This window comes from Lemur catta, chromosome 1 (genome assembly GCF_020740605.2).
Source record: "Lemur catta isolate mLemCat1 chromosome 1, mLemCat1.pri, whole genome shotgun sequence".
Lineage (NCBI taxonomy): Eukaryota > Metazoa > Chordata > Mammalia > Primates > Lemuridae > Lemur > Lemur catta.
Genome location: NC_059128.1, coordinates 145,335,930 through 145,610,128, shown reverse-complemented (window position 1 = coordinate 145,610,128; position 274,199 = coordinate 145,335,930). Strand labels below are relative to the sequence as shown.

Here is a 274,199-nt window from a genome sequence, read left to right as displayed (position 1 = left end):
ATGCATGAGGCAACATAAACCTGGCAGGTAGTGAGCACTATTTCTGTAATAGTCACTAGTATTACTCTCTCATCTGTCCATCACCACAGCCTGTAAGAAGGCATTGTCCCCACTGCTCAGATGAGGAAACTGAGGCTCAGAGAGGCTCAAGTCATTTGCCTCGTAATCTGCTAATGGCATTTCCCAGTTCTGACCCCAGATCTACCAATTTCAAGTTTCTTCTCTTGACCACTGTGCCCCCTCACCCTATTGGTACAAGCAAAACTCAGTTGACAGTCCTTCCTCTCTCTTAGATGGTGGGACAGGGAGGGAAGGTGCAGTCCTGAAGGCGTGGATATACAAGTGGCTAAGAGACAGGGACACAACCACTGCCTCTCCTGCCCCCTCCCTTCTTAAAACACTATCAAATAAGCCTTGGAATATTTGTCCCTGAGACTGCCATTGCCTGCCTACTTGTATGCATCCCCCAAGGGCACTTGCCTCTTTCAGGTCTTAACTCCTATTTTGTTCATTTTTGTAGCCCTATGGTCTAGCACATAAGGGGAGTTTAAATATCTGTGGTATAGCAAATTGAATGCAAGACCCAGAGAAAATGCACATCACTGATTTTCTCCAGTGTGGCCTGGGTGGCTGGAGAGAAATGCCTGGCAGCCCTGACTATGTGGCAGGCCTCAGTGACCGTGCCGAACAAAGGACGGAGGGGACAGCGCCCAGGAGAGCTTCAAGAAGCAGCTTCCAAGGAGACAGGGGAAAGGTGGGGGTCAGAAGAGATGTCCCTTAGGATTCCATCTTCTAGGGATGGCAGTGGGAAAGGCAAATTGGTGGCGAGGATCTTAAATATGTGGACAATTCAGGTGTTCACAGATCCCAGGTACCTATGGGGTCATAAAATCTATTGCGTGTTTTTGCTGACCAACACAATTGTTGGATAAATAATAATTATTACTATTTTTGTCATTTCAAATCTTGCTGGGAGGTCGAGGCAGGGTGTAGACCCAAGCAGGTACAAATGGTAGTTTATTTTAAACACATTTGGCTTCTTGGGAATATGGTATGTAAACGGTGCTACATTCCTTTATCAGAATGAGAAACATGACTCTTAAACAAGTCAGAATACAAAATCCTACCTACACTTTTCATTCAACAATCTCTAAATTATATGAGTCTTGTTTATACAGAGATGACTGAAGAGAACATGAAAAAAAATTAAAGAATCGATGTACCCCAGAGAATAAAGATATGTTTCTCTTCCAAATATTGTCAGTCATTTGTCAAATAAGTATTTCTTAAATTGGTCATGATCACACAAGTAGAACAAGAAAACCTCTATAACTGAGAGGGAGTTGATACCCCTCCTTTATAAATAACCTTTTCCACTGCAAGAAAAGACCAATACTCTGACCAAAATGTACCAAGGGTTCTAAATAGATAATTCACAAAAACACCAAGTAATTTCTACCAAATATATGGACAGTGGATAAACAGGATCACCCTCACTGGTGCATAAAGAAATGAAAAATTAAGAAAGATATCACTGGAAAATAATTACAAGAATGACACCAAATGTTGTGGGCATCTGTTACAGGGGAAATATACTCTATCATGGATAGATTTACCCTCACTGATGTTTGCCACAGTGAAAAACTGGAAATAACCCTAAATGTTCCATAATGTATAACAGATTTAAATCAGTTATAGAATATCCATAGAGTAGAACATCACACAGTTATTTTTAAAATGATGTTGTGAAAGAACATTTAATGATAGAGTAAGTTAGTAAATGAAAAATACAGGCTACTGTATTTTTGAAAAGGCATATAATCCCAATCAAGTTTCAAATACGTAAAATACATTGAAAATATACCAAAATGTTAACAGTCACACCACTGGGATTAGGCAGGGTTTTAATTTTCATCCTTATGTTTTTCTGAATTTCCAATCACTCTACAATGTACCGCCCTATTAATCAGGCCATAAATGTTATTAAAATGAGACTCTCTAAGAGTTTAATTGAAGAATTCAAACACAAAATGTTTCCACTGTATTTACAAATACAATAAAATCTATTCACATCAGAATAATTTTTTTATACTCCTCCAGAAACCAAGTCAGCTCTTAATGTTATGTGGGCAAACATCAAATGTATTCAGTCACTTATGTTTCTTCTTTTTCTTGGTACAATCACAGGAAAAGGGAAAGGAGGAATGCCAACCACACCGACGGCTTTTTATTCCTAACAGGATTCACTGAGAGTTACATTCTCAGTATAGCGAAGAATGCTTTATATCTCCACCCTAGAATATAGATGGCTCCGTTGTCAGTTCTCTTTAAACACACACACACACACACACACACACACACACACACACGCACACACACGCACACATACAAAACATACAACTGGTGGTCTATTTGTAAGATGAAATTATTAAATACAAGTGGTAATAATTTAGCATAGTGACAATACCCTTCATAGCTAGTCTGTACTAAGCACTCACTAGGTGCTTTGTATCATTGTGTCTTTTCATTCTTAATAGAAGCCCCATGAGGTAGGCATGACTGTGTCCCCATTTTATATATAGGGAAACTGAGGCAAAGAGAAGTTAAGCTACTTGCCACAGTCAAGTAATGCTAGAATTTCAACTTTGTTTGCCTCATTTTAAGAGCTAACCTACACTCTGAAGGGCCAAGACAGAGGCTAAAAGGTCAGCATCCAGTTAAATCCCTACAGTGTGTGATTATTTTGCCTGGCACTAAGCACTCTCTGCCCCACACCTTCAGTTTTGTTAATGGTGCAAAAGCTACAAGATACATAAAGACAGTTGTCGTTTTCACGGTATCCCTATGAGAATTCCAAGTTCAGTTAGGAGGCGTCACAGGCTGCCCAGCTACACCCAATGAAGCAGATGCAAGAAAAACATAAAAGTACTGAGTAGATTTTGATATAAGCAAGTCTGAAACGGAGCAGACCCAGGTTGTTGTGTTTTTTATCAATCATTGTATATATGCATAAGCATGAAATTCTGTAACTGACTTACAGGATTAGAGCAAAGACTGCCAACAGGGGTGGGCTCCCAGGGAGCTGAAATGGGCAGAGAGGGAGGCTTTACCTTCATACTTTACCTGAGTACTACCTGAATTCTTGACAACAAATTCGTTTACTTTGAGGGATGCCAGAAGCCATCAATGACCCCAGATCAACTCTGGCATGCTAGTGTTACAGACAGATCCAGGTTGAGGCCAGAAAGAATAACTTTTAAAACTGACTCCTTCCTCCCTACAGGAAGGGGGCCATAAACAGTCAGGAATAAGAATCCAAAGTCAGAATTCATTCTGGGAACTTCAATTTGTTTTCTTTGCTTTTCTTCCTCTTTTTCCTGGGGGAAGGGGTGCAAAGGCAAGAGAAGAAGAGTAGGGATTCTCTTAAGAAACTCACTCAAAATCTTTCAAAAGGCCTCTGGAAAAGTATGAAGTGCTGGTTGCAAGCCAAGCCCTCCCTACGCAGGGCATTTAAGTAGAATAAGAATGACCACATCTCCTTGCCACCCTCTGCAGCTGTCTCACCAGCCCGCCCCAACCCACAAATCCCAGTTCAGTGACCTGCCGTACACCTAGGGCTGGCTCAGTCTAGCCTCTCCTTTGCCCATCCACTTTAAATTGTTCCTCAATTGATAGACTCATATACACCCAACTATATGCATACCAAACTCAAGATGGTGATTCTAAAACCAGTTGCCAAGTCCAGCTCTGAACTATCTTTGGAAAATTTACATCCTAAAAGTCATACTCCTTGCAAAAAGTAAACACCATAAATAACTATCTCCCTAATATGTGGTGTCCGACTGTTTTTAAATCCATACCTCTTTTGGTGAAATAGTCTCACACTCACCTAAGACATATGTGCCTCCCCACAGGATTTGCAACTTTCAGAAGACTCCAATCCTAATATTTGCATAGCACCTTCCCTACGCTAGGCACTGTGCTGGGCATCAGGGGGTTGATAGTAAAAGATGGCCACTATTCCCACCTTCCAGAAGTGTATTGTTTGTTAGGGAGATGAACATTAAGTTAAAAAAACCACACACATAATTAACAGATTTTTTTCTTCTTGTGAAGAAAAAGTAGAGGGCATAAGAAAATAGTAGAATACAGCTTAGACTGCAGAGGTCAAGGTTGGTCTTTCTTGAAATTGACATTTAAATCAAGATCCAAACTATAAGTAGTTAGCCCAGTGAAGAGGAGGGGTAGGTGGCCAGGCCAGGGTAGGCAAAGAGCTTCATAGTTCAAGAACTGCCAGGCAAGTAGGATACAGAAGTGAAGCTGGAGAAGTAGGTAATGGCTGCAGTGGTTGGATGACCCTGAATGCCATAAGAGGGGCTTGGAATTCATCTCAAATGCAACGGGGAATCAGCACTGTCCACTAAAACTCTCTGTGATGATGCAAATGTTCTATTCTGCACTATTCCATACAGTAGGTACTGGGCACACACAGCTATTGTACATTTGAAATATAGCTAGTATAGTCTATGGCCATACCATCCTGTATGTGCCTGATCTCTTCTGAAATATAGCTAGTACAACTGAAGAACTGAATCTTAATCTAACTTAATATTAATTAACTTTACTATACATGGCCACATGTGGCTAGTGTCTACCATACTGGATAATGAAGCGCTAGAAGGTTTTAGGCTGAGGATTAGTAAGACCTAATTGATACTTCTGGATCATCCTGGCTGCAGGCAAGATGAAGAGAAATGGGCCAATGTAAAATGAATGCGGAAAGTATAGCCAATAGGAGTTGCCAATGGACTTCATGGGTGTGAGGGTGGGGAGCAAGGTTTTTAGCCAAATTTTACTCTGCAGTATAGAATAGGGACAAATATAATTGCATATAACATTGGATTTTCTTTTACACACACACACACACACACACACACACACACACCCTAGCCCCCTGATGCCAGTGCATCTAACGGTATAAAGTATATGCTCTATGGAGTACACAAACTTGGGAAATACACAAAAGCCTGAGAAGGGTACCTTATGACTGGCAAGGATGTACCAGACAGAAATATATTCTATAGGACAATATATCCTGTGAGCCAAATATGGCATCATCAACCTATGAGTGTTTCAGGATGGCGGCAGCTGCGGGAGAGGAGGCAGAAGCCACAGAGCGCCATTCTCTGCTCTGGAAGAGAGGAAGTCATCCCTATACCAGCACCAGGAAAGGTACTTCTCCACCTCAACCAATCAAAAGTCAGGATGTGAACTTTCTTCCTGTTTGTTTGTTTGTTTAAGGGAGGCCAGGAGGTGTCAGAAGGTTAGTGGGAGAAGAAGAACAGAGGTAGTTTTAGAGTTTTCTCCAAGTAGTATTTCTCTCATTACCAAAGTATTTAGTAAATTTGGGGCAGCCTCTAGATGCATTAACCTGGAAGTGGTTTTACCTATAGCATGAATTCTCAATGAGGCAATATCACCCCCACGGGAAAGAAAATGAGTTCTTGGGGAGTGAAAATTTTTATTCTTTTTATGTACAAAGCACAGATATACACACAATACAGAAACAGATATACAGTATTACCTGTGGTATTTAAATTTCACAGGGGCAGGAGACAGCTATATTAGCTACAAGTCTAAAAAGGTTAGGGGGCAGCTATAATGAAATAAAGCTTGCGAAACACTGCCCTAGAGGAAACTGAGGATGGAAGGAGAGGTGTGAAAAGTGAAAAAAAGATCTGTCTACTGAAAAATGGATAAATAAAATGTGGCAAATACATACAATGGAATATTATTTAGCCTTTAAAAGGAAGGAAATTCTGACACATGCTACAACATGGATGAATCTTGAGGGCATTACGCTAAGAGAAATAAGCCAGTCCCAAAAAGACAAATATTTTATATGTAGAACTGAGTAGTCAAATTCATAAAAACAGAAGGTAGAATGGTGGTTACCTGGGGCTGGAAGGAAGGAGAAATGGAGAGCTGTTGTCTAATGGATATAGAGTTTCAATTTTGCAAATGAAAAAGTTCCAGGGATTGGCTACCCAGCAATATGAATGTACTTAATACTACTAAACTATACACTTACAAAGTGTTAAGATGATAAATTTTGTCATGAGTTTTTTACCACAATTCAAAAATTTTAAGCAAAAAGAAAGCAAAACAAAACCCCAGTAAGGAAGAAAAAGAAACACTAATACACCAGTGTAAAATAATATGTTCTAGACTTGTATTTCTACTCCAAGTTTGACAGAAAAATTATCTTCCTTATGCCCACTATGCTACCCCAAGATACCCAAATGATGGCAGGATACCACAGCCTCTCTTGTTTCATGGTAGTACTGATTTACATGCACATCCAGGAAAGCAAAGACTGCCAAGACACCAATTGCTGGCCCCACTGACAAAATGGCAACTAAAACTCAGCCCCTAGCAGGCATCATACGCAGGTCATTTGCAGTCCTCAAAGTATAATTTCTGTGACCATAAAAAAAAATTCTGTTATGCACTAAATGTATTTGGGGTTATAGTCAAATGGTCAGACAACACACATCAACAACTCCCATGTAATATTACAGAAAAGACATACAGTAGGGATCTCTCATATCCCATTATTTTGACAAGGCCAAATTTTTTCTTTTAATATTTTTATTGAGGTAAAACACAATAATGTGTGTAACATGCAAAGATCTTAAGGTCTAGATTATTTAATTTTTATAACTATATGAAGTCCCACCCAGATCAATATATAGAACATTTTCAGGTCCCCAGAAGGTTCCTTCTTGACCATTCCTGGTCTAAACCCACCTTCACCCTTCTTCTTACCTGTAAACCACAGATGGGTTTTGCCTGCTCTTGAATCTCCTAATCACACAGTAGGTTCCCTCTTGGGTCTGATTTCTTTGCTTAATTATTTATGTGTGTAAGACTCACCTATATTGTTGCACGTATCAGTAATTCATTTCTCAATGTGTAGTGATTGATTGTACGAGTATATCACTTTTATCCATTCCATTGATGGGCATTTGGATTGTTTCCATTTGAGATAATTATAAATAAAGTTGTTAAAAACATTCTTGTACATGGGCTTCAGTGAACATAGGCCTGCGTTTCTTTTGGGTACATTCCCAAAAGTGGAATCTCTGGGTCACAGGGGAGATGTACTGTTTAGTTTTGATAGAAGTTGCCAGTTTTCCAAGTGGTTGAACCAATTTACACTCCCAATAGCAGGGCATTGACAGTATAAATTGCCAAGACTTGTTAATACTAAGTATTATCAGCCTTTTAAATTTTAACCAATGTGGTATCTCATTGTGGTTTTAATTAACATTTTACTGATGACTAATAATGTTGTGGGCCTTTTCACAAGTTTATTGGCCATATCGATGTCCTCTTTTGTGAAGTTCCAAATAAACCCAATCCTACAGAGTTGTTTGTTTTGTTTTTAATAAGTAACCACTAGACGACAATATGCAGACCCACTTTAGCTCATTCTTTTAGCAATAATATCACCACTAGACAGAAGGGGAAAGAGTGGACTTTGACCTGGACACCTGACATCCATCATTCAACTACACAGCATGCAAACTATAATAAGGTCAGGGAATAAATTTTCTAAAGATGCTTGCCAATAAGTGGCTACAGGGATTTCACTAGATTCTAGTGATTCTGGCATGGTGCCAGGAAATGTTTTTATAAAAAACTAAAAACAGGTTAAACTTTTATGGCAGAAACTCAAAAGCTGACCCTTAATAACAATTAGCAATATTTATAACTTAGGAAGCTCTGACACTCCACCCATTTGGCTACAATGAACCATTCTTGGGGCCTATAAGTGGCCACTCCTGCCTAACAGAGCCCCATTTTTGTTTCTGTTACTTACCTCTCTACCCCAAAGCCCCTTAACCTTAAGGGAAGCTGACCCCACCCCTAGTTCCTAAGAGTCTGATGAACAAATCCTATCTCCTTGGCAGGGATTGGTTCAGTACTGAGTGTAGGGCACAATTCTGGCCCCTGAAACTTAAAATGATGTTTTCTAGAGAATTCTGAGAAAGCGTTTTATCACTTTTCTGAATAAGTTTCCAGGAGAGAATCTCTCCATTAGTTAGAGCACTGTCCAATGTGGAAGTGAAGCTGCAAATCTCAACACTGAGGTGTATACACGTGTGGCCCTAAACTCAGCTGCATTTTGCTTCTGGCCTAAAGATGAAGCTAACACTCAAAGGAAGAGGACAAGGCCCAGGGAATCACAGGAAAATAGGAGGGAGCCATTGATTTGAGAGAATCGCAAAGCCAGCTCTGTCTCTGTGACTTCCATTTATGTGAGTGCATCACTTAGGATGTGTTTGACTGCTACCACTCATCTCTTTTATAAAAGAGGGAAACTTTCCCAAAACCACAGGTAGACTTCTCCTTTTGTTTCACTGGTCAGAAATAGGAATCTGGGAAAATAAGTATCTGGCCCTATAACAGTTAATGGTCATGGAAGAGAACATTGGCAGGAGCTGTTCAGTTTGCCGAACAACAGCATGTCCCAAAATGAACCAATAAATATCCGCATTGCTTACGTAGGTTTTCTATTGCTTACAACTAATAGCAGGGTGATTTAGTTCTATGACTATTACTATTCTATCTGGCTACTATTACTATTCTATTACTGTTCTATCTGGAACATTCTGTAAATATGGTAGCCACTAACCATATGTAGCTATTTACATTTTAATTTAAATTAACTAATATGAAATAGAATTAAAGCTTCAGTTGCTCAGTCACTCTAGCCACAGTTCAAGTGCTCAAGAGCCACATGTGGCTAGTGGCTACCATATTTGACAGTGCAAAACTAGGCTATCTCAATCACTGCAGGAAGTTTTACTGGAGAGTGCAGTTCTAGACAGAATAGTAAGCTGGGTACAACATCTGAAATATTATTTTTCTACTTGGTGGAAAATTTAGACTTCAACCTCTTATGCATGAGAGCATGATAGCTGTTTCCCCAAATTTTGGTGTGCAGAATCTATGCTCCAGGGGCCGGGTATTTGCATGCTTCTGCTATCCTATTCCCACCTCTGAGCATCATGCTGTCTTTCCATCCTGCACAGCATATAATACATAAAGATGAATAATATCTGCAATCAGGAACTAAGTTCTCTTGGAATTACTTCTGCCCACATTTTGGCATAGAATGTGGGATCACAGATTGTACTGAATAAACTAGGCCCACATCTCCTCCCAGCATCCCCTGGTTAGTGCCCAGAGTATTCGTTGGTCCATAGCTAGTTCGTTGCTCCATAGCTTCCCCATAACTACAGAATTTTAAGTTTCTTTCCTATTTGTTCCCTTAACGAAGCAAAGACCTGCAAAACCAAGGTACAACCCAATAAAACTGCTGTTGACCTTACAAAGCAAGCATGAGGAATATTTTCTGACATGATTTCACAAAGCAACTTGTTTTTTGTTTGACAGAGAGATAGAAAAAGGTATTATTCTACTGGTTTGATCCCTACTTGACTAGCTGTGTAGAATTTTCAATAAAGCCAACTTTAAAGTCCTATGTTTCCCCTGATATTCATATCAGCACTTGATTTACCTCAAACTGACTCACTTTTTTTTATTTCAGCTTATTATGGGGGTACAAAAGCTCAGGTTATATATATTGCCCATGTCCCGCCCATCCCCCTGAGTCAGAGCTTCAAGCGTGTCCATTCCCCAGACAGTGCACCTGGCACTCACCATGTAGTCATACCTCCATCCCCTCCCCCCACTCCCCACCTCCCCGAGTCAGCACCTTCAAGCATGACCATTCCCCAGACGGTGCGCAACACACTCACACACCCATCCCCTACCCCTACCCCCGCCTCAGTCTGATATCCAGTTGGTATCATTCCCCAATGTGCATTTAGGTGATGATCAGGGAAACCAATTTGCTGGTGAGTACATGTGATGCTTGTTTTTCCATTCTTGGGATACTTCACTTAATATAATGGGTTCCAACTCTCTCCAGGAGAACCAAAGAGATGTCGTATCACCATTATTTCTTATAGCTGAGTAATACTCCATGGTATACATATACCACAATTTACTAATCCATTCATGAATTGATGGGCATTTGGGTTGTTTCCACATCTTTGCAATTGTGAATTGTGCTGCTATAAACATTCGGGTGCAGGTGTCTTTCTTATAGAATGACTTTTGTTCTTCTGGGTAGATGCCCAATAATGGGATTGCTGGATCGAATGGTAGGTCTACTTGAATCTGTTTAAGGTATCTCCATATTGTTTTCCATAGGGGTTGCACTAGTTTACAGTCCCACCAGCAGTGTATGAGTGTTCCCGTCTCTCCGCATCCACGCCAACATGTATTGTTTTGGGACTTTTTGATAAAGGCCATTCTCACTGGAGTCAAGTGGTATCTCATTGTGGTTTTGATTTGCATTTCCCTGATGATTAGAGATGTTGAGCATTTTTTCATATGCTTGTTAGCCATTTTTATATCTTCTTTTGAAAATTTTCTATTCATGTCCTTTGCCCACTTTTTGATAGGGTTGTTCAATTTTTTCTTACTGACTTTCCTGAGTTCTAAATAGATTCTTGTTATCAGTCCTTTATCTGATGTGTAGTATGTGAAATTTTTTTCCCATTCTGTACATTGTCTGTTTACTCTTGTGACTGTTTCTTTGGCTGTGCAGAAGCTTTTTAATTTGATCAGGTCCCATTTATTTATTTTTGTTGTTGCTGTGATTGCCTTAGGGGTCTTCTTCATAAATTCTTTGCCTAGGCCAATGTCTGTAAGAGTCTTTCCTACATTTTGTTCTAGAATTCTAATAGTTTCCCACCTAAGGTTTAAGTCTGTTATCCACCTTGATTTGATTTTTGTGAGAGGTGAAAGCTGTGGGTCCTGTTTTAGTCTTCTACATGTGGCTATCCAGTTTTCCCAGCACCATTTATTAAATAAGGAATCTTTTCCTCAGAGTATGTTTTTGTCTGCTTTGTCAAAGATTAGATGGCTATATGAGGATGGTTTTATATTTGTATTTTCTGTTCTGTTCCACTGGTCTGTGTCCCTGCACTTGTGCTAATACCAAGCAGTTTTAATAATCACAGCTTTGTAGTATAGTTTGAAGTCTGGCAAATTAATACCTCCCATTTTGTTTTTGTTGCTTAAAAGTGCTTTTGCTAAACGGGGTCTTCTCTGGTTCCATACAAAGCGTAAAATTATTCTTTCTATATCTGTGAAAAATGATGTTGGTAATTTAATAGGGATTGCATTGAATCTGTAGATAACTTTGGGCAGTGTAGACAGACATTTTAAACAATGTTGATTCTTCTGATCCACAAGCATGGTATGGTTTTCCACCTATTTACATGCTCTGCGATTTCCTTCCTCAGTGTTTCGTAGTTCTCCCTATAGAGGTCCTTTACCTCCTTAGTTAAATATATTCCTAGGTATTTTATTTTCTTTGTTGCTATTTTGAAGGGTACTCACTCTTGTTCCTGGACTAATCAGTACTTCAAAACATGTTTTTCATTAAGTTCTACATTACAAATGAAACATCTCACTACATGAGAAGAGCAGAAGCAGGACTCCTGGGAAGGTTAATTATATTGACACTGCTTTATGATTTGATGTTTACAGGTTTAAATTAACTCAGGACTAAAATAACTTGTATCTGTCTAACCGAAGGAAACAGATACAGACATACATTTTCAATAAGAAAATTTTTAATTAAAAAATATGTATATATGTAATTCTCATATGGGCATTTTTTAAAAGTGCCTTATAAAATATCCATTAACAACTTTAAATTTATGAGACTTATATGGAGGAAAAAATAAAACTACTCAAAAAAAAATAGTCTTGAATTTTTTAAATACCCAACATGTTTCTGTTTGGGCAAATTCACTATTTTACAATGTCAAATCCTCCCATACTAATGAATTAATGTATAGTTTCAACCAAATGTCAATTTAAAAAATCAAGATGTTTAAAGAAATTAATGAAAGAATTCTCAAGTTTATCTAAGAAAATAAATAGAATAACCAAGATATTCTTAATAAAACAAGAAATATCAAGAGAAAAATCTTCTCTAACATTTTAAAATGTATTTATAAAACATCTAATTTTTTTAAAGTGTGGTACTAACATGACAGTAAGCACAGCAATAGAACAAAATTGAATATCCAGAAATAAACACATACTATAAATATAAAAGAATTCCATGTGTGATAAAGGTAACTTTTTAAATAAATTGGACAAGACATTTGGACATTTGGTATAACTGATTAAATGTCTGGAAAAGAAGTAAAATTTCTACTTCAAACCATGTGGTGGGTCAAGTAATGGACCCCCAAAGATGTCCATATCCTAATCCCCAGAATCTATAAATACCTTGTATTACATGGCAAAAGGGACGCTGTAGATGTAATTAAAATCACAGACCTTGAGATATGGATATTATCCTGGATTATCAGGGTGAGCCCAGTCTAATCACATGAACCCTTAAAAGCAGAGAACTCTCTGTGGCTGGACTCAGAGAGATGTGGGGGAAGAAGCAGGCAGGAGAGATGCAGCAGCAGATTTGAAGCATGAAAAGCACTGGACCCACCACTGCAGGCCTTCAATGTGGAGGGGGGCACAGTGACAAGGAAGGTAGGCAGCCACAAAGAACAGAGAGAAGCTCCCAGATGACAGTAAAGAAATGGGGAGGCCGGGAGCAGTGGCTCACGCCTGTAATCCTGGCACTCTGGGAGCCAGAGGCAGGAGGATCACTTGAGGTTAAAGGTTCAAGACCAGCCTGAGAAACAGCAAAACTCCTTCTCTCCCAAAAAAAAAAAAAAATAGAAAAATTAGCCGGGCATGGTGGTGTGCCTGTAGTCCCAGCTACTCAGGAGGAGGCTGAGGGAAGAGGATCACTTGAGTCCAGGAGTTTGAGGTTGATCATGCCACTGCACTCTAGCCAGGGCAAGTGAGTGAGACCCTGTCACCAAAAAAAAAAACCAACAACAAAAAGGAAATGGGGACCTCAGTCCTATAGCTACAAGAAACAAGATCCTGCTAACAATACGAATGAGTTTGGAAGAGGATTTTTTTGTAGACTTTCCTGACAAAAGCCCAGCTAGCCAACACCTTGATTTAGGCCTTGTGAAATCAGCCAAGCTAATCCAACTCAGACTTCTGACCTATAAGACTGTAAAATAATAAATTTGTTCTGCTTTAAGCCACAAACTTGTGGTCACTGATTATGGCAGCAATAGGAAACAAGCACACATTATATCTAAAATTAGTTCCAAATAAATGAAAAAATGTCGGTGTAAAAAAGATACCACAACAATAAAAAGGAGCAAATTGTTAACACACAAAGCAACATGAAGAACCTCAAAAATGTTGAACAAAAGAAGCCAGACTTAACAGAACATATACTGTGTGATTCCATTCAGACAAAGTCCTAGAGCAGGCAAATCTAAGAAATCAAATCAGTGGTTGCCTGGGGGAGAGGGGTATTGACTAGAAAGGGGCATGAGTGAACTCTCTAGAGGCACAGAAATACTCTATATTTTGACTGTGGTGGTGGCCACACAAATATACACATTTGTTAAAACTCATCGAACAGTACACTTAAAATCTATGCCTTTATTGCATGCAAATATTTCATTTTTAAAAAAGCATTGAGAAAAAGAAAAGCACCAAAATATAGGTACAAATTTTATCTGCAACCACTCTATGGAGAAATTTAGCAATATCTAACAAAGTGACACATTATATATGGCCTTTGATCCAGCAATTCAACTTCTGGGAATGGATCTTACAGACTAAGTGTACACACAGGAAATGGGATATATACAAGATTATTCACTGTCAAATTATTTGTAATAAGGTGCAGCCTCCCACAACAGAATATTATACAAATGTCTAAGAAAAAAAAAAGAATGAAGATGCTTTCTATGTACTGATCTGGAATAATCCCCAAAATATATGTGAAAAAGCAAATGTAGAACAGTGTGTATGGTATATTCCCCTTTGTATAAAAATAAATTAAAAAGTAAAGAAGGAGGGACTAAAGAAGAGTATATATTTGCATTTGCTTGTATATACACAAAGAAATTCTGAAAGGATCCACTAGAAATAAAAGTATTTACATTTATGGGGGGTGGGGTAGAGGGTAGAGGAGGGAGACTTTTCTTTGTAAAATTTCTATAGTTTTAGATTCTTGAATTACATTCAAAAAAGTTTTAGTGCAGTGAAAATTTTTTTTATAAAATATGAAACCTTCACAGTTGAGAAGATCATTCTAATGAGACCAAAAGCAGAAATCATAAAGAAAGTGAAAGGCATGAATCCATGAAAACTACAAACTCATACATATGTATCAAAAGGCCCAGAAAATAGTTTAGTAACAACCTAAGTCAGCAAGATTAGGGTAGAGAGTTACTCTCTCCTATCGCCAGTGGCAGGATACAGTGGTACAACATCTATCTATAGAAATGTTAAATGCACAAACTTGTGACACAGCTATTTAGCTGCTGGGAATTTATTCTACAAACATACTTTGTTCAAGTACATGAGGATGTCCACTGCCTTGTTATTTATAAGAGCAAAGTGATATAAATCCAAAAGTCCAACAAGTGGAGAAGTTTAAGTGTGGCACAGCTTACAGTACAGAACCGCATCAAAATATGCAATTAAAGTGAATAAAACAAATTGGAGAGCAATTTGGAGAACAACTTCGAGAATAAGTTGACGAGCTTAAGGATACATGTGTGTATATACACTTGATCTATTGAGAGACTATCTAGAAGGACACTTAAGAAACTAGTAAGAGTGGTGATCTTTGGGGAGTAGATCTGCGAATGGAAAGAATGCTCATGAACTATAAAATAATAAATTTTTCTGTTGTCTTAAGTCATCCAGTTTGTGGTAATTTGTTATTGCAGTCCTAGGAAACTAATACAACACCTCTCTGAATATATTCATGGAATCATGTAACTAGACAGGATTTAATAAAGTGAGATGGTTGGACAACAATTTCTGGAGCAAGGGACCCAAAGCTCAGAGATTCGGGAGCCTGGGCCAAGTCACATAGGAATAAGCACCAGAGGTGAAACCAAGCTTAACTCTTGGCCTCACCCCAGTACCCTGGTCCACATCACCTGTCACCCGTGGGTAGGCAGGAAAGCCAGGACTAGAACCCACGTCTTGCTCCTGGTCTAAGATGGCTCATGATAACAGCATGTTGGCCATGGTGATCCCTGCATGTTATCTGAGTTTAATCCCTGCAACATTTACAGAACCTTTGCTTTGTTTGCTTAGCAAGAAAAAATATTTGGTAAAATATTTGGTAAAAACACAACCCCAGGCCAGACGCGGTGGCTCACGCCTGTAATCCTAGCCCTCTTCGAGACCAGCCTGAGCAAGACCCCGTCTCTACTAAAAATAGAAATAAAAATTATCTGGACAACTAAAAAATACATATATAGAAAAAAAATTAGCCAGGTATGGTGGTGCATGCCTGTAGTCCCACCTACTCGGGAGGCTGAGGCAGTAGGATCGCTTAAGCCCAGGAGTTTGAGGTTGCTGTGAGCTAGGCTGATGCCACGGCACTCTAGCCTGGGCAGCAAAGTGAGACTCTGTCTCAAAAAAAAAAAAAAAAAAACACAGCCCCAGTATTTGCCTATTTTCCAAAGGGGTTCCCTGAAATTACCAGCCAGTTAAGCAGTTACAGCTGGGAAAGTCTGTGGGCCTCAAAGCCTTGCCCCACTTCCCAGGACAGGCTAGGCTGTGAGCACCAGGGGTAGGAGAAGTCAGCACTGTGAAGTCCAAAAATATCCCCAAGTCTTTTTCTACTGAGATTCTTCCTTTGGGAAGAAGAGCTTCTGCTTAGGGGCCCTAAGAAACCCTTTTCAGCTGGAGGTTGGTGTCATTACGGTAGGCGTGCTCTGGATGGCTGCTCAGCCCACCACAAAAGCCTTCTCAGGGGAGAGGTAAGGTGCACAGAGGCAGCCCCAGGGCCTTTTGTACACTCCAAGTGCCAGATCTGCAAGGCCAAGGCCTTTCCCTGGGAGTTTCTAAGCTGGAACTTTGGGAAGAGTCCTCTGGTGGCAGAAGCTGGGGTGGGAGGCTCCAGAGGGTGCAGCCTTATTTCCCACCCTGAGAAGAAGACAGTCTGGGATAAGAGAATACGATGCCTACATCCAGAGAGAAGAGAGGCAGCAAAAGGAGCTTCTGGAGCCCACACTTCTACATTCCATTGCCTGTGGGGCTGTCCCTTGCCCATTCCCTGGTTACTGAGACATCAGCATCGTTCCAGAACTCTCCTTTTGCCTAAGTAGTTTGAGTTGTTTTTTCTTTCATTCATTAGAAACGAAAGAACCAAGCAAGACTGATTTGCCTATAACTTCACATTAGACAAGGATCCATATCAGGGGTGTCCTACCCCCACTCTACCCTAGACATCTCTGCTCACAGTATTCCTCCCTGTAGGGCCTGACAAGGCCTCAAAATCCTTTGTGCAGCATTCATTCCAGGTGGCCACACATTCACAACCCAAATGAATCCTACATGCCATTTCCAGTTTACACTGATAAGGAAGACTTGGGTCAAAATTCAACTTGTACATCCAAGCACAAGCCTCCAGAGTGCCCTAACTAGGAAACAAGCCAAAGACACAAAGTCAACTATTCCCAGCCTCACTCTCAACCTGCCTCCTCTAAGAAGCATGCAGGACCAGGAATGGCTGTCCCTGAGTTGGGTTAACATACACCCTCCAGAGATATCTTCCTAGCCAGGCTGGATTTATAAAATATCAGCCTTTACACTGCTCTCCCTGCCCCAGCCTCACCCAGCTCCAGCTCAGCCTCCTCACCACCATCAGCGAGAGAGTCCCCAAATCCATCAGATCATGTGCTGTGTGTCCAGGTTAAAAAAGCCTCCAAGATCACCCAGGTCCCCTCCTCCACCCCACCTGCCTCTTAAGCACAATTTTCATATACATCGGCTCTTCCCCAAGGGACTTTCAGATTCTCTGGGCCCATCTCCCTCTCTCTACTCTAACCCCTCTGCAAACCTCACTGTCTCCTGCCATGCCCACCCCAGCAGGATGAAGAGCCACAGTCCCCTCTGCTATTCTCAACACATCTATAAGGTTCTGTGTGTCACTTTTATATAATACCACTTAACACCCTGAGTTACGATTTACTTGTCCGTTTGACATATATTTCCCACCCGGCCTCTGTATTTCAGGTGCTGCGCTAGTTCTCAACAGCTCTGTGCTAAACACTTAATTATTTTACTGTTTTTTTACAGCAGCCTGAACTCCTAAAAGGCAGAAACTAAGTCTTAGTAAGTTGTATTATTTCTGAGACCAAAGGGCTCAGTGTCATTGCATGAATAAATAATTCTTTGACCACTTCTTTATCAGAGACAGATGATAAAGCTGGAGGAATGGGAAACGAAGAAAGGTTTCGGAAGTTTAATTCAGACTAGGCAATTTCACTGGTGGTATTAGATTTTTGGCCATTTTCTGAAAAGCCAAGAAATGTTGAACTGTCAGCTGTTCCCTTGGAGAAATACAAAAACTTAATAAAAGCCAATCACACAAAATACAAACCAAAAATAACCAGACAAGCCCAACCAAAGTAAAATCACAGAAGTTGCTGGCTACTTGGGGAAAACAAAGGAGAAAGATGTTTACAAATTAATAAGCACCTGTTCAGAATTTAATGGTCAGCAAATATGGCCACATATCCCCATGTGCAATCGTAGCCCTAGAGATTAAGAAATGTTAAAAGCAAAGAATAATCCTGTAGATCAGTAGTTCCTAGATTTTTGGAACTGGCAAACACCACATTTTGCACACACAAAAAAGAAATTAAAGAGAACCTAAAATAGGATTTCCAACTATTTTGCCAAATAAGAGTACTTTTTTAAAAAAGCATACCATCTACTATCCCCATAATTTCACAAAGGAAGGAATATGTTAACTCCAAAAAAGGAGGAAGAATGTAAACTCAGACTAAATACAGCCATTCTCAAGGAAGGATTCTCTGAGAGCCTCCCCTACATTTTAGTTGTGGATAGGGTGCAGATGATATGCACCTTGAAAGACAGATGACAGTACCAAGTCCTTAAAACCAAGCCAGGCCCCCGGAAGATGCTCAAGACATAATGCTAAAGAGGCTGGGCTGGGTGGCTCACACCTGTAATCCCAACACTTTGGGAGGCCAAGGCAAGAGGATTGCTTGAAGCTAGGAGTTCAAGATCAGCCTGAGCAACATAGCAAGACCCTGTCTCTACAAAAAAAAAAAAATTTAATTAGCCAGTTGTGGTGGCATACACCTGTAGCCCCAGATACTCAGGATGCTGAGGCAGAAGGACCCCTTGAGCCCAAGTGTTTGAGGTTACAGTGAGCAGTGATGACACCACTGCACTGTAGCCTAGGCAGTAGAGTGACAACTTATGTCTAAAAGAAAATAATAATTAATTAAAAACCACCAAAAATAAGGTTAAGTAGCTAAGAAAGTTGAGACAATTAAAAGAAAATTATTAATTAATTTTTTTAAAAAAGACAAATGAGGAGGTTAAGCATCAGAGAGCAGCAGGTTACTCATAAACCTTGACTCAGGTACCTGTGCTAAATCCAGGCTGCCCAACAACTGCCGTTAGACTCCAGCTTGTTTATGGGGAGCACTTGGAAGCTATAGATGATTGTGAAGTTGGGAGCAGCCCCGAGGAAGGCACAGCCATTCCTGTGACAGCCCCTGAACAAAGGTGCTTTCTCAAATAAAAGACAACTTGAAATTGGATAATAGCAGCCCAGTCATCCCCTCCTCCAGATCCCGCCTCAATCCTCTCTGTAATATTTTAAATGCTACTTAGTGGCCTACATAGCACCTCTCACGCCCAAGGCCATAACAATCTGCTTCCCTCTCAATCTTCAGGCCAGGTCAAACCCAGCAGTTAGGCTAAAACACCATCCACTGCTGCATGTGGCGAATCTGGAGGTGCCTAGGAGCTCCACATAAATAAAACTATTCTATCTCCCACAGACAGGGACAGCTGAAGGGCAGCCGCTTAGCAGTGCTGGGAGGATCTGCGTTCCAGCCCCAGCTCTGACACTAGTTGATAGTTTCCTAAAACATATGCGGGGCCTTGAACTCGGCCTTGAAAAGTGTGGATGTTGGCCAGGCTGAAAGATGTATTTATCTTTAGTTAACCTTCTATATAAAACACAGAGCTGTGTATACACACACACACACACACACACACACACACACACACACACACACATGGCTTCTAATCTCATGTAGAATAAAGTCCAAATAGCTCAGATTCCCATTCTAACTCCTACACACACACACACACACACACACACACACACGTGCACACCTCAACTTTACCTTTCTAGCATTCTCTAACACTGTATGTATGCCATGTTGTAGCCACAAGACCCCAAATTCATGGGGCTCCCTCCCACTCACATGTCTTTGCACAGCAATGTAACATGCTGGGACTAGTGCCAGAAGGAGGATATAAGGATATGAGTGTTTTCATGGAAGAGACAATCCAGAAACTTGAAATCAAGTCCCATTTTCCCTCTTCTAGGCCTGGTGTCAGGTGGCAAATTCACTTAACCCTAGGCCTCAGTTACCTTACTAGAAAACAGGGAGAGTATTGCCTACATGACTGGACTCCTTGTTTCCTCAATCAGTCAACATATATTAATCAAGTGCCTACTGTGTGCCAGGCACTGATGCTTGGGATATGTGAATGCGCAAAACTAACAAAAAACACTGCTGCCCTCATGAAGCTTACATTCCAGCCCAGGTAGATCTGTAAAATGGGGCTTGCTCATAATATTTCTGTGGGAATTAAATAAGATAATATATGGAACACATTTAACATAGAGTCTGACACAGAGTAAACTATTATTAGTAGTAGTATATCAGTGTTTGGAGTCTAAGCCCTTTTATTCCCCATTATTCTTAATAAGAATCTGCTCCTTTTATCTGAATGTCCCTCTCTCCCCCCGGCACCCTCAGTCTGCCTGCTAGAAGTTCTCTTCACCAGTCTGGGTACAGCTCAAAACTGACCACCCATACTTCTTCCTGGGAAGGAGTCGGGAGCTGGGAACTCCTGGAGTGCTTGTCCGCATCTCCACTAATTTCTTCCCACAGGTCTGCCTGACATTAACTCTGTTCTACCACCATTAGCAGAGCCTATGTCTTATATATTTACAACCTCCGTGGCCCAATACAGGGGGCCCTCAGATATATCTGAAGGATGGGACTGACTTGAAAAACAAAAAGCAAAGAAGATGTGAGAATAAGTAAGAAGAAGGGGTATATTAAAGAGAAAGTCTAGGGGCCAGATTATGGGGACCCTTAGTACCTGGCCAATGAGTCCAGGTTTCAGTGAACCCTGGAAGTCACCAATGTTTAAGCCTCCAGGTAGAGTGCGCCATCATGGGCAGAGGATGAGCCAGTCCAAAGATAACCAAAGGAGACTGCCCTAGAGGCCACAGCTGGACACGAAGGATGAGCCCATCCCAGTTCAAGGCTGCTATCTGAGCATTCTTGTCACAGTGAATCAAGATTGTCCAGTATGATGCTATAATTTTCTGTATTTTCTCAGTTGTGCACTACTGGCACAACTGGCCTAGTTTCCTCCAAAACATCATCGATTTTTAGGACAAACAATCCTGTCCCCTTTCCAAGTGCTGTCCCCATGGACAGGACGACTCAGTGCTAAAAACAAAAACATCCCAATCTAAATGTTGCTGGAACTTCAAAGATAGGTATAGCTAAACCCAGACTTGGCTTGCCTCCAAAACACACAGGGAGTCCACCAGCTCACCGGGCTCACGGGAGCTCACACGGGCTGCCATGGTAAGTGCAGGGCGAGCACTGACACTGACGTTCAAGATTCTGGCAAAAGATGAAAATGACTCAGGTAAACTGAGTCCAGGGTAACACAGGCAAAGGTCATTCACCATTCCAGATTTTCAACAAAAACAAAGCAATATTTGCTTATGAAATTTGAGAACAAGAAAAATACCTGGTCAGGCATAATGGACCTCACTAACCAAAAGATGAACATTTCTTTTAGTCAGGCACCATGACATTTTTGGCTTCCAGAGATGCCTGTTTACCTGGTTCAATACACTTTTTTTTTTTAAAGTTGAAACTCAACCATTCTCACCACCACAACCACTGGCCCCACTATCAAGCTCTGCTATAACTTAATGTGTTATGGTGTCATCTTGGCTAAGAAGACTGTCCATTTCCCCCAAATTTCTCTTTCTGGCAAAGATTTCTTATAACAAGAGTGCATCTGGCCTTGGGAACTTCAGGATGTACTCCAAGGAAACTTGTTAGAAAAGCAGTGAGCACATGGTCATTCTGAGGGCAAGGCACTGACTTGTCAATTCCACTTCCCTATCTAGAAAGGCAGAGAAGGGTCCATTCCTAAAGGTAAATAAAATCAATGCCACATTCTTGACAATGGCCAAAGGCCCATACCCCAACTTCCACTTCAGTTTTTAAAAACGTCTTCCTCAGGATCACTTTACTCTCTCCAAACATGGGGCCTGCAGGCTCTGCTTTAGCTGCTAAAAGAATCTTCATTCCAAGAAGAAAAATATAAAATAATAAGAGAGTATGTACCATAAAAAATGGGTCTTTTGGTAGCAACCACAGAAAACAGAACCAACCAGCAAAGAGAAATTTAAGAATTCCACAAAGGTAGTCTCTATTTGGCTTCTGATAGCTACAGATTGGGAGTCAACAGCTAAGGTGTTGAATCCCAGATCTACCACTAACTAGCTGGTAATGACTAACAAGTGATGGTGTTTCTGGGCCTCAATTTCTTCATCTATAAAATGATCATGGTCCAGCTCTTGACAAGGCTGCAGCTGTGGAATTCTGAGCAAAGAGCTAAAGAATCCCATTAGGAAACTATGAATCCAAAGTTTATGGTAGCCATGCAGCACCCTCCTTTCTTCCTCAAAAACAAAACAAACAAAAAACCCAGGAGGCATTATGTCCCTACCTCCCCAGCAGTCACACAAGTCCTCACTCGGCTCCACGCGGGAAGCCAGCTGTGTGTGGACACACAGCCAAAACCAGAGTAACCAGAAGCATCTAACGGCCTGCCTTTGCAGACGTTACTGGTCTGAATCCCACAGCCACATCCTATGGTACTCTCATTACTCAAGTACGCATTTCCTTACACAAGCATGAATTTCAGTCTCCTTCATCTCTCCTACTTCCCCAACTTCCAAAGTCTGTTTCCCAGGGAAATGCTGACAGTCTCCTCATCGTCTCTCAGAGTGCCCCAAAGAGAACCTGCAGTTGCCACCTAAAGCTGATCAGTCATAAAATCAAGCTAATGAATTAGGACCAGCTTTATAAAATCGAATAGAATGGACAATATCATTGTGCCTCATCCTCTAGACAGAATATACCATGAAGCTCTTGTTGCAGTTTTATACTTACCTGTGTATGTAGGTGGGTGGGTGTGGATCTCTACTGTGGGTCTTAGTCAAAGAAAAAACTTAGAAACCTGTGATCCTATGGCAGTGGAATGCAACTCTGGGAGTGAATGCTACACACACCCATCCAACTTCTATCCCGGTAGTGGATGCAAGAGCCAGTGAAGGGTACTTAGAATTCAAATACCCATCCTGCAATCCTACAAAACAGACTTGACTGAGAAACAATTGAAACAAACTTCTGATGCCCGCCGCCCAATCCCGACAAGGTAAAGCACCAAACAGGATGCTCAACAAAAGACTAAGCTATCAGGGTAACAGCCTTGCCTCAAAAAGGTGCCTGGCACCCAAATGCTCTGCACGAGGCGGTGAGAGAGCACGCAGGTGCTGGGAACGCAAGGCCCTTTACTCCCAGCTCTTCTTTCCTACAAAAGGATTTATTGGGACAAGAGCAACTGGGCTGGGGCAAGTCGGGGGACTGGAGACCTGAGCCCCATTCTCTCTCCGCTTTTTACATTTTTGTCCTTATTTTTCAAATTGCACACCTCCATAAAAAATTTCCCTAAGAACCACCAAAGCTTGCAGCTGCGCAGAAACACCCCCAGCTGGGAGCAGAGGTGGCCCGCGCTGCACACCTAAGATAGACTCCATCTCAGCAGGGTTGCCAGAGTGCGTGGGCTTCCCTGCGCGCGCCACCGCGTAACCAGGGTAGATGAGTAAGGGGAGGGGGGACAGAGCAAGCTCCCAGGCGACAGGCTCCAAGCCCACGCTCGAAAACGCTTCGAAGCAAAAGCATGGGCTTCTGAGGACTCTGCTTCCTAGCCTCGGGTCCATACTGCTACCCCGCCCCTAGACTTGGTTAGCCGAGGGTGGCGGACAGTGTAGCCAGTTCCGGCCAGCCCAGCAGCTCAGGGTCCGGCGGGCAGGGAAGGAGGCCTCCTCTTACCGGGAAGTGCTCAAGTTCCCCACATACCCCGCCCTTCCCGCCCGGCGAGGTTCCCAAGCACCTCTGCACCCCGCGCCCCAGCGCCTGCCCGCCCGGAGTGCGTGCCCCGGGGGCGCGTCCGCCGGTCAGAAACGTGGCGGTGGTCCCCAGGTCCCGCGGAGGATGTGGGAGGGGAGCCCGAGAGCGGCGGGTTCGAAGCCCGGGTGGGATCCAGGCAGGCCGCGCGCCGCCGCAGTCTTGTCGCAGCGCGTGCCCTAGTCCCCCAGGACCGGGAAGGCCGGACCCGCCTCCCGCGCCCGACCTCGCGCGACAGGCCCAGGGCTGCGTGTAGATGGCCGCTGGCCCCACGGGATAGCCCAGCGGGCCCGCTCGGCCGCCGCCTGGGGGCTCGCCAGCCCAGCGCGTGGCCGATTCCCGCCGGGAAGCGGCGCGGGCCTGGAAGGCCGGAGGCGCCCCGCGCTTCCCGCGCCGTTACGCACCTAGCTGCCCGCGGGTCCCACATGCCTGGGGCCGGAGGACCCGCTCCGGGCCGGCCTCGGGAGTCGCTCTCCAGTGGGCAGGGTGCGGGTGCGGCGGACAGTGCGGTAGACCGCAAGGTCCGGGAAGGGACGGCGCGGTGCGGCGTCGGCGAGCGGGGCCCCCTCTTCCCTGTGGCTCGGCTCCCCGCCATGGTGAGCGGGGCGGGGACTGGGGACCCTGGCGATGTGCAGCTGCAGACCTATTCCAAGTTTCCACGTAGTTGCGAGAGCCCGAAAACTGTCACGTGCACGTCGCCGCTGGGTGGGAGGGGGTGTTTGTCATCCTGTTCAAAAGGGGCGTTTCGGTGTCTCACATCATCCCTGGGAATGCTCCAATGGGGTGGCTCATGGCTGCCTTTGAAAAACGAGTGCTTCGAGCCCGTTAACACGAGGGACCCGGCACACACGCACCCTTCCGACATGCCCCGTGAGCAGTGCATCGCGCTGTCCTTAGCGGGGCCGCCGCACTTGTTGCGGAAATAATGTGATCAGCCAACGGCTTCGGCGTGGCTCTTCTCCTTCCCTCGTTTCTCCCTCTAACAAAAGAAAGTACGAAGAACAAACAAGCCCCTTAGCTCCCACTTCCCAGCTCCTGGTTACCTCAGTTCAGGAGTTCGGGGAAAATTGAGGACTTACTGTGTGCTCGTCTCCCCACCCTCGACACGCTGGGGGTTCAGGGGCGAAGGGGGCGGCGAGGCCTCGGGCTCCTCGACGCTCTTGGCCGCTTTCATGCCGCGCGACCCTCTCACACCACAGGCGGCAACTAGCAAGGAACTCAAGGGGGATTCTCCCTCGTCCCTCCGCATCCTGGAAGGGCAGTGGTGACCGACAGAGCTGGGGGGCAGTTAGCACCACCGCAGGCCGTCACATCCCTAATGGCTCTCTGCACAGCAAGCTGCACACCCCGCACCCACCGCTCGGGTCTGGTCTTCCCGACTCCTCTGGGGCGGGGATTACTTTGCCCAATCCCAGAGGGAAGCCCACCGCCCTCTTCTGGGGCCAGGCCTCGGCCTACACTGCCTCCTGGTGGTTCTCGCATGCTTGGGGGGGGGGACCACCACACCAGGAGCGCCTCGTGGCAAGAAAGACATCACACACAGCTTTAGTGAGAGGAACCGTATTGTTTTCAATGAAGCAGAGAGGCTTTGGTGACATATGGACACACTTCAAGCACACAGCCCGTGTACTTCTCTGCACTGGGCATTCCGAGTCACGAATTAGTCTATCAGTCTAGCTAGTGGTCTTCTTGCTAATTCTAGAGTCTCACCTCCTCTGATTTCTTCTGTGCATTAATCTTCTCGAAATACCACATTGCATCACCTCCAGGTCAAAAGCCATCAATGGCACTCCATTGCCTACTAGGGACAAGATTAAGTAGCTTGGCATTTGAGACTTCACAATTTTACCCCACTCTTTGGTCTTAGCCTCCTCACACAAATATTCTATTCCAGTGGTTCCCACCCTTGGCTACACCTTGGAATCACCTAAGAAGCTTTCAAAAATACTGATGTCTGGCTCCTGCTCCCAAATAGTCTGATTTAATTGGTATGGGGTATGTCACAGGCATCAAGATTTTTAAAAGCTCTCCCCATGATTATAATGTGCAGTAAAGTTTGAGAACCACTGCTAATCTCCAAATAGTTGGACTACTTGGTATTTACCAGACATCATTGGTCTTTCACTTTTAGAAGATTTTGCATATCCTTCCTCCAATGATTTTCCCAACATCTCCCAATTGTATATTTAGGAAAGGCCCATGCCACTTCCTCTGGCATGCCTATTTTTTTAAGCAACCCAAGAGATTGGTGAGGGAGCTGAAGTTTAAAAAGTTGCTTCTACAGTTTGATCACCCTTTTCATAAGCATCTCAGAATCATGTCATACTTCTTCCTCTGATATCTGTCATCATAGTCCTCAAAAGTCACATTAGTGTGTTTTCTTTTTAAATTTTTTCCTTCTCAGTCTTCTATTTTTATATTTTTCCTGAAATGTCACACCTTTGAGTATTTTTATCAAAATTATACATTCACACAGTTAAAAGAGCAGTCCCTTTTGTTCTTCCCACCTGACTCCCTCCCTAAAGGCAAACACTTTTACATCTTTTAGCTGATTATTTTGGTGCCTATGTTCACGTCTCTAAATAAAATGTTTGTATTCCTACTTCCTGTTGTTGGGGCTTTTTTCCCCCACAGTTTTATGCATCATCAGGTAAATTTTTTGAGATCATGTTTGCGTGAAAACTTTCAGCCTTAGTATAGTTCTGCTGGGTATAAAATTATGGGGTGGAAATTATTTTCCTTCAGAATTTTGAAGCTTTTACTCCAGTGACCTCTAACTTCCACTACTGCTATTGAGAATTCCTAAAACATGCAATTACAGATCTTTTTATTGGACCTCTTTTTTAAAAAAAAAAAAATCTCTGGAAGTGTGAAGAATCTTTTTCTCCCCAGTGTTTTGAAATTATACAATGATTTGCTTAGATGTGGGCCAATCCATCCATTCCACTGGGTACTGGGTAGGTTTTTTCAGTCTTAATATTGAAGCTCTTCAGTCTGGAAAATGATCTCGAATTATTTGATTAACTATTTCTTCTCCATTTTCTCTATTCTCTCTTTTTTGGAAACCCTATTATTCAGATATTGGACTTCTAGGATTGGTCTCTATGACACAGTTCCTTAATTTTCAAATCACTTCTCTCTGGTTTTCCATTCTTTTTTCCTTTTTTGCTCTAGTTTCCAGGAGATTTCCTCATTACTTTAACTTTTCCAATAGCTCTTTTTTATTCTGTAAGCATTACTTTGCTGGAGTACTCCATTCTCTTTTTGATGATTACATACATTTTCTTATCTCTCTGCAGGTATCAACAGTCGGTTTTTTCTCCTTCAGAGGCTCTATTCTCCAGGATCTTTTTTCTGTTTATATTTTTGTTTTGGTCCCCTTGTTATGGATTTTCCTCAGAGGCTTATCAGCTCATGACTAAGACTGGGGAACAAGATATTCATCAATAGAGAACTGATTGAATAAACTATGGTACCACAGATAACTATGCAACTGTACTAAGAAATGAGGAGTACTTCTATTTAACACTATGGGCTCATGACCAGGAAATTTTGTTAAGCAGGAAAAATCCAGGTAAGAATAATATTTATAGTATGCTACCCTTGGGGTAAGAAGAAGAAGTAGATACTTATATATATCTGCTTATATTTTCTGAAAGAAACAATGGAATGAAAACCAAAAATGAAGACATATGGCTGCTTAAATTAAAAGGAGGAACAGGGTAGAGGAGACTGAGAGGGAAGGTAGGCTACTTTTTTATTTTATTTTATTTATTTCTTTAGATACTTTTGCTCTGTCACCCAGGCTGGAGTTCAGTGGCATAGTCATAGCTCACTGTGCCTTCAAACTCCTGGGCTCAAGCAATCCTCCCGCCTCAGCCTCCTGAGTAACTAAAACTACAGGCACCTGCCACCATACCCGGCTAAGTTTTTGGTATTGTTTTTTTCATAGAGACAGGGTCTCACTATGTTGCCCAGGCTGGTCTCAAACACCTAACCTCAAGTAATCCTCCCACCTTAGCCTCCGAAGTAACTAGGACTACAGGTGTGAGCTGGCTGGCTTCTTTAAATATACCTTGTTTGATAGTTTTAGCTTTGGAAACATGTAAGCTTTTAACATAATTGAAAAGTTGTATTTAAGGTTTTTTGTTTGTTTGTTTGTATTTTAGACAGAGTCTCGCTCTGTTGCCTGGGCTAGAGTGAGTGCCGTGGCGTCAGTCTAGCTCACAGCAACCTCAAACTCCTGGGCTTAAGTGATCCTACTGCTTCAGCCTCTCGAGTAGCTGGGACTACAGGCATGCGCCACCATGCCTGGCTCATTTTTTCTATATATATATTTTTTAGTTGGCCAGCTAATTTGTTTCTATTTTTAGTAGAGACGGGGTCTCGCTCTTGCTCAGGCTGGTCTCGAACTCCTGACCTCGAGCGATCCACCTGCCTCGGCCTCCCAGAGTGCTAGGATTACAGGCGTGAGCCACTGTGCCCGGCCTGTATTTAAGTTTTTTTAAGTAGTTCTTAAAATTGAAAATAAACTGAGTCAAGTGAATGTAACTGTATATCAAGGGGGTAGCATACGTACACAAAAATTATTTCAAGTGATTTTAAAACACAGAATTTTGACAAAAGGATGTACCTTAAGGGGAAAAAAAGTTCAAAAAAATCTTTAACTTAATATGAAACAGTTTTATTGTAACTAAGTATTATTGGTATGTTATTTTTAAAACATTTATTTAAAAATATTATTTGGTAATATTTTCATTACTAGAATAAGCAAATAATTAATTGTGACAATGTCATTTAGAGCCAAGATTTTCAGTGTAAAAGAAAAGAAATACAAACTCAAAACCTTTAAGGAAAAATTCTGTAATCTAAAAACTGAATTGGAAATATCAGTATGAACTTGTGGTTTATTTTCTAAGTCTATTTCTTCTGTCCACCTTTGATGTGATGCAGTACTGCTGGGTTAGGTAATAATCTGTACCCCTGGCACCCAGGAGGTGATCTCTAAACACCAGTCTTCTCTACAAGAAACCAGGACTCTACAGCTTCTAAGTCTAGGGCAGAAATGTACCAGTTGAGCCTGGGACATTTTGTTGTTCCAGAAAGCAAAGAAGCTACCAAAAAGTAATGGGGTTGCGTCCAAGGATCCTGGGACCAACTTAGAAGGGCTTTCATGCTCAAATATGAAAAATTAAGCATTAATGAAAAGGAGGAATCATTTTTCTAATTCTATCATTCTTTCTGTATTTATTAACTGGAATTCTTCCATAATTATGAAAGAACTTTCCATCTGTAATCATTTGGTTGCCCTGAAAAACAGTTCCTATAGAAAAGGTAGGATAAATGCTTATTTTTCTTCTTTTATTTACCAGTTTCAGAATGAGCTGGTGCCCTAGAAAGCAGTGAAAATTTTTTAATGAACTCAAGGATTTTTTTTCAAATATTTCATGTACTTTAATCATTACAATAATTTTTTTTCTTAATGCTCTAATTTCTCATATTTGAAAAGTGTAAGCTTTCTTGTTAGTGATCATCAATGGTGGTAAAAATCACTAGGAGAAAGGATGGACCTGGTTGGCTTTTTTTATCCCACTTATCAGTCCCACTATCACTAAAACTGGGACAGTCAGATATTATTAATTTGTGCCTCCTGATGTGATGCAAAAGGAATACACAGCAACACAAAGGAAGAATTCTTACCCCCCAAAAATTGAGTCTGAATTTAAGCAAGCCCCTAAACTAGAGGTTCTTAACTAAGAATCCATAGGTAGATTTGGGGAAGTTTGTGGATTTGACTGGAACATAATTTTCATCTTTATTTTCACTAATCTTTAACTGAAATTTCGCATTGCCTTCATTTATAAATGTAGACAAAAGCAAAGAAAAAAACTGCAATAAAAGCATTACCCAAGTCTTTGTGAACAATAGAAATCATGGATTCTTTCATATCTCATTACAGTTATGGATACCTCAAAATATTGTTTTTCATCACACCTGCTTTATAATTATTATTAGGCCTGCTATTAGGTCTTTTTATTTAATGTGTTAATAAAGAAGACATATTATTATATTATATCACAAATTAGGGTTGTTTGGTTTTTTTTTTGAGACAGAGTCTCACTCTGTTGCCCAGGCTAGAGTGCCATGGCGTCAGCCTAGCTCACAGCAACTTCAAACTCCGGATTGCTTAAGCAATCCTTCTGCCTCAGCCTCCTGAGTAGCTGGGACTACAGGCATGCGCCACCATGCCTGGCTAATTTTTTTCTGTATATATTTTTAGCTGTCCAGATCATTTCTTTCTATTTTTAGTAGAGATGGGGTCTCGCTCTTGCTCAGGCTGGTCTCGAACTCCTGACCTCGAGCCATCCTCCCGCCTCGGCCTCCACAAATTAGTTTTTAAAATATTTTGAGAATTATAGTTCAATATAAATAATTTTCTCTGTCATCCTGTGCATTTTATTTTATGCATTTAAAAATATTATTCTATTACCTGGTTGATCCTTCCAGTAAAATATATATAAATATATATATATAATAAGCAGGGGTCTATGAATGTCATTAGATTACTAAAGAGGTCCATGACAAATAACAGGTTAGGAATCCCTGCTCTACATCTATCAGTTCATAGGATGCACAGAGGATATAGAAACACATGTGAAAAGGTCACGATGGGCTGAGTGTGGTGCCTCATGCCTACAACCCCCTGTAATCCCAACACTTTGGGAGGCCAAGGAGGGAGGATCAGTTGAGCTCAGGGGTTCGAGGTTACAGTGAGCTATGATCAGTTGTGCCACTGCACTCCAAACTGGTAGACAGAGCAAGACCCTATCTTTTTTTTTTTTTTTTTAAAAAAAAAAAGTCCCTATAATGGCAAATTACTTGGTCTCTTCAAATAAATGGCATTAGATGATAGAGACTGGAGGACGGAGGAGTAAGTATAACAGAGTGTAAGAGACTTAAGGGATGTCTCAACCAAATGCAATGCATTAACTTTGAGTCCTGATTCTAACAAACCAACTGTAAAAATAAATTTTTAAGGCAATCTAGAAATCTGAACACAGACAGGGTGTCTTGATGATATCAAGGAATTAATATCATTAATATGAGACTTTTGATGATTCTACATCGGGCTGGCCCTCGGCTTTCCCCACTGCCAGCTTGCCATTGATTCCCTCATGTCTAATAAGGCATTTCCCATTCCTCTAACAGCTCTCCAGCTTCCAAGTTTTTGTTGCTGTTGCCTTCTCTCCTGTTCTTCCTCTCCATATGCCTTAAAAAAAAATCCCTTTACTATAGTTTTAGTGGGGTTTCAGGAGGGAGATAAAGCACCTACTTGATTCAATTTGCTGCAGTCCTCCAATATGCTCTTTAAGTGGTCAAAAGGCCTGCCTTTTGGAGAATGTGCTCAATAACGCTGCTCCCCCGTTCCCACCTGCACTCCCACGCCCGGCTATGCTTTTGCTCCGCAGTGCCACAAATCCCGCCCTTACAGCCTTAGGTTGCAGAGCCAGATCAAGGGGTGATTCACCCAGGCAACTGCTAATGTTACTTACACAAAACATTACTGAAAAGCTAACAAGATAGAGAAGCTTGTATCTACCAAAATTCTGGGGAGACTTTTATATGTTATTAGAGTGTTTGGAAAAGACCAGTTGGTCTGGGGGCTGGGGACAGGAAGTGTGGAGAACCAATTCAAAGGACAAGTTCACTAATAGATGGTTACTCGACTGCTTTCCAAGGAGGGTGAGTTCTGTTAAGTGTAGAGCTCTGCTTGTGCTAAGCGGAGTATGCGAGGAGCCCAGTCAAAGATAGAATTCTCTGAACCACAGAAGAGAGGCTAACTTCCTCCTCCTCCTTTGCCCATGCTCTGCTCAGTGTCTCCTCTGAGGACACATTGACCATGAATTTAAAGAATATTAATTTGAAAGGATAGGAAAATCATCCAACCAGGTGTCCACAGGTCTCTATCCTCTGAGTCTGTAGCTTCTCCCTTAGTATAATATCTTGAGAACCACAGCCTTGCCCTACATATCTCTCTGCCTCTCACATGTGGTAGTTGGTTGAAAGAATGAGTAAGCTCTTCTCCCTTGTAAATGTCCAAGGACCATTTTTTATTTTTATTTTTTTCAGAGACAGAGTCTCACTCTGTTACCCAGCCTGGAGTGCAGTAGCGTGATCATACCTCACTGCAACCTCCAACTCCTGGGCTTCAAGTGAATCTCTTGCCGCAGCCTCCTGAGTAGCTAGGGCTACAGATGCATGCCACCATGCTCAGCTAATTTTTTTTTTAAGAGACAGGGTCTCACTATGTTGCCCAGGCTGGTCTTGAACTCCTGGCCTCAAGCAATCCTCCTGCCTTGGCCTCCCAAAATGCTGGGATTACAGACACAAGCCACCACCGCCAGCCCAAGGACTCATTTTAATAACATTGAATAATTGAAAGTTGGCAGATGGTCTTGGGGATTTAAGCAGGCCAGAATCATCACTGTCAAAAACACCAATGAAAACAAATGACTACTGAATTATGCCATGATGACCATATACCAAGTAAAGACCACAGCCCCAACCCTATGTACCTAGATAGCTAACCAAGTAAGAAAGACAAATATTTAGATAGGTGATCAGGAAAACATAGAGTACATAAATAAATATCAGTTGGATTTTTAAAGGGAAGAGCTTACATAATGCCAAGTATGGGAGGCAGTACTATTTATCTTTATCCAACATTTATATCACACTGTTTTTTAAGTCCTTATGATAAGGCAAGTTGTTCTTGAAACAGTCCTCTAAGAAGAGTATTAATTATCCCCATTTTATAGAGAGGAAAACTAATGAAACTAAAGATTAAGCAGTTTGCTATTTAACTTGTTGGTCAAAGAGTGAAAGGAGAAAACAGAAATGAGCTCAGAATAGGCTTGACTATGTTTCTTGGACCCTGACTCCGTCCACCCTGAGTCCTGACGCTGCAGAACAATGTCATGGGAAACAATTCCGGGCATTACGCACTACATATGCCTAGAGGCAGACAGGTCCACACAGCAGGAAAAACCACTCTGAAACAAATTCCGCTTTTCATTTCAGTTTCAGTAGAAATGATTCTTACGCTGTGTAACATTCTGAGAATACCAATTAAGTGTGTCATATGTGACAATAATCTATCCTGATAACACAGGAGGAGCAGCATAGGCTGTTTACAGTCCAACCTCAAGACACGCAGATATATATACGCCCTCACACAGATCCCTACACCCACACAGAGAATTGCACATTCTCAAAAATGTATATGCAAAGAGTAAATAAATAAACATGCTCATTCAAATCCATGCAGCTACAACATACACACTCTCTCTTTTTCTCTCTCTCTCTCTCCCTCTCTCTCTCTGTTGGTTTCCACATTTTGAATGAGTGCAGCTATTCATATATGAACACACCAATGCTCTATCCAACCCCCCTGCCCTTAGCAAGAGCTGCCCCTCTCAGCCAACCCCGACAGAGGCTGGTATATAATCAGTAGCCTTCATAATCACACTCGACTACTTACTACACCCACATGGATGAGCTAATCCTGGTACCTGTCATACCCTTAGAGCAGTAGTTCTCAACCAGGGGTGATTTTTCCCCGAGGGAACATTTGACAATGTCTAGAGACATTTTTTATTGTCACAATTCTGCAGGAAGGGGAGAAGATGCTGCTGGCATCTGCTAGGTAGAGGCCAGGAATGCTGCTAAACATTCTACAATGCACAAGTCAGTCCTTACAGCAAAGAGTTATCCAGCCCAAATGTCAGGAGTGCCAAGGTTGGGAAACCTTGCCTTAGAAGGACCAATGGGCACTTGTCCTGCCCTTAGCCACCTACTAATAAACCATGTGGGGCTGCTTCCTTTGAGATAATTGGCCACGGTTTACACCATGAGACCCCCAACCCTGGACACAGCTGCTTGGATCAGGGTGGGAGGCACCTATCCCAAGGCAGCAAATATGCAGATTATCCACTTCCCCCTGAGGCAAACTGGTGAGAAACCCGTACCAACAGGGGACACAGTGATTCGCTGGACCAGATCATCTCTCAGCAATTTGAACTTCAGGTTAGATTGGGGAGCCAGGCACGTGCGCACGCGCGCACACACACACACACACAGAGAGACAAATACAGAAAGAGACAGTTAATTTTTGGTCAAATTTAGGAATTCTAGAGAAAAAAATCTATATGCAATACCATATTTTTAGTGCTAAATGGTGCTAAAAGCCTTCGCTGGCACCCTTTGAAGATCAAGAGTTGCTTGGCTAGTTTGGGAACAGAATGCTGAACCATGCTGTGTCACCTGGTTTTGTCCGTGTGCCTTTTTGGGTGCACTCACTTGCTGGCAAGATCTGGCTGCCTCTGCTGCAGTTGCGTTTGCTGTCCCTGAATGTGCTTTAAAATGATGCTCATCGCTAAAGAACTTCAGCTCTGTCTGGCCCCAGTTCATCCAAAGCGGGTGAAGGGGAGAACCCCATCATCATCAGAGAAAAAACCAACCAGGTAGTTGCTGAGACCTTTCTATTATATCTGAAAGAAGTTGAGGCAGTCGACTTCCTGACATCCGGCAGACCCTGAAGGATGAGCGTGCACAGGCCTGACTGCCCCACTCCTCTCACCAGCCACAGGCCAGGAATGGCCACGAGACAACCCCAGACGGGTTGCTGCCTGTTAAGGAGCCTTCCAAAAAGATGTCTTTAGTCCTTGGAAGGACACAGGGAGAGGGAGAGCCTGTCTCTCTGAAACTCTTCTTCTTCTGGATGTCGCCATGTCTGGATGTGATGTGATGCTGGATCCTGGCAGCCCTCTTACATTCCTGAGGGGGCTGCCTTAGGGTAATGCTGACATTGAGTGTTAACTACGCGCCAAGCAGCCGTGTGTTGAGTATTTGACATTGGTGAACATTTGCTAGGTTTTCCTGTGTGTAGGGACCTGGGGACATAGTAGGATCAGGCCTGTTCCCACCTTCAAGGTGGTCCAAGCCAGGGAAGGGTCAGATGACAGCAACACTGTATGGAGAATGCCATGACGACAGTGGTCCAGGGGCTGGGGAAGCACCCTCCCTCCTACTGTCTCTCCACCTCATCACTCTACAAGTCTCTCTCCATCTAGGCTCCTTGTGGAGCCCAGTGTCAGTGTTGTCCAATAGCAATGACAGTGACATTGGTGTATGTGGGCACAGCACCTTGCATCTATTAGCTCACTTAGCCTTCATGGATCCTTGTGGGGTAAATGCTCCCCATTTACCTGTCAGGGAAACCAGGAGCAATGCACTGACAGTGCCTGCAGGGGCTCTTGGGCCACTCATGTAGCTGCTCAACGCAGGCAGGCCACACCAAGGGCTTACGGGTCCTCATGCTGTCGCTCATCCCCCAAGCACTTCTGTACCGTCCCCTCCTCTTCCCCATTCTCCAGGGCCCGGGCTATTGGTACTTCCACTCTGCCCGGTGGAACTGAGGCTTCCTCCTCACCCTCTCCTTCCCTGTCTTCCCCTTTGAGAATCACATCAGCCACTTCCTCAGGAGGGGAGGACATCCCCAGGCTGCACACACAGTATCTTATCTGATTTCACAGTAACTTTGCAGGCACTGCTGTGCCCATTTCACAGAGAAGAAAACTGAAGCCCAGAGTGAAGAAGAAGCCAGAGCAGCACACAGGTGGGAGCTGGATCAGGACTGACCCCAGCTCTGTCTGATCTCAAAGCCTGGGTGGGGACAGGGGGAGGGGGACAGAGCAGGGTGAAGGGGGTGTAAGAGAAGCAGAGCCTGTGGGAAACCGCAGTTTGCTGGGTGTGCACCAAGGGTCTGGAAGGGAGGGCAGTGAGGCTGGGACGTTGTCCGGGAGGGGGCTCCCTGGGCCAAAAAGGGTCATGGAAACAAGGATGGGTTTATGGGACCTGGAGACTGGCTGGACAGGGAACGGGGTGAGGATGGCACCGTCCTCCCTTTAGGACACCCTTCCTGAGCTGCATGGGGCACCTCTGCTCAGCTCCTGTGCCCAAGACATTGTCACACGTTGGCCTCTAGCAGCAAGTGAACCTGGGGAATGTAGTACACATTCTGGCTGCTTTTTGCCCAGCCCAAAGTCAGGGCCCGGGTCCTTAGGAAAAAGGGGGAGTGGATGCCGGGGATGACTGGAAGCAGAGGCTCCTGCCAGCTGACCGACCCTGGGCAGGTTTTCCCCCAGCATCCACAGCCACACCTGTAACTCAGGACACCAGCAGAGCCACCCTCCCAGGGACCATGCCCTGCGGGCGCTCAGGAGAGACCAGCTAGGGGCGCAAGTGGGGGCCTGAGAGCAGGTGAGTGGGGAGGTGAGCCAGGGAGGTGGCACAGGACAACCCGAAGAGCCACCAGCAAGGTGAGCGGGCTGAGATGCAGGTGTCCGGGCTGCAGAGCACTTACGGAGAGGGCAGCGGCCAAGCGGAGGGCTGGTGGCCCTGGGAGAACAGGTTTGGAAGGGCGGGGCGGGAGCCAGTGCTGCAGCAGGGAGTGGCAGCCACAGCAGTCCAGGTAGGAAGGGAGCCGGGAAGAGAGGGGGATTTCCTTTGGGGGGAAGAGTCAGACGTGTTTGGGGGATGCCAAGGAAGAAGCTGGCAGGAAGGAGAGGTGCCTGAGGGAGAGAGGACCAAGGTGGCACCAGGTGACATATAGGTGGGGCTGCCTTGTGCTCCTACAGGGAAGGCACCTGCTCCTGCCTGGGCTGGTCTCTGTGAGGTGGGAGGGGTGGCCTGGCTGCTGGAGAAAGAGGGGAAGTCCCAGGGAGTCTCCAGGGCGGCAGAAGAGATCTGCTCCCCAAACCCGGGCATGGCAGGAGCCCCGTCACCAAGGCTTTGGCCGCTCCCAGGCAGGATGCATGAAATTCCAGCAGTGATCACACCCCCTCTTAAGAAATTATACAGAGCTTTATTAAATAAACCAAGTAGAAATGCTCCTGTTTATATCCAGGTTGTCAGCTGAGCTCAGGTGACATGCAAGGCACAATTCTTCTTTTTCCAGCTTCAGAAAATCAATTGCATGGCCGGGCCCAGAGGCCCGAGGTGGATTCGCATGTGATCCTCAGAGTCCGACGGCACTTTCCACAGACAGTGTCCGAGTGGACAGCCCTGGGGCCTGAGTCTCCGCATCTCCCTGAGGGGGGCGCAGCGCCTCAGCCTAGAGCAGAGGGGGCTGCGTTCCGAGAGTCTCGGGTCTGGAGCGAGGAGCTGGGGGGGTTCTCTGAGTGGTCTTCTCCTTCCCCAGCCCTCAGGGAGCCCCTTCGGGGTGGGCAGGCCCTGGACTGCCAGCGCCCTCTTCGCTGGCCCACGCTGGGCTCTGGGGCCGGCTGGGAAGCTGCCCGGGGGCCTGGCCTGCTGGGCTGGCCCTGGAGAGGCTGTCGCTGGCGCGGGCAGGCAGTGGCTCAGGTCTGCGGAGGTGCTGGAGCGGCACACAGAAAGGAGGAACAAATAACACTGGGTCTCTGTGCGAGGCTGAATATAGCGGCTTCTCAAAACAAACACACGGAAAAGAAGATCCTGCCACCATCTCGAGGATGTTCTCCTAAGGAGGATTCTGCATGTCCCGGGGCTGATGGAGAGGAGAGGACAGGGAGAGAGAGAGGGACCCCCACTCGGAACATCCCCGTGGGGACGAAGCCAAGTCCACCAGATGTTTCAACAGCTTATGCCACAACGAAACACAGAGGACTGAAGTCTGTTCACAGTGGCCCAAAGAGGGGGGAGAGCAGCCCTGTGTAAGCTCACGCGGTTTCCCAGCATCTCGCCTGCCACAGGGCTCGGCTGTCAAGGCCCCAGGGCGCTGGTTCCTGAGGCTTCTCCTGCAGTGGAGGGGCAGGCACGGGACACTCGTGTCCATTTGCTCCCCAAATTTCCTAGCAGCCTCCAGACTAGAGGAAAATTAAGCTTTCACAGGGGGAAAAGCACCAAAAAAAACCACCCCAAAGTAATTAGACAATCCTTTCCCCAAGATCACTACAGTAACATCATCTACAGACAACTAAAGAGAGCTCCTAACTGCTCAAAGTCTTGAGAAGGGGGGGATTTTAGTGATGACAGAAAGTAAAAACACAACTGCACGTTGTCCAGAAACCTAGGCAACCACACAGAAAGGAATGAGCCAGAAAGACTCAGCTTTGCAAGACTTGGAAGGAAAAACACATACAAACTTAAAATGCCTCCATTTAAGAACGCACTGATCAGCACAACTTAAACTATAGCTCTACCAAAACAGAGGGGCAGGGAGTTGGCCTGGGGACAGGGGCTCAGGCCTGGAGGGGCCCATCCCCTGTCCTGGCAGGGCGCAAGGTGAGGCTCAGGGCTGTCCTTGTGTTGCTGCCTAATGGCAGGCACAGGCTGGGCTCCCCAAAGCAGGGCTGGCTTTGTGACCAGGAGGCAGTGTATCCACGTTGGTGATGAGGCAGTAAAATCTAGGGTGGAAAGAAAGGTGAAGTGAGCAACAGAGCCAAAGGGAGAGCTGCCTCAATACTCATCAGCTCTGAGTCAAAACAAGCATTTATGCCTGCCTCACACCCAGCACTTTCCTAATGATACCCTGAGGCCTCCCTGGGCCAGAAGAGGGAAATGACAGTGGCTTGCTGAGCTGGCCCTGATAGGGAAGGCCTAGGGCATGGCCCCTGACCTGCAGAGCCTGGCTGTGGACAACAAGTCTTGAGTTTTGAGTGGCAGGATCTGCCCATGGGACATGCAGGAGGAAGGGCCTGTCCATCTGGGTGGGACGCAGCATCTCAGTGAGAATGCTACACAGATAAAGGGTCTGGAGTGTTTTGGAGACAGTGCAAAGACTCTGTTGTGGTTCCAAAAAACACAGGACGAATGTGTTGGGAAAGGTGGTTAGAAAGGATGAGAGCCTGTTGCAAGAAACTGCTGCAAGAACCTGCTGCAAGAATAGCTGCAGAATGTAGCAGAGTTTCTAGGCGAGTGAGGTGCTGAGCACTCCAGGGTCTTCCCTGGGCCTGTTTCACAGGTGTGAGATGCAGCCAGGTAGGAGGCTATGATTCTAGGGGTCCAGGTTGTGTGTGGAATCTTGTTACCCAGGAAAATGCTTCTATCTACAAAACTGGGTCCTTTAAAAAAAAATTAATGGACCTCCTCGAAGTCTATCCATGGTCCCCTATAGGGTCCGTAGACACCAGCTCAAGGATTCCTTGTGTACGGGAGAGAATCCTCAAATGGGAATTAGGAGACATAAAGAGCTGCTGTGTACAGCTGCACAGGTTGGGCACTTCACAGTTTCAGGGGATATACATTCACAGAGAGAGGTGTCCCCTGGAGTTGTGCAGGGTCACCTGGGCCTTGTGGCCACCAGAGAGACAACTGAGCTGTTGAAAGGAATAGGATTTGCCCTTCTTCTTTGGGAAATCCCTCATCAGAACTGCCCAGAATCCTTATCTCTGAGTAAGCTGGTCCAACCCCAGCTGGGAGCCTTCTGTAGCAGCCCCAGCAGGTGGATCTCCCGTCGCAGCATGTACACCCGCTGAGACAGAGTGCCCTGCTGCTGACACCTCTGCCCTGCATGGCTCTGCCTGGGGAAAGCTCTTACTGACCCAGAACTGGCATCCGATCCCATTCCCCTCTTACTGGCTCCTAGATCTGTCCTCTGGCCTCAAGCCTAATTGTTCCTTTTGCCCAGGCATAGGCCTGCTGAGACTTGGGGTTCAGGGCCTCAATCCCACCCCACCTCAGGTGGAAGACAGGGTAGCTGGGGGAATAAAGCAGGCATGATGGCCCCAACAAGCGACTGTCACACTGAGGGACAGTCTGCATTTTTGACTCCTCCAATTCTCACACCCCCAGTTTTTCCTGACACCAAGAATCACTCCAGCCTGTCCCTCCCCACCCAACTCTGTCCCAGCTGATGTCATCCCATGACTCACAAGGACCAGGTCCACAGAGATCCATCATGAAGGCCACAGTCACCAGGACAGTGATGCTTGGTTACCTGTGAGGCTGGAGAAGGTCAGGGCAGTGGACAGAGGCCCCTGGCTGCCGGGGCCCAGCCGTGTATGTGATGAAGCCGGGCAGCCCAAAAGACTTCTCCTTCTTGAAGACCAGCACAGCAGGGGACCCGGATTTCACCTGGCAGAGATGTCAGAGCTGCGGGGAGCATGCTCTGCAGACAGTGGAGGGACCACTGAGTGGGGCCAAGGACTCCTAGGCGGGCACACAGCTCTGTGCAGCCCATCTCTGGAAGCACCCCCGTTTCAGCCTGACATGCTGGGCTTCCCTCCCAGGACCCAAAGGATATGGGTGGGGACCTCTGCTCAGGTCACACCTCCTAGGCAGGTGATGACACCTGGTCACTGCTCATGGACGGTGTGCATTCAGCAAGATCAGGAAGCAATGTCTATGAGGAAAGGACAAAGCAACTTCATTGAATTCTCAAGTGCTGTTTTAAAAATGCTAAACCATCATGAACTATCACCAAGCACCAATTCCCCTAGGGGGCAGCCCATACCTCTGTTCCCAGGCCCCCCTCCAGCAGCCCCCAGTGGGGCTGGCTGTCCTCCCTTGCCCACAATGCACACGCTACCTGTATCTCTCGGAGAACAGTGAGCCACGTCCGCTGTGGCAAGACAAGAGGAGGAGTAGGCAGAAAAGCCAGCAAGCTCCTAAGTCCTATCGCCCCAGAACTCTTCCCAGGCTTGTCCGGATCCAGACCTTAGAGATCATTCATCCCAACTTAGCCGAAGGGGGAGTGAGGCCTGGAGAGGGACTAGGGCTTGTCTTCCTGCTCCATGGCAGAGTGCCCCTGCCCTGAATCCACTCACCGAACACCCTCCCACGCTCTCTGAGCACATGCCCTGTGTTGCCCTTACACACTTAACATGTACCTGGGGAAGACCAGCAGAAATCATGACAATTAACAAAATTTCATGGGCTGATAGATGGCAACAGTGTCATGGAAAAAGGGAAAGGGTGACAGTATTTCATTTTATTAAAAATTTCTGATTGGCAGTCTTAATTTTAAATAGAGGTGGCCCGGGACATCCACGTCATGTCCCCCTCTTTCCCTCCTGGCCCTTCCCGCTACCTCTGACTCATGCCTGATGGGAGGCACGTGGATGCCACTCTCCTCCAAGTTCTCCAGAACCTCCAGGGCACCAAAGACTTTGACCTTGGAGCTGGTGTAGTGGCTGCTCAAAAGGATTTCAGTCTGGTCAGTATAGAGACCTGGGCTAAAGGGCACCCCAGCCCCGATATGTTCTGCCGAGAAGTGGCTGGTGGGAGAGAGGCAGTGACCACCAGCGCTGTCTTCTTAATGCTTAGGTGCTTCAGCTGCATGTCTGTCAGCCTGTGCATGGTGACCGAGGAGAGGTACTGGCCTATGGAGACAAGGGTGTCCCACCTTGTCACCTCTCCCACCCACACACTGGTGTTATTATTCCCTTTCTAACTGGGGAACTCCTATGCATCCTCCAGAGCCCAGGTGAAAAGTCACCTCCTCCAGGGCCCAACAAGGCTGGGAGCACTGGCTGAACCTGTAGTCCCAGCACTTTGGGAGGCCAGGGTGGGAGGATCACTTGAGGCCAACAGCTCAAAATCAGAAGGGCATAAGAAGCCAGATCCCTGCTCCCTGGAGCCACACAGGGTCCCTTAAAGACCAACAGAGCTTCTGTCTCCCACAGGGACAATCACTTTGGAGCCTGCGGCCTCCTGCTGGTCTGGACAGGGCGGATGTAACGGGTCGTGATCCTCTGAGGGATGCCGACCGCCATCTGGGAAGGGAACCAAGGCAGCTTGATTGAGCATCCACTGTGTGCCGGGACAGTGTTACCCATTTCACAGGTGACAACACTGAGGCTCAAAGCCTACATGCCTTGCTGGAACGTGGCAGAGCTGGGCTCGAGCCGAGGCTGGTCAGACTTCGCTGCCCGGTGTTCTCACACTGAACAAGCTGCTTCTCCCAACAGCAGATCAAGGAGCTGAATTCTTCCATCGAGCTGGGCGGGCTGTGGATTTTGTGGATTTTGGCTTCTGTGATAGCCATAATCTGTTCTTTGTTCATGAATTTGGTTAATTAATCTCTCAGCAAAGAGAGAAGGATCCATGTTCCTTTATGGTCATTTGATCAGAACGAGTCCACATGACCAAAACGTGAACTCACGCAGCCCAGGCAGTGAAGGCCCCAGAATCCAGACTGCCCAGATTTCCCCCAGCAGGTCCCCAGCCACCCCCGAACCTCCCCAGGCTGCAGGCCTGCCTGTGCTCCCTTCTGCGGGATCCCCCAGCCTCCTCTGCAGAGCCCAGAGCTGTACGCCCTTCAGGCCCAAGGCCACCTCCTCCAGCTGGAAGGCCACCACCCACTCAGCAGGCACCAGCACTCCCTGCCTCCCACAGCTCTGGTTTCCACCAAGATGTGATGTGAACTCCTGGAGAGCAGGGACGGGGTCTCACTCCTCCTGGAGCCCCAGCAGCTCCCAGGGCTGAGGCCGGTGCAGAGCCTTAGGTGACTGGGCTTCCATCATTTTCGAACCCACCTAGGGCTCTTGCTGCCAAAGCACCGCCTCCTGCCATGGGCTACCACCATCTGTCCCCAGGTCTGACCGGAGGCTGCACCCCACTGCCTTGCCCAGGCCTCCCCAGCCCTGGCTCTCGTGTCCCAGGGTCTCCTTTCTCCTCCTGCCAGCTGCAGTCTTCTCCCAGCTCCCTCCTCCCCACAGTCACCCTCTCCTGCCCTGCACAAGCCTGGGTGCACCCCCCATCCCAGGCCTTCCCATCTCTGGGCTGGAGGCTCCTCCCCGTCTCCCACCCTGCCTCAAGCATGCCAAGGGGGCCTGCCAGCCTCACCTCTAACTCCCTGGGCCCAGACTCCTCACCTTCTTCTCCCCATGTCGGCCTCCATCTCTGTTGTCCGCCCCCCCAGCGAAGGTCCATCATCAACCTGGTCACCCAAGCCCTCCCTCCCCTCAAGCCCCAGTTCCAGATGGTCACCCGCCCAATCCAACAGTCTAGCACAGGCCCACCCTCAGTCTGCAGGCTGGCTCCCCTGCAACTACTTTCTTTCTCTCCAGCTCCACCTGGTGCTGGGTAACCTTTCCAAACACACCCCTCATCTAGATCACATTTTGCTTAAAAATAGAATCCAGGAAGGAAGTCTAGCTTAGTCAGTTTCAACCTCTTTACCCTGGAATAGCAACAGTAGCAGATAATATCTATTGAGCATTTGCTATGTGTGAAGTACCATTCTAAGTGCTTCACACCTTAACTCATTTAATCTTCACTCTATTATCTCCATTTTACAGGCAAGGAAACAGAGGCAGAGAAAGGTTCAGTAATTTTCCCGAGGTCACACAGCCTCCCAGTGGCAGAGCTGGGATTTTACCCAGGTAGCCTGGCTCCAGAGTCCACACTCTTAACCTGCACTGGACTGCCCAGAATCCACTGCATTTCGTGATCTGATCACGAAGCCAGACCCCACTTTTCCCCCACACTGTCTGCTCTAGCCCCCCAGGCTCTGCCTTTGAACCCCACACACCTTAGCCCATGCCATCCTGTCCCTGACCACTCTCACAGGCTCTTTCCGGGACAGCACAGCTTCATTGTCACAGTCACAGGGAGCACCTTCTGCAACTAGCTGGCCCAACCCGCAGAGCCACAGCACTAAATGTGCCAACTGTTAGGTTCCACTGCTGGATTCCAGCAGTGACGGGCACTGAGCCCCTCCCCAGGGCCCCTGCAGTTGCAAGTGCCGATCACGCCACAGGTCTCCCTGGGTCAGGATCTCCCCACCTCCCAGGCTGACCAGAACAGTGGCCACTTGGTGGGGACATTCCCCACCAATAAGCCCCCAGACAGCCCTGGGGAGATGGCCTGCAGGCCTGGCAGTGGGACGAAGTCGAGAGGCCCAGGTGTGCCGTGTCCCACACTCGGAGCAGCGTCGGGCACGCGCCGACTGCGCGGGCAGCCCAGGTGCTGTTGGTGGGGCCCTTCCCGATGTGCACAGCCGTCTCCAGGCACAGGGAAGGAGGAGGGCTCTCAGTCTCCAGAAAGAACCCCCAACTCCAGAGAGGGACACGCAGTCTAGGTCCTCTGCTGAGCGAAGATTTCTGCCGGCTGAGGTCCCAGATGTGGCTCCGACTCGAGTTTACCGAGTGGCTGCCCCAGAGGACAGACCCCCCGGGCAGGCAGAGCAAGCCGGACCCCCTCGGTCGTCTGTCCTGACGGAGCCCACGGCGCTCGGCCAGGACCTGCCGGCATCATCGTCCCCACACTCCGGCTGGGAGAGCCGAGGCCCGGGGGGCAACGTGGGCCACAGAAGCTTCTTGACCCTCTTCCCAGCAGAGAACCGGACACGCTAGGAGGGCGCAGGTCCCGCCGAGCTGTGTAACCGGGACAAGGAACGCAGCCTCCGCCCATTCCCCCCACGGTGCGCATGCCCGGCGCGCGGATGAGTGACGTCACAGGGGTGAAGCCCCTGGCGCGGCGCCCGGAGCGCGCACGTGCTCAGTCAGCGTCGGCTTCGGCCGCTTCGGTGCGGGAGCTCGGCCCGGGTGGGGGAGGCTGGGGTCTCTCCCTGCTTCCCTCACCTCCACGCCCTTCTGACCTGAGCCCCGACTGGGTTTCTCGGAGGCGCTCCTGCCACAAGAGGGCAGAGGGACTGCTACGGTGGGCTGAGGGCCCCACGCTGACAGGGCCACTACTGCCCGTGCGAGCTCGGCAGATGCCAAAGGGCCTCACGACCACCCCGTCAGTTGAAGGCCCCGGGGACTAGGCCACATTCCCTACATGACAGGTGTGGAAACAGGCTTGGGAGTTGACCTGCCTTGCCCAAGCTCACAGCCCCACGAAGGGCAAAGCTGGGGCTAGCAGCAGGCCTGAGCTGGCCCAGAGCAGGGGCCCACAATTGTGGTGATAATGTCAGACACAGCGGGCCAGAGCACCAGCACACGGGTCAGGCCTGGCATGGCACTGCCAAGGGAAAGAGGGTTCTGGTGGTTGGTGATCCAGGTGAGGGAGACGGGCAACTGCAGGAGAAGCGAGGCCCCTGTGTCCACCGCCTCCCAGGAGGAGGAATGGCCCCAGGAAGCTTTTCTGCCTCCTACGTGTAGTGGAATGTGTGACCAAGTCTTCCCTAACCAGAGAAGGGCACAGCACAGATTTGGGAAGGTTTGGTGAAATACCAAACAATCAAACCAGAGACAGGGCTGTCCTCCCCAGCCTGTCCCTCCGCTGCAGTGGGCTGCACCTCCCCGTGGGTAAGGGACCCATTTCTGGAGGGACCCTCTGGAGCTCTAGGCCCCCTGTGGACTTCCCTAGTGCACAGCTCACACTGCCCCACAGTGCGAAGCACAGAAGCCTGGATCCCTTATGAATATAAAGCAGCCAAACCACCCCTGTGTGCGATCTCATGTGTGACGGAGAAATAAACTTCTTTATTGGTTAAGCCCCTGTCCTTTTAGGTTTTGTTCCCTGTAAATTAACTTAACTGCTATCAATGCAGAAGGAAGAATAAAAGAAATGAGACCCACACTTATCTTTCCCTATAATTTGTCCAGTTCAGGAAGCCACCCTGCTAAGGCGGAACGTGTCTACTTTTCTTCACCCTTGTATCCCAGCTCACAACGGTGAGCTCAAGCGTTGGCCTCCGCTGCTCCAGCCGAGCAGCCAGCAAGGGCCCTGAAGAACCCCCTCCCCAGGCTCCTGGTGAAATGCTCCATCTTTTGGAAGGTGTGGCAGGGTGTCTCCAAGAATGCCTGCTGTCCTCTTTGGAATTTCTGTCACCTCCACTCTACTCTCAGAACACTCACACCTGCTCCAGTGCTGTGCTGAGGGAGGGGATCACGACCTCGTCGTTTTAAACTGTCACCCCCATCACCTTTCATGCTTTGTCCATGGCAAGCAGAGACAACACACATTACTTCTTTGCATAGTTTACAGCCTCTCTCTGTCTCTCTGTCTCTGTCTCTCTCTCTCTCTCTCTGCTTGAATGTCAGGTTGTGGGGACAAAGGTGTCTGTGTGTATTTTCTGCTCTGGTGATCTCCTGGCCTAGGGCAGGGACTACCACAGAAAGGTGTTCACAGACATATGCCGCACAACTGGATGTAATTTCTTAGGGTAGACAGCTCATAAGTTTTATGTAATATGAGCTCTCACTTGTAAAAGTTTTCAAGTGAAAATATCCAGGTATATTTTTGTACCATATCCAGATTTTCCATCTGGTTCACCAGAGGGGAGACGTAAATGTTTTCATGGTTTGTTTGTTTGTTTGTCTAAGGCGAATTAATACATTTAAAAAAATAGTTTAAAAGTATGAAATCATTAGAGCCTTGGTTTACAACCGCCACTGTCTATTAGTGATTAATATATTAATTTGGATATTTCAAAGATGGATTTTAAAAAGAAAAGCATTTTGGCCAGGCGCAGTGGCTCACGCCTGTAATCCTAGCACTCTGGGAGGCCGAGGCGGGTGGATCGCTCAAGGTCAGGAGTTCGAGACCAGCCTGAGCAAGAGCGAGACCCCATCTCTACTAAAAATAGGAAGAAATTATATAGACAGCTAAAAATATATGTAGAAAAAAAAATTAGCCGGGCATGGTGGTGCATGCCTGTAGTCCCAGCTACTCGGAAGGTTGAAGCAGAAGGATCGCTTGAGCCCAGGAGTTTGAGGTTGCTGTGAGCTAGGCTGATGCCATGGCACTCTAGCCCAGGCAACAGAGTGAGACTCTGTCTCAAAAAAAAAAAAAGAATAGCATTTTAAGGCTCATTTAGGTAATGTGGAAGTGCTAAATAAACTTTTTTTTTTTTTTTTTTTTGAGACAGAGTCTCGCTTTGTTACCCGGGCTAGAGTGAGTGCCGTGGCATCAGCCTAGCTCACAGCAACCTCAAACTCCTGGGCATCAGCGATCCTACTGCCTCAGCCTCCCAGGTAGCTGGGAGTACAGGCATGTGCCACCATGCCCGGCTAATTTTTTCTATATATTTTAGTTGGCCAGATAATTTCTTTCTATTTTTTTTTAGTAGAGACGGGGGTCTCGCTCTTGCTCAGGCTCGTCTCGAACTCCTGGCCTTGAGCGATCCACCCACCTTGGCCTCCCAGAGTGCTAGGATTACAGGCGTGAGCCACCGCGCCCAGCCTAAATAAACTTTTTAATGCAAGCCTGTCATGGATATCATCAGGTTCATGGAGAAATTGCATAATTTCTTTATAGCATTTTAATGATTTTCTTCTAAGAAGTCAGGGTGTTATGATACATGATGGACTACAAGGCCATAATTAAGTAATTATGCCGAAGTAAAGAAAGATTGTATAAGTACAGATAGACTCAGGATGTTTATGCCCAAAGTTGTATACAATTTTTTGTGTTGTCAGAAAGAATTCAGTTTTCAATACAGTCTTTAAAATTTCCTTTCCAAGTGGCAAGAAGTCATGTTGCTGAATGAGCCATCATTTAACAGTTCACTTGTTTCTGAACACACTGGGAAGAAAATAGCCTTCAGTTCTTTTATCTCTTTCTGTCTATATGTTTTACTTCCCAATATTAGAAACATAAATCAGCCCATTTTCCATTCCAAAAATGCTTTGCCCTCCGTCTAGCTTTCCCACGGGAGGGCAGTAGAGAACCATCCAGGCCATCCTTGATGTTGGAACTCACGGGCTCCAACATGACAAATCGGACTTAATACTTATTTCCCACTGATAAAAAGTCATAATCAAAGTATCTTCTCAGGAAACCTATTTTATCCCATAAAAATGCCATAACTGATCATGAAGCTAAAGCAAAATTTATGTGTTTGTAAATATTTACTAAGTGGGCAAAATAAAAACAATATAAAAACTATGTCACAAATGTACTTTTTTGTGGTAGAGTTTTTGTACAGGAGCTGAACTGACTGAGGCTTCCTACAATACTAGCTCCCAAAAGTGCAGTGGATGTAAATTTTATTCCACAAACTCTGATGTGGCAAGTTAGATGTCGTATCATTAAATAGATTATTCAAATTAAATATAATTTTGAGCCACCAGCCAGGCAAAATGATGGAAAATTCAACCTCAGGAATTGTTAAGACTCCCCTGGCCACCCTAATCTACCATAAAGTCACTCATAGATCTAAGAGGTTATATACCAGGAGGCACCGAAGATCCTCGGGCCACAGTGGTTAGGGCTGAGATGCCCAGTGTCTCAGAAATATGGTCCCTTGGAAGTCTTCTCGTTTGCCTGCCGTCCTTGGAGCATGCAGCGGGGTAAACTCGAGCCTCAAATCTGTGCAAAGGCAGGAATGTTGCTACTGATTTCCAGGAGATCCTGGATTCCCCCCAACCCCAGCAGCCCCTAGCTCCTGCTCTGGCTGCAACAGACCTGCTTGCTTGTTGTCTAGCTTTGCTGGGAGGTGGGGGTGCAGATTTTTCTCATCTGCCCTTTCCTTGGGGGTCTATCCATCAAGGTCTATCTCTTTTCCAATGTCTTGCCTTAGCAGGGCTCAAGGCCTGGTGTCCTGTCCCTTCATGGCCTTAATCTGAAAACTCCCTCCTTTGCAGAGCCCAGCAGCACAAGGACAGCCACATTCCGTTACTCCTTGCCCTGCTGTCGATTCTGTCTTCAACATGTGTCCTGGAGAGGTTCCTTTGCCTTCCTGTGGCCCAGCCCAGCATTGGTAGACCTTACAGAGCATATCTTCATTTCACATGATAAAAGCATTGTTGGGTTCTACAGCTGGACCAGAAATCACGCCTGTGTGTGTGCTGTCCGTGGATCCCTGGTCCCTGCTCTGTGCCAGGCACTCTGACAGGCACATGGTACTCAGAGATGTTAAAACTCACCTAGCCCAAATCAAACTCCCTGTCTGTCCCCCACAGACTCACTCCTGCCTCATTCCCCTCCCCTGGTTCAGTAAATAGCAGCTCCATCCTTCCAGTTGTGTAAGTCAAAATCTTGGCCTTGGCCTTGACTGTTCTCCTTCTTTCACACCCCACATGCAATATATCAGTTCTACCTACCACATGCATCCAGCATCTGCCCCTTATGCCAGCCTGCACCCCAAATGGTTGAAGCCACCATCCTCTCTTCCCTGCAGTGGCACAACCACCCCCTACCCCGGCTCCCATCCACCAGTATCCTTTCCCTGGAGTAGCACAGCAGCCTCTGTACTTGGCCCCTGCAATCTTTTCAAATGTGGGTTCACTCTTGTCCCCCTCTGCTCATAATCTCACAATGGCTCCCTTCTTTCTCAGAGTAGAAGCCCAAGTGGCCAACAGGGCCCTGCATGACCTGGGTCCCCGTGCCCCTTTTCTTTCCCATTCACTCACTGTCCCACCCACACTGGTCTCCTCACACACAGCGGCCATGTTCCTGTCTCAGGGCCTTTGCACTTGCCATTCCCTCTGCCTGGATGTTCTCCTCGCAGACATTCACCCCTCACCTCCTCAAGTCTGTGCTCAAACATCACCTCTCAAGGAGGCCTTTCCTGACCACCCTGTTTGAAGTTGCCTTCCCATCCATCTCACCACTTCCTGTTGCCTCCCATGTTTTATTTTCCTACATAGGACTTGTGACCACCTGACATAATATTGGTAGTTTTCCAAGTAATCCCCCATTGCAGCTGGGAAGAGTCAAGCGCTTGCTATGGAAGGCCTGTGGGACAGCACAGACTCAGATGGACGCTTCCTTCCCACCTTCTTAACTCTGTTCCAATGGGCTGGCAGCGAATGGATAATTTATTTTAAAGCATGAATATAGCTCTTGTCTTACTCTAGACACTCTTCTAATTACTTCATATATATTGATTCATAAAATTCTCAGAAGAACCCAGTGAGGTAAGCACTATTATTTCCCTTTTGCAAATGAGGAAACTGAGGCACAGAGGCTCAGTAACTCACCCAAGGTCACACAGCTAATAAGTAGAGAGCCAGGATATGAATCCAGGCAGTCTGGCTCCAGGAGTCCACACTCCTACTATCCTTCCTCTCTTTTGTGCATTCATTCACTCACTTATTCATTCCTTTAATATTTATAAAGTGTCTTCTGTATGTTAGATGCAAAATTTTAGAGACCACCAGACTACCAGAAAATGGCATCATGGCAGTCTAGAAGGAAATGCTGAACAAGGAAATGAGGAAAAAGGAGGAACATATTCATTCAGCAGGCATTTGCTGACACCTACTATATGTCAGCTCTGCTTTAGGCATGGAAATCAGAAATAAATAAGATGCACTTTCTGCTTGTGAGGGGCTCACATTCTGATTACGAGGGAGAAGTATGAATTACTGCACATAAACATGATGGCATGAACTGGATTTTGTACAGGTGAGTATAGGGGATTGTGGGCCCCAGAAGAAGTCTAACAATTGGGGAGTTGGTTTGGATGCATGGATGGCTGAGTGGTAGGATGGATGGGTGGATATGTGGATGGATGGTGGATGGATAGATATTGGACGTATGGATAGATAGTATTTGGAAGGGTAGTTGAATGTATGGTAGTAGATGGATGCATTGTTGGTTAGGTGAATAGATATTAGCAGCTGTTTGGATGGATGCTTGCCTACTTGATGGATAGATGAATCATTATTTGGAAGGATGGCTGGGTGAACAGATGAGTGAAAAGCTGAGGTCATTGTTGGAAAGTTGGACATTTCCCCAGTGAGATCACACCAGCTGAAAGAAAGAGTCGAAAATCCGTGCATTCAGTCATTCAACAAGTATTTACTAAGCACCTACTTATGTGTCTGGTACTGTTTTAGGCTTTGGGATTAGACATGGTACTTGCCTTTATGGAGCTGACATTCCGGGGGAAGGCAGATGACAAACAAATAATAGAATAGTAGAATCTATACGGTCATAGAGTAATAAATGCTATGATAACAAAATAAAGCAAGATGAGAGAGCAGAGATGGCAGGAGGAGGCATTATGTTGTGGGTGGTCAGGAGAGGCCTCTCTGAGAAGGTGAGTTGTGAACAGGCAGTGAGGAAGAGGCCATCTGGGGAATTGTGTTTGAGTCAGGGAATAGCTAGTTCTAGAGCCTGAAGGCAAAGAGGCCAGTGTGGCTCTCAGGGAGGAGATGAGATCACAGATAGGTGTGTTGGGGAATGGGGAGTTTGGGTTTGGCTGTGTCCTGCACAACAATGGAAGACATTGAAACTGGGCTGATCTGCCTTTGGAAAGGCCCCACCTCCCTGCACCCCCTCAATGCGAATGGATTCCTGGCCCTGATCCCTCCTGGCTGTTTCACAGTTGGGAGGTTGTCAGCATTTTAATTACAGCTCCCAGCTCTCAATGGTTTATAAGTCACCCATAACACAGGCCCTGGACAACACGTGGCACCTCTGAGTGGTTTACTTGCTCACTATTTCTATATTTAGTGCCATTAATGCTTGTTGGCCAACTTTTCAGAGAGAAAAAGAAGAAGGAACTGCAGGGCAGCAGGGAGCTGGTTAAGTTTTGTGTTCTGTTTTTGGTTTTAAACATGAAGACCTCTTTTGCAGTTGTTTTCTGAGATTATTTCCCAGCCCTTAAAGACTACAGGGCAGCTGTTGGTGTAGTCTGTGATAGTGCTCATTTCTAAAAAAGAGAGTAATCCCTTCTTGCAAAGCTGCCCTCTTCTCTTTAAAGTGTGTGGGTGCTTCCTGGTGAGAGAGCTGGGTTTAAAGGACACCCTGGGCTGAGTGTGTTACTAAGGGACAAAGGCATCAATTACTTCATATTTCACATGATATGGGCTGGGCTTCAGGCCAGGTGTTCCCACCCCGTCTGCCTGAAGATGGGATCCCCTCTGGGACCTCCAGCCAAGGGCTCTGCAGGGCTTCTCAAACTTTAGTGTGTCCGTGAACCACATGGGGAGTGTGTGGAAATGCAGCTTCTGATTCCATGTATGGGGCTGGGGCAGGACCTGAGATTCTGCATTTCCAATCAGTTTCCAGGTATTGCGGATGCTGCTGGTCCAGGAACCACACTCTGAGCAGCAAGGATTTCGACCAGTGCCGTCCAACTGAAATATTATATAATACAAGCCACACATGTATTATAACATTTCCTAGTTGCCACGTCAAAAAGGTAGAAAGAGGCGACATTAAATTTAATAAGATATTTTATTTAATCTAATTTATCCCAAATAGTATCATTTCAATATGTAATCAAAATAAAACACTGAGATAGTTTGCATTTTTTTTCTGTAATAAGTCTTTGAAATTTGGCACTTGTTTTACACTTATAGCACATCACAGTTCAGACTAGCGACACTTCAAGCACTTATGTGGCTGGTGGCTCCCGGTTTGGAGGGTGCATATCTAAATCTGGCTTGAATACATCTGGTGATAGGGAGCTCACTACCTTCTGGGAAGTCCACTCCATAGCTGCATGATCTGAGTTGGGAGTTGACTGTAGGACTAGCTGGGGAGAAGCAGCTTCACCCTCTGGGTCCACAAGCCAATTGGCCTTCTCTGTGAGTCCAGAACCTCACATCCTCTGCCCTCAGGTAGGACACAGCAGCCCTGAGACAGCTTCTGTGATTGTTCTTTTTTTTTTTTTATTTCAACATGTTAGTGGGGTACAAATGTTCAGGTTACAGATACTGGCTTTGTCCCACCCGAATCAGAGCTTCAAGCACGTCCATCCCACACATGGTACGCACTGCACTAATCAGGTGTGATCTTAATCTTTGCTTTTCTTGTTGCAGAACCTGGCTCAGAGATTCAGAAGATATCCTCAGGGAGACCCAGCCAGGAGATGGCAGAGCTGGGACTAGAAGTCAGAACTCTGAAACCTCTTCTCCCTCTGCTGTAAGAGGCTCTGGCTCCTCCAGTGTGACATGGCTTCAGAGGATCTTTTAGGTCCACTCACACTCCTGCAGACACACTTACTTCTATTTGTGTGGTGAATTAGATTTACAGATTTCTATATGTTGAACCATCCTTGCACCTCTGGGATGAAGCCCACCTGGTCATGATTATTTTTTTAATAAGCACCTGAATTCTGTTTGCTAGGATTTTATTGAGCATTTTTGCATTTATATTCATAATGGATATTGGTCTGTAGTTTTCTTTTTTTGTTGAGTCCTTTCCTGGCTGTGGTATCAGGGTGATATTTGTGTCCTAAAATGTCTTGGGGAGGATTCCTTCCTCCAGGATGTTGTGGTGTAACTTCTGCAGAATAGGAACCAGTTCTTTATAAGTCTGGTAGAACTCAGATGTGAAACCATATGGTCCAGGACTTTTAGGAACGTTTTTTTCTTGCTGCTTCAATCTCAGTGCTTGATATTGATCTGTTCAGGAAGTCTAAATCTTCCTTATTGTGCCTGGAGAGGGTGTGTATTTCTAAGAATTTGTCCATTTCTTCCACGTTTTCAAGTTTATGTGTGTAGGAGATTTATATGGTACTTATAGATGATATTTTGTATTTCCATTCTATCAGTTGTAATTTCTCCTTTTACATTCCCAAATAAGCTTATTAGAGTCCTTTCTTTTCTGCTTCTGGATAATCTTGCTAGAGTTGTGTCAATTTTGTTTATCTTTTCAAAGCCCCAACTTTTTGTTTTATTAATCTTCCATATAGCTTTTTTAGTAGAAATTTCATTTAGTTGTGCTCTGATCTTGGTTATTTCTTTTTTTCTGCTGGGTTTGGGCGTGGTTTGCTCATCCTTATCCTGTTCTTTGAGATGATTTATTAGATTGTTGATTTGTGATCTTTCCATATTTTGGATGTAGTCATTTGTGGATATAAATTTTCCTCTCAGGACTGCTTTAGCTGTGCCCCACAGGTTTTGATAACTTGAGTCACTTTTGTCATTTTGTTCAAAGAATCTTTTGATTTCTATCTGGATTTCCTCCTTAACCCAATAATCATTCAGCAGTAGGTTATTTAGTTTCTATGACTTTGTGTAAAGATTAGAGTTTCTGTTGGAGTTGATTTCTAATTTTATTCCACTGTGGTCTGAGAAGACGCATGGTATAATTTGTAATTTTTAAGTTTGTTCAAACATGCTTTGTGGCTTAGGATATGGTCAATCTTAGAAAATGTCTCATGAGCTGATGAGAAAAACATGTATTCAGTGGTTTGGGGGTAGAATGTTCTATAGATGTCAATCAGGCCCACTTCTTCTAGAGTTGTATTTAAGTCCATTGTTTCTCTGTTTATTTTCTGTTTGGAGGATCTGTCCGAGGGGTGTTGAAGTCCCCAGCTATTACGGTGCTGCTGTTTATCATTTTGTTTAGATCAAGTAGGATATATGAATCTGGATGCACCTGAGTTAGGTGCATGAATATTTAGAATTATGTCTTCTTGTTGAATTGTACCCTTCACCATTATATAATGACCATCTTTGTCTTTCTTTACTTTTGGTGATTTGAAGACTAAGTTATCTCAAATGAGAACTGCTATTTCAGCTTTCTTTTGGATTCCCTTTGCATGCAATATTGTTTTCCATCTCTTCACCTTGAGTCTGAATGCATCCTTGTGGGTTAGACATGTTTCCTGATACTTGGATTGTGTATATTATTCAGCCAGCCTATGTGTCTTTAGTGGGCAGTTCAAGCCATTCACATTTATTGAAAGAATTAACAAGTGAGGCAGATGTCTGTTCATCCTGTTGAGTTGAACTTTGTTGCTTTGTTTTCTCTCTTGAGCCACTGTGGTATCTGGCCTTTGACCTTTAGTTTTTGGATAATTTTACACTGGTGAGTGTTCATTGTGCTGATCTGTGTGTAACACTGTTACAAGTACTTCCTGGAGGGCAAGTCTTGTCTTGATGAATTCCCTCAGTCTTTGCTTGTCTGAGAAGGTCTTTATTTCTCCTTCATATAAAAAACTTAGTTTTTCAGGGTACAAGATTCTAGGCTGGGCAGTATTCTGTTTGAGAAGAGTGAGAATGGAGCCCCAGTCTCTTCTGGCTGGTAAGCTCTCAGTAGAGAAGTCTGTAGTTAGTCTGATGGATTTTCTGTTATAGGTTAACTGCTGCTTTCACCTTACAGCTCATAGGAGGGCCTCTTTCATGGTTATTTTGGCCTCTATGATGACTTTGTGTCATGGTGTCTTCCTGTTTGCAATGAATCTCCCAGGAGTCCTTTGAGCTTCTTGTCCTGGACATCTAGCTTTCTAGCAAGGCAAGAGACATTTTCCTCCATTACATCCTCAAATAGTTTATCCAACCCTTGTGGGTTTTCTTCTTCACACTCACGGATGCCTATGATTCTAATGTTAGGCCTTTTCACATAATCCCACATTTCTCATAAGCTTTGATCTTTTCTCTTATTTCTCTGCTCTACCTCCACAACTGACTTGTTTAATTGAAAGGTGTTATCGTCAATCCCTGAAATTCTTTTTTGTGTTTGGTCTACCCTATTCTTGAGGCTTCCCACTGTGTTTTGTTATTCTTTGAATAAATTCTTCATTTCCAGAAGTTATGTTTGATTTTTCTTTAATATTTCAATTTCTTTAGTGAATTTTTCTTTCAAGTCCTGGATTTTTTTTGTGTGTGTGTGGTTTCTTTGTGTTGCATATCCATTTTCTCTTGCATATATTGAGTTTTCCTACAATCCATTTTTGAATTTCTTCTTCTGTCATTTTAGTGTTCTGAATTTGGTTGATAGCCATTGCTAGCGAGCTGGTGTTCCCATTTGGGAGTGTCCTGTCAGTCAGTTTGATTCTTCACACTTCCAGAGTTCTTTTCCTCATTCCTTCTCATCTGGAGCAGCTGTTGCTTCTTACCTTTGGATTTTTGTTTAGATAATGACATGCCCAGTTTAGTCTTTGAGGCAGTAGGTGGTGTTTGTGGGTGAGATTCAACCACACCCTGTGTGATGAGTCAGTACATGCAGTAAAAGGGCATGCAAATCAACCTCCCTGTCAGTAGTTGTCCCTTGCTGGCAGGAGCAAGCTGAAATGTTTTTGGGTCCTGTAACCAGCTCTCGTTCCTCTGGAGAGGCACTCGAGTTCCTCAGGTGAGTGGAGTCCTAGAATTTTCAGGTGTATCCTTATTCTCCAGCTCAGCAGAGGGAGATGTGGGAGTGAAGCTGGGCAGGGTTGGATTGGGAGAGCCTGCCCTCAAGCTACACAAATGCTGTTATCAGGGGTCAAAATTCTGTTCTCTGCTTCTGAGCAAACCTGCCAAGGAGAAGGTGAAATGGCCCCACTAAGCCAAAAGTCTGCATGGGGGGGGCTGTCTGAGAGTCACAATCTGGAGCAGGCCTTGCTACTTTTCAGCCTCTCCTATTCCTCAGTTTCTCCCAGGCCTCTGCCAGCAGGTAGGACCTCAAGCCAGCAGAGCTCCCCTGTGATGCGAACAAGGAGGTTCCCTGCCCAGGATCATGGCCTGAGCTGGGAACATGGCCGTTTCATGGGAGCAGGTTTGCCTCTTGAGTATGCTGCAGCTAGGATGCACTCCAATCTGACCCTGAAGGCACACACCCCTCAGTCGACTAGTTCACAATATCCCTTCTGTGCCTCTGGGCAATTCATTCGAGACCTGGGTGTATGGTATCTGGCCTGCAGGCCTGTCCCATGGGCCCCAGAGATTAATCACTGACCCTGACAGGGAGAATAATGCTAGGCTCAAATCACCCAGAGAGTGCCCAAGCTGGATCAATGTCTCTCTGTCTCAGGGTTTGCCCAGTCTACTGGAGTCACCAGGCAAGAAATACCAGGGAGGGTCAGCGGGTAGGGAGCTCAGAGTCTGAGTACCCCTCAGTCTGCTGCAGAGCCCCAAATGGAAAGGTCCCATTCCCTGTGGATGTCTCCAGGTGGTGGCTAAATTGTCTCTCTCTGGCAGCCACAGGTAAGAGGTGAAAAGGGGAGAATGAAGCAATACGGTGCCTGACGATTGGCTCAGGTCTGTGGGACAGGTCATGCCTCAAGGGAGCTGGGAGCCTGGAGCCCTATCTACAAGAGGCTCACTGCTCACTGGTGGCCGCTATCTCTGCGCTGGTGTCAGAAGGTGTCTCCAGCAGCTCAGGACCCCACCGGCAGTCCAAGATGCAAGGGAGGGGAAATTTAACCATTCCACCTACCCTTGCCACTGGTCTCTATGCCTCTCAGGGTTTAGACCCTGCTGATGCCTTTCTCCTTCCAGTTCTGCTCTGCAATCTCTTCCCATGGAGTTTCTTGTAGGTTCGGGGACCCTTCCTTCTGACATTCATCCAATCTATGATTGTCTGCCTGTTTTTTTTTGTTTTGTTTTGTTTTGTTTTTTCACTTTAATCTAAAAATCTTTCCTTCTTGCAAAGACTCTCTGGCTGCAGGGGTTTCTCATCCGCCATCTTGTCTTTCTCCCTGGCCTCTAAGGTTTTGATGAAAATCTAATGATGATCATGTGCCGCAATTATGATGACAGTTATCTTCCTGACAGCTCTATAGATGTTAATAATAGAGCTTATTGTGTATCACACGCCACAGAACACATTTTGATAGTGTCATGATGTCAGCTATGTTTTAGCATCACTCTGACACCAATCAGAATTTAAGGAAAAAGAAATGGAATATTTCAGCTATAGACATTATGACGTCTTTAGGAGCCTAAAGATATTACAGATTTTCATACTGTAAGGAAGGCCTTGCTGAAATAATAGGAAAATATCCAATCCCCTAATTTTCTTTTCTTTTCTTTTTTTTTTTTTTTGAGACAGAGTCTCGCTCTTTTTACCCCGGCTAGAGTGCCATGGCATCAGCCTAGCTCTGCCTCCCGAGTAGCTGAGACTACAGGCATGCACCACCATGCCCTGCTAATTTTTATATATACATATATATATATATATATTTTAGTTGTTCAGATAATTTCTTTCTATTTTTTAGTCGAGACAGGGTCTCCAGTGGAACAGAACAGAAAACCCAAATATAAAACCATCCTCATATAACCATCTAATCTTTGACAAAATAGACAAAAACATACTCTGGGGACAAGAGTCCCTATTCAATAAATGGTGCTGGGAAAACTGGATAGCCACATGTAGAAGACTGAAACAGGACTCACAGATTTCACCTCTCACAAAAATCAAATCACGGTGGATAACAGATTTAAACCTTAAATGGGAAACAATTAGAATTCTAGAAGAAAATGTAGGAAAGACTCTTACAGACATTGGTCTAGGCAAAGAATTTATGAAGAAAACCCCTAAGGCAATCGCAGCAACAACAAAAATAAACGACTGGGACCTGATTAAATTAAAAAGCTTCTGCACAGCCAAAGAAATAGTCATGAAAATAAACAGACAGCCTACAGAATGGGAAAAAATTTTCGCATACTACACATCAGATAAAAGACTGATAACAAGAATCTATTTAGAACTCAGGAAAATCAGCAAGAAAAAATCAAACAATCCTATCAAAAAATGGGCAAAGGACATGAATAGAAATTTTTCAAAAGAAGACATAAGAATGGCCAAAAAACGTATCAAAAAATGCTCAACATCCCTAATCATCAGGGAAATGCAAATCAAAACCACAATGAGATACCACTTAACTCTGGTGAGAATGGCCTTTATCAAAAAATCCCAAAACAACACATGTTGGCGTGGATGCGGAGAGACAGGAACACTCATATACTGCTGGTGGGAATGCAAACTAGTGCAACCCCTATGGAAAGCAATATGGAGATACCTTCAACAGATTCAAGTAGACCTACCATTTGATCCAGCAATCCCATTATTGGGCATATACCCAGAAGAACAAAAGTCATTCTTTAACAAAGACACCTGTACCCGAATGTTTATAGCAGCACAATTTACAATTGCAAAGATGTGGAAACAACCCAAGTGCCCATCGATCCACGAATGGATTAGTAAACTGTGGTATATGTATACCATGGAGTACTACTCAGCTATAAGAAATAACGATGATATGACATCTCTTTGGTTCTCCTGGAGAGAGCTGGAACCCATTATACTAAGTGAAGTATCCAAAGAATAGAAAAACAAGCATCACATGTACTCACCAGAAAACTGGTTTCCCTGATCATCACCTAAATGTACATCAGGGAAGGATACCAATTGGATATCAGACTGGGATGGGGGTTGGGGGGAGGGGATGGGTGTATGCCTACATGATGAGTGCGTTGCACACCCTCTGGGGAATGGTCATGCTTGAAGGTGCAGACCCGGGGAGGTGGGGGGGAGGGGATGGAGGTATGACTACATGATGAGTGCCAGGTGCACTGTCTGGAGAATGAGAACGGACGCACTTGGGACTCTGACTCGGGGGGATGGGTGGACATGGAAAATGTATATAACCTAAATTTATGTACCCCCATGATGAGCTGAAATAAAAAATAAATAAATAAATAATCATCTATCACAAAAAATAAATAAATAAAAAATATATATAAAAAAAAAAAGAGAGACAGGGTCTCGCTCCTGCCCAGGCTGGTCTCGAACTCCTGACCTCGAGTGATCCTCCCGCCTCAGCCTCCCAGAGTACTAGGATTACAGGCATGAGCCACCGTGCCTGGCCCAATCCCCTAATTTTCTAATGACAGCTAAAGATCAATCCTATGAGCTCTCTCTGCTGGCAGGCAATCTGCTGGGACTGCTTTCACAAACATCAGAAAAGAGCCAAAAGAAAGGAAATGTACATCTTCCTCTCCATATTCACCAGCTGACAGCCTTTAGAATTTGTTTCTATAGCCTAAAGGTGTACCTGAGAAGCTCCCAGACCAGAAGACAGGGGGGTAACCTCCAGGCCTTCATTTTCTGCCCAAAACAAATCTCAGAGGCAAAAATCACATCCCCTGTGATAAGCCTGACTACATTTCAGAGATGTAGTCAGTCAAGTCTCCAGGAACAGAAGAAACAAGAAAGACAACTTGGTGTCTTTCCACTGGCTGCTAATTACTCCACAATAATTAATGTTTTTCCTTTTGTCCCCATAAAAGCAGAAAGCCACATGGCCTTGGTGCTGGCATCTCCCTTCTCTTTCTTTGGGATGCCACTTCATCTCCCTGCTCTCTCTCCCCCCTTCTCTCTTTCTCTCTCTTTCATTCTCTCTGTCCCTCCAAAGGGTAAAATAAACTTTTTTTACATTTGTATCTTAATTTCTGCATGAGAAATCTTCCTCCACCTGCACTGTGAGCTCCTACTATGAATGGAAAGTTCCCTGAAGCATATAATGCATTCAAATTTCTAATAAACTAAATATAAATCTCCTATCCAAGTACTAACCAGACTTAATTCTGCTCAGCTTCTGAGATCAGATGAGATTGGGCTCATTTGGTGTGGTATGTCTGTAGACTTTAATGTCAATCTCTATAACCATGTGAACAAAAAACACTTCTTTACAGAGGAAAATGTTGTTATGACCAAAAAAGGAAAAAACCACTCTAGGTTCTTCCCAGCCCTGATTAGCCCATTTCTTGCTCTGACCTCAGAAAGAGCCATTGTTATGGAATTACTACAACGTAGGGTTAGCCTAGGTTTTAGTAATTCCATAACCAGTTCTTATCACCTGGGAAGTTACTGGTGACTTGTAGAGTTTTACCATAGTGAGACCTTATACTTAGCATTGTTTGTGTAGTTAGTACAGTTAGCATTGTTTGTCACTAGTGTTAGCATAATATACTTAGTATTGTGAGCATACTTCGTATCAATGGTATTGTTAGCCTGGTTCATATAGCTAGTGTTGTTAGTATTCCTAGCCTAGGTAATGTAGTTGCTATTTTTCATTAGTTACTTAGCATAACCATGTAGAGTTAGCATAGATAGAGGTGACCAAGCAGCAGGGCTTGGCCTCCAATTTGTCCACTGAGGTGCTTAACAATTATAAGCTCCTGAAGAAAATTGGCTGATGCAGCTCCACCAAGGTGATGCTGGCCCCGCACCTTCCTACTGGGACCCAGGTAACCATCAAAATCATGTCCAATCAGAGCCTCCATGGGCTGGAAAGTGTCGATATGGAGGTCAAAGCCATGAGGAACCTGAATCAGCCAAACATCCTTAAGGTGTTGGATGTCATTGAGACTGAAGACACCCTCTATTTAATAACAGAATGTGCCAGTGATCCAGAGCTTTTCCAGCATGTACTGAGCCACGGCCACCCGGAGGAGAAGGAGGCTCGAGCCAAATTCCAACAGATCCTGGCCGCCATGCAGTAGTGCCATGAGAACCAGATTGTCCACAGGGACCTGAAGCCCCACATCCTACTTGAAGACAATGACCGTATCAAAGTAGCTCCCTTTGACTTTGCCATGACATTTAGTGAAGGGATCAAGCTGGAAAGAGTTTGTGGAACTGCCTGTTTTTTGTGCCCCAGAAGTTCCTAAATGAGGACGATATGGGACCAAAGGTGGACGTGTGGAGCTTGGGGGTTGTCCTCTACACCATGACAGCCAAGACTCTTCCATTTGATGGAGAGAATTGGGGGTCCTTAAAAGCAACATCACACATGCAAGTTGGAGACATCTCTTTTCTTCTTCTAGGAGGAATTGAAAGTATTTCTGAAACAATTTGTGACACTTGAGCCCAGACAGTGGCCCACCTTCCCTCAAATTACGAGGGGCATTTGGCTCAATGGGCAGGAGATGCCAGAGGAGACCAGGAAAGCCACAGTCACTGCCAGTCCTTTACCCAACCTGCAGACAAGTCCCGATCCAAGGCCAACCCCACAGCATGGCTGGACGGCCTTCCCCTCCACCCACAGCACCAACAGCCATGGGAAAGAGCAAGGAGGAGACACCTTTCCCCAGGAACCATTTGGGGGAGCCACCTGTCTCCAGGCTGGGAAGCCAGATGGGAAGACCTCAACCTCTCCCTCTGAAGAGGGCCAGGACTGGAAGGGACTCACTAGGAAATTTTTCAAGTTTATGTTAAGAATCTGCTGTATCCTGCCAGCCCAAAAGATCTGCCACCGAAGGCTAAACAAGGTGGTGCCAGGGAATGTGGACAGCTGAAGCAGCAAGAGCAAGTATGTGGGGCGGTCCAGCCTTGCTGCCTGCACTTTTTTTATTTGTTATGGTTTTGCTGATATTAGTTCTAATAGACAAATCATAGTTGTATACACGTATGGGGTACAATGTGAAGTTCATATACATGTGCACTACATGGAATGGTAATATCAAGCTAATTAACATACTCATTACCTCAGAAAGGCAAATGCAGCATGATGTCACTTACGTGTTGAATTTGCGAAGCTGACCTCATAGAAGTACAGTAGCTTGATGGTGATGAGAGGCTGGGTGATGGCAGAGGGAGGGCATGGGTAGTTGGTCAAAGCGCACAGAGTTTCAGACAGACAGGAGAACAAAGCCCTGACATTTGTTGCACAGCAGGGTGGCAAGTGTCAATGAGAATGTATTGCACATTTCAAAATACCTGACAGTCCCCTTCAAGCAATTCCTTGCCTTTGGAGTAGAGAGCAAGAAGCCCCAGAGCCTCCCAGATCCGGACACCACGGAGTGGGAGGTCGGCCAGGCGTGGACTCACAGCTCCAGGTGGGAGCCAGCAAGAAGCAGCCTGCGGCCTTCAGAGGCATCCAAGCCACAGTAGAGTGAGCTGAAGCTAGGCCTGGAGCCCTGGAGACAAGAGGGCCCCTCTGCCCTCTCAGGGTCATCTTTATTCCCCAGTATGGATTTTCTTTATGCTTAAAAGCCCAGTGAGTTGTCACCCAGTGCTGCTGTCCCTAAACTCTGTCCCTGGCTCACACCCCTTCCACAATGCCATATTTTTTTAATGTATTTATGTCATCACACATTACGATCCAAATATGGGAGATTCAAATACATTTGAATTATTTTGTGAAGTAACTTTATTTCTAGGGACCATAGTTCCAATTCTCTGGAAGCTTTCATCCTTCTGCACTCTCTGGCCTTGAAAGCTCCTCATTAGGTTGACTGACCTATGTTTCTGGCTCATTTTTACCTCAAGGTCTCAATAGATCATTTTGTGAAGGAGATAGAACATTCCAGACTGGTATTCTATTGTCTTTCCTGTCTTTCTTGAGAACAAATGGATGTTGAAGGATCATTCAAACCTGTCTTGTCTTGTTAGTTGACTTTCTGCAGTTTGCAGAGCAGAAGACACAAGGTGGAAACTGAATTGCACTGTCCTAGATGCTGAAGTTTCTAGTTATGAATCCTTGTTGTGCCAACCAGGAGGGTGAGTGGAGAACTGACTTATTTTAGTCTATTGATTTATTTTATATTGCTCTAATACACTGAACAATTTTGAATGGCATATTGTCTTTGATTTAGTGAGAAGTAGTGTAAGCATTCTCTTTCGTCAAGGGTAATAACAAGTTTGTTCAGAAGGGAATCCCTCTGAAATCTCACATCATTGCTATCGATTTTTCTGATCACAACAGAGGCAAAGGGAAGATTTAGAGGAGAATCTTAAAATATTTCCTAAAATATTTTGTATGATAGCAAATGCTTGTGTAGTAAGGGCGGTAACATTAAGAGGTTAGAAACACAGTCATTAGAGTGAAACGGAGCTGAGTTCAAATCCCAGGTCTACCACTTACCTGTCTGGTGCGTGACTTGAGTGAGTTATACATGTAGCCTAAGTAAAACTTAGTTTTTCAACTGCAAAACAAGATAAATAGCTATACCCACTTTATAAGGCTGCCATGAGGATTAAAGTAACACATGATTGACTTAGCCCAGTGCCTGGGCTGTTTTTAATGCTCAATATATATGAGCTAACATTACAACCTTATAAACTTTGGGTTAATTCATGGGACCTATTATATAGTAATGCCAGATTAGGATGATGTCATTGGTGAGAAATCTTGTGGCCTATTGTACCTATTATCTACCTATCAACTATCATCTATAACCATCTATTTTTTGCTAAGCAGACGGAAGAGAGAAAGAGGAAATTTTCATTTGGCATGTAAACTCTTAAAACATGTCATTTTAGCGTCCCTGTCCCAAGTACCCACCAGCTGCTAATGCAGATAACAAAAGTAAAAGGCAAAGCAAGTTATCCTGGCTCAGGTTACTTTGTGTTGCTGTAGCCTTGGGAAGATTCTCATGCACAGGACAATATGGACTAAGTTTTCTTCACCCTGAAAATTATAAATAAACATTCTCCTAGAAGGTATATAAGGGGTGGGGTGTTCATGTGTTTTTGTTGTGTTGAGGGATTGGAATACGGGTGAAAAAATGAGAAATGCTAATATTAATACTTGATAGATAATATTAAACTTTGATTCAAAATGGAAAAACAATGTGCTACCAGAAAAATCTGTGAAGTAAAGCAACGAAACAAGTTCTCAAGATAATTGGAAATATATTCATATCAGATCTGTGTTGAGTGTGGAATTATAGTTAATAATGTATATTTTAAATTAATTATAATTTTTTAGACATTCATAGTTTTCATCTCTTGAAGGAGAACTGATGATTTCTGCCAGCTTTCTCCCCTCTGTTTTAAGTGAACTGATTGACAGGTGATTGTTTTTGGCAAGAAATGGGAAATTGACCAAGTAAAAGTGTGCAAATTTTTTTATTTATAATTATTAATAGAATGCTTACGTATTCCTTTATACATTTAGACTTGCTTTTGGCTGCCAATATACGTTACAAGTCTTTTGTTAAGTGAAAAGCAATATATCATCATTAATTTTTGTACCTTGAGTTTCTTTAAAGAAAATAAATGTTTTTTGTTGACATGGTTATAGAGATTGATATTTAGTTTATTAGAAATTTAAACCTGTAAAAGGCTTCAGGGACCTTTCCATTTACAGTTTGAAAATCAGTAAGAACTTTAGGCTTTTAAAGACCTCATCATGTTTATACTTGAAATATTCAATTTCTTTTTCTTTAAAATCTGATTGGTGTCAGAGTGATGCTACAGCATAGCTGACATTATGATACTATCAAAATGTGTTCTGTGGTGTTTGATACAAAATAAGGTCCATTATTAACATCTATAGAGCTGCTAGGAAGATAATTTTCATCATAATTTCCCCACATGGTCATCATCAGATTTGTCATCAGAAAAACGTGGAGGCCAGAAGTCAGTGGGTGGAAATATTCAAAGTCATGGAATGAAAAAAAAAAAAGTCTTTCAATCAAGAAACCTATATCCAACAAACTGTGCTTCACAAATGAGGGAGAAATTAAGACATTGCCAGATAACCAAAAGCTGAGTACCACCAGCCCTGCCTGCAATGAAGGGATTCCTTCCGCTTGAAAAGAAAAGACACTGGACAGGAACTCAAGTCTTTATGAGAAATAAAAACCTCTGGTAAAGGTAAATACATAGACTATTATAAAAGCTAGTACTACTTTCATTTTGTACATGATTTAAGAGACTAATGTATCAAAAAAGCCTATTATTAGTTGAGTTTTTTGGACACATAGTGCATACACATGTAATCTGGTGACACCAATAGCTGAAAGAGCAATTAGGCAAGAGAAAGAAATAAAAGGGACTGAAACTGAAAAGGAAGATGTAAAGTTACCTGTTTGCAAATGACATGAGCTCATATGTAGAAAACACTTTAGATTCCACACAAGAATTGTAAGAACTAAAGCAAAGTTAGCAAAGTATCAGGCATATGGACTCTCAAGGGAACCCAAATAAACAAAATGATCTTGAAAAAGAACAAACTTGGAGGTCTTACACTTCTTGTTTTCAAAACTCATTACAAGCTCCAGTCATCAAAACAGGGTGGCACTGGCATGGACAGACTTACAGAGTGATGGAATAGAATACTGAGCCCGGAAATAAACCTGTCATGGATGGTTAAATGCTTTTTGACAAGGGTGCCAAGACTGTCCAGTGGGGAAAGGACAGTTTCTTCAGCAAATGGTGCTGGGACAACTCAACATCCACATGCAAGAGGACTGTTATTCAGCCTAAACAATGGAGATTCTGTCGCATGCTACCACATGGAAGAAACTGTAAGACATTGTGTTGAGTGAATAAGCCAGTCACAAAAGGTAAATACTATCAAATTCCACTTATATGAGGTACGCATTATTTTCAGTACTACTTATGCTAACTGTATACCTGTGATTTGCATAGGGTCCACCTTGTTCTTAAAAATAATACTGATCATAGCTAATTTATTGACCACTCCAGATAAGTGCACTACATACATTATCATATACATTGTCCCATTTAGTCCTCATCACAATTCTAAGAGAGGTTATTATTGTCCCCATTTTGTTTAATAAGGAAGCAGAATCTTAGATCAATTAAATAACTTGTTCGAGGTCAAAGAAGCTAATAATGGCAGGATCAGCTCAAACTCAGCTACCAAAGACACCAAAGCTCTATGAAAATGTTTGGTTTCAGGGGATATTAGTGGACCTGCTGCAGATCAGAACCCTTACCGTAATCAACCCTTTTATAACCAAGTCATATCCCAATACTCTTACCAAAACACTATGCCCACTCTCTTGTGTGGAACAGGCATTCTCTCCAGGCCCTGATAACTGCCAGGAGGTGGAAAATTCAAAGAAGGGAGAGGGGAATCACAAAATCATTCACATGAACAGAAGAGATCTAAAAATCTCTGAGGTCACAAATGCTAACACGTCTCAGAGGGTTCATTGAGAACACCAAAATAGTTTTATTTCCAGATGAATATCAGAGCAGAAGTTAAAATGGTTATCTGACCTATGAAACACATTAAGATTAGTTCACATGCTTTTTCTGGGGTGGGAGGAAAAGTGGTATGTAGGGGATTTTTAAATTGTAATAATTTTTTTTTTAATTTTTTTGCAGTGGCCATGCTAATCTTCTCTGTATCATTCCAATTTTAGTATATGTGCTGCCAAAGCAAGCACTAAATTGTAATAAATTTTATTTTCTTTTCTAAAAATCTATGCAAACAATAAAATAGCACTAAAAGTTTATAACAAAATATATCTGTCTCTTGTCCCCAACTCCCACACTAGTCTTACACTCCAGAAAAGAGCCTCAGTAACACTTTTAGCTGTTTTTCTCCCCTTTGGAATTTACTATCAAAATTTCTAAATAGTATTCTTATCTTATAATTTTCCAGTTCAGAACTTTTATTTTCTATTAACTTCCTGTTGAGATGGTTGAGAATTTAGTTCTCTTGTCCTTCCTGCTTCTTCAATCTCTCAAAATAATTACAACACAAAAAGTATTGCTGTTTCCTTTCTTAAGCTATTTTTGTTTTTCCTTTATCTTCCTTTCAAGTATTTGCTAAGTTTTCTTTGTGCCTATAATTAATTTTTTCCAAATGTTCCTGTAGATCTGCCTAAACGGTGACCTTAGTAATTTCTCCAAATGCTTAATTTTTTTTGGTTCCTTTCCTTCTCCTCTCCTAGACCATACCACTCCCTTCCCCCAGCCCTCATTCCTCCTCCCCTATTCTGCTCTTTAAGCAACAGTTACTATCCTTGGATTTCTCTCTGTCCTCCTGGGTTAGAGCTCCTGTTTCTTATACTCCATATCTCCTGCTTGCTTGGTTTCCTCTCTGTTGTGCTGAAGCACACCCTGCAGTAACTTTCTACAAAAGGACACCTGGGAGGTAGTTTTATTTAGTTGTTGCATGTCTGCAAAATCTTTATCCTGCTCTTACACTTGATTGACCATTCTCTGGGTAAAGAATTCCAGGATGAATATTATTTTCTTTAGAATTTTAAAGATATTGCTCCACTGCCTTCAAGCATTAACTTTTGCTGTTGAGAAGCCTGGTGGCATCAGGATTCTTCATCTTTTTAAAGTGACCTATTTCTCTCTGCCTGTCTCTGTTTCTTTCTGCCTCTCAACTCCATTCCCCTCCTCCAGGATCTTTCCTTCATCTTGAGTGTTCTTAAATTTCCTGATATCATGCCTTGGTGTGACTCTTTTGTTCATGCTATTTCATTCATTTGGCACTGTCAAGCTGAACACTGCTGCCTTTCAGTTCTGAGAAATCTTTCCTGTAATATAGTAGGATGAAGCATATGAAAGTACTGTTACTTAAGCTTTTCTGAACCTATAAAAAGAGCAATTTTATATTTTTCAAGCCAACATCTTTGATAATTTTCTTCTTCTGTTTTCTCTTTTTCCTTTCTGGAACTCCTATAGTCAGATGTTGAACCTCCTGGGTCAACACTCAGTACTGGCAAAGTCTTAGACCTTCAGGTGGGAGCAAAAACTGTTGCATCGTTTCTGAAAGCAATTTGACAGGGACTATCAAAAATCTTAGAAACATGTATGTACTTTGATTCATTAATTTTACATCTAGGAATCTCTCGAAATGTTGAAACATTTAAAAATATATGTTCTAATGTATTTTTACATTATTTACAATAGAAAAAAATTAGAGTCAACCCAAATTCCAAATTCCAAAATAAGGAAGCAGTTAAATAAATTTAGACACTTCTGTATGAAGGGATAATATGTATTAAAATGGCATTTATGAGAAAATTTTCAATGACATAAAAATATTCATATTGTAAAGTTTAAAAGTATTCTTAGGACTTAGATGCCTAGATACAGTATGTTGTCAACTTTTATTAAAAAAATATGCAGAGATTGGCTGGATGCAGTGGCTCATGCCTGTAATCCTAGCTCTCTGGGAGGCCAAGGCAGGAGGATTGCTTGAGGTCAGGAGTTAGAGACCAGCCTGAGCAAGAGGGAGACTCCATCTCTACTAAAATAGGAAAAAATTAGCCGGGCTTGGTGGTGCGTGCCTGTAGTCCCAGCTACTCAGGAGGCTGAAGCAGGAATATTGCTTGAGCCCAGGAGTTTGAGATTGCTGTGAGCTAGGCTGATGCCACAGCACTCTAGCCCAGGCCACAGAGGGAGACTCTGTCTCAAAAAAAAAATGCAGAGATAATATACTGGATGGTGTAAAGGCAAATACAAAAATAAAAATAAGAGGCTTAATTTTCCCTGGTGAAAACAAAGGAAGAGACTTCTCTCCCCTTTCCCTTTTGTTTCAGAATTTCTTCCTCTGTCTTTCTCCCCTGCTGTCATTGCCGCTGCCCCACCTCAGCTGCTGCCCACTCCTCCCAGGGCTGGGGTCATGGCCAGGCAGGGCAGCGGAGGGAAGGAGAAGAACTTTTTTTTAGTTGGCTTTATTTAAATTTTACAGAAACCTGATTATAGTTAAGTACATAATTATAAGTTCAGTAGCAATTTCTACAAAAATCCACATACAATAGCAGAATTCCTTAAAAGCAACTAATCTCCTTCTGTTTTACATAAAACATACATTGATACCAACTGCCACGTTTGCCAAAATCAGTGTCTACAAGGAGAGAGAGTCCAATAGAATCAATAAGAAAACTAATTGTGAGCAACATGTAAAATAAGAGGTTTTCTTATGAACACAAAAGAAGAAATAATACCTTTCATAAAACAAGCCCTTCAGCACTGGGGTGATTTGTACTCTTGTGCTGCACAATATTGCATCACCGTTGAGACTTGGTCCTGACCTGTCACAGGAAGTAAGGAACTTTCTGGTTAAGTCAGACATTTGAGAAGTTTAAAGTTCCAGGCCATAACGGTATACTAATAGTGCAACCTGGTAGAAGAGGTTCAAAAAATCCCCAGGCTTGGGAGAGAGCGCCCAAATCTTCATAATGATGGACGTAAATCTTTATAATGACTAAATAAGCCTCTCACCAGTCTCACAACTCAGGAGTGATTCCTCAAGGACCTGGGAGCCACCTTCTTGAAATGCAGACATCAAAGGAGAGAGCACCTGTCTCAGTTCCCGTGAGAAGGTAAAAGCCTAACTTTGGTGGCCAACGGGGCACTTTGTTCCAGTTTACAAAAAGGTTTGTTTCGTCTCCAGGTAAAACCAACACAGAGGGTCTTTCCAATTTTCGTAATAAAATTAGGACAACTCTGTGTGACAAAAGATGCTGTCAAGCCCTCTTACTTGAGGACTACTCATTGTTTACCCTGAGAACATGTATGTAATGGGTGGCATCTCCTTTCTGTCTCTGCAATCTACGCACATCGTATGTGACATGTTTAATGTTTATTCAGTAATGAAATCCTTTTCCCTCCTTTCGTACATTTTTGGAGAGGTTTTTCTGGGTTGGGAGAAGATTTTAGTTTTTTAAATTATATCTCTCCAACAACAGCACTCTGCCAAAGTGATATTAGTGGTTGCCTCTGGACAGAGGAATGGAGCCCCACCTGTTAAAATGTCAACTCGTTGCTATGATTAGTCTTTCCTGCCAGGGAGCAAAAGTCTGTGAGAGCACTTGGCCTTGGAAATCTCTTACACCTTATCCTGTTTCTCTTCAGATTCTCTTCAAAGTATGACCTCTTCATCCTTTTCAATCTTTTGTTTGTTCCGTGGCTCTGAAACATTAGAGATGCCACTGGATATCTTATCCATTTCTCGCCCTATCCTCTCCCCACCAGGAAACAGCTCCTTCTCACTTCTTCAGGTTAAGACTCAAGACAGTTTTCACCTTCTCCTGTTCCTGTACACTTTTTTCAAGCACAGAGGATGAGTTTTCAAGATGCACCAGCTGCCATTCTTGATCACACCTTGTGGGGAGAGAGTCTTGTGAGAGAGTCTGCCAGTAAGACGAAAGTTACAACCTTACAGGACATAATCGACAGAAATGGGATCCCATCACCTTTCCTATACTCTGTCGATTGGAAGGAAGTCATAAGTCCTGCCCATACTCAAGGAGAGGTAATTCCACAGGGGCGTGAATACCAGGAGGCAGGAATCCTTGGGGCCATCTTAGCCTGCCCACCCTCATCTTCTGAGACTGTGATTAGACAAGTGCTGAGACCTCCTCATTCTGCATTCCGCAGGACTTGCCAACAATTGTGGCCAAGTTCACCCAGAGGTCCTCACATACCGCTGGAAAGGTGCCATGGTACAGGTGAGCCTGGCAAACTGTCTGGTGATTCCATGTGACAGCAATGATGGGGGAATGTGGGCACTACCTGGGCACCTGCTGAGCAGACCTGCCAGACCTGGTGAGGACGATTATAGCCACACTGCAGCACTTGAAGGAAGCCTCCATGTGCCAATGGCAGCAGCTTCTGTGGGGTTGCTGGTAACAGGTGCCAGGAATGGAGCTTCTTAAATAACTGTAAGTGGTGGACAGCAGCCTCTGCCTCACCAGCAGTCAGGTGCTACGTGAGAACAGCCTCCAGAGGAGAGTCCCCTTTGGCTGTTTCTCTAGACAGCGTGATGCAGTCAGCTCCATCCAGGACTGCATTGGCCATATCACTGCCCTCAGCCTGGGTGGGGTGGGACTTCTTAATCATGCCCTCTAACATCTGTATAGCACAAGTGACAGACTTCCAAGGCTTACTTGCACCACCTAAGAATCATCTTCTGATGACTATTCCTGCAAGAAGACCTTCTCTGCATGAATGTCGATGCCTACATCACCATGAGCCACCATGAGCACATTGCAGACTCCTAGGATCTTGTCAACCCCCCAAACTCCCTCATGATTCTTGATTTTGCTGATTATCACGATGCTCTTTCCTTTCTCTCCCAGGAGAGAGAAAGGACACAGACACAGACATCAGATGCCTCACAGATGAAAGACACAAACACAATATCTACATCCTCCTCTACCCCAAACTTCAGATCCTGAATGTCCTTTACTGACACAGCAGCCAGGTTCACAGTTGTACCACGAAGGTTCACACCCTTCTTTCTATTCAAGGAGTCATCATTTTCTACCTCTGTCACCAGAAAGTCAGCACCTTTCTGCTTCACCTCCAGAGAAATAAGTCTATCATCCACATAGATCTTGCTGCCCACTTCTACCACTTGAAAATGTTCTTGTAGTCCAGCCATGGGACGTTCTCATCACACTTTTCCATGTAGGAATTATCCAGTGTGATCCTTTTTTTTTGGGGGGGGGTATCCATGACCTCAAATTTATCATTTCTTTGTGTTAGAAACATTTCAATTCCACTTTTTTTGTTATGTTTAAATTTACAATAAATTACTGTTGACTATAGTAACTGTTGTGCTATCAAATACTAGATCTTATTCATTCTAACTGTATTTTTACACTCATTAACCATCCCCACTCTATCCCCACCCCCCTGCTTCCCTTCCCAGCCTCTGGTAACCATCATTCCACTCTATCTCCATGTGTTCAATTGCTTTAATTTTTAACCCCCTACATATGAGTGAGAACATACAAAATTTGTCTGTCTGTGCCTGTCTTATTTTGCTTAATGTCCTTCAGTTCCATCCATGTTGTGGCAAATGACAGAATTTCACTATTGTTTTATGGCTGAATAGTATTCCATTGTGTATATGTACCACATTTTCTATATCCATTCATTCATTGGTGGACACTTAGATTGATTCCATATCTTGACTACTGTGAATAGTGCTGCAATAAACATGGGAGTGCAGATATCTCTTTGATATACTAATTTCCTTTCTTTTGGATATATACTTAGCATTAGGATTGCTGGATCATATGGTAGTTCTGTTTTTAGTTTTTTGAGGAATCTCCACACTGTTCTCCATAGTGGTTGTGCTAATTCACATTCCCACCAGCAGTGTACAAAGGTTCTGCTTTCTCCACATCCTTGTGAGCATTCGTTGTTGCATGTCTTTTAACTGGGGCAAGATGATATCTCATTGTAGTTTTGATTTGCATTTCTCTGATGATTAGTAATGAGCATTTTCTCATATACCTGTTGGCCATTCTTTGAGAAATGTCTATTCAGCTATTTTGCCCATTTTTAATTAGATTATTTGATTTTTTTCTATTGAGTTATTTGAGCTCCTTACATATTCTGGTTATTAATCCCTTGTCAGATGCATAGTTTCCAAATATCTTCTCCCATTCTGTGAGTTGTCTCTTCACTTTGGTGTTTGCTTTGCTGTACAGAAGCTTTTTAGCTTGATGTAATCCCATTTGTCCATTTTTGTATTGGTTTCCTGTGATTCTGAGATATTACTCAAGAAATATTTGCCCAGACCAATGTCATGGAAAGTGTCCCCAATGTTTTCTTCTAGAAGTTTCACACTTTCAGGTCTTATATTTAAGTCTTTAATCTATTTCCATTTGATTTTTTGATATGGTGAGAGATAGGGGTCTGCTTTCATGCCAGTACCATGCTCTTTTGGTTACTATGGCTCTGTAGTATATTTTGAAGTTGGGTAGTGTGATGCCTCCAGCTTTGTTCTTTTTCCTAAAGATTGCTTTGACTATTCAGGCTCTTTTTTTTGTTCTATATGAATTTTAGGATTGTTCTTTCTATTTCTGTGAAAAATGGCGTTAGTATTTTGATAGAGATTGAATTAAATCTGTAGACTGCTTTGGGCAATATGGTCATTTTAACAATGTTAATTCTTCTGATCTATGAGCATGGGATATCTTTTCATTTGTTTGTGTGCTTTTCAGTGTTTTTCATCAGTGTTTTGTAGTTTTCCTTATAGAGATCTTTCACCTCCTTGGTTGAATTTATTCCTACATATATATTTTTTGTAGCTATTATAAATGGAATTGTCTTGTTGATTTCTTTCTCATCAAGTTCATTATTAGTATATGGAAATGCTACTGATTTTTGTATGTTGATTTTGTATCCCACAACTTTACTGAATTTATTTATCAGATCTAAGAGTTTTTTGCTGGAGTCTTTAGGTTTTTCTAGATAAAAGATTATGTCATCTACAAAGGGAGCCAATTTTAATTCCTCTTTTCCAATTTGGAGTCCTTTCATTTCTTTATTTCTTCTTTCTTAGAAGAACAACTAGAACTAGCATCATACAAGGACTACGGCAGTCCAAAGAGGTAAAATGATTTCTCTCTAGCCCGAGAACATGGTGGAGCTAGACTCCCAGCCACCTGATCATTAAGGTGCATGTGTTTCCCACTGGCCTAGACCTCTGCCACCGACCCTGGATGCCCCAGCATCTGTGCTCTCTCCTGGCTGGTGTTACCAGATCTGGAGATGTATCATTTCCAGAATGCACGTGGCTGCAGGAGGTGCATACGTGAGTGTGTGCACACACAAACATGGGCAACTGGCAGTGGGAGCAAAAGATGAAAAACAATGAGAAAGCAGCTACAGAGGCTCTAGGGCCAGAATCAGCCAAAGCCATCCGATTGAGAAAGAGACATGGGGTGACCGCAGTTGGCTGGGAAAGCAGCAGGAGTGATGGAAGCAGGTGCAGAGAGGCTGGGGCACCAGGCCATTCGATGATCTGATTCTTGTTAGCAAGAGTTGATGAGAACCAAGCTGTCCTGAGGAAACACATACCTTGTTCCCAAACCATAGGAAACCTGGCTGAAAGGCGGTTTCTGTGCACTTGTGAGTCCCACCTCCCTCGTCAGTGCCTGTGACTTGATAACGAAGCCTGTAGTGAGTTGAACTGCATCCCCCAATAAAGAGATGTTACAGTCCCTACCCCATGTACCTCAGAATGTGATCTTACTTGGAAACGGTGTTCTTGCAGACATAATGAGCTAAGACGAGGTCGTTCTGGAGTAGGGTGGGCCCCTAATCCAATATGACTGGTGTCCATAAGAAGATGGCCATATAAAGACACAGAGACACGGGAGAATCATGTGAGGATGGAGGCAGAGATTCGAGTGATACATCTACACATCAAGGAATGCCAAGGACTGCCAGCTGTCACTAGAAACTGGGGGAGAGGCATGGAACAGTTTCTCCCTCAGAACCCTCAGAAGGAACCACCCCTGCCAACACCTTAATTTTGGACTTCTAGCCTCCAGAATTGTGAGAAAATAAATCTCTGTTTTAAGCCATGCATTTCTGATACTCTGCTACGGGCAGAACTAGCAAACTAACACAGACCCCATTACCTACAGTAACCCAAGTGCATCCCTGTTCCCAACAATGCTTCAGCCCTGGCCCTGGAGTGTATGAGACTCCAGGGTTGTGGCTCTTCTTTCATTATGCCCCTCCCTAGTGATGAAGAGTGTGTACCAGCCCAAGGGGATATGCCCATCTAGAGTTCACATCTTCCTTCTACACCATGTTCTAGGTACCTGGAACCCCATCATTTCCTGCCAAAATAGCTCAAAGCCCGATTGAAGAGTCTGGCCAGGCCTGTTTCTTGAGTCTGTCTCCCTGACCGTGGACCAAGTGTACCAGTGTGCACATCCCTAGGCCCAAGGGGTAGTCAAGGGGTAGCTGTTTGCCAGTGACTGGGGAAGCTGCTGTGGCCGTAACTTGGACTTGTGGGCTGGAGTGTCCACACATGTGCCCCTTATTCTGAGGAACAGGGGTGGGGACAGGAAGAGAGAGGAGGCAGGCTACAGGCAGTGAATCTCCATTTGTACCCTTGCCCTGGCCCCCATGACAGTCAGAGCTGGACCTGTTGCTCTTACCCTCACAGACCAGGATTAATGTCTGAGGAGTGTGTCCTGGGCATCTTCATTCATCACTGTTTGTTTCTCATGAAGGCCCCAGCTGTAAGAATGGACTGCTGCCTCCTTTCTCTTTCTGTGCTCTGACCCATCCCCCTCTGGGTGGCTCTCTACACAGCCAACCTCAGCAGCTGGGTCAGTTCCTGCTTCCCCTCCCCGCTTCCCCTTCTTTATTGCCCCAGGAAGGGAATCTGCACCAGGCTTCTTAAAAATCCCAGCCTGCTCTGTAACTGGGGCCCCCAAATGTGTCAAAACAGAGGTCACAAATTCAGAGACCTACAGGAGCCCAGACAGTATCACCACTGAGTGTATCTGGCCAGATGTAAGTGCCAGGGAGAGGCAAAGTCTGCAGCAGCCCGGGACAGCCAGCCCCCTTCTGAAGTGGCTCCAGCTAATTGTTGCCATGGAGATGGTGGGGTTGGTGTCAAAAACCTTCTGACTTTTTGATAGAGACAAGAAAACTTGATTTTATTAAATGAAAGTTCCTGTTCAACTAATTCCAAATTTTGATATGGTGTCCACCAAATAAAGCCCAGATGCAGACAGGCCAGATAGGTTGGCAACTTTATTGTCACTAATAAAACTAAACACCTATACCAGATCTCACTGGCAAGCTGAGGAAGCCGGGAGCTATCCTATGGCTGGTTTGCCCTGACCTCACTGAACTCCAGACAGTTTGAGGAACTAATGGTATTTTCACGTGTTGCTATTTTTGCAATCTGATATGACCTTCCCACCCCTTCCATCTGGCAAACTCCAAAATCCCCTGAATGACTCATCTTTATCATCACCTTCCATGTGTAAATCTGACCTGACCCGCACCAAGCCCAGCCTCCCCCATTTTCACCACTTCCTGCTCCCTGCTCCTTGTTCATGCCTCTGTTACAGCCCTCATTGCAGTGTTTTATGACTGCTTGTCATCTGCCACTAGACAGCAAGCACTTCGAAGCCTAGGATTTTATCTTATTCAGTCTATGTTCCCAGCTTTCCGGCACTTCACTGACACAATGCTTGTGGAACGAATGAGTAAACAGTACATACCCGTGTCGAGGCCAGTGTCACAAATTATATTTGGATATAATTCCAAATCAGTATTCATGGCAATAGGTTTATCATCATAAGAGCTTAGGAGTGGGGCAAAATGATATTCAGTAGGATGGCCAAGGAATGTGCATTTGACCTGGGAAACTGATTTTCATGAGGACAGGGAGGAAAAAGGAAGAGCAATCTGGAAAGGAAACTAACGGCTCAAAAGACGGAAAGCTTGTGATGGTCTCTGGCGGTGATGACTGTAGGGGTGGCAGGTAAGACAAATGAAACAAAGTGATTATAATGAAGGATTCTTAAAGGGGAACTATGGAGAGAGGGTTGTGTAAGGGCAAGTGAGGTGGTGGGATGATAAGAATTAGAAAGTGGGCCGGGCGCGGTGGCTCACGCCTGTAATCCTAGCACTCTGGGAGGCAGAGGGGGGTGGATCGCTCGAGGTCAGGAGTTCGAGACCAGCCTGAGCAAGAGCGAGACCCCGTCTCTACTAAAAATAGAAACAAATTAGGTGGCCAACTAAAATATATATGAAAAAAATTAGCCGGGCATGGTGGCACATGCCTGTAGTCCCAGCTACTCGGGAGGCTGAGGCAGTAGGATTGCTTGAGCCCAGGAGTCTGAGGTTGCTTTGAGCTAGGCTGATGCCAGGGCACTCACTCTAGCCAGGGCAACAAAGTGACACTCTGACCCAAAAAAAAAAAAAAAAAAAAAAGAATTAGAATGTGCCTCCAGGACTCTGCTCACAGCCATCTTGAGCTGTGCCACACCCATAAAGGTGTTTGCTTCCTATGGTGATAGGATCATTGTTGCTTCTTGTCCCCAGCTTCAGTCCCGGAGGGACTTGCTACCCAGGAGCTGCTCCTTTCATTTAGGTATGCCGCCACCATGTGGCCAGAGTGTACAGCCACGTGATCCACTGGCAGGCTCACTTTTTACCTCAATGCAATACTCAAGCTCAGCACGTTTATAGATGCAACGTTAGTGACATTTAAATGTCACACAGAGATTTCTCTTTACGTTAGCTGAGATCAAGCAAAAAAGCCCATACGCCACTCTCTTCACAGTCAGGCCCTCCCTCCCTGCTTATTCCTTCTCTCTGTTTTCCTCCTTACTAGTCTACAAATTCTTTAGGATCAGAGGTTTATTCATCTTTCCTTCCTCCACAGGGCTTTACATACTACAGGTGCTTTTTAAAAAAAAATTCTGCCTAGTGTACTTACATAAGGATGACATCTTAGATCAAGTTTTTTACAGCTCCAAAAACATTTTATCGCGTTTTCAGAAAAGTGAGGGTAAAAAGATGTCACTCCTAATCCCTTTACCCTGAAATGGTCACTATTGATAATTAGCAAACAATTCAAAAGAACTAGACTTGTTCATATGGTCTCCATGAACCATCAGCCATATGAAATTGTTGGACATTGTATAATAATATAGAAAGAGATTTATTTCAGTTTAAATGAAAAACAATTCCATTGAAATGCTTTTGGTTTTAAGTATCAGAGAATGCAACTCAAATTACCTTAAATGGATATGTGCTGGCTCATGTAATGGAAAGTTTAGAGATAGTGTGGGGTTCAGACACAGTGTTTTCAAAGCTTCATTCTCGGAAGATTCAGCCTTCATGATGTCAAGATACCAGCTAGGAAGGGTGTAGATGCCCCAGGATAAAGCCCTTCTCTTTACCCCTCCCCATCTCCTTGCCAATTAAACCCAGTCAACTATCCTTATGTGTGCCGAGCTAGCTCAGTCAGCTTCCCTGTCTCTTCATTAATAGATGTGACTAGTCAATCAAGGGACTCCACACATTTGAGGAAAACCTATACATCAAAGACAAGGACAAATAAACAGGATTAAAAACGTGACCCCAGAGGGAATAGAGATGATTCAGGAAACAGGGGAAAAAAACACTTTAATAACACACAGTACCATTTTACGATCACTCCAAGGAAAATAAGATACTTAGAGGGGTAAAAACCTACCTAAAAGGTACAGTGAACATTATTTAGGTGATAGGCACACTTATTGCCCTGACTAAAGCATTATAAAGCTATCTGTGAGCCAGGCACAGTGGCTTGTGCCTGTAATCCTAGCATTCTGGGAGGCCAAAGCAGGAGGATCCCTTGAGCTCAGGAGTTCGAGACCAACCCGAGCAAGATCCAGACCAGTCTCTACTAAAAATAGAAAAATTAGCCTATATAGTCCCAGCTATTAGTCAGGCTGAGGCAGGAGGATCTCTTGAGCCTATGAGTTTGAGGTTGCAGTGAGTTATGATGATGCCACTGCACTCTAGCCTGGGTGACAAAGCAAGACTCTGTCTCAAAAACAAAACAAAACAAAAGCTATCTGTGTAACAAAAACATTTGTTCTCATTAATATTTTGAAATTAAAAAAGATACTTAGATATTCATTTGCTATAGTTTGAATATTTGTGGCCCTCCAAAATTTGCCTTGAAACTTAATCCCCAATGCAACAGTTTTAGGAGGTAGGCCTTTAGAAGTGATTAGGTCATGAGTGCTCTGCCTTTGTGAATGGGATGGGTGCCCTTATAGACGGGCTTAAGGGCCTGTTAGTCCCTTTTGCCCTCTGCACTTCCACCATGTGAGGGTGCAGCAAAAAGGTGCCTTCTACAAAGCAGAGAGCAAGCCTTCACCAGATACCAGACCTGCTGGTGCCTTGATCTTGGACTTCCCAGCCTCCAGAACTGTGAGGAATAAATTTCTATTATTTATAAATTACCTAGTCCAAGATATTTTGTTATAGTGGCCCAAACAGACTAACACAATATTTTAAAAAATAATTTATTGAGGTGAAATTCACATAACTTAAAACTAACCATTTTAAAGTGAATAATTCAGTGACAGTTAGTAAAATTCACCATGTTGTACAACCACCACCTCTATCTAGCTCTAAAAAATTTCCATCACTCCACAATAAAACCCTTCCCCCTTTAAGTGGTTTCTCTCATCCCCCTCCTCTTAGCCTTTGGCAGCTATCAGTCTGTGTTCTGTCTCTATAAATTTATCTATTCTAGATATTTTAAATAAATGGAGTCATATAATATTTAGCCCTTTGTTTCTGGCTTCCTTCACTTAGCATAATGTTTTGGAGGTTCATCTATGTTGTTGCATGCAACAGTACTTCATTTCTTTTAATAGCTGTATAATATTCCATTGTATTATATGTCGAAATTTATTTATCCATTAATCTGTTGAGGGACATGTTGACTATTGTGAATAGTGCTACTATGAACACATATATACATATGTTTGTTTGAGTATGTGTTTTCATTTATTTTGGATACATGCCTAGGAGTGGAATAACGGAGTCATATAGTAATTCTGTTTAACTTTTTGAAGAAACACCAGCTGTTTCCAAAGTGGTTGCTCCATTTTGCATTCCTACCAGTAATATATGAAAGTTCCAATTTCTCCATATCCTTGTCAACACTTGTTATTTTCTTTTTTTTTTTTTACAGCTATCCTAGTGGGTGGGATAGCAGGAAGTGGCAACACATTCAAGTTTTGATTTGCATTTTCCTAATGATTAGTGATGTTGAGCATCTTTTCATGTGTTTGTTGGCCATTTCTGTATCTTCTTTAAGAAATGGCTGTTCAAGCCCTTTGCCCATTTTTTTTTATTGGGTTGTTTGGTTTTGTTGCTGTTGAGTTGTAGGAATTCATTATATATTCTTAATATAAATCACTTATCTGGTATATGATTTGCAAATATTTTCTCCCATTCTGTGGCTTGCCTTTTCATTCTCTTCATAGTGTCCTTTGAGATACAAAAGTTTTTAATTTTTATAAAGCCCAATTTATCTATTTTTCTTAACCAAAAGATGGAAACAACCCAAATGTCCACCAACTGATGAATAGATAAAATATGGTATATTATGGGATATTATTTGGCCATAAAAGGAATGATGTACTAATGTATGGTACAACATGGATGAACCTTGGAAACATGCTAAGTGAAATAAGCCAGACACAAAAGGAAACATATTGGATAATTCCACTTATGTGAGGTACCTAGAATAGTCATATTCATAAAGACAGAAAATGGAATAGTGGTTACCAGGAGCTGAAGGGAGGGGTAGGGGGGCAGTTATTATTTAACTGATATAGAGTTTCTGTTTGGAATGATGAAAAAGTGCTGGAACAAGATAGTGGTCACTGTGAATGTACCTAATGCCACTGAATTGTACACTTTAAAATGGTTAAAATAGAAATTTTTATATTATGTGTATTTTACCACAATAAAAAAAGACATAAACCTGGTCTAGGTATATTAATACGAGACAAAACAGAATTTAGGACAAAAAAGCATTAGAGAGAGCCACTTCATTATCATAAAAGGTTCAAGTCACCAAGAATAATTAACATTTTAAAATATATATGTTTACCAAATAATATTGCCTTGACATTTATAAAGCTAACGTGGTCAGAACCACAAACAGAAACTCACAATGCTGATGGGAGATTTGAACAAAAGTATCTCAGTAATTGGTAGAACGAGTAGTCAAAAATTCTCCTTCACATTGGGACCAGAAGACACATACAAAGATATTCATAGTAGCATTATTCATAACAGCCCCAGACTAGAACCAGCCTAAATAAATATATATCAACAGTTGAAGGGATAAATACATTGTATTAGATTCATCCACTGAAATACTGCACAGCAAAGACAATTAATGAACTGTAGCTACATGCAACAACATGGATGAATTTTAAAGCATAATATTGAGTAAACAAAGCCAAACACAAAATAATACATACTACATTATTCCATTTATGTGAAGTTCAAAAATAAGCAAACTAAATTATATGTGTAGGGATGCATATTTATATGATAACATTATTTTTTTAAAGTAAGAAAGTTATTTCCATAAATATTCACAGACTTGTGGATATTTCTGAGAGGGAAAGGGAACACTGGAATTGGAAAGGGGCATACGGAGCTGAGGGGGTGGGTGGAGATTGTTGATGCCGACTCCTAGAGTTTTCACAAAATCTTATTTTATGCCTAGATGGTGGTTATACGGATATGCAGTTTAAAACAATTCATTAAGATACACATTTGTATTTACATACTTTTCTGTATATATGTGCTCTATTTCCCAATTTTTAAAGTTTTTTAATTTCTTAATTTTTTAAGTGGAGCACACTTCAAAGTTCTGTGGGAAAATAATTTTAAACCTAAGAATCTATAACTAGCAAAGCTAGCTATCAAGATTGGGGATAACCTAAAGCCATTCTTACACCTATAAAGATTAAGAGAGCTTATCTACTGTTTTCCCTTTCTTTCTTTTTTTTTTTTTTTTTTTGAGACAGAGTTTCGCTTTAGAGTGAGTGCCGTGGCGTCAGCCTAGCTCACAGCAACCTCAGACTCCTGGGCTCAAGTGACCCTCCGGCCTTGGCCTCCCAGAGCACTAGGATTACAGGTGTGAGCCACCTCGTCTGGCCTATTTTCCCTTTCTAAAGGAGATAATTGAAGATGTTGGCCAAGAAATCAAGTGTGAGGATTATGTAGAAAGCAAGAATTGACAGAACTAACCTTGTTAATATAAAAAAAGGAACCCCAGATGACAGAAATCATGGGGTTTGAAAGAAATTGGTCCAAATTAAAACAGGAGGTCCATGGGCTCCAAAAAGGTGTTCTTAAGGAAAATTCTAAAATAGACCCTGAGAAATTATGGAATAAGAAAGAAACTAACAGATACCCATGCTTTAGTGAAGAAGGCTATTCCAAGAAGACAGAAACATTACAATCCAGATTTGAAGTAAACTAAAATGAGGTATAAATTTGAGCAACTGTGGTAGTTTAAGAAAAGAGACTCTATTTTACAATTTTCTAGGCATGCTGTCCTTTGAGGGGTCCAGGGTCATGACATTATAAGTATAGAAGAAAACGTAATAATATGTCATAACAATTTAATATTATTTATTAATTTTTAACTTGTATCATCAACCTATAGATAAAGTATGGGGGTTCAGTTATGATTTATGTACAGAATGTAAATTTTGTCAACCCAAACAATGTAAATACAAAGTGGCATTCACAGAAACTAGGAGGTAGACGTGGGAGGAAAGGGCAGGGGAAAAGCCACACAACACTGGTGAAAACTGACAGAATAAAAAACAAATATTTTAAAAATAGAATCTAAATTCGTAAAAGTAACCAATGGAAAGAAAACCAATGATACAACTATGGCAAGAAGACAAAAGAGAAATGGGTGGAATAAATTAGCTAAATCAATTATTGATCATAATAGGCAATAAATAGACACTAGAGTTGATAAATCAGGAATTAGCAATATATAAAGATATATATGAAACCAAAAGAATTAATAAAAGAAAGGTTATAAGTGGTTGTTACTAGGGGGAGGAATGAGGGAGGGAAGAAGTGGGTAAGGGCACCGAAGCTCTTCATTATGTCTTTCGGCACGCTGATTTTTTTATAAAACCATTGACAGACCTGACTATGCAGACTAAAAGGGAGTATTCAGTGAAGAGGCCTTCTTTCTTTATGTACGCTTGCTGCGGATACGTTCGTGCCTGCTGCCTGACACCATTCATTAAGTAGGCTCCTGTTGCCAGGGAAACCAGCTCTTCACTGATACCAAAAATAATGCTGAGGCCTGCTGTTCACCAAGCAACTTTCCTCATGAGCTGTGCTTCCTGAACTCTCTCTTGCCCCAGTGTGCTGCTCTCCAGCTACAGGAACACTGTATCCAGCTACACTTGCTAGCTCTCACTTCCCTCTTTGTCACCTGTGACACTAGCTAACGGGCTACACCAGTCAGCAGTGACCTGCTGCCTTGCTTTGCTATAAGCAAATCTACTCATGAGAAATGAATAGCAGTCGTTTTATAGATGATATACATCATAGCACACAGAATAACATCAAAACCACATTTCTTTTTCCATACTTGCTTCATTGACCCCAGGGGGAAAGAGGGAGAGCAAGAAGAGGAACTTATTTTTTCTTAATACTATTAATAATCATGTTGAGGTATAAATAACATAAAGTTCACAGATCTTAAGTATACAATTTGACAAGTTTTGACAAATATATATACTTGACAAATATATACACTCCAGTCAAGATATAAATACTCACAGAAAGTTCCTTCTTGGACCTGTCTAGTCAGTAACACCTCCACACCCCCAAACCCCATCTTGGCCTCCACACCAACCCAACCCCAGCTCTGATTTCTATCACCATTGTTTGGATTCTTCTGCTGTCGGTCTTCATAAAACCAGTATGTTTCTTTTTGGATCTGGTTTCTTTTCCTCAGAATAGTGTTTTTGACATTCATCCATATTGTTAAGTGTATCAGTAGTTTGTTCCAGATTAGTATTCCATTGTATGGATATAACACATTTTATTTATACACTTCCTGTCGACAGACATTGGTTTGTTCCCAGTTTTTGGTTATTACTCCAAAAAAAGCTGCTATGAACATATTTAAACAATGAACATTTCTACGGACATGTTTTCATTTCTCTTGAGTAAATACCCAGGAGTGAAATTGCTCAGACGTGGGATAGGTTTATGTTTAACTTTATAGCATACTTAAACTTGATCCTTTTTTTCAAAATTGTGATATAATACACATAAAATTTACCATCTTAACCATTTTTAACTGTATAGTTTAGTGGCCCTAAGTACATTCACATTGTTGTGCCACCATTAACACCATCCATCTCCAGATCTCTTTCTCTTGCAAAATTGAAACTCTTTACCCAATAAACAATAACGCCCATGACCCCCTACCCAAAAGCCCTTGACAACCACCATTCTACTTTCTGTCTCTGTGAATTTGCCTACTCTAGGTACCTTCATATAAGTGGAATCAAACAACATTTGGTGTCTTTGTGACAAGCTTATTTCACTTAGCATAATGCCCTTGGGGTTCGTTTATATTGTAGCATATGTCAAAATGTCTTTCCTTTTTAAGGCTAAATACTATTCCATTGTATGTATATACCACATTTTGTTTATGCATTCATTTGTCAAACACTTGGGTTGCTTCCACCTTTTGTCTATTGTGAATAATGCTGCTATGAAAATGTTAGAGTCCTTGTTTTCACTTCTTTTGGGTATGTACCCAGAAGTGGAATTGCTGGTATTACCGAAAGTTCGGTACTTGTCCCCATAGCCAAACAAAGAATGAGGACAAGTGGTTTGAGGAAAAGGAAAGAGACATTTATTAATTTGCTGGCAAATGAGGAAGATGGCAGACTCTCATGTTAAAGTAATATCATCCTCCCTTTAAGCAGAAATACAAAGCTTTTAAAGGGAGTTTTCAGCTTCAGACTATTGTTGTTTAACTATAGCATCTCCAGTGAAGACAACCTCTCCTCAGACAATTCTGTTGAGCCATCTCCTGTAATACAAAGAACAAAGAAACATTCCTTTGCCCTTCTGATTACTGAACTTGGGCAAGAATGCAGGTTTTAATTCCCAAAAGGTGGGAGGGGGGTTGTTAAGAAGACAACTTGTAATACATTTTTCCCTTTTTCAGGCCCTTACTTCTGTTACACTGGGTTATATGGTAATTCTATTTTTAATTTTTGAGTAACTGCTATACTGTTTTCCATAGTAGCTGCACTATTTTACATTCCCAACTACACAGCACAAATGTTCCAATTTCTCCACATCCCCCTCAACATTTACTCTCTGATTTTTTTGATAGTAGCCATCTTATTGGGTGTAAACGTGATTCATGTTTTAAAATATTTTTATTGTGGAATTTTCAAACATACACAAAAGATGAAAGACCTCCAAGTACCCACCCACAAGCTTTAAGAATCATTAACATTTGGTAGCTGGTGGAAAAAAAGATATATATATATATATATATATGCTGGACATAGTTTGTTTCTATTCCAACAGAGGAACTCCTCCCCACTGTGGGTCTCCTTTCTTACAGGACAAATGACGAAGGGACCTCATCAACGGCAGAGTAAACAGGCTGATGGCAGGCAGTCTGGGATTGGAGATGACAGTTATTCATAAGAGTTGTCTAGGAAAGTCAGCTACCTTGCACCTGGGGACCTTAAATCCTGTGGTATTCTACAAGCCCTTGATAAGTGAGGGAAGCTACCAATGCCATGAGAAACTGAGTATAGGATAGGAGCTGTGTAGTACATAATTTAACCTTATCCAAAAAAGGGATCGGGCCTTTCCATTTGGTTTCTGGGAAGTAATTTCTAAGCTCTTGGAATACTGTGCCTGATAGGATTATTTTTACTTGGGGCTTTTGGCCACACCCAATAGTCTAACAATATGATTTAGAATGGGGGATGACCATACCAGAAAGACAAACAGTGTGATTTATGTTGGGGGCTTTGGGTCATACTCAGAGGGGCTGAAGACTGGGGATGGAAGTCAGTCACCTGGGCAATCAATCATACCTACATAATGGAACCCAGTAAAAACTTTGGGCATTGAGGCTTGGGTGAGTCTACCTGGCTGACAATACTCTGTGCCTATGGTCCCACATTAATGCCAGGAAAGTAACACATCCAGACTCCATGTTTGGTACTCCTTGTTTAGAATCTCCTTGTTGGCACTTTCCCAAACTCTGCCCTATGTGCTTCTTTCCTGGACTGATTTTAATCTGTATCCTTTTCCTATAATAAACCATAATCATAAGTATATCAGCTTTCAGTGAGTTCTGTGAGTCTTTTTAGCAAATTATTAAACCTGAGTGTAGTTTGAACTTCCACTTGTGTTAGAAGTGAGGGCAGTCTTGTATAGATGGTGTTCTCTCTCGTTCTGCAGTTGACTCTCTCCCCACAGGTGCCATCATTCCATTAAGGAAAAGGATGAGAGCCTAGCTAGTTCTTTCTCTGAACAATCTGCAGAGAGAGCCCAGGATTAATCCCAGATAGTGAGCACCCAGCATTAATTCCAGATAGTCTGGCACCCTGTTAACAAAAGGAAAAATGAAAATGAGACTTATCATATAGTTTTTTCTTGAGAAGCAATACTTTCTTTTTATATATAAAACATAAAATTAAATAAAAAATAAAAAGCAACCTAAAACTTGCCCCAAAAGGAAACAAATAAACTTAAATGAATATCAAGTTGGTGATATAACCATACACACAAAAATACTTATTTTAATTGGCTTTAGAGCACAATATTTTGACTGTACAAGAATGTGGAATATATTGTAAAGACAACTGAACTACACAGAAATCCCAACTTCATTTGGTAATCTGTTAGTAATATTATTAAATTATTTAAAATATTGTTATTTTGAAAGTATTTTGATATAGGAAAAACCTTTGATATTATAGGGAAAATATTATGCTAATATTTTAGAAACAAATATTTTGAGTACAAAAGAAAAAGAAATACAAGTACAAAATCAAAGACGTTAAGTAAAATTTCTGTAATGTTAAATTGGAAAAGTCAATATGATCTTATTTTTTCTCATCAATAATATGTATTTCTCACCTGAGAAACAAGGAGAGTAAAAAAAGAAAAGAAAAAAAATACGTATTTCTTAGCTCTGCAAACTGGAAAGACCTAGAAGCAATGATAGCACATGAAAAACAAGCAACATTAACATCCTAATTGTGGTCTCTGACTACCATTCTGTATTTCAAGGAGCTGGGGCTTCCTACCATGTAAGGAGTAGGAATATAAAGATGAGCCTGAAACGTCTTGTACAGAAATGTATGAAAGCTATCAAAGACTAATGAGGTTATAACAAAGGATACAGGAAGAAACTCAATAAAAGCTCCCCAGCCAGGCAAGGTGGTGTGTCCCTGTAGCCCCAGCTACTCCTGCTGAGGCAGGAGGATCACTTGAGCCCAGGAGTTTGGGGCTGTAGTGCACCATGACCACACTTGTGATTAGCCACTGGACTCCAGCTGGAAAACATAGCCAGACTTTTTTTAAAAAGCTCCCAGTGATGGTGCCTTCCTCAAAGATGAGGCAACATAAGTAATAAGCACCAAAAGAAATAATGACCGCAAACTGAAATAACTAAAAATATGAAAATATTTTTCATATTATGAAAATATGAAAATCCGTAAGTTTATATATTATTAAAAAGTCCACAAGTGAAAAACAGGAGAGAGACACTAAATCCTAACTTTGAAAATTAGTAATTAAAGGGGAAGAATTAAGCATTTATTCTGCCTTCAACAATTATTTAATGAAGACCTCTTAGGGACAGGCACTGGTCTGGGCACTAGAGATTCAGCAGTAAAGCAAAATAAATTTCCTCATGGATCTTGTCTGTGACTCCTTTGCATGTCTACTTTAAACAATATTTCAAAGTAACCAAATAGTCCTAGTTAATAAGAAAAAGTTCTGCTTTACAGAAAAAATTCAGCTAATAAATAAGTGTAGAAGGAATGATAAAGTTAGAAAAATCACTATATTGCAAATCCTAATGAAACAACAGACCCAGACAACAATAACCAATGGATCAAAACCACTGGGCGGAAGACTGATAGGGAACCTGTTAATGGCAGGATCAGGCTGTAACTATCTGAACCCGCTGACCAATCTCATCATTACTAAACCACCTTTTCAGTATTCTAGCCAGAATAGTTAAACCCGAATCTAATCAAGCCTTTAGAACTAACTTCAAGATTACACGAAATACGGAGGATAGAGGAACAAATTAAATAACACAACAAGGAAGAAAACCAACAAATCTAGAATGTGGCATATTCTATCCAACTGACCTGGTTTCTTCAACAAGACAATTGCATGAAAAAAATGGGGAACAGGCAGAGGGACTCCTCTGGACTAAATGACATTTAAGAGACACAATAACCAAATATGATGTGTAGACCCTGTTTGGATCCTGATTTGAAGAAACTAACTGTAAAAAGTTGTTTTTTAAAAAGTCATTTTTGTAAACAACCGGGAAAATTTGGATATCATCTAGGCATTAGGTTTTGCCAAAAAGTTATTATCAGGGCCGGGCGCGGTGGCTCACGCCTGTAATCCTAGCTCTGGGAGGCCGAGGCGGGTGGATCGCTCGAGGTCAGGAGTTCGAGACCAGCCTGAGCAAGAGTGAGACCCCGTCTCTACTAAAAATAGAAAGAAATTATCTGGCCAACTAAAAATATATATACAAAAAAATTAGCCGGGCATGGTGGCTCATGCCTGTAGTCCCAGCTACTCGGGAGGCTGAGGCAGTAGGATCGCTTAAGCCCAGGAGTTTGAGGTTGCTGTGAGCTAGGCTGATGCCATGGCACTCACTCTAGCCCGGGTAACAAAGTGAGACTCTGTCTCAAAAAAAAAAAAAAAAAAATTATTATCAGGTGTGACAATGGCATTGTAATTAATAAGATTATGTTGTTTTTTAGAGATGAAATAAGACCTTCAGTGCTAAAGGAGGTATCTCAGTGACACAACACGGCATTTACATGAGTCAAATAAGAATTCAAGGCAATAAAAGGCATAATATAGGCCTTAGAAATTTACTTTATATTTATAACGGGTTTGATGTACAATGAGTACAGGTTAATTACTAACCAAGGTGTAAAAATATTCAACTCAAGGATACAGAAAATATAATCTAATGGAAAAAAGAAAATAGGAAGAATAAATTTTAAAAAGCAGAAATCAATAAATTAAAAAATAACACTAATATATAAATGCAGTAGCAAACTCTTTGAAAGGGACAAAAATAAATCTGTAGTGAAGCTAATTAAAAAGAGAAAGCCCAGGCCGGGTGCGGTGGCTCACGCCTGTAATCCTAGCCCTCTGGGAGGCCGAGGCAGGTGGATCGCTCGAGGTCAGGAGTTTGAGACCAGCCTGAGCAAGACCCCGTCTCTACTAAAAATAGAAATAAAAATTATCTGGACAACTAAAAATATATATAGAAAAAATTAGCCGGGCATGGTGGCGCATGCCTGTAGTCCCAGCTACTCGGGAGGCTGAGGCAGAAGGATCGCTTAAGCCCAGGAGTTTGAGGTTGCTGTGAGCTAGGCTGACACCACCGCACTCACTCTAGCCCGGGCAACAAAGTGAGACTCTGTTTTAAAAAAAAAAAAAAGAGAAAGCCCAAAGATTAGGAATGAGAGAGACAGTATTATAACTAGAGATATAGAAGAGAAAAAAAATGCTATAAACAACTCATTAAATTTGAAAACCTTAATTCAATGGAAAATTTCCTAGAAAAATCCAAAAAACTGAAATTAGTTGAATATGTATAAGAGAAGAAATGGATATGTTCTCAAAGAACTACCTAAAGTGGCACCAGTCCCATTCTTTAAAAAAAAACAAAACAATATTTGTATTGATGCATAATAGATGTACATAGTTTCTGGGTACATGTGATAATTTAATACATTCATATAATTTATAAAGATCAAATTAGTTTCCTAGGGATATCCATCATCTTAAATATTTGTCTTTTTTTTTATGCTAGAAACAGTCAAATTATTCTCTTCCAGCTACTTTGAAATGTACAATAGATTACTACAAACTATAGTCACCCTGCTGATCTATCAAACACTAGGTCTTATTTCTTCTATCAAACCACATATTTGTGCCCATTAATCAACCTTTCTTCATCCTCCTCTCTCCTCTATCCTTTCCAGCCTCTGATAACCACCAATCTACTCTCTATCTTCATGAGATCCACTTTTCTAGCTCCAAAATATGAGTGAGAGTATTTGATATTTGTCTTTCTGTGCTTGGCTTATTTCACTTAACATTATGACCTACAGTTACATGCATGTTGGTGAAAATGACAGGATTTCATTCTTTTTATGGATTAATAATATTCCATTGTGTATATGTACCACATTTTCTTTATCCATTCATCTGTCAATAGACACTCAGGTGGATTCCATATTTGGGCCATTGTGAATAGAGCTGCAATAAACACAGGAGTGCAATATCCATATATTGATTTCCCTTCTTTTGGATACATACCCAGTAGTGGAATAACTGGATCATATGGTAGTTCTATTTTTATTTTTTGAAGAACCTCCCTACTGTTCTCCACAGTGGCTATACTAATTTACATTCCCACCAACAGTATATGAGGGTTCCCCTTTCTCCACGTCCTTGCCAGCATCGGTTTACCACCATGGTTTTTTCTTTTTTAAGACAGGGTCTCACTCTGTTGATCAGGCTAGAGTGCAATGGCATCATCATAGCTCACTGCAACCTCAAACTCCTGGGCTCAAGCAATCCTCCTGCCTCAGCCTCCTGAGTAGTTGGGACTACAGGTACGTGCCACCACGACCAGCTAATTTTTCTATTTTTTTGGTAGAGATAGGGTCTTGCTAAGTTGCCCAGGCTGGTCTCGAACTCCTGGCCTCAAGTGATCCTCCCATCTTGGCCTCTCAAAGTGCTAGGATTACAGATGTGAGCCACCATGCCTGGCCTGTCTTTTTGATATAAACCATTTTAACTGAGGAGTGATATCTCATTGTTGTTTTGATTCGCATTTCTCTGATGATTAGTGATGTTGAGCATTTTTTCATATACCTATTGGCTATTTGTATGTCTTCTTTTGAGAAATGTCTATTCAGATCTTTTGCCCATTTTTAATTGGATTATTAGGGTTTTTTTGCTACTGAGTTGTTTGAGCTCCTAATTCTGGTTATTAATCCCTTGTTCTGGATGGTTTGAAAATATTTTCTCCTCTTCTGTGGGTTGTCTTTTCACTTTATTGATTGTTTCCTTTGCTGTGCAGAAGGTTTTTAGCTTGATGTAATCACATTTGTCTATTTTGCTTTCGTTGCCTGTGACTTTGAGGTTTCACACACAAAAAAAAATCTTCACCCAGCCCATTGTCCTGGAGCATTTCCCCAGTGTTTTCATCTAATAGCTTCATGGTTTCACATCTTTAATCCATTTTGATCTGATTTTTGTGTATGGTGAGAGTTAGGGGTCTATTTTCATTCTTCTGCATGTGAATATCCAGTTTTCCCAGCACCACTTATTGAAAAGACTGTCCGTTATCCATTATATGTTCTTGGCACCTTTGTCAAAGATGAGTTGGCCGGATGGATTTATGTCTATGTTCTCTACTCTGTTCCAATGGTGTGTCTGTTTTAATGGCAGTGCCATGCTGATTTGGTTACTATAGCTTTGCAGTGAATGCTGAAGTCAGGTAGTATGATTCCTCTAGCTTTGTTCTTTTTGTTCAGGATTGCTTTTGCTCTACAGAGTCTTTTGAGGTTCCACATACATGTTAGGATTTTTTTTTTCTATTTCTGTGAACAATATCATTGCTATTTTGACAGGGATTGCGCTGAATCTGTAGATTGTGTTGGGTAGTATGGTCATTTTAACAATATTAATTTTTCCAATCCATGAGCATGGAATATCTGTCCATTTTTGGTGTCCTCTTCAATTTATTTCATGATTTATAGTTTTCCTTGTATAGATCTTTCACTTCTTTGGTTAAATGGATTCCTAGGTATTCTATACTTTTTATAGCTCTGTAAATGGGATTGCATTCTTGATTTCTTTTTCAGATTGTTCACTGTTGGCATAAAGAAATGCTACTGACTTTTGTATGTTGATTTTGTGTCCTGCAACTTTACTTGATTGGTCTATAAGTTCTAATAGTTTTTTTGGTAGACTCTTTAGGTTTTTCTAAGTATAAGATCACATCATCTGTGAACAAGGCTAATTTGACTTCTTCCTTTCCGGTTTGGATGTGCTTTACTTCTTTCTCTTGCCTAATTGCTCTGGCCAGTCCTGTTCTTTTCAGATAAATTTTTTCAAACCCTCTAGGAACAGGTAATATTTGTGCTTTTTAAACATTTCAGAATAACATCAAAATATAAAATTTTTCTAATTTGTATTATATATCTAACATATTGATAATTTCAATGAATTCTAGATTCCTGGGGGATTTCTGTGTAGGCACTGAGAGACACCCTGTCTTAGCCATTGCTAGCCAGAACCAAAGGGAAGACTGTGAGGATTCTGAGGTCTTCCACCAAGAAAACAGTTTCTTAAAAGGAATGGAGGCATGGCGCCTGTTGAGAAATAACAGCAATAGAGTGGGAAAAGTACTAGAACAGATAAAAAAAAAAAAAACACCTGGGCTTTTGTCTTGGTTCTGCTATGTAACAGGATAACATTAACCACCTCTCTAGGACCCAATTTCTTTACATTGCAAAGGAGTTGGAATAAACTATCTTTCTATGGATCTTTTAACACTCGGCTCCATAAATTCTTATTCAGAGGAGTCAATGAGAACCCTGATAATTGAAGACAATAAACTCACTGGACGGCTTTAAATAAGACAACTTTTGGTGTGCCTGCCCAGCTCAAATCCTTCTAAAGTCTCCTTTCTCAGCCCATCCAAACTGCAGGACTGGGAATCTGTAGCTATATTAGAGAAAAATATCTTTCCGTTCACAACCATGAAGAAAAATAAGCAGTTGAAGCTAGTGTTCAGAGAAAATGAAGCAGATGTGCAAAAGGTCACAAACAAGAACCATGAGAATAAGAAATTCATTTTGGTTTACTGCTGAATCTCCAGTGCCCAGATCAGTGCCTAGACCTGGCAGGCCTTCATTAAATAATTGTTAAATAACCACTGAATTTCATTCCTCCACATTGCTTCCATGAGCTACTCCTGTATTTCTCTAATTCCTATATTTTTTTCTCCCTTTGACTAGTGCAGGTTGCTTTCTTACAACCAGAAAGCCCTAGCAAATACATTATGGATGATGTCCCCAACCCCTAGGCCGTGGACTGGTATCAGTCTGTGACTTGTTAGGGACTGGGCAAGAGAGCTCTGCTACCCACCCCCAGCCCCATCCGTGGAAAAATTGTCTTCCATGAAACTTAGGAACAGGGATGGGGAGCACAGTAGGAGGTGAGCGTCAGGCAAGTGAGGAGTGAGCTTATTTATAGGTGCTCCCCATCACTCCTATCACCCCCTGAGCTGTGCCTTCTCCCTCCCCCTCCTGTCCTCCTACCGTGACCATGTCCCCCCATCCCCACCACTCCAGGAAAAATAGTCTTCCATGAAATGGGTCCCTGGTGCCAAAAAGGTTGGGGACCACTGCATTATAGGACTCTCCCCCTCCATAACCACTACTCACTTCACTACAGGTATATGGCAGGCCTCAGGAAAGACAATATCAAAGACTGGGTTGCCACAAGTTCCTGCCCAGGATTATAGAATTGGCACATAAAGAGACTGGTCAGTTGGTCAGTAGCACTAGAGTGGGGTAGTGATGGAAGCCAGGGAGGTGTACAAAGTCTGGCTGGAAAGTGATAAGAAAGCAGATGCAGAGAAGGAAGTAGACAATAGTGGTTCTGAGAGACATCCCCATATTTTCCTGCCATAGACTGTCTGTGCCCCTCCCCATGCTTATATAGAAAATCCTAATCCTCAATGTGATGGTATTAAGAGGTGAGACCTATGGCAGGCAATTAGGTTATAAGAGTAGAGCTCCATGATGGGATTGGTGCTCTTATAAAAAGACACAAGAGACTTTGTTTTCTCTCTCTCTGCCATATTAGGATATAATTAGAAGACAGTCATCTATAAATTAGCAGAAGTGGTCCCTCACTGGACACTGAGACTAGAGGCACCTTGGACTTCTTAGAACTGAGAAATGTGTTTGTTGTGTAATCCATCCAGTCTATGGTAATTTGTTATAGCAGTTTGCACTGAGACACCTCCTTTCATTAAAGTCCTTTCCCCCTTGAGTAAATTTCCCTTCTTTAGTCAAAACCAAAGGCAAGGCCAGGCGCGGTGGCTCACACCTGTAATCCTAGCACTCTGGGAGGCTGAGGCAGGTGGATTGTTTGAGCTCAGGAGTTCGAGACCAGCCTGAGCAAGAGGGAGACCCTGTCTCTACTAAAAATAGAAATTACATAGACAGCTAAAAATATACATAGAAAAATTAGCTGGGCATGGTGGCACATGCCTGTAGTCCCAGCTACTCGGGAGGCTGAGGCAGGAGGATTGCTTGAGCCCAGCCAGGAGTTTAAGATTGCTGTGAGCTAGGCTGATGCCACGGCACTCTAGCCCGGGCAACAGAGTGAGACTCTGTCTCAAAAAAAAGCCAAAGGCAAACTTTTAGGAGTGATGTCTGTTATCTTGATCATGATGATGGCTGCACATTTTTATATGTATGTCAAAACAAATCAAATTTTATACTTTAAATATATGCAGTTTCTTGTACCTCAATAAAGTAAAAAATGTGGAGAGTTTAATAACTGGATTCTTTATTTTATAACCACCAACAATGGTACATTTAAGGAGGTTCCTTATTACCTGTGCTATTTTGGACTTAATATCAGTACTTTTTTATTTCACTGCCTTCCCTCCCACCCACCCACCCCCCACCTAACCCTCATAGAAGTGAACAATGATGATAGTGTCTTAAGTTGGTATACTTTAATTCATAATCAGAACTAATATGCAAGATGGCATACATTTCTTGAATTTATCAAGGTTTTGTATTTTAATCTCTAAATCTCTTCCAGGACTTAAACATTAGTATAAACTAGGGAAACCGATTTAACATAAACCAGTGCTATGGCTTATGTCAAAATTATCTACTTAGATTACACCTTCTTTTAGGTACAGGGCCAAATCATTTATCTTGATTCCCAAATTTACAAGCACTATGTCTGGTACAGAGCAGAGTGAGGAGATATAAGAAGGACAAAGGATATGATGTAAGATGGGGTAGGAAGAAAAAGTGTGTTTGCAGGTTATTTGTGGGTACAGATTATGTAGGGCTTTATAGTCCATGATAAAGATATTAGATTTTATTCCGATTGTAACACAAAGCCATACAAAGCCATTAGAGGATTTTGAGCAGTGAAGTGGCAATGTCTGATTTATATTTTTAAATAAGAATCATTCAGATGTTGTGTGAATAAACTGTATGAGGGAAATATGGAAGCAGGGTTTATACCAAAGAGTATACCATGAAGAATGGGTGTACATGTTTTCACTGAAAGACAGATAAAAATAATTTTCATAGCAACTTTATTCATAATGACCACAAACTGGAAACAACCTAAATCTCTATCAACTATAGAGTAGATTAATAAATTGTGGTACAATCATGCAATGGAATAGTACACAGAAGTAAAACGTGAACTGCTGCTATGTACAACATGGATTACTCTCCAAGACATAATGTTGGAACAAAAGACATAAGAGTACATATAATCATACCACTTACATAAAGTTTTAAAATAGGCAAAACTAGTCCACGGTGACAAAGGTCAGAATAGTGGTTATCTGTGTGTGGGGGAACAGCTTAAGGGCACATACTGAGGTGCTAGAAATATTCTGTATCATGACCTGGGTGGTACATTCAAGGATGTATATAAAAATCTAAGATGTACGCTTAGAATTTGCACACTTTTACCTCAATAAAATGGAAAAAATGTATTGAAAGTATATAAATTATGAAGAGATATAACAATATGTTAACCAGTAGTATTATCTTCCAAACATTTCTGGTCTTCCTTCCAGGTACATGGAAGGATTACACTCCTCCTAGAACTTTCCTGTGGCTTCGTGATTTGCTATGGCCAATAACAGTGCTTTAAGGGAGTTTAAGTTTTTTGCCATACTCTTTGTTCATTTCCCAGAGTGAGAAGCTATCCGTTTTGTCATGCTGAGTCCCAGAATGAGGGCAACTCAGAACACAAATTAACGAACTTTTTGTGTAAAGGGCCACACAATATTTTAGGCCTTGTGAGACACACATTCTCCGTCCAACTACTGAACTCTGCTATTGTAGAACAAAAGTAGCAACAGCTAGTACGTAAATGAATGGACAAGGCTGTATTCTAATAAAACTTTATTCACAGAAACCGGCACCTAGATGGATTTTGTTCATGGGCCATAGTTTGCCAACCCCTGACCTAGCCAAACTGCAAAAGACAAGCTGTATGAGACAATCAGATTTTGCAATTGTTACCCAATGACAACCTAGCCCATCCTGACACTGAAAATGTTTCCCCATTGAAAAAAAAAAAAACCCAAAGTACTAAACATTGGCCTAATGGTTAGTTGGCAGGCATTCAGAAAATTGCCATTGGAGGATGGAAGAAATGACTTAGGGCAATTTTTACTATGAAGAAGTGAAATTACTCCTTGAAATAACCTGAAAGGCAGATAATCCACCCTTTACTAAAGAAAGACAGAAAAACAAAATATTTTATAGCTGCTGTTGGCTGCACTTGACCAAATGTACAGAAAAGTGAAGAATTCAGAAAATAACTGGTCAGTTTGCAGGCAGATGTGAAAGGGAAGAGAGGATTCACAAATTCAAGTACTTGCTAGGTAGAATGAGGCAACTTTTCCATGACAAAAATTAAGACAAAAATGAGAAATCTTTGAGACCAAAGGTTAGTTAAAACCCAGTTTTGCAGCAAGGATCATAAAGCCCTACTGTTCAGTACTCTGAGTAAGTTAATGTGCCTCAGACTAAAAGTCCAACAAAGATTACAACACTAATTAATCCCTTAATTGGACAAAATGGCTTAAGGAAAAAGTGACTAAGGATATGGCTCTCCCACTGAAGCCTGAAAGGCCTCAGGTACCCAAAAATTAAGGTCAGAGATGCATGGGAACAAGAAGGCAAAGAAATATAGCAAATCTAAAAAGTACAAATTAACTAGATGTCACTTTTGGGTCATGTCCCATGGGGAGGTGATGAGGACATAATGCAGGTATGAAAGCAAATGAACTGAATATCTTGTGGCCAGAAGGGCTCAATCTTTCTTTTTTTAGATTTACTTACTTTTAAATCCCAGAGGAGCCAAAAATCATTTGTAAAGGAAAGTAGCAAGTAAATAGATGCCATTTTCTCCTAGGGTTGATGGCTACGAAAGGAAAAATGATTATTAACTAAACAGCATTATTTTTTCCCAATACTGAATGTAACTTTTTAATTACTGAAATATTGTCTTAGGTCACTAAACAGTCATCCAATCTTTTCCCGCTATATGTAGGTTCCTTTGGAAATCTAAAAAAAAAAAAAAAAAGACTCTTTTTGCTCACAAAGGGCAGGAAAAAAAATTAAGACTCCGTATCATGAATACATAAACTTAATATTACACAGTGGACTTACGTGAATACAACTGGGTTTAAATCCTGACTTTACTACTTACTATATTTACAAGGGAAAATTGCAATTTCACTTTCTTTCCATAACAACATTCACATAATAAACATATGAACCACATGCCAAGCCAAGTACTGCACTAAATTCCGGGAATACAATGAAGTCCCTAGTCACAAAGAACTTAGCTTCATTTCTTAATTTGTAATATGTGGACAAAAATTACCTAGTGAACAGTCTAAGGCAGGATGTAAAGGTTGAATGAGACTGTCAAAGAGCTTCAAGGATTGTAAAACACTACACAAATATTCATTTATCCAAACATTTATTGAAATGCCAGGCACTGTGCTAAGCACTAGAGATAGAACACTGAACAAGGCTTATACGGTCCCGACCCTTATAAAACTTACAGTCTAGCAGTGATCAATAAGCAGTAAGTAACAATAAAGTGTGCTGTGTATGGGGAAAAACAGGGTGTTTAGGGAATGCATAGTAAGGGCACCTAGTCTAGAGGGCATCAATGAAGGCTTCCTAGATGAAATGGCATATAAATAGACACCTAAAAGATGAAGAAAAATTTGTATTGTATCCTAAGAGCAATGGTAAAAGCAGTGGAGTGATGCGATCACATAAGTCTTTTGGAACAATTCAGCTGCAGTGTGGAAAGCAATAAAAATCAGAGAAAGGGAGACTAATGAGGAGGCTGTTGCTATAATTTAAGTTGATGGCCTGATTAGGATAGTACTAGCACTGGAGAATTGGGAAGTCATGGACTCAGTTTTTAGCTTGAGCAAGGGCAACTGAATGATTGGTGGTGGTAGTGCCATTTACTGGAAGAGGGAACAGGAGAGGAGGAGCAGGGTTGGGGCAAGATCGACAACAAGTAGTGCCTGTGAGACAGCAAAGTGGATTTATGTTAGCAATTAGATAAACGAATTAGGAAAGGTCTAGAAAGGAGACGAATTTGGAAGTCATTTGCATACAGGTGGTAACTGAAGCCATGGAAGGAGATGAAATCAGCTAGGAAGAAGATGTAGACTAACACAGCCTAAAACAAAATTTTTTAAAAATCCTAAGAACAGATTATTTAAAGAAAGAGGTGCCTGCAAAGAAGACTAGAAAGCATACCTGGAGATGGTATCTGCTCAAAATTAATCCCAAGTATTTAAAAGGAAGGTAAGAATATTGACAAAGACTTAGCAAGCTTGGTAGAGCAGTTTGAGTGGCAATATAGGAGACTGGGAATACAAATCTTTCAAGAAAACTAGTAGGAATGAGATATAGGGCAGTAACTGGTAAGGACAGAGTTTTTAAAAAACGATGCTTATTTTAACTATATTCACTGATACAACAGGACCAGTAACAACTACAATGTTTATAAAAAAAGAAAGACTGACATGCAGTTACAGAATTAATACAGAAAACAGTAAAATACATTTTTTTTTTTTTTACAAATAAGACTAGTTATAGCAAATTCTCTATAGTTGAGGGTCAATTTAAAATACTTGGCTTATATCTCCCCCCTACTCAGTGACTATATGATGCAAACTAATTTTATTATCACCTCAAGCAAAACATACTGGAACTTCACAAAATATACAAGATTTCAATATCTGAGGAACTGGGGTTAGAAAGTAGAAGTGGTTTTCAGGTCTCCCAATCTTTCTCTCAAGTAATAAAGCATCTGACAGGAAAGAGAATACTCCAAGCTACTGGGAAATTACGAGTAGGCTTAGGGTTTTTTTCCTTTTTGTTATCCACTATGTTGTTTTTCCAGATATTTAAGCTTACGCTTCACTATTCTTGACAAGTATCAAGTATATACAACACTTGTTTTTCTGCCCTAATTATGTGTAACAGGATAGAGCCCTTTAATCTTATTCAAAATTAATTACTGATTTGTAAGTGCGATTGTGAGTTACTGGAACTTATCAATGCCTTTATCGCACCTTACCAACCAAACTTGGAATGTTGGAGCTAGTCTCCCCTATCAAATATCCTGTCAGTTTGCCCAAGCTGCCCTTCTAATATTGCTTCTACCGGTAATTTGCCCTGTCCCTCAAAATAAAATAATCTACATTTTGGGAGCGATAATTCTTCATTGTGCGAGCCTGTCTTACGCACTGCAGGAAGTAGGGGTCTCCAGGTTTAAATGCCTGCAGAAGCCCCTAATAAATATGACAACCAAAAAAGTGCCCCTATACATTTCTCGCCATCCTCTTTGGAAGGAGGGGTTACTGCCCCTGGTTGAAAACCACTGACAGAACTTTGGTTCTTAGGCTCTTATGGCATCTATTTTGATTGCCCAGGCACCAGTTCCTTGTAAATTCTTGGTTGTATCCTAGTTCCTTGAATCTCCTGATTAGTGACCATAGAATAATGTGTTGCAATAGTTAAGACAGGACTTTAGCACAAGAGTTTCAAAATGTACTTGAGAAGATCTATAAATATAAGTTGGGTCCTGTTTATGATTAGTTTTACATATCTGACTTTACTGTACAATTGCCTTTTCATGGTTAACATAAGTTTGAAAATTACTGTTTTGGCACAAAGCATATGTCTTAAGGCTGCTTCTTAAATACTTCTACTTGTGCACTGTCTTAAATGCAGAAAATGTGGGACAGTTACAAATTCTAGATTAAATCCATTTTCAACTTCTAACAAAATCTGATACTATAACACTTTTAAAACAAAGTATTTCCTCTAAGCCAGATTTTTTAATAAAGCAGTAACATCCATGCAGATAGGACAAAAAAGCTAACATATCTCACACTTCCCAATCCTGGAGTACAAAAATCTTTTTTCCTCCCTGTTTTTAACGGGACCAAACTTGTCTAGAGTAGGAAAAAAGAATTACTAACTAGCAACCATTAAGATTCTCTACTTACCATAGTCCTTTACTAGGCAAGCTGATAAAACAGCTCCTAGTTGTAAAAAAAATTCAGGGGAAACCCCCCAAAATTGGTTAGTCTTATCTCCCAAATTGCAGAAAATCTCCTAAATCAGCAACTTAAAAAGGATTCTTCCTTCTGTGACTAAAATTTTATTTGAGTACTTCCTCTCTTTGCAATATCACTACCATTGGGGTGGGTGAAAGGGTGGTGACAGGGAGGAAATCTGTCAATATTTAACTCAGACTCGGAAATATGTTTAAAAAACATAGTCTCAAACATTTTGATAGTTAAGACAAAATACCTTCACTGTATGTTATGTTCTCCCTTTCTAGAAATTTATGAACTTGCTATGTGAGTTTCTGCAAACTGGTTCAAACACACATTTGAGTTGATAATTTAAGACTGTATGTATCAGAATTTTAACACTTTGTTAAAATAAGAGCTAAAATTTTTGGCATATATCTTCAGAACACCTTAAAAACAGACTGCAAATTCAACTCACATTACCAATATTAAAACCTCTTTAAAATCAATTATATCATAAAAGTAAAAGATAATGACTTTTATCTTTTAAACTAAGTTTAAAAGTGGCATTCTCATGTTTCAGTCCCATGCTGCCATTTGACATGGAAAAAAAGGCAACTGTCAGAATGATCTGAATTGATCAATTTGGACTGCTGGTAATAAACTTGCTTTCTCACAATCCAAATTAGTAAACTTGAAAAATCAAACCAATTTTGGCTTTTGCAACTGAATTCTTGTTGAGTTTTTCAATGTTGTACTACAAAGGCTTATGGATTAAGATTAATTTCTTTCTCTCACAAGATCCTCCCAACCAGGCTCCATTTCAGTTGTGGCAACCCGAAGCAGGGCTTGAAGATGCTCATCTGACAATGGCTGGCTCAAAGTGTGTTGGTTTCGAGTCAAATACGAAAAAGCCTTTTCGCAGATTTGGTTGCTATCAAACAAGGATGCCACCTTACACGCAACCCCTTTGATAATTGGGTAAGATTCGGCAGAGAGTCCAGCATAGAACTGCCCCAAATCTTTGACTCTGTATTCATTCCAAAGATTAGTGTCTGCCTGAAGTTTTGTTAGCTCCACTCTTACTGAAATCGGTGCATGTTCAGGTTTAAAGTTAAATGGATTGGCAAAAAGTTCTAAGTCCTTTTTAATGAATCTGAGGTCCTTAAAATGTCTCTCAAATTCTTTTTGTAGACGACAGATCACCATCTGATACCTATCAGGATCAAATATCTTTTCATCTTCCTCATTTTGCTGTTTAAGCTCATCAACAATTTCTCCGAGGGCAGGAAAGTCTACTAGATTTTTTTCCTCAATATGTCTCTGAAAAGAATTCAGCTTAACTTCAAAAGTACAAATATGGTCAAAGGCAGCAGCAGCAAAGACTTTACTAACTCGCAATTGCTTGCTGAGCCCTCGAAGGTGTTCCATAATATCCACCAAGAAGCCAAAGTCACAAAGCCACTGCTTGTCTGAGAAATGAACTGTTGTTGCCCCTACTGAAGCCAAGAACGCTTCTAAATGTTTTCTTAGAGAAAATATTCTTTTTAAAATTCTCCCTCTTCTAAGCCAATTGTTCAGACATCGTCCATTAATCCTTTCGCTATGCTCTGATTCAGACTGAGCTATTAAAGCCTGAAATTCGGGTCGCCTAATGCCTCTGGTCTTAATCAAAACTAACCATTCGGATATGGTATTTATGATCTGATTAATATCTACATCGTAGGAGCTCAACAGTTCCAAATGAAGAAATCCTGAATAATGGATCACATTCCAACAGTTGGGGCTTACAGCCTTTTCTCTCATGTATGAGACCAGTCCTGAGTTCTCACCAATCATCCTCAAAGTGTGGGTCGTGGTTAGTCCAACCATTCGCTGCAAGCTAAGCCCTGCTGTTTGCAGGGCGTCTAGGATTGCCGACATGAGCGCACCAACACTGAAGTGGTAAGTCAGGTTGATCAAGGTCAGAAGATCTTCTTGCACCTCCAACTCAGGGGTAACACCGCGGATAAAGACCAGGAGGTAGTTCTCATACGCCACAAAAGCCTGGTCGTCCAAGGCAAGAGAATAGGCTTTAAAGTCCCTGGCTCGGGTCCAAAGCTGATTGCGTAGATTTCTGCCAATGCTCAGGGTCCTCCGTCTCGTGATCGCTGGAGATAAATCAATGCCTTGCAGGACACCTACATGCTCAGGCAGCACCTCTCTTAGCAGTGCCTCCATGCACTGGTATACAAAGTTCCCCTCACCCCAGCAGCGACCCCTCAAGGCCAAGAGGCGGCTGATGCCGAGGCCTGCACGAGCAGCTCTCTCCTCAGAAGTGACAGCGGGCACGGGCACGTCGCCCTGACGCAGACGTTCCACCAGGGCCGCGCGCTCCCCCTCCCCCACATACCGCTCGTAGTATTCGTGCTCAGCCTCGTAGTGGCGCCTGACGTCGCGTTCGCGGGTAGCTACGATAAGGCGGCGACACACCAAGCACAGGGCCCCGTCGCCCTCCGGAGGCTTCTCCATCAAGTAACGCTCGGTCCACTCGGGCCGGAAAACTCCAGCCTCGTCGACTTCCATCTTGCTCCTTTTGGGCGTCATCCACATTCTGCAGCAGGCCGCAAGACCAGGGCCAACCTCAGGCCGCAAGGAGAGAGGAGGAGTCAAAGAGCCAAACACCCCCTCAGCTCTGCGCCAGATCCCCTCAGCAGAGGGACAGCAGCCCCTGCTGCGGCATCCCTGCTCCTATTGGATGGATAGTTCGTATTCCCCCTAGCTCCTAGGAACGAACCAATAGGAAGAGCAGACAGCGATCTCTAATGCGCAAGCGCATATCCTTCTAGCTAGTGGGAAGCGGGCGCTTTACGGAGGGACGGAGAGGCCCAGGAACCCACGGAGTTGAGAAACGTGACTGACATTCAAGCTGCCCAATCAATAGCTGCCACTGGAGAGTGGGGCAGGACAGTAAAAGCCAGGGTTGAAGGAAGGACGTGGGCGCGGGGCACTGAAGTGATTGGTTGAAGGCACTTCCGGTGAGCCTCTGGACGCGACGAGGGCTCCTCTGGCGCCAAAATGTCGCTCGTGGCGGGGGTTATCCGGCGGCTGGACGAGACAGTGGTGAACCGTATCGCGGCGGGGGAAGTTATCCAGCGGCCCGCCAATGCCATCAAAGAGATGATTGAGAACTGGTACGGAGTCGAGCCGGGCTCCCTTAAAAATTACGATTTAACGGGCAGCGCCTGTGACTGGCGTGGGCACGCCTCCCTACTCTGGGCGGAGACGTGTAAAGCGCATGCCCACAGCCACGGAGGCCGTGGGGTCCGTGGGCTCGCGCCAGTTTGGCTTTATTCCTCCTCGCGTACTGCGTGCTTCCTGAGCGGTCTCGCGAGACTTTCTGGGGTTGTTTGGGGCTGAAGCAGAGCGGTATGCTTAAGTGTTGTTTTAATGGTACTGTTACCTAAGGAAGTTACTTAATTTAAAATTATATATGCAGAAGATGCAAAAACAAAGATGCGTAAAGGTTTATGATGAGGGGGAAAAAATCTGTGTTATCAGTTTCTTGCTTATTCATTCCAGAAACCATTCATACATATTCAAGGACACAATTCATTTTAAGTCGTCAGAGTTTTAGGACAGGCTGATGGGCTTTGGGCTTAATATGTATGTCCCGTGTTGTTAAATTACTGACTTTACTTAGTGTTTTGCTGCTGTTTACTTTTGGCGGGGGGACATTGCGAAAATACCCTATTTTATGGGTCATCCATGGATTCTGAAGCTTAGAACTGTCACGAATAATGTGGACTGAAGAGGTTAAATACATGTGGAAAGAAAATGGGTGTGGACTGTAAACTTGAAAAAAAAAAACACCGGTGCCCGTATGTGCCTAAACGTTATGTTAGATCCTTTGTGTTAAAATCAATTGATGTTAGTGAATTTCGTATATTATAGAAAAAAGAATGCTCCAGTGAAGAGTGGTAGGTTTGTAGAGAGATTTATTGTGAACACATAAACTATTTAGGGCAATGGGACTGAAAGAACAGCGGCAGCAAGGACCACTAGGGAAAAGGAAGAGAAGATAGACAAAAGGAGCAGGGAACCTGGGGACATTTTCTCCTTTTGACTTGGAGTGGTAGTAGCAGTAACAGTAGGCTGGCTTTTGTTTCTGCTGTGTTACTACGTGAGAATGAACTGAAAGAATAACTTGGGCCCATTATTGTCCTGTGCCAGAGTACTGTAAAACTAAATATGCTAGGTCAGTGACTTAGATTTTGTATGGAGTCCAGTTATGTATGCTCTTTTTAATATACAAGTCAAGATGGCTAATACAAGGTTCAATACAGGGGCTCCTGAGAAAGGTCTTAAATATTTAAGTAATTTATTGTCTTATTTCTGAATAAAGAATTATCTGTGTAGGAAGTTGATGACTGCTCTTTCTCATGTAGCCCCTACTAGAGAATTTGTTTCCTCTAGCAGGTGCTCTATGCTTGTAGGTTACTCTTTGAAAGTACACAAGATTTATTGGTTTCTTAAAGAACTTTCTGCGTTGCGTTTTTTTCTTCTTTGCTCCCTCATAAACATATTTCCGTAAAGAAAAGGATATAATAGAGAAAAACATTTTAGAATTTTTATTGTTTTAATGACATTTTAATAGAATCACTTAGGAAGCTGAGTCTGAATCAACTTGAAGCAACAGAGAAGAGGGTAAGAAAGAGGCATATGCTAAAAGAATCCTACTTTTAACTTCACTTACTATCTTTCCTAGAAGAACAGGAATAATGCTAAATGTCCTATTGGGAGTGATAGTTGTTCTGTCCCTCTCTTCCCTCTCCTTCACACAATATGTAAACTAATACAATGTAGTCACTGAGCCTATAAGACAAAGGAAAAACACAATGAAGCACTCTTATATTTATTTGGAGTTTGTTATTATTGCTTGGCTCATATTAAAATATATGCATTAGAGAGTAGTTGCAGACTGATAAATTATTTTGTTTGTTTGATTTTCCAGTTTAGATGCAAAATCCACAAGTATTCAAGTGGTTGTTAAAGAAGGAGGCCTGAAATTGATTCAGATCCAAGATAATGGCACTGGGATCAGAGTAAGTAAAAACCTCAAAGGAGCAGGATGTTTATGTGCTTTGTGTGGTACCTCTGCAGACAGGACCTTTCCCTGTTCTGGAAACTCTAGGCTTTTGCAGATGGGATTTTTTGACTGAAAAATTCAACATCGACAATAAATATTTATTGAGCACCTATTCTTTGCTGGACACTGTTAAGGGGGTATGTCAATGAATAAAGTAGACAAAAAATCCTTTCTCTTCTGGTGCTTACATTATAGTGGTGGGAGATAAACAATAAATAGGTACAATAAATAGTATGTCAAACAGCATTAAGTGCTATGGAGAAAACTAAAGCAGGGAGGAGGATAGGAGTGGGAGAGTGGGGAGGGACACAATTTAAATTGAATCATTCAGGAAGGCTTTAGTATGGATTGGGTATTTGAGGGGAGATCTAATGGAGGTCAAGGAGCAAGTGATGAGGCTGTTTAAAGGATAACTGTTCTGGGCAGAGAGAACAATAAATGCAAAGACCATAAAATGGTATGCCTGACATGTTTACTAATTAAAGAATAACTTCCATTCTCCTTCCTCCTCCCAGACCCTGGCAGTCACCATTCTACTTTCTGTCTCTGTGGATTTGACTACTCTAGGAACCTCATATAAGAGGAATCATACAATGTTTGTGCTTTTATGACTGACTTATTTCCCTTAACATAATTTCTTCAGGGTTCATCCATGTTGTAGAATGTGTCAAATTTTCAATCCTACATAAGGCTGGGCATTATTTCATTTTGTTTATCCATTCATCTGTTGATGGACATGACCAGCTTCCAAATGGAAATATGCTGACATGACCAGCAAGAAGGCCTGTGTGCCTAGAGGGTGAGGAGGGAAGAGTAACAGATGTGCTCTGAGAGAGAACATGTAGGTCCTTGTGGGCCATGGTAAAATCTTTTTAGCTTTTATTATGAATGTGGTAGGGTATTATTAGAGGGTTTTAAGCGAAGAGATTACATGGTGTGGTGAGTTTTATTTTTTAAAAAATCCTTTGTCTACTATGTGGAAAATAGACTGCAGAAGAACAGGGCAGAAACATTCAGGAAGCTCTTAAAGCAATCCAGGAGTGGGGTGGTGACGGTGCCTTGTACCAGTTTGGTTACAGTGGGGATGTAAGAAGCAGTGAGATTCTGGGTTGCTTATGAAGGCAAAGCTCTCAATTTGCTGATGTAGGGTGTGAGAGAAAGAGGAGTCGAGAATGATTTCAAGGTTTTGGCCTATGTAAATGGCAAAAAGAGTTGCCATTTACCAAGGTAGTAAAGACTATGGAGAAGGAGGTTTGGGGGAAGATCAGAAGTTCATATGGGGGCATATTAAGTTTAAGTTGCCTGTTAGTTGAATGTGTGTGTGAGTCTGGAGTGCAGGGGAGAGGTTTCCATTATGATGGTATTGAAAGCCATAACACTCACATGAGGAAATACTCAACATCATTAGTCATTAGGTAAATCAAATAAAAACCACAAAGAGATACCAATTCATACCCATTAGGATGACTATTATTAAAAAAAATAATGTATTGATGAGAATGTAGAGACATTGGAATTCTTATGCATTGCTGGTGGAAATGTAAAATAGTGTAGCTCCTGTGGAAAATGGTGTGGTGATTCCTCAAAAAATTAAACACAATTATCTATCATGTGGTCCAGCAATTCCACTTCTGGATATATACCCAAAAGAAGTGAAAGTAGGGACTCAAACAGATTTTTGTACACTTTTATTCGTAGCAGCATTATTTACAATAGCTGAAAGGTGAAAGCATCCCAAGTGTCCTTCAACAGATAAACGGACAAAGTGAAAAGATCCTCAGCCTTAAGTAGGAATGAAACTTTGACACATTCTACAACATGAATGAACCTTGAAGACATAATGTTAAGTGAAATAAGTCAGTCATAAAAGGACAAATATTGTATAATTCCTCTAATATGGGGTTCCTAGAGTAGTCAAACTCACAGAGACAGAAAGTGGAGTGGTGGTTGCCAGGGCCCAGGAGGAGGGAGGAGAATGGAAGTCATTCTTTAATGGGTAAAGAGTTTCAGTTTTGGGAAGAAGATGAAAAAGTTCTGGAGATGGGTGGTGGTGATGGTTGCATAGCAGTGTGAGTGTACTTAATGCCATAGAACTGTACACTTAAAAATGGTTAAGATGGAAAAGTTTGTCATATATTTTTTACTACAATTTTAAAAATTATCTGTAGATTTTTAATAAAGAAGTTTTCTATTTAAAAAAAAAAAGCCATGAGACTGAATGAGATCATCAAGAGAGTGAGTGTAGGCAGAGAAGAGGTCCAATGATGGAGTCCTGAGTGACTCCAGTGTCAGGTGGTAGGGACATGAGTTGGGGTTGGGAAATGACACTAAGAAGGAGCAACCTGATAAGAAACGATGACGAGGGGATAATGTGGTATCCTGAATGCCAAGTGAGGAAGTTACTGCTAATTTAAAAAATTCAAAAAGATTTGGGAAAATGAGTAACATGATTATTTACTCATTTTTTTGTATCTAATAGAAAGAAGATCTGGATATTGTGTGTGAGAGGTTCACTACAAGTAAACTGCAGTCCTTTGAGGATTTATCCAGTATTTCTACCTATGGCTTTCGGGGTGAGGTAAGCTAAGGATTAAACAAATATGTGAAATATCGTCCTATGATGAGACTGCCATTTGTCAGTATATATTTCTCAACATAGGTAAATAAGATTTGGTACTTTTTACTTGTTATATACATGTAAATCTGAACAAGCTTAATTAACTTTAACTTTCTAAGACTGAGAATTGTTCATAAATAAACTGTTTTATAGTAGACCTCAGATATTACGTATCTCTTGATGGAAGTGCCCAATACCACCTCTGAAGTTTTCTTCTCAAAAAGCAAACGTGAATCTGATTGGTACTTAGATCTAAGTACCAACATATGGAAAATAGGGGACAGGGGAGCATGGTAAATGATACTGAGGTTGGGAAACTACAGGCTAAAAGACTTGATATGGGTGAGGCCTAATGTATAGATCTTACCTAAATCTTGATTTAAGCAAACGGTAAAAAAAAAAATTTTGAGACAGAGATATGTGAACACAGATTGACTATTTGATGGTAGTAAGGAGAGATTATTAATTTTCTTGATATTTTTATTTTATCGTGGGTTTTTTTTTTTTTGATTGTTTATCTTTTAAGGTACATACTGAAATGTTTGTGGATGAAATTATGTGATGTATCATAGGAATATATGATAAAGAAAATAGGTAAAAATATTTTAAAGACCAAAATATTTTATACTTTATGACTTAATTCCTTATGGATATCTTTTCACCCAATATAGGCCTACAGAATTTTTCATGGCTACATAGTATTCTATTATATGTATGTACTGTACTTTGTTTAAATGGTTCCCTGTTGCACATTTATGCTCTGTGCCATTTTTTCCTGTTTAAGGCTCTGATGAATATTCTTATACACACATTTACATTTTATTTATTAATATTTTCTTAGTATACATTTATAGCAATAATATTCTTAGGTAAAAAATGCCTATTTTAAAAACTGTTTGTATTAGTTTCCTAGTGCTGCCCAAAAAATTGCTACAAACTTACTGGCGTCAAACAACACAAATTTACTATCTTACAGTTCTGGAGTTCAGAAGATTAGGGTCTCACTGGAGTAAAAATCAAAGTTTTGGCAGGGCTAGGTTCTTTTCTGGAGGCTCTAGTGGACCAGAGAAACTATTTAGAGTAGCTATTTTGGGGGAATGAGAGTGAAGATGGGAGAGAGGAAAGGAGCCTATTACTTTTCATTTTGGGCCTTTCTGTAGTTTTTGAATTTTTTTTATCATGTATGCGTATTACTTTTATTTAATTTTTAGAAAATAAAAGGCAGCTCTGACCCAGTCACTGTAATTTGGATCAATTAGATCAAACCAGGGTGGTCTCAAGTACCTTCTTTCTCACAGTAACCCCCAGATTGTTCCAGGTAGGGGCAATTTCCAAGAGATGGTTCACCCTGAGGCTGCACCTGATTTTAAGTATGCCTCAGGTCAAGCTCTAGGAACGCAGTTTCATTCTGGCTTTGCAGTTCCCTGGGTCAGTTTCTAAGCCCCCGGAGCCTTAGCCCAGCTGTAGGATATTGTTGGGGTTATTATTTCACTGTAATTATACAGGGAAGATTTATTGAAGGATTTCTGTGTGCTAGATCCTCATCACTTTGTATATATGAACTCCTACTCCTGACAATAACCCTGCAGAGTAGGTTCATTTCTTACCCTATTTTACATGAGGAAACTGACACAGAGATTAAGAAACATGGCCAAGCACACAGCTAGAAAGTGGCAGAGTGGGGAGTAGAACCTGGGCAGTTTGACTCCAGAGTCTGTGCTGCTGTCCGCTTACTCTACTGCTGATGAAAAGGCCCCTGAAGCAGCAGGACTATCTGCTGTGCTACGTGTAGTGGCACTCTTTCTTCCTGGTGTGATATTGTGTTGTTCTACTGTGCATTTTTAATGTCCTTCCTTACACAGGCCTCAAAATCATGTATATTTTTTAATGATTAAAATTAGCTCAATTACATAAACGAGGGAAATCCAGCTAGCACCCGGTCATCTCTGAGCCTGAGCCATGTTTCCTTTAATGAAGTGAACCTGTTGTGGCGGAATTCACTGTCTACTGAGATACTCTCACACAGACACCATCATATCACAGTTCTTGGGTTGCGTTGTAATATACTGTGAGGTCCTTCTTATGAAAAGAGATACAGATCCCAAGGGGCCAAGAAACCACTCTTGATTTATAAGAGAGAAAAACTGGTCATGGGTTTTTAAAATTTGTTTTATCATAATTGCATAATTTTAAATTTACCTTTCTAAACTTATAATTGCTTATATAAAACAGTTTTGAGTAATAATGTACAGCTATCTATTTTGAATGATTCCATTGTCAATTTCTGAAGACAAGTTTTTAAATTACTGGAAGACACATCATTGAGAATATTACTAAACATGCCTGTAGTTTTACCACCTTAGCACAATTGCTATTAACACAATGTTTTAGTGTGTTTCCGTTTAGACTTTTTTATATATATTTTTCCCTAATTCTAGTAATTATACAAATTCAACTTGATATCCTTTATTTTTAACATGTGATCAAAAGGAATGAGCAAAGTGCTCATCATTGCCACATGTTAATACAAAATAGAACAGGCAATTTAGATAACCTTTCCCTTTGATGAGGTGACAGTGGGTGACCTAGCAATGAGTTTTTCTTTCAGTCCATTTCCTTTTCTTCTTTAGGCTTTGGCTAGCATAAGCCACGTGGCTCACGTTACTATTACAACCAAAACAGCTGATGGAAAGTGCGCGTACAGGTAGAGTGCAGACTTTTTTTACTCCTATGTATTCATCCTGAAATGTACTTTTTGCCTGGATCTCAGAGTCATCCTATGTAAACAACAGTGTTATCTTTTTTGGGCTGAGATTTTGGATAAGTTTTCTTTCCTCCTTATGAATAAATTGATAAGCCACAGGGATGATTATTACCTGATAGTCTTACTTCATGAATTCTTAAAAGATAAGATGTAACATCCTCCAGGTACCTAGCAAAGTGTCTGTTGCACATAGGTATTCTAAGTAAATGAGAGCTGTGATGTTGTTTCCTCCCCTCTGGCCTTCAGTAGGATGCTGCTTTGGGCTGATTACAGGGCTGTGACTGGGATGCTGAAGGCTCACATTTCCTTGGCTGACTCCTGAGCCATCAGCTCCCTGCCACCTATGCTGGCTTGCTTTCCTGTGAGTCACTGCTGGCTGGCTGTTGTGCTGGCACAGTTTTCAGAGGCTGAAGAATGGCCTTGGAACAGAGCAAAAACAGGATTCAAAGAATCAAACTCGAACCTTTGTTTTTGTGAGCACTGGCCATTAATTAGTTGAAAACTGGTAGAAGTACCTAATTCATGCCAAAAAAGAGAATTTTTTTTTAATTATACAGATTGTAAATTAAAAGGGAAAATAGCTTCAGCAAAGCACAGGTCTACTTGTTTTTCGGTCTTTTTTAACAGATAACTGTGTGAAGTAATGGAAGGTGGAGATTTCAGAGTATACAACACTGCTGCTAAGGGCATTTGACTCTGTATGGATCATCATTGCCCTAGGGTCTAGGTGGGCTGATATGATTAGAATCCTTTCTCACAAACTGGGGAAATAATTGTGAGTTAATGTCTCCCTAGGTAGCCTGGGACACAAGTCCCATTTCTTGATCTCTGGGGTTGTGTATGCTCCTGCCTGGGTCCTCTAGTGGTTCCGCTTCTGTGGCAACCAGCACCCTCCAGTGTTCTTAGTCTTCCTTTCCTGCCTCTCATCTCCACACATTCCCAGCTACCATATATTCTAAAGTTATGCTTTTGTTTATGTTTTTCCCTTCCTGGATGGTCTTTTTTGCCATCTCCACCTAAAACTATTTTTCCCTGAAGGCCAGATGAATTGTCATCTCTTCTGGGATGTTTTCACCCACTCTCGCTCCCATGCCAGGCTGAATGGTTCCTTCTCTAGATCACTTAGCACATTGTTCTACACTTAGGTAAAAATCTATTCCCTTGCTAGACAAGAGCTTTCCAAGACCTTTATTACCAGGACCTCCTCAGGCCTGGCATGCAGTAGCTCTGCAATAAATGATTGCAAAATTACTGAAAAATTTTATCATTATCTTAAGCAATGGCAAAACTATTGTTTGGTAGCTGAGAACTCAGCAACTAGAAAGCAAATGTTGCTAGATGAACAGATTTTCTTAATCTAATTAGAATGATTATAGAAGAATTAGAAAAATAAACAGGAAAATGATAAGTAATTAAGACAAAATGGCCATATTTTAATTTGATGTTAGTATGATTTTCTTTTCTCCCCTTTGGATAAGTATTTATCTCTGTTTCTATTGAATATTAATAATTTCATATATTTTCTCATTAGAGCAAGTTACTCGGATGGAAAACTAAAAGCTCCTCCTAAACCGTGTGCAGGCAATCAGGGGACCCAGATCACGGTAAGAATGGTACATGCGAAAGTAAATTATTGAAAAAGAGCTTTGTATAAATATTGAAATAAAACATAAAATTGTCTGAGTTTTCAGAGTAACAATAAGATAAACTTTTATAGGTAAAAGAGGCCCCATGATGTCACCCTCTAAGCAAGAGAAATGATTATTGCCTTTTGTGGCGTGGCAGCAGGCCCACCCCCTTGTCTTTTTTAAGGGACTGGGAGATTCTTTATCAGGATGGCAGAAATCAGTGGCAGAGTAGTTGGCAATGAAAGAAGATTAAGCTTGGCTCTGGAAGATGTAGGTTAGAGCCCTGGCCTTGTCACTTAATGGTTGTGTGTCCAGAGGCAAATTACTTAACATTCCTTACCCTTAGTTTTCTTGTCTGTCAAAGGGAACAAAGAATACTTGCCCTTTTGCCTTAAAGGGTGTTTGGCGAGGCATGACTATATCTTTAGTCCACCATGCTGCCTTATGTCTGTGGTTGGTCAGTTGGTCTCTTTCCATTCTGTGATTCCACAAAGCACCCCACTGTAATGCTATGCATCCTGCCCCTCCACCTTCTCAGCCCCAGCTAGAGTACTTCTCCCTGAAGGCCACTTTAACCTGCTTAACCCCCAGGCATGATGAGACAGACAGGAGACAGAAGAATGTGGGCTTCACAGTACCTGTTAAGAGAGATCCTGTACCAGGGTAACCACAGTATGATTTTCAAGAACTCCAAATGATCTCAGAAATTTTATGATTATTCTTAGTTTGAAAAATATTTTTGAATGCCATGTGATATTATAATTGTTTGTAAAGTTTCATGTGTGCCCTACTAATTCATGTGCTCTTCTGAGCAAGGTCATGCTTTATTTGTCTTCATATTTTCAGCATAAAGCAAAAAACCTGGCATAGAAAGAGCTCCCAGTACATATTTGAGAAATCAATGAATGCATGTGGGAGGCAGGAAAAATGTCCTTTAATTCCTTTGTTAGTTCTGCCCTATCCCTTGCTCCCTACCCCAGTCAGTGCTTAGAACTGTGCTGTTGGTAAATATAATTAGATTCACTACCTTAAGACCCAGCTTTAGCTAGACAACTTGGATTTTTAATTCCATGTGCTTCTATGAATTTATGAGAAAAATCAATCTTCTGTTCAGGTGGAGGACCTTTTTTACAACATATCCACAAGGAGGAAAGCTTTGAAACATCCAAGTGAAGAGTATGGGAAAATTTTGGAAGTTGTTGGCAGGTAACAGTCCAAAATCTGAGAGGTGGGTCTCTCAGATCTGTCACCAAAGGAATATGTCCCAGTGCTTATAAATTGAGAATGGTTGCTGAGATTGGTGACAACAGCAAGACTAGCTTACAGATTATTTCTGCTCAAGGTTTAATCACCAATTCTGGGCTTTCTCTGATCTCCCCAGAAAAGAGCAGTTGGTCTTTATAACAATGAGGGTTCTTTGGTGGCAACCAAAACAAACTGACTCTAGTTAACTTGAGCTGAAAAGAAATGTTTTAGAAGGCTAGGAGTTACATACCAAGTGGAAAAAAGTGTGGACAGCTGCTCCTTGGAGAGGACAAGAACTAAGGTGCCTTTCAGGACTTAGTGTCTTGACCTTGCTCCAGTTGTCTTGATTCTTTTCCTGACATTGCTTTAGAGTCTTTTTGCTGGGAGAGTGCATTTGATTGGCATAGCTTAGGTCACACCATCATTACCCACATCTATGGAGAGAAGGTTTCTTGATTGGCAGTCTTACTAAGGATGCATCAAGTGGAATGGGGTAGAGGTAGTTTTCCAAAGGAAGATTAGAAGCTATTTCTGGAAGGAGGAGGGGGTTGAGAGCAGGTGAAAACAACACCTTAATCTACTGGTGCAAATGGCTCCAGCATAGACTGTCTAAACCCACATGTCCTTGAATATAATAGGGATGTGTTAACTATTTTTCAGTATTTCTAAAAAATCTGAAATTAATCAAACATTTGCCCATAATAAAATGGCATAGGCTCATATATCAAGTTACTTTGCTTTTTCCTGGAATTGTATAAATCAGTGTCAGAATAAACATTAACTGAAAATAAAGGAGTTCTGATTGGCTATTTTGGCTCTAGGTATGGTAAAGTGAGTTATTGTTACTTAACAAATTCATTTTGGTAGACACAGTCCTTCAGTTCATGGGACCATGGAGGGAGGAGTAGTGAATAATGGCCAACCAGGAAAGAAGGGACAGAAAGAAACCAGTGAAGAGTAAGGTGTATTAAGGGCTCTGAGAGAGAATAGAAGTGCGCGGGTGTTGTAAGAGCTGGGTTCAAGGTGTCCTTGAGGCAAACCAGACCTTTTGGGACACTGAAAATAAACCTACAGTTGAAGAGATTGTGGCGAGATGTCCTTGAGTCTAATCAGCAGCCTGTAAAAGCAGAGAATACTGTGTTTTGTTTGATTCAGTCACATTTAGCATGTCTATCAAGTCTGTTGGTTTATTTTTCTGTTGGTAAAATAGGATGTATCGAGATGTGTTTGTTTGTATATACCTTTGTTTAGATCACTCAACTCCACTAATTGATTTAACTAAAAGGGGGCTCTGACATCTGTTGTACACTTGGCTACTCTTTGCTTACTCTTTTATTTTGTTTCTCTTTTCCAGGTATTCAATACACAATTCAGGCATTAGTTTCTCGGTTAAAAAAGTAAGTTCTTGATTTATGGGTAATGGTTTTGTATTATGAAAAGAAAAGGGGAATTTTTAATATATATTTTGCCTATGGAGATAAGGTTTATGATGTTTCAATTACAACTGTGAGACAGTAAGTCCTTGTATTTTCTGTTTATCAGCAAGGTGAGACGGTAGCTGACATTAGAACACTACCCAGTGCTACAACCGTGGACAATATTCGTTCCATCTTTGGAAATGCTGTTAGTCGGTATGTTGATAAGCTATATATAAAAAACCTTTTGCATTTCTTGTCTTGGTTTATCATTCCATCACATCATTTTACAATCCGTCAAAATAGTACCTGCCTTAACAGTTTGCTTTAGTCAAATACACAGGCTTGTTTTTAGGCTTCAGATTCATTAATAGAGTGATGATTTCATGTAATCAACACTTCCTGGGTGCATGTTATGTCCTAGATGCTGTGGCTGTAAATCAGTGTGTTCTCTCTAGGTCTTAGTCTTCAAAATATTTATAGTATATTAGAATTCTTTTATCCTCCAATGCTTCCTCTTTTCCTTGTATTTCCATCATCATCACTTTAGGATTTCATTTATTTATCTATCATTGAACATTTTTTAGTTATCTCCCGTATTCCAGGCTTTGTGCTGGAAGTTATGGATATAAAGATGAATAAAATACTTCCTGCCCTTAAAGACTAGATTTGCAAGTGTCATCAAATATTCATTATCAAGAAAAGCACAAGAGGGAAGTTGCTTGCATTATAGATTCCTCATTGTGCTCCCCTCCATGTGTAAAATCCACCATTTCTGTCACACATTCCTAGCTAAATCTCAAGATTTTACAAAGCCCAAAGTGCGTATATCATAATCTGAGGGGGAAGATGCTGAGACCTTTCCATGTGCCAGGCGTGCACCAGACGCTGTGGATACACAGATGACTGAGACAGTCCCTCATTTCACTTTTGCCAGAAGTCGTAAAGCAACAGCAGTCGTCCCAGTACCCAGTCTCCACTTTGAAGAACAAATTATGTATTCTTTGAGCCAAATCAAATTCCCAATTAGGGAACAACCAGTTTGCTTTTAATTACCCTTTTCTTTCTAATTAAGTGTTAATGAATTAATTTTTTTGACTGTGCTCCCAGAGTGAGCTTTTATAATGTAACTTTTAAGAGCTTCTTGACTAAATTTTAAGACTCAGAATTAGTTGTTATGAAATTTAGAGGGACTGTATGAGATTAGAAATCCCTGGAGTGGCATTTCCCGAAGTGGGTTTCCAGAACACTATCTTTTTGAGACATTTTGGGGAAAAAGAGTTTGCTGATTCAGTGTGTAGGAAATACTGCAAGCCGTAACCTCCACTCAGAGATTCAGAGCACATGTTGCTGTATGAAAAGCTTCCCCCATCCATTCAGCAAACCCTTATTGAATGCCTGCTATTTACCAGGTGCTGTGCTATATCATGCAGATGTAGAGAAAAAAGCAGAAATGATTCTTGCCCTCAGACAACTTTCTAGTTGGAAAAATACATGAAATAATTCTGCCTTTCATTAGCAGGTTGTGCTAGATGCCTCAAAGGAAACATACAGTGAGTGATGAGAGACTGTCTGGGGTCAGAGAGAGGGACAGTCAGAGAAGGCTCTTTGAAGAAGTAGTAATCCTTGAGATATGAGGGATAAATAAAAATTAACTAGCTGTGCAACAGGTTAGGAGTAGAGATTTCCAGGCAGAAGGCTGAGCACCTGGAAAGGTCTTCAGGCAGAAATGTGTGGCTTGTCTGAAAACTTCTACTTATTAACTTCCGCTCCCAAATAAACACACTCTGGGGAACACCACACTGGAGTCACATTGTGGTGTTATTCACTGTAGCGATTCAGCAGAGATGAGTTTTTGGAATCTCATCTTTGGGTTGTCATTACTAAGATATGTGGAACTTTCAGCAAAATAAGGTCTCAGGCCTTGTACTCATTGTTATATCCCAGTAATTAGAGCAGTGCCTGGCATTATAGCATAAGTGCTTGAAAACACTGGGCAGATAGGTGGGTGGGTGGATGAATGGATGGATGGACAGATGGGTGGGTGGATGAACAGATGATGGATAGGTGGATGGGTGATCCCAGAGGACCTTAATTAACCAAGTTTCTGGGGTCCTCATTTGGTAAAGTTAGTTTATGGGAAGGGGCCCTGTGTCTTCTAATTGTGGTTCTTTTATAATATTTGAGTCTTACAATGTTTTCAAAAGCCTTGGAATCTCTCTTTTCTAACCAGAGAACTGATAGAAGTTGGGTGTGAGGATAAAACTCTAGCCTTCAAAATGAATGGCTACATATCCAATGCAAACTACTCAGTGAAGAAGTGCATCTTCTTACTCTTCATCAACCGTAAGTGAAAAAGAACCAAATGGAGAAATCCATCCACAGAGAATTTTTTGGGAACCTGGAAAAATTCCTAATCCACAAGTTGTATTATACACAGGGAAACATCATGCCAAAGTTTGGTCTGATTAGGAGGTATTTATAAATTTTTGTTCTAAGTCTGTACTTAGCCTTTCAATACATGCTGTTACAGACACTGGTTCTCGACTCTAAGAGGAAGCCAAGGAGAGGGCATCACAGGCCCCTGTGAGCCGGTACACCTTCCTCATTTGCTGACATAGGAGGCTTTATAAGCAGGCCCTAGACAGAGCCGGTACACCTTCCTCATTTGCTGACATAGGAGGCTTTATAAGCAGGCCCTAGACAGAGATTTGCTCTGCCCTTAGATCATGGGCCACTGTTTGAAATTGCACAGCAGGACACAGAAGGAGGGGTACCTTGGGTATAGATATTGTCATTAAAGGAAAGAAATTGAATGCTGAGCCCTTTGAGAGTTTTCAAAAAATGAGATTTATGATGCAAAGGACAGTTCTAGAAATTAGGGAAGAAATTAACTAAATGAATTTGGATTTTTTTCAAATTCCTTTCAAGTCCTTATCTGTCTGCTGACATATTTTGTTTACATGATAGTTACTTACAAAGTAAGTACTATTTTGCATTGTTTCTTATAACTTAATTGTATATTACAAGGTTTTTTTTTTTTTTTTTTGAGACAGGGTCTCACTCTGTTGCCCAGGCTAGAGTGCCGTGGCATCAGCCTAGCTCACAGCAACCTCAAACTCCTGGGCTCAAGCAATCCTCCTGCCTCAGCCTCCTGAGTAGCTGGGACTACAGGCATGCGCCACCATGCCCAGCTAATTTTTTCTATATATTGTTAGTTGTCCAGTTAATTTCTTTCTATTTTTTAGTAGAGACAGAGTCTCGCTCTTGCTCAGGCTGGTCTCAAACTCCCGAGCTCAAACAATCCGCCAGCCTTGGCCTCCCAGAGTGCTAGGATTACAGGCGTGAACCACTGCGCCTGGCCTTTATTGCAAGGTTTTGATAGTGATAGAGCAACAACAAATAATCCCAGTTTGACTCAGTTTTTCATTCAGAAACAAGGTGCACCTTTCCAGGTGTTCAGTTTTCATCCTTTTTATCTTATGAGTCCTATCTTTATTTTTTTAAAGCACTTTATAATAATTTTATATTAATAGTTTTTGCTGTGTTTGTTATTGGAAATGGTATATTCCCTCCTTCCCTGTATAGCATAACCAGATATAAGTGTCTCAAAATATGCATGTTTTGCAGCTGTTGTTCAAAGCAATGCAGGAACAGTGCAGAGAGAGCCAGTCATTTTACAGACACATTCTGTTAAACTGATTTCTATTAGCAGGATTTTTATCCTACTTCATTAAGAAGGACTGATATGTAATAAAGCCTGATATATAACAAAGCTTGTTTTAATCAAGGCTCAGAATATGTTTTTCAGTCATTTTTTCCTAACCATGAAGAATATCTACTTTGTAACACATACGTTGGCTATAGGGTAGACAGACAAAGTCACTGTAAGTGCTGTCTAGACTGGCCTCTGTCAGGGTTTCCGTGGGGGCTGCATACCACAGTCTCTGCATTCCCATTAGCTAATCTGTTCACGATGCCAAGTTCCTAATAGCAAAGATAGGTCAGACTCTTATGCATGCCATTCAGTTATCTACACACTGCGGGCTCACTCAGGTGGCAGGGAAAAAGAACACTCCTTTAGCTTGTCAGGAGTTCAGAAATCTCAGCAGAGGGGCTCCAGCTGTGCTTTTGTCAGGGGCCCACACCTACTCCAGGCCTGTGTGGTCAGGACACATGTTACAGAGTACAGTTACATTATTGAAGGGGCCATGCATGTAGTGAGCATTCAAAGAATAATATTCTCCTCACTGATAAAATTATGGCCACTCCTCCTGTTGGAAATAAAAAGACCTGACATACCCTTGGCTGCAGTGACACAGGACAGCAGATCATCAACAGGTCATCTAAAATCTGTCCGGGGAGAGGGGAGAGCTATGTTTTCTGAAAATACATCTTTCTCTGATTTTAGGCTTCTGTCTCACAGCCTTTATTGTTTTCTGCCCTCTCCAAACCTGCCTCATTTCCTAAATTACCTTAAACATACATATAGATGTTTGTACTGCCTGAACTTCTGGAAAACTCATCCTTCAGTACTCAGTGTGGATACACCACTGTTGCAACTCCCTGAGCAGAGTTAGTTGCTCCCTCATCTCACCATTTAGCACAAACCATCTATAAGAGTGCCAACCACTTGGGGTGGGGGTCAGTTTATTCACCATCATATTGTCTCCCAGCACTTGGCACATGTGATAGCCAGTATGTATTGTAGAATGAAAAGTCTGAGAGCTGATGTCATACTTCCCGTTGTGCCCAACAAGGGCAAAGCTAGTCCACATGGGCTGAGTGAGGGGAAGGGAAGAAGGGAGGCAGAATTTATTGCCCTATGATGTTTTCTGCTGCTTAGCTGAAAGGAGAGAGTCCCAAGCCCATAGTGAGATGCTGGGAAGTGGTAACAGGTAAAGGATGCCCTTTCTTCCCGGGGATCTGATGTACACATCACTCTGGAGCCCTTCCTCCTCTGGTGATTGCCTGGCTTGATATGAATGTGTATCTGTGATCTCACCCCTCAGGACAGTTTTGAACTGGTTACTTTCTTTTTATTTTTTAGATCGTCTGGTAGAATCAACTTCCTTGAGAAAAGCCATAGAAACGGTGTATGCAGCTTATTTGCCCAAAAACACACATCCATTCCTGTACCTCAGGTAATGCAGCATCAAACTCCTCACTCAAGGCTCACAAGGAACAGAAATTCTGTCAGGCTCTCGTGTTTGGAAGAGATGGCCTAGCTTCTTTCATAGCCCAGGGAGAGTGGATCCCACACACCAGTGCCAAAGGATGTTCTGTCCCTTCTCACAGGTAAAAGGCACATTATTCACCAATTTAACAGAACCTCACCGAAGGCCTCCAACGTGCCAGCCTCCTTTGTGTTGGCGATACAGAGGTGAATAACGTGTCTCGTCCTTCAGGAGTGGTTGATAGCTGGTGCGCCAAGGAGAGACAGAGATGTGCTCAGGAGGCTCTGGATATTACTTCTGCCAGGGTCAATCCAGGGGGCCAAAACAGCTTTTTCCTTCCATGAAAGACAGTCTTCTGCTCTTTGGAGATTATTGTCTTAGCCTCTCCATTGTTGATTGTCAAGAGTTTCCCTAAAATAATTTAGCAGTCATGTTTTAGCAGTCATGAATAATTTAGCATTTGCATTAAACAGACCAAGCCCCATAGTAGATATTTGAAATACAGAATAAATATGAAGTACTCCTGCTCTAAAGGAATTTAGTCTAGGGGCTTACTTATGGAAGATGTCTTTGCATTGTTTCTGGTTCTACTACTAGCATGTGTATTCCACATTTTTAGCATTTTTATCACAGTATGACAAAGGATCACTCTCTTAGCAACAGGGCTATTATTTGTACAGGGCATGGTTCATACTAAAATGTCTTAAATCTGAAACCTTTGTCCTCTGAATAGAAATTATGTTAGAGAGTTAATTTCTCTTTGTTCTAGTGGTTTTGGGGTTTTTTTTTTTTTAAGTGATGGAGTCTTATTCTGTCACCCAGGCTGGAGTGCAGTGGCATAATCAAAGCTCACTGCAGCCTCAAACTTCTGGGCTAAAGTGATCATCCCACCTCAGCCTCCCAAGTAGCTCGGACTATAAGTGTGAGCCACCGCACCTGGCTTCTTTGTTCTAGTTTTGACTGAAGGGGAAAGGGAGTGTGAGCGTGTGGGTAAAAATTGTGGTTAAAGGTAGTTTTTAGATTAAATGTAGAATTGTTGACTTCCTCTTGTTTTCTGTTGCAGGGTAATTAACTGGTCAAGTTATCACTTTGGTCCTTCTCTGTATTAGTCAGAGTCCAAACAGGAGATAGAAACCATATAACATTTTTAACAGGGAGAGTTTAATGTAAAGAATTACAAACGGGATTAGAGGGATAGGAGATTGGATAGTAAGAGGTGAAGAGACAGGAATAGCCTGTCACCACACTCAGCATGTGGATGTCAGCCCCCTGACTGAGATGCAGACCTTCCTGAGAGAACACAGCTGTGGCTCACTGCGCGGTGGAGAAGTGGATGAGGCCTGCTCTCCTGGCACCATTCTAAGAGAGTGCTGGAGAGAACTGCCCACAAGAAGGGGCCATGTGCTGCTGGCAGCCTGTGCAAAGGAACTTGCAGAAGTCTGACAGAAATAAGTGCACCCTAAATTGGCATAGAAACCCCTTCCTCCTCCAGTGTCCCTCCAGCTCTTGGCTGACAAAGCTTCACATTGTAATGCTGTGTTATCACAGAGCAAGCAATGAAAGATGGACTTGGAGTGAGGCAATAAATTGACATTAATAGCTGGCATGGCCTCTAAACTGACTTTCGTATTACATTTTAATGCTAGAAGGTACTCTTGCAAATATTCTTGTTTTGCCCCTCATATAAAACTGAAAAGTAAGTATAGAACCTATGTTCATGGTTGCAGATTAGAAAACAAATCCAGAGAAATTAAGTGACCCACCCAAGGTCATGTAATAAATTCCACTAGTTCTAAAATGAAGACAGTTACAGCTAACATGTGATAAATGTGTCAGATACATGCAAAGTGCTTCATGTGAATTTAGTCCCCACCATAGACCTGTGAGATAGGTAATGCTATTATGTCCACTTTACAAATGAAGAAACTGAAGCAAAGAAAGGTGGTGTAACTTACCCAAAGCGACACAGCTCTTAAGTAGCAGAGCCAATATTTGAACACAGTCACTTAGACTTGATCTTGAGGTTTTGACCACGATGTCATTTGTCCCCCTCTCCCAAGTCTTCTGGCCACCACACATACCATGTGTAGATTTTTCCTCCCATCTCCCACCAGCTGAGGTAATTGTTCTCTTTGTTCTGCCAGTTTAGAAATCAGCCCCCAGAATGTGGACGTCAATGTGCACCCCACAAAGCATGAAGTTCACTTCCTGCACGAGGAGAGCATCCTAGAACGGGTGCAGCAGCACATTGAGAGCAAGCTCCTGGGCTCCAACTCCTCCAGGATGTACTTCACCCAGGTGAGGGCACTTCTCATCCAGCTGTTTGTCGCGTGCCTTTGCCACTTTGAAATGTGCGCTGTCAGACATGAGAGCCCAGATTTTTGCCTATTACTTTATAACTTTCTTTGCAAGTATTACTTTGATAATTTTCTTATTTTTATATTTATTTATTTATTTAGAGACAGGATCTTCCTATGTTGCCCAGGCTGGTCGCAAACTCTGGGCTCAAACAACCCTCTTGTCTCATCGTCCTGAGTAGCTGGGACTGCAGGCACATGCCACCCTGCCCCATCCTGATTATTTTCTTTTTTTTTTTTTTTTTTTTGAGACAGAGTCTTACTTTGTTGCCCAGGCTAGAGTGAGTGCCGTGGCGTCAGCCTAGCTCACAGCAACCTCAAACTCCTGGGCTTAAGTGATCCTACTGCCTCAGCCTCCCGAGTAGCTGGGACTACAGGCATGCGCCACCATGCCCGGCTAATTTTTTCTGTATATATTTTTAGTTGTCCAGATAATTTTTATTTCTATTTTTAGTAGAGACGGGGTCTCGCTCAGGCTGGTCTCGAACTCCTGACCTCCAGTGATCCACCCACCTCGGCCTCCCAGAGGGCTAGGATTACAGGCGTGAGCCACCGCGCCTGGCCTCTGATTATTTTCTTTCAGGAATATTTTCTTCTTTGAACCTAATTTTAAAGGTATTGTGCCATTGTTCTGGGCCTAGAGTCATGAGGCCTGAACTCATTTTCTCATTTTGCCTCCATCTGAAACCTTAGACCAGCTTCCTAGGAAACAAGCCATCTGAAAATGGGATAAGGTGCTCCTTCAGTGCGTTCTTCCCTACTGAAGATGTTCAGGAGGAAGCCGGTCCCACCTACACAGGGCAGAGTAGAGGGGCTGGGCCTGTAGTGTCAGAGCTCTCTTACCAGCCATGTGACTAACCTTCCCTGGCCTCCATGTCTACCTCAGTAAAGACAGAACTGGTCATCCCCACATCCAAGGACAGTTACAAGCGGTAGGTGAACTGCGAATAGAAAGTGTCTGATACAGGGCCTGGCACCGTTCATCTTATAATTGTCTGGATTCTAAGTACCTATAATTCTAGTTACTTTCCTTCCCTGGGGCCATGGTTTTTCCATCTGTAAGATAAGCAGGTTAGATAATATGTTCTCCAGTCTCCCTTTCCAGTTCTGAGATGATGTGGTTCTGGGCAGCCCTTTATTCAGGGTGAGGATGTGTTCATCAGGAGCACAACAGATGCCAAAACTACAAAAATAGAAATGTTTTCCTGTTAAATTACACTGGGTCCTGCAAGCTGAAAGTGGGCTTCTGTGAGACCCTATTTCACAGAAAACTTTTTAAATAACCAGGCAGATGAATGCTTCCCATAAGAAAATTCAGTTACACACCTGGAAAGAGCCTGGGTGGGAGACGGCGTGGGCACTAAGCGGTGAGGGAGCGGGGCAGCACCACTGCCCGTGGAACCCATGCACCTGGAGACTGTTAGGACAGAGAGGGAGTGAGTCCGCACAGGCTGCTAGTGGTGACACCTGACAGGGGTATGTGGCAGGTGGGCAGAAGGGAGTTTTGCCTGGAAACCAGCCCTCATTCCTCTGTTACTTTTGATGAGCTCCTGGTACCAACATGAGTCCCAGGTCTTGTAGAGGTAGTAAGTGCACCAGGCCTTGCAGTGCCCATGGCCAAGATGAGGCCACACATGTCCCCAGTGAGGGTTACTGTGTCTAGCGTGGTTAGTGCCCTTGGAGCAGTATCTGATACATAGGGAGTGCCCGAGAACTGCTAGTTGTTGTGAAATCTGTTGCTGGCATAGTAGCCTCAGTGCCCCTTTATTGCTCCTCTTACTCTGCTTCCTCCACAAACATGCGTTTAGACTCCTCTGTGGGGCAGGCACTGCATTGTGTTGGGTGCCTTGGGGGTGCAGCTTAGATGTTCCTGCCTTCACAGAGGCACTCACGGCATCCTAGAGAATCCATCCCATGAGAGAGAAAAGCAGACTCAGGGGAGGGTGTAGGAGCAGCTCCTTTCCTGCACTTGGGCAGTCAGGGAAGGGAGGGAAGGGACGTGGAGGGTGCGACGTGAAGGCTCAGTAGGAGTTTGCTGGGCCAAAGGGAAGAAAGAATGAAGAGTGTTTTCTGGTGGAGGAAATGGCAAGCATAAAGGCCTGGGGTGCTAGAGGCATGTGTTTGAGGGTCTGAAAGTTCATTGCAGTAGGTCTGGTGTTCTCCACCCTGGCTGCCATTAGAATCACCTGGAAAACTTTGAGAAAATACCAGTGTCTGGGTCCTCCCCAAACCAATCAATCATTCTTGGGTGGTGGGGCCTGGGCAGGTGCTGTCATGTGCAGCCCAGGGTTAAGCAGTGGTGGGGCCTATTGGGGGGAGGTGGCAGTGGTGGAGTTGAGGTGGCAGAATTCAGACCAAATGGAGGGGTTTTCATCAGGATACTAAAGAGTTTAGATTTCAACTTGATGGGAACTGATGGGATCTGATTTGCATTTTATGAAGAGCTCTCTGGCTGCAATGTCAAAAATGGATTGAAGAGGAGCAAGATGGAAACTGCAGTGATTTGGGAGAAGTGGTGAGCAGGTTGAGATATGGGAAGTAGCTCTGTTCACTAATAGTTGAAAATCTAGAATTGCAGGACCTGGAAATGGGCTGGCTGGTGGGAAGTGAGAGGAGAGGCCCAAAGTGTGAGATGAAGATGCAGAGCATATGGCCTGGCCCAGAGTGACAGCCCTTTGCTGTGTCCCAGTTGAGGTCCAAAAGAAGAGATTTGCTAGAGATCATGCAGTCTGTGGCTCCATGGGGAAAAGAACCTCTCAGCATGCCTCATCTGATCTTGGATGAGTCAGATTCATTTCGTTAGATTACATTTTGTTTTCCAATAAAACTTTCATAGCTCTGACCAGTGTGCTTCAGAAGGAAGGTGCGTTTCTGAATCAGAGGCCTGCCTCTGTTGGTATGGTGACACTGGTTTTGTGGGCTCCTTGCTGCCATGAAGCATTGTTGTGAGTGGTGAGATCCAAACTGAGAGCTGTCCTTGTTCCTACAGGGTGTTTAGAATATCTTCTCTTCATGCCAATAGCAGGTCACACTGGCTCCTGACTTCTGGGCCCTGGAGCCATCTTTCTGCTCCCCAGCTTATGCCTTGCCCTCCAGTGCCCAGCACCAGCACAGCAAAAGCCCTAGTTTGCAATGAATCCATTTGGTATGGAAATCAGGAACCCTGGGGATTCTTGCAGATTTGTTCCAACTCTGTCATATTGGATAAGGTATTTCACTTTCCCAGACTTTAAAATTATTATCGGCAAAGTAGTTATGTTAATTTCTGCTTCCCAAAAACCCACCTGTTGATACTGCAAAGGCCAATGAAGTAAATGCATTTCAACAGTTTTAAATTGTCCTGGAGGAAAGGCTTTACCTTTTTGAACAGAGTTGCTACTTTATTTAACTTTTTTTTATGGATAGTTCTAAACACTCATAGGTAATACAACAAATATCTATACGCTTCTCACCCAACTTCAACAACCATCAGCATTTTACTGTATTTGTTTTTTCAGTCTCTCTCCCACTTGAGGGTGAGGAAAGGAGCATTTTAAAGCATATTCCAGACAATTATTTCTTCCCTCGTACCTCATTATTCATCTAACAATATTTTTTTCCTTACATAATCACAATGTTATTTTATACCTAGTAAAATTAATAGTACGAGTATCATTTAATATCATATCCATATTTAAATATCTCAATTATCAAAAAAAGATCTTTTTATAGTTTTGTTCAAATCTGTATTCTGTCAAGTTGCACTCATTATATTTGGTTATGTCTCTTAAAAATTTCTTTTAAGTCTTTGAAGTTAGAAAAGTCACTCTACCTTTTTTGTTGTTTCTATTGGCCCTGTGCTTTCTATTGTATTCCAGCAGGAGGCGCATAATGACTTGTTATGTCATTGTGGTGATAAGATTCATCAGTGGGCTCAGCTGGTGACAGTCTGATTCCCTCATTCTAAAGTTACCCATCAACATTTAGCTTAATGGTTTCACCATTCATTGATGACCAATTACCCAAATCAGTTATTTCATTAAATCACAAGATTATGATTTTTTTATTTTATCATTTTTTTCTGTATTAATTGACTGTAATTCTTTTGCATAGAAGAACTTTCCCTCATACTTGTTAGAACTATTTGGTTATCCCGGAACATAGTTCATCTTAGAAAGTAAGGCCAAATGCTAATTCTGTCCCTCTAGTTATCAGTTTTCAAAGGAATGAGCTGGTGTTCTAGCAGTTTCCAATGGTGTTGAATGACTTTTTCCTTTCTCTGCCTCCTTCTCTCTTCCCCTCCATCACTCTCTCCCTCCCTCCTCACTTTCTCTTTTTCTCTTTCAGTATTTTGTCATTGCTGTTAATAAAGCAACATAGTTTAATCAATTTTAATTATTTTTCTTTTGATGCTCAAATTATGCTATCTTAGTCCAATGGAAGCCCCTTGAAGCTGGTGCCTTCTACCTTCTGACCCAATTCCATTAGTCTTGATAACTTCCTTGATTCTGGCAAGACAAGATGTTGCAGGCATACTTTGTACTTTCCCAGCCCAACCCTGGAACTGGCCGTTTCTCTGAGAAGCTCTGGTTCACTTTAGTGGGAATGGTAGAGACTATAATCTGGAATCGGGGGGTCCTCATTGCTAGTTGGTAGTCATTGCTTTTAGGCGTTTCTGGGGACAGAGCTGGGAAATATGTATATTTAAAAATAGACAGTTGAATACTGGTTGCCAGGAGCTAGGAGGAGAGGGAAATGGGACATTATTGTTTAATGAGTAAAGACTTTCAGTTTGGGGAAGATGAAAAAGTTCTGGAGATGGGTGGTAGTGATGGTGTGAATGTACTTAATGCCACTGAACTCTCACTTAAAAGTGATTAAAATGGTAAATTTTATGTTATATGTATTTTACCACAATAAAAAAATAAAGTCTCTTATGGCAGCAAAAAAAAAATGAAAATCTTACACTGATATTTCCATTTCAAGCACATTTTAAGATTGTAAGGATTTTTGCTTAATTCTTGAATTTTATACTTGTAAACCTTTTATATTCCAAAGTTCAGTCAGAATTCCTTCTGTAGTGATAATTCTATAATCATAACTATGCCTGGTTCTAGCTTCTTTCTCCAATGCTGTTCCATTTGGGGACCTGCACATCTATACTTAGTATTCTGAGTCTCCCCACTGTCTTCTTTTTTGATACAGACTTTGCTACCAGGACTTGGTGGCCCCTCAGGGGAGGTGGTTAAATCCACAACAAGTCTAACCTCATCTACTTCTGGAAATGGTGACAAAGTCTATGCCCACCAGATGGTTCGTACTGATTCCCGGGAACAGAAGCTCGATGTATTTCTGCAGCCTCTAAGCAAGCCCCTGTCCAGCCAGCCCCAGACCATCGTCCCGGAAGATAACACAGATGTTTCTAGTGGCAGGGCCAGGCCGCAAGATGAGGAGATGCTTGAACTCCCAGTCCCTGTTGAAGTGGCTGCCAAGAATCAGAGCTTGGAGGGGGATGCAGCAAAGGGGACTTCAGAAGCATCAGAGAAGAAAGGACCCACTTCCAGCCCAGGGAACCCCAGGTACAGCCTTTGAAAAGTGCCACTTGCCTCCTTCGCTCTGTAACAAAACTGCCTTCTAACTTTGGCTTTTCATGAACCATTTGCATTTGTCTCTGCCTGATTTGCCCTCTGCCTCCACTAGGACGGGGCTGTGACCTCCACTAGGTTGGTGCTGTGGCCTTGTCCACTGTTTGCCTTTGACCATGGCTTTAGCGTCACCCACCATGGTATTCTTTGAAATAGCTTAAATGTCCACAGTTCCACGCATTAGTTAAAAATACATCAGATTTTGGAGTGGTAGTCCAATTGAATAAAAAAAAAAAAACTGGAAAACAGATTTATCCTTTATTTTTAGTAAAGAATTTTGATAAAACCTCAACCCCAGACATGGCTAGAGAGAGAAGCCTAAAATATCCCAAGGATTCTTATTCATCCTACCCAAAGCTGCTTTTACTTCTTTCTGAAGAAACACACTTTCTGAATCCAATTTGTAAAATGCCCTGAAGTATGGGAGCTAGCAGTGAAAGAGAGCTAGAGGAAAGGGGCGGGAATGGTACTAATAAAGATTGTCATTTAAATTTGAACATTTCCAGGGTACTCCTCTGTAGGTACTCTAAGACATTGTCTCACTGAGCTCTGTAAAGTAGATATTCTTTATTTAATGTGTACTTATATTAACCTGGAGCTGAAGTGAAGTCATTTGCCCAAGGCTGCATGTTCACGTGGTGTGTGACCACCAAAACCTGTGACACTAACTGTCCACTTGAACTTGGGTGAGTTACTTAACTCCAGTTTACTCATTTCTAAATCAACCTAGCAAGATGACTTCAAAGAATTTTTTCCAGAAAATAATAAAGGAAGCTAATATTTATTGAGCATCTGCTGTGTGCCAGATACATACGTTCTCTCATTTAATGCTCTTTACAGCCCTACAGGGAAAGTATTATATTTGTTTATCACTTGGGGAACTAAGTGATATTTACCACACAGCAAAGGAATTTTTTTAAATCCAAGATCAGATTGTATCACTCCTCCGCTGAAAAGTTTTCAGTGACTTCCCATTACACTTGGGACAGAACCTAAATCCTTCCCCCTGCCCTCCCCCCAGTCCTGCTTTCCCTCTCCCTCATGGTGCTTTGACCACATGCCTCTGGTGGCTGATCTGAACCGACTGAGCTCCCTACCCTCTTTGCCCTTGATGTTCCCTCAGCCTAGGAAGGTTCTGGCTTCTTGTCACTCAATTCTCAACTCACATGTCATCTCTTGCCAGAGGCCTTCTTTGTCCATTTAGTCTGAAGTTCCCTCTCCTCTCAGCTCTTCATTGTTCTATCATGTTACCTCGGTTTTTTTCTTATTGTATTTATCACTACTTAAAATAATCCTTTTTCTGCTTTCTTTCCCACTGGAAGGTAAGCCTGTGAGGGCAGGTGTGCCCTGTCTGTTTTGCTCATTGCCGTATGTGGTTGGTATGTAACAATGTCTGATGGATAGATAGGTGGAGAAATGAATGAATGAGACTTGACAAGGTCAGCTTACTTGCTCAAGGCCCTGCAGCTCTGTAGGACCAAGCTAGACTCCAGATTCCTACTTTGTGCAACTGCATGGCCAGCTGCTGGCATCTCGGGGTTGTCAGATAAGCAATGTGCTGGAGAACAGACTGACCTTGCTGGCTGGCACCAGCACGGGGATCCCCCCACAGCGGTGTAGAACCAGCACAGAAAAGTTGCTCCCTTCTCCAAAATGCAACACACAAAATTTGGCTAAGTTTACAAATAAAAAAGAATAGTAATGACCTGCCAGTGGTTCCTTTTTTTCATTACAGAAAGAGACTTCGGGAAGACTCTGACGTGGAAATGGTGGAAGATGATTCCCGAAAGGATATGACCGCAGCTTGTACCCCCCGGAGAAGGATCATTAACCTCACCAGTGTTTTGAGTCTCCAGGAAGAAATTAATGAGCGAGGACATGAGAGTACGTAAGTGCTGAGGCCTGCTTGGGATTCTGAGGGCCTAAACTGCTAACCTTAAGGTTATGGAAATGCAGGAGGCATTCGGATTGTCAGAGTGGCCACTACAGTGTGCTAGGAAAACCTCTCTTCCTTTACTAACTCAAAATAGCATCAGCTTAAAGACAATTTTTAATTGGGAGAGAAGGGGGAAAATAGTCTCTTTGTTTCAATTAGAATTAATTGGTATTCTCATTAAACCTAGGAGTCAGAGTAAGGCAGTCATTTCAGTAATTTTTAGTTTGTTTCTGTCTTAGCTAACAGCAGAGTAATGATCACCAGAATTCTTATCCTGTGGAATGAATGGCATGTGCTATTGCTGAAAGTGCGCAGGCTTGGGAGATAGCTGTGAGTTCAGATCCTGACACTACCACTTCTGCTGTGTGACCTTAGACTCAGGGCCTAAACTTTCCATGCCTCGTTTTTTCTTTTTTTTTTCCTCATCTGTAAAACAGGATTAATTTTACCCTTGAACGTCATTGCGCTGATTAGAAATAAAATGCAAATAAAACACTTGTTACAGAGTAAGGAGTCAATAGATATTTGTATATCCTGAAGACAAATTTAAATTATTATCATCTTCATCAGAAATAGCTTTTGAGAATACCTGAGTGTAGAACTCGATCTTGGGATGGACTGACACAGGGACTGAAGTGTGTAGTGGCAAACTGGCCCTCACAACAATCCTTACTCCATCCCACTTTATGAGTCAGACAGTAATGCTCCAAGTGTAGACATCACTGCCCAGGACTCCAGTTGGCAGCTCTGCACTTGAGTCTGCATAATTTACCCATGATCTTTCTATTTTTCATCTATTATATATTTCTTCATTAAAATAGTCAAATCTCAACAGTGTTACAAAGTATATCTCAAAATATGACAATCTGGATTAATTTTTAAAAGAAAATGAGTAGCTAAGGAGCAATCTGTATCTTTGCCACTAATCCTTAACCTTTTAAACCAGCTGCCTCTGACTCAGTGGCCTCTTAAATTTTTTCTCTGTCTCAGTTACTGTTTGTCTGAGCTAATTCAGGAAGGCCTCAGCTTGCCTTTCCCTGTTCATGCTCTTCTCGTGGTGTCTGGGCTTTTGTTTGCATGTAGGAAAAGATACATAGGTTGTCTCTCCACTCTGGCAGGATAAAAACTTCCTGTAAATACGTATTTGCCAGTTGTAGAAGTGGCTGCCAGTTGCCTTCTGGTTTTTATTTCCATGAAGATTTGCTCCAGTTGCTCTTTCCCTCTGTTATTAGCTTTCAAGCTGGGAGCTTTTAAAGCAATTTTAAATAATATAAGAAAGGTGGGCTGTTACTTGATATATTTAACAGTCTTCCTCACGGTAGTTTCCATTGAGGACTCCCTCAGATTTGGAATTTACTGAGTTTTCCTTAAGGGTTTGTCTCCCTCATGCAAAACAGGCTGTTTAAAGTTATAGCTTTAATAAATCTTTAAATAGTATCAAACTGTTTTCAGTGCAATCTAAAACCAACCTGCATCAGGTTTGGTCAGGTTTGGAGTCTTGCTGAAGCTAAGATGATAAATCTAAATGATTTAAAATTGTATATTCATACAAGTTATCTCATGTAATTATAGAATAGTCTTGTGAGGGAGGCAGAGCAGATGGCGTTACCTCTATTTTAAAGGTGAGCAAAGTGGAATGGAAGATGGAGAGGACAGATTAGTTGCAACACTCCAACAATCAAAAACAGGCCCAGGTGCATGCCTTGTTGCTGGTGGGTTGTTACTGGCAGTGGCCTTCACACAGAAAGTCTAGCCCAGCATTTATCAGGACAAGCACACCATGTGATTCTGATCCCACAGACAGAGGCTGGTGTTTTCAAACACACCAGGGTAGGGTCTTACAGGGGGACTGGCTGTCCTAGATGTGGGGAGTAGAGTGAGCACTTGCTTTGGAGCCAGAGAACTCTGCTGAAACTCTTGCTGCCTACACCATTCAGTGCCAGTCAGAAATTTGTTCACTTTTTTGGGCATGATTTTCCTGTTCTATAAAATGTGCTACCACTACAGCATTATTGGGCTGTTGTGATGAACACATAAGAAGATATCATGTGCATGCTTGGTAAGCTGCAAGGCACAGCTCAAGGGGAGGGACCTCTGCCATGGGCCCTGCCCACTGGCACCTGGTTTACACGCATAATCCCAAGCTGGGGTAAGCTGATTGTCTCTGAGTTGAATGCTGTACAGAGATTTGTGTGAGGCTCAGATTTGGTGAGGAGGGCCACTAACCTTAATAGAAACAACAGCCTGGCTGCTCCCTGAAGTTGTTCCCCTTGGCCAGGAAAGAAGTAAGAAATACTTTCCTTGTAACAACATTCTGATTTGTATTTATTTGTGTGATTATTTCATCAGTGTGTTATCTGTGCAGGGATCGTGTCTAATTTAGTTCACCACCTCATCCCAGCAGAGTTCTGGCTTGTGTACTTAGTAGATATTTGCTAAAGGAGTAAGTAAATGATTGAGAGGAGCAGCCTTGGAGATGAAGCCCTAGAATGTTTATCCTAAAGCAAATCACTCAATTAGACAACTATCTTGAATCTGGGAATTTACCCATCCCTGCTGGGCACACTTCAATTAACAAATGAGGTAATTTTGGAAGGTCCAGTATCCAGTCAAGCATTCTGTAGAGTTAGGCTCATCTCTAGAGATTAGTAGTGACTGAACTTACTTATTGCTAATCCTATAATTTTGATCTGTTAATTAATGAAGGTAAGGAGTATCATAAGCTAAGATACTTCTTACCATTTGAATGTGAAAATTTGTTTAATATTTTTTGCCTCCAGATATACACACTTAATTGTATTTTCTTGGTCTTTGGTTAACAGTCATGGGTCTAAATGTACATGCTCTTAATATGGTTTATCACCAGGTGAAAGTTTCTTTTGGTACATGAGATCAGTTCAGCAAACATTTGTCAGGTGGCAAGTATCTCCTCTGTACAGAAAGCATTACGCCAAGCTCAGAGGTAGAAAGTGAGATGAGTGAGCCATGACCCCTGCCCTAAAGGTGTTGTGTAGGGATTGTTTAGTAGAGAACTGGCTGCAGCATTAGGTAGAATGAAAGACATTCTCTAACAGAGATACAAGGCCAGTTCAGCAGGAACCCAGGGTGAGACCTCTTAAGAGGACCGGGAGGGTGTATTGATCATCTCCAGCAACAGCGAAGGCACCGGCATATAATAGGGGCTACTAGAAGGCATCCCACAGGGCATGGGGGCCTCCCCTCTGCCAGTGGGCATTAGGACTTAGAGGACTGGCTGCCCTTCTTTCAGGTTTGGTTTTGCTTGCTGCTTCTCAGAAAACATGCTGAGACCCAAGGCCTTGGTTATGAACTCAGATGTGTGGTGTGGCTTTGAAGCACAGAAGGATTTTGTCCCATTTTGCTGTTCACAGAATGGCAGAAAAATGCCTACAAACTAGGGCTATGGGAACATTTAGGTTAGGGATGAAATATAGGTCCTTTAAGTCCTGATAAAAGGCTGGGAAGAGGTCCAAGAAACCTCACGAAACCCAATAAAGAAAAGTCCTGTGCTTGGTGAGCAGATACCACCTCCTTTTCCTGCCCTGCTGGCAGGGCTGCACTTCAGCAGCTCTGAATGCGTCAGAGCAGTCCATGAACGTTCTGTGTGGAAAATCTCTGACCCTTTCTTAGTGGATTACACTGCTTTCTCTTTCCTCCAGTGCCTCATTATTCAAGATTATTTGATGTTCTCCAGCTTTTAAAATAATCATTTTCCGCCTACGCAGAACATCCTGTAGAGACATTGAGTTTCCAGTGGGAACGGTGGAGAACACTTATTCTAAAAATGAAGAAAATAATTAAGCCTCTTTTTATGGGGGCAGTAATCGTTGCAGAACTTATATAACAGTATGAGAATTCACTTGTGGTGCCCAAACTTAAAAACAGAGTGTAGTAAAAGCTTGATATACAGGTTTATTGCTGTGCCCAGACCCATGCCCTATTTTCTTTAATCCCTCTTGCATCCCTCTCCTCCTTTTTCCATATGGTATTCTTTCATTTAAAATATATATATATATGTTATGTGTGCACACATACAACATTTGCAGATATATTGGTAAATTAAAAAATCATATTTATGGCTGGGTATGGTGGCTCACACCTGTAATCCCAATGGTTTGGGTGGCTGAGGTGAGAGGATTGCTTGAGGCCAGGAGAGTTCAAGACCACCCTGGGCAACATAGCAAGACCTCATCTCTACGAAAAAATAAAATTAAAAAACTGGTCAGGAATAGTGGCACACACCTATAGTCCCAGCTACTCAGGAGGCTAAGGCAGGAGGATCTCTTAAGCCCAAGAGTTTGAGGTTACAGTGAGCTATGATTGCATCACTGCACTCCAGCCTGGGCAACAGAGTGAGACCCTGTCTCTAAAAGAATAAATAAATAAAAAATCATATTTATAAAATATATGTAGCATCTACAGAAAAAAACAAACGAACATTTGTGAAAACACCACTTAAGAAACAGAACATTACCGTCACCCCCTTGAAGGTCTTATGTGTTTCTTTCCCATTCTTATCCCTTTCCCTTCTCCTTTAGAGAACTAACTGCTCTAAATATTGTGATCATTATTTCCTTCCTTTTTATTATAGTTTTACCACCTACTTTTACAAAAAAAATGTGTTTAGTTTTACAGGCTTTAAATTTCATGTAAATGGAATTATACTGTAAGTTTAATTTTTCTGAAGTTTATATATAGCTACACATACATTATGTTTCTAAGATTCATCCATCTTGTTACATATAGCTCTGGTTTGCCTTTTTTGTATAATAGATTCCATTCCATGAATATACAGTTCATTCATTCTACTGTTGAAGGACAGTTGAGGGACTCATACAGCCTCAGTGCCTGCCTCCTCATCCCACCTCGCTTCCCAGCCATGAGTTGATCAATGGCCCAGCACACTGGTTTGGAAGCTCTGCTGTAGGATAGATTAATATATTAATAGTTAGAAGAGTTACTCCTGGGTCATAAAATGACAAATTGTTTTCCAAAGGGGTCATATTCATTTGTACTATCACCAACAATGTACAGAAAAGTTTGATGATTGTGAAACAGTTATCTGATGGTGGGTTTTATTTGCATTTTCTTGGTTGCAATCAAGTTGAGTAAGTATCTTTCCTCTTCTGTTAAGGGCGTGTTCAAGTTTTTTGTCCGTTTTGTGTTGGACTTTTGATCTTTTCTAACCGATTTTAGAAGTTCTTAATATAGTCTAGATAATGATCAGTTACATTGAAGATATCTTCCCCCAGTTTAGGGATCATCTAGTAACTTTTTTCTGGTGAACATTTGTTTTATGAACAGAAATCCTTAGATTTAATGTAGGCAGATCTTATCAATTGTTCTCTACAGATTGGCTTTTCTAGCTTAAGAAATCCTTCTTAGCTCTGGGATAATTAAAGTATGCTCTTACATTGTTTCCTAAAAGGCTTATACTTAAGTTTTTAGCCCCCCTGGAATTGATTTTTTGTGTATAGTATTAGATTTTCAGTTTCTGTGTTAATATAGGCACACCTTGTTTTATTGTGCTTCATTTTATCGCACTTCACAGGTAAGTGTGTTTTTTATATATTGAAGGTTTGTGGCAACCATGCATATAGCATGTCTGTTGTTGCCATTTTTCCAACAGCAGTGCTCACTTTGTGTCTCTGTGTCATATTTTGGTAATTCTCACAATATTTTAGACTTCTTCATTATTATTATATCTGTTATGGTGATCTGTGCTCAGTGATTTTTGATATTACTATTGTAATTGTTTGGGGGTGCCAAAAACCACTGTCACATAAGACAGCAAACTTAATCCATAAATGTGTGTGTTCTGACTGCTTCCCTGACGGGTCATTCCCCCATGTCTCTCCCTCTCCTTGGGCCTCCCTATTCCCTGAGACACAATGGTGCAGCTAGGCCAATTAACCCCAGAATGGCCCTACGTGTTCAAGTGAAAGGAACAGTTGAATGTCTCTCATCAAATCAAAAGCTAGAAATGCTTAAGCTTATGAGGAAGGCATGTTGAAAACTGAGACAGGCCAAAAGGTAGGCCTCTTAAGCCCAACAGCCTCTTATGCCCAACAGTTAGCCAAGTTGTGAGTACAAAGGAAAAGTTCTTGAAGGAAATTAAAAGTGCTACTCCAGTGAACACAGGAATGATATGAAAGTGAAACAGCCTTATCGCTGATATGGAGAAAAGTTTTAGTGGTGTGGACAGATCATACAAGCCACAGTGCTCCCTTAACCCAAAGCCTCATCTGGAGCAAGGCCCTAGCTCACTTAAATTCTGTGAAGGCTGAGAGAAGTGAGAAAGCTGCAGAAGAAAAGTTTGAAGCTAGTAGAGGTTGTTTCTTGGGGTTTAAGGAAAGAAGATGTCTCCATAACATAAAAGTTCAAGTAGAAGCAGCAAGTGCTGATGGAGAGGCTGCAGCAAGTTATCCAGATCCAGCTGAGATGACTGATGAAGGTGGCTACACTGCATAACAGATTAGACTGTTTAATGTAGACGAAACACTCTTCTATTGGAAGAAGATGGCAACTAGCATTTTCCTAGCTAGAGAGGAGAAGTCAATGCCTGGTGTTAAAGCCTCAAAAGACAGACTGACTCTCATTAGGGATTAATGCCGCTGGTGACTTTAAGTTGAAGCCAGTGCTCATTTATCATTCTGAAAATCCTAAGGCCCTTAAGAATTATGTTAAATCTGCTCTGCCTGTGCTCTAGAAATGGAACATCAGAGCCTAGGTGACAGCACATCTGTTTATAGGATGATTTACTGAGTATTGTGAGCCCACTATTGAGATCTACTGCTCAGAACAAAAGATTCCTCTCAAAATATTACTGTTCATTGATAATGCACCTGGTCACACAAGAGCTCTGATGGAGATGTACAAGTAGATGAATGTTTTCATACCTATTAACATGATATCCATTCTGCAGTCCATGGATCAAGGAGTAATTTCAAATTGCAAGTCTTATTACTTATGAAATATATTTCATAAGGCTATAGCTGTCATAGATAGTGACTCCTGTGATGGATCTGGGCAATACATTGAAAACCTTCTGGAAAGGATTCACTATACTGGATGCCATGAAGAGCATTCATGATTTATGGGAGGAAGTCAAAATATCAACATTAAAAGGAGTTTGGAAGAAGTTGATTCCAAGCCTCATGGATGACTTTGAGGGGTCAAGACTACAGTGGAGGAAGTACCTGCAGATGTGGTGGAAATAGCAGGAGAATTAGAATTGGAAATGGAGCCCGAAGATGTGACTGAACTGCTGCAGTCTCATGATAAAACTTGAGCGTATAAGGAGTTGCTTATGGCTGAGCCAAGAAAGTGGTTTCTTTTTTCTTTTCTTTTCTTTTCTTTTTTTTGGCCATTGAAACTCAATGGCAGGAAAGTAGTTTCTTGAGATGGAATCTTTTCCTGATGAAGATACTGTGAATGTTGTTGAAATGACAACAAGGGATTTAGAATATTGCATAAACTTAGTTGATAAAGTAGCAGCAGCGTTTGAGAGGATTGACTCTAGTTTTGACAGAAGTTCTACTGTGAGGAAAATGCTATCAAACAGCACCACATGCTGCAGAGAAATCTTTCATGAAAGGCATAGCTAATGGATGTGGCAAACTTCACTCTTCTTATTTTAAAAAATTGCCACAGCCACCCCACCTGTCAGCCAACACTACCCTGATCAGTCAGCAGCTACCAACACTGAGGCAAGACCTTCCATCAACAAAAACATTGCAACTTGCTGAAGGCTCAGATGATTGTTAACATTTTTTAGCAATAAAGTATTTTCAGTTAAGGTATGAACATTGTTTTTTTCAACATAATGCTATTGCACATTTAATAAACTACAGTATAGTGTAAACATAACCTTTATATGAACTGGAAAACCAAAAAATTCATGTGACTGGCTTTATTATGACTCACTTTATTGTGGTGATCTAGAACCAAACCTGTGATATCTAAGGTACGCCTGTATCTGCTTGTTCCATAATACATTGTTATTGTCAGTTTATTTGGATTTACCAAATGTTATTTGATCATAATTCTTTCCCTGAGACCTTTTATGGTCTGCCAGAAGCACATTGTTTAGTGAGTCCTTTGGTGGCTGTCTTAGTCCTTTTGAGCTGCTGTAATAAATTACCATAGACTAAGTGGCTGATAAACAATAGGAATTTATTTCTCACAGTTCCAGAGGCTGGGAATTCCAAGATCAGTGCATCAGGAGATTCATTGTCTGGTGAGGGCCACTTCCTCATAAATAGCACCTTCTAGCTGTATCCTTACATGGTGGAAGGAGCTAGCTAGCTCTTTGGGGTTTCTTTCATTAGGGCACTAATCCCAATATGAGGGAGTGGGTTAGGCTTTCAGTATATGAATTTTGGGGAACACAAACATTCAAACAGTAGCAGTGGCAAACTGAGTTTTGCTTTGTCTAATTCACCCTTATTTTGAAAACATTTTTGTTGGGTTTAAAATTCCAGATTGAGGTGGGCTTGGTGGCTCACACCTATAATCCTAGCAGTCTGGGAGGCTGAGGCAGGACGATCGCTTGAACCTAGGAGTTAGAGACCAACCTGAGCAAGAGCAAAACCCCTTCTCTTTTTAGTTCTTTGAGGTACCTCCATACTATTTTCCATAGAGGTTGTACTAGTTTGCAGTTCCACCAACATTGTATAAGTGTTCCTTTCTCTCTACATCCACTCCAGCATGTTTTGGGACTTTTTGTTAAGAGCCATTCTCACTGGAGTTAGGTGATACCTCATTGTGGTTTTGATTTACATTTCCCTGATGATCAGAGATGTTGAGCATTTTTTCATGTGTTTTTTTTGTCCATTAAGTCTATCTTTATTTGAAAATTTTCTGTTCATGTCTTCTGCCCACTTTTTAAAGGGGTTGTTTGATTTTTTCCTTGCTGATTTGCTTGAGTTCTTTGTAGATTCTGGTTATCAGCCCTTTATCAGGGCATGCAAATATTTTCTCCCATTCTGTAGATTGTCTGTTTGCTCTATTGATTATGTCCCATCTCTACTAAAAATAGAAAAAGTTAGCTGGGTGTGGGGGTATGTGCCTACAGTCCCAGCTACTCAGGAGGCTGAGGCAGGAGGATCACTTGAGCCCAGGAGTTTGAGGTTGCTGTGAGCTAGGCTGACACCACTGATCTCTCTCTAGCCTGGGCAACAGAGCAAGACTCTGCCTCAAAAATAAAAATAAATAGAATTCCAGATTGACAGTTATTTTTTCTTAGTGCATTGAAGGTATGCTATCATTTTCTGATTTCTATTGTTGCTGTTGAAAATTCAGGCAGAAGTTTTATATTTTGTTCCTTAGTAGGTAATCTCTATTTTCTCTCTGAGTGCTTTTAAGGTCTCTTTTTTAAAATATCTTACAGCAAGCCAGGCACAGTGGCTTGCACCTGTATTCCCAGCAACTCAGGAGGCTGAGGTGGGAGGGTTACTTGAGGCCAGGAGTTTGTGACCAGCCTGGGTGATATAGTGAGACCCTATCTCTTTAAAAAAAAAAAAAAAAAAAATTCTGTAGTAACACTGTGTCAAGTATGGATTTTGTTGAGCTTCCTAGAGCTCAGCCTTGACATCTTTCATCATTTCTGAGATAGTCTCAGACATTTTTTTCTTCAGTGTCTTCATATATGATCCTCTCCCTACCTTCCCCTCAACTCCTTCTGGAACTTGAGTTATATATTTTCTGTCCTCCATGTTGCATGAGCTATCTCTTCATACTTACTATGTCTTTATCTCTCTATGCTGTATTCTGGATAATTTCTTTAGATCTGCCTTACAGTTTATTACCTCACCACCTTTTATCAAATCTGTTGTTAAATCTGTCTTGATTTTTAATTTCAATTATTGTATTTTCCAATTTTAGAAATTTTATTTGGTTCTTTTTGAAATCTCCTTCATCTTTTTTGATAGTGTCCTACTGCTATCTCATAGTTTTAATACCTCCTGAGCATACTGAACATACTTATTTTATGTTCTTTGCTGATATTTCCAATCCAACCTTTACAGATCTCATTCTGTGGTTTCTTCTTGATTCTAATTCTTGGTGCCTTATTTGTGTGTTTTGTAAATTTTGTGACTACTAGTTCCTGGTACTTTATCCGTGGGGAATTACTTGAAGTTGGGATCAAAGATGAGTTTCTCCAGAGAGAATATGCATTTGATTCTGCCAGGGACCTGGAGGAACAGTCAGCCCTGGTATCGATTTAAAATTTCTACTTTCAGGTTTCCAGGCAACCTGCTTAGTATGAATTCTGGCTGCAAAAGCATGTGAGGACCAGTTATGCTTACAGATTCTCAGGAATGTCGTTTTTGACTTCCAACACCAAGGCTTGAGGTGGTAGTTTTGCTTCCTGCCCTTTGAAGGGGAGGGGAGTGGGTATTGGGCATAATACTGTTTTCATTTACACAGAGGGTGCAGCCTTTGGGGTCTCAGCTTCATGTGTTGGGGAAGTGGTCACCTATTAGTTTCCCCATTCCAAACCATTCCTAGGCTTCTGTCCTCCTTTTGCCACCTTCAGAGCCTGAGAAAACTAAAGTGCATGATTCCTGAGGTTCTCTAATGTCTTTGGATAAAGCTAGCTTTAAGAGATATCATTATTTCTCTGGGTTCTTGCTTTTTCTTCAACCTCGATCCTTCAGTATTCCTTAATCTTTTAGCAATTCCTTGTTGCATTTTAAAAGATTAGTTATATTTCATACCTCATTTGTGTTTGTTTTTAGCAGAAGGCTCAGTTCAGGCATCTTTACTTGTTTGGTGTCTCTACTTCAGTGCTTGGTGCTTTGGGCTGTGAAGAGGTGTTGGGAGGATTCCATTACTTACCTCTTTTTTGGTTTTGTTTTCCAGTTCTACGGGAGATGTTACATAACCACTCCTTTGTGGGCTGTGTGAATCCTCAGTGGGCCTTGGCACAGCATCAGACGAAGTTATACCTTCTTAACACCACCAAACTGAGGTAAATCAGTGAATGTGTGAGAAAACAGAAACACTGGAATGGTCCAGGGAGCACAGGCACAAAAAGCTAGGAAGAGCAGCACAAGGTATTTGGAAAGGGCACAGGCTTTGGAGTTAGACAGGTGTGGTTTTAAATCTAAGTTCCCCATTTCCCATTTTTATGATTGTGGACAAATTACTTTCCTAAACTATGTCTCAGATTTCTCATCTGAGATTTCTCATCTATATACTGGGATATTGTTACTTAACTTGCAGGAGTTTTTTTGTGAAGATAAGAAATAACCTGAGAAACCTAGTCCCGGGTAGGTGCTCAGTGCTCAGTAAATGTTGGCTGTGAACCAGGTGTTGGGGGCTTAGTGCTGTCAGAGAATTCCAGTATCTGCTGTGTGCAACAGGGTATTGTAGGGGATGCAAGAGAAAGAAGACTTGATGCCTGTTTTTCTCCCAGCTTTGGGAATGTGGCAAAGGCTTCACTTTAGCCACCAAACTAGCCAGTGTGGTTGATCAGCACAGGAAGGGTGACCCCAGCAGTGCCATTTGCCCAGTACATAGCAGGTGACATTTCTATTGATTGTTTCCAGGCACTTTGGTGGATTAGCTCCTATTGAGTCTAGAACCTGTATTAAATATTGTTCTCAGATAGGTAGTACATGTGAGAGGATGCTGCCACCTTGCATCTACTAGATACCACTTATCCACTGTGGGACTCTTTCTCTCTAAGCCCTGCTGTGGCCTCAGAGTGCTTTTTGGCCCTGTTTGTGGGGCAGCTGCTATACATTGCTTGGAGTTAGCACATGAGATAAAAACCTATTTTCCATCCCTAGACACTGCCCCAGTCCAGAAGCTGACTGTTGGCAACACACTTCCTTGTATGCATTCAGAACTCGTTCCTCCTAGGCTTGGAATCCCTTTTGGAGCAGGTCTATTCAAGTTCCATTGTCTGCTCTGGGAATCCTTGGGCTTGTCTAGTGACTTGCCACTTACAAATTTGTTAGGAATTCTACTCCCCTTGCTTTTGCTTTTCCGGCATGACTAAGTGCCTGACTCCCAAGGCTCCAAATCACTGTTGCATTCAGGTTCTTTCATCTCACAGATACAAATCCAGGCCAGTCCTAGAAGGGCAGCTCATAATAAATGTGAATGGTTTCCCAGGGAGAAGGTAAAAAGACAGGGAGAGAAGTAGATTCAGAGTTTGACTTCCAAACTCAACTCCTTCCTTTGGCACTTGACTGACATGAGACAAGTCAGCTACTCACTGTGTATGTACCTCAGTTTCCCTACCATAATGCAGGCATAGCAGACGCTTTGTCTGCTTTGACTGATAATGAAGTCTGTAAGCAAGACCTATATGGTTCAGTTTGTTTTACAAACTATAAAGTACCACATAAATGTGGCATTCATTCCCATTCTGTGTTTTTTTAAATAATTCAATACATTGTATACTTCACACCTGCTTTTGGATTCTTGCCAGCTAGTGCGTCACCCTAAACCATACATCATTGTAGTGTAATCCTGCCACATGTCTGCTTTTGATTATTCAGGAAGACTTCCTGGCCTCCCTGTATATTTCATATAATTTTTAATGGTGAGTTGTAAAAATGATTTATAGGATTCTTTGTAAGTGGGGGAAAGGTAAGCAAACAAAAAACTCTTTAAATTTCACTTCAGTGTATCAGAAACTTTTTATAGCCCCAGAGGGGTGGGACAGAGCATGCGCGATAGCAAGCGAGCCTTAGTCTCAGTGCTTGAACCTATCCGTGGAGGCTGGCCACTCACAGCCCTGGTTAGAGCAGATGTTGGGAATCCCAGCTCTTTGGAGGAATAAGAGATTTTTGTTAGACTGTTAACCAGGTTCCACACAGCCAGGCAGAACCATCTCTGTCCCTTCCATGTTTCAGGAATTCCCTCTCCCATTTTCTCCCTACTGCCTGGCTCTCAGGCATGGATTCAGCTTTTCATTAAAGTCACTTCATTTTTATTTTCAGTGAAGAACTGTTCTACCAGATACTCATTTATGATTTTGCCAATTTTGGTGTTCTGAGGTTATCGGTAAGTGTATCTCCTTCTCACTTCTGAAACTTCAGCAACTGTTTGTTTCTGAAAATAGTAGTTCTACACTAATATCTTATTTGTAGTATATTAAATTTTCTAAATATGCTCAGGATAGTTTCTGTAGTGTATTACTTGAGTATGGAGGTATCTGTAATTTTAATAAAATTTTATACTTTTTAGTCAAATAGTCATTTGATAGCTAACTTAAACAAGTGTTTTTTATTATAGAAGTTAATATGTGGAAAGGCATAAAAAAAATATAAATAAGCATTCTCTAAAACCATGGTCCAAACACAACCCTTACAATTTAGTCCATTTCTTCCAAGACTTTTTCAGTGCCTGATTTTAGAGTTAAAATCATAGTACCTGTGTGTTCATATCTTTTTCCCATTTGACTTACTCTATGAAAAAGTCCATTGGGATTTTGATCGGGATTGTGTTGAATCTGTAGGTCAATTTGGGGAGAAAATCTTTTGTTAGATTAATCTCTTAGTATTTCACATTTTTTAATGTTACAAATGGCATTTTTAAAAAAATTTCCATTTCCAATTGTTTATTGCTAGTATATAGAAATACACACGATTTTTATACATTGATATTGTATCTCAGAACCCTGTTAAACTTACTCACTAGCTCTAATACAAATTTTATAGATTCTCAGATTTTCTACATGGATGATCATGTCATCTGAGAGTAAAGAAAGTTTTATTTCTCCCTGTCCAATCTGGAAGCCTTTTCTTTCTCTTAACTGATTACACTGGCTAGAATCTCTAGTACAATGGGGTGGTAAGAATGGAAATCCTTGTCTCGTTCCTGATCTTAGGGGGAAAGTACTCAGTCCCACCACTAAGTATGCTGTCAGCCTTAAGTAAGTTTTTGTAGATGCCATTTATAAGGTTGAGGAAGTTCTCTTCTATTCCTTGTTTACTTAAAGTTTTTATTTAGAAATGGGTATTGAATTTTTTTCAAAAGTTTTATTTGAATCTATTGAGATAATCATATGGTTCTTCTTTTATATTAATAGTTTGATATAGTGAATTACATTGCTTTTCATATATGTTAAACCAGTCTTACATTTCTGAGGTGAACCCTGTTTGGTCATAACATACTATCCTTTATATATTATGGGATTTGATTTGCTAAAATTTTGGTTATAGTTTTTACATCTGTGTTCATGAATGCCATTAGTTTGTAGTTTTCTTGTAGTGTCTTTGTGTAGTTTTACTGTCAGGGTCATGCTGGCCTCATAGAATGAGATGATACATATCCCCTCCTTTTCCATTTTCTGAAAGTGTTTGTGTAGACTTGGTGTTAAAATTGTTCCTTAATGTTGGTAGATTCACCAGTGAAGCCATCTGGGCCCAGAGATTTCTTCATGGGAACGTTTTTAACGATAAATTCAATTTCTTTAATAGATGCAGAGCCATTATGATTATCTGTTTCTTCTTGGGTGAGCTCTGGTATTTTATTTTTTTGAAGAAATTTGTCTATGCAGTCTAAGTTTTAAAATATATTGGTATAAGTTATTCATAATATTTCTTATTCTTTTAATATCTACAGATTTGTGGGGATATAACCTTTCTCTCATTCCTAATATTGGTAATTTAAGGCTTCTCTTTTTAACTTGATCAATCTGGCTAGCTATTGACCAATTTTATTGACCTTCTCCAAGAACTAACTTTTGATTTCATAGATTTTTCTCTTATTTTTCTGTTTTGTATTTCATTGATATGTGCTCTGATCTTTATTACTTCCTTCTACTTATTTTAGTTTGGTTTGTCTTCTTGTTTCCTAAGGTAGAAGCAGAGGTCACTGATTTGAGACCTTTCTTCTTTTCTAATGTAGGTGTTAAGTGCTATCAATTTCTCCTAAGCACTGCTTTAGAAGCTGCCACAACTTTTGATACGTAGTTTTCATTTTCATTCAGTTCTAAATACCTTCTAATTTCTCATTTGACTCACAGGTTATTTAGAGCTGTGTATTTAGTTTCCAATCTTTTGAGGATTTTCCAAACATCTGTTACTGATTTATAATTTACTTCCATTTTGGTCAGAGAAGTTACTTGAATCTTTTTACACTTATGGAGAATTGTTTTATGGCCCAGAATATGATCTATGTTGGTAAATGTTCCATGTGTACTTGAAAAGAATTTATATTCTTGTTGTGTAGAATGTTCTATAAATAGGTCGGGTGCCATGGCTAACACCTGTAATCCTAGCACTTTGGGAGGCCAAAGCAGAGGGATTACTGGAGGCCAGGAGTTCGAGACCAGCCTGAGCAAAAGCGAGACCCCCTCTCTACAAAAAATAGAAAAATTAGCCAGGCATGGTAGTGCACATCTGTAGTCCCAGCTACTCGGGAGGCTGAGGCAAGAGGATTGCTTAAGCCTAGGAGTTCGAGGTTGCAGTGAGCTATGATGAGGCCATTGCACACTAGCTTGGGTAACAGAGCAAGACTCTGTCTCAAAAAAAAAAAAAAAAAAGAAAAAGTTCTATAAATGTCAAATATTAATATTATCAGGTTGATAGTGATCCTCAAATCTTCTCTATCCTTATTGATTTTTCTGTCTACTTGTTCTATCAAATATTGAAAACGGAGTATTGAAACAAACCTCCAACTATGATTGTGAATTTGTCTGCCTGTCTTTGCAGTTCTCTTAGTTTTTTCCTTCATATATTTTAAAGCTCTTTCATTGGGTACATAAATAAACATTTAGGATTGTTATATCCTTTTGATTAATTGCCTCTTGTATTATGAAAATACAACTATGTACTGTGGGTTTATAACATATGTAAAAGTATGAGTAACAACATCAGAAGGAGAGAAATGGAAAATAACGTAGGCATCTTAATTAAAAATTTTTTTTCAAGACAGGGTCTTGCTCTGTCACCCAGACTAGAGTGCAGTCTCATGATCATAGTTCACCGTACCCTCTAACTCCTGGGTTGAAACAATCCTCCCACCTCAAGCCTCCCAAGTAGCCAGGACTACAAGTGTGCACCACCATGCCTGGATAATTTTTTTTTATTTTTTGTAGCAATAGGATCTTGTTCTGTCGCCCCAGCTGAGGTTGGATTCCTGGTCTCAAGCTGTCCTCCCGCCTTGGCTTCCCAAAGCACTGGGATTACAGGCATCTTATTTTTAACCACAGATTTCACTCTTCTTCCTCACTAGATCATTTACCTGAAATGTCGTTTGATTTAACTTATTCCTCATCCCCCTTGCTTTAGTTATGGGTGAGGCAGTAGAAAGAAAGAAATGATGTGCCTAGTGATTTTCTCGAAATATGAAAGTTAAATTGAGTCCTTAAGACTACACAGAAAGAAAGTACCTCCCCATGGCCTCACCCTTCTTCCCACCTGAGCTTTTTATCTATCACATCTTCTCTGTTGAAATGGCCATTGACAAGGTAAGGAAGAGGTTTTGTTGTGGATTGTTAAGGCATTTCTTCCGGAGGAATGGGGAATAAGTGTTACATTCGTGGTTTCTCACCTGCTATTCTGATAGTGGTTTTGTGGAATTCAGGCTTCATTTGGATGTCCCGTTAATGCCTGCCCATTGTTCTTGCTCCTTCCTAGGAACCAGCACCACTCTTTGACCTCGCCATGCTGGCCTTAGATAGTCCAGAGAGCGGCTGGACAGAGGAAGATGGTCCCAAAGAAGGACTTGCTGAGTACATTGTTGAGTTTCTGAAGAAGAAGGCTGAGATGCTTGCAGACTACTTCTCTTTGGAAATTGATGAGGTGTGACACCTATTCTTACACCTCTGTTATATTGTTCAGATAAAAGTCAAGTTCCAAGATCAAGACTGGGCCTCCCCCCAGAGGTAGCATGTTACATACATGATATCCTCTCCACTCCCTATTTGCAGTTCTAGGTTACACTTCCATACTATCATCCGTTCATGCCCACTCCTGTTCCTGGGGAAAGGACCAGACCCAAGGGAGAGCTGCATCCCTGCAGGCCATTGTGAATGAGATTATGCCCTCGTTCCCCTTTCTTCCTCTTATCCCTCAGTCTTTGGGGCTTTCTGTCTTGACATGTTCTTTGATTGGTGAGCAGATCCATAAACCGGTTTGTTCCACTGCATGTCAGGACAAAAAGTTCTTTTCATCTGCCCCCTGTGCCAAGTACCCAGTCACCCAGAGTGGCAGGTATGAGGACAAGGCCTGGGAATGCACTGAAGAAATGGAATTTGTTTAGATTGTAACAGCATTATTTCCTGTTCCTTTGTGCTGGCCTTTTTTCCACAAGCAGGAAGGGAACCTGACTGGATTACCCCTGCTGATTGACAGCTATGTGCCCCCTTTGGAAGGACTGCCTATCTTCATTCTTCGACTAGCCACCGAGGTAGGTGATCACGCAAGCACTAAGCATATCATACATGCATGTGAGCTGGAGGGACAGAGCACACGACTATACCTTCATTTAGAATGACAAAAATGACAAGAGTGAAACAGCTTCTCACCCCCACCAATATTCATCCCCAGCAATATTCAGCAGTCCAATTTATAGCTTTAATGCCTAAACATCACATTTAGTTTTTTGGCTTTAAGTAGCCTGTGATCTCCATTTAGAAATGAAAATGTGTTTAAAGTGTGTACCTATCTTGAGGTATTGAATTCTTTGGACCAGGTGAACTGGGATGAAGAAAAGGAATGTTTTGAAAGCCTCAGTAAAGAATGTGCCATGTTTTACTCTGTCCGAAAGCAGTACATATCTGAGGAGTCGACCCTCTCAGGCCAGCAGGTACGGTGGTGATACACACTGGCACCCCAGGACTGGGGTGGGCGTCACACAACCTTTAGGAAATGAAGCTTGCCCATCTCTAAAGTCCTGGAATTTCACTGTATATAATAAGATTCAGACATAATGGTCAGCTTTTATTCATGAGTTTTACTTCATTCTGCCAGTCTTGAACATACCTCCAGAGAGACCTCAGAAACTCTCAAATGTAAAACACAAGCCATCACAGTGAGAAACTGGAGGTTGAGTTAGATTGTCCAAGGCTGGTGGATCAGTAATCTCCCATTGTTAGCCCATAACTGTGTAGCCAAAGTCTCTAGATTCTGGGTCTGTCTCCCCAGTCTCTCTTAGCTTTTGCCTTATTCCTGCAGTCCCGAAACTCCGGGATCTATACTGGTCTGTGGCCTATTAGGAACCAGGCCACACAGCAGGATGCGAGCAGCAGGCCAGGGAACCTTCATCTGTATTTACAGCCACTCCCCATGACTCGCATCACAGCCTAAGCTCCTCCTCCTGTCAGATCAGCAAGGGCATTAGATTTTCATAGGAGCGTGAACCCTACTGTAAACTGCACATGTTGAGGGATCTAGGTTGCACACTCCTTAGGAGAATCTAATGCCTGATGATCTGAGGTGGAGCTGAGGCAGTGATGCTAGCACTGGGGAGCGGCTGCAAAGACAGATTATCATTAGCAGAGAGATTTGACTGCACAATAAATGTAATGCGCTTGAATCATCCCGAAACCACCTCTGGCCCCAGTCCATGGAAAATTGTCTTCCATGAAACTGGTCCCTGGTGCCAAATACGTTGGGGACCACAGCCTTGCCAGGAAAACAAGGATCTATAACTCTTCTTACAGGTCAACTTGACACAAAAGGGCCTGGGTTCCTAATGTTTTATTGTCACTTTTCCCAGTCAGATGAAAATGTTTTCCAAATCAACATCTATTTCAGGGGAGGAGGAAGTGGGGAGTTGAAATAGTATAAGAATCAAAGGGTAGCCCACTTTAATACAAAAGCATCTCAGTGATTGCTTACAGTCATCCTCTGAGGTCAAATAGCTTGCTGCAGTTCACAGATGCGGAAGCTGAAGGATGGCTGGCAGGCTCAAGGATTCCCAGAGTCTGAGGGGGTAGAGCAGAGATTCAGTCCTAGGTCCTGTTGGCCAAAGCCCCTAGGGAATTCTGCACTCCAGTGGAGAAGGCAAAGCAGCACACTTAGCAAACTATGCTGAGAGTATCTCAGATGACTGGAAAAATTTACCTCAAGGAAAGGAAGGGCAGAGGAGAAAGAACATTTCTTTGTATATGAGACAGCTAAGGCTTAGAAGAAGGAGAAGAACAATGAGGTAAAATAATCCTCACTACCTGAATGGAATCAGTCCCTCAAGAGCAGTGGCTTTTCTCCCTTAAAAACCTGTTCTTTTCAGGCCTGTGGGATCCCTGAGAGGTTGGCCCACAGAGGCTGCTTCATAAGCATTAGATGACATAGCCCATCACAAGCCACCAAGACTTTTCCAGGCCCAGTGTACATGCCATCAGCCAGGAAGCCACTGGCTATGAACAAGAAGGCTTATGACATCTAATGTCTTTTCCAGAGTGACGTGCCTGGCTCCACTCCACACCCTTGGAAGTGGACTGTAGAACACATTGTCTATAAAGCCTTCCGCTCACACCTTCTGCCTCCTAAACATTTCACAGAAGATGGAAATGTCCTGCAGCTTGCTAATCTGCCCGACCTATACAAAGTCTTTGAGAGGTGTTAAATATGGTCATTTATGGACTCTGGGGTATGTTGTTCTTTCTTTGTATTTCACTGTTGTAGTACTTAAGGTTCAAGACTCACATCTGCCTTCTAACTAGTAGTATGCCTTCATGCATGGTGGAGTATTATAAATAAATTGTCAGATGTATTCTAATGTTATTTCTTATTTAATTCTCTTATCCTTGAAAGATTTTCTAGATCGATTTTCATCTAGTATATACCTGATTATGTTGAAGAATCTCAAAGTAAGTTTGAAATCCCCCTAAGCATCTGATAAAAGGTATTGCACAAGCACTATTAAGAATTCTATCTTGGCTAGGTTGGCATGTTAAAAAAAAAAATACCTAAAAAGGCCTTGAAGATTTCCTAGCTCTTGTTCTGATTTGATTCTTTCTGTATTCTCATACATTTCTACAGCAGGTGGTATATAAGTTCAGATGCTTTTTATAAGAGGTCCTGAGCATGTCAGGACCTGATGACATTGACTATGAAGGAAGCCTGAATTGATCATCTACAGTATCTGGAATAACCAAAGCTAATTCATTTATTCTTAAGGAAAAAACTTGAGTGAAGAAAATAGTCCTCACCCAGTCTATAACAAGTATGAGTTTTTACATTAGCCCACTTTGTTAATGGCTATGAATATTACCAGCTTAAGATGAAGTTTCTAGGTATTCTTATTTGAAGGGTGATCTCAGAAGTGAGGTTCCTTGAGCCTGGGGAGGGGCACAGGCCGAGTGACCTTGAGTAAGAGGAGGAGGGGCTTCCTAGGAGAGCTGGGCCACACAATGTGTTGGTTCTACCTAGGGGATTCTAGGATAACCCTGCATTTCAGAAAACCCCCCTGCCTACCCCCACCACACAACTGCTGTTACTATTAGAAACAAAATTTATGGGAAATCATCTCAATTCAGGAGTTTGGTATCCACATTTTTAAAATGAAGGGGCTAATTAAGGAAGGGAACAATTATTAGATACAGGTCTTATTCACTTCTGAGTTATCTTCATCTAGTATCAAGTCTAGTTTTATTATCATCTTACGTGCCTTGAGTCATTAAATTTTCCCCAGTATATTCTCTGTGTTAACACTCTAAAGATACAATAATCATCTCCATAAAACCACCTTGGTTCTGAAAGCAAAAGAGAATTGCAAATCCTACAAAGTGGCTGCACTCAGTGATAAAGAAACCTCTGCAACTGGGTACCTTTAAAGATGAAATAAAGGTCTTGAAAGAAAAAGTTCTAAATTCCAGATTATTTTTCCATGAGAAAGAGATAAGAGGGGCAAGATAAGAGGGACATGGTTGCCATGATTTGTTTTAAAGGCTCCTATAACAAAATGAACGTGTCAGTACCAATTGTGGTTGGCAAAAGGGTGTGTTTAATAGAATCTTTAGGCAGATTCCCTACCTGCCTACCCTGCCCTTCCCTCCCCTTTCAGCTTGTCTGAGGTTTCTTCCACAAATAAGCAGCAGATGAAATACTTTATAAGGTACAGCACAGTTGCTATTGAAGAATAAGGACCCTACTCTTTAAGAGTATTAGCCCCTGGACTTCCCCTGCCCCATGCAATAAAGCAAGTTTTATATAACACTCCCCATATTTTTTCCTAACATTTTCTTATATAAATTTAAATATTTTACCAAAAAAGGCTTTTTCCTCCAAACATATAAATTTGAGTGAAACATAGATTCCCCATCTGTGAACTTGTTTCTTCACCAAAATATAAATGCTATCTGATATTAAGGGTAAATGTCTTTTGACCACTGGAGATCACTGAAGTCTGAATTGCACTGTGGAGAAGGCACTTGTGTTTTCTGAGGTCTCCAGCAAGCATCTCAGCACTCACGGAACTGCTGTCCTCCACAACCCATGCCAAGGCCTCGGAGTGCCCAGTCACTGAGGCAGTTGGGGGAAAATGAGTAAACGTGATTCTAAAATTATGGAAATAAAAAATAACAACAGTATGGACTGGTTCTTAGTCTAAAATCAAACTACAAACGAAATCCAAGTGTTCATTCATGAAGATTCAAACCTGCTTCATTCTCTCATAAATTATAAAATACAAAGGTGGCTATTTTAATGACAAAACTCAAACAGTACTACTGAAAGGGGTTTCTGTCAATGGACAAAAAGTCAGTTCCTCTGGGCAGGGCCCCAAGGAGCAGTGCCCAGGTCAAAGGGTGGCCTCCCTATTGCTGGGCCAGAAGTGCTGTCCTGTTGGCCTTCATCTTCTCCAGCCGCTTGGCCAGGTGGCTGTTGGTCATCTCCATCTCCTCAATCTTGTCCAGCGCTGTTCGTAACTGGAGACGGGGAGAGCTCAGTCACTTCACACGGTCAGAAACAAAACCCAGTGGTACTATTTCCAGCTTTCTGGGAAATGGAGGCACTGCTAATTGTGCTGGCCTGGCACAGGATCTCACAGCCTAATTTTTTTTTTCTGCCAGCTAGAGGTGTTAAACGATGATGTTGAGGATTGTTTATTTGCTTAAATCACAGAAAGGATATACAGAAGTTGGAGAGATAGACCTGATCTGGAACAAAAATAAAAACTGTCTTTTTACTCACTGTCTAACTGAACAAAACACACAGGTAAATGGAAGTCACTGTGCAGGGTCAAAAACCAACACAAACGGGTAAGTGACTCCACTGCTCTTTCTTTAAGATCTGACCCAGTATTAAATTTCTTATACAGCAAAGAATTTATTTCCAAAGGATTTTTACAAACATAGTTTTAAGAAGCATAGTAAAACAAGTACCTCCCGTTGTAGTTTCCTTTTTTCTGCTTTTAGTTCATCTTCCACTTTCTCAGCATTCTCAGCAGCAGTTTTGTATCTCAGCACCTGTCCCTCGAGCCGGCTAATCTGTCAGTATAAGAACACAGGCCTCCAGTGTTGGGCACTAGAAATCACCACTTTTTGGTAGCCAAGATGGAAATACAATGTAATAATAAATTCCAAGTAATCTAACACTAATGAGTCCCTCAGGGTGACTCACAGGTCCTCTCAGAACCCAACCGCTATTTATAAATCAAGAAGTGTCCCCAGAGAGGATTACAGCTGTAGAGTCACTATAGGGCCAATTTCCCATGTTAAGTTTTATGATGACCATATTGTTTAAGTGCCAAAGTAATATCATAGGAGGAGACTCACTGAATGGAAATGTTTTTAGACTTTTTGAACTACATACTAAGGGATTTTGTTATAAACTATGATCTTGAAATATCTATAAAAAACGATAGCTACAGTTTCCTGTGTTTTTAGAGAAAACAGAAGACTGAAGTGCCCTGCCAGGTGCTCTCTGCTGGCTTTTCTATTTAAATATAGAGCTTTTATAGATCTAACTGCAAAGGCAGCCCACAGAAACCCAAGCACTCACAGGGTTAGCCACTTAGATGCAGGAAGGAGATATGTTTTAAAGGAAATTTAAATCGCCTGGTACCGTATAAAAGAAGTACTTACACTTTGCTCCAAGGTGGTTATATCCTGTTCTGCTTTTGAAAGCTTAAATTTGTATTCACTAATTTGTCTATTGGCATCTCCTAGAACAGAAGATAATAATGGATTATGTTCATCTCTCAGAGATGGAGGTGTAACCCATCAGGCAGTGCCTCTGCGGCACAGAGAGGACCATGCGGTCTAAGACTACAGAATGCAAGTGCACACAGCATCTGCAGCGGCCCAGGTTCTGGACTGTATGTACTACAGGAAGCTCTAGCAGCACTTAGGTTCCAACAGTATCCCGTAGAACAAGAGTTAGAAGGAAACTCACTCTTCACCCCGTGATGTGTGTGAGCACAGCTTTGATAAAGGAGCCCAACCAATGCAGCAGCAGCCCCAGCTACTTTTGTGCAGCCCTGTGACCCATGGAGCCTCTGCCCGTGGGACTGGGCCTTCTAGTTCCCTGAACCCAGCTCTGCACCTTCCCACCTCCTAGGTTTTCCTTCTCTCTCGTATCCCAAGGACCCTTTCCTCCCACCTCTGATTTAAATTTCAACCAACCTTCTAGGCCAAGCTGAATTTTTACCTCCTCCATGGGTTCCCTTAGTTAATTATAACTTCTTCCCTTGGTGTCCATTTTATTTACATTGTCTTTTAGTAACATTTATCAGGCTTTTTAAATGCTGTATGTGTATGTAAGGAGAGGGGCCTGTCTTAACCTTCTTAAATCTTCCTCTGTACCTAGTCAAGTGCTTTGCACATAGTATATGCTCAATAAATATTTGCTGAAATAAATGCTTTTCAATAATATGTTGTGATGTGTCATGGGTAGGGCTATAAATGATCAGATGTACATCTGACCTAAGAAGTAAATCACCTAAAATGAAAAGTTTGGAAATGATGGGGAAGATAAAAAATTCCCAGCCTCTGAAATGATTATAGAATCATAATGCTTACAGGAGATAAACCAGATCTAACCTACCAAAGGAAATACTCAAATTACCTAATTTAAAAACTTTTCTACATTACCACATGACCATGGTTACAATTACCTATATAATCTTCAATGCAAGAAGTATTTCTAAATGGACAGTTACTGTTACCTTAAAAGTATAATGGGGTTATAAAACCATCTCCCCAAAAGCTACCTCTGGTAGTGAAAGAGAACTATTCCTATTTCTGGGCTCTAAAACAGAAACTTCAGGATCTTATTTTGTAATTCTCATTCCCAGCAACCTGTTGATCATCAAAATGTGCTGCTTCCTTCTCATTCTCCAAGCCACCCATTCCTTCCGGTGTTCAAAAGTGTAAATACCTTGTCTCAGTCATTTCATGGTGTTTCAAATTCCATTCCAAAACATCATGCCTAACAGCCAAGGCACCGTCCAGAATGGGAGAGTTGCCTGGGCTCCTTTCCTGGCCTGGCCTGAGGAAGCTGCCTGCTTTGGCCTTTACCAGTCAGACCCAGTCTCCCCACAGTCCTGCTCAGCTCACTTCATTCTGCACCTCCACCCTGGCTACTTTTCCCTACCTTCTGCAAATAGCAGCTTACAACACCTACCTGCTCCAGGAAGCATTCACATAAATGCCAGCCCATTCCCCCTGAATCTTAAAGATCTAACTGCCCTGGCTGACACGTTGATTTTAGCATTGTGAGACCCTAAGCAGATGGCCCTGCTAAGCCATGTCCAAGTGACTAGACAGCAGAAAGTATGACATAACATATTTGAGTTGTTTAGGAAAAAAAAAGGAGAAATAAAAGTCTACCCTGACTGCTAATTATACATCATCACTAAAAGCTAACTGTATATATAAATGGCTGCTGAAATCTCTCTACTGTGGGAATTAGTGTGAATACAGTAGTCATTTTATAATAACACAATCAAAAGTAAAAGAAGAAAAACTAGAGTAGTTTGGGTGAACTAGACTTTAATTTGTGGCCTTGATTTAAATTCCATCTAATACAAGATTAATTTAGGTTAACAAGAATACCTCCAGTAAAATTGCAAAACTGCTCAATATTAGTATGAGTTAGTTCCACATATATTCCCTCAATTATCCAAGATAAATTCACAGGGAAAAAAAACTTTAATGGGAGCTTAAAGATGACACATGGGTGTAGAAAAGGAGTGTCACATTGTCAAAGGCATTTCACTATCTGCAAAAAGTTCCTAGAAATCACTTTGCCCAGAAAAGGTAGAGCAGTAACTCAGTCCTCTCATCATCCTCTGAAGCCCACAGGCTAGCAAAGCCTCCATTCGGCTGTATTACTGACTGGGACTGCTTTTCTGGACTAGCCACAGACTAACCAATCTTTGTAGTGTAGCTCCTCTTGAAAAAAGTATATTACAAGACTCACAATCCTACTCCTGGGACATGACCTACATACAGACTGGGATTGGCCTGTCCCCTGGTACCTACTCTGCATTTCAATGAACTGCAAGTCTGAGCCATTCTGTAGTCCTGCCAGGTCACCCACTGTGCCATCATTCCTGGAGCACTTCTGTCGTTCTTCCTCTAACTGCAGCTTCAGTTTTCTAATCTGAAATGGAAATAAAGGTTCCTCAGCAAGATCCGATCTCTCAAATGAAGCAGATGCGTGGCCCAGTGACCACATCATAGAACAAGGCAGATCCTCATCATTCAGGCACACAAATCATTCATGTGACAACTATTGTCTTGAGTGCCTATTATGGGACATATACTGTTCTAAATGCTAGAGATAAGCTATAAACAAATACTAAAAGGAGCAAGCCACAGGACCAGGTGTCCCAATAAAAATAGCCGTATTTTATTATTTTATGGAACAGTACATATTTGGGGTATTTTTTGTTACTTTTATTAAAAACGGAAAAGTCCAGACCAGGCACAGTGGCTCATGCCTGTGATCCCAGCAATTTGGGAGGCTAAGGCAGGAAGATCACTTGAACCCAGGAATTGGAGACCAGCCTGGTCAACATAGCAAGACCTAATCTCTATAAAATTTTTTAAAAATTAGCTGGGTATGGTGGCACACTCCTGGAGTTCCAACTACTCAGGAGGCTGAGGCAGGAAGATTGGTTGAGCCCAAGAATTCCAGGCTACAGTGAGCTATGATTACACCATTGCACTCTAGCCTGGGCAACAGAGCAAGATCCTGTCTTTAAAAAAAGAAAAGGAACATTCCAGCCAAGTATGGTGGCACATACCTGTAGTCCCAGCTATTTGGAAGGCTGAGGTAGAAAGATCTCTTGAGCCCAGGGTTCAAGACCAGGCTGGGCAACATAGCAAGACCCTATCTCAAAAGAGAAAAAGAAAAAGTCCCAAGGGACTGCTGTCTTCATAAGAAGCTTTGTAGAACTAGATTCCTTAAACTATGTGTTCTAAAAAATTTCTTAAGAGAACAGGGAACTACAAAGAGGCAAAAATATGAATTATGTTTTTATCCTTTAAATCTCACTTAAGTACTGGTATTTGAAATAAGCACGTATCTTTCTAATGAACATTTTAGTTTGCTATCATTTTAGCATGTAACTTAGTTAAAATTAATATTATCTTCCAATGAGAAGAATGCCTTCACCTGTGATAGCAGCTCTTCCTTTTCTCCAGCAAGTTTTCGTAGCCGTACATCTAAAACAAATGAAAAATGTTTAAAACTACATGTGATGATGCAGTATATAAACAATTTAAAAACTCTTCAAACTCATAAACAGAAAACATTATCTGATAACTTACATTACTTACAGCTCTGAATATCAAAAGAAATAAAGGCTTTAACAGTATTATGGAAAAAGTTCTTAATTATCCAATAGTATTTCCATACAAGTGATTACTTATCAGGGCATCAAATACATTTGCTTAAAAAAGCAGTGATTTGGCCAGGGCGTGATGGCACGCAGTAATCCTAACACTCTGGGAGGCCAAGGCGGGAGGATTGCTTGAGCTCAGGAGTTCCAGACCAGCCTGTGCAACAGTGAGACCCCGTCTCTACTAAAAATAGAAGAATTAGCTGGGCGTCATGGTGTGTGCCTGTAGTCCCAGCTACTTGGGAGGCTGAGGCAGGAGGATCACTTGAGCCCAGGAGTTTGAGGTTGCTGTCAGCAAGGCCGATGCCACAGCACTCTACTCACGGCAACAGAGTGAGACTCTGTCTCAAAAAACAAACAGAAAAACAGTCATTTTTCCACTTAAACTGAAGTACAAAGGAAATAATTTCCTTGTTTCAAAAATATGCAAGTTTTCACCAGCAGGCAGACAACTCAAATGCCAAGGGTGCTCCCATAGGTTAAGCCCTTAGCAGGAGAGATGGAGATATGTGAAAAAAGACAGGGGGTAAGAGTGAGACTGGGGGGAGGGAGAGCTGGAGCGAAGAAAAGAGGAGTACAATGCTGGAAGCAGCAAAGTCCCACAGAAGCTAGTGGGGGGAGGGAAGGGAACCCACTCTAAGATGTGCGAAGCCAAGGGTGAATCTGAGGCTTGACAGCAGGATCATTAGGGCTCACTCCAGCTTGTGGAGAGGTTTGCTGCTTCTCAAGGTGGCACTGAGGAGATATCTGTAGCTCAATTAAAGCAGCACCTGACACCTGGCCAACCACCCCCTAAAACCAACTGGGGGTCAAAGCCAAATATAAATTCTGGTTTCTTCAGCACCTTCCAAATAGGCCCAGGAAACACCCTGGGCCGCTCATAGCCACAAACTCATTTCATTCTCAGCTCTTCTCTCTCGCTCACCTAGCATCCTGCTTTATCGAAGTGCTCTACAATTACATTTCTGGAATTCTGCACATTACAGAATGTGCTCACTTACTAACTTTTAAAATGTTTTTCAGTTTGCTTCACTCTTACAGTATCTCGCACTCCTCTAGGAAACCTATGCATATATGAAAACAAGATGAAAAGGAAAAAAGAACGTTTTTTAAAAAATAAAAGTGAGCTGAGGATACAGTATCTATCCGTGCATTTTTCTTCCTCTAGAGTAGATTCTTAGAAGGGGCAATGGACGGCACCTTTGTGGTTTCCTGGAGAGAGGGCTCATTAGTTTCTCAAAGAGTTAAATTTAAGAAGCTTAGATTTTAAGAGGCTTAGAAGCCCTGCTCCGTGGTCCTGGTCCTCTGTTTCTTGCCTTTAATCAATGTGGTGGCAAAGAGCTACAGAACCCTGGGATAAGTAGTAGAACATAAAACCAGATGTTCTAGAAATAAGAAACTTTAAAACATCCTCCAGAGGTCCCCTGCTGCCAGCCCACTGCTTCCCTAGGTCAGGTATCCCGGACCATCTCTTTGCAGAAAGCTGGCAGTTCAGTGAAGCAGCAGTGTGTATACCCACGGTGCTTCCGCCCGGCAGCCTTACGGTTACACGTACTGCCTTACATGACCCAGATGCTGCTTTCCCAAGGCCAAGGATGTCTGAACACAGTGTGTCCAGATTCTTCCTGTTAAAGATCTACTTAAGTCTCAGACAGCCCTTATGTTGTTTTTGTTGTCCAACTAGGGATATGAAAAAGCAGAAAGCCCAACAGGGCACCATTAATCCAAGTCAACACAGCAACCAGTATCTTACCTAGTGGCCCTTCTCCCGCTGACTCCAAGACCTGAGCAGCTTCCTGAGACACAACAGTGATGGCTCCAACCACTGGTTCATGACTGACATCACCATTGGGAGTGCCATCGGGGATTATAACTAAGCCATGTTTCTGTGGGGAAGAAAAAAAACTCACCATCACAAAAAATGGCTCACACAGAAGCAGTAAACTCTGTGAGGTAACTCTGCAACCATGTATGTTTGCCACAGGCAAAGCCTGATTAGAATTAGTTACATGGACTATAGCTCTGTGGAGGAAATGACTCAAACCTACCAAATCTGGATTAGGGAATAAACATTGTAGTTTGTGTTCAGGCTAGAAAGATGGCAGGATGAAAGGAAGGAAGACAGAGTAAAGCAGTGACGGACCCGAGCTCCAGGCTAGTGCTAACATACCTCTCCCGTCTTCACTGTCTCCTGCAGGGCAGCCAGCTCCTCTCTGAGCAAATCTCGCTCATTCCTAAGGCAGGCAATGTATTCTTTTTGTTTCTCTAGGGCCTGGTTTTAGGCAGGGTAGCAAGGGAAAGAATAGCACAGAAAAAGAGCAGGTGAAAGGTAGCAAAGAAGTTCCTAATTCAAATAAGCAAAGATAAAGACATAAAAAGCAAGGAAGCAGTCAAAAGACTTGAAAACAAGCAGTCAGATGTAGAAGGTTATATGGATGTATCATATTAATATATCTCCAAAAGAGACTTTTAATAGAAACTGGTTCTCATGCATAAATTCAGCAAAACATGCTCATCACATCAAGCAGGGAAACAAATCTTTCTTTTCCAGTCAATGAAAACAACAGGAAAAGAAAGATGAAGACACCAGCAATAGTAAAATAAAATTTTCCTTACTAACTTCCTCAGTATATTTTCATTTGGTGAACAACAGCAACAAAAAAACCACATTACATGTTTATCTAAAAGTTGATTCAAGAATATGTGATTTTTTTAAAATTAAAAATAACTAGTAAACATAAGATATTTCAATTAAATATTAGCTGTATGATTGCTCTCCAAGTAGTATGGCAAAATACTCAAATACCACTTAATTCAAAATAATTTCCAAAAGGATTCTCAAGGATCTCTTTCTGTCAATTTAATTAAATACAATTAAGACTCATTTGGTTTTCTGATACACTTTCAGAATGTGAAAAAACAGAAATAAAATACTGACAAAATAAATACAGCCCACCTATGGAGGGGTAACAGAATATAGAACACTCAGAATCAAGCTTTCAGGTCCTGGCATATACTTATCCTATGCTTCAGTTTCCTCATCTGAAAAACAGAAGGGATAATAGCACCCATCCGATGGGCTTCAATTCAAGGAGTACTCAGGACAAAGCACTGCAGGCAGTGCCTAACATTAACAGAGAAGATTCAGGAAAATCAGGTTGGGTTTTCATTTGTAAATTCCCTGCCATTTCCTGCATCTCACAACTGTCAGAGCTGAGGAGGACAGTGCAATAGGAGGAACCTACTTTCGTCATCAGTGACAAATCAAATCTGCTGTAATTATGTAATAAAATAACACACCCAAATTAAGTAGTCTACACAGGAACCTGAGAGCTGGCCTATTTGAAAAAGCCTTTCTCCACATATTTGTTCATATATTTAAAGTATTCTGCCAGCATTCCCATTAGTCTAAGAAGTTAAACTATAATGATACTTCCCTCTCAGTTTATTGGATTCAGAAGTGGGACAACTAACTGCTTAGTTACTGACAGCTGAATAGCTGGGCAATTTTTAAAATCATTATAATCCTATTCTGCAACTAAATTGAGATTAAGTAAATTTATTACTTATTTACTGGGATGACAGCAACTAACATGTGCATAGTACAAATTATATAGCAGGCACTATTTTACATACATATAATCTCTCCCTTGTATTTTATATATGAAATTTCTACCTTCCATATCTTGTAATGTACTTGTATTATCCCCATTTTACAGATCAGAAAATTGAGGCTCAAAGAGTTTACCTTTTTTCCCAAAGTCACAGTGACAAAGTCAGAAAATTAGTCCAGTTCTTTGTGGTTCCAAAGCTGTTGCATAGTTTTTTTTACATCACAGCCCTATGAAGGCCACATTATATTCCCTTATTGTTATCCCTGACGATGTTGGGAAAGCAGTCCATAGGGCAAGTCCTATTCTTCACTTACCTAAACTTCAATGTCAGAATCTAACTTCCTTTCAACAATTTACACTCACACTAAATGATGGGTCTCAAATCTGCCTACAAATTGGTAATTTGGGTTTCTATTCACACTCCATTACATTAATAACAAAACATTAGAGAACAACATACAGCACTACTTTCCTATCTGTTGAAAGTCACTTTAACCTCTACTGGGTTAGATATTTTTGGTTATTGGTATCTCTGTGCATAGCTGTGCCATGCATCACCACATGTAACTGAGTAAATGATCACTGTCACAACATGCTCTATATACACACCATTGAATACCTCTTAGGAACAGACCAATTTGGAACTAGGAATTCTAGCAAATGCTAGTACATGACATGTGCTCCTCTTCCACGTTACAGCACTGGATTTTATTTTTACTTTTGTACTTTTTAATTTCATCTTCCCATAATTATAGATGGGAAAATAAAATATATCCTGTAAATTCGCCCATTTTACCACAAAGTTTGAACACTACTAAAATACCTTATAATTGGATCAACTGTATTCCCACTGGATCTGAAATCCTCTGTATTACCTGACCATATAACCACCACCCTTGTGTTTGCATGCAACAATGGCCCCTACAGTGGATTTTATTTTAGGGTAAAAAGTACATGCTTGTGGAGATTGAAATAATTCTTTATCCCTGACCTAACCTCAAATTCTAGCATCAAGAAGCCAAAAGGATATGTATAATGGGCTGAACTTTTGGGCAACAGGTTAATTCTCCATATAAGCACACTGGGGCACAAATATCTTTAGTCAGAATGGGATTGAGTTTATGCTGAGCTTTAAAATATACATGTTCTTCGTATGAACCTATTCTATACATGGGCTCTTGGGGCTCAGAACTGCAGTGGAGCTGGAAGCAAGACCACTAGGGAAGGAAGAACTAAAGAAAGCTGAACTTTAACCTAGGAATAATGTTCTTCGTTAAGTTACTAAATTTAAATCTTGAAAATTAAGTTAGAGACAAGTGATGCATTAGGTAGTCACTGACCATACTGAAAATGTGTTTTTTAAAAGTCAAGGGAAGGCCACCAAACATGCATTAGGATGGCTACTATCAAGAAAAAAGAAAATAACAAGTGTCGGCGAGGACATAGAGGAAGTGGAACCCTTGTGCACTACCGATGGGAATGTAAAATGGTACAGCCACTATAGAAAACAGTATGGCTGTTCCTTAAAAAAATTAAACATAGAATTACTATATAATCCAGCAATTCTGTTTCTGAGTATATACCCAAAACAACTGAAAGCAGGGTCTTGAAGAGGTATTTGTACTCTTATGTTCACAGCAGCATTACTCGCAACAGGCAAAGGTGGAAGCAACCCAAATGTCCATCAACAGATGAATGTGGTGTATACATAAAATGGAATATGATTCAGCCTTAAAAAGTAAGGACATTCTGACATATGCTGCAACATGAACCTTGAGGACATTATGCTAAGTGAAATAAGACAGTCACAAAAGGACAACTATTGTATACTTCCACTTATATGAAGGAGAGGTTCTGTCTCTATGAATTTGACTATGCTAGGTAGTCACAGAGACAGAACGTAGAATGGAGGCTGCCAGGGTCTTGGGGGAAGAAGAAAATAGGGTTGTGTAATAAGTAGAGTTTCAGCTGGGAAAACTGAGAAAGTTCTAGAGATGGATGGTAGTGACAGTGGCACAATGTGAATGTACTTAATGCCACCAAACTGTACACTTAAAAAATGGTTAAAATGATAAATTTTTTGTTTTTTGTATTTTAGCAAAATTATTCAAATTCAAAAAAAGAGTCAAGGGATGGATGAACTAGTGATACACACAACAACTTGGATGAATCTCAAGGGACTTATACTGAGTGAAAAAAGCTAATTCCAAAAGGTCATATGCTATATGATTCCATTTATATAACATTCTTGAAATGGCAAAATTATAGAAATGGAGAACAGATTAGTGGTTCCCAGAGCTTGGGAGAGAGGGTGGAGTGGTAGTAGATATGGCTGTAACAGGGCAAGAGGAATGATACCTCATGGTGATGGAAATGTTCTATATTTTGATTGTATCAAGGTCAATATCCTGGTTGTGATATTATATCTTAATTTTGCTAGATGTTAAATTTGGGGAACACTGGGCAAAGGGTATATAAAATATCTGTATTATTTCTCACAACTGCATGTGAATCTAAAACTTTCTCAAAATAAAAAAAGTTTAATTTAAAAAACTCAAAGGAACACATTATTGTATAGCACACAGAATAAAGACACTCATTCACTCATGCAATAAATGCCAAGACACTTAAAAAGCCAAATAATTTATATCTTAACCATTAGCATACCTTTTTGGTAACAAAAAAAATTGTTTTGTTTTGAATAGTTATTTCACTGGACTGTGAGGTTTGGGGTTTTTCTATGGTTAGTCCAAGATAATCAGTTTAAAATACTAAGACAATTATACAAATTATAAATCTGGGACCAACAGATCTGTGCGAAAGAAAATTACATATGGTCCTAAAAGAAGCCCATTGTAGACAGTGACCAAATTTTAACTAATATTTACAAATTACCTACTTTGTGCCATGCATTTTTTCAACATCTCATTTTAAATAACCCAAGTAAAAATTTAAATAAAATCATTAGTTCACAATCACAATTTTAAAATGCCTAACAAAGATGTTGATTTATCCCCTAGAAGGCTTTTCTAGGTTTGGGTGGAATTTCAAAACCTCAGTAATTTAAACATCAGAAAAGTATCTATAGAAGTAGCTTCAGTTCTTTAAATTTTTGGTCTACGAACTCTTAAAAAGCAATGTGGTCTTTCCATATGTTTATTAAGGAGAGGATGGGTCCTTGGAGTGACTGACGGACAGGACTGGATACTGCTGACTGCAGGCTGGGCTTCAGAATGCTCCTAACAACGGAGGTAGGATCCAGAGGGTCTCATATCCACGTGTATCTCTCACAGGTGCTCTAGGGGATCTCTGCCAACTTTCCCCTATCCCACCTAACCTCAAGCAGAACAAGACTTTTCTCACTTGTTCCGTTTCCTCTGCCATAGCCCTTCCCTGACAAGGTAAAGCCTCTGTCAGCTACGGCTAATGGTTACCCTCCTGCAGAACAGACAGCTCATGCCAGGCAATGGCATTGCCAGTCAAAGGCCACATGAGATGAACTGGTGGGAATTTATCCAGCCTCCATGTTCTTGGAATCTACCTGCAGAGCTTAGCAAAAAAAGCAATGAAGACTTTTTCCTTATCTGGGCCCCTGCTTTGGGGAATTCTGGGATTATAATTAGAGATGGTGACTTTAGAAAGTCTTACATTCCTATCCACTTCCGTAATTAAACTGATTTTAATCTTGTCCTATTTTATTCACCAAGGATTTATAGGATGCTAATAGCCTTTCCCCACCCCCACTCCAAATTCTTGTAATGTCAGGATATCAAATTAACCACAGAGTCTGAGTTAAATGCCTGTGGCTGCTTCTGGATAAGAATCCTTGGGAATAAAGAGAAACTTCCTTTAAAGTTCCTATTTGCATGTTGCACAAGTCTGGTGTCGGCTGGAAAGAAGAGTTTTTTCCAGGCATAGTATCAGGTTTTCCCATGGAAGTCTCTCTGTCTCTTGTTTATTCATATTTCACATTGTATAAATGATTGGGAATAATCAAAAGGACAGGTTTTTTTTTTTTTTTAGGAATCTCTAAGTTAAATTCTATTGTTCTATTCCTCATCAATGAACTTCTAACCAAAGCCCAATTTCATCTCATACCCCAATTTTTTTATCTTTCCAAAGAAGTGTCTCCTGGAGGTCAAACACCTCTTTTGTCATGGTGTCTAGTTTCTGCTGCATGCGCTGATTCTCCTGCAGAGGAAGAGGGGAAGATAAGTAATAAAAGAACAGAAAGAAAAAAGGGAGGGAGTTAGAGGGAAGAAACAAAAATAAAGCTGATAAAGAAACTTAAAAGGGGAAAGTCTATGATGAACAGGAAAAGCAAAAGCGGTTTGCTTTTTAAAAGGAAAGATGACATCAGAGTCTTGGCAAGTGATTGGTTTGCCCCTACAAAAGTAAGCAAGAGAACTGGGAATAACTGTCCCAACCACAGCTATGTGGCTGTAAGCCAGCTACGGTTTCTGTGTACATATAGCTCCATAAGTGTCTTCCTTTGATAACTGCCTTTTTTTCAAACAACAACTTGCATTTCTAGAGAGGGAAATTTAGGTTTGCTATAAACAAATGGTCCTTTATCACTGAGAACAAGCAGTAGTTTTGAATTTTATTTTTTTAAACAGAACTGATGATTTTGAATTTCTGTTACCAGCATCTATGTTAGCAAGAACATCACCAATTATAAAGGAAACATCAGTTTTTAGAAAAACTAGAATTTAACATTAAGCAATTCTTAAATGACTCTTTCAACTAGGCAATGGATTACAATTAACAGGTTTTCCTCTTATGCATTATTGGCAAATTATCATCTCCTACTTTCCCTATTCATACATTATCTACTTGACAATGTAATTCTCAATTCTAAAGACCAAAAGGCATTATTTGTCATATTTAAGGTTTTTCAGTTATGTATAACCACAGATACTAATATCTAAAAGATGTTAATTCTAAACACAAAACACATCCAAGCCCAGGCAACACAGAGAGACCCCATCTCTACAAAAAATACAAAATTTAGCTGGCGTGGTGGCCTACACCTGTAGTCCTAGTTATTCAGGAGGCTGAAGCAGGAGGATCACTAGAGCCCAGGAGTTTGAGGTTGCAGTGAGTTGTGATGACACAACTGTACTCCTGCCCAGGTGACAGAGTAAGACTGTCTCAAAAATCAAAAAATAAAATAAAAAAACACCTAAAACTGAAGTTTTTAAAGTTTGTGTAGCCAGCATCCTGGGCTTTTAGAGAAGCCGCAGTGACAAATTATAGAAATCAAGCATTATAATTCTTTTTAAATGCAATTACAATAAAAAGCCAAAACAGTTAACCAATCCTAATTTAAGCTACTGACTCTAAGAAGCAGGCCTCAAGCGGTTTTATTATTCTTTTGAAACTTAAAGGGGGAAAGTATATATCTAAACTAGAAAAAGAAATAAGTGGTTGGCCTACTGATACAAAAATATAAAAGGACAATAAGAGAAAGGATTTCACATTATTTTTAAATACCATTAGGATACACAATTTTGATAATATGCTTCCTATCATATATAGAGGAAAACTAAGAAAATTAATGTCACATGTAATCTGATAGATCCGAAGGGTTATCTGTACCTGTATTTAAAATCCACAATTGAGTATGTTCAATTCAATTATTCTTAAGAATGATGAAAAATAACACCAATCCTCAAATAGAAAAATAGTCATTTCTTTTCCTCTATTAAATGTTTTTTTAAGTCACTTATACAGGTAGAGAGATTAAGTGAGGCAAGTCTGAGAGGAAAGAGGGAAAGGGGAGGGGAAAGAGAGGCTGAGGTCTGAGTAGCCACGAATGTGGATGAGTTGGGTTAAGTTAGGTATCTCCCCTGGTATTATTAACAGCTAGCCTTCCTGATATCTAATACTAAATTAGCATTAGATGCCTTTGATAACCACACCTAGATAGTGGGCAGGATCCCCCTCAAACTTAGTTCCATACTTATGAAAAACCTCCACCTCAAGAGGGAAAACCACATTTAAAGAATAACAGAGATGAATACCTGAAAACATGGAAGCAGGGGGCGGCGGGGGGAAGAATCACAAAGATGAAAGCAAGGTAGTAGGTCTCCAAGGATGATAAATGCTTTCAAAAAGTTCTTGGTAGACTATGATCCGTCCCACTCCTAAGATGTTGCCAACAATGTGGCACACAGGGTTCCTTCACTGCCAGAGCAAAAACTTGAACCTCCCCACTAGCCAACCTTCACCTTTTTGTATGTGAAGCATCCTGACAATTTCTTCTCTTTCACTGAGCCACCTCAGAAATGTATCTACTTGAGCAAAGATCAAACTTCTTATTCCCCAAGAATCATGCTCCAAAAGATGGCATTTACCAGGTTCCAAACAATAACGTTACTCTTTAATTTTTCCTTTTCCCACTTCCTAAGATGTCATTAGAAAAGAGTGTGCTCAGGAATAAAGACAATTACAAAAACTTCTGCTATTAAAAAGGGGAATGTTTACAGGGTTCATAGTATTAATTTTTAAGCTTGCCTTTATGTTTCATGTTTGTAAAATTTTAGAGTACAACTAAATATAAAGAAACAAGTGAACTCTTTATAGCATTTTAACTCTCCTCTCCTCCCAATACACACACCCTCATCCCAACCAACTCATTTTTTTCAAAGTTAAGTATCTGCACAGTTCATGTACATACCTCAATAAGTTCGTCTCTTTGACGAAGACCTTCTTTAAGTTCATCCATCTTATGTTGCAACACGCTACACATATGTTTCTGCCTTTCTAACTCCTGTTATAAAACAAATAATATCATTTACACAGGTCATGGCACACAACCAGTGCAAACATATATAATATCAAGGCTAAGTATGGCCTTAAAAACATGTCCGAACTGCTCATTCCTAGTAACCTAGAAAAAATTGTAACTTCTATGGAAACGTTCAGAAAATTTTAAATTTTCATCTCATATGATTATATCTCTAGAAAACCCAAACTAATCAATGGCAAAATTACTATAAACAATGAGATAATTTAGTATAGTAACAGGTTATAGAATTAACATATAAAATTCAATAACCTTCATAGATAACAAACAAAATCCAAAAGAATAATAAACAGTGTCAAAATCAATATTAAACACACATATAAACTTACAAGATAAATCAAAAACCTGTATGGAGAAATCAGATAAAAAATTCACGAAAGAGAAGTAGGATTAACAAATGGAAAGGCATACCATCTTCTTGGATAAAAAGCCTCAACATCATAAAAATGCCAGTTCTCCCTAAAGGAATCTATAAAAATGCCATCAAGTTTTTTCTCATCAGAGCAAGACAAGTTGATTACAAAGTTTATCTGAAAGAAAAACTAGCCATAAAAAAACATACTGAAAAAGAAGGTAGCCTTATTAGATATTAAAACATATTATAAAGCCTCTATAATTAAAACAATGTTGTAATAGCACATGAATATAGACCAATGGAGCAGAATAGAAAATTCAGAAATAGATCCAATTAGATATACAAATATATTAAACAGCAATAACAAAAAGAGCATCTCAAATCAAAGAGAAGATAGACTTTTAAATTAGTGATGTTGGGATAACTGGATATCCATTTGGAAAAAGATAAAATTGGAACCATATCTTACACTATACACCAGGACAAAATTCCAAATGGATCAGAAGCGTACATGAGAAAAGGCAGGGAATGGAAGGGAGAACAAGGAAGGGAAGACAAGGGAAGGCAGAACAAACTATACAGGCACTAAAAGAAAAATAACCAAGGAGTGGGGAAAACTTTAACTAAAAAATGCCTCAAAAATCCACAAGTGATAGGGAGAAAGGAACAATAAATTACATAAAAATTAAAACTTTTGAATGGCAAGCAGAGTAAAAGACAAATGACAAAGTACAAAAAAAAGTTACAATTTATATCAGAGGCAAAAGGTTACTATCTCCCCATATACAGAACCACTAAAATTAGAAAGAAAAAAAGCATTAACTGAACAGAAAAACATGCTAAAGAACTGGACAGTTTACAGAAAAAGAAATAGCTCTGGATATGAAAAGATGCTCATAATAAAAGAAATGCAAACTAAAACCATATGTGTCACCAAAACACTAGTAAAAGTTCAAATATTTGACAATATATTCCGGGAAAGAACTATGGGGAAGGAAACAGGACCTCTCATACATTTTGGTGTGAATGCAAAATGGTTTAATGCTTACAAAGGGGAATTTGACAGTATCTTGCAAAACTACATACCTTTTGATCCAGAACCCCCATTCTTAAGAATGACTCTTTATCATAGATACATTGGCAAAAATACAAAAAGTCCTATGCAGTATGTTATTTTTGCAGGACTATTTTTTAACAGCAAAACACACAAACAACTTTAATGTCTATTAACAGAGAAGTGGTAGAATAAAGTGTAGTACATCCACACAATGAAACAGCTATGCAGTGGTGAAAAAGAATAAGGAAGGTTTCTCTATACTACATTCACAAAGTGATAAAAATCAAGGTGCAGAATAGCATTTATAGTATGCTACCATTTTTCTAAGAAAGGTGGGTTACAAATACATATATTTGTATATATATTTTGAATGGTCACATTAGATTAAAAATTGCTAATATATCTTCTTAGATTAAAAAATAGATAAACCATTAAATTTTAAAATGCCCTAAAGGAAGTGGGAAATATGGATGAATGACAAGAGATAGATTAATTTCTTCAAATATGTTTTCTTTGTTGATCTGACTTAAGATCTATGCAACTATTTTACAGAATTGTAAAAAAAAATTAAATTTTAAAAGCAATTCCTAGTGGAAACAACCCAAGTGGCCATCAACGGACGAATGGATAAACCAAATGTAGTATATATACAGTGGAACATTATTCAGCCTTAAAAAGTAAGGAACTCTTGTCACTGTCTACAACATGGACGAGGCTTAAAGACATTATGCTAAGTGAAATACGCCAGTCACAAAAAAACAAATTATATGACTCTACTTATATGAGGTACATGGAGTAGTTGAATTCACAGAGACAGAAAGTAGAATGGTGGTTGCCAAGGGCTGGGGGCAAACAGAAATGAGCAATTGTTTAATGGGTATAAAGTTTAAGTTTTGTAAGATGAAAACATTCTGGATATCTGATGCACAACAATGTGAATATATTTAACACTACTGAACTGCATACCTTAAAATGGTTAAGATGGTAAATTTTGTGGTATGTGTTTTTTTAACCACAATTAAAAATAATAAAAATAAAAAATTTAAAAATTCCTAAATACTGAAAATAAAATGCAGTGAACCTAACTGTACATAGAGTTAGTAGCATAAGCACAGAGAAACTACTTGAAGTAGCTTCTAAAAACAATAGTTTAGCTACACACAGCCTAGTGGCAAAAATAACAGCCAAACAAAACAAAATAACAAACTTTTAACTATTCTCAGTAATTATATTGTTGGTGTTAGCACTGGTATTGCTATTCTCGGTGATGTGGGATAAAGCAATAAGAATAGAATACACCATAATTACTATCATTCCCCAGTGACTTTGAAACTAGGATTTGTAGTGTGGGAAAAAGTAGATACAGATGTAAGATGAAGATGTTAAGTAAAAACACTAACACCCCGAATATGAATTGGAACTATCAGCATGAACTCATAATATATTTTGTTGTTAAAAAACAAACAAAAAATCCCCACACACATATTTCCCAGATATATCCTCTGAAAAGCCCTATAAATAGTGACCAACTTGGTGGCAATAAGCACCCATACTGCTCCACTAAGACAACTAGGGCTCCTTGGACAAATGGCTGATTCCAAGTATGGGGCAGAGAATGTACAAGATGAGACTAGAACATCTTCTAGCAGAAAGCACAGAAGCTAGCGAGACAATTAGACTCATCAAAAATACTTGAAGAGTATACCTGAAGAGATTCACATTAGCTAAAGGTGGGACAATTTAAGCATCAAAAAGAATAAAAGCTGCAATGCATTGAAAATATCAAATGCTTGAATTCATGACTTCATAATGGTATTTTAAAAAGAAAGTACTTGGTCACTAGGAGAAAATGCTAAACAACCAATCCTGTATTTTGAAAACTCATAAATAAAGGCAAAGAATCAAGCTTTTATCTCACTTTTGCTATGTAAACTGTCTCATCTGAGTAATAAAGAGACAAAGATGTTTCTCTTTAAAGATGGACTTAAGCTAACAAATAAAGCATAGGAAAGTAAAAAGACAACCCATAGAATGGGAGAAAATATTTGCAAATCATATATCTAATAAAAGATATAGAATATAGAAATAACTTTTACAACTCAATAATAAAAAGACAAATAATCTAATTTAAAAATGAGCAAAGGATCCAAATAGATTTTTCTATGGAAGATATGCAAATAGCCAATAAGCCCATGAAAATATGCTCAAAATCATTAGTCGCCAGAGAAAAGCAAATCAAAACCACACCCATTAGGATGGCAAGAATAAAAGAGTCAGATAATAACAAGTGTTGGGGAGCATTTAGAGAAATCTGAACCCACAGACACTGCTAGTGAGAATGTAAAATGATGCAAATGCTTTAGAAAATGGTCTGACATTCTTCAAATAGTTAAACATAATTACCATATGAACCAGTGATTCCACGATTCCACTCCCAAGTATACACTTAAGAGAAAGAAAAACATCTCCATGCAAAAAAACCATACACAAATGTTAATAGCAGCATTATTCATAACAGCCAAAAAGTAGAAACAACCCAATCGTCCATCAGCACACAAAGAGATAAACAAAATGTGGCATATCCATACAATAGAATAATAGACCATCAGAAGGAATGAAGTTTTGATAAATGGTACAACATGGATAAACCTTAAAAACATTTCACGGAGTAAAAAAAAGCCAGTCACAAAAGACTTGATTCCATTCATATGGAAGTCTAGGACAGGGAACTCCACAGAGACAAAAAGTAGATCAGTGGTTACTTAGGGCTGAGGGGGTTGGGGGATAGGAAGATGACAGCTAAAAGGCTTAAGGGTATACAGTTTCTTTTTGAGGTAATGAAAATATTCTAAAAGTGACTGTGATGATGGTTATACATATATGTGAATAAACTAAAAACCACTGAACTGTACATTTTAAATGGATGAATTGTATGGTGTGTGAATATTTCAATAAAACTTTTAAAAATATTTCCATAAGATTAAATAAGTCAATCCATAATGATAAAATCAAAATATGCCATTTTGCAGCCCCTAATCAACGAAAGGATCTAAGCAGCCAGCTAAAGCATCACAAAGAGACAGCCACAACTGGGCCTCCTGAAGGAAGGTAAACTGCACCACCTAGGAAGTAGACTTGACAAAAAGCTGAGGTTACATTTGATTGAGCCTCTACACCTAACCATCTATTTATAGGGATTACAGAGGAAAAGGGACATGGTAAAGATGCCATGGGGATGAAAGCAGGAAAATTTGTAAGACTGGGAAATGGTTAGGACAAGCAATCCAGTTTCTTCAATACATAAATTGTAAGGAGAAAAAAGAGATGAAAGGGAACCTATAAATTAAAAGAGACTTAAAAGACATCAACTAATAACAAGGTGTGGAACTTATCTGGATCCTGATTACTTTTTTAATGTAAAAAAGAAACATTATTTACAATGTTTTGAAACTACTGAAATTTTAATGACTGAATATGTAGTATGTAGGAATTATTATTAATTTTCAGGTATGAAACTGTCTTTTGATTATGCTTCTAAAAGAGAGAGTCCTTGTTGCCTAGATAGCCATATCACAATCTGTATTAAAATACAGGATGCTTAGAACTTGCTTAAAATATGAGTAGGGGAAGCGAACAGAGGGAAACTGACCATGGGTTGATGGTGACTGGGAGGCAAGTGATGGGTTCAGGCGGGTTCATTACATTCCTCTGTCTACATTTTTATATGTTTAAAATCCACAATAAAACATATTTTCTGTCTATATTTTTGTACGTTTAAAATCCATAATAAAACATATTTTTAAAATGTCAGATAAGGTAATTCCCTATTAAAATGAATAGCTATTAAGAGAATAATATACTGAAGACATTCTCAATCTCTGTCCCTAAAGTAGTCATAGAGACAATATTTAAAATACAGTTATTATAATTCCAACAGGAAGCACTAAAGGCATTTTGAAAAATGTTATTAATATTGTATCATTATTATTGTTATTGAATGGTCCTTCTCTACTCTCACCATCTGCTGCTATAACGAAATACACCAGAGTGCCTGGCCTCTTTGTTTATCTTTGAATGTGAACATTCTACTGCATGAGACAGTATCTGTCTAGAACAAAAGCGTTCAGGGTAAATGTATGTTAGAGAGAGAGACTATCAAAAAGCCTTCTACATATGTGAAGCTGATTTCCAGAGTATTTAGAAAAGCTTATAAATTTAGTTTGAAAGTAGATTTTTTAAAAACTCTATGCATACTAAGATATCTCTGTATCTTAGAAAATGATGGAGGGAAAAACTAAGTTAAAATAGTTAATCACAGGGGTTTTTTTTATTTTTAAAAATGCTTGAGGACATCTGAGAAGATGGAAAGATAACTCATTTTAGTACCAGTAAATCCTTAAGCATGAGATTCTCCTCTAATTTGCTAGAAACAAAAAGCTAGAAATAGATATGAAAAATATGTGAGAAAGCAAAAAAGGAGTCCATAGGACTCCAGGTAAAGTATGATGGCTCAGAATCTCCAAAAACGGCCCATTAGATACAAGAAGAACCAAAGAGAAAACCACCTATTGCCACCAAATCATACTTTTCAATAGGCCACTGCTGGGCCAATATAAAAACACCCAGAAGCCTCTTTTTCACCTATCTAAACACAAATCCTTTTATCCTAACCTTTTTTTAAAATATACCTCATTTTTAAAGCAGTTTTAGGTTCGCAGTAAGATTGAGTGGAAGGTACAGAGAGTCCCCATATACACCCCCACCTCGTCCCCAATTCACAGTCTCCCCTATTATCAACAATCCACACCACAGTGGTACATTTGTTTCAACTGATAAACCTATGTTGACATATCATTATCACCCAAAGTCCACAGTTTACATTAGGGTTCACTCCTAGTGTTGTATATTTTATGGGTTTGGACAAATGTATAACACATATCCACCATTATAGTATCACACTGAATAGTATCACTGTCCTAAAAATCCTCTATGTTCTGCCTATTCATTCCTCCCTCCCCCAAACTCCTGGCCAACACTTCCTAACACTTTTTGAACATGATTAAAACAGATTGGAATGGGCATTTCTAGTCCTCAAGGGGAAAAAATCCCTGTAAAGACTACAGTAATAATACTGGCCCCTTAGAGGTTATATAAACAGCTTTTTCCCTTTATGATGTGCAAATTCAAATTGTTTTTTCTAACAATTTATCAATACACATTTCCTAAATTATTTTGTGAATTTTTTTATTTTGGCAATGAAGTAGCAACTCATTTCTGACAATAATATCCATTTGTCCTCTGCTTGGACTGACACCAACACTTTAAAAAGTCTAAGTCTAATAAGCTTTCAAAACAACCCAATTTGTTTTCTGCAGTTGTCAAAGAGCAAATCTGGATCTTGGACAGTGGCTGTTATTTTCCATTTGTACACTTTAACATTATAGCTTATGAACCTCTAAAGAAAACATTTGTCAATTTCTGACCCACAATGCTGTTTTTAAATAACGGATTAAAGACTTCTCTACAATTATTTAGAAAATGGGTTCTTCTGAACCATTTAGAAGTTCATAGAAAAAATGAACCATCTTATTGAGAGTCTTTGGAGCTTTGTGGGAGTCCCAACCACTTACAACAGGAAGAAATTAGTTCACTGTAATTGTCCCAATTAAGAGATAGAAAATAAAGATAAAACTTGAGTTCTGTTCTATTTTCAGAAACCCAAAGGAGGATATAAGCTTTTCCTTAAGAAAATAAAATAAAATTTTTTAAAAATTAAAACAGAAAAATATTTCAGGGCTTAATATCTTATGGTATTCTGTCAATTTCCTTGGACCATTCAGTTTTGACTGAAACATCATTCCCAAGTAAGTATGCTGCAATCTTCTACCTATCCCACCACTTTTTAAACGGCAGGCTTTTCTTTTCTGACTCAAGAGAATAATGAAATACAAGATGAGCAATTACCTTTGACTTTTCTTCATTTTCTCTGTAAAATTCTGCCATCTGTTCCTCCTGTTCTTCAATAACATCCTTGAGTGTGTCTACTTGATAGATCAAATTATTCTTCTCATTGTCTAACTGTGCATTAGAAACCATGGCTTTCTTGTATTTTTCTTCCACTTCAGACAAAGACTCCTAAAAAAGAGTTAAAGTCATCAGCCTGATATCTAAAATATGTTCCTACATATATACAATATAACAAGGAATTATAGCACTGGCACAAACACATAAAGATGCATTTTTGCAAAATACAAGCAGTTTGGGGAACCTTGTTTAGTGACATGCACATAAAACAGGAAGATGATAATAAGCCAATAATGCCTTTCTAAGAACAATATGTGCTCTCTGCCCCGCAAGAAAACAAAAATCAAGCAGCAATGTAGCCTCTAAAAAGATGAAAAGGAGTGCAAACAACATATACGTGTAAGAGTCATAAAATAAAGACTCATCAATATTTTCAGAAATATTACTCCTGTAGTTTTTAACAACAAACTGGTGTTCAGAATGCAGTGATACGCCAGAATGCAACCTCTTTACTCAAGTAAACTTCATACTCATTTGAATTTTGCCACTTCTTAGACATTTGTTTTCAGTACTTTCTGTCCTACATAATAATGCCAATGTAAATGTGTAAATTTTTCTCTAGCAATTATGCAAATTTTAATCATTTTTAAATAAGCCAAACAAAAATGAATGCTAAAAAAAGAGCTACCACAAAAAGCCTGAAATCTTATATTCCTCAAAACTTTCTGCCTAAAATAGCTTACAAGTGTGTTTTTTTAAAAATAACTGTATCTAATTTGGTAATTTCTACTGCCTAGTAACTTTTCTTTAAAGCTAAAAAGAAAAACGTTTCACATAGAAAATATAATCACTTCTGGAAATAAATTCAAAAAATACTAGTACAAATGTTTATCAAACCAAGATCAATGAAACAGAACTAAGAGTCTAAAACCCTTAAATTTATGATCAGTTAATTTTGATAAGGGTGTCCACATAACCCAAAGGAAAAGAATAAATGGCACTGGGACAACTAGATAGCCCCCATACAAAAGAATGTAGTTGGACTCCTACCTCACCCCATTTACAAAAATTAACTCAGAATGGACCACAAATCTAAATGTAAGAGCTAAAACTATAAAACTGTTAGAAGAATATATAGGAGTAAATCTTCATGAACTTGGCACAGGCAATGGTTTCTTAGCTACAACACCAAAAGCACTATTGATAAAAAAAACAAAAGCTTCATTAAAATATCAAAATTTAAAACTTTTATGCTGCAAATGATACCAAGTATCATTAAAGTAAAAAGACAATCCATAGAATGGGAGAAAATATTTATAAATATTATATCTGATAAGGGACTTATATCCAGAATATATAAAGAACTCTTATAATTGGACAATAAAAGACATATAAATCAATTTTTAAATGGGCAAGGACTTGAATAGATATTTCTCCAAAGAAGATACACAAATAGCCAATAAGCACATGAAAACATCCTCAATATCATTAATCATTAAGGAAATGCAGATCAAAACCACGAGATACCACTTCACATCCACTAGGATGGCTATAATCTATAATCAAAAAGACAGAAAAAAATAATAAGTGTTAGTGAGGATGTGAAGAATCTAGAAACTCATACAGTCCTGGTGGGAATGTAAAATGGTGCGGCTACTTTGGAAAACAGTTTGGCAGTTCCTCAAAATGTTAAACATAGAGTTTCCATGTGACCAGCAACTCCATCCTAGTTATCTACCCAAGAGAAATAAGAAGATATTTCTAAACAAAAACTTACACACAAATGTTCAAAACAGCATTACTCATAATAGCCAAAAAAGTAAAAACAATCCAAACGCCTATCAATTGACAAATAGATACACAAAATGTTGTAAATCTATACAGTGAAATATTATCCAACTATTTAAAAAGAAATACATGTTACATGATATATGTTACATGTTACAACATAAATGAATCTTGAAAACATTATGCTAAATGGAAGCAAATCACAAAAAACCACATATTATATGATTGTATTTATATGAAATCTCCAGAATAGGCAAATCTATAGAGACAGACAGTTAGTGGTTGCCCAGGATGGGAGTGGGGATGAAAGAGGAGGAATGGGGAATGACTACCAATGGGGACAGGGTTTCTTTCTGAGGCAATGAAAATGTTCTAAAATTGGGTTGCAGTGATGGTTGCACAACTCTATAACTATGCTAAAAACCACTGAATTCTGCACTTTAAATAGGTAAATTTTTATGTAATATATGTATCTCAATAAAAATACATACATATTAATACATATATACACATACACACATACTTTTAATACTTCATAAACCAGAATTGGGTTGACAGACAAGATTTAAATTAGGATTGGAAACAAATTTAACCAAAAGAAAGAATACAGGCAAAGTCAATTGTATAAGGGTCTAAATTTGTGGTATTTTAATATAATGTAGAATTTAGAATGATTCTCATCCATCTGAAAGTCTAATAGCAGAAAAAATTCCTCATCGCAACTCAGTCCCATGTAAAACTGTATGAACACCAGAATCCAAGATAGCTCAAGTAATATTAATAGATTCATGGACAAAATATATGATACAATAAACTTGACATAAAATTTATGTAATCTTCCTTTACACAATACACCACAAAAGGCTGTTTTAAATTTAAGTGTCCAGGTATTTTAATGATTTTAATCTCACATATTGATGCCTATTTGGAATTAGTTTTACTTAACTGTTCTTAAGGAACTAATTTTCAAAGTGTGAGTTCCAGAGCAATAGCAACAGCATCACTTGGGAACTGGATAAAAATGTAAATTTTCAACCTCATCCCAGACCCAGTGAATCAGAAAATCTGAGGGTACAGTCCATCAATCTGTATTTTATAAGCCCCAGGTGATTCTGATGCACACCAAAGTTTTGAAGCCATTGTGTTAATATTTAAGCTTTGATAATCTATGCCCATAGACTCCTAGAACAAGCCTTCACAACCATGTGACCAAAATCCTCAACCACATTGTGAACTACTTGAATTCTAGGACATGATCCTTTCATTTTATTCCTAGTGCCTTCCATTAAGTAGACACTCCCATAAATCAGCCAATGTATAGCTGATGACAAGACTTACACCTATTGCCTAGTAACTCTTCTCTCAACAGTTCTTTCTGGGATTACTCAAGTTAAAGCCATTTCTCTCCTTATTCCCAGCCTTCTAAGCATCAAAAACATGGGCAATATTTAAGAAGAACATTTTCTGCTAGGCCTTAATTAAACTTAAAACGAATCAATAAAAATGAGCCAAGTGCTTATTTCAGATAACTTTTACAAAGATGTGCAAGACATTGTTCTTGTCCTCAACATCTCAAAACCTAGTTGGGTTAACAGCCTATGAAACTATATAAATTTAATCGATATTTCCAAACCTATGAGATAGTGAACATAAAACACCTGGCACAGTGCCTAGTACATGCTAAGTAGTCAACAAATATGATCAATTATCTGTCATTATGTCAAGAGTGAATAAAGGCAATATATACTTTAAGAGTTTAGGAGAGTGAAAGATGATCAGTTGAGGCTGGGATCCTCAATGGAGCCTGGACTGTTTCTCACAAAACAAAATCTACCCAAGCTGGATCTGTTTTGGCCAAATCAAGATTATGTAGGGCACTAGCGGTGGCTCAAGCAAACTGGTGTCTGTATGGCCTGATTAATCAGGGGGCAGAGACTCTGCTACTAGTAGCCTGAGGGAGGTATATTGAGGAGTACGTGTACTTCCTCTCAAATTCTCAAGAGGAATTTCTGGATTCTACATTTTTTTAGAAATGTACAGAGTCAACTCCTGGCCTCTGAGAATTTAAAATTGATGATTTTGATTGTTCTGCTTAAACTCAAAGGTTTTAACAAACAGTAATTTATAATCTGGAGAAGGTACAAATTCAAAGCATGAGTTCTATGAGGCTATGTAGAAGTCAGACCTTAGTTAATCAGAAAGTTTAATCAACTGTTCAGGGACCCAACACATATTTGTAGCTCAGTATTCATATATGAAAGTATGGTACTAGCTATATATAAATGGGATTTTAAGGCTAAACTTTTTCTCTTTGCTGATTCAGGTATGTTCTTGACTAATGTTACAGCAATAATACCTAATAATAATAGTAAGCATTCATTAAACATTTATATGCTCTTTGCATACCTTATTGCATTTAATCCTTTTAGTAACTCTATAAGGTAGGTACTATTTATCATCATCCCCAGTTTACAGATAAGAAAACTGACAGGGAGGCTAAGTAACTTAAGGTTGGTCAGACAGTCAATAAATGGTGAGCCTAGATTTTTAAAGAATATTTTCAGTAATTCTAAAATGTTCTCTATCAGTTGAAATAACAGCTGCTTTAAAAAGTACCTAAGCAAAACATGTTAAGATTTTCATCGGCTTGGTAAAAATAAGCACCGGTGCTATCAGTTTGGTGCAGTATCTTTCAGGCCACTTCTTACTCATTTACAGTATTTACATATATACCCTTGGCTCCATCTATACATATACATATATATACATATATATATATATATATATATATGTATATATATGTATTTTTTTTTTTTTTTTTTGAGAAAGGGTCTCACTCTGTAGCCTGGGCTAGAGTGCCGTGGCATCAGCCTAGCTAACAGCACCCTCAAACTCCTGGGTTCAAGCAATCCTACTGCCTTAGTCTCCAGAGTAGTTGGGACTACAGGCATGCGCCACCATGCCTGGCTAATTTTTTCTATATAATTTTAGTTGTCCAGCTAATTTATTTCTATTTTTAGTAGAGATGGGGTCTTGCTCTTACTCAGGTTGGTCTCGAACTCCTGAGCTCAAATGATCTGCCCACCTCGGCCTCCCAGAGTGGTAGAATTACAGGCATGAGCCACCACGCCCGGCCCTCCATCTGTATTTTTAATACAATTTATATATGTTACATTTTGTTCTACAGTTTGCCTTTTTCAATATGCCTTGCAAAGCTTTCAGTCACCAGATACAGATTTATTATGTTCTTTTATTTACTTCTGGAATTATATACAAAAATTTAGTCAGGTATTAATCTTACTAGCTTTTAAAATGGGTTTAGTCCTTTAATTTATAAAGTCATTAAAGATCTTTTACATCATTTAAGTTTTACAATAATATTTCACTGTATTTCCGGGGTAATAATATACACTATACAGTAGTACAGCATGCAGCAAACACCGTAATAGTAATGAATGATCAACTTTCCTGATTAAAGGAAAGAGGAGGCCGTGTCTGGTGCCGCACATCTGTAATCCTAGCACGCTAGGAGGCTGAGGCGGGAGGATAGCTTGAGGTCAGGAGTTTGAGAACAGCCTGAGCAAGAACAAGACCTCCCCTCTACCAAAAATAGAAAAACATTACCCGGGCATGGTAGCATGAACTGGTAGTCCCAGCTACTCACGAGGCTAAGACAGGAGGATAGCTTGAGCCCACGAGTTTGGGGTTGTGCTGAGCTATAATGACACCACTGCACTCTAGCCGGGGGGACAGAGCGAGACTCTGTCTCAATCAATCAATCAATCAATAAGTAAATAAATAAAAAAAACAAAGGAAAGAGAGTGGGTGAGAGCATCCCAAAGGCAATACTAACCAAGAATAATGTCATAAGCAATGAATAAATATTCTTTTTTAATAGGCTACATCACACTACTCTTTTTATGTTTTTTTCTTCAATTTAACAGAGTCATTTCAAAGATAAATAAAATCTGAAGTCAAGTTCAATTATACACTGGCATGAATTAAGATATGGGATCTTATCTGTTTAAATCTTTAATCTGTTCTTTTGTATTCTTCAAATAAATGATAGATCTAAAATGTAAGAAAAAAAATGTTTTAAATAAAATAAAAAGCCAGTAAGAATGTCTCTGAATCACTTGGTTGCTTTCCTGATACCTTGTTACATGATATTTTAATATGAGTATATTTATTTAATGTACTAGATTTGCTTGAATCAAGATATTTCCAAAAGTCATATCTCTAAAATCTTAAAAGAGGGATTAAATCCTGAAGATTAGAACAATAAGACTAAATGACAACATCGACTAACTATAATTCTCCTGAAGCTTACTGACAACCCTGCACTGCCCTATCAGCAGTTTCCAGGCTTCCCTCATGGGCAGTGCCCAAGAGACTTCCCACCTCTTTTGTCCTGAGCCTTAACTGTGAGTTCCTTATAGACCACATACACTGCATGAAGGTTTTGGCTGGTCTCTGGGCTGCTTCAAATCATGCCAGGGAGGATGATGAAAGCCTAGCCCACAGGGTCCATACTTTGTCCTTTAGTCCTTTGGGCATATCCTGAGTTATCTTTCTTAATGTCTTGCTTTTGTTTTTTTAGAGACCTGGTCTGTATTTTGATTTCAAATCAGGACACATGTATGTTCAGAGAAACATTGGGTTTCTTTATATTAGGCTTGAACTTCATAATGAAACATAGGAAGAAGAAGAGCATGATAGCCAAATGCCACATACAAATGTCTGCCTCACATATTGATATTGAAAAATGATAGTCATTCCTCCTGGGAAAAATAAATCCCATTTAAATTTACTTCCAAATTCTTTAAGACGCTAGGATCTGTGTAATCCTTTCTGGCTTATAAATTTTAAGAAAAATCTAAACAAAAAGAATATATAGGACTCTTGCCTTAAGGTTCCTTTTTCCAGAAGGGATATTTATAATAATGCTCTATCAGTTGCTTCATTCTTCTACATTTAATATTGACTGAATCTAGTGACAGAAACAACCAATACTTTTTCATTTACCTTAGAAGAATTTTAAGGTCTAATTCCCAATAAAAATATTCTTAGTGTTTTTTTAGGCATTTGCCCAATTTAATTTGTATGGCTAAGACAAGGGGCATGCAAGTATGTTACAAGGTTTAAAAACGGTAAGGTATAGGCCAGTCACAGTGGCTAACGCCTGTAATCCTAGCACTCTGAGAGGCCAAGGCAGGAGGACAGCTTGAGGTCAGGAGTTAAAGACCAGCCTGAGCAAGAGCGAGACCCCATCTCTACTAAAAATAGAAAAAATTAGCCAGACATGGTGGCGCACACCTGTTGTCCCAGCTACTTGGGAGGCTGAGGCAAGAGGATCACCTGAGCCCAGGAGTTTGAGGTTGCAGTGAGCTATGATAATGCCACTGCACTATAGCTGGGGCAACAGAGCGAGACTCTGTCTCAAAAAAAAACAAAACTGTAAGGTATAATATCTCCTGTTGAATACTCCAAAAACTAACTAGACATTTACACATAAGCAGAGATTAAAAGTTCATTTCTCCAATGCTTTGCAGGTTAAGCACATGCTTGAAAGACAAACATTGTTAGTGAAGCTATGTGCAGCTGGTTAATAGAACTCATGAAACCACCATTACCGACACTTCTGCATACAGAGCATGCGTGGGCTGCAGACTGGGCCCTGATACCTTTAGTTCTTTAAGCCCCTGCATGTATCTCCCTTCTACATCCTGTATCTGGTCCTTAAGGTCATAGATATCCTGCAGGACATAGGAATGAACCATTGCATAAAACCATGCACAAACATATCTTAAGTCTCAAAGAAATCAGATGAAATGTGACTTGCTTTTGTGTACTCCAGAAGAGAAATCCAAATACAAAAACATAACTCCTACTCCAAACCACTGAAAGGGGCAAATAAGTCAGATGATAGAGGGGCTGAGACGAAGTCTGGGGTAATCAATCTGGTGTTAAACACTGTCTTGGTATTAAATTCTATTGAAAACAACATAGCAAATGGGGGCAGGCCTGTATATGGAAAAAAGCTATATAAATTATAACATTTTTTAACATACAATTCAATTTTTTAAACCATTTAAATAATTTTTAGCATAATGTTTTACATAGGACTAGCAAAATATATAGTAAATTAATTGTAAGCAGCAAATTTTACTGATTCATGCATAAGTTTTAAAAAATATAATACATGATATAAACATGATACAAACAAAGTTATCTTTCAATAACTTGCCTCCTGACTACAATTAACTTGGAAGAAAGGAAGGGAGGCAAATTAAACACAAGCATTTTGAACACAATGTCAAATGAAATATTCTATCCCAAGAACATCATTTAAATGAGAATTTAAACAATGAGGAAAGCATATGCTCCAAATGTTACCATAACTCTTATAAGAAAAGTTAAACAGGTCAAATTTTAAATGGAAAATTTTGTTTCCCTTGTGCCCAACCCTGTTATATAAGGTTTATTCTGGATGCCTGTTTTAGGTGGGAAATAACTACCACAGGGCCCTAAATAGTAATACAATTATGCAGTTACAGACAGGATCAATTATTAAAGGCTGATTATACACATTTTTGGTATTATACTTTCCCTGCCCCCTTCATTCCCTTCCTGGTGTGCTGGTCTGTCTTTTAATCATTGATTCATTCAAAGGACATTTACAGAGGGCTCCTCCTAATAGAGGAGCCAAGTGCTAGGATACAAAAATCTCACTTCCTTCAAGAAGGTCATTCTCTCATGAAAGAAAAATAAGCAACAAGTGGTGTGACAGAAGGAAGCTAAGTCTAAGGCTGAAAGGCCTGTCCTTGCGTCCTTTTGTCTGACCAGAATGTAGCACATAAAGGCAAAAGTTTATCTTATTCAACTTTCCACCTCCAGCACTTATGCCTAGTACATAATAAGAGCTCAATAAATAATGACACTGGCCAGGCACAGTGGCTCATGCCTGTAATCCTACTACTCTGGGAGGCCAAGGCAGCTGGATTGCTTGAGGTCAGGAGTTTGAGATCAGCCTGAGCAAGAGTGAGACCCCATCTCTACTAAAAATAGAAAAATTATCTGGGCGTTGTGGCACGCGCCTGTGGTCCCAGCTACTTGGGAGGCTGAGGCAGGAGGATTGCTTGAGCCCAGGAGTTTGAGGCTGCAGTGAGCTATGATGACACCACTGCACTCTAGACTGGACAATAGAGTCAGACTCTGTCTCAAAAAAATAAAATAAAATAAATAACAATAATAACGATACTGTCAAAGTCAGGCCCATGCTAGCCTGGGTCAGCTCTCCTTCTCTGCTACTGTTCTAAACCTCTCCATCTTCCCCTAACCCCCAGCCAACTTCCACAGGCAGCCCATTTCACAAGCCAGACTCCTCTTCCTATCCTGCCCACAATCTCAGTCATCACCTGTCCCTACCTCGTCTACTATGTCAGTGGGAGGTGACCTCCAGTCTAGTCAAGCCCATCCATCTGAGCCCTGGACTCTCCTCTCACCCACTTTGCTCTGTCTGTTACCATCTCTCTCTCCTCAGCCCTCAACTCTTCTCTCTACTGGCTCAATCCAACCAATGAAAATAATAATCTCACCTTTAGAAGAAAGCAAAAACCTTCTCTTAAATTTCTATCTCTCCGTATCTATTGCCCAACCAACTCCCAGTCTCATATTCACTTCAGAGCTAGTTTCTTACATTTTCTCCCCTCACAGTTTTGACTTGCTCGCTTCATTCTCATTGTTCAACCACAGGGTTACTATTCTCCTGGCCTCCAATGCTTCCCAAACTGTGTTCAAAGTTACTAAGAATGCAAATCACTCCCCTATTTAATATCCCATAGTTGCCTGGGAAAAACTAAATTCCTTTCAGGCTAGCATACAAGACACTTTGTGATTTGGCCGCTTGCTACTTCTCCAGCCTTCTCTCTCACTCACCACTACTCCTCACTTCACTTCACATCTTATCCTCTGGCATCTCTGCTGTACAGATAACTTGCTGACTCTCTGAATGCATCTCTCTCTCTGAGAAAGCCTTTCCTTTCAATTTCTTTGCCTGGTTAATTTTTCCTCTTCCTTCAAACCTTAGCCCAGAGTTTGTCTTTTCTGAAAAGACTTTCGTTATCTCTTCTCCTAGTCCAATTTACATGACACTTTTCTGAACTACCTTAGCCCCATTCTTGCTACCACCATAGTATCATACCACCTGGTTTTATTGGTTTGTGCCAGTTTGTTTTCCCTATGAGACAGTGACCTCCTGAAGGCTAGAATGTGTTTTGCTATCTAAATCTTCAGGGCCAAGTGCTCAATAAATATTGAATAAATTAATTAAGGCAATTTTTCTCACTACCTTTCCCCCATTCCTCACAAATAGCAAGTTCAGCAAATAAACATTCAAATATATTTTTTAAAGTTCTCATCTTCCAAATAAAAAGGTTAACAAGGGCTGGGCACAGTAGCTCACATGTGTAATCCTAGTATTCTGGGAGGCCAAGGCAGGAGGATCACTTGAGGTCAGAAGTTCAAGACAAACCTGAGAAAGAGCAAGGCCCCATCTCTACTAAAAATATAAAAAAAATAGCTGGGTATGGTGGTGTATGCCTATAGTCCCAGCTACTCGGGAGGCTGAGGCAGAGGGATCACTTGAGCCCAGGAGTTGGAGGTTGCAGTGAGCTATGATGAGGCTACTGCACTTTAGCCCAGGCAACAGAGCAAGATTCCGTCTCCGATAAAAAAAAAAGGTAGAGACTCAACTAGCAGGTCAAATAAGCTTTTCATTATCTCAGGTATTTCTGTTAACCAAATATTATTACACTTCTAATGCTATGAAACACTGAGAGATAACTGTATTCTAGCAGCCAAATAACATGATAATGGCTCAAAAGTCTGGGGCCAGGTGCAGTAGCTCGTGCCTGTAATCCCAGCACTTCAGGAGGCTAAGGCAGGATTGCTTGAGCCCAGGAGTTCAAGACCACCCTGGGCAACATAGTGAGACCCCATCTCTACCAAAAAAATAAAATTGGCCAGTGATAGTGGAGTGTACCTGTAGTCTCAGCTACTTGGGAGGCTCAGGCAGGAAGATCCTTTGAGCCCAGTAGTTCAAAGTTACAGTGAGCTATGATCAAGCTATTGCACTCTAGCCTGAGCCACAGAGCAAGACCCTGTCTCTAAAAAACCCAGCAAAATAAAAACAAAATTTAAAAATTCCCACAGTCTTGTTCATTGTATATCCACATATTTTCCATTTAAAATATGGCCAATGAGTTTTGAGAGAATTACTTCTACATACATTACAAAGTTTTTTTTGGCATTTGTAAATCAGCAGAACTCATTCCAATACCATCAAATTTTCAGGAAAGAAAAAAGAATTAACTAATCTCCTTCCCTTTCAGGCTCTGAAACACCTGAGTCATATTTTTTTAACTGCATTAACAATGTTTTTGAAAAGAACTCATATTCTTTCTTCCTAACTAAGGCACACTGTTAAAAGCTCCAGTATACTACCAAGAAGCCAAAAGACCGCTTTTAAAAAACCAAAAGCTGTGGTTTACCCGCAATTCACTTAATGAGGTGTCTGGATCTATTAAGCTGCTGGTGTCCCCGCTTCCTCGTCTGGATGAATTTCCACTTAAAGGGGTTGTTGCCGAGGCAGAATTTCGAGATGAAGGCTAGAGAGAAAGAAATATGACACTTCTAAGTCTTGTTCCTTTAAAAATGTTTGCTGTGGGAACTAAAAATGGGGCAGGGTGGTGGGGGCAGATGTGGGGTTCAGGTAAGGAAGTTACCAAGTACAATCAATGGGCGATTTCGATTGGTTTTGGGGGAAGAGGTATCCAGAGAAGGGCGAAGAGGTATCCAGAGAAGGGCCCAGCCATATTAAGCATAAATTCCTTAACTCAAACACCTTATCAGAATCTAGAATTCATAATAACCAAAAAGGAAACAGTTTTTATGGGAGTTGTTTCTTTGCTCCACTATAAACAACACTGGGGTGAGCACATCAGATTAATTTAAAGCATTTTAGAACTTTATAACTGGTGTGCTAGTTAGCCCTTCCCCTATTTAGTTCCTGAAACTACTTCTCAGAAATGTCCTCTTTTTCTAATACTTTGTCAATAAAGACAGAGATACTATTTGCAGCTAACAGCAGCAACACTGTGTATTGCTATGAATTTAGACTACTCTTCCCAAAATTAGTTTAAACATGAGATTATGCTATTGATTAATAAACAGCATGGATCTGTGCTGTCCAATATACTAGCCATTGGCCACATGCAGCTATTGAGCACTTGAAATGTGGTTAGTCCAAATTGAGATCTAGTATAAAATACATACCAGAGTTTGAAAGTTTAGTGTGGGAAAAAAGAATGAAATATACTCATTAATAATTTTTCATATTGACTATATATTGAAATATTTTGGATATTTGGGCTAAATAAAATATATTACTTAATTTTACCTGTTTCTTTTTACTTTTTTAATGTGGCTATACTTGTAAGCATATAGGTAAGTTTAAATCTTGTTGGACAGAGCTGATTTATCTTTCTTGAGTATAGCATAAAATTAAACCTGATAAACCATTTCCCTAACTGACTTTCTAAAAATACTTTTAGAAGAAAGTTAGAGTCTTTAGCAGAAAGCAACTTCTAGAAAGAGTTATTTTACTTCAAGAAATATTTTATCTATAAAAGAATAAAAAAAGTCTCAGAGTTTGTCACCACCATTTCTAAAGACACATCATTCTCAGTGTTTAATCACTTCTTCTCAGGATCAATTTCTAAAGGAATGAAAATCAAAAGAGCAACCAAAAGCTTAAGAGTTAACATTCAAGGAAATAAAATGCAGTATCTTTTCTCTTCCCAGGGCTTCACATGATTTAACTTCAGAGGAATTTTGGAGGGTCAAGGACAGGAAATAGATGAAGGGAGGAAGAGTAATTCCATCAGACCAATTGTTATAAAATAAAGAATGAACAAGTCATAGATAGTAAGTTTAATTGACCTTGAGAATTTAATTCCCTGAGGAATTTATATACTCACTCTGGTATAATTTTCAGCATACTGTTTGTCAGATTTTTCATCCAACTAGAAAAGAGCAGAGATAAAAATCAGGAAAAATGCTTAACATGGCGACTTTTTAGGGGAAAAAAAATAAGTGATCTTATTTGAGTTCTCCAAATTCAATGATGTCTGAAACCTAAAAATAAACATACTAAACTGAAATAAAAAATTCAGTTTCACATAAGACAAAATGTTAAGAATTTTACTTCTTATCCTTAAAAAGGCATGGAGTAAGCAAGCTGTGTTTACTCAAAAGTTTAGAATTTTTGGATAAATTTTCTTTTCATGGTATTTAAAACACATTAAAGAAAGTTATTTATAAACTCAAGTTTTAGCATTGCAAATGTTAATACAAAAAATACTTGTACATATCAAAAGGAAAAGTCTGATAAAACCAAAAGCCAAAAAACTTTATTTCTAAACAGTATTAGGACACAGGACACATAGATAAGACTAGCACATTTAGCCAAAAAGGTTCAGACTGGAGTAAAGCATGTTAAATTTCATCAAAATATTTTCCCCCACATCATTAAGGATTTTTTCGTTTTTGTTTTTTTAAGTAATACATGCACGCATGGCCAAAGGAAAAAAAAAAATCAAACAGCACAGAAGGGTATGTTAGGCCTCTCTTCTTACCACAGCATATCCTGACCACCAATCTTCAAGGGCAACCAACTCCCAAGTCTAACAGCGTACCACACACATTCTATATATTGTTTTCCCCCTTATGAAGTCTCAAAGATTTGAGAAAGTACTTCATTTTTCTTCAAAGCATTTATCACTCCCTGACACTATGATATTTATTCATTATTTGCTATCTGATCTCTCTCAATGTAAGCTCTATGACTATATTTTCTTTTCTGTATTCCTAGTAACAAGAATGGCTCCTAGCATAGAACTGAAAATGTGCTGGATAAGTGAATAAATCATACCCCATCTGTACTAATAGACTTACCTTATTTATTTTAACAGCTTCATAGTAGCCTATTATGTCAACTTATCATAATTGAATTAATCTATCTTATGTTGACAGGCCTTAAAGTTATTGTTTCAGACAGTGTTTCAAGAAGGGAGGTGCCTTAAAAGTCTAATTGAAAACCCTGACTTTATAGTTAAGGAAAATGAAAATTCAGAAGTGAAAGACGCTATTGAAGGTTAAACAACTACCAAATGTCAGAGCATTTACAAACCTTACTTTTGCGAATTTTAATTCCAGTGTTCATACTATTTACCTGCATATACTATCCCAATTACCACTAGAGGAAAAAAGTCACAAAGGGATTTAAATAAACTCCAACTCCTAAACCAATCTGCCCAGCCAATCTAGAGAAGAGATCTGAAAATCTTCCTCAGTTAATTATTGAAACATGGAAGTCATTATTTATGGCTCTACTCAAATCACTTGACCCTAACTTCCTCATATTTGAAAGTTTTTAGTGTTCTTTTTATTACACACATTCATGTTTATGAACACCTTTTATTATGATAAGTATCAACCACATCAGTAATACAAATAGTTTTTAGATATTTAACTTTTTGTTACTTCTTGCTGTGATACTCTCAAAACAAAACTGATTTTAGTTCATTTTGATTTTTTTAAAGAACATATGAAATATTTTAAAACAGGCAACAATGGTGGAAATTTGTTTTTTTAATATTGTATTGCCATAAAAAGGAATAATCCTTCATCACATCTGTACTAGTAAAATATATTACCTAATATTTAATGTGTTATTATTCAAGGTGAAAGAAATATCTGAATAAACTGCTTATTTTCCTCAGAGTATTTTCCAACTCTTTTCTGCTAATGAGTTAAAAAACAAAGGCAAACAGCATTTAAAATTAAAACATTCTTTTAAGTTTATTTGAAATCCTTTCTCCACACCCACCTCTCACAAAAATGACCCCCCAAACCCACCCATTTTTTTAACAGAATGTCACCTTGGAATAATCTTACATTTCAGAGGTTGCATCACTGAACTAGTCCATGGCAACGCTGATTCTATCGCTTTCACTGTCTTCTGACAGATCCCAGTTGTCGCAACCCAAACTGATCATGTGCCAAACCTCAGGGATTGTTAAGCCAGCAAAAAATGCCAAGAGCAGCCATGCCGCAGTCCACTTATTTTGGCTGCAGTGACTTGGCCAGAGATTCTTCAGTTCTTACTTCTGAGACTCGTGCTATATTATGTGCTATCTTCCATTTAGATAAAAAGCTAGTTGAAACCTGGTATTCTAAAAGTCTCAGGGGATCTGATAGCCAGGAGGTCTACACAGCTACATTACAACGACAAACTAATGTTCATGATATTGACAGAGTCTGCCAGATTCTGAAAAAGCTTTGTAAATGAAATAAAATTTAATCATATTTACTATATTAAGGTACTAAACTATAGTTTAATAAAGTATTTATTGTGTAGTTTGTGCAATGTAGTCACTGGATCCTAATCATTTGCTAACTTCTAATTTACATGTACTGACTTGATAATGCTGTTCAAAAATTGTTTGATAATGAGAGCGATGCGCACCATCTGGGGGATGAACACTCTTGAAGCTCTGACTGTGGGGCGGGGGCAAGAGCAATATACATAAACTAAACATTTGTACCCCCATAATATGCTGAAATAAAAAAAAATTGAAAAAATATCTGATTCACCAACCATAGGGAAGAAGAGACCAATCAATTTTAATAATTTCCTAAAGCAAAAATGGCTGAGGAAATGGGTTTAATTATTAATAATCAGCGAAATTTAAGTTAGCACATTTACATTTGTTTCCTTTACTCTAGCTTGACTTACAGAACAGAAACAAAGCCAATGCAAAAGAAAACAAGAGGCTAGAGTCCATAAATATTATATAACTTACAGAAACAGGCGCCAGAACCCTTTTTCAGCACCTCCTAGCTCAGAAGTTATAAAGTATCAGCGTACAAACAAATATTTGGTCCATAATGGGGTAGCCATAAAATGTCTTAGAACTCTAAATTCATTGTCAGCATTTTAAAATCAGTCACCTTAAAAAAAAAAAAAAAGTAGGAGGGGAAGGGGACATCTACCAACATCAAGTCCCCTTTTTAATCTGTCTACAAGATGAGCTGAATTATAGCATACCCTTTAAAAGAAATACTATTAAAGTAAGTTTTTTGCTCTGGAGAGGGGACTAGCAAATATTTTAGGCTTTGTCAAGAGACAAAATTAAGGAAATTATAAAGGTACTTACATAACCATTTAAAAAATATAAAAACCAGTCCCTTGCAGGCTGTTAAATAATAAAGGGGCTGGCGAAATTTGCAAACTCCTGCTCTAGAAAATCTTTTGCTTATGTTAGGTACATTTAATCAACAGAGACGGGGGAGATTTTAAAAACCATCTTTTCGGGAAGGTGGCTATAATCCAGCACTCTGAGATGCTGAGGCAGGAGGATCACTTGAGCTCAGGAGTTTGAGGCCAGCCTGAGCAAGAGCGAGACCCCGTCTATACTCAAAACAGAAAAAAATCAGCCGGGCACCTGTGACTATCTATAGTCCCAGCTACTTCAGAGGAGGGTGAGGCAAGAGGATGACTGGAGTCCAGATGTTTGAGGTTGCAGTGCGCTATAATGACATCACCACACTCTACCCAGGGTGACAGAGTGAGACTATGTCTCAAAAAAAAAAAGATAAATAATTAATAAATAAATAAAAACTGTCTTTTTCACTTCCATGTAGTCTCTAGAGTAAATCAAGAAATAAATGTAAGGACATAACCACTAATTCAGACATAAATTAGAGGCTAATAGAATTCAAGGCTTTTAAGAGAACAGGTGTATACAATAAATTTAGCTGTCTATGCCTACAGGGGAAAAAAGAGCAAATTAATAAAAAGGGCCATTATTTCCAGAGAATGACTTGGGAGTCTTCTAACTTTGTATGCACAGAGAGTCCCTGAATCGACCCACAGCAAGATAATATACTGCTATGGGGCGCACAGCCAGACTTGAGAACCAATGATCTGGAATCCATACTTAAAACTATTTTCTAAGATTAAAATAGTCCAGAAATAGCTATTTAAATACAACTAGTGAAGTGCCAATTATAAATAATTATCTCTGCATTAAAAAGTTATGTCTACCTTTTCTATTAAGAAATACCACCTCTCATCCTCTCCAAAATGCTTGACAATCAGGACAGCATTGGTCCATGGGCAAAACAACATTAATGCCAGCAATGGAGGGTGTCACAGAGAGAAAATCAGCCTATTACTGAGATCAGCAGGCAGATCCTAATTTGTCGGCTGGAGTTTATTCATTAAAACAAATGCCCTGAGGTATCTCTACTGGACAATCTTTCCTAAATTCACTTCCTCATGAACGTGAAAGCAATGGATAGGCACACTTCTTCAAAACAATGCCATAACCCAAATATTTAAAATCTATTCAGATTCTTCCCAGTTACTACAAATTAGTGACACTTTACTGAAGAGTATATTTTATTGTTCAATTTTCAGAGCCTACCTATAACTTTATAGACTCACTGAAACCAAAAGGGAAAAGGATTTTTTAATCAATCAGGAATGTGTAACTAAGGGCTAGCTATTAGATGATATTAAGGAATTACTTTTTACTTCATTAGGTATAATAATGGCATAATCTGAAAACACTCTCAGAAATACATATTGAACGATTTATTGGAAAAGGACATATGTGGGATTTGCTTTAAAATAATTCAGAAAATAAAAGGACAAAAAGGAGAAGAAATCAATGAAACAAAAATGGCAAAATACTGATAACTGTTGAAGCTCCTGATGGGTTCTATGAGAGAAAATTTCCACAGGGAAAAAAGTTTTTTTAAAAAAGGACATTAATGAATGCATTCCAAAACAAAGCAAATAACTGTATTTTATGTTAGTATGTTCAAATAAATATCTTCTAGGCAGTAAATCAAGTTCTTAATTTTCAAATAGCTAATGTATTAGCTGTTAGTCACAAGCCTGAGACAACATAACCACCCCATGCGATACACTCACACTGGTCAAATCTGGAATACTGATGTCATCCACCTCAGAGACAACACTGCCCCTACGATTGCAGCGACTAAAATAATCAGCGGCAGAAACCTTTCAGTAGAAAAAATGAGATACTTTAAAAATTAAGAAAAGAGAGAAGAAAAAGATAAGAACATTGACCAATAGAGGGAAAGGTTTTTTAAAATTTTGGTGTGTGATAAAGTATTATGAAACGAAATGAGGAAACTGCTGCAATTAACCTACTCAAAAAAGTGAAAAAGGGGTTCTTAAGTGAAATCATAGCTCCCTAAAATAAACTTCTTTACTCATCTTAACTAGAGTTCTATGCTACAGAGATAATTTACTGCCTGAGAACCAGCAAATCTCTCATGTTTAAGACATTCATCACCCTTAACAACGGGGTTTCTAGGATAGTATGTACTTAAAGCCTCTACTATATTTCACAAAGTCTATAATTCATTATAGCTAACCAACTTTGTTAAGAATATGTATGCTGAATGCAGACTTATTTGCAGGGTGTTTACTGCACCTTTTACCCAGTTTCCACAGTTCCCTCTTTTTCATATTCCCAAAGACCAGGAAATACAGGACAAAATAATGAAGGAGAGGAACCATACTGGCCTCTGCTTCCCCAAACACACTCAGTTCTTTCCCACCTTAGGCCTTGGCACTGGCCTAGAAAGCTCATTTCTCAGCTCTCAAAGCAGCTGGCTCCTCACCTTTCAGGTCTCAGTTCAAAGATCACTTCCTCAGAGAAGCATCTCTGACCACCTCATCCAAAGGGATACGCACTCCTAAAGGTTGCCTAATCACATAACAGTCCCTGGGATTTCTTTTAGTTCTTTTCTTTACTAACTTATGGCCTATGGCTTTCATTAGGATATAATCTCCATAAAATCAGAAATTTGATCTGTCTGGCTTACCGAATTATTCCTAGCACTTAACACAATGCCTCGAATACAATAGGTACTCCATAAACATTAACTGAATTAATAAATAAGTGAATATTTTGTAACTCACTCATCAGCTATTTCTTACCTGAGCTAATTGTTTACCTTGCTTTAAAACTCTTCCCCTTAAGGAAAAGAATTTAGAAGCCCATCCACAGAGACAAAATAGGCTTATGAAGTCTGCTAAGGGCTAATCAATCAAGCAACAGTATTTTTATTCACAATGATAATACAATTCGGATTTATACATACTAATATTTATTGGCACCACTGTCTCAGATTTTTGACAGGTATTTTCTATATGATAATTCATTTAATCCATACATTAAGACTACCTACAAAGATAACCATTAACATCCCCATTGTATAAATGAAGAATCTTCCATTCACATAACTCATAGGTAGTAGAAGCGGATGCAAGCCACTATTTTAAAGTGACTATTTTTTAAAGTCCCTGTCCTTTCCAATCCGCTGCTTTCCAAGATGCTTTCAGGTATTGTGGCTTTTCTCTCTCCTTCAGCTGAGAGCAAGAGCATTAATTAGTCTGCTAAAGGATCACAACTGCTCTAATTAGATAAATGAATTTTTGGCAACAAATCTCACAAACATTTGGTTTTCCCCTTTCTCTACAAAAACTCAGATTTACAATCTTTCACATAACATTACACATTAAATGGCCTTCTATTTTTCTTAAAGGAATTATAGCCTCTTCTATAGGGCTATAGCCCTCTATAGGGCTCCTTATGCTAGCTTTAAACTGACATGCCATCCAAAACAATGTAATTTCCATATCAACTTCTTAAATATAACAAAAAAGTCAACAGCTGTAAAACTGTAAAATTTCAAGTTTCATAAAAGAATAACCTGAAATTATATCATTTGTATCCCAGCATAGCTATTTTCTGCATCTACAATTATTATCTAGTTGAACATCTAAGACTAGAATTTTTAAATTTTGCCATCAGCAACTCTTAAAAAGTTCACAGGTCTTAACAGATGGATAAACATTGGCTAAACTTACACACAACAGTAAAGAAAGCCATTTATGGCAACATGATTTCTAATCTATAGTTACGCATTTTACACAGTATGGAAGTATTAACTTTGCTGGAGAAATTTGCTTTTGGTGAACTGTACACACAAATGCATGTATGTAAAACAGCTACAAAGAATAAAAAGTGAAAACTTTTCAAATAATGACCCAATGTAAGAGATGTGAACAGGCAAGTTATTAATGAAAGCTTGTACAGCCACAGAGTACATATTCTCAAGAGCATGTTTACAGGGTAGATTATTATTATAAACTAAATTTGAGGAAAATGCTCATTTTGTGAAATGCAAATTTCACTTTCCAATAGATTTCAGGTAATCACACATTGTTGTCATTTTAAAACTCATCGTATTTGTTTGCATGCAAACCATGCTCACCACACTCTCCCTTCGCCCACGACTGGCACGATCAGAAGACACAATGCTCGCGTTGTCATCGTTGGTAAACTATAGATGTTAAATGCAGATAATGAAAAAGAAGTAATTTCACTACAGGTCTTACTTGGGTGTACACACATTAGAGAAGCCTTTGAAAAGCATACAAATACTCTATGAGAGCAGCATAATTGGCAAAATCTATTGTGTACCATTAAACAGCAAAGCTGTTACAAGGCATAATGAACTGTCATTAAAAAGCAAAAGATATTTCCAAAAAGCACAAAGAAGAAAGTAGAACCTTATCTTTTATTTAAGTTAAATTAAAGAAGGAGGGATGAGTAAACCAGCCAAAACCATTTAGGGATTTCATGCTTTTTAAAACTCCAGGCCCTTTGGTATCCCATCAGGGACCAATAAATATAGTTATTGTTTTAGTTTGGGAGAGAAAAATAAAAGAACATTTTAAAGTGAAAATAATATAAGTCAAAGACAGAATTTCCTACCAACAAGGACACTGAAGTGATGATTCTTATTTTCCTTTATTCATTCCTATGCAACTAGTGGAGATGTTTTGAACATGGGGCAGTCTTCTTTCTGCTTCATCAGCCAAAGCCTAATCTTTGGTATGTGTAGTTTATCTCCATTCTGACATCACTAAGAAACCATTCTGGCATCACTAAGATAATAACTGTGAACCCAACTTGCAAATAAAATAGGATTTAGCCAGCCTACAAGGACAAGAGTCTACAATTAATTGAAAATAAGAAGCAGAGAGCTCACTGGTACAGGTAATGTGAAAGACAGTATTAGCCAGACATGGTGGTGTGCACCTGTCCCCCTCCCAGCTACTTGGGAGGCTGAGCAGGGGAGAGGGGAGGATCACTTGAGCCCAGAAATTCAAATCTAGCCTGGGCAACATAGCAAGATTCCATCTCTTAAGAAAAAAAAAAAAAAGAAAGAAAATATATTATCAAATTTTGTTTGCAAGGGCCCATCAGACTTAGGACATTAAAAATGCTACCACACCCAAGAACTGCCAAGTGGAACTTTATTACAGAGTGGGTTAAAAGTAAACTTCCTCCTTATGTGAAAAAAAATGCCTTTAACTCCTTAAACATCCCTGTGCAATTTTTTGTTAAATATAGGAGTGGTGTTTTTGAGAAGTGCCGCTTGGAAATGGCAAAACTGAGCCAAATATGCATGTAAAAGAAAGGCCATATAGCTCACTTATTCTACTCCACAAAACAATCTTTGATGACCATTAAAAAACTGCTTTAACAATTCACAATTGCAAAGATGTGGAAACAACCCAAATGCCCATCAATTCATGAATGGATTAGTAAAATGTCACGTATGTATACCATGGAGTATTACTCAGCTATAAGAAATAACGGTGATATGGCATCTCTTTGGTTCTCCTGGAGAGAGCTGGAACCCATTCTATTAAGTGAAGTATCCCAAGAATGGAAAAATAAACACCAGATGTACTCACCAGCAAATTGGTTTCCCTGATCATCACCTAAGTGCACATTTGGGAATAACACCAATTGGGTATCGGACAGAGGTGGGGGCTGGGGGGAGGGGCTGGGTGTATACCTACATGATGAGTGCGATGTACACTGTCTGGGGAATGGACACGCTTGAAGTTCTGATGGGGGGCGGGGGTGGAGGGGATGGGTGTATACCTACGTGATTAGTGCGATGTGCACTGTCTAGGGAATGGACACGCTTGAAGCTCAGACTCAGGGGAAAGGGGGGGGAATGGGCAATATATATAACCTGAACTTTTGTACCCCCATAATAAGCTGAAAAAAGAAAAATAAAAAGCATCACAGTTCTTTAAAAAAAAAAAAAACTGCTTTAATAATTTCTCCAGTTTTGACACCGTCGAGGCTAACAAGGTAATTCCTAAAGTCATTGTTTGCCCTTGGAATGTAAATTAGTACAGTCTTTTTGATGTGCAACATAGTAATATGCAACATAATTGAAATGCATATGCTCTTTGACCCCATCATTTCATGATTTGCAATTTACCATGCAGATCTACTTATAAGCACACAAAAATATAGTTGGGTAAGAGTATTCTGTAGTAGCAAAAATCTGACAACCTAAATGTCCATCAATAGGAGAATGGTTTTAAAAATGTACACTTACACACTAGTGGAATAATATATTGCCATTTAAAAGAATGTGCTGATATGGAACTATCTTCAAGAGGCATTAAGTGGAAAAAGTAAGGGACACAGCTTACTTGTTAAAGAAAATGTATTATTGTTGAAAAAAAGAATGAAATAAATCTCTATGTACTGATACGGAAACCTACTTTAAGCAAAGAAAACATACTGAGGAGCAGTATATATATGAACTCATTTGTATTCAAAATAGAAAGCACTGCTATATAAGAACAGAGGTTACACTTGGAGAATGGAAATAGGGAAGGAGAGGCCTGCGGTATGTTATTTTGGATTTCCTTTAACTAATATTGTTTTTATAAAAAATTGAAAAAAAAATTGAATATTGCAGAAAAATTAGGTAATCATAATTGTCCCAGTTTTGTCTTCTTTATAAAAAATTTAAGTTGGCTTATTTGTTTTCTTCTCCTCCTACTCCACTGACAGAAAGAAGTGCTGGAAAGCAAGTGAAATGGTACAATGCAGGAAGATGGAAAGGGGAAACAGAGTAGCCAACCCATCCATTGAATTATCACCATTGAAAAGACAAGAAGTTTCACACAAATGACAAATATAAAAACTTAAAAATTTCTTGTAGCACTCATTGCAGGCTTATGTAAGGAATTATGTACTAGGTCACATTCATACAGAAATCATCAATTAGGACAAATTAGTGCTTGAGTTTGTATAATAACGGAACTACATAATCCATGCACAACAGAGTGAAACACACCACATCTTCAATATTCTAACCTGTGAGTACAGATTAATGAAACAATCAAAAGTTTCTTTAAAGCATGCAGAGACTAGAGAGCTCACCACAGGACTGCTTCGGGCTGAACTTGTTCTTGATGAGTAGCAACTGTACTCAGATGGCTATAAAGTTTCCAAGAAGAAAGGTTTTACAACAATGATCATTCCCTTTTTCTGCTGAGAATACATTAGTGACCCTGGACCTAACATTCTCCTGATTCCCAGGGTAAAGATAACTGTTACTCCCTGGTCAAGAACTCTACCTCACTCCTACCCTCAAGATCCACCAACCCTTGGCAGGAGGGAGAGAAGAGGAAGGGGATGCTCTGAGAAACTCTGCTTAGAACTTCTTCAAGAGGAACTAATGAATAAGAAAAGAGGTTTTTCTATGCATTCCCCTCAAACTTTAAGCCAAGATTCCTAGCAGGCACTTTCTCACAGCTTGGGTGAGAGTCCAACTGGCTAACTGAATGAATGAATCACAGCTTGTAGAACAATCATAGGTCAGATTAAATGACTTTTTCTTTGTAAGTAAATTGTTCCCACCTACACTTTCCCCCTCCTTCACCACCTTCCCCTGTTCAGACTTACAGTTCGAGAACCATAAGGGTTATATGATCCACCACTGTACAACGATGCCTAAAGAACAAAGGAAATACCATTTATCTATTTAGCATCAAAATTGTTTTGAAAATGTCTAAACTTTTTTGTAGTACTCAGTGCCAAAACCGTTTTGAAGAATGGTATAAGTGTATAGCCTCCCAAAGTGAAAACTGTGAAGGTGATAACATTCATTTGTATGCTGTATCAGTCTCATTATAACTTCAATCTCACACTTCACTTAAAAAAAAAAAAATTCCACTGGCAGAGCACAGTGGCTCATGCCTGTAATCCTAGCACTCTGGGAGGCCAAGGAGGGAGGATCGCTTGAGCCCAGGAGTCTAAAGCTGCAGTGAGCTATGACGACATCACTGCACTCTACCCAGGGCAACAGAACAAAGCTCTGCCTCCAAAAAAAAAAAAAAAAAATTGCACTGGTTATAGTTTTTTCTTTCACCATGATGTTACAAAACTAGGTGAACTAACATTTATGAATTTATTCCCTCAAAAGAGGAAATAGAGCAGAAAAGGAAACTGAGGTACAGAGAGCATTTTGCCCACTACCACAATAAAATTAAGTTATAGGACCTCTGGGTCCCAGGCCACTAAACAGGCCACAACACAACAAACAACAGCCTAAAAACAAACAACTCGCACATTACACAGAACTATTGCTTTTGCTTTTCTAGTTAGCTTGCTTTACTAGACTCTAGCATTAACGAGGCCAAGATCACAGCTGTCCCAATGAAAAATACGACATTTCTTGCATGAGCAGCCATATCACAAAAGTATGTAAGAGTGGTAGGACCCATGCAAATCTATTTTCTCTCTAAAAAACTGATTCTAAATAAGAACTACCAATAGCTAATAGTATCTACCTCTGTGAAGGGAATATGCTTATTTTTAATACTTTTAAGTTTTATATTTTAAGCAGAGGGCAGCACATTCTGCAGTAAAGCCATGTAACCTTGACTACTTTGGAGGAAAGCTGTCAAGCCACAGAGTTAGCGCCATGACAGTGACCTCCACCAGCAGTGCACACGCTGGAAGAGGAAAATACAAACCAGACTGGCACTTCTCAGCAGACCAGAATTTGCAGTAGGGGAGGCCTATGAAAAAAGCACATCATTAAACCCAAAGAAAAGCAACTGGTAGTTCAGAAGGCAACACATTCCTCAGAAAGTACTAACCCTGTTACTCTTAGATGTCGCCAGGGGATCACTGTACAGGGAAGAAGACTGCTAATAGACAAAAAATAAAACAAAGTAAATAAGAAAAACAAAAACAAAGAATTGGTCTCACCAACGTGAAAGCATAAGACTTAAGTTTATGATTTTATACTCCACAACTCATTAGCAATTCCTGAATGTTAAGGCAGTTAAGAAACAAAACAAGAAAGAAAAACTTAAGTCATTACAAATGTTTCTGAATAGCAACTGTAAGGGGTAAGAAAAATAACTGGGAATAGTTTTCTAGAAATGTGTTTATGTCCTATTGGTGTTTAAACATTATTGTTAGGATATGGAATGGCAAGCTAAGAAAACACTGAGGAAAAGAGGGCTATGGCACAGGGAGTGTGGCTAAAGGTGGCCACAACAGTCGTAGCTCCTGTGACATTTTCGGTGATTTCTTCACAGACTCCCAATGGGCTTAGACTGGTTATTGGGGAACCAGATAAATAAGCTTCAAGTTATCACTACAAACACTCTTTTCCACATGGACTAGAAAACTTTGTATTTCAAAATAAGCTATGGACAAAGTGCCTTAGTTTAATCAGATAAATTGTACCAGACACAGTGAGGCCATGTACTAATGAGGGCATAGCATTTTTTTAAAGGAATTAAATCTTCCTTTCCTGATGTCATCTGAGGACATAATTTTCAGTCCTTTTCCACCAAACCCTACCAGATATGAAAAAGAAGAGCATTTAAGTTTTGTGTGCAGGTTTTGTGAAATGAATTATTTTAAATGTACTGTGTGCCATACATTTAATGTGTTTTAAATGAATGATGTGTAAGATGCCTTGAAAAAACAAGATATTCTAACATTAAACAAATAATTACATTTTTCTTGTCCCCTGTGTGGTGTAGATTTTCACATGGAAGCTTTTTAAAAGTGTACCCACCATAAAGTATACAGAAACCTACAACTTATTTTGAAATGCATCAAAAAATAAGATGAATTGATGGATGGAGGGATGAATAGACAGATAATCATGTGATAAAGGAAATATAATAAATTGCAAAATTTAAATGGTAGGTATATGTGTTTGCTATATAATTCTTTGAACTTTTTTGTATGTTTAAAAATTCTCATTAAAAAAACTGATGGCCAGGCACAATCACTCTTCTCTGTAATCCCAGCACTTTGGGAGGTGGAGGTGGGAGGATCACTTAAGGCCAGTAGTTCAAGACCAGCCTGGGCAACACAGTGAGACCTCTGTCTCTACAAAAAAAATTTTAAATTAGCCCGGTGTGGTGGCACACGCCTATAGTCCCAGCTACTCAGAGGCTGAGGTGGGAGGACCACTTGAGCTCAGGAGTTCAAGGATGCAGTTAGCGATGATCACACCACTGCACTTGAGCCTGGGCGACAGAGCAAGACCCTGTCTCTAAAAACAAACAAAAAAAAATTGAAAAAAAAATTGGTACTCATTTACAAACTTGGTGATTTATTAGTTTCTTCTGTTTAAAGACACTCACACAGACTATATGAATTAAGTTACCAAAAACTAATATATACATAACCATTTACAAATTAGTTATAACTAGTCAAAATGCAAAATAGGGGATTAGAAATGTGTTAAAGGTGAATAACACACAAAGCCAAAAAACTTTAGACAAACCCGAGTGTAGTAGGCAGAGGTGGGTTTGCTATGTCTAAGACTGCTATAGTTTCTCTGGTCAAAATAGAGGCCACTCTGCAAAAGCAAAATTAAACACATTTTTTCTTAGGTTAAATGTTATTAACCTAACAACACTCAAAGGCAAAATCTGAACAAACACAAAATCTGACATTGCCAAATCCCTTCTCCTCCAAAAAGAAGTCTTTAAATCATTAGATCATATTAAGTAAAAATCAAAGTAACAATTATTTCAAGTCCCTCAAAAAAGACTGGTATTAAAATTTAACTGTTTTCAAACCAAGTCATTACTAATTTTTTTACTTTAAAAACAAGACAATAAACCCTCAGACAAAATGGAATGGAAATAATTGGTTTACTTTTATGTCATGCTTAAGAATGTCCTTGAAAACACCAGGACAGAACAACTGAATAATTATCACTTTTATAATCTATTTGGCAAAGCCACAGAAATAATTAAAAGAGTTACTATATTTGGTTCCAAACTTTTCATAGTCTCAGTATTTGTCAAAATAAACTGATCACCAAAAAGAGAAAGAGAATGCAGTAAATATGGTTTGGTCTAAAATATCTATGGCATGTTCATTTTTAACACACTGCATAAAACAAACAATAATTTTACACACTGTAGTTCTCTGAGGCAGAGAAAATCATCTATAAAATTCCCTTTCCAACTTCTCTAACCATCTTTTTTACTCAAGGTTAAGCAAATTTAGGCAATCTCTGAACTTAAAGTCTCCTTCTCCACTGTTGACACCGCAGTTGGGGACACTCCTATGCCCACCCCAGCCCTACCACTCCTGGCCCTGCCTTCCTGCACCACTCCCCATTCATACCCTCAACTATAGCACCACGGCTCATCTCTCCCCAGAGATCCCAAAACCCCAACATCCAGGGCCTCTTATTATGTTCCTCTCCATTACATTCTCTCTTTCCTCCTCCCTTCTACCATCCAAAGGCTCCCAACCCTCACATGACCCCTCTCATGGGAATCCTGAATTGGCTGGAAGCTTGGGACTATACTTCCTTTGCCAGTACTATTGTAAGCTAACAGGAAAGAGGTATTCCTAGTGCACCATGTGAGCATTCTGTAGACATTTTTCCCCCACAGAAATGTCACTTAGCAAGGTGGCAGGAATAAAGAGCATATTAATTCTGTAGTTTAATTACATTATAGGTTAAAGAGATTTCTGTAAGCTAGCATGAGAACTCTGCCATTACATATTTATTGTTTCTATCAGAAAATGCATTTCAAGTTCACAAGAAACAAACTTTCAGAATGAAACCTATTTGTGAGTTTGGTACTGCCTATAACACCATAACTAAATCAGTTGAAATTTCTAAAATAAGGATGAGAATCTCACTAAACCTATTGTTGAGCTATATTCCAAAGGACAGTGCACAAACGAAAATATTTGTTAATGAGCTTCTTGTGATACCTTATTAACTTTAGCCCCTAGGATTAGTATATTTTAACTTGATATTAAATCTTGTAAATGACAACAAAATTATTTTTAATAAACTTCTGATAAATCATGTTTCAGCAAATTATCAAGTTTCAATAATGGCTTACGAGCACATCAAAGCAGTCATAATTCTTAAGTTCCCTAAAAGTAATCAATGAATTATGATATGAGACACAACAGAACTAACCAGCAGGTCTTTACGAGAACCAGAAGACCTCTTCTTCATTCCAGAAGAGTGACTGTAAGAATGATTCTGGAAGTAAATATTTTAAGTTAACTTTAATGATCATAAGTGAAATTATAAAAATAATTTAATAAAATTCACCTTAAAATTATACAAAGGTTTTTATAAGATACAGAGTAGTTTACATGCAATCTATTTCCCACTTGTTAGTAAATGATTTGCTGTATTTGACTAGCTAAGATATATGGCCTCTCTACACATTTGCACTCCCCCCTCACGAACCCCCTAGACTGTGCCCAGCATCCAGCTCAGTGTCTGGGTAGCTAAAAAAAACTGAACGAGACTTAGAGCCAAGCAGGATATCTGCAGGAACCTACATCCCACATCTCATTTGAGTCCCTCTCTCTTCTTTATAAAGGTATAGGTGACAAGAGAGTTCACCTCCTTCTACAGTTGTCCTTACCTAAAGGCCAAAAAGCAATACTTTGGATCAATCAAAAGGGGACTGAGAGAATAAAGAACATGACATTGCATTGCCCCAGACAGTACTTTTAACCCAAGTTAGGGGACCCAGAGCATGTGCTGCTCAGGAGGAAAACAGCCACGATGGTATGGATTGCCCAGCATAGCAGCAGCTTTACTAAATGGTCACCTTCTACAAGCGTCCTTTGAAGACAGGACTGTCTCAGCATCTAACTTCTCCGAGGAGTACAAAGACAAGTGTATGGACTGGCGGGGTGGGCAGCGGATAAATGACAGCAATACTACTAAGTAAGTCAGTTGGTAGACAAGAAACCCAATCTGGGTAGTGTTGCTTGCCTGAAATGAGGGGTTACAGCTATAAATGCCCTACCTATCAGTAGCCAAAGGCAACAGACTATCTATTCTAGACAAACCATTTCACATATGTATAGCTAGATCCCAAATCAATGATTATAAACTCATTTTTCTTTTCTTGAATACACATCTTTCCTTTCATATATTACTCTCAACATTTTGAGAGATATCTATATAGTCTAGAAACTCAGGAAACCTACTAACATAATATTAACCCAAGAATAACAATCTATAAGTTAACTTCCTTGGTTAATATGACATACTATATTAAAACAAATCAAATCAAACCAAAATGCTTGACCATAAGTGATGTCTTATATGTCATCTATCACTACTGGATGTTTGCTGTTTAGCAACTTCACATCTGCTAGCTTGTGACACATCACATGAAACACAGTTGGGCCTATACTACTGTAGTTCAGTTCTCTGTCAGAAACAGGTCTTTCAGGGCAATGAGCATGTTTTAGATGTGTGGCTCAGCATTTTAAGAAAAAATGTTACTACCAATCTTGGTCCTCAATAGGGAAGAAAATACTTTTATCCAATCCTAAATTCCTTTAGGAAAAAATTACTATTCAAATGATAAATTATGTTGCAATTGTAAAACAATAATTTTTGCTTTGTTAGTTAAACATTTTCCCAAAAAGATCATTAAAAAGCCATGCAAGTCATAATCTATGATTAGCATAACAGGTGTTTATAAAGTAAAACTCCACATTAAACACACCGTCATGCACTACATACTAATGATGAAAGTCTTGATGATCTATCCTTGAGCACATCATACTGGATTTCAAGAAAACATGAAAGTTGATTTATTTCCAAATTCAGAAATGTAAGGAGAGAAAGAAGTAACATTTATAGTTATTAAAAAACTTACTTTTTTAAAAGTAAAAAATTATTAAACATAAAAGCTAATACATTTGAATTAAAAACTATTAGTCCCTCTACTCATTCATAGTATAAATTATTGCTAACTGGTATGTGTATATAAACTGTATTTTTATTTTTCTTTTAAATAATAAGATTCATAATCAGTAATGGTGATATGATTCAATCTGAGTACACTTTAGCACAAAACACCCTAAGAGAGCCTGTAAACACAAGAATTTAAGCATTCCTAGGTCAAAGATGCTTTACTTTTTATTGTGGTGACTGTTGCTATCATTTCCCATTCTGTGAAAAATGACAAAAGCAAGGAATGGACAGGCAATAAGGCAGGAGCACTTAACTGACACAATCAAGCTTACAAAAAAGAACTGCAGCATCAAAATGGGAAGAGTTCCCTTGGATCTGCTTGTGGACAAACACCTGAAAAACTTCCTTCCTTAAGAAAATGCTGAACAAAATGAGAGATTTAAAGCAAAGTATGGAATGCAAAGTATATATGCAAGTGTGACATTAAATATAACTCAAAGAAAAATATACCACATACATGGTAAGACCAGAAAACTCACATTTCATATACAATCCTTTAAAAATTAATATGTGTAATACCATATTTCAAATCCAAGAAAATATTAATAAATTAAACAGTATTAATAACTACGTAGAGTTTTTTGGTTTCTTAATATTGTTTCTTAAGCATTCCAGCTTCATTTTTAAAGCTATTTTACGCTGAAAGTCAATATGTAGAGCAAATAAAAGCAATGAACAAGTTCTTCATGTAGTTAAATACTGTGTTCAGCAAAAATATCTTTCTTTTATAACTCTTACATTCATTTAGGATTTTAGGGAATGCTACTCAAAAACTCAATTTAAAGTAACATTTTCCTAAGTAACATTTGCAAGTCTTTAGTGGTTCATGAAATCAATTTGGCAGGTTCAAATAGCTTTTTTTAATGAAATACAAGAAAAAATATTAGAAGGTGTTATGCACAATAACAGTAAATATTATTCTGTAAAACTTTTGTTTCAATAATATTTACACACTTATACATATGAACACACATACACAGATCTGCATGTGTATACTGATTCACGGCATAAAATGTATTTGTTGTACAGATAACAATCTTTAAAAACTTAAAATATATTAGAAGACCAAATTATATAATCTAGTTCTAATAAGGCATTAAGATAATAGCTCATCCCTTCATGTCTAATGAGATGGTCATTTATAAAAGATACTGCAGCAACCTCAAAAAATATATATTTCATAGGTATAAGGCTAAGTGGTACAATTTTACCACTGATATAAATTCACTGAAAATGTTACTGTAGTAGATACCAAAAAGTATTAGATCAAAATATCTGCATTTGCATGCTTTTCTTATATTATAGTATGAAATGTCCGATTTCTGTAAGTACTAAGTTTGACAGCTGATATCTCTGACATTTCACTTTGATACTTCTTATTTTATTTTTATTGTGAAGGTACGTCCTCAGTCTTTCAAGCACACATTTTGGCTTAGGATTATCTTTCAAAATTTTTTTAGAGCAATTTTTGTGAAACCATGGATAAGTCAAAAATTCTTATTTCCAAATATGAGTTCCATCGTGGAACCAATATAGTGCAGACAGCTCAAAATATCAACGTGTTCGGGAAGTATGTGGCTAATGAATACACAGTACATCGATAATTTGAGTAGTTCCGGTCTGGTGATTTTCGTCTTGAAAATGAGTCACATGGGCAACCTGACACCAAGATGGATAATGATGAGCTGAAAGCTGTAATGGAAGTGAATCCATCTCAACCTACATGTCAATTAGCAAGATTTGACATTACTATTCCAACTCCATGGGACCATTTGAAACAAACGGGCAAGGTAAAGAAGCTGGATAGATGGGTTCTGCATGAGTTAAATGAGCATCAGAAGAGAAATCTTCTCGAAGCTTGCCTTTCTTTTCTGCCACAACATAAAGGCGAACCATTTCTACACTGTATTGTTATGTGTGATGAAAAATGGATTCTTCTGACAATTGCAAGCATTCAGCACAACGGCTAGATAAAGATGAAGTGCTGAAACACAGTCCAAAACTGAGTATTTATCCAAAAAAGCTAATGGTGTCTGTTTGTTGTTTCAGCATGGGTGTTACCCACTATAGCTTCATGAAACCTGGTCAGTCGATTACAGTGGATACCTACTGCAACCAGTTGGAAGAAATGGTGACAATGCTTGCGATTAAGTAGCCGAGATTGGTCAATAGAGACAGGCCAATCCTCATGCAAGACAACACTCAACCACATGTCAAACAAACAACGCTTCTCAAACTACAGAAGCTGGATATGGAAACTCTGTCAGCCACTGTATGCACCAGATCTTGCACCAATTGACTACCACTTCTTCCAGGCTTTGGACTACTTCTTGCAAGGAAAAATATTTGATTTTCAACAAGCTATGGAAAATGCTTTTGGCGATTTCATCACCACTCACTTTCCAGGCTTCTTCACTGCTGGCATAAGCAAGCTACTGTTAAGATGCCAAAACTATGTCGACTGCTTAGGTGCACACTTTGATTAACTGTAATGCTTTTTGTTTGAGATATAATAAACTATACTTTTGATTCAAAATCGCACATTTCATACTTAATGACCTAATATTATCCTGATGCTAACAGAAAAAGCAAGCAATAGTGTTACTATTGCATATGTAACAAAATCTTGTTACAAAATCTTCTGAAATGCATAACAGTACACATTTGGTAAATAACCTGTAATGATAAAATGTCACTCTCTGATAAGTGACATCCCCCTAAAAATAAAGTTCTTTCTCTATAAAAATTCCATTTACTTCTTTTCTCAATTAACAAATATCTCTTTTGTTAAAAAAAGGGGGCAATAGCGCAGTGGCCACGCCTGTAATCTCAGCACTTCAGGAAGCAGAGGCAGGAGGATCAACTGAGGCCAGGAGTTTGAAGTTGCAGTGAACTATGATGACACTATTGTACTCTCCCTAGCACAGGCAACAGAGTGAGACCCTGTCTCAAAAAAAAAAACCAACCCAGGACCAAAATACATATTGTTTAAGTCATACACTCTGGTACATAAACTATTCCATCCTCCTAACCAGATAAGGTCACTGAAGAAGAGTAGTCACATCGTCTCATTCTCTCTGTAGCACCAATGGCATTTTACATAGGCAAAGCATTTAAAAAGCTAAATTGAAATAATCTCTTTCAATTTTCCTTTTCCAAAATATAACGCAGATTCAGCTGGTTTAAAAGATTGTTGTGGCCGGACGTGGTGGCTCACGCCTATAATCTTAGCACTCTGGGAGGCCGAGGCAGGAGGATCGCTCGAGGTCAGGAGTTTGAGACCAGCCTGAGCAAGAGTGAGACACTGCCTCTACTAAAGATAGAAAGAAATTAGCTGGACAACTAAAAATACATATAGAAAAAATTAGCCGGGCATGGTGGCGCATGCTTGTAGTTCCAGTTACTCGAGAGGCTGAGGCAGAAGGATTGCTTGAGCCCAGGAGTTTGAGGTTGCTGTGAGCTAGGCTGACGCCACAGCTGGGCAACAGAGCCAGACTCTGTCTCAAAAAAAAAAAAAAAGAGAAGATTGTTGTATCTACCTGGTGGGGCAATTCACAATTTGGACAAACCAATTACTATGAGAACAACTGGGCAACAAAAAGAACCCTGCCTAATATGGGGAAGTTGGTATTTATGTTGTTTTAAAAAAAGGATTCATCAAAGGAGGAAAAATTAAAAATATTAAGGGCTCAGTTTACATTTCCAAATATGATATTATAGTATTTTTTTTTAATTTTTTCAACTATCAGACAAACATACCTAAAAAGTTTTCATTTGGAAACAAAATAGAAAGAAAGTACATACAGCAAAAAGGTTGTAGAAACAAAGTTCAGCAAGTGTCAATTTCTGTTAGCAGGTACCTATTACTCAAACCCCCAGGACACTGAAAGTCAATAGCGAATGCATAATACTAACACCACACATTTTTCTGGCCTACACATCATGGTGCCTTTCCTTTTCGGTGTACTGGCTCTGGGCCAAAGTATCCCAGTTATAACTTTCGATGGGTTCTTCAATGGAATTAAACAGTGTAATAGTAAATGAAAAAACAAATTGCAATCACATTTTTAGAATTAAATCCATTAAAATCATACCAAGGCCACTGACGTATAAATAGGAACTGAATGCATATAACAGTAAAAATTTCCACTGATCTGAAATGGCAATGTATCCCCTACTGCTGTGATTCAAGATCACCTCATTTTCTAATTTTGGATGCCCACCTTATTGTCTCCTTATATTTCAATATATAAAGCAATGACAAAGTATTTTGTAAGATTTTTTTAAGGCAGCCACTGATGTTCTACACTATTAATGATTTGATTATTACACATAACTAACAGATAGACTGTTTTGATCTAAGCTCATAGCTTTAATTTAATCCTCCCTCCCCCAGCCCTACCATTCAGTCTTGAATTATCTTTGCTCTGTTTATTTTTATACAGAATGTCTACAGCATTGACACCAATGTTTTCAGCCCAAATAGCTTCTGCCAAACCACCTTTCAAAAAGGTAGCTGGAAAGTTAATTGGGCAAGAGGAAAGTCCTAAGTCCTAAGAATGCAGCATAAGACTATAATAAATACATACACCTCACATCCAGGTACTGCTAATAGTCATACATCAAATACTAGGTTCAAACAGTATTACCCTTTTAATACATGGCATATAAAGTTTTTTAAATAACTGTCCAGGAAATACCATAACCTCAAAATTATATAGCAAACCACAAGAAAATTTAGGCCATCACACTTATTTTTACCGAGGAGAAAAGTTGTCTAACATATTCAGCTTAATGGAGATGGTAAAGTTATTTTTAAAAGCAAATAATCTAATTAAAACTTAGAACTCCCAATATTATTTTGTTAAAACCAAACAGGAAAACATATGTCTCAATTATATTTCTTTTTAAATGATATTATTAGTAACTTTTCAGACTTATTTTCAGGAAAGTCTAAACATTTAAACTATGTTAGTATACACTCACAGATAGTAAAGTACCAGAATCTCTTCTAGGGTGTAGAATTTTTATTAATCTTGAATTTCACACACTGACTTTTAAAAATACGGGGAGCTATGCTTTGACAAGGAGATATGGAAAAAATATATTGGGAGCTTTATTCTATCCCGTAGTACAAATTTTCAAAATTAACATAATGAAATAAAATTCTGGAAAGTTATATCTTAAATGTGTTTAATGATACAACTGCCATAAAAAGAAAATCAGCATGATTATTTTATAGATACTCTGGGGATATAATTCCTTATCAGTTTAATTGCAGATTTCTATTTGTTTGTTCGCAGATTTGTTTTAAAGGCCCCCAAATTAGTTCAAATTTAGTTGGTTTTACCTTTAAGTTAAAAATATATAATCAAGTTCCCCTAAGGTCATATACAAATTTATAAATAACTAGCTTAATAACAACTGTGTGAAAATTCACACTATGAAGATTTTAATGGAAAGCAAAGGAAAAAGCCATAAGTTAAAAACAAGAAGGGAATTATTTTTACAGCCTTTGACATTCAACTTGGAAGCTTTTATTAACTCCCTATATGATTCTTTTCAAAATATTTAAAGAGAAAAAACAAAGTGTTACATCTCTAAGGAGAAGCATAATGAATTTCTTACTAAATTTTTCTTCTGTAGAATCATTTTTAAGCTGACAATTATCTTAGATTTCTGTAAATATTCATTAAGATTCTTAAAAATCTTAGGTTTTGTGACTAGGCCAGGCACGGTGGTGGCTCATGCCTATAATCTCAGCACTTTGGGAGGCTAAGGATCATTTGAGCCCAGAAGTTTGGGACCAGCCTGGGCAACACAGCAAGACTCCATCTTTATAAAAATTAAAATTAAAAAATTGCCAAGTATGGTGGCATTCACCTGTAGTCCTAGCTCCTGGGAAGACTGAGGTGGGAAGACTGCTTAAGCCCGGGAGTTCAGGACTGCAAGGAGCTATGACTGTACCACTGCACCCAGCCTGGGCAACAAAATAAAATAAGACCCTGTCTCTAAAAAAGAATAATGTTTTGTGACTAAAATATTTATGATTCAAAAGTTAGTTTACTAACTTACTCCAAAAAGACAGTAGATTACGTTCACAAACAAGAAAAATAACCAGCATGAAAGACTATTTACGAATGCAAACATGTCAATAACTATAATAGTATGCCAGAACACACTCAGTTTATCATAGTGTATTTTTATACATTATACAAGGTAGAAAAAAAATCAGAGTTAGGGAAAACTCATAAATATAGACCTTAACATGATAAAAATCTCACTGATAAAAATATAGGTGTAAGCATATATACAGCATTATCCATGTACAAATTCAAAGCACTGCTTGAAGACTTAAAGCAAATTCTTTGAGAGATCAGGACCTCGGCACAACATGCAAGTCTTTAAGGAGCAACTTCTCATTTATTTTGACTTACAACAATCCACACCAGAAAACCTCAGATATTCTATAAAATATTAATCCAAATGTTGAAGCACGATAATTCCTATACATATACAGGGAATTTTTCAAATCAATAGCTTAATTTTCCCGTGTAATAAAATTATAATCAGGCACCCAACCACCAAAGCTGTTTTATACTTAATAGTCATTTTTTAAAGATAGGAAAGTAGAAAAACCTGAAAGTTAGAACCAAACAAATGTTATTCTATAAAATCAATCTTATTACTTTATGATACTTTCCCAAAATCAAATCCTATAGAAAAAGAGAATAGATACGTTAATAGATTAAAATATTCATGATTTTAGAATTGATTTACTCATAGCAATAATTTGAGAGAAAGCATCATTTTTCAATGAAAGGACTTTGCCAATAGTTACTACTTTTTTTAAAAAAGGCAAAGGAATATATGAACATTATCAGATTGTTTAGGCAATCATGTTGAAGAAAGCTCCCACAAAAGCTTTGCTACTATGGCGTAAACAACTTAAAATACCAACCCTGTGACTGCCAAGACTTCGAATGGACAATGCATCCTCAACTCCCTGATAAAAATAAAAACAAACATAGTAAAAGTTTGTGAGTGACTACATTAAGTTAACGAAGAAAACTATTAGGGGCAAGTTTGTAGGTTATTACAAACCAGATAAGGACGATGATGACTGGACCGGTGGGAATACCTGGCCCTTTCCGAATCTTCCTGGGAAAGGAAAAGGAGAAAGTATGTGGAGAGTTAATCACTGCACAGATAGTTTATCAGAACAACTGAGTAAAGATCAGTCAGTAAACAGTTCAGCAACACTTCCTTAGAGAGCAGTTAGGTTTAGACAACTTTGCTTTAGGGCAACCACATTCTTTGGTTAGAAAGAAACATAAATAATCTTGGTAATGTTTTTGTTTTATCAAGTATATGTATGTCTGATCACTTGTAGGATGTAATCTATATATGACCAAGGGAGCTCAATATACCAGGATAAAAATATGCAAGTATACTTAACAAAGAGAAGTTGAGTTCAGCATTAAAAATAGACATACATCTACTTTTTTCATTATGAATGTTAAGTTTATGTGGGCAGAAAGAAATGTTTACTTTATCACAGATGTATTTCAAGAAGACACTATATTGCTTTAAATATACCTAGGTTATAATTTTGTGCTCACTGTAAAGATTTCTTTTTTTTTCTTTCACCAACTAGAAAAAAACTAAGTGCAAGATCATCTAATGTAGTCCAATTAACTAGACCCTGAGTATGTGTTGTTAGTAAGAAAAACTACCTATGCTTAGAAGATATTACATAAAGTTGGTAAAGTTATTTCAAGAGTCATGCCTTAAGCAGATTTAAAACAAACAAACAAACAAACAAACAAAAAGAACCCATAGCCGAACAATTGACTAAATTAAATGCAATTCTAAATTTTTCCACATTCAGCTATTAGCAATGGAGCATAAAGGCTTGAGTCATGTGAAATCAAATGGTTAGACCATAGAATCTAATCACTTGAAACCGGAAGGAATTTCTGATCTTTTAGAATTTTAGAGTCCAAGGTGTTAAAGTAATTTGCACTGACTAAAAATCTACACACAACTGTCCAACTAGGCTCACAACTTATCAACGCTATCTTTTCCAAAATGAATCAGTCAATGCCTCACCACTCCATGGCAATCCAGCATGATCATTATACCAGCAGAACAAAGAGATGAGGCTATGGCTGACTATACATTTCAAAACAGAAATAGTAATTCAACTGAAACACCATAGTTTAATCCCTTATTTTGGTCACGATTTTTGAGGATAATTCCAAAAAAATCCTGGTTGACATCTGTTGCATACACGATGCATTTGGTCAAATCTGTTCTGAATTCTGTTTATAAGCACCACTATGATTCAATTTCCAATCAGGTGTTCGGATCTTTAGGAATTCATCACTGATTTACATTTTTTGTTATGCAACAAACACATGCAGTCTGCAAGAAACCAAGCAAATTTCTTCCCTTACTTTATCAGGTGATACCACAAAAGTTTTGGGGGCATGTGCATTAGCCCAGCAATGTGGGTACAGAGGTAATCAGTTTTAGGCTAGTTAGCTTGTTTAGTTTAAAAATCCTTGCACTTGGAGGGGAGGGGGGACAAGGGCAATATACGTAACCTAAACTTTTCTACCCCCATAATAGGCTAAAATAAAATCTAAAAAAAAAAAAATCCTTGCACTAAAGAGGTGAGTTAATTTTACATGCCCCTCCCAGTATTATTTGGGATACCAGGGTGAAATACATGGTTTAATGTCCAACCTTCCGTTTATCCTATCCTTCCTTTTTATTTCACCTCCCACACAAGAGCACTTTTTTAAAAATCATCTAAAGAGCACATCCTATCAAAGATGCAGCAGAAGACAGAAGAATTCATATTTATTTTCAATTTTGCCGATTATGAAAACAATTCTAAATTAAAATACCATATTAAGTTTTAATCTATAGTATTTCTATATTTAAACAGCTTTTCATTTTAGCTCCATTTGAAAAATTGGCCTAAAAGACTTCAGGAAACTACAGAGTAAAATATAAACCCCATATAAGCCACTTAATTTAGACAGAGAATATAGTTTATAGTCATAAACTCTACCTTAAGTAAGTCCTGTGCAGTAGAATTTTGTGACAATGGAAATGTTCTATATTTGTGCTGTCTAATATGGTAGCCACTAGCCACATGTGACTATTGAGCAGCTGAAATGCTGGAAGTACAACTGAAAAACTAAATTTTAAATTTTATTTAATTTTAGTCAATTTAAGTTTAATTATCTATACATGGCTAGTGGCTACCATACTGGACAGCAGCCTCTCTAAATCTATCTGACAAATATACATTTAGGTAAAACAGTAAGGCAACCTAGAAGCAGATTTTAATTACACCAAAAACACTCCAAATATGTATGCTACTAAGAGTCTGCCAAATAGCACCATTCTCGTATAGAAATGCAAAACATATGGGTAGCTATGAATTACTCTTCCTATCTCAAATATGTTTGCATAGTGGCAAATGTGAGAGGAAACAAAACGAAACCCTTGCATACAAGACCCTGGTAGCAAGTCTACAATTATTTTTAAGAGATAGAAGGGTCCTTAGAGATCATCTCTGATCCCTTCATTTTACAGTAAAGAAAGTTGCAACACAGAAGGATTAAGTAAGAATCTACAAGGTCATAAAGCTGGGACCAGCATTCAGACCTTCTGACTCACCAGACCACTGAACCATAAAGATAACATCCTACACTGGCTAAATCTCCACTAACTACATAGAAAAAAACCAAGAAGAAAATGGCAAGGTATTCTGGTTTTTACTCAGAGATTCCCCATTCTCTGGGAGAACAAAAGGCTTCATTTCCTAGGTATTACTAGAGTAGTATTTACATCGTCAATTGGCTTTTCTTGAAGTAATAGTGCCAGTGACCAAATAGAAATGATTGCAGCAAACTGTGTTCCTATGTACCAATTACAAGGCAGAGTATCCCTTTCTTCTACAGTCAGGAAAACAACAGATTGTTACTATGCCAGAAGTCCTTACTAGTACAAAAGAGCCCAAGACAGAACAAACAGAACAATGTCTTAAAAAGTGGATTGTATATTTGTTCAAAATCTTCAGGAAAATTACATTTTGATACATTTAAAGTAATGAAAATGAAACATACTCATTGTTTTCAAAAAAAAGTTCACTTGAAGTGAGGATGAAGTAGTTTTATTAAAAGAAAACTACAGCCCCGTAAATACAATTGGCCATCTTATCTGTCAACAAGTAATATTAAGTCAGGGCTGAAGTCATTCCTTCAGTTTCTTTTTTTTTTTTTTTCCAAGCAAGCTTGGAATCATTCCTTCGGTTTCAAGCTAGGAAACTTCAGAAACTGTATTTACTCTTCCAGATATACATTTACTCTTTCAGACATACTACTGATTAAGATATTCAGTTTAAAAACAGAATCATTAGGCTCATGGAAAGCTGGCCAAACTAAGGCTATTTGAAGGCCCAGGAAGACCTGGGCCCTTTTCTTCTTGGTCCTTTCACCTTCCAGCTCATTAGCAGCTGTGGCACTTTCTCACACCTCCAAATTCTGGCTCTGCCAATGACCATGCAGAGATGGCAAGTTACTTACTTCACCAATCCTTTGTCTCCTTGTCTATGAAATGGAGATAGTGATACCTGTCTTATAATGTGAAATTAAAATCTACATAAAAAGCACTAGCACAGAGCTGGTATACAGTACGCAATCAAAGTTAGCTTCATTCCTGAGCCCAGTGCCCTTGCATTCCTTATTCACATCTCAACATCCCACCCCCACACAAAAGGGAGTATTAAAATTAGGGGAAATTTTTAATATGGAAAGATTCTTCCTTCTAGTAACTGACAATCCTATTGCATGTGCATGTTTATTTTACTATAAACTTATTAGCCATTTAGGTTTTATACTGTGTCTATCACATGGCAACTTCTGCTCTGGGTTCACAAAGTAGACAGAAAGACAAGAATAAGAAAAGAAGACAAAGAATCAGTTTAAAAGGAGTAAAAGCAAGTAAGAGATGGGGTTAGAAGTGATAATTACTCCCATCTGAAACTAAACCCCACTTTCTCTGCATGTCCAATTCCTAGCTGTCAATCAAGACTTGAGTTAGTCACCACCTGTATTTTAAGACTCTACCCTAAACCACTACTCTGTCTATGAAACTCTAGCACACTCACTGTCTGAATCGCACATATTTCACAAAGATTTTTCTTTGTTTATCTTCATGGCCCTTGAACACAAAAATGAAATATTAAACTTTTAATATAGACTTTTCTCTTTATTTAATGGTTTTTGGGGTTTCCCTAAGATATTAAAATGTTATGCAATTTAATTTTAGAACTATAATACATAATTAAAAGAACAAACTAGTATCTGCATGGAAATTTTGCAAGTAAAAGTGATTTATTGACACAAAACATTCTTATTGCATCAGCAATAATATTAACCCAGTTACATGCAGAGGACACATCAAATAAAATTAATCAGGCTGGCTTTAGTTAAAAGAAAGGACAGATTCCACTCCAAAATACATACACACACACACACACACACACACACACACACACACACACACACACGAGGAGTCATTTAATTTCCAGTACCCAAACATCCTTTTTCTCTTTTCTAAAACAATGTCAAAACGAGAATTATGATAAAATTTTAAATTCGAAGGTTATTATAGTCATAAATATTTTAATTCTGGTTGTACCTTAAAACGCTGCTATAAAAGAGATCTGCTTATGAAAGTTGCTTGTTTAACAGCAATTAGTGGTTCCTAACCCTTTAGGAATCGCAGACTCCTTTGAGAATGTAATGTTAAAAATACCTGTGGGCATTTCCCATAAAAATACATACATTCAAAAGTTTGCATGAGATTTTAAGGCTTCTTATCTCACCTTCCAAGTCTAATCACATACCAAGTTAAGAACTCCTGTTATAGGAGACAATGGGGGAACTTATCAACCTTGAAAAAAGTTCAAACTTAGGAATGATTCACAGTAACATTCTACTGGTTTACAGTTTGTTTTTGTAGCTAACAAATTAGGGAGCAGTGGCTGAAGACTTAAAAAGGAACTGCGAGAGTTGACATAATAAGAGTAATTTTCAGAGGAGATGACAGAATGACTTGGGTCATTTCTCACTGTGGACTTAGTTTTTCATGTTTTTTTGTTTTGTTTTGCTTTGTTTTTAAGGGGAAGGGAGAGGAAGAGGAAGGGAAAAAAGAACCAATAAAAAGAAAACACACACTCATTTTTCTCTGTCTTTCTTGAGCAGGAGTATTCATGAGATGAAGGTGAGCATATTGACCACAACAGGAAACAGCTGGATTCCAAGTACACTTTTGGTCCACTATAGACAGAATGAACATTCTGACCTTTAGGTTCACACAGGCCAAACATTCCTAATTGGCAAGCTATTAGTCAATGTTTTACATCAAGACTGCATTATTTCAGTGACTGATCACAACATGCAGGACAGGCAATCCTGGCCTACCAGCCACTTCTGAATCTGTCCCCATTTCCGATCAAAGGAATGATGAGAGTGCTACAAATGCAAAAGTTTCATACACTAAACAGTTTCCAACATATTACATTTTCCAAAAAGCCTTTAATTAATCATATACATTTGCCCTAAAGAGCAATGATAATTGACACCAAGTTACACATTCAAAATATAGAAGATTACTAAGCTAAATATGTTCCATAATAAGAGATACAAGGTTCTCCATAGCTTAGAGGACCATAAATAGAAGTTATGTTTAATAACCGTCTCATCTGCTTATTATAATACTTAGCATAATGATTTTAGGAGTAAAAAGACAATGCATTGTAACATTTTCATTTTAAGCCATGAATTGCATTCAATATCTGAAACTGTATATGAGGGTTTAAAAAAAAATACCAACATATCAACTGTTACTGTTTTTTTGAGCTATGACAATATCGAATATATAAATTTCTTTTTAATTTGTTAGCGGAAAAATCTACCACCAAAATCAAAAGAAAGTACATAATACTGTTCCACGGGTTTTTTTCCCCCCTGCATACTACTGCAACATCAAAAATATTTATTACAGGAATTTTCAGGACCAAGCAAACATCAGAAGGAAAGAGCAAAGGATTATTTGTTTATTTTAGTTAGCTCGATTTTATATGCCTGCTTTTTTAAATTTTTTTATGCTTTCTGATGATAAAAGCATATTGAAAATTTGTAAACTACAGAAAAACATAGGAAGAAAGTAAAACTAACAACAATTCTACTACAGACAAACCAAAGTAATAGTAATAATCACTTTTCTAGTAGTTTTTGATGCTGCATATGGATAGATACTGGTTTTTGTAACACAAAATTGAGGTCCTACCAAAATTCTTTTGGTATGGGTTTTGTTTCTCATTTTTTTACAAGAATATTTTTCTCCATTATTAAATATGCTTCAAAATTGTAAGGCTGAATGACTTCACAGTGTTTTACTATACAAATATCATAATGTAATTAATCAAAATTCTAGGACATTTAGGGCTATACTAAATAATTTTGTCATCTCTAAACCTACTTTAGCTAATATAAGTAAAGCACTTATCAGTACTAGCCAAGTACTGAATTTGTGGGGGACAAGCATGAATTAAGAGTTATTCCCTCAAATTACCTCTTTTTGTTGTCGTTCCAGTTCTCTCATGCGTATATCTCTTGCTTCTGCCCGGGCAGCCCGTTTTGCTGCCAGTCTTGCCTCTGCCTGAAAAGTAATATAAAACTCAGCTTTACATAACAAAAACCAAAAGAATCTCTACACCAGATATGAGGATAAGGAACAAATGAGACATTACCTTCCAACGGGGGTTAGGGGGGACAAGACATCATCTATCAGCAAGTTTGACTAACTGCTTCGGTCAACTCCCGCATACTCACTTCTCTCTTTATTCCCAAAGTCTTTACTCAAATCTAGGCCTTTACCTTTAACTGCTTGCCTTGATTACACATTCAACACATTTCACACAGTTCATTATGTGCCTCTCCAAACTTGCTCTTTTTCCAGCATTTCTTTCCCTATTAATTCAATTATACAAACTAGAAACTTCAGAACTAACCGCTATTTTATTTTGGATGTTGCCAACATTCAGTCTCCAAGTACTGTCAGTTCTCTACCACTGAGTCTCTCAAACCCATCTCAGCTTTCTTTATTCTCACTGTTATTGCTTGTTTCAGGAAGTTTTTCGTCACCAATTCTCACTCTCTCTCTTGCCCTGCCCCCATCTCTCTGTTTTAAAATTAAGATATAATTCACATACCATCAGATTCACCAATTAAAAGTATACAATTCAGTGGTTTTTAGTATATTCACAAGGACATGCAATCATCACGACTATCTAATTCCAAAACATTTTCATCACCCTAAAATGAAACCCCATACCCATTAATAGTCACTCCCCATTAATCCTTCCTCCTAGTTTTTGGCAACCACTAATCTACTTTCTGTTTGTATGAATTTGTTTATTCTGGACCTCTCATATAAATGGAATCACACCATAAGAGCTCCTCATCTCTTGCTCAGACTACTGTAACTGCCTCCAAATCCATCTACTTACTTCCAGAATCTGCCTTATAATTCATCTTCTACATGTTATATGACTGATAAATCAGCTTTTCAAAACACATTTCTGATCATGTCATTCTGCTGTGTAAAATCCTGTACTAGCTCCCTATTACTTATGGTTAAAGCAAAAATTCCATAGAATAGCACAGAGAGAAGAGAAGAAAGAGGACAGGCAAAAACAGAAATAAGGCTCTTAACAGACAGGTCCTTACCTTATTTCCCAATACAGTAGTCCCCATTTATCCAAGTTTCAGTTACCCACAGTCAACCAAAGTCCAAAAATATTAAATGGAAAACTCCAGAAAGAATTTATAAGTTCTAAATTTCTCACCATTCCTAGTGGCATGATAAAATCTCACAGAGCATGAATCATCCCTTTGTCCAGTGTATCCACACTGTCTATGCTACCCACCTGTTAGTCACTTAGTAACTGTCTCAGTTATCAGATCCCAGTGCTTGTGTTCAAGTAACCTTTATTGTATTTAATAAAGGCCCCAGAGAGCAAGAGTGATGCTGGCAATTTGGATATGACAAAAAGAAGCTATAAAGTGCTTCCTTTAAGTGAAAAGGTAAAAGTTCTTGACTTCATACTGAAAGAATAAAAATCATCTGCTGAGGTTGCTAAAATCTATGGTAAGAACAAATCTTCAATCTGTGAAATTGTGAAGAAGGAAAAAGAAATTTATACTAGTTTCGCTGTCACACCTCAAACTACGTAAGTTACAGACACAGTGTGTGATAAGTGCTTAAATTAAGATGGAAAAGGCATTACATGTGTGGCTGGAAGACATGAATAAAAATGTGTCCCGATTGATGGCAATCAGTTTCGGTACTATTCAAGGTTTCAGGCATCTGCTAGAAGGCTTGGAATGTGTCCCCCACAGATAAGGGGGGACTACTCTACTTGCTCCACAAGTACTAGGTACACCCCATATCTCACTGTTCCTGGACTCTACTGTGTTCTGTTAAGCCTCTCTTCACAAACTATTTGCTTGGCAGGAGGTACTCTCCCTTCTCTTCTTATTCAACTAAAGTATCATATCCTATGAAGATTTCCCCCATTTCCTCTTTCACAGAGTAATACTCTAATACCCATGCCTCTATTGTGGCTTTATTACATTGTGTTAAAATTGCATGTCTATCACCCCACAACTTTCATGCCTCAATGTCTACTAAATAAACTAACGAATTTCAAGCCTTGGGCCACAGTATCAAGCAAATGAGATAAAGAAATAGCTTGTTGTACCACATGAAACTTAAAAATTTTCTCTCTGGTTTCTATCTTTTAGTGGTTTCCTGTTCTTGGCCACATCTTAACTCTGATTCAGATTATCCCCTGTGATAACTACAGTAGTTGCTTCTTCACATGTTGTTATAAATGTGCCCATGTTGCATGATAAGAAGAAACTCAGCCAATGTTTAAAAGGATCTACTACATGTAAACAATTATATTAGGTGCTGAAAATACAGAGCAAGATACGACATCTCTGCCCTAAGTAATGCTACTTACAATCCAAGTTTAAGGAGACAGAAATACATGGGAAGGAAACATGCAGGAGGGAGAAATTAGTTTTGCCCGGCAAGGTCATGGTAGGCTTCTAAAACAGAGACAGTTAAGTAGTTAACTCCTATTCAGCTACCCCAATTTTGGCAATTTCCCGGTCTGGCCTTTTAATATCAAAAACCTTGCAAAGTAAATTGTAATCTACCAACCTCAAGCTATAATCACTGACATATTCAGAGCAATTAGTCTTCTCACATGAATTTTACATGTGAGATAGATCTTTTAAAAAACCTATGTTCTGCTTCAAGTTATCTGCCTTCTTTACCCCTCTCTGAGTAGACACTACTCTCTTACCAGAGTTTGTATTTTTATACAAAAAGACCTCAAGGCTTTTATGCTTCAGTAGATAGCAAATACTTTTTTAAATTACAAAGTATCAAAAGTTTCAAACCTTTTTAATTTAAGAAAGGCAAAGCAATGTGTAGGAATTTTCATTTCCATGTATAGTAGCTTTGTACTTGAAGTATCTCTTAGAAATTTAACTCAAGAATGCCAATTTAATTCTTCTAGGATCTGTCTGTGGCCAATTCTACATAATCTATACTAAAATGAGACTTCCCTCACAAAACCTAAATTATACATAATTAAAATCTATTCTTTAATAAGACAACTTTCACAACAAAAGGGAAGGGAACAGAAAGAACACAGGCTTCAGCGACACACAAACACCCTTTCCTTTGTTACTTAGCCAACTCAGATGTTAACTTCCTTGGAGATGGTGTTAAAGAAAGGCCACTAAACCACAAGATTTAAAAGAGGTAAACAGGGCCAGACATGGTGGCGCACACCTGTAATCCTAGCATTCTGGGAGGCTGAGGCAGGAGGACTGCTTCAGCTCAGGAGTTAGAGACCAGCCTCAGTAAGAGCAAGACCCCATCTTTACTACTAATAAAAAAATTAGCTGGGTGTCACAGCATGTGCCTGTAGTCCCAGCTACTTGGGAGGCTGAGGCAGGAGCATCGCTTGAACCCAAGAGTGCGAGATTGCAGTAGCTATGATGACACGACTGCACTCTACCAAGGGCAACAAAATGAGACTCTATCTCAATCAATCAATCAATAAGTAAAAGAGATAAACAGGATTTAAAATTACTTTGGTTCTTTTTTTTTTTCCAGCATATTATGGGGGTACAAATGTTTAGGTTACATATACTGCCTTTGACCCACCCAAGTCAGAGCTTCAAGTGTGTCTACTCCCCAGACAGTATGCACCGCACCCATTAGGTGTATATACCCACCCCCTCCTCCCCCATCCCATCTGCCCAACACCCAATGAATGTTACCACTGTATGTGCACTTAAGTGTTGGTCAGTTAATACCAATTGGATGGTGAGTACATGTGGTGCCTGTTATTTGGTTCTTTCTATACATTGCTACCAGATGCCTGAAGTAATGCTGACAGGAGTAGCAAGCAGCCAACACTAACTCCAACCTAGTAGGGAAAACGTACTCAATAACATATTCTGACATATATCTTAAACAGACAATTATGAGTACATAAAGCATACTTCTATAGGTGGTAACACTAGCATTTTTACCTCAGAATACAATTAAATAAAAGAGTTGCTATGGATTCATCTTACCACATACCTGACACATACAAAATAAAGGGGACATAACAATAAAGGACCACAAAGATTTTTTTTGTTAGTCCAATGTGTTTGCAAGGAACACAAAGATTTAATTAGGTTTAAAATAAAGTTGGTTTTTAAAAAACTAAACACGGAATTACCATTTGACCTATTATGGGTATATATACAAAAGAACTGAAAGCACAGACTCAAACAGATTTGTACAACAATGATCACAGCAGCATTATTAACAACAGTCAAAAGGTAGAAAGAACTCAATGTCTATCAATGGCTGAACGAATAAACAAATTGTGGTACATACATACAATGGACTATTCAGCCTTAAAAAGGAAGGAAATTTTGGCATATGCTACAACATGGATGAATCTTGAAGATGTTATGAGAAATGAAATAAGCCAGACACAGAGAGAAAAATACTGTACATTTTCACTTATATGAGGTACTTAAAGTAGTCATTCATGGAGACATCCAGTGATCCGGTGGAATTGTCAATCAATCAATCAATAAATAAATATTCATAGAGACAAAAGGTAGAATGGTAGTTGCCAGAGGCCAGGGATGGGGGAAACAGGGAGTTATTATTTAATGGGCACAGAGTTTCAGTGCTAGATGATGAAAGAGTTCTGAAGAAGGATATTGGTGATGACTGCATAACTGTTTAAATGTATGTAATGTCAATGAACTGTGCCTTTAAAAATGGTTAAAATGATAAATTTCATTGTATGCATATTTTACAAACAAAAGTTGGCGAATTTAAAAGGTAACATAAGTACTCTGGGAGGCTGAGGCAGGAGGATTGCTTGAGGCCAGGAGTTCGTGACCAGCCTGAGCAAGAACTAGACCCCGACTCTACTAAAAATAGAAAAATTAGCTGGGCGTGGTGGCACATGCCTGCAGTCCCAGCTACTGGGGAAGCTGAGGCAGGAGAATCACTTAAGCCCAGGAGTCTGAGGTTTCAGTGAACTATAATAATGCCACCACACTCCAGCCTGGATGACAGAGTGAGATCACGTCTCAAAAATAAATAAATAAATAAAAATAAAAGTTAACATAAGATAAGAAATCAGAAGTATTCAGAAACCTAAATTATTTAAATACTTGTGGTCTTTAAGCTGATATGACTCCAACTGTTAAAGTTAACATAAAAATTCAGGAACTGGAAATTCAGGTTCAGAAGTTACCTGTGAAGTCAGATAGGTCATAGGATCAGATTTCTTCCACCCAAGTACTAACCAGGCCCAAGATCAACCAGATCGGGTACATTCAGGGTGGTATGGACATAGATAGGACCAGATTTCTAAAAGTGATTTTGATTACTATGCTTTCAAATTTGAAGCACATTAAGGCTGATTAAAGGATGTAATATCCAATTGACTATTCCTAGAAATTTACTCTTCCTAGAGTAGTAAAAATCATAATACAAAAAGTAAAGACATATTTGGATAGAATTAAATCCATTTCTCACTAAATGGCTGGGGCAAATGGAAAAATAAAATGACAGTGAAAATCATGGGTTTTTATCACTCCTAGAACAAATGTTTCAGGTTGTGTTTCAACTCATAAACCTTCTAAATTTATCGAATATTCACTTTATCACCCAATGAATAACTAGGAATCATATAATGATCACTAAGAAAGAACTTCTAGAAAAAGATGAGAACTAAACATGGACTATGGTTTGAACACTTTTACATTAGGGACTTTTCCTTTATCATCAGAATTTTATATTATGCTCTTTTGTAATTTGAGAAAACAAAAGTAAATGAGATACAATAAAAAGACAAATAATTCAATTTTAAAATGAGCAAAGGAAGTCAGGTGTGCTGGCTCATGCGAGTAATCCCAATACTTTGGGAAGCCAAGGGGGGAGGATCACTTGAGGCCAGGAGTTTGAGAACAGCCTGAGAAAGAAAGCAAGACCCCCTCTCTGGAAAAAAAATAGAAAAATTAGCCAGGCGTGGTGGCGCACACCTGTAGTCCCAGCTACTGGGAAGGCTGAGATATGAGGATGGCTTGAGCCCAGGAGTTCAAGGTTGCAGTGAGCTATGATGAGGCCACTGCACTCCAGCCTGGGAGACAGAGCAAAATCTTATCTCAAAAAAGAAAAAGAAAAAAAAAAATAAGCAAAAGATTTGAACAGACATTTTCCTAAGAAGATATACAAATTGGCCAGTAAGCATATAAAAAGATGCTCAATATCATTAGTCATTAGAGGATTGCAATCAAACCCACATCCAGATATCACTTCACACATACTAAGATAGCTATAATAAAAAAATTTTTCTAACTGAAAATAACTAGTGTTGGCAAGGATATAGAGAAATCAGAATCCTCATACATTGCTGGTAGAAATGTAAAATGTGCAATTGCTTTGGAAAGCAGTTTGGCAGTTCTTCAAAAAAGTTAAACATAGAGATACCATATAACCCAGCACCTATCTCTAGCAGCATTATTCACAACAGCCAAAAAATAGAAATAATCCAAATATCCATCAACTGATAAATGAATAAACAAAATATTCCATACAATGGAATATTAGTCAGCCATAGAAAGAAATGAAGCACCTAGGGATTTGTTCTGTAAAATTTGGATTCAGTCAAAAGGCCACACTCAAGGATTCAGAAGGCTACATGTGGCCTTGAGGCCACAGGTTCCCTACCCCTGGGACAGAACATGGATGAACCTTGAAAATGAAAGAAGCGAGACACAAAAGGACACATGTTACGTGATTCTATTTACATGAAGTGTCCAGAACAGGCAAACACATAAAGAACGAAAGGAAATTACCGGTTGCCAGGGGCTGGATGGATGGGGGGATAGGGAGTGACTGCTAAGGGGTATGGAGTTTCTTTTTAGGCTTAAGAAATGTTCTCCAATTAGATATAGGTGATGGCTGTACATCTTGTGAATATACTAAAAACCACTGAATATTTTTTAAATGGTGAATTTGGAGGTATGGGAATTATATCTCAAATTCATTTTTTTAAATAGATGAGACTAAGTGCATAAAAAATGCCTAAGCTAAACAAATACTAAAATATATAAAATTCTAGTACATAAAATTTAATATATAAGGGCTGGGCGCGGTGGCTCACACCTATAATCCTAGCACTGTGGGAGGCCGAGGCGGGTGGATTGTTTGATCTCAGGAGTTAGAGACCAACCTAAGCAAGAGCGAGATGCCATCTCTACTAAAAATAGAAAGAAATTAGCTGGACAACTAAAAATATATAGAAAAAATTAGCCGGGCATGGTGGCACATGCCTGTAGTCCCAGCTACTTGGGAGGCTGAGGCAGAAGGATTGCTTGAGCCCAGGAGTTTGAGGTTGCTGTGAGCTAGGCTGACGCCACGGCACTCTAGTCTGGGCAACAGAGTGTCTCAAAAAAAAAAAATAATAATAATATATAAAATGAGAGAGAAAATTTTACAATCTCGTAAATTTGGAAAGTACTGAGTTAAACTTGTTTTTAGGCTGGGTTCAGTAGCTCATACCTGTAATCCTACACCTATAATCCCAGGACTTTGGGAAGCTAAGGTGGGAGGATCACTTGGAGCCAGGAGTTTGAGACCAACCTGGGCAAAACAGCAAGATCCCATATCAACAAAAACTAAAAACATTAGCCAGATGTGGTGGTACACTGAAGTCCTAGCTACTTGGGAGGCTGAGGCAAGAAGATCACTTGAGCCCAGGAATTGAAAGTTGCAGTGACATACAATCATGCCACTGCACTCCAGCCTGGGCAACAGAGCAAGATCACATCTCTGAAAAAAAAAATTTTTTTTAATTAATTCATTAATTCATTTGGGACCACTATCTGGGAAGGGGGAAAAAGACATATTTGTTTTTAAAAAGTTTGAATCCATCATCCTAAGATTCAAAGGCAAGAGAGTTAAGAAGAAGATATATATATATACACACACACACTCCCTCTCTGATACTTTAAATTGTTAAGGTCATTAGGTAAATGTATTTAACGCACTGTATCTAATGAACCACAAGTAAATGAGTCTATTTCTTCAGGATGTATACATTCTAAGTATACAGTAGTACTCCCTGGACAAAGGGATGATTCGTGTCCTGGATGAGATGGCACAAGATTTCATCAAGCTACTCAGGACAATGCACAACTTACAACTTATGAATTGTTTATTTCTGGAGTTTTGCATTTAATGTTTTCAAATCATGGTTGACCGCGAGTAACTGAAACCTTGGAAAGCATAACCACAGATAAGGGGGAACTACTGTACAATGAACCACACAGGCTTTTAAAAACAAAAGGGGTATACCACTCAATACCGTGTCACAGTAAAAATTTGTAGCATATTTTTAAATAAACAAGAAGGTATTTCCAAGAAATATAGTGTAAATAGTCTTCATTATCAATGGAAAAGGTTTTTCTGCAAACCTCCTCAGTTCAGCACTTTTCTTTTTTCATTATTCCTGTCTGATACTTTTAGTATTTACACCCTCCTGTGCCAATGTTTTCATGACAGAACATTTTAAGGCCTAAAGATGACATTCCCCCCACACTCTCCCAAGCCACTGGCATACATCTCAGCCTCAGTACCCTTCCTTCTTACTTTCTCTGTGGTCCCACTGAAGAGCTGGCCCTCCTGCTGTTTAAGGTCAAACCCTCCCAAACTCACACACAGACTCTCACACATGCCCCTTCCATGTTATGATGCAGACTCCATCCTCCCCTGAAACCTTGTCCAAACTATCTGATCTTCTCTTCCCAGTCTCCACTGTCTCCTTCTACTGGTTTTTTCTCCTCATGGTAAGTAGCTTCAAAGTCTCTCTCATCTTTAAAAAGCAAACAAACAAAAATTCCCACCCTGGTTCAATTCTACCTTATCTTCTCTTTACAGCTAAGTTTTCTCACACCTCCCTCTTTACTTCTCACTCTCTCCAAATGACTGCAATCTGGCTTCTGCCCCAATCACCTTACTGCAATTGCTCATACAAAGGTCACTAACGACCACTAACTACCAAACCCAATAGAATTTTTCTATTCCTATCTCATCTGTCCTTTCTGGACTTCCAACATCACTAACCACTTATTCCTTCTTAAAACTCCCATTTTTGGGCTTTCCACAATACTGGTGTCTCTTGGCTTTCCTCTTTACTCTCTGACCTATCTTCCTTAGAAAACTTCATAAGCACATTTTTCTCTGCCAGTGCCTTAAATTTTAATATAACCAACCCTTCCAGGCTTGATCTCTTGATCTTTTCATTCTATGTTCTCTCCTTGATCATACTGACAGCCTGAAAATCTGTATGTCCAAGCCAGACTTCCACAATCCTGATCCAATTGGCTAATAAAAATTTAGGCTGGGCCACTAGAACCTCAGACTCAATGTACCCCTAATCTAACTTATAATCTTTCCCTTAAATTTCCTCTTCCTCTTCTTCTTTATATTCTCCATCAACAGCCTCACTACCCAAAATATGGAAGAAGAACCATCATAAGGCTCCTCCCTCTTTCTTATACTTCCTCCACATTCAGTCACTAAGTCTCAACTACCCAGCTCCCACAAGATTCTATCTCTTTACTATTTCTTCTATCCAAACATTCCTCTGCATTCCCACTGTCACTGCCTTAATTCAGACTCTTATCATCTCTCATCAAGACTACTACACCAACTTCCTAACCACTCTGCCTTCTACCAGTCACTCTCCACAGGATGGCTGAAGCAATTACACTATAATTCAAATCTGGAAAAGGATTTACCCTTCAACAGCTCCCCTCAGCTTTCAAAATCAAATTTAAACTCCTCAGCACACTAATCCTTTCAAGACCGGTCCCTACTTCCTCTCTAACATCACCTCCTCCCATTCTCCAGCTCCTCTCCAGCCATACTGAACTGCTAGTTTGGTAGTTTCCGACATGGTTCTAGCTGTTTCACACCCCAGTGTCTACAGAGCACTTAGAAATCAATATTAAAAAAAAAAAAAACATAAAACGAGACTGTTTATAGAGATATATACCAGAACTTTTAAAAGGAGGACAAGAAGGATACTTTCTGATTTTATTTACACTGGTTCCCCATAAGGAGGCAGGGGAGGGACAGGCCTGGGGAGTGAAACAAAGGGCTTAAGCTTGGTTTATATCTTCTTTCTCCCTACCTTCCTTCCTATCTTTTTTTAAAAAGATCTGAAACAATTGTGACAAAATGTTGACATTTGTTAATGTTGGGTCTAAGACTCATGGATACTTAATAAAACCTTTCTGCATTTAATATTTTTTCAAAAACAGTAGTACATGAAAACACACACTCAAATACCTTCAAAAGAAGAGACTCTTCTAGCTTTACAACTTTTGTTCTACAGTGATCATGTCACAGTTTTAAAGGAGGCAAACTTAAAAATTCATAATCTGACAGAAATGCATTGAATTGAGCCAACAAAGTCTGAAATTGCCAGCCTGCATGTGTATCTATAATATAAAATCTATGCAGCTAGCATGAGAAAAGAGCTAAGCTATAATCTGAGCATTTGCAGGCTATGTTTTAATTTCAAGAAATCTGAAATATAAAAGTATAGAAAGTGAAACATTCGAAGAAAATGACTAACTCAGGTAGCTAAGACTCAGAGTTTACTGTGTTTAATTTTGTTTATTCTTCCATGACACTCATGCCAACAGAACACTGGAAAGACAAATTAAGAGACATAATATTTATTGCGTTGCCATGGTTTCCAAATTAACAAATAAAAATTATTACTCTATTTCCTAGCAACTTCACTTTAGTACAAAATCTTAGGTACCATTTTTCTTAATTATATCTTACAATGTAATTATGTTTAGCCACTTTTTTGAAAGTTTTTGGTAGTTGAGGACAAATATTTAAAATTTTCTGAGTATAAATACCAACATGGACTAGATAAAATCTAGGTATTTTAACCCATCTTTTTCTGATGTCAAACAACTGTATCTTCCATTTATTCAGAGATCTTTTGACAACAAAAATATTCTTTTATAATGAAAGAAACTATCTAAGGTTAAGGATTTTATTCCTGAGGTCTGAATACAACCTAATAAATAGTATAGGAAAAGTAAAACTTTGGATCTGCAATGACATATCTGACCAACAGGGGAAATGTGAATCATAATTCTAGTAAAAATACTTTTGAGGGGTCAGGGGGTACTGCTAGTAATGTTTTCACATTTAGGTTAATGGTATTATGCTACCTGAATTTTTTTCTCCAAATCCCTGTAAGTCACAGGAATGGCAAAGATTATGACAGTGGAAGATATAACAAGTATTTTTCAGTCACACTAAGACAAAACTAGTTTTAGGGCTTATTAATCTTCCCTTAATACCAGTTAGAGGAACAAACCAAGAGACAGTAAGATACTGAGAGTAATGCTGGCCATCACTGTGACAGTGACCAGGGCCAGGCTGTACATAAAGATAGAGGGTAAGTATAAGGCGAATGCTACCCTAATCACATTCCCCACCTTCTTCTTTTCCCTTGGTTCCTCTGGGTAAATGGGGAAAACAGGGAGAAAGGTCTACACTCAAAGGGAACTGGCTGAATTCATGAACTAATGCCAAGCGAAGGAATCCTAAGTAACTAAAACCACAACTTAAATTTGTTCTTTCAAAGGATTTGTCTAATAACAACAATCAGTACAAAGGGGGAGAATTTCAATTTTTTTCACTGGGTAGAAATGGAAAAAAGAACAATCACTTTTCATAATTGAAAAAATAACTCAAATTTCACAATCTTTCATGAATTTTTGTGTATCAGCACTGAAAACACTTAGAAGTGCTTTAATTAGGAGTAATTCTGTTTCCCGTAGAGTTATTTTTTTCAGACAAATCCAATTTGCACAGAACAATCTGAACCAAATACATAAGATAATAAAAAAGAGTGTCAGAATTAGGAAAATCTCAAGACATGACCTTGAAATCCTAGAGCACTTTAAGGCTCAGTCAGAGGAGTGATCATCTTAATCTCTACACTTTCTCCCTAGATGATCTCAACCACATTCATGATTTCAACTACTGTCTACGTGCTCACAAGTCTCAAATGTTTATCTACAGCCCAGACCTCTCCTTTGAGTTCTCGATCTACATTCCCAAAATGCCTCTTCAAAGTCTCCACTTAGATGTCTCACAGGCACCCTAAATACAACACTTGCTAATATAAACTCACGGTCTGCCCTCCCTACTTGAATGTTCCCTACCATCCCCATCCACATGCACAAACTAAAACTTCCCCTCCCTGCCACCATACTACAGCCACTCATTGACCTTCTACTACTTACCTCTTCATTGCAACCACCTCTCACCATCTTCACTGTCATCGCTCTTACCCTGACCACCATCATCTCTGCAAGTCACATGACATATCTCCTTGCATCCACAAATAACTCCCGCTGATATAATCTCCAACCTACAGTAAAATCAGCCTTTTAAAGCACTAATCTGATTGTGTCATACCCTTAGCCTTTTAAAGCACTAATCTGATCATGCCATACCCCTACACAAAACTCTCCAATGTTTTTCCATTGCTTTTAGGACACAGATCAAAATCCTAAATAAGGTCTATAAGAGTCAGGGTTCTCAATCTCAGCTCTACTGACATTTGGGCCAGATCATTTTTTATTGTGGGGGCCGTACTGTACAGTGTAGGATGTCTGGCAGCATCCCTGGTCTACCCACAAATGCCAGTAGCACATCCTCCACCCCACCCCCTATCCTCCTGCATTGTGACGGGCAAAAATGTCTCCATACATTGCCAAATGTCCCCTTGGGGACAAAATCACTCCCTTGGTTGATTACTTTTGACCTACATGACCTGGCTCCTGACTAACTCTCGGCTATTCCCATCTTTGCTGTATAACTTTCTGTTACAGTAATGTTACAGGAAGTACCACCCACAGTTAAGAGCGCAGGAGCCTAACTGCAAATCTCAGCTCTACCCCTTCCTAGGTAGGGGATCATGGGCAAGTTACTTCACTTCTCCGTGCCTTGGATTCTTACTTAGAACATAGTGAGAGCTCACTAAATGTCAGCTGTTGTTGTTGTTATTCCTTGAATTCTCCATACTCCTTCAACCTCAAGAGCTTGTCCCATGTGCTTCCATCTGACTGGAAAGCTCTTCTCCACGTCTGACAACCCCCTTTCCCTTAAGTAATTCCACTCATACTTTTGAATTCAGGTGAAAGGGCGCTTCCCCAAGGAAGTCTTCCCAAAGCCCTCAAACATTTCAAGTCCCCACATCACACATTCTTTAATAAAGCCATTTACCGTTCCCTCAAAACACTTAACACAGCTATAAATAAATATTAAACATTACTATATTTCCTAAATTCTGAGATTGCCAGTGATTGTGACATAGAAACAATTACAATTTTCATGGCAAAAAGAAATTACCACATTAAATATATCTGAAAATTGAGGAACTAGTTCACTGTGTAATTATTTGTTTAGTGTCTATTTTCCCCTTAAGAATCTAAGCTCCATAAAGGCAATGACCATGTTAACCCTGTCCACTTCATAGCCTCCATATGCAACGCAGCATCTGCAGAGAGTAGGTACTCGTTATTTACCGAATGAATGGAATTAAAACATGTATGTTTTTTTAAAAAGGAACTATATTCTTAAATGAAAGGTGGTACTAATGCCCATAATTACTGCTGATTATGGCAATTCTTTGCATTTTTTAAAGCTGTTATCCTTACCAAAAGGTTTTTATCCTTAATTTATCGTGGTCTAAAAATGAATGAATTACTCAAAGTAGTGAAATTACTGTGAGAAGACCATTAGCTCTTTCAAGTTTTTCTTTTTATTTTTGTTTTTCTCAGAGTAGTCTCCATAGCAATTCAAGTTATTATCATTATAATTCCAAAAAGCAATAACACTGGAAAGTATCTTTTAAACTAAGCACAATTCTTTCCCTTTGTATCCTTCTCCTCAGGCTGTTAGTCCATAATCAAAAGCCACAAACTGGTTCTTACTCCTAGACACCTAGAACAGCTATTACCTCCTTAGGCAATAAAATGAAATCTAACCAAGTATGCATCAACAGATGAATGTATAAACAAAAAGTGATATATATACACACATATATAGGAATATTATTATACCATAAAAAGAGAATGAAGTTATTTAAAAGGGAAAAAAGGAAAAGGAATGAAGTTCTGATACATGCTACAACATGGATGAATCTTGAAAACGTGAAACAGCCACACACAAAAGGACAAATATTGCATAATTCCATTTACATGAAATATCTAGAATAGGCAAATTCAGGGACATAAAGTAGGTTAGAGGTTACCAGGGGCTGAGAGAGCAGATAATGGGGAATTACTGCTTAAAGGTTACAGAGTTTCTGTCTGGGGTAATGAGAGGTTTTGCAAATTGACAGTGGTCATGGCTGCACAGCATTGTGAATGTAATTAATGCCACTGAATTGTACATTTAAAAAGAAATCCAAATGTTCTAGCAGCCACAAATGTAAACAGACATGGAGCTTCCTTTCTTCCTTATTATTACAAACAGGTTTGTACATCAAATATGTTTACATGTAAATTCTGCTCAACATAAAACTTTCTGGGTATTTTCTTTACTAGACTCCAATTCTTATAAAAGATAATCAGTTTCTATGTCTGACATTCATTCTTTGGATTTGAGAGAACTATGCATATGAATATCAATTTTCTTTGGGTCCTGGACCTTGAAAGAAATCACAGAATTTTAGAGCCAGAAGGAATCTCAGATAATCAGTTCCAAAAATAAGCAACATTCTGATGACTTCCATTTAAAGAAATGTGATAAAACATGTTTTCTTCTAATTTCAGCTCCAAAACAAAGAAAGTAGCAATAATCTAGGCTTCAGTGATGCCTTAAAAGGACTATTGTAAACCCTTCAAGAGGCTTCAATTTTTTTCTCAAAGGAAATATTCACCATAGCACTCACCAAACTGACTGTTTCAAGACAGCATAACTGGCTTTCATTCTACCCTCATGTTTCTCCTTTTGAAAACCTAGCTGCCTAAGGCCTCCAATTTGATACACCAGATATGTGACTTTCACTAAAAGTCAACTCTCCAGTTGCATTTCCCACAAACCTGTGAAACAATCAAAGCCAAATACACATGAAAGGTAAGCATTCTGATTGGTCTTCTGACACCTTATGGGACTTGCTGGTGACCCCTTCTGACAACTGCTCCTTTGAGCTCTTCCAAGAGCTATAAACAGCCAAAGCTCCCAGAGCAAAACAACAACAGGCCTATTACAGACATGACAGGACTTCTAACTCCACCCACATCCCTGCCTTCACGAAACAGTCTTCAAACATTTCAACATCTTTTAAAAACGCACTCAGGTTTTGCAAGATGAAAAGCATTCTGGAGACGGATGGTGGTGACTATTGCACAACAATGTAAATGTACTTAATGCCACAGAACAGTACACTTAATGGTTAACGTGGTAAATTTTATATTATATGCAATTTACTATAATTTTTTAAATGTACTCAGTTTCATACCTTAGCATGTAAATTATTCAGTTTGTGGGATTTATTTATGCCCTTCGTTTTTTTTCCTCCTTACTCACTTTGGTTGCCTACTTTCTGGCCAACTGAGAAGCATGGAAACCAGAACACATATTAAGTAAGAAGAAAAAGAGCCTATTTTTCTTTATTTATGGCATTCCCTTTCCACATCAAAAAAAACAAAACAATTTAAAATGAGGAAAGATAAACTCTTAAATTTTAACTTAAAAAATATCAAGCTATCTGTCATTTTTATTATTGTAGGAGTTTGTTAGTTTTTGTTTGTTTCTAACTTAAGGCAATGTTTTCTTGTGAACGGGATGATCCCACTGGAGAAAATAAGGATTAAGGACTACATGTGAATGCCAATCATCCAGTGCATGAACGCCTATGAAAACTTTAAAGGAAAGAGAAAGAATCACAAGGAACATATCAAACAACTATTAAAGCTGCGAAACATATTTCCTCTCAAGTTTTAAAACCACTAAATCACACATCATGTATCCATGCAAATAAAGTTTTGAATATTAAGAAAACCGGCTCTCTCATGTTTCAGGTTAAATTTGAGCCTTGACTGTTACTACAGTTGGCATATGCATATTCAGAGCTCTGAAGACAAATAAAAACCAGAAATATTGGCTTTTTATATCGTTTTGTAGTAATAACTTTTCTTATAAGTTCTAATATAATAACTGAATTAAACTCAGGTATTTCATAGCAAAATAATAACATACAGAGAGGAAAAGTCTGTGCAAGTATTAAAAAACTGACCACTCAGGATACGATCATCTGTGTATTTTGGTTCATGGTTTCCAAATCTGACTGGCCATCAGAATCCCATAGGAAGGAGTGTAAAAGTGAGAGAGAGAGAGAGAGAGTGTGTGTGTGTTTATTTAAATACAGATTTCTAAGCTCAACCCCCCAGGGATTCAGATTTGGCAAGTATGGAGTATGACTTCGCAATCTGTATATTGATAAAGCTCCCTGGGAGATTCCAATGACTGGTCCTGTCTTAGAACATCTACCTTAATAAATTTCTTTTACAAAAAGAGTCTATTTCTACATTTTAATAAGCAACAAAATAGCCTGCTTCAAAGCCTAATACCGTGTTTAGGTTCACATGCTTTATCCCCTTTAATCATCATAACAGCCCTGTGAGACAGGAAGACAGTATTATTCCCATTTTACAGATGAGGAAACCTAGAGAAGTCTAGAAAAGTTACTTAACAAAGTTATTCAACTAACAACTAGTAAAACCAGAATTCAAAGCTATGCTTTTAAGTCTCCAAAGCCCACCGTTCCTGGAAGCAGTATGGTAGAGCAGAACGAACAATAGCTGAATTTGAGCCCTGATTCTGATAACTTTTAGAGAGTTTTCACTTTTAGACAGTTATCACTCAGCTTCATCTGTTTCCTCAGCTGTACATAAGGCTAATAACAATATCTATCCTACCAAGCTCAAGATTTTTATGAGAATCAAGATGTGAAATTGTTTTCAAAGTCATGAAAAGTTACTGAAAAACAAGCTACTAATGGGGTAGGTAAAGAAGATTGATTGAGAAATAACATAGCATAGTAAGCGGGTAAATGGAGACAAACTTCATGTGCTTGAGTCCAAGCTCTACTATTTCCTAGCTAGGTAACCTTGTGGAAGTTACTTAACTTTTCTGTGCAATGATTTTCTCATGTGTTAAATGGAGATGATAATAAAATCAGTCTCAGAATTTTATGAAGATTAAATGAATTAATGCATGTATGATGCTTAGAATAGTGTTTGCCACATAGTAAGCACTCAACAAGTGTTAGATGTTAGAATCCTACCCAATTTTTTAAAGGAAGCATCACATAAAGAAAAAAACAAGCCAGGCGCAGTTAAGCAGCACAGCCCTGTAGTCTCAGCTACTCGAGAGGCTGAGGTAGGACTGCTTGATGCTTGAGCCCAGGAGCTCTGGGCTGCAGTGCACTGTGTCCATCAAGTGTCAACACTAAGTTTGGCATAAATACGGTGACCTTCCAGGAGTGGGGGACCACATGGTTGCCTAAGGAGGGGTGAAATGGCCCAGGTTGGAAATGGAACAGGTCAAAACTCCCATGCTGATCAGTAGTGGGATCGTGACTGTGAATAGCAACCCAACCTGGACACCACAGCAAGACCCCACATCTTTAAAGAAAAAAAAGTTCAAATGCTTAATGACAGTACTAAAGGAGCCTAGAAGAGGCCAGTGAGGTGGCTCATGCCTATAATCCTAGCACTTTGGGAGGCCAAGGCGGGAGGATTACTTAAGGTCAGGAATTCGAGACCCAGTCTCTACAAAAAATAGAAGGATTAGCCAGGCGTGGTGGCACACACCTGTAGTCCTAGCTGTTCGGGAGGCTGAGGCAGGAGGATGGCTTGAGCCCAGGAGTTTGAGGTTGCAGTGAGCTATGATCACATCACTGCACTTTAGCCTGGGTGACATGGCAAGACCCTGTCTAGAAAAAAAAAAAGGAACCCAGAAGATACTGACATTTTCTTCCCTTAGAAAAATCTCTGTAAATCTCTCCAATTTTGGAAATAAACATTTGGAGTCATTTTAATTTTCAACTAAAGCTACGTGCCTTCCAAAATGCTTCATTTATGCAAACATTTAAGATCACTGAAAGGTAATATCTACTTTTTCATGTTTACGTATCTTTTATCTTTTTATCTAAAAACATCTCATTGATTTCTAAAGTAATTTTGTTAAGGTAATTTAACAACTTTGTTATAAGTTTTTAGATAATAACTTTTCTTTGCTTTAAATACCCTCTTTTAGGATTTTACTTCTAATGCAAAAGCTGATCGAATAGCTTTGAAAAGGAAAAACATAACAATGAGCTGGATCAAAAGAAGACTGTGTAATATGTCAAAAGGAAACAGTGCTAGTCCTAAATGAGCTACTTACTAAGAATAACAAAGAGGAAGTGATAAGGGAATCATTCTCACCAAAAGAATATAATTAATATAATATAATTTAATGATGCTCTAGGCAATTCTTACACCAAATTAGTTTATGGTCAGTCTGCAGCTCCAGATAGAGTCAGAAACAAAGTTAGCACTCCACTAAGAAATCCCAGGTGGGAATTATCTTAAATTTCCAATATACAACAGGAAATGTTGCCAGTGATTCAATAGGTGACACCCCTTCCCTTTTTTTTTCCTGAGTTGTCAACAAACTGAAAAAAAAAATGCCCCAGAACCTCTATTACTAGCTTAAAAAAGTAAACATAAAAATTCCACTGCAATGTTTCAAAAAACAGCTAAGCCACTGAATCTGAATGAACACCAAATAAGGACTGTTTCTGTCAACATTTATACAGCACCTCCTGGAACACATTAACATATTAATGCCCAATGAGCATTTCTATAATATAGTTATTCTATCTTCAACATTCTAATTACCCTAAGTTTAAATTCTGAAGATTAATTATAAATTATAAATTACAATACACTAGGACAAGTCCCTGGAACTAAAAAAACCAACAAAAATACAATGAAAAATTAATTTGAGATGAGTTGGATACTGTGAAAATTGATTATAGGAATTGAAATTATCTTATCATATCCAATTAAGTTATAGTCAAGACAGGGGAGGAAAAGAAAAGCGACTGGAGCAAAAGCACCTGCCCAGGGATTATCTCCCAAGCCAGTGCCAAAATGACCTGCTACAACCTTAAGACCAGGTTTACCTAGTAGTTGCAGAAATGAACTGCAGTAACTCTAAGACTAGTTTTACCTACTGCTGTCACTCACTAATCAGAGCACGACACCCCCTGAAAAGTTCATTAAGTGCCAATGACTTTTTTTCCAAAACAATATATAACATTTCTCTTTCTAATAAAACCCCCAACCTTTTCTTTGTTCTTTGGACATATCAAAGACCACCCCAGTCTGTGTGTATGCTCTGTATTACAATTTTGTTGTCCCAAATGTTTTGGTTAGAGATTCATCTCTACAGTCTATTTCATTTGATAATATTCAAGTATTTTTTAGTCTAATATAGTATTTTAGAGGCCAGCCATAACATCTTGCTCATAGTAAACATTCTGAAACTAGCTCAATGAATGAATATCTGTATCTCTGCCATATCAGCATTTTTACAAGGCTCTTATCTGTGCAAGTCAGCACTGAGAGGGGGTTCACCAGACATACCTCTCTGGCGATGTTACTCAAAGCTTCATCTTCTGCAGAAAATCGGTCTTTCACAGGTGTTCTTTTCCTTCCAGAACCAGGAGTGCCCATCTTGTGTTCTTAATAGTCTTTTACCTCTGAAAGTGATTTCACTGTTTACAGCCCTGAAATAAACAGAAAGAGAATAATTTAGGCTATTTCCTCATGTGTGCTTTTAATGTTCATATATGTGTGTGTGTGTATGCGTGTGTGTACATAAATAAATTTTTTTCCTTTTAGAGACAGGGTCTCGCTCCATCATCCAGGCTAGAGTGCAGTGGAGCAATCATAGCTCACTGCAGCCTTGACCTCCTGGGCTCAAGCAACCCTTCTGCCTCAAGGTCCAGAGTAGCTAAGACTAAAAGCATACACTGCCACACCAGCTATTTTTTATTTTTTTGTAGAGATAGGGTCTCACTATGTCGCCCAGGCCTGTTTGCCCAGGCCTGCCTCAAGCAATTCTCCCACCTCAGCCTCCCAAAGTGCTGGGATTACAGGCATGAGCCACCACACCCATCCTTATAAATTCATTTTTAAAAGAGAAATTAGTCACCAAATGCTTTTCCCAGTACCAAATTATTCCAGTATATGTTAGAACAGTTAAATTTATACTAATTACTAAACCTCCTAACTCTTTTCACTATTACCCACAGCAACTTAGGACAGTGTATTATAATATTAGCCTCAGAAAACTGCAGTCAGCAATTTCTATGTAACAGTTTAAAATTGCTACAGCTATTTCTAAAATCTATTTCCATCCCAGAGTGAAAGACATTTCAGAGAAGTCATTCAGCCTAAAGTTTTGGAAGAACCTGTTCAAGAGGTTTTAATATTGAGCCTTAAAGTTATAAAAGTAACTTTGCTTTTTAGTGAAACTTGAGAAACAATTCCAATTAAACCATAACCACAAAAAAAAATGAAGATTTCTTATTCTGCAATTAACAATAACCAACACTGTCCACGTAACTAACAGTTGAGTGCCTGCTACTGCCAGGTACTACAGGAGGTGCTGAAGATACACTGATGAACAAAACTGATACAGCAGAATAAGAATGTATCTACAGGGGAGTCACTCTGGACCTACTCTGGTACAGGGGGCTGCCTAATAAATAAAAAATAAATATATTTTTAAATAAGAATGTATCTATGAATCTATTATTAAGTAGAACTATTTTTAGAGAAGAGAGAAGGCCAGGCAGGCTGGCTTATGCCTGTAATCCTATCACTTTGGGAGGCCGAGGCAGGAGGATCACTTGAGCCCTGGAGTTTGAAGTTGCAGTGAGTTACAATATGATGATGCCACTGCACTCTAGCCCAGGCAACAAAGCAAGATCCTGTCTCAATTTTTAAAAAAAGGAGAGAGAGAGAAAAAGAGACAGAGAGAGAAGAAAAACTCATCTGCCAGAATTAAATAATATCAAAGATTAAGACCATCTAACCTTTCTAAAACATGGAATTTGAGATTTAAAATTCCCATGAGTGAATGCATCTGAAATTGCACGACCTCCCTATCTTCTACACACATTGCTAAGAATTATAGTTCATTTAGCTAAATATCCAGTAACTTAAAAAAAAAATTTCCTAGTTTAACAAAATAAACTGGCAAAATTCCTTTGTAGTATGAGTCACAAAGGAATTCTCAAGTAACTCTGCCCTAACAGAATTGGCTATATTAAAAGTATAAGTGACTTTAATGTACTGGAATTTACTTGATTTAGGCAAAATAAAGCAGAACCACTTCCACCAAAAAAAATTTTCTCCAGTGAAAATTAAGCCACTCTCATCTTATCTAACACTATTTCTCATTCCCCAGAGCTAGACTGTTACATCTGTCAACCAGAATAAAGACTGATGATGGTTTATTACTTCACCATAGAAAATATATCTGGATATGATCTTTAAGAAAAGAACTTACTTAAATGGAAACAAACAAAAATGTACATCTGAAAGCAGCAGCTGATAAATCCCAACCACAAATCAGGACAATTTCTGAAAAGTACACAGCAGTTTTCTCAGAAGTCTCTAATCATCTTCAACTTCAGCATAATTTAAAATATCATTGACTTAATTAATAGTAATGGTATATACAACTATTAGTCACCTACTAAGGGAAAAAAGCAACATGCAATTCAAAGTTACTTTTCAGACTAGAGTGACAATTTAGCTGATACATTGTGGTATCATCCAATATTTATCCTTCAGCCAGTTTTCCAAGGACACACTGAAAGACATTTCACAGAAAAATGTGAAATGTAGGCATTTTCTAATTCCAGATATATAAAAATAATTACAGAAGAAAAAATAGATTTGGCAGGAAATGTATCAGTAGTTTAACAGCGTTTTTGTTAGGAGGATAGGATTCGGGATGCATTTTTTTCTTCTTCTAGTCTCTAAAATTTCAATAGCATTGAGGAAGAAGAGATACTTTTAAAAATAAAACATAAAAACATTCTGATCCAAAGCTCAAAGAATAAACTGGTCCCTAAGTGGATCACACCATATTAGGCACAATATGCTACACAACTGAGACACACTATCTGAAACCACTGTCCAGGGCACACGTTTGAATGTACTTCTTTCTCATCTTTCTCCTCTTTCCCCATAATCCATTTTCCTTCTTTCTCAACTAACACTGTCTACACCTTAGAGCACCAGGGTACTCCTGGCTGACAAATCTACGTAAAAAATTATTCTTTCTTAAAACTACCTCAAAACTATTTTAATAAGCTCCCGACTAGGCAAACCTGAGAAAAAGATGACAGGAAAGAGACAGAGGCACAGGATAAGCAGGAAATGGGAACAACTTCCTGTTTATCTTCCTTGACCTTCCTGTCCTATGTATCATACAGAGAGCACCTAGGTGTTCACATGACTGGCCAGGTCCTGTCACCTTTTCTGCTGCACATGAGGCAGATCAGCCATTACCCATTTCAAAGAACAATCTAGCACTTTTGAAAGAATTATATTATTTGTACTCTGTAGGCAGGCATCCTTAATAATATTACAAAAATTAAAGATTTTAAGTTCCTGTGTGATTTATCTTCCAGGAACTCCACACCATTCTGTACCAGTGATGGAAGAAACCTTAAAAGAAATAAGATTCCTACCATAGCCAATGGAAAACTACGTCTCAACAAAATGACAAAAATAAGGATATTGACTCAAAGGCAACATTAAATAGATTATATCCTTTCTGAGCCTAAAGGATTTTCAGTACGTTTCTATCCCAATGAGGTTTCCTCAAAAACACTTTTCTTCAGGAGCCATGTTAATGTCTTCTAACTTTTCCTTAATGGTATCAAACAACTTAAAGAGCTAAACCTTTACATCAATTGATAAGAACAAATGCCTGCATTTTTGTCAAGTCCTTTACCCAGAAAGTGTCAAGCTGATTTTCTCCAGATGGTTTTGTCATTAAATATTTGTCTACTTAAGGGACAGAAGGTACCTTCACGATGTTGTAGAATATAAGCCTTCCAAAATAGATACATCACTAAAGCTTTCTCTTCTCCAATGAACTTCTCATATAATACAAGTCTGAAACAACAGGCATTTTGCCACATTAAAAGTGGTACTTCAATCATGACACTGCTTACTTTTGTAAGAACAGAATGTACGTGTAGTATCAGCATGTCACATTCTAAATATAGGACACTTAGAGAGTTCTGTGCCCAACTGGATCCTGACAGATACAGTTCCTTTATATCTAAGTATTACATCATGGAGAACTCTCAATATTGTTATATTGTCGTGGTATGTCTTTGCATCATATCTGCCATTACAGTTAATGCTAGTGTGCACAATTAAACATTTGGTAATTATTCATAAACAAATCCAGTATCTGGAATAGCACCTCAACTAGTGACTTAAAGTGACTGCAGTTGTTGCCACTGGACAAAATTTAAAGTGGGAGCCCCTGAGTTCAACTGATTGCACCACCACCTGCGGCATTGTCCTTACCATTTCCTAAGCCTCCTTTCATCGTCTATCTATTCCACCTATCTGACATGGTTAATGTGAGGCTCAAATGAGGTAAGATAAATACAAGCACTTAATATAAAGCACTCCATAAATATTTAAAGTGTCTGGAATTAACAACTGCTTTTATATATTTAGCTTATAAAATTGACCAAAGTGCAATCTTGGCCTTTCTTTACAATTTCACATTATTAACTAAACAAAAACATCCTCAAGTTTTTTCCTCCAGCATACATTGTGTGGCATCATTAGTCATGCTAAGAATTTTTGCTAAAGCATGGAGCAATCTGGAAAAAAATAAAAATGCCTTTAACTATAATCATTCTACTGTGTAGCATATTTATATAATAAAAACAAAAACAAAAAAGGAGAAATTTTTTGTTGTTTTAGAAATGGGATCTTACCCAGGCTGGGGTGCAGTGGCTCAATCATAACTGAGCTCAAGTGATCCTCCCACCTTAGCCTCCCAAGTGGCTTGGATTACAGGTGGGAGCCACAATGCCCAGCTCTTTAAAAAAGGAGAAATTGTTAAGGTACTTTGTGGTATTCAAAGTCTATTTTTGAGGCCAGGTAGATGCAGTGGCACAGTGGCTCACACCTATAATCCTAGCATTCTGGGAGGCCAAGGCAGGAGGATTGTTTGAGCTTGGGAGTTCGAGACCAGCCTGAGCAAGAGCGAGAACCTGTCTACTAAAAATAGAAAGAAATGATCTGGACAGCTAAAAATATATATATATATAAAAATTAGCCGGGCATGGTGGCACATGCCTGTAGTCCCAGCTACTCGGGAGGCTGAGGCAGTAGGATTGCTTGAGCCCAGGAGTTTGAGGTTGCTGTGAGGTAGGCTGACGCCATGGCACTCTAGCCAGGGCAAGAGAGTGAGACTCTGTCTCAAAAAAAAAAAAAGGAAATAAAGATTATGGATAATCTGTCACAGGATTAGTTAAAAAAAAAAAAAAAAAAGAAGAAGAAGAAAAGAAATAAAGATTAGGGGCAAGGAAGAGAATGGCCTAAATTCCTGTACCAAGAAGAGGAAAAAAGGAGAAGGAGAAAGGGAGAGGGATTACACATTTCAAACACAAATACAATCCAACATCAGACCTGCATACTTAGTGAGGTTTTTTTTTTTTACTATTTCCAATTGACTAGACGAGTAGCCATATTAAGAGGTAGTGGAAATCATCTTGCTGAACTGCACAAGTGTGTGATTCTTTCTTAAGTATATGGAATTATTACTAAATATTTCTTCCACCAAAAGAAAGGAAATCAAAACAAATATGTTAAGGCACGTAACTAAACTCTGCCACTAATAATAAAAGAGAAGGGACCAGAATTAAGTCCCAAAGGAAAAAAATTTAAATTAGCCTTAGATGTTAGGCTGTCCTTCTGACCAAGGATGAACTCTACTGACAATACTCAGCCTTGCACTGTGGCTCACCCCTGTAATCCTAGCACTTTGGGAGGCCAAGGCTGGAGGATAGCGTGGGGCCAGGAGTTCAAGACCAGCCTGATCAACATAGAGAGATCCCATCTCTACAAAAAATAAGAAAATTAGCCTTGCATGGTGGCACACGCCTGTAGTCCAGCTATTTGGGAGGCTAAGGCACTTGAGCCCAGAAGCCCACTTGAGCCCAGGAGTTTGACGTTGCAATGAGCTATAGTGATGCCACTGCACTCCAGCCTGGGCAACAGAGCAAGACCCTGTCTCCAAAAAATAAATAAATAAACACCCATATTAACTATATTTGAATGTGAACAAAAATAAAACTAAGAACATAATGCAACAAAAGTAAAAAATTACATGAATAAACATGATCATTTCTACTTCTTTTTAAGCTACAGTAAAAACAAAACACAAAACTGAAAATGGCCTAAATTCACAATAGCTTTATTATCTCAAGGCCAATCAGCATGATGTAATAAATGGCAGCACTAGAAAACTCATAAAAAGCAAGCAAAGAGACAAGTTTGATATGCCCACAGAAGGTACAAAAGATAACAAAATGGCATGTAAACTGTGTTACAAATATGTAAAACTTTGCACTATGAATAGTGAATGACTACAGCAATATGTAAAAAAAATTTACCTTTTTCTTAAGTTTTAAATACTATTGATAATCACCTTATAAAACTGATAAGGTTAAAAAATGTTAAGTTAAAAGCTACAATTATGGAGCTATTTCACAGTATGGAAATATAAACTTATAAGAATAACCAACTTTAGAGGAGGAGGGGAGGGCCAAAAACCAACCTATCAGGTATAATGAACACTATTTGCATGATGAACACACTAAAAGCCACAACTTAAGCATTATAAAAGGTATCCACATAACAAAAACATTTGTACCCCCTTAATATTTTAAAATTAAAAAAGAAACCAACTTTGAAACTATATCAAGCTGATAAGGGGAAAAGTTCCATTTAGTTTGTCAAAGCAACTGCAAAGTAGAATTATAAAACTGTTGGTCAACTCTGGGAAAACCATAATTTTCTAATATCATTTTACATTAACCATCACTACCATAAATTTAATGGAACTGTAAGTACATGAGAAATACATTGCTAATTTTAAATAGAATGAGCACTATCAGTTTAACCTTAAAAATGTTACAAAATAAAAAATCTAATTCAAAAATCAACAGGTCAAAATTAGAACAAAAAAGCAACAACTAATGTCTTCTACAGTCCTAGAAAAAAGAAAAATTAACTTTCAAGCCTGCAAGTTTTCATTATCAGAGCAAAATCCTTTGAAATTTTCAGTTTTCCCTGAAGACCTCTGTGATTCCTTCTACCCATGTAGCTCACTCATTAGCAAGGTGGGGGGAACAGTAGTGATATGAGGTATTTTCATTTCAGAAAGGAAGATACCAACACCTTTCCACTCTTGAGTCATGTTGATCAGGTTTGTGTAACTAAAATCTGTCTTAGAAAGAGCAAAGTAATGCCCTGAAAAGGTAGGCAAGATATTAATCAGGTACATAAAAGGAAGAAGTCAGCAAGATAAGTACAATGTTCACGAGGGAATGATTACAAAAGAAAGCAGAGTTGCAGCATAGCTGTGAGTAGCTAATCCAAGTACCATCCCCAATCTAAAGACACATGCAATCAGTTCCACCTTACATACATTACTTCTGCTGATAAAAGACCTAATACCAGCACTCGGTGGCTTCTTTTTACAAAAATAAAGAGAAATTTACTTCCCCGCTCCCATACCTGCTCATCTACCGCCCATCAATCACATCCACGCACATACACACAAGTTTTCTAATTATGAAAATGCATAAGAACTCAGGCTACAAACTCTGTACCTTATCTATGTTTTTATGTCAGGTACCAGGTGCACAGAAAGATGTTAAGTAATGTTGAATGAATGAGAACTAATAACTTTGGCTGGGCATGGTGGTTCACACCTATAATCCCGGTAATTTGGGAGGCCAAGGCGGGAGAATCACTTGAGGCCAGGAGTCCAAGACCAGTCTGAGCAAGAACAAGAACCCATCTCTACCAAAAACAGAAAAACCAGCCAGGCATGGTGGTGCATACTTGTAGTCCCAGCTACTTGGGAGGCTGAGGCAGAAGGATCGAGAGCCCAGGAGTTTGAGGTTGCAGTGAGATATGATGTCACTGTACTCTAGGCCAGGCAATAGTGCAAGACTCTATCTCAAAAATTAAAAAATTTTTTAAAAATATACCTCCTCAGCCGGGCACAGTGGCTCACGCCTATAATCCTAGCACTCCGGGAGGCCGAGGCGGGTGGATTGTTTGAGCTCAGGAGCTCGAGACCAGCCTGAGCAAGAGCGAGACCCTGTCACTACTGAAAAAATAGAAAGAAATTATATGGACATCTAAAAATATATATAGAAAAAAATTAGCTGGGCATGGTGGCACATGGCTGTAGTCCCAGCTACTCAGGAGGCTGAGGCAGGAGGATAGCTTGAGCCCAGGAGTTTGAGGTTGCTGCGAGCTAGGCTGATGCCACGGCACTCTAGCCCAGGCAACAAAGTGAGATTTTGTCTCAAAAAAAAAAAAAATATATATATATATATATATATATATATATATATACCTCCTCACTAAATTTGTTTTCTTTTACCTTTCTGTGTAGAAAGGCTAAAGCCCCAAAAAGTCTAATTTTAAGATTAAATAAAACAGCTCATCTTAATTAACTTAATTAACTTCTTAGATTAATTTTCTAAATTCAGTATTCAAATCTTAATTTAAACTCATACATCAACATAATTTCAAACAAACACCACTGATGTTTCCCTCAAAATACATAGCCATTATTATAATAAAAAGATTTGAGTTCCAGTTAAGCATAGAACATTAACCACAGTTATCTCATTTTTTTCCATAAACGCCATTAAAATGTAAGTGGGGTGAGCAGCAGTGGTAATAAACCCACAAAAACAATGGAGACAACTGGAGACTAGCAATTTCAATAAATATTTGAAAGGCAGAAAGTGAAGAAAAGAAAACTGACATAGCAAAGCAGTGAAAGTTACAACCTAAGTACCTCTAGAGAGTGAATCCAACAAGAAACAAGTCATCTTGCCTCTAAAAAACTGTGCAGTATCTCTAAGTGACAGAAGTGAGGCCCAGGCAAAAAGCAGGATTGCTTAAAAGTCTTTAAAAGTAGCTGGAGCTCCAGGTCCCCTCTCCATAACCAGGCTACTGCAGCAACTCCAACTTCATCCTCTGTTCCCCAGGATATCGTTAAGTTCCTATAGATCAAAGTGGCTTTGGGGAAGGGAAGAGTGAACATTGGGGATAGCAACAGAGTAGGGAGTCAGGGGTTAGGTGAAAATCTGCATATTGAAATGGGGGCTTGCCCTAGCCCTCTTTAAACCTGAGGTCCCCAATCCCCAGGCTACAGAAAGGTAAAGATCTCTGGCCTGTTAGGATCTGGGGCCACCTGAGCTCTGCCTCTCGCCTCATTTCTCTCAACGCCACCCCTCCACTCCTATCCATAGAAAAACCGTCTTCCATGAAACTTAGGAACTGGGCTGCACAGCAGGAGGTGAGGGGCAGGTGGCAAGGGACCCAGCCAGGAAGTGAAGCTTCATCTGTATTATCGCTGGAATCACTGCCTGAGCTCCTCCTCCTCCTCACAACCCTCCCCACCCCCCCAAAACTGTCCATGGAAAAAATGTCTTCCACGAAATCAGTCCCTGGTGCCAAAAAGGTTGAGGACTGCTGCTTTAAACCATCTACTCTGCTCCCATAATACATACCCCTGTCCCAGGGAAGCTCAAAATTGACCAGCCCCACCTATTCTCAAACCAAGAAATGTGTGAAAAGCCACTAATTCAAAAATACAACTTAGTGGCCTGGAGCAGTGCCTCATGCCAGTAATCCCAGCACTGTGGGAGGACAAGATGGGAGGATCACTTGAGGCTGAGAGTTCAAGACCAGCCTGTGCAACAAAGCAAAACCCCATCACTACAAAAAAAAAAAGGGCATGGTGGTGCATAGTCCCAGCTACTCAGGAGGCTGAAGCGGGAGGATCACTTTAGCCCAGGAGTTCAAGGCTTCAGTGAGCTATGATCATATCATTGCACTCCAGCCTGGACAACAGAGCAAGACCCCATCAATAAAAATAAATAAATAAATGTGAAAATAAAGGAGATGAAAACTTCAAAAATAACTTCATTAATATCTTCAGAGAATTAAGAAAGCATATTGTAACCGTGAAGCAAGAATAGTGGGCTATAAAAAAATATTCAGAGAATAAAAACAAAATCTTGGAAATTAAGACATGATAGTAGAAATTAAACACACGATAGAACTCAGCAATTCCAACAGGTATATACTCAACAGAACTGAAAACGTATGTCCATGCAAAAACATGTACACAGCAGCACTACTCATAATAGCCAAGTGGAAACAAGCCAAATGTCCATCAACTGATGAATGGATAAACAAATGTAGTATATCCATACAATGGAAAATTATCCAACCATAAAAAGGAATAAAGTACTGACTCTTGCTATTAATACAAGGAGGAATCTTGAAAACATTATGAGAAGTGAAAAAGCCAGACGCAAAGGCTACATATTGTATGATTTCATTTATGTGAAATGTTCACAACAGGCAAATCCACAGAGACAGAAAGTAGATTAGTGCTTTCCAGAGGCTGGGGAAAGAGGAAATGGGGAGTGACTGCTCTGAGTACGAGGTTTATTTTGGGGGTAAGAAAAACATTCTGGAATTAGTGGTGATGGTTGTACAACTTTGTGAATATTCTAAAAACCACTAAAGGGATCACCAATTTAAAGTGGTAAATTTTACATGTGACTTTTACCTCAATAAAAAAATTAATTTAAAAAAACTCAGGTTGGAAAATAAAGTTCAAGAAGTCTCATAGAAAACAGAGAAAAAAGATGATGAGATGGAAAACAAGAGAGAAAAAAATAAGGTTAAAGTATCAGTCCAGAGGGACTAATATTCAAATAAGTGGAGAAAGAGAAAACAAAAAGAAATCCTTACTAAAATAACTTCCAAGAAGTTAAGAACATGAATTACCAGACTGAAAGGGCCCAGAGTGTTAAACACAAGTCCTGAGTTCACACCAGTATGTATCATAGCGGATTATCATAGTGAATTTTAAACACTGGGAACAAAGATGATTTTACAAGCTTCCAGGGGTGGGAAATCAGGTCACACATAAAGTATTAACAGTGAGAATGGCTTCAGACTTCCAAATGTAATTCTGGAAACCAGAAGAAAATAGTGATGCCTTCGAATTCCTGAAGGAAAATTATAGACAAACTACAAGCAGCCTATAGCCAGTCAAACTACTCTATTCTCATACTTGATTATTAAAGACATTTCTAGACATGCAGGGTCTCAAAATTTTACCTCTTTCACACGCTCTGTCAATAAGTTACTAGAAAATTTGCTTCATCAAGTAAAGGAGAAAAATCAAGAGAGAGGGAAACTTTACAGGAAATAAATCTAACACAGAAGAAGGATAAAGGGGATCCCCCGAAACGATGATAAATGTCTCAGAAAGAAAGCCACAGATTGAACCAATGTGATTCAAGGGATGTAATGGAGGACTGTCATCATCAAAATCCCCGCAGCTTTCAGGACCTTCTTTTAACATGAGATGTGCCTGGTCGAGGCTTTCATCAGAATTTAGTTTGTGTTGATCCCATATTGACAGTTTCTGCTGTTCCTTCCCCCATCACCTAGATGGGCTGAGAACTATCTCACAGTACAGGAAAAGTGTTTTGCTTTTACCTATTCCTGAGCTTAGAAGGCAAATCATATAGAGCAGTCTACTCCCCCAATAGTATTTCTTCTAGATATTTACTATAGTACTTTGTAAACATTTCAGTTCTGCCAAATGCCGTGATTGTGGTGAGCCTTGTTTCGCTGGGCTCAATAACAAACTTTCTCAATGACTTACCCAGAAAGGACTCAAGGAACACTCTCTTTGGCTTATCTTCTCCTGGGAGCCTTCATCTAATAGTAGAAATATGCACCTGTCCCTTCATAGTTAGGGTTATGTTTGCTATTCCGTTTTTCAAAACCGAACAATATACTGCTTAGGGATACATACTATGACAGAGATTGGCTTATTGTTCACCAAGCCATTTCCCTCAAGCCTGAACCCTACAGCTATGCTATACTCACATCCTTCCTTGCAGTTAAGTGCAGTCATCTGACTCAGTTCTGGCCAGTGGAATGTGGACAAAAGTGATGTATACAACGTCCTAGCCTGGTGCATCAGACTTTCCATGCAATCTACCATACTCCTTCTCCATGCCAGCCAGATATAGAAGACTCGGTGAAAGTCTCTGAGGCCCCAGGGTATGGTAGAGTCACTGTAAGAAAGGAACCAGAGTCTCTCAGTGACTCTGTGGAACAGACTATCCCTCCATCACTGCTTTTCAACTCACAGCAGACAAAGATGTGAGTGAGAAATAAACTTTAATTATGTTAAACTACTGAGACCTGGAGATTATTTGTTAAAGTAGGTTAGTCTACCCCAACTAATAGACACAAAAAGGTGGCAGAACTTTTTAGTTTTTCAAAATTAACCAATATATTAGTTAGGAATACATATATGGGGCGATAGGGGAGATTGCAGGGCTGATCAAGAAATGCTCTAAAGAGAATGACTAATGTATAAATTGAGGTTGTGATTACTTGGGGGGAGGGGGTGTCATTAAAGGATATCTCAAGGGGATTTCTAGGGTAACTGTAAAGTGTAATTTCTTGACCTAGTAGTGAGAACACAGGTGCTTATTTTACTATTCTTCCTAAAACTGTATTTTTGTTTTATATTTCTCTATATTTCACAAACTAATTATTTTGCTTAAAATAGTTTATAATTTATATTATAAATTAATATATCTAAGTAGATAGATAAGACTCCTGAAATAATGTTGGAGCATTGGAGGGAAACAATAATAGATGAACAGAAAATTATGCAAATAAAATTAGCAACTTTTAACTCCTTGAAAAAACTGAAAGTTAAACAAGAAAAAAATAATCATAATACACTACTTGGCTGAGCAGTAAGCACTATTTATTTAGTTAGAATAAAAACATCAACTATTGATTTTAAAATTTCAAAACTGGGGGGTGGGGCAGAGTGAAAAAAATAAAAATAAAATTTCAAAATTGGAATGCTGCAGGAAGGGAAAGTGGGAGGAAACAATGAAGAAATATAAAATAACAATAAAACCACCAGTAATTCCCACCATCTAAAGATATTCCTGTTTTATTATAATAGCATATGTATTTCGTTAAACAAAAATAGGTTTATAAAACATGCTATCTGATAAACAGCTATAGCAGACAAACTCTTTAGGTGGCTCGTTACCCTGATACCTCTTTCTAGTAGTCACACCTTTGTGCAAAAGGCAAAAGATTTATACGATCTGAAGAGAAATCAGAGTATTCACACTTCTGTATAAATACCTCTCCATGAATGCAGGCGGGTCCTGTGACTTACTTCTAACCAACAGAATATGGCAAAGGTTACATAGGATGTCACTCCCATGATTATGTTACATTATATAAGACCGTCTTGCTAAAAGACTTACTCTAGAGACTCTATTTGCTGTGTTGATGAAGGAGTCCTGTTGAGAAATACCACAGGACCAGGAACACCTGTAAGTTTTCTACAAGACCTGAGAATAGCCTTTTAGAGCTGAAGGCTACCTCTAGAGGACCAAGTGACTGAGTGAGAAGCCTCAGTGCTAAAACTACAAGGAAATTAATTCTGGCAACAACCTAAGTGAGCTTGGGAACGGATTTCTCCCCCACTGAAGTCTCCAGGGGAGAACTCAGCCCAGTTAACACCTCAATCACAGCCTCAACACATTGACTGCAGACCCTAAGCAGAGGACTCAGCCCAGCCATTACCAGACTCCTGCCCCACAGAAACTGTGAGATAATAAAATGTATGTTACTTTAAGCTGCTAAGTTTATGTGATTAGTCACACAGCATAGAAAACTAATATACTAACTTTTAAAACTTTGGATTGGCTGGGTGCAATGGCTCATGACTGTAATCTCAGAACTTTGGGAGGTCAAGGGGGCAGGATCGCTTGAGGCCAGGAGTTCAAGACCAGCCTGCTTGGGCAGTATTTCAAAACCCTGTATCTACAAAAAAAAATTCTTTTTTAAATAATCAGGGCATGTTGGCTGGTGCCTGGAGGCCTAGCTGTTTTGGAGACTCAGGCAAGAGGATTGCTTGAGCCCAGGAGTTTGAGGTTGAAATGAGCTGATTGCAACACTGTAGTCCAGCCTGGGGGACAAAGCAGGACCATGTCTCTAAAAAAATTAATTAATTAATTAATTAATTAAATTTAAAAATAAAGAAATAAAACTTTGGATGAATAAATTCAGCAAAATTTCACAGTATAAAATCAACACACAGCCAGACGTGGTGGCTCATGCCTGAAATCCTAGCACTTTGAGAGGCTAAGCCAGGAGGACTGCTTGAGGCCAGGAGTTTGAGACCAGCCTGAGCAAACATGAGACCCTGTCTCTACAAAAAAATAGAAAAATGAGCCAGGCATGGCAACGCCAACCTGTAGTCCCAGCTACTTGGGCACCTGAGGCAGGAGGATCAGTTGGGCCCAAGAATGTGAGGTTGCAGTGAGCTATGATGATGCCACTGCACTATAGGCAGAGTGAGAGAGAAAGGCCCTGTCTCCAAAAAAAGAAAAAAAAAAAGAATAAAAAAATCAACACCCACAGCTGGGCACAGTAGCTCACGCCTACAATCCCAGCACTTTGGGAGGCCAAGGCAGGAGGATCACTTGAGGCCAACAGTTTGAGACCCAGCCTGGGCAACACAGCAAGACCCCATCTCTATAAAAAGTTAGCCAGGTGGGCCAGGTGCAGTGGCTCACACCTGTAATCCTAGCACTCTGGGAGGCTGAGGCAGGAGGATCGCCTGAGGTCAGGAGTTCGAGACCAGCCTGAGCAGGAGTGAGACCCCGTCTCTACTAAAAATAGAAAAAGTTAGCCAGGCATGGTAGCAAGCACCCATAGTCCCAGCTATTTGAGAGACTGAGGCAGAAGGATCTCTTGAGCCCAGGAGTTTGAGGTTGCTGTGAGCTGGGATGACACCAAGGCACTCTTGCCTGGGCAACAGAGTAAGACTCTGTCTCAAAGAAAAAAAAAGATTAGCCAGGTGTGGTGGCATGGACCTGTAGTCCTAGCTACTCAGGAGGCCGAAGCAGGTGGATTCCTTGAACCCAACAGTTCAAAGTTGCAGTGAGCTATGATTGTGCCACCGCACTCCAGTCTGGGCAACAGAGCAAGACACTGTTTCAAAAACAAAAAACAAAAAGTTTTTTTGCAATACAAATGCAACACAAAAAAGTTGCATTTCTATATACTAACAATGAACAATCCCTAAAGGAAATTAAGAAAATAATTCCATTCACAATAGCATCAAAAATAACACTTAGGAATAAACTTAACCAAGAAGGCAAAGACTTGTATATTGAAAACTATAAAACATTGCTGAAAGACATTAGGGAGACATAAATAAATGGAAAGACATCTCCTGTTTATGAATTAGATTTAATACTGTTAAAATGTCAATAACAACCCAAAGCAACTTACAGATTCAATGAAATCCCTATCAAAATCCAATGATTTATTTTCCAGAAATAGAAAAACCCGTACTAAAATTAAAATTCTTATGGAATCTCAGGGGAGCCCAAATAGCCAAAACAATCTTGAAAAAGAACAAAGATGGAAGACTTACACTTTCTGACTTCAAAACTTTCTACAGAACTACAATAATCAAAATAGTGTGTAACTGGTATAAGGACAGACCTACAGACCAAAAGACTATAAAATAGAGCCCAGGAACAAATCCTCACAGTTTTTGGTCAAATAATTTTCAACAAGGGTGCCAAGACCATTCAATGGAGAATGGACAGTCTTTTCAAGAAATGACTAGGAAAACTGCATATTCACATTCAAAAGAATGAAGTTGGACCCTTACCTTAACACCATATACAAAAGCTAACTCAAAATAGATCAAAGACCCAAACATACAAGCTAAAACTATAAAACTATGGAAGAAAACATATGGGAAAACCTTAATGACATCACATTTGGCAATATTTATTGAACATAACACCAAAAGCACAAGCAACAAAAGAAAAATAGGTAAGTTGGATTTCATCAAAATTAAAAACTTTGTGCATCAAAATACACTATCAACAAAGTAAAAATGCAAACCATGGAATACAAAAAAATATTTGTAAATCATATATCTGATAAGGGTTGATATCTAGAGTATATAAAGAACTCCTACAACTCAACAACAACAAAAACAAAACAACCCCATTAAAACATAGAACAAGGACACAAACAGACATTTCTCCAAAAAAGATACACAAATGGCCAATAAGCACAGGAAAAGATGCTCAACATCACTCGTCATTAGGGAAATGCAAATCAAAACCATGAGATGCCAATTCACACCCATTAGGGTAGCTTTTATTTTTAAAATAATAAATTTTTAAAAAACAAAATAACAAGTATTGGCAAGGATATGGAGAAATTAGAACATTTGTACACTGCTGGTGAGAATGTAAAATGGTCCAGTTGCTGTGGAAAACAGTACGGTGGTTCCTCAAAAAATTATACATAGAATTATATATGATCCAGCAATTCCACTTCTGGGTGTATACACAAGGAATTGAAGCTAGTACTTCAATTCAGATAGATCAAACAGATATTTGTACAGTTACGTTCACAGCAGTATAATTCATAGCAGCCAAAAGCCCAACAGCCAACAAGCCAAATGTCCACCAACAGATGATTAAATAACACGGCACATACATACAATGGAATATTATTAAGCCTTAAAAAGAAATGAAACTCTTACACATGCTACAACATGAATCAACCTTGAAGATATTATGCTAAGTGAAATAAGCCAGACACAAAAGACAAATATTATGATTCCACTTATATGAGGCACCTACCATAGTCAAACTCACAGAGACAAAAAGTAGAATAATGGTTACCAAGGGCTATGGGCAATGAGGAGTTATTGTTTAATGAACAAAGTTTCTGTTTGGGATGATGAAAATCTTCCGGAGATGGAGGTGATGGTTACACAACAATGTGAATGTACTTAATGCCATGAATTGCACACTTAAAACTGGTTTAAATGGTAGATTTTTATGCCAATTTTACAAACATGCACTGCATAACATTTCAGTCAACAACAGACTGCATATATGTCAGTGGTCCCACAAGATTATAATAGAGCTGCCCTATACAGGTGTGCCATTTTTTATCTTTTCTTTTAAGATGGGGTCTTGCTATGTTGCCCAGGCAGGAGTAAAGTGGTTATTCACAGGTGCAACCATTGTGCACTACTGCCTAGAACTCCTGGACTCCTGGTCTCAAGCAATCCTCCCGCCTCAGCCTGCTGAGTACCTGGGACTACAGACACACACCACTGCACCCAGCCCACTTTTTATCTTTTATACCATATTTTTACCATACCTTTTCTATGTTTAGATATATTTAGATATACAAATATTTACCATAGTGCTATAATTGCCTACAATATTGAGTACAGTAACATGCTGTATAGCTTTGTAGCCTAGAAGCAATAGGCTATATCATATAGCCCGGTGTGTAGTAGACTATATCTTCTAGGTTTGTGTAAGTACACTCTATGATGTTCGCACAATGAAATCACCTAATGACACATTTCTCAGAACATATCCATCCCTGTCGTCAAGCAATGCATGACTACATTTACCACAATAAAAAAATTGAAAAAAAAAAAGGTCAACATGGTAAATTTTATGTTATCTCTATTTTACCACAATTTTTTTAAAAAACAAAAAAAAATTTTGGATGGATTGCAAAAGATGCATTTGGCAAGACAAGGAAGACAGTGTCCTCTCATTTCCTTGACTGTCCACCTAGGTATAGCATTATTCACAATGAGGGAAAACCATCTAATCTAAAGCTGAATTTGTTTCTGTCTTTAGTCCTATAATCCTTGGGTCACTTAACTGGAATACTTAATATTTTAAAAAGAGCAACAATACGTATTCAGTTTGTTGTTATACCTAAGTGATCTAAACCATTTAATAGGCAAATACATATTTTAACATCCTAATCCTCTGCATAAGGAAAACAGAAAGCCGAAAGACTGTTCCTAGCTATTAAAATATTTCTACTTAAGAAAGTGGGAGTGTAGAAAGAGTAACAAAATGCTCAGAACAAGTAACTTAAAATAAATTTGTTTCCTAAAGCAGTAAAGGTATCTGTTATATCAAAACTAGTTAAAAATTTTATGTTCCTAATGAAGGAACACTAAGATATACCAAGTTCATATTGAAAACAATAGAAAAAGTTGAACTATGATTCTTTGAGAGGGATTTTAATACTCTACTTCTGAGAAACTAAAAGCACCCTGATAGGCACTCCAAGTCTTTTCCCAACCTCTTTACCACCTTCTCTTCCTCTGCTCTGTTCCACCCTTGCACCTTGCTTTTCTTTCTGGTTTTTGTTTGTTTGTTTTGTTTTATATTGTTTCTTAAGAGGAGGGGGAAGCTGAGACAGGAAAGGGATAGAAGAATAGGAATAAACCAGTAAAGAAGAAAGAAAACCATTACAGTTTATTTTTTCTCCTCACAATGAATCCTAAATACATCATCATCATCACCATCATCAGAAAATGCTAACAATCTGATTTCTGAGGGTAAGGAAAAACTAAATTTCCTGGAGTCACAACCTAATCTAAAGCAAAAGAAAGGAAACCAACCGCAAGCCTGCATCTATAAATTAAGTCTGTATGCAGAATTCTTCAAACACCCTTGACTGTAATACAAAGTTGCAGTTAAATACAGTGACATGAACTTTGGTCAAAGGGTGGAGGGAGCACTAAGTTATTTAACAGCTTTCTACCCTAAGAAGTGACATCAGTTAAAGAACTTTAAACTCAAGTGTTTCCTCCACTGAGTACAGAAAACATCAAGGTTTTCCTAAGATACACACAGTACTGGGAGACAACTACAGTGGGAGATAGCATCTGGTAATAACTAAGAGTTTAAAGATGTAACTTCATGATACTATACAGTTCTATGGGAAAAACAGAATGAGAATTTGGAAAGAAGCTAATTTATCTGTTTGAACTCAGAATAATCCTCTAAAACAGTCCACCATTCCAAGAGTCCTTTTGATCCCAGTGACACGTATGAAGGTCTCTGAAATGGACTGCCATTTCAACTAAGGGCCTCCCTATGCCAGTAATGATAATGTTTTTTCCCTGTTGTAAAACATTTGGCTGATTCTTGGCAAACATTCTCATACAAGAAGAACACAACATCAATGCTGGTATAATCCAATACTCTTCCCTGTGAACATTTTCCCTCCTTAGTTTTCCTTAATCATGAAGTATGAGGAGAAGGGGCAGGAGGAGGGAAGGAAGAAGGGAAGGGGAGATGATGACAAAAGCTTGGAGCCTTCAATAGCAAATGTGCAGAAAAATAAAAAGAAAGAAGAATTTATTTATAAAATTGTATTAAAAAAAATAAAAAAATAAAAGCTTGGAGCCTAGGATATAAAGGCTAAGTAGATTTTTACCCTAAAACTTAGCCTTAATCTTCTGAAGGCAAATGTCCTTTATAATTCCCCCTTCTGTGGTTGCCACTTTTCCTAAACCTTAGGTCTTCCTGACTTGCAGCAGGGCCAGACTAGATTACAGTTATGTGGTAGGTTCTGTCAGGCAAGCTTTGACAAGGTCTCAAAATAGACCCTGGGCTCCAGCCAGGGAAACTGCCACTCACGAGTTTCAACTTCATCATACTTTAGCCCCTCAGCACTTACTTTTTTCTTTAGTTTCTCTCATTTCAAAAAAGCAAAGAATCCTGAACTTTCTCCTGGCCTCCTGTATTACAGGAGGGACCTGTAATACATAAAAACTAAAATTTAAACCTCTTTTCAGAGTGGGGGAGATGATAAAAAAAAATTTTTTTAATCTCCCTTGTTCTGTTCACAAGCACTTTGCAGAACAAAGACAATCTATACCCACTTTCTGCCTTGAGAAATTAATTCATCAATAGCACTCTGGTTTGTCTGCAAAAGGATTTCTGGACGTCAAACTTCACAGAGGTTTATTTTATAATGAATACACTAGGATGTAGAAGATAAAAGAAGAGAAGAGGTGGGCTATTCATTTCTTGTGTGACTAATAACATAGTAGCAGACTCCAGCAGGGCAAGAATTTAAACTATATACAATGTTTTTAATTTATATTGGTCATAAAATTCTGAATCAACCTACTGCAAGATGTAGCCATTTAACTACTACCAAATATAAATGGTTTATAATATGACACCACAAGTCTTCAAACCACAATACTTCTACTCTTACCATCACAAATAAAATTAATCACCTGACACTCAAATGTTTTTAAATGCCTTATGAAATTCATTTGCAATATATTTTTTTTATTGCAGTATATTTTTCTGGTTAAGGAACTACCTCTTTACTCATATTCTCCACAGAGAAAGCAACTACCTAAAAGAAAAAGGGAATGAAATGGCCTCTATTTTGCAGGTGCAATGGATAGTGCTCCTAAGGTAAGGACAGAGTTTTATTTCCTCTTAAATGATCCTCATCAACATTCCTAGCATGCTGCAAGAATTATTTTTTCCATACATCATCAACTCTGTTCCTTCTCACACTAGGAGCAGAGTAAACAATTCAGAAAGAGCTTTGCAAGAAATCACTCTCTCTCTTGCTAAATTCATTTCTAGTAAGGATTTATTTTTGTTTTGAGAGAGAGAGACATACTTTGCCAAATATTAATATGGTCTCCGTATCACTTTTTTTTTTCATCACAGAAATGCTTAAATCCTGACCTAAAAAGGTTTTCCTTGCATATTTACCTATCAAGACTATCAGTTATGGTGGTTTCCACAAGGGATTTTCCAAAAGGGAATCTCTGTTCACAGGGAACTGAAACTCTTAAGTCACTATTAGCTGGACAATAATCAAAAGCAACACTAGGAAACAGTCTGAATATAAAAATGAATATCTAAAGTTTAAAAAATGTCAAAATTTAGTCAAAGAATTAAAGGAATTTGGTAAGCTGGAACAATAAGATAAGCCTGCCATTACTTTATAACTAAAAGTACTTTATAAATGAAAATTAAGGTAAAATAAGCTGAATTCCAAAACAAGGAAAAGAAAAACAAGGCTAAGAGTATCAAGAACTCAGTGATTTCAATGTCATTTCTTTAACATTTTGAAAGCCAAAAATGATCAAATTACATTTCAGCAATAAGAAGTTATTTCTAGTTTAAAATGAATCCACTCCGATAATAAATTACTTCAGTACACACATTCTTCTATAATAGAACTTAAATAAGAACTCAGTATAGTCTCATTCTCCATTTTCAAGGACAGAATCACAAAAACGGGTGATGCTTTCCATTCAAAAGACTATTTTGTACAGTGCAAATTCATTCAGTGAACTATTTCATACCTCAGTGATGGTAGCTGTTCTTTCCACTGATGTTTATTTTACTTCTAGACCCCTTCATTTATCTTCCCACATCTGGCAAAAGAAAAGGAGGGGGAGTAAAATCACATCACTTAGGAACTAACAAACTGCTCTAAACCCAAGCATTCTACAATACTTAAACTTTTATTTCCTTACCATACTTCATCACAATAAATGTTCAGCAACAAATTTAATAAAACACAATACAACACTTCCTATATTATTAGCAAAGGCATCTCAAAAGATAGGCAGAAACAAACTTAGCTTTTCTTTATTTCAACTTTAAGATTCATATCAATGATTCACAAGTGAGTGACCTAACTTCCAAATGAATCATACTTTCCGAAATTCTTACTCTACATGAGTGTATTATAATACTAGGTCATCATCTCAATATCTGCTAAACAGAGCATGACGTTGGTTAAACAGGGTTACTCTGCAAGACTTTTAAAACACAGCAAAAGTAGAGTCCTTGCCAACTAACTCTACCTGCAACAATGCACTCTCCAACAATTGCACCTTTCCATGCAGATTCATCCCCAAAATAAAAATATAATCTTGAAAAAAACTGTTAAACACTGATGAAGAACTTATTCATCCATACCCTGCTCTCCATTTCTCCTGTTCCAATTTTGCATCCACATTCTTTCCCATCGGGACAAGATAAAAAATTAATAGCCACTGTTATTCTAATATACCTTGTTTAGTCAATTAACCTACTCTACTGTTTTTCTGTTTACTGCAGAAATGCTGAATCATTAAATGGAAACTCAAAACAAACTTCAAATATTTTAAGTTTAGGATACAATATTTCCCTAGCCATGAATCAGGAGCCTGATATTTGTATCTCCCACTGTGGAAAAAGTAAAACAAACACTTGAACTTTTTCCCCCCTAAGAAAGAAAAAGAAATGTGTTCCCTTAACTCCTCCTGCTTCCTGCTGGACATGCCCAGCATAGGGATGCCAGGCCTGACTGTAGCTATAGAACTTAATCTGAGTATGAGTAATGCCCCACACCAGTGAAGTATTAACCCCGACCCTCCTAACAAGCGCCCGTTAAACCCGCGCTTCAGTTCGGGTCAAGGAGGAAAAAAGCAAAAATCCCATAAAAATGTTACGCCCTCCACTGGCCTGACACCGTTCCCTGGGGTGCTCGTCCCGAGACAGAACCTGAGTGTGGCGTCTAGAGAGGAACAGAAGGAGACTCGGGCACCCCAAACAGAGGGACAGCTGCACATTTCTCCTACAATGGGAGGAACTAACACTTTCCCCCCGCGCGGAGAGAGAATGAGCGTTAGAAATCAAGAGTGATACCCGAGAACGCAGCAGGCAGGGGGCGACCCTGGCCCGGTAGCCCGCTGGGGGCCGGCCAGTCCCCAGAGAATCCCGGCCCACAGCCAGAGTCACAGGCAGCGAGGATCTCACCCGGCTGCGGAGGCCGGGAAGGGAGCCCCCAGCTCCCCGCTCCCACCGAGGCAGCGGGAGGAGCGGCCCTTACCTGTGTCTGGGCGCGGGCTGTGGCTGCGTCGCCGCCCGGGAAGGGCCGGAGCGCGGCTCGCCAGCCGGGCGCCCGCCGGGGCAAGGGGCGAGGGGCGCGGCTGGACGACTCGGTCCCGGTTTCCCGATGTACGCGGCAGCTCCCAAACCCAGCAGCCAGCTGGTCAGTTACGCCGCTGTGCCCCAGGCGCCGCGGCACAGACAGCGGGAACCGGCCCTCGGGAGGAGCCGCGGCCGGAGCGGCAGGGAGAGGCGGAGAAGGAGGGGGCGGGGCCAAGGGGTCAACGACCCATTCAACCGGAAGCAGTTGTGGCCGCTGCTGCCCGGGAGCGACGCACGCCGCGGGCCTGGCTTTAGCCCCGCGGGGCAAAGTACCCAGGGCTGCTCCGCGGCGAGCTGCGCGCCAGGCAGGTGGGTAAGACTGCCCAAGCTGCTATGCTCCTGCCTCCCTGCTCCGCCATTGCGAGCCGTTGGGGCTGCGCGGAAGGGAGGGTGGCGGGGCGCGACTGCCATTAGGGCGGGGCCTGGGCCGCTGGTAGGGCGGAGGCCCGGGCTTGCCTATGGGGGCGACTCCTCTGGAGCCGCGATTCCTGCGCAGCCCCTCCGACCCCAGGACCAGGGCCAGTAGTATGAACTGTTATGTGTGCCGGTTCAAGGCTGCACCTGTTCTGGTCGCCTGTAAACCGGGTAAGTGGGCTGGGGTGGTCCTCTGACTGTAGAACTGTACGAGGGTGGGTGTGGTTGAAATGCCAAAACCCTTATTTTCAAGATGAAAACGTGTGATCTTAAAATTATTTCCGGAGAAGATTGCTTGGAAGGGAGGGCGGAGGGAGGAGTATAGAGTCAGTTAAAAACAAAATAGAAACATACCTGTCATTTATTATAGAAGTATCTATCAAGGCCCACCAGGTTCGAGGCATTTGGAAACCTTGCCTTCTAGCGGGATTTAAGCAAACAAGGTAATGATAGATTATATTAAGGCTCTGCAGAAAACACAGAGTGATGAGAAAGATTCTGTGGACGAGCCTCTTTGGCTGAATAGGATGGCTAGAGAAGACCTCCAGGAGGAAGTGATAGTTGAGCAGCCTCTTGACGAATAAGGCACGAAATAGAACTTTATGTATAGGTACTCTAGGTTCCAGAACCCCCTGAATAAGCCATATTCACATATATCAACCACACCCACACTTGTATTCTGATTATTACACTTGGAGCCCCACCCCAGTCCACTTACCCAAGCCCATTAGGCCAGACGGATTAGAGGGGACCAGACAGGTATAGCCTTGAACTGGCACACGAATCAATTCACGTTACTAGCCCTGGTCCTGGGGTCATAGGGGCTGGGCATATTAAAAGCCTTTCTCTAAAGCCTTCTGAAAGCTGTTTCTGTGTTGCCCACTCCCTCTTCAATTTCAGAAAGCTTGATCACCCTTAAGAGGTTATAGGAGCTGGCACTAATATGGGAGGTTCAAGAGACAGGAAAAATTATATCCATAAGCCTTGAGAGACAAATTCTTTAACTTTTCACTGTTTCTCTTTTTATGTCACTATTTTTCTCAGACCCATGAGTAAAAATTAAAACTATAATGTTTATCTTGGCTTAAGAAGAGCTCGATCTTCCCAAAAGATTGTGCTATGTTATGATCGGAATAAAAGGATTAATGACATCTTTTGCTAAATCAAAGACAAAATGCCGACTTGTAAGGAAAAGGATCTATTCAGGTACTAATGCATTACCTGAATATTACCGATAAGCCAAATGTTTACTAAATGTTAACTCTATAATTAATGGAAAGATTGTGTGGATAATATTAGGGTTAGATTCTCTTGCCCTTTTACTCCTTAGCCACTTGTTTTGGTTCATGCCAAACAGAAATATTTTGCAATGTCTTTTTGGGAAAATGGACTGGCAGGGAGCTAACACTTATTAAGTACCTACTACTTACACAGCATTGTGCTGGGCACTTAAATGTATTTCTTCTTCCAATACTAGGACTAACATTGAGATATACCTGTTTTAGTAACAAAGACGTTGAGGTTCAGAGAGATTGTGACTTGCCTAAAGTAACAAAACGAATAACTAGAAGAGTCAAAATTTGAACTCAGGTCTGGCCCTAATTTCTCTTTTTCTTTACATCATACTGCTGTACTTTAAGAAGGAAAGATAAGTGGAGTGTCCAGCAGCAGATTTTTATATTGGTTTTAGAATTTTTACTATGAAAATATACTTTAAGGTAGAGTGGTTTTGGAATTTCTCCGTGTTTACTTCTCCCTCTATAGAATATTTGTCATCTATTTTGCAACAAAAAAAAGACTCCACTTATTTTAAGAGTTCATGATGTCATGTGGTTTCAATGCTGCCAAGAATGTATGATGCTAATATTTTGTCATTACAGAGGGGTCCTGACTGAATGCATCACCCTGAATTATTTCATAGGCAGTTCTTCCCTGCACATTAAATGATTTCTTTCTGCCAAAAATATGTATTCCCAGATCTTTATGGAATATTCTGACATGTGAATGCCCTCAGGTCTGTGTGGACTAGCGGCTGCTCTGGGCATGTAGTAATAGATGCAGGAAACTTTTGCAAGTGTTTATACACTTTTAAGGGATGAGGTGGTAGGATTTGTACATTTTTGTTCCTTTCATAACAAATCCTTCACATTTTTCCTTGATGATGCCAAGAAATAAAATTTTTCCTTTCTTAAGAGCAAATACTCATTTTTGTAGTTTTCACAAGATTGTGTTTTATAAACATAATACTATGTTTTACTTCTACACATCACTGGAAACATCATTAGTTCAAACATTAAAAATAGGATGCCACTTTTCAAAGCCTTATATTTTTATTAGGAAAGTGTCTGTGTGCGTGTGCATATTGAAAACATTTTTTAAATTTTGGTTAACTCCCTACAAACTTATGGAAATTTGGCAACGTAACTGTCGTTGACAATGCATATTTGTTTTAAGTTCTCTGTCTAAAAATTCCTTATCTAAATTTACTACTTTTTCTTGCTGTCATCTTTGCTTTCTTTCTTTTTTTTTTTTACTTTTTATTTGGAAATAATTACAGACTCAGAAAACGTTGCAAATATTGTACAGAGAGATCCTGTGTATCACACATTTTCCCCCATTGGTATCATCTTATGTGGGGAAAACTTACATTATTAAAACTTGGAAATTAACATCTTGCTGTCTTCTTTAGGTTTTTAGTTTCTTTTTATGTTTTGCTGTATCAAAAAGTTATTTTGCAATAACTTATTTCTATTACATTTGATTTGGCTCTTGTCCCTTCCCTAAATTAGCAAATGTTAATAGTTAATAAGCTTGCCATGATGCTTCTCTCAATTACAAGTTTATTAAAAAATTCTGTGGGTCAACACAATTGAAAGTGATTAATTTGTAAGGTTTTTGCTTTTTCTGCTTATATTGGTCCATGTCATCCTGCCCTAATAAACCTGTAAATTTATACAATCTGTGTTTGTGTATTTTTATACATCCTCTGACCACTGAAATATTTTCAGAGATTGTTATCAAAGTAAAAAGAGAAAGAATACAAGGCTGCTCGTTTAACTGGAAAAAAAAAGTTTCTAAACATCTAACTATCCAAACAAGAGTGCTGTGGTCTCTTGGGCAGGGTGTAAAATCTCACTTATGGCCAATTCTGGCTCTACATGGATTCTTCTAGCCAGGGAAGCTCACCCTTTACTCCACCAGACAATAAACAGAAGGAAAAAACAAAATGTAAATTACTTTCTTCAGTCTTAGTGGTGAGGAAAGGTTGATGAGAAGGGATAATTTGGGACTTTGTGTAGGTATCAATTATGTATGAACACCTAATCACAGATAATCAAGTGATTGCTCTTCTGCATTATATACTCGTTGTAAATGAGTAATAAAACATCCTTCATATTATGGCTTATTTAGCAAACTATTCACCTGCTATGTACAGGCACCCAGTTAAGCACTCATAACACAGGGACAGAGGAGCTAGAATTTGGCATTAAGGAGCTCGAATTCCACAGTTTCTGTATGTGTATGTATATGTACATACACATACAGAATATATGTTTCTGTATGTGTATCTATATATATACACATACAGAAACTTTGGAAATTCCTGGTAGACAGGTCTTGCTATGTTGCCCAGGCTGGAGTGCAGTGGCATGATCATCATTCACTGCAGCTCAAGCAATCTTCCCGCCTCAGCCTCGAGTAGCTGGGACTACAGGCACAAGCCACCATGCCTGGCTAATTTTTCTCTTTTTTTCTTTTTTTCTTTCTTTTTTTTTTTTTTGGTAAAGATGAGGTCTCACTATGTCACCCAGGCGGGTTTCAAACTCTTGGCTTCACATGATCCTCCCTGCTTGGTGTCCCAAAACACTGGGATTACATACATAAGCCACTGTGCCCAGCAATATATTTTACGTTTTAAGTAAGTATTAAGCTCTTAGTATGTGCCAGATACTTTCCAAATGCTAAGGATCCAGTGGAAAGCAAAAAGAGAGCTGCGTTTCCTTCTCTTATGCAACTTACTGTCTGATAAGGGAGAAGTCTCAAAAATAACTTTACAATCTAACAGGTATTACTAAGGGGTATATACTGCCATTAGGGCATGAAAGAGGTGGGACTCAACCTAATCTGGGGTATCAGAAATGGTTTCCCTAGGAAGAGATACTTTAAGCCAAGAATTAAAAGTGCCTCATAGTAACCTAGATCAAAAATAGGAAAAAAGGGCTGAACACAGTGGAGTTTGAGGTTTGCAATGAACTATGATGACGCTACTGCACTCTACCCAGGGTGACAGCACAAGACTCTACCTCAAAAAAAAAAAAAAAAAAAAGTGGGAGAAAAGCAAGAAAGAGCATATGTAGACCTTATAATGGAACCAGCAGAGGCCCAAGGACTGAAATGAGAGCGAGAATGTGAGATGAGCCTAGAGAGCTAAGTTAAGGGTCCACCATTCAGGGTCTTACGGGCTGTGGTAAGGATTCTAATCTTTGTTTAATCAAAGCAAACCAGTTGAAGAGTTTTTAGTGAGAGTGACATGATGAGACTTATATTATCAAAAGATCACTCTGGCTTCAGTGTGAAGAATTCATTCTTTAAATATTTCTTGAGGACCTACTATGGGCCAAATACTGTTCTGTACAAAGAGGACATAGCAGTGGACAACAGAGAAATCACCTATCTTTGAGGATCTTAACATACAGTATGCCAATAATGTATAAGATGGTAGTGCTATAAAGAATATTGGAATAGGGTAAGAATGAAAGGGTAGGGTGGGTTGCTATTTTATTTGCTTGAGCCATATGAAATTACTGGGGTTTTTTAATTATTTTTCTCAAAGAATTACAAGTAGAACAACCATTTGATCCAGCGATCCCATCACTGGGCATCAACCCAAAGGAACAAAAGGCATTCTATAAAAAAGACATCTGCACTAGAATGTTTATAGCAGCACAATTCACAATCGCAAAGATGTGGAAACAACCCAAGTGCCCATCGATACATGAGTGGATTAATAAAATGTGTTATATGTATACCATGGAGTTCTACTCAACCACAAAAAACAATGGTGATCAAACACCTCTTGTATTATCCTGGATAGAGCTGGAGCCCATTCTACTACATGAAGTATCACAAGAGTGGAAAAACAAGCACCACACGTACTCACCATCAAATTGGTATTAACTGACTTAACTGACCAACACTTAAGTGCACGTATAGTAGTAACATTCATCAGGTGTCGGGCAGGTGGGAGTGGGGAGGAGGGGATGGGTATATTCACACCTAATATGTACGGTGAGCACCCTCAGGGAGATGGACAGGCGCTTGAAGCTCTGACTTGGGTGGGACAAAGGTAATGTATGTATCCTAAACATTTGTACCCCTGTAATACGCTGAAGTAAAAATAAACATATCTAACCATAAAAAATACATAATTATTTTTGACCTGAGAACATTAGGTTCATGTAGTTCAATCCCGTTTTTGTGATGTTAAGGTCATGCGGTTCAGCTTAATACTTGGAAGAGTTAGAGAAGACCTCTAATCAGGGGTTCTAAAGAAAGAGGGGTAAGCCGTGTAAATACCTGAAGAAAAAGCATCCCAAGCAAAAGAACAGCAAGTGCAAAGGCCCTAAGGCAAAAGTGTTCTTACCATGTTTGAGGAGCAACAGGGAGGCTGAAGAGTAATGGACAGAGGGAAGAATGTTAATAAGGACCAAATCATGCTGGGCCTGTGGACCATGGTAAGAAGTTGGCTTTTCCTCTTTGAGTGAGCTAAGTCATTGGACAGTTTTAAGCAGAGGAGCAACACATCTGTCATTTTAAAAAGGACTGTTCTGTTAATGGTAGAATCTAAGTGGTGGGTATACAGGTGATCACTGTAAAATTCTTTCAACTTTGCTGTATGTTTGCAAATTTTCCTAATAAAATGGAGAGGGCCTGTTTTATTAATTTTTTTAATTTATTTATTGAGACAGGGTCTTACTCTGTTGCCAGGGCTAGAGTGCGGTGGTGCTATCAAAGCTCACTGGAACCTCAAACACCTGGGCTCTAGCAATCTTTCCTCAGCCTTCCAAGTAGCTGGGACTACAGGCGTGAGCCACCATGCCTGGCTAATTTTTTGCCTTTTGTAGAGATGGCGTCTCTTTATGTTTCCCAGCCTAGACTTGAACCCCTGGCCTGAAAGGATCATCCCACCTAGGGCTCCCAAAGGGAGGGGTGAGCCACCATGCCTGGCCAAGGGGACTGTTTTAGCTGCTAAACTGTGAATAGAATTTAGAGGAACAAGGGCGGAAGCAGGAAGACCAGTTAGGCTATTACAATTCCGGTAGCAATAGAAGTAGTAAGAAGTGGTTGAATTCTAAATAAATTTTGAAAATAGAACCGGCAAGATTTGCTTATGGAATGGATTTGAGATGTCAGAAAAAGAGAAAAGTAGAAGATATGCTTAAGGTTCTACACCTGATCAAAGGGAAGGATGGAGTTGCCATCAACTGAAATTTGGAATGCAGGGTAGGAAAGCAGGTTTGGTGGAAGACATTTTTTGGACAAGGTGAGTTTGAAATGCCCGTTAGATAAGTAGAGATGTCAAATAGGTAATTGAACATATAAGTCAGTAATTCAGAGGAAATATACAGGTAAAAAATACAAATGTATGAATCCACCTAAAGATTAGAAATATGAGGACCAGTACCTTGAGAATTAGATGGAAATACTCAAGAGTTTAGCCCCATGCTCATGTTTTTGTTCTAGGCTGCTTGTGTTTGTAGATAGTTATCAGTTATTTTATATTGCCATTTGGATTATTTATATGCATTACTGTCTGCAATTTACATGCATTCTGAGGGAGGTTTGTATTCTGTTGTGTTTTTTTTTTTAATGTGGATCTTGTCTTCCCAAGCAGATTACATGTTTTTTGAGAAAAGATTTATTTTCTTGGATACACCCCACAATGACAAATCCCTAGAAGACATTTACAATGTTTATAAAATAAAGCTATTTGAATATAGCACTTTTCATTGCTTTTGTTTTCATAAAGCATCAATTTTCTTATAAATATTTAATTTAGGCCCTTCTGGCTGTCCTATGAAAATAAGGGTAGAGTTAGAATTTTCAGTCTTTTGCAACTAATGCCCATTTCAGGTCAGACCAAAAAAAGAGGCTTCTGCAAAAAATAACAATGAAAAAGGCCCAAGACCTGTAGTCCGAGCTACTTAGGAGGCTCAGGCAGGAGGATCACTTGAGCCCAAGAGTTTGAGGCTCTTGGGCAATGATAGTGCCTGTGAATAGCCACTGTATCCAGCCTGGGCAACAGAGCAAGAACTAATCTTTTTTAAAAAAAAAAAGAAAAAGAAAAAAGCCCAGCTCTTCTCCACATTGGCTTTATACTCAGACTCCATGTGGTAGTAAGACAATTCCCAACCACTTCAGTTCTACATTCACCTCAGTCCAAGTCCAGCAAGAAAGAGATTCTTGCCAGTAGCCCCTGGAGTCAATGAACCAATATGAGTTACCTTTCCGTGCCTTAACACTGCAGTCCCCAACCCCTGGGCCACAGACCAGCACGAGTCTGTGGCCTGTTAGGAACCAGGCCACACAGCAGGAGGTGAGCTGCTGGCAAGTGAAGCTTCATCTGTATTTATAGCTGCTCCCCACCCCATTGCTTGCATCACCACCAGAGCTCTGCCTCCTGTCAGATCAGCAGTGGCATTAGATTCTCATAGGAGTACAAACCCTACTGTAGACTGTGCAGTCGAGGGATTCTCCTTATGAGACTCTAATGCATAATGATCTGAAGTGGAGCTGAGGTGGTGATGCTAGTGCTGGGGAGCGGCTACAAATACAGATTGTCATTAGCAGAGAAGTTTAACTGCACAGAGACCATAATAAATAAATTTCTTGCAGACTCATATCAAAACCCTATCAGTGAGTGGAAGTGAAAATGTAATGATAATAGAAATAAAGTGCACAATAAATGTAATGCACTGGAATCATCCCAAAATCATTCCCCTCTCCATAGTCTGTGGAAAAATTGTCTTCCATGAAACCAGTCCCTGGTGCCAAAAAGGTTGGGGACCTGTGCCTTAACAAATTACTGTAGCAAGGAAAATTCTCTGCTGTGATTGGCCAAATTTGAGTCATGCTTTACCTCTGATTCACCCAAAGAGCATGGACTATCCGAGAGGAGTGGCACCCGGAAGAAAAAATGAATGAGGTACTGTCACCAAAATAAGGAAATGAATACTGATGGTCAAAAAACAATACCTATGGCTGGGTGTGGTGGCTCACGCCTGTAATCCTAGCACTCTGGGAGCCTGAGGCAGGAGGATCGCTTGAGGTCAGGAGTTCGAGACCAGCCTGAGCAAGAGCAAGACCCTGTCTCTACTAAAAATAGAAAGAAATTATATGGACAGCTAAAAATATATATAGAAAAAAAAATTAGCCGGGCATAGTGGCACATGCCTGTAGTCCCAGCTACTCGGGAGGCTGAGGCAGGACATGCCTGTAGTCCCAGCTACTCAGGAGGCTGAGGCAGGAGGATTGCTTGAACCCAGGAGTTTGAGGTTGCTATGAGCTAGGCTGATGCCACGGCACTCTAGCCTGGGTAACAGAGCAAGACTCTGTCTCAAAAAAAAAAAACACCTATTACACCAAGTAACTCAAAGTCCTAAGCACTGTTTCTTCCTTAAGCTTTTAAAGGCAGTTAGTAATGCATGCCATTGCACTCACTTTGAATCTCTTCCAATTCATACACAATACTGCATTTTTTCCCCTGAATCATCAGCTGTCATATATTTAGTTGTCATTGATGGGTGAACGTCACAAAAAGTAGATGCATGAGTGTAAAAGTTAACCAGCTAGAAAGGTGAGTATTTCAGCACATCACTCTTCAGGATACTCCCACCTGGTACTGCAGGTAGTTTCTTGTCCTTATAATTCTTTCCTATTGTCAGTCTGCTTAAAACATACTTACTAGCCCTTAGTACCTGGGGGCAGGGTGGCTGCTAAGATGCCTGGGAAACCACTGCAGAAACAAGTGACAATGAATCAGCTTAAGTTCATCATCTACTAGAAGGAAATCACACAGGATAGAATCTTGAAAAGAAAATTATCTACAAATATGTCTGTTTTCTATTCAGCTTTCTTTCCTTTTTACACTAACAGGTTGTTTTACCCACATGATGTCTGACCTGCCTTATATAACATTTTTTAAATATTTTAGTTCAAAATTTGCTGCAGAAAATGGATTACTTTGGTGTAAAGAGAACGTTGACTCTATTTTCCTGGAATTGGGATGGCTTCTCTAGTTTGCCGCTTCCATGGGCACCAAACATAACATTCTCTGTTCTAGGACATGCTTCAGTTTGGTCACAAGACTGGCAGAAAATCAAACCAAACTAAATGAATAGTTGTTGAAGTTAATCTCACGTCCTGGAGCTGCGCATGCCGTGGAGGAGCCAGCTTCTATCAACAAGCACAATCCTGATCAAAATCCCTGCTCTGTGGTCCTGTCCATCAGAAGTTTGTGTTATGGAAATTGGATTTGGGTCTGGTTACTTGAAAAAATACGTATGAGAATGAAATAATCATGGAATATAGCCATTAAAATTTCTATTGTACGAGAAGGTGACCTAGGATAATGCTTACCATATATTCGAATGTAAAAATTAGGTCATTAAACAATATGTTCTAGATCAGCAGTTCCCAAACTTTTGGCACCAGGGACTGTTTCACGGAAGACAATTTTTTCACGGAGGGGGTCGGGGTGGGGGAGGAGGAGCTCAGGTGGTGATGTGAGCAATGGGGATCCGCTATAAATAGGGATGAAGCTTCCCTCGCTTGCTCGCCCACTGCTCACCTCCTGCTGTGTGGCCAGTTCCCAAGTTTCATGGAAGACAATTGTTCCATGGGATGGGGGGTGTGCGGCAGTCAGAGCTCAGGCAGTGATGCGCCGCCTGGTTCCTAACAGGCCACGATCCAGTGCCAGTCTGCAGCCTGGGGGTTGGGGACCGCAGTTCTAGGTGATCCCAATTGAAGGGGGCAGGGTTGTTTTCTGTTTGTTTTTTGAGACAGGGTCTTGCTCTTTCACCCAGGCTAGAGTATAGTGACATCATCATAGCTCACTGCAACATAAAACTCCTGGGTTCAAGTGATCCTCCTGCCTCAGCTTCCCAAGTGGTAGCTGGGACTTCAGGTGCTAGCTACCATGCTGGGATGATTTTTTCTTTCTTTCTTTTTTTTTTTTAGAGACAGCCGTCTCACTCTTACTCAGGCTGGTCTCAAACTCCTGGCCTTAAGTGATCCTCCTGCCTCAGCCTCCCAAAGTGCTAGAATTACAGGCATGAGCCACCACACCCAGCCCCAATTTTGTTTAATATTATACAAACATAGAAAAATACTAGAAAAGATACCCAAATGTTAACCTTAAGGAATGGAATTATCAGTGATTTTAATTTTTTTTTTTGCTTTTCTAAATATTCCAAAATGAAAGTGCTACATCTGTAATCAGATAAATTAATTTTTAAAGAAAAATGGTTTGTAATACTGCTATAGTCCGAATGTTTGTGTTCTCCCAAAACTCATATGTTGAAATCCTAACCCCCAAGGTGATGGTATTAGGAGGCGGTACATTTAAGAGGTGATTAGGTCACTGTGCCTGGCCAAATTTCTGTTGTTTATAAGCCACCCAGTCAATGGTATTTTGTTATAGCAGCCCAAATGGGCTATGGCAAATACCAATACCACAGAGCCAAAATATGCAAAAGATATGACTAAAAATTAGATGTAATTATGATTCTTAGTGCTGAGAACCATTGTAGATTTTTCTCTTGCATATATCATTTATTCTTTCCTTTTTAGAAAATCATGTACTGGGCCAGCCACAGTGGCTCACATCTATAATCCCAGCATTTTGGGAGGCCAAGGCAGCAGGACCGATTGAGCCCAGGAGTTCAAGGCTGCAGTGAGCTTTGACCGTGCCACTGTACTCCAGCCTGGGTGACAGAGCAAGATCCTGTCTCTAAAAAGAAAAAAGAAAATCATGTACTAGATGCTTGGAGTAAATAAACATACAGATGTGGCTCCGGCCCTCCTAGAACTACCTGTCTAGTGGAGATACAACAAATAAGCTGACAGTAACAATACAGCATATCACAGTCAGTAACAGAGTTTCATGCATTGTCCATCAAAATGCCTAAATCATCTTTTACACATCAAATGCTGGCTTTGGTACGTAAACTGACAAGCATGTGGAACTCACACAGTGGCACAATTAGTTATTGCTTCAATTTGCACAGTGTCCCTGTGGTTGTCCGCATAGTGGTGTTCAATTATTTTAGTATTTGCTCTTATTTTATGAAAATGCAAATACTAGTTATAGGGAATGTAGGTCCTATAAATGTAATTTGAATGATTGAAAGATTGAAATTATTATTAGGTGTGCTAGAAACAATGAATCTTTAACCTCAAACAGACATCTGTTAAATGAAGGCCAGTAAACAGAGTGAAGGAAGAGAAGAAAGTCAGAGGACAGGTATATAATCCAGGAAATATTAAAGGTTGCACCTAAAAGTTTAGGTTTAGAGATTTTCGTCTTTCGTTTTAGATACATATGCAGGTAGGCTTTATGTTTGAAAGTTGGGAACTGTGGTGGCTCATCATTGCCAACAGAATACACTCTAAATCACCATCATATCAGTGATGTTAAAATCCACAAGTTTATAATGATACTAAGAACTAAGAAAAAAATTCACTACTCACCTATAGAAGTTGCTTTGGCAGTTGCTAATTACATGGGAATGGTAATTGGTAAATAAAAGGGAAGAATCAAACATTTTTTCTGCCTTTATTGCACACATTGTATTTCAGTGTAGCCAATGAGTTATTAAGGAAAAGTCCTTTTGTACAAGACATTTCCAACTAATAAATCTAAAAGGAACAATGCAATTAGAAAATCATCATTTCATAAACACTTAATGAAATCACATTTAGGTGACAATCATCAGTGGCTGCTAAAATCATTAAATGAAAGACTGATGAGTAGAGTTATAATGAGTGGATCAGACTGACAACACCTGGATCCACTAATCAATTTTAACATCACTAAAATCAAATAATCATAAATCATATGCATCTTGATGTGGTACAATAGAAAACATATTAATCATCTGTGAAGTATTTTTGCCACCCTTCCCCACAACTTTGAATTTGAATCCAATCAAGCCTCGAAATCTACCAGTTTATTAGGAGAAGGGAGAATGAACAACGGAGGAAGATGTCAAACAACACCAAGTACAATCAACTAAACCCAGAATGTGAAAAGTCCTATAGGACAAATGATAGGATTTTTTCAACAAATAAATTATCTTAATACATTAAAAGATACTTAAAAGACATAACAAACAGATATGTTATGTGGATCCTGATTTGCCAAGGCAATTATAAAAAGATCTTTTTGAAACAATGGGGAAATTTGACTAGAGACCGCATGTTAGATCATACTAAAAATTAATATTAATTAAGGATTAATAATTTTGTCAGTGTGATAATGATACTGGGGTTATGTTTTTGAAAACAAACTTTTTCTATTGGAGACATATACTGAATGATTTAAGGATGAAATTATGTGATCTCCAGTATTTCCTCTAAAATACTCCAGAGGGGAGGAGGGAAGTGGCAAGACAGAAGAAGCAAGATGAGGTGAGAGCTGATAAGTATTGAAGCTACTCAGCTTTCATGGGCGCACTAGGGTGCATGGGAGGGAGCATAATATCATATTTCCCTTTTTTTGTTGTTATGTTTAAAGACTTCCACAACAAGTAATTAAATTTCAAGTAAGTAAATAAATAAAGGCTTTAAGGCAACCTGTTTCTATACCTGGCTTACACCCTGGGGAAGAGACAGAGAAAATGAATCCAAAGAACTGTAATATTGGGATCCCTAATCCACTTGGTGTTGGGTGCTCTTGTCTAAATGTGTGATCCTAAGAAAAGGGGCATCTCCCTTTCTTTTTGGTGGGCACACTGAGGGGAGGTGTACCAGTATTAGCCGCAGTGAGGACACGAAGCTCAATCCAAGTCACTTCTTTCAGATGGCCTGAGTGTCAGCAAGAGGTCACAGTAGTGTTGGCTGGAGCTTGGGTCTGAGTTGGGCTGCAATTATTTCAGACTGGGGCTTTAATAGGCATAAGGACACTGTGCACAAATGCCGTGGGCAGCAGTAGAAGTTAACAAGGGCACTCCCTTTCAAGGGAATAGGTTTGACAAAGGTATTGCTTTGGAATTTTCCAGAGTCAGTAACACCAGGCTCCCAGCTTCTACAGCAGCTAGGATAACACCTTCCAGAGCAATCAGCTATGGTTGTGACCACTGTGATTCC

The 274,199-nt window shown here is 39.8% G+C and overlaps 3 protein-coding genes, 1 non-coding gene and 2 pseudogenes across 33 annotated transcripts; 1 reads left to right on the top strand and 5 right to left on the bottom strand.

Moving 5' to 3' along the window:
- Nucleotides 1-39,323: 39,323 nt before the first annotated feature.
- On the bottom strand, nt 39,324-41,529 carry LOC123642656 (annotated as a pseudogene).
- A 24,551-nt stretch (nt 41,530-66,080) lies between these two features.
- LOC123631198 lies at nt 66,081-66,187 on the bottom strand. The gene has a single exon (XR_006733063.1). It is a non-coding gene; the product is annotated as a U6 spliceosomal RNA (small nuclear RNA).
- A 3,918-nt stretch (nt 66,188-70,105) lies between these two features.
- On the bottom strand, nt 70,106-71,225 carry LOC123642602 (annotated as a pseudogene).
- A 13,416-nt stretch (nt 71,226-84,641) lies between these two features.
- EPM2AIP1 (EPM2A interacting protein 1) lies at nt 84,642-102,688 on the bottom strand. Its single transcript, XM_045537037.1, has 2 exons — nt 99,718-102,688; nt 84,642-85,702 (listed from the first exon to the last, which is right to left on the bottom strand). The coding sequence occupies exon 1, from the start codon at nt 102,337-102,339 to the stop codon at nt 100,528-100,530; it is 1,812 nt and encodes a 603-aa protein (XP_045392993.1). The 5' UTR covers nt 102,340-102,688; the 3' UTR covers nt 84,642-85,702; nt 99,718-100,527.
- On the top strand, nt 102,587-153,413 carry MLH1 (mutL homolog 1). 6 transcript variants are annotated; one of them, XM_045536822.1, is made up of 20 exons: nt 102,635-102,920; nt 104,741-104,831; nt 107,355-107,453; nt 110,123-110,196; nt 111,788-111,860; nt 112,999-113,090; nt 114,484-114,526; nt 114,672-114,760; nt 116,778-116,890; nt 119,595-119,688; nt 121,866-122,019; nt 127,263-127,636; nt 129,438-129,586; nt 140,523-140,631; nt 142,616-142,679; nt 146,261-146,425; nt 146,940-147,032; nt 147,318-147,431; nt 149,025-149,216; nt 151,691-153,413. In XM_045536822.1, the coding sequence occupies exons 1-19, from the start codon at nt 102,805-102,807 to the stop codon at nt 149,190-149,192; spliced, it is 2,274 nt and encodes a 757-aa protein (XP_045392778.1). In that variant the 5' UTR covers nt 102,635-102,804; the 3' UTR covers nt 149,193-149,216; nt 151,691-153,413. The 6 variants fall into 6 exon arrangements, with proteins under 6 accessions (XP_045392769.1, XP_045392778.1, XP_045392797.1 ...); XM_045536813.1 differs by lacking the exon at nt 151,691-153,413 and having other exon boundaries at nt 102,587-102,920; nt 149,025-149,339; XM_045536841.1 differs by lacking the exons at nt 102,635-102,920; nt 151,691-153,413 and adding an exon at nt 103,082-103,155 and having other exon boundaries at nt 149,025-149,339.
- On the bottom strand, nt 151,214-260,604 carry LRRFIP2 (LRR binding FLII interacting protein 2). 25 transcript variants are annotated; one of them, XM_045536866.1, is made up of 28 exons: nt 260,317-260,591; nt 258,800-258,871; nt 237,796-237,938; nt 218,018-218,104; nt 211,463-211,519; nt 211,320-211,364; nt 204,125-204,166; nt 202,547-202,612; nt 200,876-200,950; nt 199,221-199,271; nt 199,095-199,139; nt 198,022-198,069; nt 197,497-197,553; nt 194,507-194,575; nt 192,129-192,218; nt 187,105-187,149; nt 185,617-185,733; nt 181,699-181,821; nt 174,218-174,388; nt 166,713-166,805; nt 164,129-164,221; nt 158,587-158,688; nt 158,170-158,302; nt 156,191-156,240; nt 155,053-155,173; nt 152,653-152,732; nt 151,951-152,055; nt 151,214-151,494 (listed from the first exon to the last, which is right to left on the bottom strand). In XM_045536866.1, the coding sequence occupies exons 3-28, from the start codon at nt 237,883-237,885 to the stop codon at nt 151,384-151,386; spliced, it is 2,166 nt and encodes a 721-aa protein (XP_045392822.1). In that variant the 5' UTR covers nt 237,886-237,938; nt 258,800-258,871; nt 260,317-260,591; the 3' UTR covers nt 151,214-151,383. The 25 variants fall into 25 exon arrangements, with proteins under 25 accessions (XP_045392822.1, XP_045392860.1, XP_045392835.1 ...); XM_045536904.1 differs by having other exon boundaries at nt 181,750-181,821; nt 260,317-260,574; XM_045536879.1 differs by having other exon boundaries at nt 199,221-199,268; nt 260,317-260,574.
- Between the last annotated feature and the right edge of the window lie 13,595 nt (nt 260,605-274,199).

What these genes read in the sequence shown, in the direction of transcription:
- EPM2AIP1 (XM_045537037.1), bottom strand. Translation starts at nt 102,339, where the DNA reads ATGTGGATGACGCCCAAAAGGAGCAAGATGGAAGTCGACGAGGCTGGA.
- MLH1 (XM_045536822.1), top strand. Translation starts at nt 102,805, where the DNA reads ATGTCGCTCGTGGCGGGGGTTATCCGGCGGCTGGACGAGACAGTGGTG. An exon ending in CCTATGGCTTTCGGGGTGAG is followed by an intron (nt 107,454 to 110,122) that starts GTAAGCTAAGGA and finishes TTTCTTCTTTAG; the next exon opens with GCTTTGGCTAGCATAAGCCA. An exon ending in CTTAACACCACCAAACTGAG is followed by an intron (nt 140,632 to 142,615) that starts GTAAATCAGTGA and finishes TTTTATTTTCAG; the next exon opens with TGAAGAACTGTTCTACCAGA.
- LRRFIP2 (XM_045536866.1), bottom strand. Translation starts at nt 237,885, where the DNA reads ATGGGCACTCCTGGTTCTGGAAGGAAAAGAACACCTGTGAAAGACCGA. An exon ending in TGGAACGACAACAAAAAGAG is followed by an intron (nt 211,520 to 218,017) that starts GTAATTTGAGGG and finishes TTCCTTTCCCAG; the next exon opens with GAAGATTCGGAAAGGGCCAG. An exon ending in GGAAAGATAAAAAAATTGGG is followed by an intron (nt 158,689 to 164,128) that starts GTATGAGATGAA and finishes GCCTAAAACCAG; the next exon opens with GCCCTAGAGAAACAAAAAGA.